This window comes from Falco peregrinus, chromosome 5, assembly GCF_023634155.1.
Source record: "Falco peregrinus isolate bFalPer1 chromosome 5, bFalPer1.pri, whole genome shotgun sequence".
In the NCBI taxonomy this organism is placed as follows: Eukaryota; Metazoa; Chordata; class Aves; order Falconiformes; family Falconidae; genus Falco; species Falco peregrinus.
The window spans coordinates 58,938,063-59,224,339 of NC_073725.1; the positions used below are offsets into that span (position 1 = coordinate 58,938,063).

The following is a 286,277-nucleotide window of genomic DNA, read 5'->3' on the forward strand; positions in this document are numbered from 1 at the left end:
CTCCTCAGCTTTGAGGACAGGAAAAGGGAGAGGTTCATCGTACCTACCTAAGGGTGGCTGTGGGGCTCCTCCTTGAATCTGGCAGCGGTGCTGTATCAGTCAGTCATCTTGGCTTAAGATAGGGCATGTAAGTGATCCCTAATGCTATGATATCATCGGGACTAAAGCAGGTCAGGGATATTTCAAATATATTCAAGAGGCATCTGTGAAAAGCGAGAGATCCAAGCTGAAGCTTTGCATGGGAAAGGGTTGAATTTTACCAAACTTTGCTGTTTAAGGCAGAAAGCAACAGCTCTCCAAAAGCCCCATAATGAGTGGATTTGAGACCAGTGGACCACCCTGCCTCCTTTGGGCCTGGATCAGGAATCCAAGGACCTCATATCCCATCTTTCTAGGATTTGTTTTCTTTCCTTTCTGTTTCTTCTTTGTCTTCCACACAAGAAGGGGGGCGGGGGGGTGGGGTGGGGAGGGGAACAAAACTTCACATGCTGCCTGAACTTGGGACACTGTATTTAATTACCCAAGTGCATGGGAAAAGAAGTCTCTTACATGAGCACACAAATGAAGGAGCTGAAGTTTCCATAGCATTGCCGGGATTCTTTTTTTAATGTCAAAACATGTGAAGTCATTGTGCTATCTCGCTAAACATGATCACAGTATTAGCTGCAGTGCGCCTTTCACAGTGTGAGGAACATCCTTTCCTCTGGGTGGTAGATGATGAATCACGGTCTATCTTAGAGCCTTACACCACCCTTCAGCCCCTAACTCAAAGGTCTTGTAATAGCAAAGACTTCACATAGTCTCTGGCCCTTCTTCTTTGGTAGGGATAGGCTTTGCGTGGTGTGAAGTCCTTCTGGGGAGGCAACTGCAGCCAGGGAGCTGGGAATATGACAGCTACCTCTGATGTAGATGCTGAATTTGCTCAGAGATGGGAGTTGTAATGCTTCCTAAAATAGTACAAGAGCCAGCTGTCCCATGTCTCTTCTGGGACAAGAAATGTCCGGGATTATACCTGTGCTGTGCTGGGTCATTCCCATGGGCCGAGAAAGACATCAGTGCTCCATGAGCACCAGCAGTGACCAGGGCAGGTCTTCTACAGGAACACCCTCACTACCTCCCAGGGACTGCCCCAGCTTTTTCCTAGGGCTGAGGAGGGGGCTGATCGCATGACCTATGATGGGGAAGGCAGTGTCAAGTGGTTTGAAACAACAAAATGATATAGGGTTAAGCAGAGAGCACGGTTCTCAGGTCTGGGATGCCATGATATGGAGGACAACATCTTGGCAATGTTCAAGACAGCTCTGCTGACTGGCATTTGGCTTATCGGCAAACACATCCCTACAACAGTTCAAAGCTGAATCAAAGCACCAGTTGCTGTACCTCTTTCCAGACACAGCATAGTCACCTCTGAGACACCGTTGGAGTCCTAAGCATGGCTTAAAGGGCTGCCACACTGCTTAGAAGAGCCCATTCCCAGGTAGCCAAACCAGGGGGGCTACATCCCTGGCCACACTGATGATGCCAGGTAATCCAGAGGACTGTGCCACCAAAGACATCACCAAGTCACTAATTAAAGAGGTCCAACCAGCTATAGTTTGCAGTAATAAGGTTAGACTGAGTACTGGAAAATTTAGACAATAGAACAAAATACTTCCTAGGAAGGAAGATGTCAAATGAAGAAACTATTTTCCCCAAGGGGAAATGACTGAAAGTTTGAGTCCTTTAATATTAAAAAGGAGAAGGCACCAGCTAATTTGCTGCAGGTAGAGTCTTCAGAGTACTCAGTGTTTAAAAATTAACAACGTCTAGATGAATTTTGGCAATCGTCGAGAGGAAAATCACAGCCAAGAAAGAAATAAGGGGCACGCATGCAGGCATGCCGTTCCCCCAGCTCGCACACATACGTATGCTTGTGCATATATGTATTAATATAGCTCCATTATTCAGTGCTTTCAGCTGAAGGGCACGCGAGGATGTTACTTCGGTGCAGTGCAAAGATGAAACGGGAGCCTGACATGACTGCAAATTACAGAGCATCCAGACAGCCTCCAAAATGCATTTGATTCCCTCCTCCCCCTCCGCTTTCTATTCTGTATTCGTTTCGACCTCTACCCACAGGGAATTTTCAAAGCAAGGAGGGGAGGCGAAGGAGAGCGCAGAAAACAGTGGGCTCCCCCATCCTGCGTGCAGGAGACCTGGGCTTCGTTGCAACGCGTGCTTGGCAGGGAATGTTTTTCCCCTGCTCGCTGTAGCACCCGCACTTTCTCCTGCAAGGGGGTGCGGTGCCATCTAGCGACAACGAAACCGTCCCACTTCGGTCCCCAAATCGGTCTCCGCAGGGATGCTGCTGCCCGTCAGCCACGAGGCACCGTGTCTCAGCTGACCTGGGGCTTTGCAGCCAGCATCCCCCCTCCTGCAGCACCGTATTCAGCAGATGGATTTGGGAGAACATCACTAGTGAACTGGAAAGATCTGAAAGGCAGGAGGAAAATGCTGACTTAAGATAAAAGGCTCTGCTTGTGCTGCAGACAGCTCTGAGTTCAAGGCAGCTCTGGCACTTGCAAAGATAGAGGCTCCTGCAGTCAAAATAATCCTTGAAAGCTTATTTCCATTTCAGCAGTTGCTTTTCAGGAGCATTACAAGCAGGAGTTGAATGTCAGGACTCCTGTAAGTAGCCAATCTGCCCAGCTCTAAGCCCTTTGTGCCTCTGCCACTCAGCCAGGAGGGAAACTTGGGGTGTTTAAGCATGAGATCCATCTCATGAAAGCACCCCACATCACAGAAAGAAAAGGCAGAAACAGGTGCCATCCATCCCCTTTCACCTCTCCCAGCCCCTGTGACAGCCAGTCGGGGATGCTGGGATCCCAGGCACCTTTTTTGGGGGGCTGCCATGGCATCATGCAGCGGTTCCCAGGCAGTCGGAGGGCAAGGGAGTGATCAGCCTCTGCTCATGCCTGGCTGAGCTCTGCCAGCCGCTGGGCTAGCAGCAGCGATCACAGCACACAGGCTAGTCCCATCTAGTTGGCTTTTTCTGCTCTCACTCAATCTAACCTAAAGAGCCTTTCCTCCACTGAGCCCCTGCTACCCTCTTCTCCCGGCCCCCAGCAAGAGCCACCCCATCTCAGTCAAGGGCTTCAGGCTGCCCTCTACTACAGACCCACACCCCCAGGATGCTGGTCTCCCCCTCCCACATCTCTGTGCCTCTCAGAAAGGCCCAGTGCTCCAGTGATTTTGTTCATATATATATACATATTTCCTGCTTTCTGACTAGTTGCTGTCTTCCAGACAGGAGAAAAACCCTTCCCCAGGAGCTATGCAAAGCTGTCAGGTAGCTCAGATATCACAGGCATGCAAGACACTGCTCACAGGAGCAGTCTGCAACTGGCACTGAGAGGGGGATACATGTGGAAATCACAGCCCGTAGCAGACCAGGTCCTCTGCCTAGGGATGGAGAGAAAGACAGCAGGAGCATGAACAGCCAGCTGTGCATGCAGACAGACCACCACCCCAGTATATGTATGCTGTATGTTGCAGCTAGACAGACAGGCAGGTAAATATATACTGCAGATTAAGAGAGGGCTCACATAAAAATATGCATGCACCTTGTGTGCTCCTGCAGGGTACACGTGTGTCCTTGTGATACACACATGCATGTCTGTCATGAGCTGCTGACTGAGCCCATACGTTCTGCCCTTCACCTCCTGCCTTTATGTCCCTCCACCCGTATGGAATAAATAAGGTATCTCTGTCCTCAGCCTGCTGCTCTGTTTGCTGACACCCCCACCACCCAGTTGATGCTACCTGAGCGGGTGTGTGTTTGCTGCCAGCCCCAGGCATCCCCAGCCCTCTGACTCACATCCTGGCTGGTGGCCAAAGACCTGTCTGTCACCTTCCTAACAGCATCCCTCGCTTTCCTGCTCCACATCACAGGATACGCTCAGCACAGACCACTTTGGTCTGAGCCTCTCCCAGACGCCTAGTGCTGCCTCGTTCACAACCATCACTCACAGCAAACAGAATTCTTAGCACGCAGCAGTAGCAAGGGTGGCTGTATTCCCTGCTGTCCTGGTTGGTTAAATTTCAGCCCATTCTTATTTAGCTTTTTTCTCTGAGCCTCATTTATTGAAGGAAGAAACAAAGAACACAGAGACCACTTGATAAGGAGGGGTGATGACCCTCCTAGGCACTGGGCTTAACACAGACAGCAAGGGGCTGGTCAGTCGTAGCCTTGCAGGATGTTTAAAGAACCTGGGCTATGATGGGGAGGAGCTGGGCCCTTCCAGGAGCCTCCATGACAGCAGATGGTCATCTACAGCTGGATGGGATGGGATGTTGGTGAGAAAACTTTGTCGCATGCTTAACTGCAGCCCGGATGATGTGTAGCATCCTCTGCAGGGACTGATACCTGCAGACCCATAGGGAAAAGAGATAGGGAAAAGAGCACCCCCTCCAAACACCCCTGTAAAACCCCAGCAAAGGTATTCAGGAGGAAGGAATGGAAAAACTTAGGCATCTCAAACTGGAAAATCAGCAGCAGTGAGTTGCTTGGCCCTTTGGAGCAAGGAGCGTGGAGCCCCTTTGGGGACTGGGGTTGTGCTTCACCTACTCAGCACAATGTTGCTGAGATCTTTATGTGACCAACAAGCTCAGCTGAAATGGAGATGTCCCTGTGCTGCACACTGCACAAACACATTGCAGAGAGGCTGAAAGACCTTGGGAAAGGACCCCTACCCTGTATTTCTGACAGTGCATTGGGGCACAGGAAGGCTATGACAGCTTCTGTGCTGGCAGATAAAATAGATAATTTTTTTGCCCTGAGCCCATCTGGTCCAGGACATCACATCTGTGCATCTCTCTCTTCCATCGCTGTGGTCCCATGTTTGGCATTAGGTGCTGTTGGTCATGGGCATGGCCTGGAAGGATACCAGCAGGGTGGGACCGAGCACGGGTCTCTTGCAGCCCTTGCCCTGTGTTTTGTGATCCTAAGCACCTCTGAGTGAGTGTTTTATCTCAGGTGATGGTGGCTTCTGCGATTGGCATAGCCAGCCCACATCTTTCATCGCCATGTCATGATTTACTCATGCATACGCTCTCTAAAGGTTGCAGAAAAGTAAATCAAGAGGACAGCTGGGCCTGATTCAAACATTACTGGGTACATCAGCCATATCTCTAACCCAGCCTGGTAAAGGCAGACTCTTAAAATAAGCCACACAGAGCCATTGGTTATGTTTGTATTTGTAAGTCAGCATGGCCAGGCCAGGGTCCCCAGTTCTGGCGCACAGCTGTAACCCCCCATTAATACCCTGACAGTAGCACCCATCACCCAGCTGAGCTTTGAGGCCATTGAGAGCCTTCTGGGGCCGAGTACTTTATTATTATCCCTCTCCAAACACCTACCAGAGCTGCTACCCGCAGCACCACATTGCTAACAGTGGGACTGCAAGGATGGGGGTGATTCCCAGCTGACTATAAAGCAGATAGCTCTATCATCTTTCTTGGCATACATGCTTCCCCTCACTTTCCAAAAATTATTGTTTTCTTTCTTGATTCTAAAATATTGCAACTGATGAGGAAATAGGGAACCAGAAGCTGTAGCTAATAGCTGTCACCTTCCCAGCTTTTCCCTTAAAACTTTGGTGGTGGTTGGAGGTAAGGGAAGCCTGGCCGTGCAGACCACAGCCTGAGGACATGACAGTGAGTCAGGGAAATGCCTCTTCCCCATTGCACCGCTGCCTGGAAGCATCCCTTGTCCCGTACTGGATTACACCAGGGGTATTTTGAATGAATAAGTTCTGAAAATAAGCCAGGCCCCCAGACTTTCCCACCCTCTGTTTAGGATTGCTAAAAGTCATGATTGACTCAGCCTGGTGGAAGAGCAATTTCACTCTTCCCTAAAAATAGACCAAGTAGTTCATCCTCTCAACATAGCCCAGTGCTCGGCGATAAAACCAGCTGCCAGAGACCACTGGGAGGCAGTGAACAGGAGCCAGGGTGTGGGGAGTGGAGCAGGGCTCCTCGCAGGATACACTAAGGGCTGCCGTAGATTTTCCACTGGGGCTGTCTACAGCGTGACACAGCTGCTGGGACTACCACAACCTCCCTGTAAGTAATTTTGGGGTAGATTAGAGCGGGGTGAAGCATTGCATGACTATGAATCTCAGACTGATGCTAAAATGCAGGGGCACATGAGGATGCTTAGCACCTCATGCTATGAATGCAATGTTAAAGCTCATGGAAAGCCGTGGATTTTTTTTGGTTGGCCCAGAGCTTGATAAATCCCACCTTCTTCTGCAGAAGGTGCTGTCTCTGTGTTCCACAGATGGTGGCTTTGGCCTGGTTCAGCACTGTCATCCAGAGCGCTTGGGGTATGTTTAAGGCAGAAGCAGAGCATTGTACACGTGTGCTTTCCCCCTGTCCTGAAAAACTGGCTTGACTAGCTTTGAGGCTTAAATTCATGGGGCCAGGCCTCAGTGTCTGCTCTCTCCTGAAAACAAAACCTGTTGTTTACCATGACTCTGATCACCATGACCAGCAATAGGGCAAAGAACCCCCAGGGAACTCAGTTGAGCCGCATGGATGCTAACTGCGAAGGGGATCTCTTCCAGATCAAAACGGTGTTCAGGACTGATAGGCAGTTAAGCAACAGGCAGTAAAAGATGGACAATTCAGAGGGAAATGAGCTTTGCTTTATCTTACATGCCTAGGGAACAGGAGAAAGAGTAGGATTAGTTAAGAAGGGAATTTCTTTCCCTCCCTCTTCTTTCCTGGTTTCCAAGAAGGGCTGAGAAATGTGTTTGTGACCCCAAGCCAAGTAAAGGGCTTCAGCAGCCTGCTGGGTTAGCAGCATTAATATGGCCACATCACTCCCTATTTGTGCTCACGTATGGAAGTTAACTCCAAAAACACCTGCACCACTCTTAAAAGAACCAAAAATCTACCCCTGTGCGTGCATGTGTGTGTCTCATACCTGATTTGGCAAAGCCTTTGATCTCTAAGGTCTGTGTCCCGGCCAGAAGAAGAGAGCTCGGACTCCAGGTCCAGGTCTCAGTGCTGTCCTTCAGTCACTGTGTGAAGGGTCCGACCCCAGCAGCCTGAACTCAAAGCCATACATTTCTGCTCATGCATTTGGTGGTGGTGAACATTTCCTTCTGAGATGCACAACCTGCTGATTGCTGCAAGAATAACAGAAATTCCTTAACTTTCACCAGTTCCCTCCCGGTTTCCAGTTTTCACCAAAGCATTGCTGAAAAATATCTGAAGTAGCTTCAGATTTTTATTAGAAAACAGGGATTTAGGGAAAGAGAGATGGAGTTGATACCTCAGGTACAGATAGCACTTGATGAGAAGCAGCAAAATATGAACCCATGTCCTTGTACAGGCAAACTGGTAGATAATCCACTAGTAGCAATTCAGTGATCCAACATGGGTGGACATTCACAGGAACATCCCACAAAGGCTGCTTTCAACCTTTAAATAGATGCAGTATTTGCAGGATACAAAAACTTCTTTTGGGGGGGAAACCAGGTGAGGATGCCCTATCCCTGTTGCTAGGAGGATGAAAATCCTTCTTTGGCACCAGCAAAAGTCTGGGTCTGAACGTGGTAGCAAGAATCTCTGCACTGAGTACTGTACAACCTGATATTTTACTCTTTTAAAACCAATCATTTCTCTCCTCCCCCTTATTCTTACTGGCAATTTGCCTTATTCAGAAACAAATGGAAATGTCAGGGAAACTCAATAGCTACAAGTGGGTTGGGGTTTTCTCTATAAAGGATACTGCTAAATTTTTTTGGCTGTGACTGTTTCTTCCAAAACAGTATTAAGTTTTCTTGGCTGTCAGTGATAAAGAGCCGACAGCAGCATGGAAACACCATAATAAGAATAGAAAGCAAAGGCAGGGTCTCAACAGCTCCTCGGAGCTGCGTGGTATCCATGCAATGCCCCTGCGTAAACACCATGGCACGGCAAAGAAATGCTTAAAGATGCACGCCACAGCCCTGCTGCCAGCTGTGCTCTGCATCCCAGGAGAGATGGGCAACCAATGATGCTCACAGGGCTCATGGCTGCACAGATGTTCCCAAGGTATCTCTATGCGGTGGTTAGAGAGGGCTTCCCTTAAAAGGTCTGGTATTCGCGGCATGCCAAGAAGCCCTCTCCCCAGGAAGAGGTTATTCCAGTGGGGAGCTTGGTGCTGCTTGCCCTGGGGAAGGGGATATTAGAGGGAGGGAAGCTGCTATCACGGATTGTCATCCTGCACTCAGTCTGCAAGGGCTAGGATGCTGCTCTGTGGGGGAAGGTAGAGCGCACAGAGGACATGAAGCCTGGCAGAGGGCTTAGGGATAAAAATAGTCCTGCTGCCAGCCAGCGGGCAAGGAGAGGGGAAATAGAGAAACAGGGAAATAAAACCAGCTCTCGTTGGGTGACCAGCAGGGGTGTTCATCACCTTTTCAGCAAAACCCTCCTGTAGAAATAACATAAAGAGCTATTGGAGGGTATGAGAACAGTGCTGGCTTGAGCTGGGCTCGATAGGGGATGGCCAGCATGTCCGAGGGCAGTGCTGGACCCCCAGATCCCAGCCATACACAGCCTGGGGGGGATTGATTAAATGTCCGCTCTGCCACTATTAACTCTTTGCAAATAGCAGAGGAACAACGTGGCAATGCTGAGCGGGCAGTCGGGGCTGCATCCGCCTTCTCTAGGCACTTGGCACCCCAAAGGCTGGGCAGCCGAGCCGGGGGGCGTTCAAGGCCCTCCCTAAGGAGCGAGAACCCCACAGCAGCTGGCCCACACGGGAAGGCCACGTCCCCAACCAGCAATGCCACTCGCAGCTGTCTCTCGGCAGAGCTTCTTCGCATTTTTTGGTACCAGGAATAGAGTCCTCCACATTCCTGGATTTTTGCAAAGCCCAGAAATAGCCCCAAGCTGCCCTGGGGCGGTTACTCAGCCCTCCCTGAGGCTATATTTTCCCAGCTCTTCTCAGGAGCTGTTTAAGTTACCTGGAGTTTGTGATGTTCCTTCTGCAAAGGAAAGTCCAGCTGACACTGAGGAGCCAAAAACATTTGTAGACGTGACTAAAGATCATGAACCTTCAGTTTAGATGTGCTGGAAATTGTCTGGAGATCTGATTTTGAAGCTCAAGTGCAGGAAACAAGGTGCTCTTCAGAAGCTGGTTTTTTCCTTCACCTCCTCCCACCCCCTCAGATTTGCAAATGCAACTTTATACATGTGCCAAATGTTAATTGTTTGATTATAATTTAGTAGGCAATTCCTTATTTCCTCTTCAACACAGCTGCTCTTTAGTTAGATTATTTTATTTTACTTATTTGTTTATCACCTTCCTTTGGTTCTAGGGCTTTTCGTTTCAGCCCATTTCCCACCCCTGAATTCATATATCAGCTCTATGAGCCAGAGCTGCTCAAGTGATTGCAACATATGGCTTGCAGACAGCGCAAAATCTTTCTTAAACCCTTTCAAAAGAGAATGATTTATATTTTTAGATGTATGTTAGTTATTAGACTCATGATCTATACCAGAGATGCCCCCCATCTCCAAACCAGGGATCTATTGCATGAGATGCTGTACAAACTTATTTGAAAGGACAAGGTCTACTCCTAAAAGTTTGGAATCAGAAAAAAAAAGTGTTGCAAAGTATATTTGTTAGTTACCTAACTGTAATCAGGGGTGTTCTTACATCTGAGTTGGTTAGGCAGGCATGTGAAAATCTCAGTTCTCACTTTTAAAGGTCGATTCCTATCCCATGGAGTTCTAACAAATAGGTGACTTGGACCAAAACAGTTAAAAAACAGATGATGCCTTTTAAAAAAAAATGTTTATAATTGTTCCTCTCTCACATAATTGGCCAATCCATGGCAAAAAAGAAAAAGCTTGAATATCAAATTGTCACTGTCCTTTGTAGAACTGAAACTGAGAGAACACACTGCAGTTTGCAAACAGAGCAAAGTGTGATCCGGGGGTCAGGAGGGAGTGTACCCATAAGGATAAGCAGCATGTTTTAGAGCATCACTGGTCCTCACTCTTTACTAGACACTGCCTAAAATCCCGTCAGTGTTCCCTGCTGCAGCCTTGTCCCACCTTCTTCCCCCTTCCTTCGGAAAAAAATAGCACATGACATTTAAACATGCGCTAAAGCCTCAAGAGCAGGTCATGAGGCCGATGAGAAATAGCTAGAGATGCTCTCCCCTCCCCAAACCCTCACCCTCCCAGGACTACCCTTCCCCACATACCCTTCACTGTAGCATCCCAGGACCACTCACCCTTTCAGCAGCATCCAAACTGGGGCAGCAAGGGGCCTGCCCCGCTCCCCACACCACCTTCAGTATGCGTCTGTCCGGCAGAGCTTCCCCATGGAACAGGGCCACCAGCGCAGGGGTTGGGGGCAGAGATTTAAACCTTCCCCTGCTGACCGAGCACCCCAATGGGCTGCCAGGCTCCCGGATTAAGCGGCAGCACTGGTTTCCCAGCCAGCTTTTATGGATGTTTACCCACCCATGCAAATTCCCCCAGCCCAGCCGTGGAGCGGTGCCAGTATTTAGGAGCCCCTTTTGTCAGAGGACCAGTTCTCCAGGGGGCAAAGCTGGGAGGAGGATGGGGTAGGTGTGATTCAGCACATGCAGCTCCCACATCTAGGGAGAGAGGCGCTTAGAAATGGGGTCCCCACCTGCAGCTACAGGCTTCCAGCTTCAGGAGGGGGACAGTGAGTTGTTGAGGTTTCACCGACATGCCTGCCAGGGGCAAGCAGTTGGGAAGGGGGACACGTGTCCAGCCACACAGCCTGAGTCAGAGGACTGAACTGGTAGTGACCATCCAATTGGGAGTAACCCACAACCCATCTCAGACAGGGAGGAATAGGAGAAATGGCCCCAAATTCTCAGGAAACAGCCAGCCCAGAGCACCACAAACCCAGGAGCATTTTTGTGTCGGTTCACCTCTCTCCATCCCCTTGGAAAATAGAGTCCCTTCAACAATGTGAAGAAATCAGTTTTCCTGCCCTGATTTCTGTGGTGTTAAGAAACTCCAGGACACAGCTCCCTTTGCTCCCACCAGCCTTTGAGTATTGGGGTTTGGCTCCTGCACTGTGGGATGTGCCGAATATCTCACAGCACGTGAGCCGTGGAACAGCCAAAGGTTGAGACCGTAACACATCTCTGCTACGTGGCGTGGGACACGCCAGGTCCAGCAGCCACTGTGGCAAACCCAGAGCTGATCTGCAGAGGAGCAATGTCAGGCATCACTGAGCAGGTGATGGAGGATGCTGGATTCAGCCAGCTGGGGTGGGATGCTCTCCCGAGCATCACTCCCTTCAGTGAGCGATGGAGAGGGACGGGACCCTGGCACAGCTGGCACCACTGTGCTGTCCCTTTCCCTCCAGCTCGTGCAAGCCCTGTACGAGCCCCAGGCTGATCTCAGGCCCCATTACACAAGCCCCAGCTCACAGACCGCCGTGGGGCGCACACGGGGACACAAAGGGCTTTGCTTAGCAGCTGTGTTTGCTCAGGGTGGCTGATTTTGGGAGCAAAGCCGATGACATGTGGTTGGCCAGGCGACCCGGGAGACTGGTGCTGAGCTTGCAGCTTCCTTTTTTAATAGGTGACTCAGGCGCTTGGTAGCTCACTGGGTTTGGTGATGGGAGCCGGGCTGCGAAGGAGTGCCAGCGGCAGAGGTGGTGGACACAGCAGGTGGGTAGCATTGTTTCTCTATAGGATAGTGGTTTAAATAGAAAGCAGAGCAAGCCAGAGCTGCTGTGTTACTGGTGAGATGGGGTTTTCTCAGAGGAAGGAAGGAGAAGGGTTTTGTTAGTGATTTGTTTTCCACTCGTTGGGAGTGGGCTGTCAGATGTAACATGATTATGGTTCAAGAGACCTGTAATATTATCTTCAGCAGGAGACAAAGCAATTGAGTGATTTATGGGTTATAGCTGAAGAGGAAGTCAGTGAATTTTTAGATTCGTATTTAAGTCTTTTTCCCCTGTTGCCTTGCCTATTCCCCCCGTGGCTAGAAAGATCAGTGTGTACAAATGAATACAAGGAATAATTTTCCCCCTCCAAGTTTCCAGCTCCCATAGCCCTCCCTGCCTGCCTGGGGTGCAGCTTATGGGGCAGAAAGGCTGTAAACTGAGCCTGAGCCACACATACCTGGGCAAGGGAAGAACTCAAGAAACCCCAACAGCTGCTCCCTACAAGCACTTCTGACATTGCAGCCCCTCACATGAAATGTGCAGATTCATCTGGCGCCAGACACTGGCACGAAGGACATTTTGCCGACAAACCCCAGCGGGGAGGAACATTCCCCATATCCTTCCCTGAGATAGCAGCACCGTCGGCCACGGTGCCAGCCGCTGGGTGGGACGGGAGGAGGGGGTCCTCAGGAGCTCTTCTATTTTAGCTCCCAGGGGATGATTTAATGCTTGAAGTATCAGGTTTTAAATCCCTGGGGCCGCAGTTAGTGCTAGTCAATCGGCGCCACTCGGGATGCATCACTCAGCACTGGAACGGATGCCAAACGTGCCAGTGGAGACTTTTTGCTCGGCAAGACAGAAACATGGACCCAGCACAGGTCTCAGACTGGACTTCCATGCACTCTGTCTCATCCACAATAAATGACACCCTAAGCCCAGTCTGCATAACACCCTTTGGCTTTGCCTTAGCATCCCCAGCTGGGAAGTTCCCCCATCCCTCCCATGGGATGCTGTGCAGCGACACCATGCTCACAACTCTTGAGATGCCCTAGGTGCCCCTTGGACACCGTTAGCTGCACACACGTGACAGCTCGGCTCTCTCGTTAGTGGAATGAACTGTTGTTCTTTCACTCTTATCTATAATTAGCAATTTTGAGGGTGGCAGCAGCCTGTTTTGTCAGGCAGAGCTGCGTGGAGCGACCAGACTTGCCGCAAGCGCAGAGCCAGCCGCCCGCCCGGCGGGTTTGAGCAGCCCCTATCTAAGGCAGGCAGTTTTGTGAGAAGCGATAAGCAGAGGGCTGTGCACAGCCTGTGCACTGCAAAAATGTCAAAAAGGAGAAGAGAAAAAACAAAGAAAACAAAGGCAGTGATAAGGGGAAGGCTTCAACAAATGCCTTGTATCTAATTATATCCATCATTAAAACAGAAGCCCTGTGGCCTTTCATCCATCCAAGCTAATGGATAAAGGACTAGGCAGCACTGAGGCTGTGCTATTTTCCACTGCATGGACTGGAAACCTTCCTTCAGCTGCATTACTCATTCTTGGTTGAAGAGGTACATTGCTCTTCTTTGTGCAGCATCTCAACCCAGGCCCATGGGCCAATACAAATTATATCAGTTCATATCCATGGCCTGGGGTGGGAGCAGACCATTAAATGTTACCAGCCCAGCTCTAGGACATGGGGATGCTTTCGCTAAGCACTTAGCACCAAAATGGTTAAGCACAGCAAGTGTCAGCCTAGGCAGGGTCCCTGCCTTGCCGTGAAGTGCTCCCATCTCCTAGAGGTATTTTTTAAGAGAGTTTTTTCAGCCATGGCTGTGCCCTTGCCAAGGGCTTGTGTTCATTTTCTGAACCAGAAAGGCTGCAAATCTGTGCTTGTTTTTCTTTCTACTTTAAAGCTAGCAAGGCTGACTTTCCCCAGCTCTCCCCATTGCTCTTACTGGGAGTCTTAGCCAAACCTCATTACCTTGCAAGGAAGAAAGCTTCTGTTTTCCAGACTGATTGGACCCCTTATGCCTTTCCAGTAGGTAATTCAGCAATGCCGGAGAAAAGAAAGAGATTCCCAGGCAAGATTTTTCAAAGCCCTCTTCAAAGCTTTCTGCAGCTAATTCAGCACATGCTTCAATGCTCTTCTTACAGGGTACGGTCATAATAAGGAAAGACCATGAAATCCAAGGTACTTTCACTGACAATTGCTTCATTTTCAGTTTTTACAGAGTAGACTCCTTCAGCCACATGCCTTGAGCATCCAAATGAAGGGAGAAGCCCATTGCAGCAGATAGAGGGGCTTGTCTTAGCAGATATTGGCACCAGCTCCTGTAAAAGCTGTGTCTCTGGTGCCTTGACCCTCTCCTTCCCATTTCCAGGGTGCTGTTCATCTCAAAAAGCCAGGGATCTGGTCAAAGTCTGGGGCCTCTTGACCACAGCAGAGAAAAACTGATGCCATGAGAGGGTGGCTGCAACCTCGCAAGCCTGTCTTAAGCTGCACCAAATCTGCCCCAGCAGTGCCACTGTCTCCGCTGTTCCTTTTGACTCAGTGTTTAAGCTGTGGACAGCAGAAATCAGGGAGAGAGGTCCCATATTTACATGGTGACATAGCAAAAAAAGCATTAAGGAAATACCTTCTTCTGTTTCCTCCCCTGGTGTCCCAGTGACCTCTGGCAGAACTGGGCAGCTAAATCTGTATTGCATCCCACTGCTTCTTCATGTGCCCAGCCTCTGTGCTGCATCAAAATGCCTGTGTATCTGCAGAAGCAGCTGGAACCAAGGACGAAAGGAACCTTGGGTTTTGGCGCCTTCCAGCAGCATGCTGACCAGTGTCTGAGAAGCTTACTGGGGTCCCTCTTCTCTTATCTTCATGGCTTTTTGGTGCACATTTGTTCCTGTAGGAACTGGCATTTAATTTGAAGCACCAGATCCTGGAATCCTGTTAGTATATAATATTAGTTGTTGTCACTTTAAAATAAAAACAGAATAGATCTCCTTCAGTATTTTAGAGAAAAACTTGAGAATCTGAACTCAAAAAGCAGAAAACAAAGAAAAAGAATCATTAAGTTTGTTATTTACAAAATCTCGTGATTTGGGGACTGAGATTTGAAGGCAAAGAACACTAGAATTGCTGCAGTGCTTCTAACGTGCACATATTAAAAAGTACATCAGCCCTTTCCTGGCTGTGCAATAGCTGGATTTGTGGAGAGAGAGCCCATTGTTCAAACAGAAAGCATTGCAAATACCTCACTAAATCCAAATGCAGCAGTGCAATTTTGCAAATAAAAGGAGAACTTTCTCGTGTTTTTACAGCAGTAACAGAGAAATTACAGCCCTGACTAACCTGGAGGACTAAGATGCGTCATATAGGTGTAAAGCTCTATATATGTCTCTAATGGGAGGTGGAGATGGCCATTCTGCTCACACCTAGCAGAGTAACGCAAAAAGAAATTTCTGAGCTAGAACTTGAAGTTGCTACTTTCTTTTCAACACCAGCCTTTCTCTGGGGGTGGACATAGCTTTCATCCTCAGAGGGAGGGGAAACCCCCACTATTTAGGGGGATGAGGACCAAGGGGGATGCAGTACAGCAGGGGGGAAAGAGGAAGTATGGCTTGAGCATCATCTGAAAGTGCATGACCACTCCAACGACCCAGCTGCTCCTCCATGTACCCCTCAGGAGGTCTGGCTAATAGATCACCTCCTCCCAGAGTAGCCATTTCCTAATGAACCCGATAAGGGCATCCTCAGCTGCAGTCACCTCCATGGGAGGCATCTGAACAAAGGTAGGAAAATCTTGAATATCTCAGCAATGGCATGCTGGGCACCAGTGGGCACCCCATGGGAGCTCGTGCAGCTCAGAGTATCAGATCTTTAAACTAAGAGCAGGGCTCAGCCCCCTGGCTCTGCCAAAGACTCACTGCTACATCCCTGGGCAGGTCTTGTAGCCTCTTCACCTCTGTTTCCTGAAACAGATTCCCAGGAGAGAGGTAAGTAAATGCATTTATGTGCTGATAAAAGAGCAGTGCGGGCTGCAGAGCAAAAAAAAAAAAAAAGGAGGAATTGGTTCAAGTTGAACATGCATAGTGTCCTTCACATCCTGTGACTGACTCACATTTGGTGATGGCCTTGCACAGGGATGCAGGAATGGGCGCAGGCTCTGTGCCCCATCAGCAGAATGATGGCATCAGGTCACTGCCTGATGTGTCACTCTTATCCAGGCTTAACGTCCATTTCAGTCTTGAAAGAGGTGGAAATGTCCATCTTTTCTCCCTGAACCAAAAGGGCACAGTGTTAAATTTTGGGGGTCCAGGGCAGTGGCAGCCATGGGGATCAGTGTGCAGGTGGCGGAGGCGGCTGGCAGAGCCCTCGGTAAGCGATGTTCACGCTCCAGGCTGGCTGTGCCCTCGCATGTCTGGCACGTAGCTCACTGCACACATCTGTCCCTGTTTCAGATGAGAGGACACGGTCATTTTTAGACATATCGGACAACACCAGCCACATACTTCACCAAGGACGAGGGAGGTCTGCTGCACCCTCCGTGAAGGAGCTGTCGGCTCTCTATCTCTCCCAGACAGCTGCTGCTGCTGCTCACGCCAGCAGCCCCACACAGCCGGTAAGCACTGCGCACCCCGTCCTCCCCCTCACAAATCACCAGCGGCATCCCAACAATGTCCCGGCCCAGCAAGTGGTTGAGAGGGTGAGAGAAAACACGGCTGGTTCGTAAATCTGGAGAAACACAGCGTTTGGTTTTCCAAAACTGACCAGCTTTCTTTTGTCATTGGCAAGTATTGTATAAATGTTATCAGGGGTGCTGATAGGTATTATGATGTATAAGCTGTGTATACATACACACCCATATATATACACGCTACATTCACACATACACACACATGACAAACACACACACATCTACATCCACTAGCCAATAGAGTTTATTCATACATAAGATTTCTACTTTATTTGCACACATATATTTGCACACTCATATCCATGGAGGAAATATTCAGCGCACAGCACCACAAACATCTCCATGCAATACCCATTCCCACACACGTATGTATGTCCATAGGTGTCACACTCGGGCATAACTTTACAGTGCAGCCTCCCTGTGTTCCTCTGCTTATGGCCCTTGGTTTGGGATCAAGGGATCTGATCTCCCACTCCAGGCTGATCACGGGGTCATAGGATAATTCGGGTTATGATTATGAGGCACTGAGCTTTGTTTTTCCCATTTTCCCAGCTTCACTGGTGATCCAGGAGTACCATGGGATGTCATTTCACATCTGGACATTTCATGCCCCCTCCCACTCTCAACCTTTTGCAGGGTCCCTGTCCAGAGGATGCAGCCTCCTGGGTGTGCATCAGAGCTCTGTACTGGAGGAGTCCAGGCTAAAGCAGTCAGAGTTGAAACTAAATGAGTGGAGACTGTCACTGGAAAATTACAATTGGAGAGAAGCCCAATTAAAAAAAAAAAAAAAAAGTAATTTCAAAACAATGAATTACAGAGTCTTTAATGCAATTACAAATGTAGAACAGTTTTCTTTTTAAAATATTGAAGTATAAACAAAAATCAGGCATAATAGGCAAAAACATAGGCAAATCTCAAAATCTCACTTTGGAGAAATCAATGCTTGTTCTGTTCCGTTCCCCACCCCGCTCGCCCCCCCAGCCCTAAACAAAAGTGTCTGGCATTTTGTTTGTTGACTGATACTTTTGGAAACAAAGTTTCCTGACCTGGAATAAGATTGTTTTTCCCGGCTGTACAGAGCTGTGGATGAACAAAAAAAAAAAAAAAAAAAAAAAAGAAAAATCTCACCTGTAATGGTTTTCAGGCCTCTGTGGCTGATTCATATATATATATATATATACACACATACACACAAAGATAACATGTCTTTCTATACAGTTTGATGTCAGTTTTCCTTGTGTCTTTTGCAGAGTACTGTGAAGGACAACTCCATTCACTTTCCCCACCGACAGAAAAAAAGCAAGGTAGGAAACGTTAAAGATAAGCACTGTTATCTAACCAAATATTTGTGGACTGTAGTGGAGTGTGATTTAAATACCCACAGAAGGCAGCGAGCAGTGCTTTCAGACTGAATATAGCTATCAGCTGCTCGGTTGCCCTTCCCCACGTTCAGAAGTTCTTCACAGATCCCCAAAAAAACACCCCTTATTTTAAAAAGTGCATTCGAAGTATGTTGGCTCATGCCAAAGATTTGCATTTTACACTTGCTGCAAAATATGCTGATTTTGGTATTCTGGGGTGGGTTGTTTGTTGTTTTTTTTTTTTTACTAATGCTCAATACTTATTTTTAGCTGGAACAATCTGCGTGTAACAGAGTGAAATAACACCGCGCACCATTGCTTTGAGCAACAACTAATAATATTCCCAGCATAACTCTACAGACGTAACTCCACAGGCATGCCAAGGGTCAGCAGATCTGTTTACCGAAAGGAAAGCCACCAGGATTACAGTCTCTCATAGATAACGGTTACAGGTCTCAGCTACTTTCCCTTTGGATAAATGCCAGGCTGGTGCAGGTTGCAGGTATTCAGTTCGGTGACCAGGCTTCCCAAGCTAAGGAGAAAAAAGGGCATAAAGCGAGGCTCAAAGGTAGGGGAAACAACCACAGCCCACCCCATCCCACCTGCACCCTCTGGTTTTTTTGGTACCAACACTGCTGTGAATTGGAGCAGAGCTCAGGCTGACTCAGTCTAACCAGGTCTAACTTTTGCTGGCCCCCCAGCTATGCGTGTCACCCCAACCTCTGGTTCCCCAGCTGTGCTTTTTCCTCCTAACAGAGCACTGAATTTGGCCTGCTAATTCCAGCAGTTTGTAAACCTTAGTTAGCCTCAGGTCTGCACAAGTCTGCAAGTCCAAAGAGCTTTATTTAAGTCTCTGATTGTATCACTGTGCACCTGTTCTTATGCAAATGATGGTGTAGGGTACACTTGAGAGTCCAACAGAAGGCATCATTAATCCTTCAAACATCCAACAAATCCAAACATCCTTCCCCATGCCCTCACTTCTGCATTGTGGGCAGCCCATGATGCTACCCAAAGCCCATCGTGCTAGCTCACTACCCAAAAATAGGCTGTCCTCATCAGCTCACTTTGACACTTTGGTTCCCTCTCTCTGTTTTCTTCTTAAGACCTCTTCACAGATAGCTCCCTGGCTTTCTCCTACACCCATCTCCTATGTTCCCAGACTCTCTGCAGGTCCTCACACTGCCCTGGACACTTGGGAGCAGGAGGGAGAAATTAACCTTTAGTGTGCTACCCTAAACCAGCCGCCTTCACGTTATTCTTGCGGTCACTCTCACTGACACAGTCCACACTGGGCATCTCTGTCACACCGTAGCTGGCCTGAGTCCTGGGGACTGTAGACTAACCACCGTACGTGCCTGGATTAGGGACCTTGCTTTAGAGTGCATTGCTGTGGAACCAGAGCTAACACCAAGCCTGGAGCGTGTGCCGTGGTGTGATGCTTTGGAGTGCTGTGTGCTACTGAACCAGAGGTACAGAGCTTAGTAAGTGCATGGATTTCCCTTGTTGGCTGGCTTTTTCCTTTGCCGTTTTCACAATTAACGGCCGTGGGGTTGGGGAGTAAGAGATGATGCTGACATTTAAAACTGTTTCCCTAAAGATGTCAGAAGCACAGAAATCATCCAAAGTTGCCATCAAGACAATGGAAGATGACTTACCTCCCCCTCCTGCCCTTGGCTCAGTCCAGGTAACCCCTCAAGGGAGCCAGGATCTCAATGCACTCCCTGTGCCTCCTCCAAAGCAAGCCTTCTCCAAGTTCTACCAGCAGCGTCAAGTGAATGAGCTAAAGAGGCTCTACAGACACATGCATCCTGAGCTCAGGAAGAATTTGGAAGAAGCTGTGACTGAGGACCTGGCAGAAATGCTTAATACTGAAGATCCCAGTGCACAGGCATCTGTGAACCTGGACAAAGTTCTTCCAGGAGAGGTTCAGTCCATGCGCTGGATTTTTGAGAACTGGGCACTTGACACCATTGGGGACCATCAAGCCACAAAGAAGCTGACAGAAGAAGAGATCATTCCCGGTGGGGACGTGAAAAGTACTTCCTTGAGGTTTGAAAACCAGTCAGTCAATGGGGACAGCCTGTCAACATCAACCAAGGTACCAGATACAGACCTTGCCAGAGGAGACGTGCATACTGCCCGGTGGCTGTTTGAAACCCAACCACTAGACTCATTAAACAAACTGTATTTGGATGAAACCGAAGTGCAGGAGGCGGTTCTCAAGGAGCCTGTCCAGGGAGGTGATGTGAAAGGGGCCAGACAGCTCTTTGAAGCACAGTCCTTGGATGCTATAGGACGCTGCTGCTCAGTGGAGGAGAAGAGCATCCTACAACTCAAGTCAGAAATCCAGGAGTTAAAAGGCGATGTTAAGAAGACTGTCAGGCTCTTCCAAACAGAGCCCCTCTGTGCTATCAGAGACAAAACTGGGAACATCCATGAAATCAAGTCTGTCTGCCGAGAAGAAATTCAAAGCAATGCAGTCAGAACGGCTCGCTGGCTGTTTGAGACTCAGCCCCTGGATACCATCAACAAGGACACTTCCAAAGTGCAAATAATCCGTGGGATCTCATTGGAAGAGATTGGAAGGCCAGATGTCAGTGGAGCAAGGTGGATATTTGAAACTCAGCCCCTAGATGCCATCAGAGAAATCACCGTGGAAGAACAGGATTTCAAGGCTTCAACGGATTTTGTCACAGGGGCAGATGTCAGTAAGCAGCGAATGCTCTTTGAGACCCAGACTCTTGATTCTCTGAAAGGAGAAGCTTCAGAAAGCGTTGTAGCCAAAGAACAAGTCATTGGCGGTGATGTGAAATCTACACTCTGGCTATTCGAAACCCAGCCCATGGAGACCCTGAAAGACAATTTTGAGGTGGGACGTTTAAAGAAAGTAGAGCTTTCAGCAGAGGAAAAAGGAGATGTGAAGCAAAGAAAACATGTCTTTGAGACCTGTCCCCTTGGCAGCATCTCCAAGGCATTTGAGGAAGAAATGCCAGCCACCAGCATGGAAGAGGTAGTGAAAGGGGATGTGAAGTCTTTCAAGACCCTGTTTGAGACTCTCCCCTTAGACAGCATTAAACAGGCTGACACTGAGCCCGTCACCAAAGAAGAGGAAAGGATTCCAGCTGGCAACGTCAAAGCCAACCAAATCCTGTTTGAGACAACACCTCTGTATGCCATCAAGGATAGCTTTGGCAACTTCCACGAAGTCACCTCTGTGAGCAGAGAGCAAATCATGAGTGGTGATGTCAAGAACTACAAATGGATGTTTGAAACAAGGCCCCTGGACCAGTTTGATGAAAGCACCAAGAAAGTGGATATAATACGGGGGATCACAAAACAAGAGGTGGTGGCTGGTGACGTCAGAACAGCCAAGTGGCTCTTTGAAACTCAGCCCATGGACGTCATTCATCACCAAGCCATGCAAGGTGAGGAGCATCCCTCGGTGAAGCGGGAGATCTCCCAGCGGGGGGATGTGAAGACCTGCAGGTGGCTTTTTGAGACCCAGCCCATGCACACCCTGTATGAGAAGGCTGAAAAGAAGCAGGAGGAGGATGGCAGTGTGCCCCAAGCTGATGTGAAGTCATACACATGGATGTTTGAGACTCAGCCTCTGGACTCCCTGAAAGGCCAGGAGGAGCAGTATTTACAAGTCAGTAAGGCATACAGTCAGGAGGAATTACAGGGAGTTGATGTCAAAACTGTCCGGCACCTCTTTGAGACTGAACCCCTGGGCAGTGGTGTTGTCGGTGAAGCCGACCGAAAAAAAACCATACGGTACTCCAGTCGTGTGGAGATACAGTCTGGGGAAGTGTCCAGAGTGAAGGAGTTCTTTGAAGCGAAGCCCTTGGATACAGCCACCAAACCAACATCCCAGAAGGATGATGGGACAATTGAAGCTGGATCCGTGCACAAGTTCACTTGGCTCTTTGAGAATTACCCTATGGACTCCTTGAAGGACAGCTCTGAGGGCATCCAGGAAATCCCTCCAGAGAAGGATGTCAAGAGGGGAGATGTTGGAGGCAAAAGGTTTGTATTTGAGACCTATTCCCTTGACCAAATCCATGACAAAGTGGATGAGACAGAGCTCCAGAAGATCCAGAAAGACACCATGAGCAAAGCCAATGTCAAGTCCTGCACAATGCTCTTTGAAAGCCAACCCTTATATGCTATCCAGGACAAAGAGGGGGGATACCATGAGGTCACCTCAGTGCAGAAAGAAGAAATCATGAAAGGTGATGTGAAAGGCGCCCGGTGGTTGTTTGAAACCAAGCCCCTGGATCAGATCAAAAAGGAAGAAGAGGTGTTTGTGATTAGGGCTGTCACCCAAGAGGACATCAAGGAAGGAGATGTCCAGGCTGCCAGGTGGAGGTTTGAGACAGAGCCTCTTGACTCCTTCTCAGGGGGAAAGATGTCTGTACCCAGAACAGTAGATGATGTGCAGAAGGGAGATGTTCAGTCCAACAAGCAGCTCTTTGAGTCCCAGCAAGTGGGCCAGAAGAAGTACGTGAGGATGGTCAGTGTCAGTGATGTTCAGCGGGGTGATGTGAGGACATCCACTTGGCTTTTTGAAAACCAGCCTGTGGACTCCCTCTACGGGGATGCGGAGAGAGGCCCACCTATCAGTACAGTGCAGAGAGAGGACAGCCAGAAAGGGGACGTAAAACGCTGCACCTGGTTGTTTGAAACCCAGCCGATGGACACCCTTAAGGACCGAGAAGTGATGGCCAGTACTGGGGCCCAAGAAGCCATCCCTCGTGCAGATGTGAAAAGTACAACATGGCTCTTTGAGAGCACACCCTTGGATAAATTTAGTGCTTCTGAAGGTGGTATAGAAACAGAACTGAAAGAAAGGACCATGAAGGAGACTTTAGAGACACTCTGTGCTTGCCAGGCTATTCAGCATGATGGAATCCTCATCGAAACCAATGATATGGAGAGTGTGAAGATGGTGAAGTACCAGCTCAGCAGCCCAGGGGCTCCAGAGGTCCTGAAAGAGGAGATTGTGGGAGGCCATCTGCAAAGGATCATGCTGCAGCTCCTGCACAGAACCAATGTGGAAGCACAGAGTGTGCTGGTGGAGGAGGACAGAGAGGGCAAGATCAAAGTAAGCCCATTGCAGCTACTGGACCAGAGCGAAGCTGTTAAAGGCAAAGAGGACTTAAGCGGTGATGTAACTAAGGCTTTACAAAGTCTCCTCAGTCAAGACGCTTCCATCAAAAAGGGGATGGTCTTACAAGAGACAAAGTCGGGATCAGTGAAGATGACTCTCTACTCCCTCCTGTTCCATTCTGTCCAGCAGAAAGTAGTCAAGGGGGATGTGAAGTCAACGATAGGGAACCTGTTGGCTTCTTCTCAGGAGCAGAAAGCAGCAGCGACCGTTAAGCGTGAGGACAATGAGAAGGGGAATGTCCAGCTTTTTGCGAGCTGCATTGAGAAGGGAGATCTAGACTATCTGAAGAATCTCCAGCAGGAATCGGAGATACAATCCCTCATCTCTTCCCAAGCAGAGCAGGGGGCAGATGAGAGTGCCCCACGGGTTGTGCAGGGGGCTAAGATACATATCTTACCAAACAAAGAACAAATAGAGAAAGCAGTTGCAGAGGGTGAGCCGGGGGCTGTGGAGGGAGCAGAAAAGGTGTTCACATATGAAAGCATGGGCAAAGAGGGTGTGTTAGAGAGAGAGGCTGTGCCTGCAGCGGGTGTGACAGGAACCACTGTGCAGTGTCTTGGGAAGCCCCTGCCCACAGTGAAGGGAAAGGAAGAAATTCTGTCGGGGGGGCTTAAAGTGACTACCAAGTCAATCCAGAGGGTTGCAGATGTCAGCAAGAAGGCAGAGAAAGAAGCAGCTACCACTGACGGTTTGAAGGAACCCAAAGCTACGATGCAAGGCAAATTTCCAACCCAAGTGACAGCTCAGAGGGGAGAAGTGTCTGGGAAACAGCAGAACATGATGACTGGGGAAGCCAGCCAGATGCAGCCAGAAGAAAAGGCCCTTGGGAGTGATCTTCAGGCTGCAATGCAAAGCCTCAGGCTAGCAACAGCAGAAGCAAAAAACATTCAACACCATGTCCAGAGCAAGCTACAGAAGAACAGAGAGGAGGTCTACACGGCCTATAGGCAGCAGGCAGCCAGCACGCAGGGGACAGTGACCCTTCAGTCAACTGTACGGCAGCAAGACTCAGCATCCACCACGCAGGAGAGCAGCAGCACTGCCGTCAGGACCACCACCACTAGAGTCCAGGAGGCATCCAAGACCCACACGAGCGTGTCTCAGAAGAGCATAGCATCACACAAAAAGGTCAGTGCTTCAGAGGAAGTACAGGGAGGACAACTATTGAGCCAGGAAAGCCAAGTTGTGCCTAGTAGAGATGTTAGCATTAAGGATGGCCTTTATACTGCCACACCTGTGAAAACCTATATAAACCCTTTTGTTGAGTCTGATTACAAAGAGCAATCAGTGCAAGAAGAAAGAGATGTTATTATCAGAGGGGATGTACAGACAGCTATCAGAGCACTGCAAAGTGCCGCCACAGAACAGCGCCTGGTAGAAAAGGAGGATGTTGTCCGAGGTAATTTAAAAGCCACACTTCAGTCACTGGAAAAGTCTAACGTTAATGTCTCCAGAGGGGATTTTAAAGCCGCTATGATATACAGAAATGCAGGGCAGTCCTATTCTGTGTGTAAAAAGAAAAATGAGACTCAAGTCGTTAGTAACCAGACTGCTGTAGTGGCTTCAGGGTCGCAGGCTGATAATGACTTTCCTCCTCCTCCCTCAGTTGCTGTGATGAAAGCAGAGCATTGCCCGCCCTCAACCAAAGCAACCAAAGAAGGTGCCCTTCCACTACCAACCAGCAAAGATGAAGCCCCAGGATGTTCTGCACCATTCCAGACCCCTCTTCTTTCCCCTCCTTCTTTGTCCTGCAAACCCAGTGATCAGAGTCCTGCAGAGAAGCCCAGGACTCCTCCAAAACCAGAAATTACTGCCCCACCCAGGAAAAAACCTATTCCCCCTCCCAAACCTGAGCACCTCTTACATGAGGCACATTCTGCCTCTGCAAATAACAGCACAACCAGACCAGCCAAACCCATCCCTCCACCCCTGCCTCCGAAACCTGCAGGCCTGAGGGATATCAGCAAGCCAAAGCCTCCTCCCACAGAGCTGGAATTAAGCTGTATGGAAGTTCGTGAACAATCAGGCCTTGGGGAGGTTCAGGCAAAATGCTGCACTTTGGAGACACCTGTGAACACGCCTGTCACCGCCCAGGGTGTGAGCCCTGAGACCAAGATGCCAAAAAACATTGCCAAAACCCCTCTTCAAATTGCAGAGGAAAGGTACAAGGCCAGCAAAGGAGGACAAGGAAAAGTGGAATCAGACAGTGCTAAGACTTCAAAACCAATGACAAATGGAGTGGTTAGTTTCGAAGTCAAGCAGGGAATGATGAGTGGGAAAGCAGCAGCTCCAAGGAGATGCCCAGGTGAAGTAGTTCAGAGGCATACAGATCTGTGCCAAGACAAGAATGGGTGCTCTTCAGTATCACATCCAACCTGTCCTGGTAGAGCACAGACACTCAATGTGCCAGGACAGACTCAGCCAAGCACCTCCCTTGTGGGTCACACCACTCATCCAAAGAGAGAAGGTGACATTGCACAGCATGCCCCATCCAAGGCGGAAAGGGAAAGTGTGTCTAATTCTTATGAATCATGGGATAGTCAAAGAGTCCTGCAGCAGGTAAATGAAAGGAGGCAAATGTGTCAATCAATGTCTTGCCATCAGCAGTCGATGAACTCCTTTGAGCAGCAACAGCAGGAGAATAGTGGGCAACTGAAATGTCCTGATGGGGAGGCAGAGACACCTGCCCAGGAGAAGCCAGGTGTTGTTATGAGGGAAAAAACCAAGAGAGAAACAGAAGATGAGCGTCGGAAGAGGCTGTCAGTACACAAAGAGGAGATCATGAAAGGCAATGTCAAGGAGGCTATGGAGATCTTTGAGAACATCAGGAGACAGAAGGAGCTGCAAGAGATCCTGACTCGGGTGAGGGAGTTTGAGGAGGAGACAAGCAAAGTGGACGTAAAAGCTCTGAAGAGCTTCTTTGAGAAGGTCCCTGACTGGGTCGTTCATCAGAAGGCCCACCAGGCCAAGCAACAGAACAGGGCTGAGACACTGGCAAAGGAAGATGCTGACAGTGTCCCCTCGGTGGAGCTGGTGTTCGGGGACCTGGAACGGGCCAGTGCTGAGATTATCCACCTGAAGGAGCAGACACTTGCCCGGCTCCTGGACATCGAGGAGGCCATCAAGAAAGCTCTTTATTCTGTCTCTAGTCTCAAGTCCGAGTCAGACATCGCTGGGCTCTCAGGGTTGTTCAAGGAGTCTCTGGGGAGTACCCAAAGCTCTGTGAGCAGCAGCAATATCCGTAAAATCAGCATTGTCTCAAGCAAAGCCAAGCAGGAGGGAATGACATTGGAAACAGGGGAAGCAGCATCTGTGGAAGGTGCAAAGGTGGCAGAAAAGACTGAGGTAACCAAGGCAGAGCTAGAGGTCCCCCACCTCGTTCAGTCTCGCGTCAGCTCTCCCTCCTCACCTTCCTACATCTCCATCGAGTCTGCTGCCAGGAAACCAACAGAATCACCCAGGACAGCACATTCCCCCTGGGACATCCCTTCACCAGACTGTCTTGACACTCCAGGAAAGAGAGATGCTTTTGCTCAGGGCAGCTTTAGCTCCTTCAACCATCCATCAGCAGGGTCTACTGGGCATGACATGACCCCCTTTGAGAAGTCACCAGAGCCTGTCCAAACAAAAGCTGGGCTGAGCTCAGTGAAACAGCACACCCTTGGCAACACCAACCATTCCATCAGTGAGAAAGAGAGGTGCCCTCCAGACACCTCCAAAGGCAGCTGCCACTGTGGGATGAAAGGAGGATTTTCAGATTACTGCTCCCTGAACGTCCCCAGCCCGCAAAATCCGCGGAGGCAGAAAAGCATCTTGGAGCTTCAGACAGGGCCCGATGGCTCCAAGCTCTATGGAGCCACTCGGACTGTTATGGAGCAGTATGAGGAAATGGACCAGTTTGGAAACAAAATCATCACTTCATCCACCACAGTCACCAAGCAGTCTGAGACACAAACATCTTCCACGTGCGATGTGGTCTCTCATCCCCAATATGAGGTATCAGCCTCACCCGTGTTTCGGAGGTACCTGAAGAGCCCAAGTGAAGACTTCCACACCAACGGCAGTTTTCAGGAGCCAGGAGTTGTCTTTGTCACCTTTGGCAACTCCAAGCCAAAGAAATAGGAGATTCTGGAAAGCAAGAGAGAAGTGTCTAAGACAAAAAAGAAAGTCCACAATAAAAAAAAAAAAAAAAATCTCCTGGTTTATCCACATTACACACAGGGATTCATCTGCACCCTAAGGACTTCTCAGGGTCGTCATCTTGGAGTTTGCATACAGACAGGACAAACGCAGTCTGCCTTGACACTGGAGGAGAACAACCCTCACCTGGCCAACCCAACAGACTTGGTGCTACACCACAACCCAGAGCCCTGACACTGTTAGAAGCACAAGGGAAAAAATCCATCCATGGGCACCTTAGGGTAGTTTCTTCCCCCTGGAGTGTTGGGGTGGGAGGGGGGATGGGTGGTGTTTTATTGGGCTTCTCTGAAATAATGCAGAAGAAAGGATGAGTAGGATAAATAAGAACCAAACGACCTGGGCATCGGCAAACACACACCTTTATGCCATCTTCTTTTTCTAAGAAGGGCATCCTAAACACACATATATACTTACGTTCATATTGATGGGTGGGTTGGGTAGGTTTTCTCTTAGCCATTAAGAAAAGAATAGGAGAAAAGAAAATCAAATTGTTGTCACTATTGGGGTTGGGGGAGGTATTTATCAGTTTGTTTTTCAGTTCCTGGGATGTACTCAATGCTACTGGAAACTGTCAAGCCAAGACCTACAGCTATCATCAGTGCTGTTCCCCCAAAGAAAGTTGTTATGAAAGATTCTCTACTTGAGTCAGAATAGTTACTGCTTTCCTTCCTTTATTTTTAGAATTGTAATTTATTATTCAATATATACAAAACCCTTATTTTAGATTTTCCATGCTTTCATACATGTTTACTGTTAAAATTCATTTTGAGACTTTGTAAAGCAATTTTCTTTTTATTATGACTTTGTTTTGTACATTCTCAACTCAAGATTTTAGATATTTTGTGGGGTTTTCTTTTTTTTTTTTAACTTCTATTGCTGCATTCTGAAGGTAAATATTACCTCTAAAAATACTTTGGTCTGGTTGAGTTTCTTTTGTTGAGCGCTTGTTTCCTTTCAAAGTAGCTAGAAATGATCTCTCAGTAACGAGTTGAATCACATATTGAGAGCACTCTAAATCACTGCAGGGATTTAGTCTACATCTTCTTTACAATGTGGGTGGGTTTTCAGCCCTGAATCAAGCAGCATCCATACTCTTGCCTGAAAACTGAGTTAAGTCCAAGGTGATATACACCACTCAATCCAGGACCCTGTGTAGGTGTGCGGAGACTGGGTGGGATGTACACACCAAGAAAGGTCTGAACACACCTGTACCCATTTCCTCCAGGTGAGGAGGCAGCTGTGGTGGTGTGCCTCCATAAGCCTCAACTCACATCACAGGCTGGCCCAGCTTGGGAGTGAGGCAAGCAAGCAAGGAGCTTACTCCAGGTGTGGGAGAACGCCAGGAGCCTACAGAGTGACTGGATGGTTTCTCAGGGAGCTGTTTCCTACAGCCTGGCTCGGGCTTAGACTCAGACTTAGACTACCAGCCCCTGCGATAGACCTTCTAGCTAATCTACAGCAAGTCGCCTCATCTCTCAGTGCATCTGTTTACCTTTCTGCAGAATGGGACAGTAACCTTATTTTAAAAACCATCAGTAATATGTTATGGTCAATATTTGCTTTTTTCCCCCCGAGGTAAAATTGCCCACGCTGATGAATGAAGAGTGGGACACTGGAGAGGAAGGGACTGTTTCAGAGCCGACCACTCCACATCCCTAGCTCATAGCCAGGTTTTTATATATCAGGTATCATCTCACATCATGCAACACCTTATTCAAGGTGCTGTAGACCAAGTAGTAGTTCTGCTTCCTCCACAAAAAGCAGATACATACTCAGATCTCATTGGTTTACCTCTAGGACCCCATGAACTTGAAAGTTAGATACACAGAAAGAGTAAGAACATCTGTTGCAATTTAATTTACAGCAGTCAGGAAATAACACAACACAAACAAACTAGCAAGCAGCAAAAAGCTGCACTATTGGTCAGACTCTACCCTCCATGCTGTTTCTCCATCCTCCAGAGGCCAGACCACACTGCTCCTTGTCTGTTTCATCCAGGTTCTTTCTTTCCCCCACTCCTCAGCGCTATTTAACCACTTTGCTGTAGGAGCTCAGCTGCACATCGTCAAAGCAAGGCCACAGCTGCATATTATCAATGTCAGTCAACCCACTCTTTTCATTCCCCTACAAACATCATTTTCAGTTCCACCAAAGAATACACCAAAGGTCAAAGTAGAACAGCAGATAGTCATAAATTGAGTGTATCTGCTTTCAGGGAATCAGGAAAAAAAAACTGCTTAGACCTTCCCAGTTGTTTTAGAAAGGCCAGTAGCAGAAAGAAGAGACAGTTAGTAATCGGGAGCTCCTCTTCAACATTTTTCCAACACTGTTTTCTTATCCTTGTTTGTTTTTCATCTTAGCTTGTTTCAGGATGCCTGTAACACATGTTTGTTTCATTTCTAAGGACAGCTGCAGAGCAGTTTTAGCAAGCTACAAACAGGTTGTCTGGGCAATGAAAACTATTCCACAGGAACTCAAACCCAAATATCCTGCACTGCCAATGCTTAAAAATACTGATTTTATTGCCTGTGTTTCTGGTTTTACAGAATTTCTAAATGTTTCAATGAGCCATTTATGAGGCTAAGATCATTTAAGATGTGTTTCTTTCATGGTATTTCCATCAGCCAGGAACTGAAATACCATGAGGGGACAGATGCTGCATTATTTCAGCACCATACATGGCACGCTGAAGCACTGAAAGAGCTGGAGAAAAAAAACAAACGCCAAGATTTGAAACTCAAATACAAGCTGAAGGATCAGCTCATATTCTCTGTGCTTCAGACCTTGTAATAATAAACCAGCAGAAGACATACAAACTTTCAAATCCCAAGTGAGTTGTCATAGTTTTTCTGTGATCTTTGGATACAAGACATGACATTGTTCATCTTTGCTCTCGTGGTCACTGCATTCTCACACAGTGCTGGGTAGGTATTTTCAAGATCAAACTGGTTGGGAGAATTACCTGGACCAGTGGACAGAGGACAGATGGCCTTGTCTTAACTGTACCTCCGTGAGTGGCCAAAGGACAAATTCAGCTACAGATCTGGTTCTCTTGCAGCAGTCGGTGTCAAATATGCCACATTTGAAGTGCCTACATCAAGTATCACCCTTCCCAGCTCCATTTCAGCCACCAGTCTCCCTGAGGATACACAGTCTCAGGTCAGAAAGCTTTGTGCTCACCATCTTCTCCATCTGTCAATAACACAGGCGTCTTCAGGCTGACCCCTCCTGCTACGAAGATTTTAATTCACCTAGGGAAAAAAGGCAGTAACTGACAAGCCATAAGCCAGCTGCAACTTTCAGCGGGGCAGTAATCAGCAGCTAATTCCCGACACACTCCGAAGCTGCTTGTCACAGAAGACTTAAGATAATTTCCTTGCCCACAGTGCCATTTGATTGCTGCTAATCACCTCTCTATCTTCCAGACCACTAGGAAGGCTTATTCCTGGGGCTGATAAAAATACCTCTGAAGAGCAAGAGTATTTGCCATGCGTCAGACAGTGAGCACTTAAAATAAATCCCCTAGTGAAAGAGACATACATCCCCTATAAAAGACTATCCCACTTTTAGCTCCATTCACATTAGCACATTCACTCCCAGCTAAGAGCAGAGAGATCTTGCTGGTTTGCCAAACAGTTCTGCTTCATTCCTTGGTCATGATTAAAGGAAAGCATTTTTTTTTTCCTTATGCAACAGAAATACATCGACAGTTACTCTCTTCTCTGCCAGGACACACATCTTTGTGCTGTATGAGAGCTTGTCGCTCTCAGAGAACACGCTTGTCAGAGTACTTAGATGTAACTGTGATCTGTACTGCCAGATGCAGCAAAGTTGATCTATTGGCTGAGATTTATTATCGCCAGGACTGGCACTTTGCTCCGTCATCACAGACAATGCTGTGTTTGTGCAGCTGCCCACCACCACTCACTGTTCTTTGCCAAACCGCCCGCTCATTTCCCCTAGTGAAATGGCATCCCCTGCAAAGGTGCACAGCTTCGGTTTCTCTTGGAGACACCTGCTAACATGGCATCACTTTCCATCTGGTTTCTGTTACCATTTTACACCTGAAAGATCTATCTTATTATGGCACAAAAGCGTATTTCTGCTTCACCTTCACCAGCACTGCCCTCCCATTGACAGTTCCATAGTCACATTGGTGAAATCTGTCTTGCCTAACTGACTGATTCTGACCAGCTACATGGGCTTGTTCTAGGCCAGATGCATCACCTTCTAGATTCCCTTAACTGGATCTCCACTGAGTATACTGGGAGTTCAGACACCCTTACATACGTAGACGCTTACAGAACTATGGTCTTCCCTCTGCAGAGGGCTGGAACAGCAGAGGTATGATGAGATCACTGCTGACTGAAAGAAAGACGGGGTTTTTTTGTATACTTCCCTCTAGAGAGAGGGAAGAAAACTGAAGATGTCAAACTCTTCCTCTTTAAAGTGTTGGCATACAAAACCAAAAATGACTGGACCTTAATGGTACGTTTAGCCAAAATGAAGGTAATGAAAGAAAACTTGGTCCCCAAGGTTTCTGTTGCAAATAAAAGAGGACTCTTGTTCCCTTGTCAACTCAGCTCTTTAGATACAGAAACACCTTTCCTGTTTCATAGGATCACAGAATGGTTTGGGTTGGAAAGGACCTTAAAGATCACAGAGTTCCACCCCCCTACCACAGGCAGGGACACCTGCCACTAGACCAGGTTGCTCCAAGCCCCATCCAGCCTGGCCCTGGACACTTCCATTGAGGGGGATTCCACAGCTTCTCTGAGCAACCTCTGGCTGTTTCCTCTGGTCAAAGCTAAAATCTGGTCATCAGCCTGCTCCACACAAGAGCAGAAAGTAAACTTGGCTCTCCTGTGAGCTAACAACACTGCAAACCAGGGTGAGCACATATTAAACAAAAAGCTGGAGGGATCAGAGAGCATCAGCAAAACTCTATCAAATCAAACTGTGGCAGATTACCCCCAACAAAAAAGGCAAAGATGTCCTTATGTGAGGGAGCACTCAGAGCACTGACCTGGTCAGTCTGAGCCAGCTGTGGTCCTTCCGAGGTTTTGCACAGGCTTGACTTGCAGATGGACTCACCAGGTGAGCTGAGCCCCTGCTTCGCACCACAGTGAGAAAGAGTGCACAGTGATATCCACCTTGCCACCAGCATCCTCTGGATTGCTTGACCATGTAGACAACCTGGAGCTGTTTCTGCAGCTAGGCTGACATCCCAGCTTCTTTATTCCCTTTCTCTGTCTACTAATAAAATAGCTGGTGTTGGCAATGCTTTCCAGAGAGAGCCCCTGTGCTCTTCACATAAAGTGCTGTTTGAGGAAGCAGGTCATGGCACAAAACACAGTCCACAAAGTAAACATTTGGAGTAAACTGCCAGATTTATGGAGCTGTGGAAGCTTTAATGCTGAAATGTGCTGCATTTTGAGGGTTTGGACTATGTGGTCTGTGTGAGCAGCCATATAATATCAGTGATTTCAGGAGTTGCTCAGCCAGAGTGTTTTAGTCAGAGCCTCTGAACAATGTTTCTTACCTCCTTCAAGACTTTGAAATAATTTAACTGAGTGAACGATTTGCTCTTGATCAAATTAATAGTTTCTCTCACTGGGGGCCAAGAGTGTCTTGTCTTTCTGTCCTGACTGAAAGTTAATGCTGACCTATCCAAGATGACAAGTAAATTGAGTCAGGCATGAATCCAAACTCTTACAGCAGACCTGAGAAAGAACATCAACACTAGTCCAACACAAGCAGAAGATTCAGCAAATTAGCTTGCAGATCCATTTCCAAGTGGTCATGAATAGATATTTAACTTCAGTTTCTTCTTCTTCAGACTATGTTGAAAGAAATGTGTGCCTCCTGCCTGCAGCCTGTCTACTCCATGGAGAGTATAGTCGCTGACCAAGTCTGTGTGCACCGCTCATGTTTCTGCTGCAAGGTCTGCAGAAGGAAGCTGAGGTGAGTGGTAGGACCCAGTTGCATTTGTTTTTAAAGGATGTCCAAGTAGTTTCTATCACAATAGTCCAAGGGTAATTCCAAGAGGGCAGGCTTCAGGAAATCAGGAGGGTACACAGTTTCCCTGGTACATTCTGCCTCTCCATTGCTAGAGTCTGAAGACTGCTCACCTCAAGCTTGTAGACACCTGTAGATCAGGAACCTGCATGGTGATGCAAGGGTGTTACAGCACTCTCAAAACTATCAAGCTGCAACAAGGTCTTTTACAGTCACATACCAAGTTAACTTCAATAAGTAGTTAGCACACCTTGCCCCAGATGGCCACCAATCCCCCACAAAGTCTCAAAGGTCCATATACATTTCATGCCAGTCCCTCTGCTACCTGTTCCTCATCTCTCCTCATCCAGGTCTCTCTTCCTTTGCTATTCTCTATTCCATGGCTATTTAACCACTTAACAGAACCAGCCACAGCTGCACCTTATCTACATCAGCCAAACTGCCACCCCTGAAGCCAGCCCACAGCTGTATATTATCAATATTAATTAACCCAGCTTCATTCCTCTATGCAAGGGTGAGCTGAAAATACAAGAAAAATGTACAGTTTTAGAATGCTGATATGGAATTTAATTGGATGAGTAGTTTGGGTGCTTTGCATGTTCATGGAGTCAGGTAGGTTGGAAGGTACTTCTGGAAGTCTCCACCCAGCCTCCTGCACGTCCAAGTAGGACAGGTAGCTCAGGAATGTGTCCAGGAGAGGTGTGAATGGCTCCAAGGATGGAGATTCCACAACCTTTCGGTTGGGGCCCCTCTTTCAAGATCTGACCACCATTGAAAAGTTGGGGGGGTTATATCTCATCACAATTTCCCATGTTACAACTTGTTCCCATTGCCCCCCATCCTGTCACCATCCACCTCCCGCAGCACTCCAGCTCTGTCTTCTCTATAACCTCCCATAAAATAGACACACACAGAAATTAGTTCATCCCTCTTAACCTTCTCGTTACGAGACCCAGCTAACCCTGCTCTCAGCCTTTCCCCAGATGACACGCGTGCCAGGCCCCTGACCACCCCGGTGGCCCTTTGCTGGACTCCTTCCAGTTTGTGAATGGGTTTCTTGCACTGATGAGATCAAAATGATACACCCCAGCCCTTTTCTACAAGGCTATTTGCCATCCTCTTGCCCCCCTCACACCCCATCCCAGATGTGCAGACCCTTTCTGCCATCATACAGCTGTGTCATGGGAGCCCCGTGCAGTTCACCCACATGGCCCATGCTGTGCATTTGCAGGAAGGGATGAAGAGCTGGTATGAAGCCTGACCCATAAATGAGAAAAGGGTTACATGTAACCTGGGCTACAACTCCCAGAGTTATAGCAAGGAAATGTTTAATTTTTCATGTGTTTTGGGTTTTGAAAAAGAAATCAAACATATCCTCAGAAAACTGACACTTTTCAAAGGTTTCATTCTTCAAACTCCCTCCCTTCCCCAAATTTCCACTGAAAAACAGTTTTGCTGAAAACCTGTCCATCAGTGCTACAGCTTCCCTCCCACACAGCCGCTAACAGCTATGCCAATGTGTGTTTTCCAGCTTGCAAAACTATGCTGCCCTCCATGGGGTGTTTTACTGCCAAGTCCACTATAAGCAGATGGCTGGAGCTCAAAACAGAAGTGAGACAGGAAAGCTGGAGCATGGGCTAGGAGATCCTCAGGTTCAGCGAGTGGTGATGGTAGGCAGAGCACTACACCCCCAGGACTGGTATAACAGCACCCAAAAGAAGACTGAAACAAGAGAGACATCCCTCAACACACGGTGCGGCTTGCAGCTGGCTGATCACAGGCAAGAGTTGAACAGCAGGTCCGTCCTCTTAGGGAACAAGTTCAGAACAAGCTGGCCACCTCCAGAAACTGACTTGTTGGCTGTAGATGGGAAGGCTGGAAAGGGAGCATGCTCCTGGAAAAAGCCCACACTGAGCCTGCAAACCCACCCAGCTGCGGGCAGCAGGGCCAGCAGGATGGTGCTCAGGGGTCAGGAGGGAAAATCAGGGGTGGAGGCAGCAGTGCAGAAGGGAAGCTTCTTACCTGGTGTCACCCATACCAAGCAAAGAGAGCAAACATGTTCCTGGCCCAAGACTGGAGAACAGAGAGACAGGGAAAAGACTGGGGATGGGGACATTCCAGAAGGGAGGAGAGGAGGCAAGGTGTCCCAGCGAGTGGCTGCAATCCAGCAGGGAAAAGTCCAGTTGAAGAGAGAACCTGCCTCTGCCTCCTCCCCTCTAGTCCTGGAGTCTGTGAAGTCCCTGGCTCGTGGCTCCCTTGTGCACCATGCCACACCTCAAAGCACTAAACCCACCAACTGGATGTACTTAGGGGGCTCCATCCTCTCTGCTGCGGAGCTCCCAGGAAAGGAAAACAAGGCCTGTAGGTCTTTAAGCACACCCAGGGAAGAAGGTACAATGCCTGCCGTGAAAGATAACAAGCCTCAACTGACCATAGCCACCCCAGCTACTGCAGGAGACAAGCAACATCTTGGAGAGAGAATGAACAGCCCACAGTCCAACCGTGTGCCAGGAGAGACCAAAACCAGGAACACTGTGAGTAAAGAGCAAAAACGGGGAGCTGAGACTATTGATGCCCCTGAAAATGAAGCTGAAGAAGCTCATCGCCTCTCTGGTGTGTCAGGGACCCCTTATGTATCTTCTGGCTCCCTGGAGCCGAGAGGGCTGAGTGCCTTACCTGAGATCACCAAGCTGGTGAATGAGAAGTCAAAGGCAAACACCAATGAGTTCACTGGGAAACAGATACCAGTAACTTCAGGGGGAAATATGCAGCCATCCAGCATAAGTCCTTTGCCTGGAATTGAGAGCAAAGGGACAGAATTTGAAAAGACAGAAGTGAAACCAGCAAGTACGTCGGGGTTTCTGGAAAAGCCCGGCCCTGAGCATGCATTTGAGGAAAACAAAGCAGAAAAGAGCAGAGTGTCTTCACCTGGTTTGCCACATAAGACAGATGACCACAGTGTGTCCTGTTTACAAGAAACAGAACCTCAGGGCACATGTGGCCCACAGATAACTAACCCTCATGAGGATATCTTGAGACATGATGTAAAATCACCTGGCAAGGATTTTCCAGTATCAGCAGACACACCTCTGAAAGGAGCATGTGCCACTTGGCCCTCACATGATGAAGTCAACAACTCCAAGTCAAAGGATCCCAAAGAATTTGTTAGTGAAAACATCCTTCACATTTCTGAGCAATCATCCAAGACATTAGACTCTTCCAAACCAAATATATCCTTGGAAAAATCCAGAGGTCATCCAGTGGGTGAAGAAAAAATAGATCTGAAACTCCCAGGCAAAAGCACTGTGCATACATCAAGGCCTGGTACCCACAGCAAAGAGACCAGAAGCAGTGAAGCCTGCAGAGAGATGTTAGGTAAAGGTTTGAGGCTTGGAAAAAAACCCTTCACCACACTTTTTGGTTCTGAAGACAAAAGCAGCACTCCCAAGAAAGAAACAACAACCCAAAGGAAACCCACTAAGCCCCAGTCAGCCCTTGTCACTTTGTTTGGTTACTCCTCAGAGAAGAAGCAGAGTCAACTAGAAAAACCTGCACAATCATCAGCACAAACAAATATTGACAACAGGCCAGAAAAGCCCCAGGGCAACCTCAGGTCCTCCAGCCAAGTAAAACAAAAGGCCTCCAAGAATGATCAGCAGCCACGGCCAGGAAGGATGGAGGTCTTCTCTAAACATATCCAGGAGAGCTCTGGAAGCTTCTCAGACTCTACTGAGGGCAAGGAGACTGGTATCCTGTTGTTAGCTCCCGGCACAAGCATTTCATGTGAAGATAAACAGGAGAGAACTAAACTTGACATTGATGATCAACCAGCTTTCAATAGTCAGGTTCGGCAGCAGTGGGGCAGCTGTTGGCCCTCTCTCATCCCAGAACAGGAAAATCAGGAAGAAGCTTCAATAACCTCCGAAGGTGGAACAAACCCTCTACATCCTCCTTCAGAGCTTATGCCTCCAGCTGATAACAGCAAAAATCTCACCAGGGAAGGAAATAATCATGATGCTCATCTGCTAGAAATTCAGAACCTATTGAGTCCAGATGTCCAGGACACAGCGTGTGAGGATGGGATAATTTTTTTACCAGGCAATTCAGAAAAGTTACCAAAGGAAGCCAAGCTTCAGTTAGACAACGTGGATTTTCTGGAGGACAGTAACTTGTTCTTATCAGGAGGACAAGATTTTCCCAGCATAGCAAGTAAAACCCCAAATTCAAACTTGCAAAGTTCAGAGGCAGAAACTCTGCCTTGCTTTGGTCTAAATCCATCAGAATTATGCCAGGACATCCCACCAGAAACAAATGCCCCACTAGTGCTGTGGGACACCTCCAGTCTATCGCTTCTTGCTGGACAGGATGAGATTGAGATTAGAGACCCAAAAGGGATTCAGAGCTGTGTGCTGCTGCAGCAGCTGGATCCACAGCGCCAGGCTCCAAATGCTGCAGAAGGAACATTTGGATCAGGTCTCGGTGAGGAAGGCTCAACAAACAAGCATCTCTCTACACAGGAAGACAATTTTCCCCCAGTGTGCATGCCCACCAGCCATGCTTCTGAAACCTTCAGTCAGGGTGTCTTTGATCCTTTCCATGTTGATGCAACCAAAATGGGCCAGGAAGCTCCTGAAAAAATGAATGGGAGGGGAGAAACATCAGGAGCTGAAGAAGATTACGAAAGTCTCTCTTCTGCAGACCTGAATGTGCTAAGTGATGGCTTCTCAGATCAGGAGTTCTTTATATAGATGAAAAAAAAAGAAAAAAAAAAAAAAAGAAAAAAAAAAAGATTAAAAAAACCACCCACCCCTGCAGCACAAATTAGCTTATGTGGGACAAAAATTGATTCATGAGATCAGTTTAGGAATCCTCCACTCCTCTGGCACTAGACAAATTCTGTTGTGCACAGGCTGATTTATTAATGGTTTAAGGAGCTAGAGTTAAGATCTCTATCCTGGTCATAGTGGGTCAGTGCTCAGTTCCTGAAAAAGAACATTGCCAGAACTGGCTTCACTGTGAGGAGCCACCAAGGAGAGACCAACCAGCACCTCATTCTCTGCACCCAGGGCTCTTCTGCAGAGGGCATCTTCTGCACCACCTCCTGCCCAGGTCCCTCAGAGCATGTCTGTGTGGCCACTGTCTGCATGGCAGAGGGGAGACAAACCTCCGAAGAGGTCCAACCAGCAAGCAGCTGTGAGCAACAAGCTAGTCAAGAACTAGAAACTCAAATGAGAAGAGAATGCTGTTATCAGGAAGGAACTGAAGCCTTGGCCACAAGTGCACAAGTAAAATGCAATGGGCAAAGGTAAAGCTGAGGGCAGCAGGGTGAAGATTTGTCTCCAGGTTAGGTTTAGGTGTCTGCAATGTTCGTGTTTTAATGTAAACCAGATGCTGAAGGCCACAGCGGAGTCAAAGGAGAATTAGCAAGGGCAGTCTGGGGACTGATTCAGCCCACCCTAAAACAGACAGCAGCTCTCTGGACTCTTACTAACCCTGTTGATCCATCTCCATGAACTACAGTGCAACCTTAGGTATCTATTTCCTATGTAGGCAACTACATTTAGACATCCAGACATAGATCCAACCCAAAATGTCATGCACCTTTTCACCATATAGCTTGCCTACAGTTAATAATTTTGATATCTCACTCCCCTCATTATATTTTTCCTTCAGTAGACTGCAAAACTGATTCACATAGGAGGTCACTGTCATTAGCCTCATTGTATGATGATGAGCAAAGTTAAGTGAAATGACCTTGCCAAGGTTACCTGGTCAGAAGGGCAGAGGAGGAAGGTCTCTTAAAGTCTTGGGACACTGTTACATCTGCTCTCTCCATGTGGTTGCACTCTGACCCTCCCTAACTGCCCTTTGCTGTCATAACATAAATGTTACAGGAGTTAACAGTTATACTAACAATAAACAAGCTCACCAGAAACCTCAGAGGGACAAAGCAAGAACGTGTCTTCTGAGAAGTATTGTGGAGCATATCGCTTCACCTGTTTCAATCAGCTGTCAAAAAAAAACCAACAACCAACAAAACAAAAACCCACAGGTAAAGATGTTAAAATAATTATTTTTATTTTTTTTATAAATAAACAAAAAGCAACTTTCCTGCCTCCCCAGTGCTGAAATAACCCTGGGTCTGTCAGATCTGAAGGAGGAATAAAGCTGCTCAATGACTGCATCTGCTGCAAAGCAGTGTGTCGGTGCCCTGCGCAGGGAGACTATTCAATTAACCTGAATCAGGGAAAACAGAGATGTCCTTGAAAGCTGCAGAAGCCGTTAGATGCTGAGGTCAGTCTCACCTTGGGATGGGGCAAAACGCTTGGGACAGAGGTGCTACCATTTCACAGCCCTGCCTGAAACCTGGTCAATCTGTGTTTAGAGATGGAGAAATGAGGCCTAAAGGCTTGCAGGGATCAAGCGCCTCTCACTGTAGCAATAGGAAGGGGCTGACCTGTTAGCTGTGCCAAAGACGCTCTGAGTGACACCCCAGACCAAGTTGTCACTAGCACATGACACCCATAAACCTGACCTCTCCCTGCCAGCACTAAGAGGAAGGAGGACAATGCAGGAGCTGGTGGGTACGAATCCGTTCTGGCTGCGGTTCACCCCAACATATAGATGTCCAAATGGGTGTCCAACCACAGTCACACCTGATGCCCAGATGTGAAATTTCTTATTTCTTTTTCCATGCATTAGTGCATCACTGCCCTACTGCCCACACCAGCCTTCCTCCCCAGGCGATGGTTCCTCTTTCTGAACTACTCTCTTGGATGCTCCCTCTCCCTTCCCATGGCCCTTGACATTGGTACATGGATGGACAGGCTTTCCAGCTGTCCACCCCAGGTCTTCCCTGAGACCTGCTGATTTCCTATGCCCTCTGAAGGCTTTGCAAGCTTTAGTAATCCACCAGGACAAAAATGCTGAACAGAGAAATAAGCTCAGAAACTCTAGTTCCAGAAAACAGGTTTGCAGGGCTGACCTCATCTTTGTCCCTCAGGTATCTCCACCGTGCAGGGCTGACCCACTCAGCCCCAACTGACGAAGACAGACATAAGAACAATACCTTTCTATGAGAAATGTCTTCTTTGGGTGACAGAGTTTAAAAGGGACTGAAGCTTCCCCAGGGCTTCAAGAAAGCCCGTCTAATGATGTTAGGAAGAACAGCTTCAAGAAGTCCCATCTGCATTAGTGCATGAGACTACAGTCATGTCTGGGTCACCCCCAAGGAGTTTTTATAGTCAAAATCTGACACAAAGCTGGGTAAGCTTGAAGGCTTCAGCTTGTTGCACGCTGATGGAAAAGGCACCTACTCCTTGTTCAGCAGGACAGGGTCAAAACACCTCTGCCACAGCAGATCTCCTTGGCCAAGTCACCCCACACCATGGCCAGATATGAATTTAGGGTAAAAGGAATCTCTGGATGTTGCTTAGCTCAACCTCCTGTTCAAGGCATGTCTCTGAATAATAGCAAGTCCTCTCATCCAAGGATGTGGATCCAGAGCCCAGCGATATGTTTGGCTGTGTGGTGCTTGCATATGATACACGCAGATCACTTGTGCAAATTTACACAACTCTAACATTTACTCCCCTCTTCCTTTACTCCCAATAACATTTAGCAGTATGACCTCTCTCTCTCCCACACCAGCTTAGGGGGTGATGCTCTAAGATCCTGTCTTCCACCCCTCTGGCTGCCACAAATGCCATACCCACTCATGAAGCACCAACCCAGACGTGTGATCCTTCAGTAACCTCACTGCAGGCTCAGACCTGCTATCTGCGTTCAGAGCAAAGGGCAAAGGATTTGAGAGGAGGCACGAAGTGAGCAGGTTTGTGTCTAGTAACCTGTCCTTATTGCTCTTGTGAAAGCAGTCAGAAGACTCTGCCAAGTTACACGTGGATTTTCATACACCGAGGGCAATCCGGCTTTCCAGATTCCAGGAATAAAGATACAAACCACTCAGGGAGTCTGTCCAGGAAGCAGCTCAGACGTGCAGCAGACATCAGGTCAATCTGCTTTTCAAGTGACATCAGAACCTCGGGCAAAGCCAAGCTGGTGTCATTTCTTATCCCCAAATGCCATGTGCTCTGTACGTCTGTGTGCATAACATGCTGTTTGTCTTAAGGTTACTCTCTAAGCCAAATCTATTTTAGGATTCTCCTCAAGACACTATAGTTTAGATCTAGTTTTATGACTAAACAGGTTATCTACATGGTGAAAATGAAAAGCGACAGCTTGGGACACAAGCTGTCAAGACCAAGTCTACTGACTACCAGCCATATTTCCTGGTGCAGAGGAGATGTGCTTTTCTGCTTCTCTTTCCTGTAGTCTCCGGGACGGGCTATGTATCCAATAACCCATTAATGAGAGCAGCACATTCACCCTGTTTGCTTCACCACGCTTAGCAGGACCAGCCCTCATTTCAAGAGTCACAGCTTCATGCTTCAGACAAAAACCTCGCCCTGCAGCACAGTTGCCCTCAGGAGGCCTGGGGACGTACGCAGGGCTGGGACAAGACAAGCTGTCCCCACGCTATCCTCAAGAGTGGCAATGCTCTGGCACCTTTGTTCAGGCCCCAAGAATGTGGAGGGAATGGCTGGTGACAAAGCACACCCTGGAGGACCACAGTGTATCATTGTGATGGATGAACATGCTAGTAAAAGTGGATGGGGGGCTGCTCTGCATCCTGCTGGCTGAGACTCATGGCACTGGCATGCCAGATGACATGGGGTATGGCCACCCCACGGATAAGGTGGGTAGCTGGAGCTCTCAATTTAAGAAAGAAAAAGAAAAAAAAAAAAAAAAGGGTGCAAATTTAAGGCAAAGAGAAATATGTCAGAAACCAGGATGGAAAAAGTATCACCATCCTCTTTCCTTCTTGTCTTCAGCAGCAGGAGACTGAAAATTTTGTCCAAGACAGACAACAGAGAGGATGGAGTAGACTTGGAGAAGGACATCTGCAGATGCTCAGTAAGCAAGTGATGAATGGGCAGGCATATACTAAAGGTCTAGTCTGATCCAATCTTTCTTGAAGCAGACCAATGAGGCATTGCTGTCTGGAAACCGGTCTTTCAGATGATCAACAAAATATTCATGGTCAGAGGGAGAGGAGATCTGTGTCGCTCTGCACTTGGAAAAGATGCACTTGGAACTGTTCCTGAAACCCAGTCTGTTATGCCTGGCTGCACGAGTCCCCCCGACGTGTTTCCCAGTCCTTTGCAAACTGGTACCCGTGGAACCATCCCTGTCATGTTTTACAGCAATAAAGAATCGCCAGTAGAGTGGTAGTACTGGGCAAGCGAGCACCGGGCTGTGTCCCTGCTGCACTAATCGCTTGGGTCGTCAGCCTCCTCGCTGGTCCAAGCCTCGACGTTTGATCAGGATGTCACTGAAACCCTGTCACACACGTATTTAGCTTTTATTTCTATGTGGTGTTGAATTTGAGTTTCTACATGAATAATATAAATTATACTCTGAGTTTGATAAGAGACACTTGTAATGCAATATGTGAATAATAACTGGTGTTGACGTTTGCTTTTTTTTCTTACTGTTCACAGTTGGCCTTTGCAACTGCTATTGGCTGCAGAGTGTTTTCTACACAGAAATTGTAAGTCTGTAATTTAACATGCAGATGGAAACGTGTTTTGCTTCCATCAGCCACAAACAATGCAGAAACAGAGCAGGATGACTGAGTTAAATTAGGACTTCTTTTATTTCCAAGTCTTCAGATGAACAACCTGTATTTTTCTCTACTAGAAACTGTGGAAGTTTCCTGAATTGTGTGGTGTATGGTGCAATTCAATGACAGTTAAACTGAGTGGACATCTGGACAGCTTTCTGCAGTCATGGTCAGCTTTTAACAGTGACCTTGGTGGGTTGCTGCCAGCTCAGCCACAACATTTTAGTGTCATCTAGCACTATGCCAAAGAAAGAGAAGGGTGGCCTTTCCTACACTGCTTGATTGCAAGCAAGGAATGTGTTTGGTGGCCTTTCATGAAGCGATCTCCTCAAACAACAGCACTACTCTTGGTCAAAGAAGAAGGTTGGTCACTCAAGTTTGCAGCATCCTTTTGTTTCTGGTTGCTTTGTGTGGTAGTAAATGCAGTTTTGAAGGGTGGGATGTCTCAAGTCTGGACTAGTCATGACTGGAGGTGATATTCATTTTGTGCTTTAGCTTTGGTGCACAAAATCTCCAGAGTCATATGGGACCTGGCCATGGCTGGAGATGGGCCATGGCATTTGCAGGATCTAGGCTTTTGCACTGAAGGGCAACAAGGCTGATGAAGGGTCTGGAGCACAAGCCTTGTGAGGAACGGCTGAGGCAACTGGGGTCCTTCAGCCTGGAGCAAAGGAGGCTCAGAGGAGACCTTTTCACTCTCTACAGCTACCTGAAAGGAGGCTGTTGGAAGGTGGCTGTGGGTCTCTTTTCCCAGGTAACACTGATAGGATAAGAGGAAATGTCCTCAAGCTGCACCAGGGGAGGTTTAGATTGGATATTAGGAAAAATTTCTTCATTGAAAGGGTTGTCAAGCACTGGAACAGGCTGCCCAGGGAGGTGGTGGAGTCACCAGCCCTGGAGGTATTTAAAAGGTGTGTAGATGTGGCACTTAGCAACATGGTTTAGCGGTGGACTTGGCAGTGCTGGGTTAAGAGTTGGACTCGATGATCTTAAGGGTCTTTTCCAACCTAAATGATTCTGTGACTCATTGCACAGAGTCATGAGAGCAGCATTAATGCTGCTTCTCCTCACCTCCTCAGCCATTCCCTGCTGGGTCCATTTCTGCAAGGTTTGCTCTTGTCATGGATCTGGAGCCTTCTTAGCATGGCGTCAGGAGGAAGGAGAGGACGACACCCTCTAGCCAAAGGGCAAGGTCCAAGATCCTGACACCTCTGCCCCACAGCCAGAAGTTAGAGTTGCAACATGGTTTGTTGGTGTCACTGGCACCGAGGATGCACTGAGTGTCTGAGTGTTCCCTGGGGGGGTCCTCTGGCAACAGGAGCTGCTTCACCCCCATAGCTCCTCACCTTACCGCCGGCAACAGGGTCAGGCCAGGCTCTGCTGCCCCTCCACACCTTAGGTCCCTCTGGCCCTGCCTGACCAGCTTCCTCAGCAGTGCCGAGGTTCTGGTACGTGGACATGGGTCTGTCCAAAGGGGAAAGGGAGGTCAAGAGGTTCTGACCTGACACAGGCAGGCGTGAGTGAGGGTGTAAGCACAGGAGCAGGGCCTCGTTTCCACATCTGGTGTAGAAGGGCCTGAAGAAGGCTTGGACATTTATCAATATGCCTCAGCAAACCCTTGGCAGTGTCCCTGCCCCCTTCAGCACCTTCCCACAACTGGCCCTTCAGTCACAGCTTGGTAAGCCACTCCATTAAGGTCTTGCATCTGCTCTTCCCAGACAAACCTTGCTACCCCATTTTGTTCTCACATTCTCTTCAGCCTTTTGGCCCCCTCTCCTTGGCTATGAGGTCATCTTCTTTCCCTTAGTTATCCCTTCAGGTCACCCAAGGCACTTTTTACCCTTTGCCTATAGCCTCAGCATGATGAGAGCCCAAAACATCCCCTTGCACGCATGCAAGTGTGTTTGCATTCTCACATGCTACTCCACCACACCTGGCCCCACTCTGCTGTGAGGTCTATTTATTACAGTGCAAGGCCAGGCGCAGACCAGGTAGCAGTGACACTAAGGCACAGCAAAACCCTTGGGTATCCTCCCATTTCTGCTGAGCTGGGTAAAACATCCCAAGTCAAGCTTGGGAGGCTTAGATTGAATAGTAGGAGAAATTTCTTCACTGAAAAGATAGTCAAGCACTGGAACAGGCTGCCCAGGGAGGTGGTGGAATCACCATCCCTGGAGGTATCTGAAAAACATGTAGGTGTAGTGCTAGCGACATGGTTTGCTCATGGACTTGGCAGTGCTGGGTTAATGGTTGGACTTGATGAACTCAAAGGTCTTTTCCAACCTAAATGATTCTATGATTCTATGATTCTAAGCTATTCAGGTGCTCTTCAGCCAGACGGGCTCCATCCAGTGGTCTTCAAACTAACCAGATGCAGTGGTCTAGGGAAGAGCAGATGAAATGGATCTTCAGCCTACTGGAGGCATGAAAGAGGTGGAAGCAGAAGGACATTAGATGTGCTAAGACACCTTTATTTATGAAGTGAGCTGAAACAGAGTCTCAGAGCAGAATTCCCAAAAGAAGCCATGGTTCGCTCAATAACTGTGCATTTTGCTCCAAGCTCTTCCCTCAGCCCTTGCCCTCAATGCCTTATTTTCCATAAAAGCCCGAAGGAGAAGCCCCCAGCCTCTGCCAAGGAAAGAATGCCCTCGGGCAAAGGACAGGGCTCCTCTACACTCAGGGTCACTGAAGAGGAGCAAATCCTTTGAAAAGTAGTGCCAGAGGGAAGCTGGCACCACAGGCAGCCCCTCCTGGTGCGGCATGTCACTGATCTTATCCAAAACTCTGTTTTATCAAACTGCGTACCCGTGGGGTACTTGGATCCATGGAAAACATGCAGGCATGACAATGGGGAGAAGAAATAAAGTCTATTTTAAAAGCTTCTGGACACTAGCAGAAAATAGTGTTTGAGCTGTATACAGACCAAGCTAGATCGTCACCACTGCACAGCTTCTGGGCTTCATCTGTACCAAGCCAGTGGTAAAAGAAAGTCCCCTTGAGGGACAGGAGATAAGAGGAGGGGAAGCACAGGAAAAGCACGGGTTTTCTTCATAGCATAAGGCAAGGGTAGTCCTAAACTGTTTAAAGACAGGAATGGATACAGCAAGAAGGAATAGACTAGAATTTAGAACAGAGTGGGAAGACCTGATAGTTTCCAGAAAGATTTGTACTTTCATCTAAGAGACCAGCTGCCACAATGTCTCTCAGCTTCCTGGAACATACATTAATGTGGTTCTACACCACAGCCTGACAGCACTATTTTCCATGCACAAAGCATCATGACATGCTTTAATTCAAAGCCACCAGCACCAAGGCAAAAATTCTGCTGCCTGTTAGACATTTAGACATCCTTGCTCATTGCCTGCTGTTTCTTCCATGGCATCTTTTTTTTTCCTCAACTGAGTGTCTCAAGTTAAAAAAAAAAAAAAAAAAAAGGAGTGTTTTTAAGAGAGGGTGAGAAGATCATGCTAGACAGTCAAGAGAAATCACTCCTTTTTGCAAGTATGAGAGTCTTTTCACTGCAGCATCTGCCCTGGCTTTCTCTTTAGTGAGCACAGCACTCTGCTGCAAGTCTATTCAATGCTCTAGCAGTTGTCTCACTTGGACAAAGTTTACAGCCTCACGTTCCTGAAGACAAGACAGGAAAAAGGAAGAGAAAATGTTGCCTCCATCCTGGTTTCTGATATCTTCCTTTTTTCCCTTAAATGAAAAGCATCAGGTTTTCTCCGGTGAGAGCACTGCTGAACACCCCGGACAGCATGCAGTGCCTGAGGACAAGCTATAGAGGGAGATACAGGAAGGCAAAAAAGAAAACCAAAAATTGGCAGTGACCGCTTGAGAGGTGGTGGTGTCCTGCCAGGGGAGACCCTGCCCATCCTCAGTGCTGGCACAGCTATAGGTCGCCTTTAGCTACAGCTGCTTGCACGCCCCGCTAGAAGTGAGTTGTCTTTGTGCACTCATTGTCTTGGCCACCATCTTTTCCTGTCATGTGTCCTTTTCCAGAGCTGCTGTTGGCATTTCCACAGACCTAATGAAAGGGAAACGAGATTAAAAGCAAAGACAGACCCGTTACGAGCTGATGGCAGCCTTCTCTGAGACACGCGGCCTTCAGCCACCTGGCTTCCCATTCACCACTCACTCTCTGGGCCCCTGTGGGCACCCTGCTCCCAGCAGGACAGCAAAACTGTTGGAGTGCAATTCCACCCAGGGAACGGAGTCTGGGAGCTACGAGAGGCTGAAAGCCAGAGGACATGGCTACGAGGCACTGGTCCTTCCCTCGTGAGGGCAGAGGGTGCAAGCCAAGCGCCAGCTGTTCCTCTAGTCCTTCCATCCCACAGACAGGAATGAAGGGATGACCATCATGTGCAGGGTTACGGGGCCTCCTCCCCTCCCTCCGCAGTGGGGCATCCTGCTCCCTGCCCTCCCACCACTGTAAGCTCTGGGAGAAACCCCCAGCCCCAACCACGCAATGCCAACAGCCTCCGCAGCGCTGGCACCCCGTGTCCCTGCGCAAGGGCAGCACGGGCACCGCGGGCACCCACCTCAGCTGCGGGGTGGCCATGCCCCGTGTCGTCCGGCAGGTCGGTGCCACAGGTCTCGGGCAGCAGGACGCAGAGCAGTGCCCCCACCACGGCAGCACTCCCGAAGATGGCCATGGGGATGGCCCGGTGGAACTGGCCCAGGAGTCGGATCAGCGGGGCCATGATTGCCGCCACCCGCGCTGACATTGAGCACAGCCCCAAGCCAGTCTGCCTGGGGAAGCAAGGGGCAGTGGGACATGCGGGCAGGGCTCAGCCCCACCAGGATGCCATGGAGCAAGGTCGGCCATGGGAACAACTGGGCTTTTGCCCCACCACTGCCACCAGCCATGGTCGAGGGAAGCCCTGATCGTGGGGAGAATTCACCTGGCAACTGTGGGGAAGAGCTCTGCGGAGTAGACGTAGGAGGTGGAGAAGGAAGCTGAAGTGGTAAACTTGCCAATGATGGCCAGGGCGGTGGTCACCACAGGTTGTTCTGAGGGGAGGAGGAGAGACCACTGCTGTGGGACAAGGGCCCAGCACCACTCAGGGGGGCTGGGGTTGCACAGGGACCACTATGTTGCCTGCGGGGAGCCATAGTCTCCAACCATGCCTGAACGTGGACCGAGGAGCAGGTCTGCCTGGGGGCCATCTTCAGTGCATTTTCCCTCCATCATCCCACCTCCCCACACAGCAATTTTCCTGGAGGCCAGCTCTGCTTATAGGCGGCCTACTGGGCTCAGCTCTACCCTCTCCTTTCATAAGCAGCAAGCAAAAGTTTGCTGATCCAAATGGACCCTGGCGAGTTAGCCAAGTCCCTTGTGGCCATGGCACCAGGGTCAGCCAGTGAGACACTGCTCTCAGGTCACCCTGAGAGATGTGAGCTGGCCTGGTTGGGAGGACAGGACCTGCACCAGCAAGGGAAGAGTTGGGGCTCTGTAACTCCCTGTCCCAGAAGTTGCCCTCTCAGGATGGGAAGAGGTCATTCACCTTCAGGGATGCCAGTGATGATCAGACACACCAGGCCACTCAGCAGCAGGAGAACAGCCTGGGTTTTCTTCCTGCCAAACCACTGCAGCATGAAGATACAACCAACACGTGCTGGGATTTCCACTGCTCCAAACGCAAGCTGCGTCAGGTATATGTCCAGACCAAAATTTGTCACGTTCAGACTCAAACCGTAGTAGGCAAGGCTGTTTGCAAACCTGAAAGCCAGGCAGGTTGGCACTGAGCATAGCTGTGAGCCATGAGCAAATACAATATTGATCTCCAATGACAACATTTTGACCAAGTCACAGAATTTCCAAGGGGACATAAAACCGGAAGAACACCACAGGACTGCCAAAGCTGGAAAGGCTCTAACCTTTCCCACAAACCACGTAACATCTTGAATAGCCAGGAACAGAAACACCCACCAATAACAACCAAAAAACACAAGGTGAATTTATGGTTATGACTAACCATCAATCCCTTGTTTTCTTCAACTAGAAGTCTGAGAAGATGGGGCCAGGGGATGTCTTACCAGGCATATGACATGACTGAAGTCACCTTCCAGAGCTGCTTCTTCCGGCAGAGATCCAGAATACCTCCAGACTTGGTCTGCTTCTCAGGCTTCAACTTCAAAAGGCAGAAAGCCAAGGAGTCAAACCAGGCGAGGGAGACCAGTGGCTAACTCCTTTTCCATCTGCAGTCAATGCAAAGCCTCTGTGGGACAGTCCTGTGACACTAAACTGCTCTGGGAGGGAGGGCAGCCCAGTGGAGCTGGGCTCCTGCATCTGTCCTCTGGGTGCCCAGTGCACTACTTTGGTGACTGAGAGGTTCCTTGGGATGAACAAATCCCTAGTGTAGGGACTTTGGGGTGGGCAAGGAGATAACTCACCTTCAGGCATCTATGCATGGAAAACCACAGACTAAACAGAGACCTCCTGCTCATCATCAACAGTCCTGCAATCCTCACAGAAGAAAAGCCAGGGAAGCATTTGGGTTCTTCCCATATCCCATGGTAGACTCCAGAAAGCTCTAGGGTGAGTGTTAGCAGAAGCTGTGGCTCTTCCCTGACCTTGTCCCTGTACAGCACAGCTGAAACTGGAGTCACCCACAGTCCATCCCCAAATCATCCCCAACGGGCATGGAAATATGTTTTTCAGGTGACCTCAGCTCCAATAGCTGCTACAAACCCAAGCACAGAGGAAAGTCTCTGAAGACAACAGGCAGTTCCTCATGCCGTTACAGGTACCTGCTCAAGGAGTGCTGGTGGGATGGACCGCTTGTTGGTGGCTGCTGCCTTCTGAAGGACCTTCTTAGCTTCTTCTATTCTGCCTTTTGTCACCAGCCACCGAGCTGATTCTGGTAGCACCCTGTCAAGAAGATGAAACCAGGAGATGCTGCTGTGACCCGCTGAGTTTCCCCACAGCCCGTCTCCCTGTAACCATGTCCAGAAAGCAAGGGCCATCATATGTGATGGATGGCTCTAAACACCTCCCCAGGTCAGGTTTTCCAGGTCTATGTTTCATGCCCCAAAGGCCACATTCGAAGCCCTGAAGCAAAGCAGCTGCTGCTCTCAGTGGTCCAGTACCCCAGGGTGATGTGCTGAAGCCCCTCCAGTATCTGCACACTGGGAAAGACCCAACCTGCCCCAGAGCTGCTGTCTCCTCACTGCCACCCCTCACTCTTGTTGCTGCTGTGTCTGCAAGAAGCTCTGCCCACATCCCATTTACCGGATGAAGAAGAAAAAGCCAAATATAGGAGCAGATCCTGCAATTTCCAGCAGCCTCCAGTTGCGAATACCATAACTCAAGCCTGCCAAAACCATCTGTCCGATGGCGAAAGCGCAGTGAGAAATCAGCACCGCCTTTGGCCGGGAGGAGACACCAACCCATTCTGTAGCTGAAAGGAAGAATGCAGGTTCAGAGTCATCCATGCAAATTATTTTCCCTGATGCAAACAGGGTGTTTCCCCAGGAGAAGAGCTGTCCTAGAGGTGAGGAGAGATCAGCAATCAGAGCTCTGGCATCATCACACATTGAAGTCATCAGTGATTCCTGAGATGCATCACCTCTCCTTATTGTCATGGTGTCCCAATCCTCTGCAAGAGGACATGAAGCTCAGGTATGTCACTTCTTTGCTCTCAGCATCCACAGAGCCCCTCACTGGGACAGAGCTGGGGCCCAAAACAGTATTTCCCAGAGCCACTGGGTTCTCTCCCTGCGCTGAGCTTCTGAGCTGGAAGGAAGACTGTCTTCTTGCCCCTCTCTGAGCACTGGCATGGGAGAGATGCTCCCCATGGCTCTCACTCAGAGGAGATGCCAAAGTGCCAAAGCACCAAACGACAGTGCAGAGCAAGGCCTGTCCTCACCGTGGTGTTTTTCAAGTTGTACGTGATGATTTTTATTTCTTTACAGACCTTTCCTATTACATTCTGGGAGGCCACAACTATCTGTCTCAGGACCAGGGCGTCCTACTCACCTAAGGCCAGTAGCGTCATGGTGATCCCTGACACCGAAGCCCCCACAACACATCTGAAGGCCATGTACACATAGAAATGGGGCACAAAGGCGATTCCTACACCAAACAAGCCCTGAAGGAACACGGAGATCAGAATGACTGGCCGTCGGCCGATCCTGGGGAGGAAGAGGGAAGACACGGTCAGTACCTGGATAGACCCCATGGAGATGGAGAAGAGCCCAGTGGGCTGCAGGGATTGTATCGCCCTCTCTTGAGGGTGCTAAGGCTCAGGCTAGACTCTGGGTTGACATGTGAAGCACCCTGTGCACACACTGTGCTCTCCTTCCTTCCACTCACTGTGTGGCCATGACCTCACAGGACCTGAGGACTTTGGTCAGGGTCCCTGTTAGTGAGGAGGGGTGACAAAATGCAGGGGGTGCAGTGCCCAGGCAGGCTCGGAGCAACGTGCCGCTCTGTGCACCGCCAGCTCTGCACACACCCTGGACAGGTGGTTGTGTGTTCTCTCACCTGTCACTTAGTGGCCCAAAGATCATGGCTCCTATGAACAGCCCTGCCATGTAGATGGACTGGGAGATGTCATTCAGGTCCTTCCTATCACACACCAGGTCAAACTGGAGGAAGGAAACACAAATGCTTCTGTTCTTGACAGGTTCTTGTTCTTGTTTTGTTCTTGACAGGTGCTTTCTGATCCCACCTCCAAGGATGTGAGACTCTATGGTATGCACGTAGCACACCTCTGTGGCACAAGCCCATGGAGCACATAGTAGTGTCCCTCTCCCAAGCAGTGGGACCTGCAGGACCACCCCAGCCCAGAACTCCACTCCTTGTTGGCAATTTTTGCTTCTAGTGGGACATAGGACGGAAGTCCCAGCAGCTTGCTTCTTCCTAGACTGCCTGCCCTCCCAGAGGAAAAAGGATGAGTGCAACGCTGATTCCTGGGCCAAGCAGTTTCTCTTAAAGAGATGTTCTGCAGCTGCCAGGGTCCAGAGGTCAGCTACAGAAAAAGTCATATAGGGAAGATCATGTATAGGAAATAGAGAGGTCACAAAGCACTGAAAGAACTTTAGCACTGCTCGCCGGAGCACTATTTATTCTGAAGCTCCTGTTGTCCATTAGATGTGTGGCTTTGCAAGATTTCCCCTCCTCGTCAAACCTGGTACCTCCGCACAGAGCAAGGAGCAGTGAGGGACTCGGGCTGTTTGCAACAACCTTGAGCTGGCGTCACGACACTGAGACCCCGCGGCAGCACCCCACAGCTGCTTGCCCTGACACGTGTGGGAGCAGGAGCCAAGTGCCGAGCTCTGCCTCCTTCCCGTGGCCAGGGTCTCCCAAGCACAAACCTGTGCACAGGGACAAATGGGAAAGTCACCCCCTGACTGCAGAGGGGCAGCTGGGGCAGGGAGACCCAAAAGGTCCCAACCAGGAGTGATTAATCTCTCCACTGGGTCCACCTATGGTCCCGCTGACATCTGTATCACAGCCTGGTTGCTTGCAACCTCCCGGGGACCACATCTGGGGGCTGAGTGGTAAAGCCAAGGTCCCCAAAAGACACCTGATGTAAATCTCAGCCCAGCTCAGCTGCGCCATGGCTGGCAACAGCTCTGACTGAACTACAGGACAGGGTGGCCATTTGGGTCTCCCCTTCCACGTCCCCAGTGCGTCAAAAGGCAGTTACAGACCTCGGTCAGCAGGGACGGCGGCGGTGCTGAGGGGTACACCCAGCCACTGCTGCATTTCTCCGTGGCGTTCAGGCCATACGCCACGATGGAGCCCAGGTCCCAGTCCACGGGCGAGTACATGGAGCACTGCTCATACGCCCCATTAGCATCCCGGGGCAAGGTGAGGTTCAGCTGCTCTTCCTCGGTCAGGTTGGGGCCGATGGCAAGGATCCAGCTGGTGTCGCAGTGATAAGGCATGTGTGGAACCATAAAAAGTTGGCAAAACTGGTGGAAAGCCACACTGAGGCAGGGGAACAAGGTGAGCAGCACCAGCCATTTCTGAAACAGCCCAAATTCACCAACTGCTTTCAAAATGTCCCCAGCGCCTGACATTGGCAGCTGCGTCTGGAACAGGACAGTGCTGGGACAGACTTCCCAGAGGACTAGAATTAATGTTTAAACCTAAGATAAGCTCTGCAGACGTAGGCAGCCACCACAGACATGTAGTCTGGACAGACTTAATGCCTGATGTTTTACCTAAGCACACCATGTAATACATTAATCATCTCTGCCACCCACGAACATACGGCGCTGGCTGGAGCAGAAGGCTCCTGTTTCAGGCAACATGGGTCACCTCCTCGGCCAGGGCCGGTGGCATTGACAGGGGAAAAAACTCTTCTCCAAAGCAACTGCGAGCGCTGCGTGTGCTGAACCGCTGAGACGGTCACCAGTGGTTCCACTCAGGAACGCAAGGTTCAGAGGGGCTGAAAGCCCAGTGCGATGCAGAGCTGGGAAAACGCCAGGGGAATAAAGAGAGTGATTCTAACGGATGGGCAGAGATGGAGACGAGGAAGGGCAGCCAGCTGGCTGTGGTCCCACGCGATGGGAGACTCCATTTCCTTCATTTTCCGCAGCTTCCCTGTGCAGCCACGAGCAAGCCGCACATGGGATGTCCACCCTTCCCACCGATTCTGGGCCACCCCGTCGGCTGACGGGGGCTATATGTAGGGAAGACTTGGGGAAGGCATACAGGGATGGCAGAAATCTGACACAGGGCAATGCCGCTTGAGGCAGGTTTGGCAAATCTCAGCTCAGACGCCTTCATGCCTTAAAATGATCATTGAGAACATGAAACCAACTCTGTTCAGCCCATTCCTGATGTAGGAACAGCATTTGCCTGGTGCCCCTTTTGGGATGTCCATGAGGCAAAGCCCTCAGAGGTGCCCAAAGCAACTTGGATGCTCCTTCTCGTGCCCACACAACTGTGGGAAGAGCATCGTATAAGCATGATGGAAACCAGACCATGGCTGACCCGTTTGGGTTGACCAGGGCACCTGCAGGTCAAACCTGGAGGAACTCCAGGTCCCCAGGCAGCCAGAGGAGAGGTGCTGCTCTCAGGATAAGCCCAGCTCAGCAGCCACAAGCAGGGAATACCAAAGACAGAGATAAACAGGCAGATGCTGAACCAGGCAGAGGTGCTAGACAACACAAATTGGGTCTGTTCAAGTCATGGTTTAAAATGGGGAAGCCTGGGAGAGTCGGTCAGACACCAGTCATGGGTCTCATGGATCTGGAGAAGCAGGAGCCAGAAGACAGAACAAAATACTGCCAGAATTTACAACAGTTGAAATGAGATCAGTTCTGGACTGGCACTGGAGAGCCTGAGCTGGGAGCCGTGTTATAGGAGACTGGAGGACACTGAGGGCCCAGACCAAGGGACAGAGCAGGAACCCACTGCAGGTTTCCAACAACAGGTGAGGAGGCAGCAGTAGTTGACTGGAGCCAAGTCACATCTCCAGGCTGAGACGATCTCCTCCGGACCTGAGCAGGGCCATGTGTCCACAACGCACCTTTTCATGGCTTTAAGTAAAGGTCAAGCAGAATCAATCTGCTGCAATTTGGGATGATCTTGTGCACCAAAGCCCAAGTACAGAAAGAGCATCACCCCCAGGCCCGTTGGCAGCAGTATCTCCAGATACAGGCCTCCCCAGGGCTGGAAACAGTACTTAAGCCCAAGATAAGCCCTGCGGCTCTAGGCAGTCATGAGTATGCAAATTTGAAGGAAAAGCAATGCTCAGCACTGAGATTTGTACTCACACTGCATTACCATTAAGGGAAACAGGAATTTCAGGAGGTGCACACCATCCAGGTGAGGTTGCTTTCCATTTGGGAAGTCATCAGTTGGAAGGAGAGACTTTGAGAAGGGGATGGGGATGTGGCAGGTAGAGCAGGGAAGCCCACAGGCACGGGCAGGATGAGACACCTCGTGGTGTGCACCCAAGGGGAAGGTAACTGGGGTGGACTTGTCAGCCACAGGAGGACTATGAGGCACTGGAGTAAGGCAGCATGAAAAAGCTTTAGGAGTGTCCATGAAGGGATTTCCTACGGAGACACGGATGGGAGCCAAAACTGGTGCATGATTCCCTAGGTGTTTTGAAGCAGGGTTTGGCCAAATACTGGAAAGATTGCAAAGAAAGTTTGCTTAGATGCAGAGGATGATATTCAGGAACCCAGAATGTCCCTTACCATTCCATGTCTTAAACACGGAAGTTACATTCACCCAAGCTAGTTCTCTGGCTCTGCAAGTAAAGAACACCTTAAGAGAAATAAAGCGCCAGAAAATGTCAAAATAAGCCCAAGAGCCTTGGAAGGGAGAGTGAAAGCAGCTGAGAAAGCACCATCATCCAAGACCAGTGCTTTTTTTGTTTGCTTGGTTTGGTGCATGTGTGTTTGTTTTTAAGCAAGAACACGCATGATCTTAAGCCAACACAGATGGGCGCACCCCAAGCTAAAGGCCTGGGGAACATGGTTGAAACTGGACCATCCCCATCCCCTCCCAAGATACATCCTTGCCCTTGACAGTCCCTGAAACTTTAAACTTCTCCCCACACTCTGAGCAGCACGAGACCTTCTGCCTCACTTAATGGAGACACCACGACCTCACTCAAACAACCCCCCACTAACTCTGGGTAAATCTCATCAACAAAGCTGTCAAGAGTTTGATTGAACATGGCACCTTGCAAACAGAGGCCATATATTAGCCAAAAGGACCTCCTGTGAGAAACACGAGGGTTTTTTACTTCTCAGGTAAAATTTCCCTTCATTTCTTAAAATTTGCTTCCTTTGTGGGGAAAGGCAAGAACTATCAAAGATTGTGAAACAAAACCCTAGCATTTCTCCAGTGCAGTGCTTCAGAGAGTTGGCTTTCCAACAGGGAGTCTGGTAGTCCGCTTGCAACCAGACACTTCTCTTTTCAGGACATTAGGTGACACTAAAAGGTTGAGGCCACGGCTGCTGTTAAAGGATGACCATGACCGGGGAAAGCTGTCCAGATGCCCACTGGCTTTAACGGACATCGAACTGCAGCACTCACCATGACAAATCTACTGCCACAACCACAGCAGTGGCTCAGCGCCAGGTCCCAGAAGTATTTTCAGTCTTGTGGCAAGAGGTTTACTGACAGTCTGCCAACTGTCTTGTCACCTGCACCTGCTTGGGACAAGACCTTTCCACTTCAAGTACCTCTCCTTGCTCTTGCAGCCCAAAGCATGACCACTGGCACACGAGTACGCTGCAGAAGGGGACACCAGTGCTTACAGAGAGGAACAGCCCAACTCCAGCTAGGAGCTGTCAGGATAAGAGACAAGGACATGTGGGCTCAGCCTCCCACCACATATCTGCACATCTTCTTGAAGTCCTGGCTCCACCACAAATGTAAGGGACAGACCTCCAAGGCACCTCCGGATCAGATCTGCCCCAAAGCCTCAAATTCAGAAAGAACAAGTATTGTGGAGGCAGAGAAGAGGGAGAGTGCAGTTCATGCTCCTAACGCTTCTCAAGGTATAAATCATCCCACTTCATACCAGCCTGTGTCGCCCCGAGGTGTTCCCGTACAGGGGAAGCTCATTCCCAGCTGCACAGGGCATGCAGAGCTTAAAGCAAACCTTTCAGCTGGAGACAAAACCCCTTGGGGTACATCCTAAGTGCCATCCTGGCTCCATTTCTGCCCACAACTCCTGCAGAGCATCCCCACCCCCTCCCCAATGAGTCTGTCCTGGGGGTTGTCAAACCTCCCACCACCCCAAGAAGAAATGCCCCAGGGGCTGGAGACCAAACTCAAGACAAACCCCTTCAAGATATACCATCCAACCCAGTAACACGTAAACCACACAGCAAACACATGGCAATGGACAATTTGTTCTTTATTGATTAAAAATTAGAGACATGCAGTAAAATACAAAGTCCAAAAAAAGGAAAAAAGCCTGAATATTTTACATCTTTCATTATAATCTACAATACACCAAAGTTGTGAAGAGGATCTGTTTTCATTAACAAAGCATTGTCCTTAAAAGTAGGAACTAACTTAAAATTACCACCTGCTTCCAGGTTCAGATCAGAAATTTGCACAAAAACCAAATTCTTAATGACACTGGAAAACAATTATGAACAGCATTGGCACTTACTGGAACAACATCAGAAAAGACAGCTGTCTAGCACTGTAATAGCCCAAGTAAATATTTTGGATCCCTACCCAAAAGGTCTGGAGATCTATAGAGCAAAACCCATCAGTTTCTTCTTCGCTTATTTTCTCCATTAAAGAACTAAGGAGCCTTGGGTTAGCGTGAGCTCAAGCCCTCGAAGTCCTGGCTTTGGGAAGGTGGGGAATAACTTAATAAATAGATGCTGCATTGTTCCATTTGAGCAGTTAAGAGTCCTACCTTTCTCAGCACCAGTACACAAACGAACAAGGAGCTCCCCATGGCATGCAGGCAGAAGGGAAAATAATACTGTACCAAGACTACCCTGTCTCCCTGTCCTAAGGGTTTCCAAATACATCCATAGCGAGCGCAGGGTGACATGAAAATCAAGATGCCAGCCTGCTCTTCCCAAGTCGAGAAACTCAATGGGGGACACCGTAGAGAGTGCTTTGTATCAGACAACAGCAGAAAGGGCCAGAGGTGCCACACACACGTGCCCATTTGGCCAAACCCAGCCACCACCAACTCCCTGGGATCAGGCACCTGCTTCCTGGCCTCTGCTTGGCACCCTGGGATGCTCTTGCTCCCAAACCCTCTTCCTCCTGTCCCTCCCCTTCACACTCACCAGCCATGGGGCTGCAAATAGCCCATGGGGACATACCCAATATGCACCTACAGGCTAAAAGCAACAAGGGCGGTACAAAGAGAACATGCATGATTCAGGAAGCTTCCACAGCTGCTCACAGAGAACAATATATAAATACAGATTGTTCATCTGAAGACTTGGAAATAAAAAAAGCCCTAATTTAACTCAGTCATCCTGCTCTGTTTCTGCATTGTTTGTGGCTGATGGAAGCAAAACACGTTTCCATCTGCATGTTAAATTACAGACTTACAATTTCTGTGTAGAAAACACTCTGCAGCCAATAGCAGTTACAAAGGCCAACTGTGAACAGTAAGAAAAAAAAACGTCAACACCAGTTATTATTCACATATTGCATTACAAGTGTCTCTTATCAAACTCAGAGTATAATTTATATTATTCATGTAGAAACTCAAATTCAACACCACATAGAAATAAAAGCTAAATACGTGTGTGACAGGGTTTCAGTGACATCCTGATCAAACGTCGAGGCTTGGACCAGCGAGGAGGCTGACGACCCAAGCGATTAGTGCAGCAGGGACACAGCCCGGTGCTCGCTTGCCCAGTACTACCACTCTACTGGCGATTCTTTATTGCTGTAAAACATGACAGGGATGGTTCCACGGGTACCAGTTTGCAAAGGACTGGGAAACACGTCGGGGGGACTCGTGCAGCCAGGCATAACAGACTGGGTTTCAGGAACAGTTCCAAGTGCATCTTTTCCAAGTGCAGAGCGACACAGATCTCCTCTCCCTCTGACCATGAATATTTTGTTGATCATCTGAAAGACCGGTTTCCAGACAGCAATGCCTCATTGGTCTGCTTCAAGAACAGACTACATCTAAGATGCAGAAAAAAAGATGTTTTGAGGAAGGACTGCTTAACATAAATAAAGGTTCAGCCCTCATGCCATGCCTGGCACTCATGTGGAGAGAACCAAAATGGTAGAAAAAAAAAAAATTAAGGCAGTTTACAAAGGGAAGCTGACTTCTAACACCTCAAAGTCAAGAAAGTTCTCAAAAACACAAACACAAGGGAAGGCAGCTCTCCCTCCCACAGGTTAAGACTTGGCTTGCTTTCTCAGGTGCAAGCACTCAAACCAGCGGTTTTAAAAAACACAGCCGAAGAGAAGCAGATTTCTCAGCACTCCAGGTGACCCAAACAACATGTACATTGGTGTTTCAGATAGAAGGAGAAGCAGGTAAAGAACAAAAAATATCCGTTCGGTATTAAAACTTGTGCAAAAATAGCAAGTGAAAAAATGAAACCACATGTAAGCAAACATTTAGGCAAGATCATCAGAGCAGTGGAACCCCCTGCTTCGTACTCAGTAGTATTTTTCTTTAAAGTAAGGCAATAATAAAATGAACATGCAGGCAATGACGTGTTTGATCTGCATGTTTGAGATGACAGATACAAAAACATGAGAGTTGTTTACAAAAGGTGTAAACGCCATCGGTAATTTCAGGAAGGTTTGTGATCCTATTAAGGAAAATGTTAAAGCTTCTAGGAAGGGGGCTGTAGTTCAATTCTTTGGCAGTAGTGGTTTTTTTTTAGGCTAACAGAAGCATTACAAATATGCACATGTGGGTTCTCAGTTGGGAAACATCTCCTGGGACCATTGTTTAGCTGATGCTGAGCTGTGCAAATCCTATAAGTTTGCCATCGTCGGGAATATCTGAGCCTTCAACACCAGATGCCTGAAACACAAGGAACAGAGATCCAAATAGCAACACACATGCTCTATCCTCTGATACACACCGTACACTTTATCGTGATACATAGCATCGGATATAGTCTGGGGAGGCAGCAGTCATAGGACAGCTTTGCACTGTATTCACTGTATTCAGCAGATCGCACTACTTAAAAATAAAGCACTCAATTTTAACTGTTTTTTTTTTTTTGCCCCCTTTTTTTTTTTTTTTTTTTTTTTGAGGCTAGGAGGGGCTGGGACTGAAGTTTGGCCAATGTCTGCTCTGACTGAGGCTATGTGCACTAACCGGGGCAAACCAAGTGAAAACTTACAGAAAGAGTCAAAAATAACAGAACTTACTGCTTCACTACCAATGAACTGGTAACGCTTTTGGCTTTGCCACTATAACTACCTTCTGCATTTCACCACCTCTGAAAGAAACATCCGCTGTTCTTTCTCTTCTCCTAGCCTATCTTCTCTTAGTTTTGGCTCTCTTCTTTTGACCCCTGCTCTACCCACGCTCCCCCCTTCATTTCCTCCTCAGAGACAATGTACTTGAACCCTTGGGCCCTCCTCACTCTCCTCCTCCAAGAAAGCAGTCCATGGTATTTCTTAACCCACTTACCTGCCTTGAAGTACATATGCCCTTTATGGGCAAGTGTACATTCCAAACCCAGAAAACACCCTTTGGTAGCATTTTGAGATGTTTATTTATCAGGATAAGGGAATGTTTGTATTAGCACATCACCTCGCAGTTATGTAACCCAGGTGCTGCTCAGAGGACACAAGCACAGAGCCTGCATTGCCTGCTGACAAACAGTAGGAAGCTTCAGGAAAGGAGGAGGGATTTAGACTGCCTACATTAGACGCCTACAGTAGACATCACAGCCATCTCTATGCAATGCCTTCTCTTTGCAAGTGACAACTTGTTCAATTAGGGAACAGGAATAAATACCAGTTTGAAAGTGACGGATCTGTTTGCCTGGGGCTCTTCCACAATTTTCTGCAAATTGGCTGCAACTGAAATCACATACACACACACAAAGAAAATGGGCAAATATTAGGACAGGCTAAAGAAAACATCCCAACCTCATTAGGCCTCTTTCTATTACTCAGTAAACTGAGAACTTTTAAAAATGATAACGAAGTTTAGGTCTCAATTAGACTCAATCTACTTAAATCTAAAACTTTAAACTGTGAAGATGCTATGATTTGTTACTGTGCTTCTTTTTCAGCGGGAGTTATTTTTTCCTCAATGTGGTGGTATTAGTAGTAATAAACTGCCCAACTGCACCTGGAAATCCAGTTAATTTTGCACTAGCAGCCTTCCCAGATGTTGCTCCCTGTGTAAAGTGAACAAGTTTCCTTGCTGTAGTCAAAATATACAAGCAGTGCTGACAGCTTAAAAGTCTCACCTGCTATGTAAAAAGACATATTTATTTAACAAATCATGGCTAGAGGTAGCTGTTCATACCCGCTCAACACATGTTGCTGTACTAGTGCACGTGCACTTCACACTTCCTTCCCTAGTCCTACTTAAAACAAAAAAGCCTGGCTGATTGCAGTCCCAGACCTCTTTTGCGTAGGACCTGTGAGCAGTACAGGCTGGTGCAGTAATTTGGCAATGCATGTATGTCAGATAATGATTTAGCTAATGCATTGATTTGCCTTCATTTTGCATTACAAGGAACATTTGCTTCATAATGTTTCCAACTAGATCATATTCTTGTGAACTGGGGGTTGCCTATATGTACTGGCACAGAACTGTCACCAGAATTAACAGCAGTTTTGTAGAGCCACTGGGGTAGAGAACCAAGGCCACAGCAAACTCTGCTAGTACCCACTAATTAGGCCATTTTAAACATGCCAAAAATTACGGAAATGGTTAGAGCAGAAAATACAGTAGGTAATTACCTATTACCAGATCTCTGCCATCAACAAGACCGGCTGAAATGAGTTCTTGAGACACACCGTCAGCAGTATCTGTTGGTGAGAAACCCAAAAGCCAGTCACCACGTAACAGAAATTGTCCAGTTGATGAAGGCATCACAGAAACCTAAGAGCAGCTTGTACAAACCAAACAGCAGCAGCGTTGTTTACACAGAACAGATATTAGAGCTGCCTGACTGCACCTGGTGTACACCCTGAGCTATGCCGTCACACTGAGGTGAAATTCATCAAAGGGCTACACTTTGGGCTTATCCTTGAACAGTTCCACAAGAAGGGTCTTCTCAACAGCAGTGCTCCGAGCCCAACCATAAGGCAAGCCCTTTCGGAAGGCACTGTGGGCAGACACTCATACAGGGTTTCCACCCATACAGCTGCACAACACCAAACACAAACCCTCCCCCTGCACCAAAGCTACCTGCATACACTGAAATTTCCCACCAGCTCACCTCTCCCTGGGGTAAATTCAAATCGAATATCGTTGAGCTCTTTTTTTGAATTCCTGTGGAAAGAAGAGAGTTTTATATAGAAGAGACCATTTCATTGAAACGATTGGTCCTCAAAAGAAAGCGCTATCACTGAATAATCAGTCTGGGAAGAGAAGCCAATTCATTGCACCCTTCCCCCTCAAAGGGCAGAAACTAATCACTTGTGCGTGCATCTGGAAGCAGGGCTCTCCGCACTGCCTGACTCTTGACCTGACAGAGCCCAAGTGGGCTGAAGTCCAGGATAAGTGAGCGTCACCTCTTTGGTATAAGGCCACGTTGTTCCACTGTCTCAGCAACTCCTATGGGTCAGCAGAAAAGTCCCTGGAGCACACCTCTGAGAGGAAGGAAGCCCTCACTGACTGCAGATACACACACATTATGCAACTGCCCAGGAGCGACTGGGAGGTGATGCTCAGAAGTCCCAGTCCAATGCCTATCAACAACCAGGATGCCTACAGGTTGTTGGCAGGTTCCCTAAATGAGAAATGTCAATATAGGTAACAATGGTACAACGTGCTTAGAATCCTTTTTTTGCCTAAGAACACAGGCCAGAATCCATGCCTTGAATTGGGTAAAAGCTCTTCACTCCCAGAACTGGCTGAAGTCGTGCCTGAATAATAAGACTGTCCAGCACAAGGCCAGAACCCCTGGATCTTCAATGCCCTGTAGGGAATCCAGCTTATTACTCCTTCCCACTGTTAAAGTTTGGGAACATTTATACAAATATTAAAACCTCTTTCAGTACACAGCGCTTGCCAAACTGAAGAAGTGGATGAGAAACATCCTTTTCTGGGTCCCAATTTCAGAAAAGTGGATGAAATCCAAGTTGGCAAACAACCAATAACCACCACCTTTTTAACTAAAAGGCAGATGGCAAGATGCACTGCAGAAGTCTTCTTCCAGTGTCCCTCTCTACAAAGGCTCACTTTGACAGCAAGGTCAGTTTTGTGTCCTTACCTTAACCTTAGTACAAGGCTGATGGGGACTTTCGTATCTTCCTGTACCGGCGCGGCAGCAGGAGCAGGTGGGGCCTGCAATAGGATTACACCATTTTAAAGCAGATCAACACTTCCTCTGGTTTTAAAACTAGAGATAACCTTGATCAGCTATAAATACAAACAACGTTTAACTTGTCTTTTTCACTGTAGCGTCATGATTCCAGCGATGACAGACTAATGAAACATTCACGCTTAAATAGTAACCCAGGATGTTCTCTCTGCAATTGCCTTGAAAAGAGTAAAAGCTATCCAACTTTGAGAAATGCCAAAATGGCAGGAGACTTCAGAAGAAATGCTAAATATAAAAAGACTGCTTGCTTTGCATCTAAAATTAAGGTTTTTATGCACTCACGACAGCTTCAAGACCTCCTGTGTTTTAATCCCTGCCCCAAACAACTGATTTTAAAACCTGATAAAATTGTGAAGAGTACCTAGAAAATAATTCAACTGGCAGATTAGCATATACTCTCCGTTACTTTTCTGTGAAATCAAAGGCTTTTAAGAGCATTTAGCACCAATTTTATAGCTGCTTATTTTAGTTTTAAATGACTTCTGAGTAATTACTGGATTACTGGAACATGTAATCAAAGCCTTTTATATCAGCCAACAGCAGCTTTTCAATAGGAAACATCCAGGAGGTGTCCATCTTTACAGCACTTGTGATACTTTCAGTAAAGGGCTAATCGTTAATCAATCTCCACCAAAAAAACCCACCAAACAAAACAGAGAAGGGTCAGCTCTTCCACTGCACAAGTCATCTGTACTGCCCATGCTGAGGCAGGGGTTTTAAATCTGCAGTAACAAGACAGACACAATGCTAGGCTGATAATTTAAGTCTAGAGGTCTTGACCAAGTTTTTTCATCTAGATCACCTGCTTTTTCATGAGAGAAAAAAAAATAAACCCTTTGTTTAAGACTAAGTATTTTACTCCATCTGTTGGTGCTCTTGCGCCAGCAATGCAGCTCAGGGCTTCTGATCACAATCTCGTTTCTGTTGAAGCTGAAAGCTTTACCAGGTCAGTGAAAACAAACAAGGGTTCATAGAGAAACCCAGAGGTCTGCAAAACAGTAACCAACAAGCTACAAAGAATAACACACTGATACAGAGCACTGTAAAGAACATCATATTGACAAAAAAAGAGCTATGAAGAACACACTGATACAGGTATGAAGTTCACCTTAGGACAAGCTACCAAACAAATAAGCTATTGGGCACTAGTGGCACGGAGCAAGATACTCTGCTAGTGCAAATCAAAACACTTTCACTAAGACCAACACTGCTACTTCATTTTACCGAATGGAGAGTCCTGGCCTTCAGTGCTGCTGGTGTTTCAACTGCTGCATAAAATTCAGGGATTAAACACTCGCCCTTTTTCAAGGGATTTGAAGGGGTTTGATTTAAGCATTAAACTACTTTCAATATAGCCAAGAATATGTCAGACCCCAACTCCACTATTTTTTTTAAATGACTAACGCCCTGTCTCTAACTGTTTTGTAAACAAGAACATGAGCTGACTGCAGTGAAGTGATATATGTATCTTTCTATATTCCTTAAAATAAAAATAATGAAACATTTCTAGGAAGGAGTAAGCCCTAAGAGTTGTTCTTCTGACCAACACTGCCAAGTCTCTTCCCCTTCGGTCTGCCAAAGGGTGATGGTAGCCTGCCCCACCTCCAACAGCAACAGCCTCTCCTTACCAACAAATATGAACATTGGTGTCTTTTATATGAAAGCAGTGCCATCATTCAGGAGTCTGGCAAACTCTGCAGTACTTCACTCCAGCAAACCACAAGACATGTTCCAAGTGTCTCAGTAATGATTTGGGTTGGCCATTTTTCTCTTTTTAACACAAGTCAGAGCTCCTTTTGACTTCGCTATGCCTGCCTATCTGACCTATATCCTACACTTTGGGGTGAAGTAGCTAAGAATTAGAGTTATCAAGCTTTCACTTCCCCTGTACTTCCCCCCTAAAGGTCCATTCTTCCCTCTCTGCTTGAAATGGAAGTGTTTGAAAGCACCACAAGGTTCAGAGCTTCCCCAAGATGGAGTTTCTCCACAATTTTTGACTGCTACAAGGACAGTTTTAACCTAGACCTCCTGTCTCTTTTCTGATGTCTGGAGAATGTGTATGTTCTAGTTTCTTCCTCTCGCTTTTCTCTCCCCTCTTATCCCATAGATGCCAGTGATGCCGAGACACACAACCTGAGCCTGTTTGTGCTGCACCTTAAATACCAGGAACAAGCAGCTTCCGCTGAAATGATACTCTCCTTTTTTATTACCTTTAGCCTTGCTTCAAAAGCCAGAGTACACTCCCTAAACAGCATAAGAAGTCACTGCTCACACACAGAATAAGAATGGAAGACTGCCACACGCCACTGACTGTCTTCCTTTTGCAAGCCACCAGGCCAGCTATAACTTCTGCAGAAGCAGCAGCACTAAATCAACTCCGGACAAGCAACTTTCATGGCTTCACATCACTTTAGCATGTCTGGAATAGAATAGCTAAGTGCAAAGCTGAAGGCCGATGTGAAGGGTTTCCATCTGATCTTACCTGGGCTGCTGCTGGGGCTGCTGGAGGAGCCTGACTAGGTGGAGGTACAGCAGTTTGAGGTTGTGCAGGTACTTGTCCTGCAGCCTGAGGTAGTTGAGTAGATGCCTGTGCTGCAGCATTGAGTGAAGGACCTGGAGGCTCAGCTGATGGGAATAGCTGCAAGAAAAAAGGTGGTTTAATGAGAAAAGGAACTCAAGTGTTCTGACTCAAGCACCAGATTTCCAAGAAGTGCTCATTTAATGTACAAATTGCTTCTCTAAGTGCATCACCAAGGGCATTCTCCAGGACACTAAACCTGATCCCAAGCTGGCATTCAAGGAGTTTAATGTATCCTTATGTCCAGGGACCCCTTCTTCCCTGAGACTTGCAAGTTTTACTCACTGGTGAAGGAGAATAAAAAGCTAAGATACTGTGTTATTCAGAACAGAGAAACCGATTTTGGCATGATAGCCAAAGAACTGTAAACTTGATGACAGTTCTTCAGAGTGCCCTGCAAGTTACTCCGCTAAGTTGTAGGAAATATAAATCGCCTTGAGTATTGAAATTCCGGGCAGCAGACCTCCAAATCACAATATATATGAAAGGATGTATCACAATGGGGAAGTTAATTCCAAAGGGATTCTGGTTCTCAGCTTTTTCTTTGAATTTAGAGTTTATTTTTCTTAAGATCCCCCTTTATAATCAAACCTTGGAAACAGATGAAGGAAGAACAGGACAGTCTAACCAAAGACTGATTTCTAGGAGTCAGCTTTGTTTATCTTTCCACACAGAGAAAAGAAAGACATAGCACAGTCTCTGAAAGATAAGCAGCATCTATCACTGAAAGATACTATATAATAATATTCCTAATGTAAGAAACACAGGACAGAACTGAAGGCAGATCATAAGTTGCAGCTGAAGTTTTGTTTGCTATCAAATACTACTACAGAAGTATTTCACAGTTCTGAGCACAGGTTCCAAACCAGTGAATTAGACTATGCAAAACCGACATTTTAAAGTTGTGTTTTGTTGAGGTTGTTTTGCTTAGATTATTCTTATGACCAATACATCATCTTACAACACATAGACTTTTGCCATAGCAAGTAAAGTTGAAAAGATACACACCAAAGTTACCTCAGGAAGACCTCTTGGCATTACACAACCAATGATTCCTTTCATAGGGAGGTTTTCAAGCAGACTCAGCTAGATACTAGCTTCTGCTTCACACAGGTTTGTTTCCAAAGGCTAATAAAAACATGTTCCTTGAAAATACAGCCATAGCTAAGAGTCATCATTTTGGCAAGCCATTTGCAATTATAACTTACCTCGGAATTCTGTACAGGTTCTTTCACTCTGGGAGACTGAAAAACAGAAAAAAGTGTCATTGCCTAGACAAAAGTGAAACTGACTGACTAGAAGGACTTGTCAGAACCCTACTGAACACATGAAATCTACATAATTGCTTTCAAGTTCCACATATGTATTAAGATGCACAATAAAAGGAACACCACACAACTTATTGGCAACTTTATCATATCATACCACCCAGAAACATACAGTCCTGTTCTAGAACTTGCAGTTGATATTTACACACTGGCATACCATGCCCTATGTTGCTACTGTTGTTAACTATTAGCAAAATCCAGTACTCTTGATAACCACTCAGACTGGACCAAATTACTTGTACACCAAGATGGCAAAATCCATTTTAGGCTACCCAAGTCCTGCAGAAAAAAAGATAAGCCATGCAAATCTGCCCTGCAGAATTCCACTAGGAAACAAATCCCCTTCGTCTACTTTGGGAGCTATTTCACAAACTTGTTTAAACCATACAAAACCTGGGGGGTGGGGGGAGAAACCAGCCTTAACTGTGCTACTTTACAGAAAGAAATCTCTCATCTTCTCTCCTTGTCCTTGGACTCTGCATCATATTATGCTCTCTGTGAAAGAAAGCAGAAAACCGACAGGTGTACACAAGTTCAGCACTGAAACAGATTAGTGGAACGGAGGGGAAAGTGCAGTCACAGAAACGCAACCGATCTTTGCTTATCAGTAAAACAAAGGCAACTGTGTTCGCTATTTCACGTCAGCAGGAAGAGACTGCCAAGTACTCCTGGAAAGCCCTGCATTTAAGATAGCCTGCAGCTTTGACTTCTAGCATGTCCCATTACCACGTGGAGACAAGACAGGTGGGATGGCTCAGTCCATGCTGGAATTAACAAAATAGATGTTCCTTCTCCACATAACAGTCTAAAAGACAGGTTGTGATTAGGACAGAACAAGTTCAACAGAAGAACATCTCATCATGCCACCGTATCTTGTGCCAGTTCATGCACTAACCAATGCCACTACCTTAACGAATGCCAATCAGAGCAGTTTGTAACATATGAACACAGGAAAAGGTTAGAAAGTCTTATTCTCAGAACAGCAACTTGCAAAAAGCCCTCTGGACAGGAGGAGAGGGAACAGCTCCTCCCCAATGACTATGTCTATGTGCAGGCTGTCAGGAAAAAAAGTCATGCAGCTGGAAAGGTAAAGCCTGAAATCCATCTCAATATGCTGAGCCTTCACTTGACAGTTAGCAGGCAAGATGAAAAACGTGGCATTGCTCCCAGAGATAAACAGCCATGCTCCACATCTGCAGCACCGTTCCTTCAGGCACAAAACTCATATACGAGAGTACCCAGATGCCTCAAGGAATAACTCAAAAAGGAACTTGTCTGAAAGATCACAGTGTGTTAGACACTGCACAGACAAGTACAGAAACAGTAGCCCTGCCCCACAGCTAACAACTAACCCTGATAAATGACGAACAGAAGTAAACTAAGGAAAAATATGAACAGACGGAAAGGAAACGGGACTAATCATAAAAGACATTTACCTAATTAAGGCACAAATAGGATGACTTTGGGGATGTGCTGAAATGTATTAGTTCTAACTTATTTTTGCTTGTGTAATCAGAGGTGATGCGAGTAACCAGTGAAATGTGACCACATGGCATGCCACTGCACAGATTTATTGAGTAACAGAAGGTGAATGATTTAAGAGCCCACATGGCACAATTGCTTTAGTTTGAATTCAAGGTTGTAAATGCAGAGAAGAAAGAAGCTCTGTAAGTCTTTATATCCAAAAGACAGTGACTTGCTGGTCAACGTTACAGTCAATGAATTGAGCAGATATTTCTGGCTCTGTTTATAACAAATATTTGACTGCTTTCAGGTGCAGTCCTAGCAAGAGACTTTTAAAATACGTATTTGTACACATTAAATTCACCCTATTTTTTGCCTGCAAAGTGGAGACAAGCAAAAAGTACAAACACTTTTCCTTTATGTAGATGCTTTTGTGCATGTTAATACTTAAGTATTTTAGCAAATCAAGTCAATCTGTGAGGTATCCTTTTACTTTAAGGCTGACAGCAACGAAACGCAGTTACAGATGGTATCACAGAATAGTTTGGGTTGGAAAGGACCTTTAAAGATCATTTATTCCACCCCAAGTGCAATGGGCAGGAATAAAAGGTGACACCTAGTTAACACAAGTTATTCTATCCTACAGCTTAGTTAAAACTGCAGAGCTATTACAGACAGGTGGAATTTATACCCTGTGTTTGAAATATGGCCAAAACCACATGATAAACACTAGTCCTCAATAACACCATCGTATTTGTGCCAAACACTGGCAGTCTGGATACAAGTCATAAGACTGCTTGAAAAAGGATCAAATGCCAGAGATGCACAGGCATCCCTATCCCTTCATCTTCAGGTAGGAGAAAGCGACTCCAAAGGTGTGCAAAGAAAAGACACCGAGGGCAGGATTCAAGTACCCAGGCAGACATGTAGTGAGGTCTAAGGTGCCATGGTGCCCTTCCTGACCTCCAGAAAGGTACAAGTCTCCCAGAGGTCTGTGGTTTATCTATACTGGTGCTTCCAAAATGGCAGTATACATCTGCATTTAGGTAACTGAACTGAGACCTACTGCTCCAACGCCCATCCTAAAGGTTTCTTGAAGGGGAGACCTAGAAGTAGAGGTCAAGCACAACCCAAATTAGAGCAATCAGAACAGAGATCAGTACAAGGAAATGTGCCAAAGTTTGAAGAAAAAAACCAAACTGGCTTGAAAAGGAGCTTGTAAACATGCGTGTCAATCTGCTTTTTTCTGCATTAAGAGGAAAGAAACAAGTCAGTACTGTTCAAAACACAGTAAACAGTATTAAGTCATAGTACCCTGAGCTTAAGACAAGACAGAACAAGTTCTAAGTAATCTCTGAAACGGAGTTAAGGTTTTTCTACAATATTGCTTCCTAAAATTTGATCACATTTTAACCTACAAAAGGAATTTAGAAGATTCCCGCTCATAAAGCATCAGGAATTTCAGTAGTAGCCACTTGGTACCAAGAGATCCTCCTTGACTGTGCAATACAAAGCTGGGTACAATCAGGTCTTTAAAAAGTCACAATAGCTGTTGCCATGAAGTATGGAATTACTGGATCAATAGTGGCCTTTAAAAACCCAAGCATTTCAAAGGATGCAAAATCTGGCTTTCAATATTTAAGTGTCCATACAGAACACCAGTAGAAGGAAGACCAATGAAAGAGAAATGTGAAAAGTTGTAAAGGGATAAATGCTTCAAACCAATACTGCTTCCCCCCCCCCCCCCTTTTTCAAATTGAAAAACTTCCCCTAAAAATCCTTTACTGTCTCACCAACTGAATTACAGAATTAAGTGAACTACGCATTTTAATCAAGCTGTAAAAAAAGGGAAATAGGCAAGCCATTACAGTCAAAATCCACACTGCCAATTACAATAAATTTCTGGACTGTCTTTCCCCAGTAATCTTTTAGTCTTCTATTATGCATTTCCTGTGCTACTGGGAGTTTGTCTGGGCTTGGGAGTTTTTGTGGAGAGAGGGAGATGGTGGTTTTTGGAGCATTTTCAAGTGCTAGACCAATCACAGGGATGCCATAGCATCATCTACTAGGACTAACTGATGTCAGTGTAACCAAGGGGACAGAACTAGTCCCTGAGTGTTTCGGATATCTGCCATAAGCACAGGCCCTATTGATTTCAGCTCCATCCTGGAGAGGCCAGCAGGACAAAACCTCTCCTGACACTTCCATAAGAACATCTCAAACAGTCAGCACCCTTAAAAGCAAAGAGAATATCGTAGCTCAAGTGAATTAGTATGCTGAGCTGGAAGCAGACTGTCTGAATTCATGTTCCTAATTTGGTTCAACATCCCTGAATGAGACCAGTTGAGCCCCAGAACGATGACAGAAAAAACCCCAGATCAATACAATTCCATCAACCTTCAGCCTGCTTTCTCTGGTTTGTCTATGAACTTGAGGGGAGGGATAACAACTTACTGTGTATCATACTTAAAACAAGGCCACAGGCTTCCCAGGGATATTTAATGTATCACAGTTAGAAAACAAAACAGAGACAGAGCTACTGGAATTTGAGGACCCACCCTGAGCTGTGAAATTGCTGCTCTGCCTTCCTCACTTTCTTCATCTAGTTCATCGTCACTCCACTCCCAGCCACCATCTTCAGTCTTATGAAGACGTCCACTGGAACCTGGGACTCTCCGGACCTACTCAGCACAAAGAGAGAAAACTTCTAAGTCAAGCAGACAATTTCTATAGTTATCTTTTTTAGGAGACAGAGCACAAGAGCATCTTCAGGTCGCACCACCTGCCAGGATACACGAATACTTTATTGAAATGTCTAGTTCTATCTAGAAAATGCCGTACCACAGTAATTATCGTTAAAAATGTGAACACAAGCATAACATACTAGTATGACTAACCGCAAGAACACAGGAGGTTTTCAGTACCTTTTTGGATCTTTCAGTGATTGTTGGTGCTCTCTGCAACATCTTCTCTTGTAGAAACTCTTTATTCTGCACAAAAAACCAACACCAAACATTTGCATTGCTGAAAATGCCCTTTGATTCCTTCAGCGTCTCTGATAAGAAACTGTTATGCTATTTCTAACAGAAAGTGTTTTAAATGTTCATCCCCACTCTCCCAAAGATATTAACCACTTTCTTCCTTTGGACGTATATGATGCTTCATCATGGACATATTTGGAGTATATGATGCTTCATCCTAAATACCTTTTCAGTTAGCTAGTGCCACTTTCCGCATGCAAAGTGATGTGGAACTAACAACTAAAATTCTACCAGATTTATTGAAGAATGTACTTCAGCATCTGATACACTGCTGAGACATTTGGCATTCTTCCATTCGCAGACATTATGCCACCTGGATCTAGCCCCTTTGCTTTATCTTACATCTAAATTTATTCCTGTCCTACAGTCAAAGGCAAACCTCAGATGTGAGGCAGGCCAGGACACAGGAACCCCTCTATGCTGGAGTAACAAGACCAAGGAATGGGGGCAGCAGGATTTCAAGCAACTGAAAAAACATACAGCACACGATGTTCAGAGAGGAAGTAAATACAGTGATCCCAAGAGATTACGTATTGGGAATCTGCTGTGATGCTTTACTGTATTAAATCTCCTCTTCAGCAAGCTCTGGACCGGCTAACATGTGGGCTCCTGAGTGTACAATTTTCCAACCACTGGCTGCAGAGCCAGACTGCTGGTTGCAGGGGATGCATGCCAGGCAAGCACCCCAGCAAGAGCATGGGATCTGGCTGGGTATTTCACACAGGTGAGGTTGGATAGCCCTGCCATCTCTGCCCACAAAGTGCTCCCAGAACTCCCCCATGATGGTTTCCTGCATGCAGGATGGAAAGCCTCAAGACATACACTGTCAGCTCCTGATAAGTGGCTTGCAGCATTATCAAAACATACTTTTACATAACATACTCTATTTAAATATATAGATCAATACAGAAGTGCAGAAGTTGGATTCTTCCATCGTCAAGTTACAGCTGTCAGTTTGGCAGTGGCTGATGTATGAAAGTCATTTAACACTGAGTGTTAACTGACACACATTTTCGCTTCGGCTGCTGGTTTAAGTATTGCCTCATCTACAGTAATGTTAACTTTCTATCACCACATATGCTAATATGTTACTCTGAAGCAGCTTAATGAAAGCATGAAAGATTTTACACACAACGAAGTAGGTAACATGAACTGGAACTTGCAAAACCAAACAGAGAAAGGTCAGCAATGTGTAAACCATCTTGTTACTTTGGACACCAAGTGTGTATCCAAGTATGCACAGATGCACACCGTTCAGTTACCTAAAATCCCATCATGGACAATGAAAATCTAGTTAATACTGTCAAGAGCCTGGACATCAATTAAACTTGCCCTAAAGCAAACTCCTACATTTCATAAACTGGATCACTCTAGACTCCCTTGGTTGCACTTATTAAGATTTCTATCAACTTTAACAGGACATTCAGCTCCTGTGCAGATACCTAGATGTGGCCACTTCCATTTAAGCACCTTAACCCAAAAGCTGAAAACTACTTTGATTAATTGGCGATGGTGTTGTGCTATCCTAGGTATCAGGTATCTTTTCAACAGTTTAATCTCTGTTCTGCTATAAAACCCAGTATTTTGATCACAAATATACCATAAAAAAATAAACAAACAGGAAATATCTCCTCATTCCCATGGAAATAAAATTCTCCCTTGTATTATTTCTGTCTGTCTCCCACAGTAAGACCTTGCACATTGCATATGCACTAATCTCCAGGCAGTAATTACATAAACACTCACTGGCAGTTCACTTTCTAGAAATTCTAGAAAGTTCAAGGCTAGAAATGGGAGTCTCCTATTTTTCATCACAGGATCTTCATTGTCCAGAATGCAACACAGGGTGAAATAGTTTTAGGTAGCCCTCTGCACAGTGGGCCTCATTCACTGCTTTGCATACAGACTCATTACAGAGTTTACACTAAAATATAAGTTACATTTACTGCTACAGAGGCCTTTACAGTTGGACAGGCAGCCACAATGGCACCATTACAAGCAAAGAAAAAAAAAAAACAAAAGCCACTGAAAGACATTTAAATGCTCAAGAATTTCTAGATAATTTGTCTTAATAGCAGCATACACAAGGAGGTACAGGAGAGGAGTTTCAGTCTGTTCGTTCACAATGACCCATTCAACTCAGCTATGCTGGCCTTAAGTGAAACAGCCCACAACTGCCAATAAAGCTGTTACGACACCTATCATACTTCTGGAAAAGGCCTCTCCACAGCTTCTGCACAAAGTTTAGGAAGTGTTTTCTTACCTTCGCTTTTGTGAAAAATTTGTGTCTTAAGAGTTCTGCTGCTGTTGGTCTGGCAATAAAAACAGATGTAGAAAAGAATTACAAATGCTCCTTTTCAACACAACAGTCATCCAGGTTGCTGCTGCTTGTTGTAACATGGCATCTCGTAAGTGCATCAGCTTCTCCTGCACAATTCCCCCAAAAATCAGTCAATGTATTCCCAATAAATTTTACACCAGAAGTCTTTTAAACACTCAGTGTATCCTGATCAAAGTTTATTCTGTTCAAAAGCAGTGAATAACTGGGAGGCAGGGGGTGGGGGGAGAAATTGCTCCCATTTTGATACGGAACTTGAGTCTCTTAGAGATAGTTTGTTTGATAGATCACACAAATAATTTGCTCAAAAGTGAAATGAAGGATCATCACCAGCAGCAGGAGTGCAGTACTCACCATGTCCAAGTAACAGCGTTATTTCAGAGATACCTGATTATATGTGCATAATTAGTTCTATTAAGCACAGGCAGGATGATCAATCTTTGTCTAATAAAAAATGATCAAGTACAAACTATTTTTCCCCTTTAAGTATGGCTTTAGGATAAATACGGGGGGGGGGGGGGGGGGGGGGGGGGGGGGGGGGGGACACATCCCTTGGTCAGTTTAGAAGGAACTTTCTGACAACTCAGATCAACACGAGAAAGTACCAGCTTACAGCATTTCTCACACTGTAAACTGTGCTTAAATAGTAATAGAGTTTAATTATTGCCTTGCAAAGGCCATTCATCACAGGGTTTATTTCACCTCAGACTGTTCTACACAAAAAATCATCTACCTTATAGCAAGGGAGCCCCAAAAATAATTAAAAAGCAATCGCACTAAATTCTCCTCTTTGCAAACCCACACAATATGCATGAGCATATCTGATTCTGCTAGTTGCTCTTTACCAGCTGACCTCCTGCTCCCATAGTCGGGATGATGACAAAGCCTGTTAGTGGTGCTTGAGAAGAAAGCAGGAGTATGCCACGATTCAAAGCTATTATGTTTAATTCTGATCAGCACATATTCTAACCTGCAGGGACAGGATATGCTTTAGAACCGATGAAAAACATCCTGCTGGGAAAAAAAACCCCTGCTATCAGCATTTATCAAGCACTCACTGGATTCATTAAGCATTTCAAGTGTAGAGCTTGTTAGAAGAGAGAGATCCCATCTCACAAAGCGTGAGAAGCCTTTGTTCCTGGATCTGTCACAAAAGGGAACTGAAAAATGTCTTTATTATTATTTTATGAAGGGACTTTCCAGAAGTAGTTTGCTTAGTTTGCTTACTGAGGAAAAAAAGAAAACTAACAGCTACAAAAACTGATCTGTGGGAAGGTGTCTCTCTTTACCTTTGTCTTTTAAGGAACATTAATTTTAACACATGATGAACATTCCTTCAGTTTCACAAACTGGCAAATACTATGACTGTCCTCCACAGATACAGGTCTAAGCCATCCTATGTGACGGGCTGTGGGTTTTAAACAGTGCCATCGACAGCTGGACCCTCGTGCAGCTTTGAGCAATGACATAACATGCTATCCTAGGAACCACAACATATGCAACACCCCCTTCCTTGGCAGTATCTCTAACACCACTGACTATTTAAGCTACTGTCACAAGGAAGACTGAAAGTGTCATCAGGTCACTCTAAACAACCTGTATTGACGAAAACGTGTTGGTAAAGTTTACCAGTGGTTTTCCTGATTTCCCCCCCCCCCCCGCCCCCCCCCCAGCCAAATATTACTTACAATTAAGCAAGTCAAAACTACACTGAAAGCCTTCTTTGCACTGGCAAAACGTTAAAAAGTCTATTTATGAAGCTTCACAAGTCAACACATATTGCCCAACATGTGATTTCTGACTTATAAACACAGAGCAGTTTTGCCTGGGTACAAAGCTTGAACTGCTGTCACCTGCTGGAGGTGGCAGAGGGGGAGAATGACACTACACACACAGTGGACTGGGATGCACTCTCATTAACCCAAATGGAAGATGTGTGCCCCGGGGCCAGGCACAACGCCAGACATTTATCCACAAAATTAAGGACAGCCAAGAGAATTTGCTGACACACAGCAAGATTGCTGTGTCCTTTGTGACTGAAACACTGGAGGGTAAGACAGTGTACCAGCTTTAAAAAAAAATAGGGAATACAGTGAGTTTTGTGGTTTTGTTTCAGGTTTGTTGTGTTGGGGGTGCTACCTGATCTTACCTTTTCTCAGGGTCCTTTTGTAGGCACGATGAAATCATCTTCCTAAATGATTTCCCATACTTCTTCAGCATCTCCTTATCTTGCACACCAGTTTCCAAAGATGGAGGATCATTTTGTAGCGTCAGCATTAAAACCTGAAAGAATTATGTCTATTGGCAGTGAGATTTTTCTTGGCCTTTGTTAGAAACAGATCTTGGGAACACTGTATTTTGGACAAGCATTTTCATCAAGCATCTGAGTCAACAAGGACCGTTTCATCACAACAGCTCTCTGACGGTAGCCAGAGCTCAGAGTAAAGTTTTTTTTACAATTTAGGTAGTCTCCTCACATTCATCAGAGAGCAAAAACTCACCTACCTTTTCCTCAAGGTGATTATAGGGTCTCTCCTCTCCATTTCCCCCATTCACTAACTTTGTAGAAACAATTTTCAAAACATTTACACCTCTGCAAATTCTGACTGTCAGCTGAGAGGTTCAAGACCCATACAACAGGGTACAGAGAGTTACCTCCGCCTCCTTTCCTTGAGAAGCCAGGCTAATTTATACCCAATCATTTATGCTATTGTTTTCAATCACATCTCCTGGCCCACAGTGCAGCACAAACACAAGGCTGGGATGTGCTTTCAGGCATGCTTGGTGTGATTAAAGGTGTAAGCACAGCAGAACTTCTACCAGCCTTCCTCATTTGAGATGAGCAGTTCTGCGAGGCATTTGATTCAAAGGCTCTGTTTAGATCTCCCTGCAGATATTTCTTAGCTAGAAATCAAATTAATGTAAAAGAAAGGCAACAAAAAAAAAAAAATATGTGAAGGTTCACTTCCATGTACCAATCCAAGAGCAGGTGAAGACATTTCTCACACAAGCACCTATCAAGCCAAACTGATTATTTCCTTCACATCACTCAGATATTCTGAAAGGGAGAAAATTACTCATTTCCATTTTCACTTGTCACCTACATACAGATGAATATCTATTTTTAGAAAAGGAAGCAGCACATTGCACATTTAAATAGCTTTCAACAGCTATATTGCTTAGGGCAGCAAGAGCCCATCAATCTAGCTGAAATTATACAGTCCATGACAAAATTCCATGCTTTTTTCCTCCACTCTCCTTGGAGGGCCACTTAATGCATGGGTCATTTTGCTGTTTAATAAAATTAATCTGCAGTGAAATACAATTACATTCAATAAATAAAAGGCAGAAGTCCTCTTGCAGGCTGCACAACTGGAACTCACACCTCATAGAACTGGAAACGCATAATTCCATCTACTATACAACAACACATGATACTAAATAGGTGATCTTTGCACTGAAAGCTACAACCCACGCATTCAAAACACAATAAACAGAAGTACAGCTTACAGAAGCTGCTGCAAAATGCTACCAATAATTACAGCACAGAAGGAAGTATCCATGAAAACAGCACAGCTAAAGCAGCAAAACATTTTCCTGAACGCCTTGCTGCTCTGCTACAATCACTGATATGGTATGAACTTTAATGGCATTTCTAAATCACTCAGCTAAGCAACAGTCCCTGCACAGAGGTGACAAAAATCTTAATATTAATTCTGTTCCACAAGAGTTAAACCAGTGCAAAAGTCCTGGCATTTAAAGCATCACATGGATGTGCTTGTTCTAATGTGTTAGGAGCTACTGGATTCCAGAATGTTATTGTAATTGCAGAGTGGGAGGGGATGCACCCAGGTCCTAAAGAGGTGACACCCAACTTGCATAGCACTCCAACAGTTAAAAGACTCGGAGAAGGAAAGCTTGCCCCATAGTATGCCTAAAATTGAGGGACCTAGCACCCACAGGCCTGTATCTCAGGTAACTAGTCTAACCATAAGCTATGAGATTACTAAAAGGGCTCTCCACCCCTCCTCGACCCGAGGGAGCATGAAACCCAGAAGCAGAAGCAAAGCAGCCTTCAGGAGGGTGTGCCAAAGGGGCTCAAAGTTTTGTGACTGAGACAGAACCCCATCAGATCTCACAAAGGGGCTAAGAAAGAAGATCTCAAAGCTCAGTAAGACAGGATGCTTCAGACCTCAACTGATGGGGTCAACTCTTAAGATGTAGACTCCCTGAAAGAGCAGCATGTTGGAAAGTAGCTCCTGGTTCAAGAGTCAGGCAGTAGGGAAAGTTAGCAAAACTATAAGGGGATGTACAGTTCAAGATATTCAAAAAAGATTTCTGAAGTATCAGTGTTTATACAAGAACACTTCCTCCACCTCAGCTTCAATAAAATATTAGCGTTGCTGATACCGCGCCATTTCATACTGATGTGGTACTTTCCACTGGTCCAGTAATTGACAGAACTGCGTTGGCATTAAACAAAGTAAGATTCTTTTGGATTAACTGATAACAGGGCTTCTGAGAGGTATCAAGAAGGATTGTCAGTGTAGGAGAAGGAATGGCTCACCATCCCAGTGTTACTGGATGCCAGATAACTTGTTTGGAACCGCTATTTCTAGTCCTAAAAACATCTGCTGCCTTCAGAGGCTCCGGGACTAAAACACACAGCGTTCCCCTCAAGAATGGTGACCCTGGTGAGACTCATAATCTAAATAAGAACTGCAGTTTCAGACAATGCTGATTAAGTGGCGTATTTTTAAAAAGTGCCTTCAGACAAATCCAAGAACATCGTGATCCACAAGTGCAAGTTGAGAGGACAAACTCTGCAACAAAGCATGCTGGCCAAATTCTTGGAAACTTCCACAAAACACACTGATCCTTTATCTTGCACAAGTATCTGGAGACCTGCTCACCTTCATCGGTGGGTATTTGTGGTAGGGAGCTGCCCCTGTAGCCAGTTCGATAGCAGTGATCCCAAAACTCCAGATGTCTGCCTTGAAATCATATCCTCTGACCTGAAAAATATTCAAGAATGTTAGCATGTGCCTCTTGCTATGCAATACTACAATCCCTTTCTTTAGCCTATTACACAACCTTTCGCCCTTTCCTTCCTCTCCTCTCGAATTTGGAAAGACCAGCACTATAATGTCAAAGAGATGGAAAGAACACCTTCCCCCTCCTCTCCCCCCAGCTCCTTATACCTTCAAGGAGGTGTTTTAGAAGTCAGCCTGCTGAAGATTATGGTTATGGACTGTGCAGCTAGGACTGCTCTGCCATAAACCTCTCCATGTGTAGAACATAAAGGGGCACTGGGTTAAACCAGGCTCCGACTTCTACACAAAGATACAGAAAGTCATTAAAGAGCATAATGAAGCTCTCATAGTTAATAGATGGATTGTTATCCCCTGGGGACATACAGACCTCACTACACTTTTAGTCAACCGCTTAATCAATTTGACTGCAAACATGCTTAATCCTGAAACTTCAGTACATACCAGCTCAGTCAAAAGCCCCTCATTCCTGTTTGCAGACTATTATTTCCCTCCACTAATTAACAGTAGCTTCTGCACTTGACATTAAACACAGGCTTGTTCAGAAAAATTTATAGCCTTTACTTCCCCTCATGCACAGGAAAAAATAGTTCATATGCCAAAGCAGTAACTTCCTCGTTGTTATTATTAGGTAATATTTTGGCACTTGCTTTCTCTGCTGCAGGGGAGAGACATTATGTACTAACTTCAAGAGCAGCTACAAAAATCAAAGCGTTTTGGCTGCTTAGAATGGTTTGTGTCTCTTCTCACTAGACTATGGAAAAATGAATATTCAATCAGAGCAAAGCTAATAGGGGTATTGTGTTCAGCTAACCTAACAAGCTTTAGAAAGGCACTCATTGTGATGAAGCCAAAAATGTTCCGCAAACTACCTTTAAGATGATCTTGAATTTTGGCAAACAAACAAAAGCCACTCTTGTACCATTTTTCATATACTATAATTGAATTCAAATTTATTGTAGTAACAGGAGTTTATATCTTGCACTAATTTCTTCAACTTTGTAAGCATCATTTTCATAAGCCGTAAAGGTCTGAAAGGTTTCTTGAAGTGCCTCAGTTTATGGATGCCACGATTATGAACAGATTAAGTCATTATACTAAAAAAGCATAGATATCTAGTACAATTTAAAAGGACACAGTGTAAGAAAAAAATATGCTGTAAGGGTGGGGTTTTTTTTCCCCCCTCTCACACTATTTTTAGATTTTGAGAATAATTTGGGAGTATTTCTTAGCTTTATCTTTCAGTTAGTCTTGCAGCACATCTATACACTTGTACAACTCCCCATTCCCCATTGGGATTTTAACTGTTTAGTGGGTTTTAAATTGTATCATATAATTCTGCTTTCAAATTAAAGCTATGAAGTTCAAAACAGTTTACAGCAGTTCATCTTGACATCTGTCCAATACATATTAGTCACCACCCTGCCATTAGTTTATATCAGCATCTATTTTTCTCATCAACTTTTGCCATAAATCTGTCAAGTGAACATACATTAAAAGACAATGCCAGGCTATCATGTTTTAACATGCTAAAGGAACTCAATGATGCTGAACCAGATGGAATTAAGTCAATAATATCTACATATCGAAGGCTAATCTACAGCAATCCCTTCATCCTTTTCCCAGGGTTAGATTTAGCGGCTCAGAGTGACACCTACTGGGAGACAGCAAGATGATACACATGGATAGTGAGAGATTTCACATGCACTTCCAAAGTACCACCTTACCATCTAATATTTGTAACAAGTTATATGTGCACAGCCTTCATGGAAGTACCTGACTCCCTAAAAAACCTCCCTTCTTCAGAAATACATCTATTGCATCAAGAACCCTCCCTTTGTCACTAAAACCTTCACTTCTCCTTTTTAGCACCTTTCTTAAGATCTTTTTTTCCCCTGTTGTCCTGCAGACTGCAGCAACCCTAACCACGATGAGCCTGGAGAAGCACTATTAGGTCCTGGCCATCCTGCTGTGCCCTGTGCACCAGGACAGGACATAAAGGGCAGAAAAGCAAGGGGCAACTCTAATCTGGTTTCCAAAACACTGAATACTCTATTTTTATTTATTTTTAAGTCAACATCAAAAATTCCAAAATAACATGACTGTGAGGCAGTTCAGAAGCAAGTTCACAAAGACAGCTCCTGACTTGGGGAGCGCGTCATGTACGGTGTGAGACTTGCACTCTGAAGAGGTTGCAGGAGTGCTGCAATGCACCAGCCCCTCAGTGCCGCCACGGGGAGCCACTGAAAAGGCCAAACATCAAAAAAGCCTTTCATCAATAGTATATTTAAGCTATCTCAAAATTATCTCAATCCCTCAAGAAGTTTTAGCTATAGGAAAAAATGCATTGAAGTTCTACCACTGGTTTAGCTGCATTTCATTTGATATACACACGTATGCAGGGGTCTTATTCAAGTTCCTCCTAAGCTTCAAAATATTTAATTGTGAACAGCAAAGATAAAAGAAACAAGGTGGGTTTACTAATATAAAACAGTATTTTCCCATGTTTTTTTCCTAAAAAGATTTTTTTGAAGGAAAAATGTAAAAACATTTCTAGTTAGTTGTATTTCTGCTTGGCACACCTATCAAAACTCAAACCCTGAGCCCAGCCCTCTGTCAAACTGTTTTTAAGAGGATTAGGGATAATTTTCAGAATGCTTATGGCACTGGACATCAATACAATAGACAGGGCATTTGCAATCACTGTCAGGACTGTGGCATAATTCTGTTTGTGGATCTTGATCAGAAGTGTGCAATGATATTTTTACATTAAACAAAGTTTCCTTGTGGCCTTCACCAGAAGTCATAGAGACAAGCTTCTATAGTTTAGTCTAGAAGTAGTGGAAGACAAAAAGTGACATACCTCCACATGGCAAGAAGTAAATCTCTTAGCTAGCCTTAAGAGCAGAGGAGGAAAGGGGAAAGGCAAGCAATTCTCAGCATTTACAACCTGGATACTCACAAGCCAAGAGAAAACTAAAAACCTGAATCAAGTCAACTGCACATTATTTTACCGTAACAACTCCCCACTCTGACATCTTGCGATTAGCTGCTCCAGATTCTCACATTTGCAAGTGCAGAAGAGCATGTTACCAAGCTGTATATGTGCATATTTACCACATGTGAAACTATTTATATTCTACCTCATATTTATGCAAGAGGGAGGGGCAGGTTAATCTTCTTTATGCAACAGCTGAGCTGTCTCATCTTAGGCAGAGGCCTGAAGAGAAGCAACAGGGCAAAAGCCTCCTGAACACTTAATATGCTCCAGTACAAGCCTGGTTACAATAGGCAAATCAAAGAAAATCCTGTGGTTTTAAGAAAGCCTTACAGGATGCCAAATTATCATCTTAATTTGAAGTCAATACAACCATTGATGACAACAGGGAACTCCAGGTGCAGATCAGCAAAGAGGACATTAAGAAAAACAATTCACCTGTTCCATAACTTCTGGTGCCATCCAGCAAGGTGTGCCCACAAAAGTTTTCCTGACTTTATTTCTGGTAATGTCACCACCAGTGGCCAGAAACGCACTAACGCCAAAGTCTGAAAAGAAAACAAACAAAAGATTTCATTAAGAACATATCCCAAGCAAACTGAAGGGCTGTCCCCTCTTTCCCCTCATATTCCCAGCCACCTATGAAATACTAAACCATAGAGTTACGCATGAGCAGTTGCCTAATAAACGAATAACGAGCAACAGTTAGCTAAGAGTGCGGGTACATGAACAGTCTGTAGTCCACCATTTAATTACTGGGGATAGCAGAGCTTTCAGTGCTGGCTGGCAGAGAGGAAAATTCCACTTTCCATTACAGCCCACTGGTCACATTACAGCGTGCCTGCACTCCCCCAGCAGACCTGCTACTGTACAAACCTGCCTCCCACAGCCAGTCCTTTATTTCCGTTTTATACATACATAACAAGTAATAACTTCAATTAGAATCCTGCTAATATTTGCAGCAACAAAGTTGGGTAAATAAAAATTTACTAGGCCTTATAACATTTAACTGTCCTAAGTGCATCCTGCAGACTGGAGCTATCAGCCCCTTATTCTAGAATGTTTTATTACCAGAATATGCTTTGCTTGGTAATCTTCTATCACTGAGACGTTCAGTGCTTTAACAGGAACTTGGACAGGTTCCCGATGATACAGCAGTGTTACCAAACCGAGCAGCACGCGCCGCTAACCAGCCCAGCCACCCCAGAGGAAGCATTGCAGGCAGGTGTTCGCACCCTGCACAGCGTCACCCCCACCTGAAGCATCTTTCACAGTCTGAAGGGTGCCCCATGCACTCACTGGTTAATTGTATTATAAAGTAAATCGTTCTTTTACGTGAAAACTATGCTTTCAAAGGTAACATTGATGTTTTACACAATTAAGAATGACATGGAAAACAGGATCTGTGAACAGCACCAGTAGTGTGCAGGTATAGCAATGGAACACAGCCTGTTGTTCAGAGAAGAGCATTACAAAAGATTTGGCAACCAAGCCATTCAAGAGACGATAGGAGACTTTCCTTGTAGAAAAAATAGTCTCATGAGGAAACTGTAAACACAAAACTGTTTAAGTATTTCTTCCTAATTTGCTCCAAACTACACTGCTTATGTGTTGCCAAATTTTAGACCTGAAATGGGTCATACTCTATAATGCAGTTTTATACACACACACCCCCACACACTCGTTTTTAAACACAGTACTAGCAATCAAAATCTTGAATGCCATTTTTTAAATTGATAACAGGCTTGGAGGATAAGCCTCTGAAATTCAAGAGCTATTTGACATAAAAAAGAACATTATTGACCACAACTGGTTTGAAAAATCTTGAAACTCAGTTGACATGGTTAACTGTAAACTTACTCAGGAGCCACAGAGTTACTCCATATTCTTTTATGTTATTCCATGGCTTAAAGATGTTACCCTAACTGAGGTATCAACTGCAACAAAAGACCCCTCCTTACAATTTGCAAGCACTGGCATTCACGTGAGGACAGTCCCAAGCTTCCCTCTGCATCACTCCAGCAGCAGTGCAATGAGCACCTTCTCAGCAGTCTTTCAATATTTGAGAAACACCAGTGAAATCATCACTCAAAAGAATAAGATGCTGAAAGATTCCAGATCACTAGGTTAGAGGCTTCCAAGGACAGGAACTAAAATACTAGACTCTGATAACTGAAAGTTGACATTAAAGAAAGTTGCATAGAAATCACAGGGCTAAAACAAGCACTAGCAAACGCCTATCATTAGGGTTCATCATCTTCCAGATGCACTTTCCTGTTCCCAGAGGCATCTTGTCTTCCTGCTAACCTTGAAGTTTTAGCATGTCTAGACTGATCACTATCCTCATCAGCACTACAATCTGTATTTTTCTGGAAACCCATGTTCTGCAACAGTGATTTTGCTCTGAAATCTTCCATGTGTGTATCCACTATCCTTTTTTTTCTCTGAAAAGTGAATGAGTCCCTAAAAAGTTCAGAGTGAAGTTACTTGCACCTAACCCCTCGTTACAGGAAGTCTCGTAAGATCTATTGTTCTAAACACAAAAGCAATTAGAAGTTCTTTTAAATAAGATAATACTAATAGAAACTTCTCCAAGTGCCATCAGCATATTCTTGTGATGTGCTGTATTTGAACTTGCGTATATCTTACCTCAAGTTTCCATGCAGTCATTTTGAGGGTAAAGGAAATGCCATTCAAAGAAAAATCATTCCAGCCATAAAAGCAAGTCCTTTACACAGCACACACAGCATTTACCACATTTCACACCAAACACTGCTTTATAAATTCCAGTTGGAAACTGTGCCCCTACATCTGCCATCTGAGGTCAACAGAAAGCTTAAATGGAATTAAATTTTATTCTGTTACCTGGCTGATTTATTCAATGTTTTCCCAATCAATTTCCCTGATTTCCAGTGGGTTAAAACAGGCACAACCAGACTGCGCTATTCTGCTGTTCGGAATGACTTTGAAACCATCTTCTCAAATGTCATCTTACTAACTTTATCCAAGTCCCAGCTATGAAGATAAGAAAGTGCCTGCTCTTAAGAAATATCAGTAAAACAATAAAATAAAATCCTAAGCACAAGTTAGGGTTCAATTCTTATTCCTGAGCAGCCGGCACAATCTGCATCTCATTCCCTCTGCCACTGTTAACTACCATCAGAAGGGCTAAACCAGAACTAGGTTATTGCAAATGAATTTAACTCTAAAAAACAGGGAAGTCATGAAATTCAAGAGGTATGATAGCTCAGAAGTGGTTTGCACTTTTATTTGGCAGCTTGCACTTTATATTGGCTCACTATGGTGATAGCTAGAGAGGACTGTGTCACCAGAAACAGGAAGGAATTGGGAATGTTTGGACCCACTTGCAACACCAGTAACCACCACTGCTGGGAATCCAAGGACTGTCAGATATTCTAAAGGAGCTCCAAAATTGCAGACTTTCAGAAGTCTGCTAGCTAGCAAATAAGAGTCTCCAGAATGTCTGGATGTAAATGGTAGGATTTTCTTTTTTAATCATTTTGCTGAAACAATGTAGAAAAGATTCATCTGCTGGACCTGTTACAGTGATATAAACCAAAGACTTCTTTAAAAAAAAAAAGATAAAAACAAAAAAAAATATATGTATGTATATCCAGACTCTCACATCACAACAAAACCAGTCCAGAATAGAAAAGACAATTCTGCTGATGCAGGCTCTGCAGAAAATAAAGCCAATTCTGTCTTTTTCAGTAGAAACATTGTGTGTTGCAAACCACATACCCTACAAAACACTCTACAGTGGCAAGGACGTTGCAGGCTAGTGTTGAAAAAAGCATGGTATTAGGCAACAGTTGCCACTATTAGGGTATCCAAGTTGTCAAACTCAAACTATTCTGGCCACTCAGGAAATGCAAACACCGAAAGGAAAATTGCCTCTTACTATTCTGTGTTGCAGAAACAAAGACCCAGTCTGAACAACTCACCAGCACAAGAATGCTGTGGCAGGACCACATCACAACAGGCACCATTGCTGCTGCGTACCTCTGGAAGATACATTTCTACCGTATGGTAAGTTAGATTGTCTTATCCAAATCAAGACGACAGCGGTTAAAAATCATCTCCCCTTGGCCATCTCATATTGTAACATCACATTAACCCCAAAAAGCCTAAGTACCTGCTACTACAAGGTAAGTACAAAGGAAAGAAGACTGTACACTAACTAGGAGAGAGGACCAAAGCCTACTGACATCAGAAAGGTTCCTTTTGTGGGTTTGGATCAGATCCTAAAGCAGAACGCAACTTCTGTGGGAGAAGAACAACAGAATAAACCACTCTCGACTTCAAATCACTTTGAGTTATTTTTAAACTTGAGTAGCTGAGATATTATCCCTCCTCAAGCAAAAATAAAAGTATTTCAGAAGACAGCACTAAGTTTTCTTCCACTGGTCACCTTCCTTTTTGTTCAGTTATTCACCATCAGAAAATATCTGCAGTTGTATTTCGTGTTTTTCTGCAAAGCTTACAGTTTTTAGAGCACTGAAGATGAATAAAGCCTGGCAAGAAGAGGAAGGCAGTGGTAAATAGCAATTTTGTGCTGAGAATGCAGTGGGTGGTAAGACACCAGAGAAAAAGAAGATTGGTGATGAACAAGAATCAAAAAATTCTTTCCTTTTAAAGATTATATGGTTATACAGTGGTACCGGACCTATAAATACACACTTGTTCTCCCAAATTCTCATTTGGAAAGGTAGATCTGTACAGTCACATGTATTTCTAATGAATTTGCATGCAGAACAATTCCACTGCATCACAGTTTAAGCCTTTTTGCAATAATGGCAAGGCACATAAAAGATGTATGAAATCCCTCTGCTGAGTAAATGTAAAGATCACACTGGAAACAGCGGCCCAACAGCACATTAATAAAGATAGGCTAATACTGCATAAAGTAACTGAAGGATGACAAAGCCCAGGCTGGGTGAAGCCACCATCCTTGGAGAAGTTCACAAATGGTTTCAACAACCAAATAGTGCAACACCTCTTCAGGAAACACAGATATTACAAGTGACAAAGAAAAAGTTACTTCACTTCATGCTGCTGCAGCAGAGGCACCAAAACACTCCACCAAGCCTAGAGAAAAAGACTTTTGCCCCTTTTTCAAAATGGAGAAGAGGCTCAGAGGTGTCTGTGATACATTACTGGCTGCTCAAGTGAGCCCTGCAATTGGCACTCCTCTCCCCAAGTTAGATTCGTGCCTTGCACCTTGTTACAGCAATTTAATCTCCCAAAGTTAGACTTTCCTAAAGGAAAGTGGGGAAACAACACTGCCTACATCATAGCTCAATGTTTATGTAGAGCGCTATTTTAGTACAATGAATTAAGAGCAGTCAGGAACACAGAGAACCGGTGACAAGCTGGCATGGATTTGTGGAAAGTTACACAAATTCAGTTACACAAGTTTCGCCTGGCCTGAACTATCCCCATTTTATAAATAGATAAAGCAAGAGGGGTTAGGCAATTTGCCCAGTATCAATTAGCAAGTTCTGAACAACTTCATGAAATCTCAATCTACTTCAATGGCTTGACAACACAGCTTGCCCAGGACATGGCAGGCACACTGAGTGCCTCTTGGAGTATGTCCTAATAACCCTGACTGGTTTAAAAAAACCTGAAGATACCCTGTTATTGTCCCTACAACAGAAAAATCCAAGACATGGAGAGATGTGTACCCTTTCAGCCTTCAGTAGACCCTTGCTTCTTCACATTCAATCACAGAGGGGTGGGTAACAGAGAGGTGGGTGATATTTAATATCCCAGTGGATAAAACGGGGCGGGGGGGGGGTGGGGGGGGGTGGGGGGGGGGGCGCAGAGATTTAATCTGCGCTTGGTCTCAGTAGGATGTTAACATCATGCCAGGGTTGGAGCACAGTTCATACCAAGCAAGTCTCATGCACCCTGGGAGAGCTTCTCCTCAACCTCTCCCTCCCCCTCTCAGTCTATCAAGACTCTCACTTCATTTCACAGTAAATTACAGGGCCAGCACAGTTAAATAAACTGCAGAATAGTAAGCCTTGCTTACTATGAGAAGTCACCTCATGGTTTATGCAGCAATGTTGGTGCCAATGCAGTTTATGTTGACAAAGTACATTTTACCTGTGCAGCTTTTAGACTTCAGGGAGCCAATAAATGCCAGAGCAAAGAGGTTTTATGCTCCAATTAAAAAAAAAAAAAAATTGCCACGGAGGGGTTGGCACACAAAAGAACACTGCTATCTCAATTTACATTGCAACCACCGTCAGCAGGACCCAGAACAATGATATCTGGGAAAGAGTCCTGCTCTCTCCAGAAGACAGATTAATTCAATGTGCAGGAAAACACTTCAGACTGAGAAAGCAAAACTCTCTGAATTTTAACAGGCTCCAAAAACTTGGTGCCAAGCCACAAGCCCAAGCCCTTGGAGGAAAAAAAAAAAAAAAAAAAGAAAAAAAAAGAGAGAAAATAAGATAGAAGCAAACAGCCTCAATTTAGGTCTCACTGGTCAGCTAGATCTGTTAAAGGCAATTTTATGCCTTGGTTCAGTGGATGCATGTTTTGAAAGCAAGAGGAGCTACACCGTTAAATATAGACCGACCCATGAGTAAAAATGCAGAGTCCCAGGCCCTGGGGAGGAGTTTGAAGCTGGGCCTTCATGCAGGCCATTAGAAGAATTTTTGTAATTCCTACTTCCAGCAAATGCCCCTAAACTCACAGATTTCTCCTCTGCCCCTTTACCTGTGCCTACCCTCAGCCCTCGGTGCTCTCACCTCCCATGCTCAGCCACCAATTCAGAGTTACGAACAGAACCTGAGAAACATCAGACACACCCTCATCAAGTCACTTTTTCTGTTCAGCCTGAACAGAATTGCACAACCTGAATTAAAGAGAGGCTTGAGTGTTCACTAGTTAGAACTGTATAATCCTGCAGCAAAATTACTGCCATGAATTCTATACAGCAGAAGTTTCCCAAGCAATTAAATTCACTGACATGCTGTGGAGGTACAGACCAGCAGTGGGGTTTCCTCCACCACAAGGTTGAGCATTTTTTTCTACACCTACTTTGTAGATTTGGGGGGTTTTCCTCAGAGGATTTCCAGTTTAAGATTTACATTCCTCACATTTACATTTAAGTTTTACATTTCTTCTGAGACAAGAAACATTAATCATGTGAAGCAGTAGGAAACACACAGGAATACAGTTGCAGAGGCCAAACATTTAATAAAAGCCTCCTTAACTATTCACTGGTAGTTTTGGTAGAGGGATGGCAAAAGGGAAAGGCGTTATTTTAAAAGAATTGAAGTTATTCTTTCCTGCTACATTATTTGCATTTTTTATGTACACCAAACCAGGTCCTTCAAGGAAGGTGCACCATGCACTCGAACCCTCAGGCTTCATTCCACAGCTGATCAATTTTTTTTTATTATTTTTTTTTCCTCTCCTCTGGTATAACTCCAACTACACTTATACAACTTTGTTTCATGGGAACACAGTGATACCATCCAGCTGATAACTGAAGCACTCAACGATCAATGGAATTATTCATAATATGCATTAATATTATTGTCAAAGGCAAGTGCTTTGATGTCACTAAAACAAAACTCACTTTATTGGGATTGGTTTGCTTCCAGCATTTTTTTCCTCCTCAAAAGATTCACAAGAAATTTTGCTTTTCATCCTGGGTCAGGAGGAAAGGAAGCTTAAGTGTCAGAAATTCCCACAGAAACAAAATCCCATACTATGACCAGGTCAGGCTCTTCTCTAGCATTCAGTCATTCATTTATTTTTGTTCCTTTCAAGCCATCAGTTGCCTTCACAGAAGCTAAAGTGCTTCCTGCCACTGCGGTGAACTTGCTGACCTTGGTTGAGTTTAGTTGCTTGGCTGGGTCTCATGAAAGGTTACAGTATTAGTCCTTTTGCATGTTCAAAGGAAGAATTTGTAAAGAGGATACTTTGCAAATCTTGCAACCTTGCTTTCGCAGGATATGCAGAGAGCTGGATTTCATCTTTCATCATTTAAATGTTGCACTAACAACCCACTAGTAGACAGTTCAGTCCGGGGGAACATGTACAAATCACAGAAAAAATAAATCCTCTCTAACGAGTACAAGGCTAGTAAAACTTAAAACGATTTAACAATTAAAAATTACTCAGCAGGAAAAAAAATACATGAACAGGTACCTGTTACCAGTGAGCCTTAATTAAAAAAAAAAAAAAAAAGCCAAGCCTTGGGACCCTTGTGGAAGAGAAACACAAGCAACCTTCTGCTAGGCTGGCAGAAACACTTGGAATAACAGTGCATTGCTCTAATGCAACAGCTATTTGCAGCCCCTCCCAGAACTTAATCTAAAGCTCTGTACAATTAGAGATCCAAACTGTTACATCTTGGCCCCATTATGGAAAAAACTGTAGGATTTCACTGTATGAAGTTTGCTCCCTTTGAGCATTTTAGAAGCCACTCCCTACCTTCCATCAGCTGCCACATGGAATGAATTATTTACACCTCATTAGAAATACAACAGCAGATATTAAGAGCACAGGGAGACTTAAAAGGGAAAATAAAGCAACTTCAGGTTTTAAACAGAAGTCCTGTATTTTATTTAAGTCCTGTAAAAGGGCTTACTGCCTTCTGCAGAGGGAGAAGAGCTACCTACAGAAAACTGTGCACTGCAATGTGTTCTGCTTCCTAGGGGAAAATCTACACTTTCCATTCCAAGATGCAAATCCAGGCATAGATGTACCAGAGAAGCCCGTACCTGTCAGCACTACGCAATGCAACAGAGAATTAATTCTGCCTGACGCAACAGTCACTGCCACACAGCTGCAGAGCCCTGTCCCTTAAGCCCCAGCACACCAACTTGACCCATTGCCTCTGCCAGCAGGTCAGGGCACTAAAAAAGAAAAGACGTTATCACAAACAGATATGGCTCTTTCCAATTAAACATGGGACTAGAAAAGTTAAACATGTACAAGGATGTTTGCTAAGGTAGCAGGACCAGAAGCGAGCTCTGCCCTCCAGCTAGAGGTGGCCCAAGGACTGGAAAGGCACTACAGGATTCATGGGAAAAGCACAGTCCTGAGGGACAGGACAGTCAGAGAGGAATCATACGTGGGATAGGGAAATGGCACACTGACTGGGAAGAAGAAAAAGAAGTCTCACAGGTTCTATAATGTACTCTCCAAAAATCTTGTCTTACTTCATAGTCTACAATAATCATAATAATTCTTGGTTTCTGGAAAGAAGAGTGAATTCTGTAGAAACATGTATGAAGTAAAAGACCAGAAGAGAATAGGGGAGAGACGACCCTCCAAGAAAACCCTACACAACACCCTTTCCCGCAGACGCAATACATCCACACCAAGGACCATTTCCTACATACCTGTGTTGATGCAGTTCATGACAGCAACAGACACCTCCTCCAGGCACATCTGTATTAGCTAAAGCAACTGCCTTAAAAAGCCTGTCCCACCCTGTCCCTCAGCTTGCACGACTGCTTCCAAGACTTTCAGTTCACCCCATTCTAGGCTAGGTTAGGGCAGTTAAGCAGGCACTCCGCCACTTGGTTCAACTGAAATGGACTGGGGAGCATGCGCATGAGCATTTGACTGGCAGATACTTCATTAAGGCAAAGACGCAAGCGACTTACAGCATCAGACATATCAGTTTCCTTCTGATGAATCTATCCACTGTTCACCACAGTCCTTTTGAAAACCACCTTACGCACCGGTAATAAACCAGTTAGGTCTGTGCAGCCCACTCCCACACCTATGAACGGGCTGTTTTAAAAATCTGACTAGCATATGCCAAGAATTTTATGTCACCTATTGATTCTGAGGACTTAACAGTCACAGGATTTATTCATACTGATTGCCAGTATTCCAAAGAACAGTATTTTAAGATAAGATGTAATAAGTTCTGAGTTGTTTGGGGTTTTTTGTTTTGTTTTGGTCTGTGGTTTCTTTATTGTTGGGGTTTTTGTTGTTGTTTTTGTTTTGTTTGTTTGTTTTAAGAACTGTGGGGCTTCTTGAAGTTAACATTTTTATGTAGGTTTCTTGATCATTAAACTATCTCTCTGGATACACAGTTACACCTAATGTTTAATCAAAGCTGCCAAGAAAGTTACCTGCAATTTGCACTGAGCCATCTTCTCCAAGAAGAATATTTCCTGCTTTCACATCCCTGCAGAAAGATAAAGCAACAATAAGTGGAAGTCATTAAATCTTTCCTTCAATAACAAAAATACATTAAAATGTTATTGTTTCTTATATTTTTGTTTCTTGCATTAGCAAGTCTTGCTTCCAATCATGCAGGAACAGTAGGGACTTAACACCAGTTGTAAATTCAGTAGACACTGAGTAGTATTTGCATGATTTACAGCCAGTAGCAAAGTACTACACACATAAAAATTGAAAAACTCATCAGAAGGGTATCCTCAAAAAGACAAGAAAAGAGGTTTGTCCCAGGTTATCAAGTTAGTTAAAAACATGAAAACAGAACCTAGCACTGGTTTGATACTCATATATCCTTTTGGGGGGGAGCAAACTTCAAAAAACGGCGAGTTGATGTAGTGTCACTACAGCTGAATGCATCCTATTTTTCCCCAGCCCCAAGTCTCCCTGCTCGCCAGCCCCGGAGGTGTTCACGCATTTCCTCAGGAAAGGAGTTTAGCCCCATACACTGGTGAAAATCCTGATAGAAAAGTTGTTTGCTCGTGGCCTAATAAAGCAAACCACGTTACCAAAGGTCAGGTGAGCGGAGCTGGTACAACACAGATGGGGAGAATGGGAAAGCAGGGCCACTCATCCGTCCTGTGAAATCTCAACTTTAGAGAAAATGTCTTCCTGGTAATTTTTTTTTTTTTTTTTTTTTTTTTAAACCAAAGTCATCGAATGCACAAGAACATTCAGCATGTGCTACGAAAGTTACTGTACTATACCCTTTCAACCCCCAAAAACACTCTGGTTTGTCAGGTTAACAGCAGCACTTCTCCATCCTGGAGGGAAACGCTACCTTCGCGCCAAAACATGCTTTGAAGTTTTACAGCTTATTTTCACAGGCTGCTACCCACACAAAGCCAGGAGAAGCACCTCTATAGCTGACATCCACATTCAGCAGCATGGCTGCTAAGCTTGCACTGGCGAGGAAACCATGCGGACCCAGAGCACATACAGTTGCTCTCTCAAGACGGGCTGCAAGAAAAGCAACTGCCTGGGGAATGGATGTGTGTGAATAGCCAGCAATTCACAACACACCTCTCCTTAACAGAAGCCACCTGCATGGAAGATGGGGGCAGGGGGGAACCAAACCAAACCAAGCAGATTCTCCCTCCATGGCCTTTTGCAAATACCCAAAATCCTTTCACACACACACACACACACACACACAGAAGTCAGAAGCTATTTTTTCTCTTCTCCCTCATGCATCATGAGAACAGAACTGGCATGATGGCCTGGCCAAAGAGCCCCGGTCAAGCCCTGGAAATCTCCTCCTTCCTGGCCTTGCTCTTCTGAAGAAGAGCCTGGGCCGCTGCCAGTTCCAGGCCAGGATAATTTTAAATACATCCTCTCCAGCTTTAGCATTTGTTAGATTGTTCCCAGTACCCAGTCAAGGACATTGGCATGGCAAGGCTCTCCCCCAGCGCACAGCAGAACAGAAGTGAACAAAGGCTGTCCATAGGACAGTCCCACTAAAGGTTACTTTAACAGCAAACCACAGCTGACAGTAGCCTTTAGCCTTCAAACGAGTATTTCAAGTCCTGCAAAATGTACGCTTATTGCCAGCAGTGACCATCTTGGAGCCTAATCCCTGTTTGAAACACATGTGTAAGAGCAAGTGCAGGAAAATTAATTCATTTTAATGATCAAGAACACTTGAATACAACTATATGGGAACACTGAAGTTGTACGGTGAGATAGCCTTGAGAAGCTGGATAGCAGGATGGGATTCAAAGCAGTAGTACACTATGACAGCGATGCCGGAATAAACAGACAAAGGTAAAACAACTGCTGCCAGTCAGCTCCAGTCCAGCCCATTTTATTGGCCAAATACACAGAAATGCATTTAGGGGCAAGTCAGCCTTCCCTCCAAGAAGCATTAGTTCGTTTTCTTCCTGCAATTAACAGCTGCAGCCACTGCAGACAAGAAAGCATCAGCACTGCAATGGATGGAGACTTTTAAACAGACAGAGGGAACTGAAGGGATTAAATACAACATTAAGCATGTAGCTATGCTACCCCCCTCTTAGCATCTGTTGGCCAAATCCACTACAACCGGAGCTGTAGAAACTTAATCACCATGAAAGATACAAACCTGAGTAACCCCTGCACTCCCACAAAGCACTCAGTCCGTAACAGTGAGGGAATGGAAAAGCTTCCTGCCAATGTTTAGGTAGAAGATGCCTTTGGGATGCAAACCCATGATCACATGGAGCCATGAGAGCACAACGCCCAAGTCTGCTGCTTCCTAGGTAAGGAGCTGGCTCACGCGGCATGAAATGTGCTTGGCACAGGCGCAGCCATCTCCAGAAATCCCCCCTCATACCAGTGCTAATTGAGAGGGAACAGAGGGCATTCAGGAAACTCTCCAGTCCTACTGGAAGTGTTTATCCAGACCAGTTCTCCTGCAACAGATAAGATGCATGAGGCCCTTTCAAAGCTGCCTTCCAGTTCCAGGTTATGGGGAAAGGAATAGCACGCATCGAGGTTGCCTGCTGAAGTTATTGTTCCTTTTACTGAAGATAGACACAAGCAACAGTAATTTCCTCTTCCATCTGTACTCCAAGGCAGCCCAGGATGCTGTAGCACTTCCCCAGTAAGCTGGGCTGTGTGGTACCTTACAGCCTTCCCAAGCTTCTCCTGCCAGCATGACAGTGTGTGTAGCTTACCAAGCCCCCAAAGCAGACCACGCTCAGCAATGAAGGAAGTGCCCAGGAAGTTTTTAAGCAGAACTAAGGACCAAGTCTAAACCATCATACACTTGAGTCCAAACCATCTCAAGCAGGTTTCATGGACACAGCAACAGCTGGCCAGAAAGCAGCATGCACTCAGTACCACCAGAACATCCTACCGTAACAGAGCAAGCTGTACAGGGAGTGCCTAAAGCAGTGGAACAAGCCCTCAGATTGAATCCCATAGGAAGAGAGACAAAGGACTCCAGTTCCTTAACCCCCTCCAATGCAGAGGTCTGTTTTCTTTTTAACTTCAGCTTGGATTAATTAAAACTTATATAATTTCTCGTTGGAAACAAAAGTCAGTAAATATGGTGCTCCAAGCTGGTTCAAGAAATTAAAACAAGTCGTTGCTACAATAAGAAATCCAGGAGGCCAACAACAGCCACTGCCAAATATCCAAGTCAGGCTGAAGAATTAAATCACCACTTGATGTGGCATTTCCTCTGGGTGACCAACCCTCTGAAAAGACCATTACTCACCCCAGCGTGGTACACTCCACCCCAGAGCAACAAAACAGATCGGCAGCAAGCTATCTGGGGACACTGACTCTGTTTCAGAGTTACTGTACCATAGAGGCAACTTCCAGCTTTCCCATTCCTCCCCCAGTGTATTGGCATCGCGTCACCCTCTGCAAGAGCACCAGGTGAACATCAAGCAGCAGCAACATTGGGCGAACAAAGATCCCTTTCTTTAGCACATACTGGTGTCACCAGCAGCATCTTCATATTAGGTCCTCCTTTAAAACCATCTTTAATCTTAATTAACTGCAGTTAGAGCAATGGGGCAGGGGAGAGAAGAATGGTGCTTTCCTGTTTGTTCTCATTAGGAGATGCTTATAAACTTGCAAGCTGAATGGTGAGAATTTTGTTACTCCAGGATATAGTTATTGCCAAGTGTACCAATTTGAAGGTACTTCCTATTAATGTGGTAATGACCATATCCTGGGCTGATATGGTGGAATAAAAGGTGTGCCTCTGGCATAATTGCTATGCTGGAAACAGGAAGCAGCTTTAGGCTGTGGCATAAACAGTAATTATATCACACTTTAAATAAAGTTACAGAAGGATGGAGTAAACTTTCTTGACCGTTGTTTAACAAATGCTACCGTAGTTTCCGACATTCCCGCTCTGTAGCTGTCATCTTCCTCTCTTCTAAAGTCTCCAAGAGCCCTTCCGCAAAGTAACAATTATGTTTTTATTTACCTCATACTTCACAACCAGAGTGGGAAAAGGGGTTTGGACTCAATCCAGTGCAAAGCTGGATTCTCCACATCTGCCTTGAAGTGTTCCGCAGCAGGGCAGAAATTCCTCCTCATCTGCATTCCAAACTGGTTTAGCTTCCCAGTGTGACCAAACACTAACGTACCAGTTAGATCACATTAATGCCTCCAGGTTAGGGCTGGGCCATAGCCATTAGGTGCTATATAACCAAAACTGATCCCTGATGCAACAAAATTACAACCAAGCATCTAGCTACAGGAGACTTGGGAGCACAGGAAGGCAATGAGATGATGCTCCCCAGTTTTGAGTGCAGTGTTCCCACAACCCACACACACACCCCAGTAAGTTTTTCAACAGGGCAAGGGGGGAACTACAGGAACTGTATCTTCATGCCTTGTTCCCAGTACAAAAAAGCCTGCACAACTCCTTAAAATGCTGCTGAATGATCTGATCTGCCCTCACCCATAGGCCTCAATCCTTGGTGCTGCCACATAATGGTTGTCGTTGCAGTGACAACAATAAGGGAAAAAGCAAGACTTGCTGGTCCATAATGGACAGCAGTGTTACCAATAACCAGCTGCAACTCTGCAATCCTGGCATATGCAATAAAACTCCGTATTACAGACTTAAAAGAACTGGTACTTGCAAGAAAAGCAATGAAGCACGTTAACTTACTGCTTTTTAAACAAGCCTCTTTTGTTTGGAAATCAAAAAGGATACACTTGGCTTGTGTTCAAAAGTCTACATTGGAAGCAATAGCTAGGACAGTTTGTTAAGGCCACTGCAGCCATGATACATGTGACCTGAGTAAAGAGTGGCATCCCAGGACTTCTGTAGCCTAGCACTAAGAAAACTGTCATATGAAGAGGGAAATGGAGACAGGCCCCGTTTACTATGCCTTTGCTTCCAACCTGCTCATATGTGCCTTTACTATGCAATGCTGGCTGTCAGCAGAGCCATGAGTCATCTGCCCATTAGATGCAATTTACATCAACTGTAACAATAAATTTTCATGGACTGAACTCTACAGTGCATAATTTGGCATGAGGAAGGAGTGGTTGGTTCTGCCAAGTTTCATTTAAAAAAAGAGAAGGTGCAAGATACAAGAATTACTATTTTCTGTTAATGGTAATGAATAACTCAAAATATTTATACTGAATGCAACCAATTCCTGGAGTTGACACTGTTCTGAGTAATTCGCAAAATACTTCCAGGACAGCTTCTCTACATACAGTTAAATATGAAGCAATATGTGACATTATACACAAAATCAGTACTATTCTTCTCTCTACTACCATACATTACTCTGCCTTCAATGATACGCTATTACCTATGTCACCTCTCCCCTTTGCCTTATAAGCCAACATATAAAAAGCAGGCTATACACAAAAGCTTTACCCTTTGAGACAGAGCTGCAAAACTGAAACTAGGCTGGGAGTATGCAAGCAGAGTAGTATTTTTACACCCTCAAATGTCAGCATTGAGTACAACGTAGGAGAGGGCATTCAAAACAACTGCATTAGAAGCACTGTACCTTAGCATGCTCCCTGTTCCCAATCAGAAAAGCTGTGTATACTAACACATTCATGCCACAGGGTTGAGCCTTAAGTCCCAAACTCTTGGGCAAGATGCAATTACTGTCTGTTAACAGTGCTGTACTGAAGTCTGCAGAGCTGGATGCGGGAACATCTCCCAAAGCTTGAAGGTCTTCCAACAGCAGAGAGCTGGCAAAGCAACTTCCATACCCCTCTCTCCAGCCTCCCTGCTGAGGCAGGCATAAGCAGGGGGAAGAGGGCCAAGTCCACAGCTTGCTCCATCCCTGCTCATCCACAGTCCTCTCAGCAGGCCCTTGCGGCCACTGGCAGCCAGGACCAGCAGCAGCAGCCAGGCTGCTATAAATTACAGCAGGGGACCAGCCCAGCAACACACTTCATTGCTCAGGATCAGGGAAGAACAGTGACTGCTCCTACCCTCTTCTCTGAGCTGCTCTGCTGGCTGCTGGGCCGTGGTGAATGATCAGGGCCTCAACACAAGAGCTAAATGCCAGCAGCACAAGGCAACTCATGATTTACTCTGGGTCTCATAAATGGTAGAGGTAGTTTTAAAAGCCCAGCTTCGTGGGGGCTAGGTAGGTAGGAATAGTTAAAGGCTTTTTAACTGCCATTTTAATGCCTGGAGAAAGGTAGACAAATAATCCAGTGTTATCAGGAATATAAAAAAGCTCTTTGGGGTTCTTTTAATCTGTGTGAAACAAGGCTTTGAACGGCAGAAGCGACTGACAGACTGTGGCTTTGCAAACAGAGGGGTGTGCAGGCAAAGCCTACTGGAAAGGACCGTCAGCTTCCAACAAATGAGCTATACAAGTATGTAAAGTACTTGCTTTCTCCATGCCCTACCTTTAAAATCCAGGCAGATCACATTCAGCACAGTGAAGAGACCTCTTGGGAGAAATAACCGCATCCAGTCGCCTGGCATAGGCAAACAGTAAGGGCTACACAAGAAATTAATCTCCCATTGTACTTCACTTTAGCTAAAACATCTTTCAAATGATCCACAAAGCACTTCCGAGGTACAATTAATGCCTTCTGATTTTTTGCCCTCCAATGCTTCAGAAGTGGGCTGCTGCTTTAAGTAGAGGGTTTGGGGTCCAAGAAACCATGAGTCAAGTCTGATTCGTTTTAGGTTAAGTTGCTCTGTCAGCTCAGACAAGGGACAGTTCACCAAAGCAAGCTGCAGGAGGATCCTCCTGAAATTCACTGTCATCTTAGTTATCCAAATAGCTCCAGGGGATGGTAAGATGCTGAGGCAGTAAAGAGAGTTGCAGACCTTGGGCTAACTTGGTGCAAGTCTCCAACATGAAGCAAGACAGCAAGCAGTGTGTCACATCACTTAATGCGTTCCTGCCTGCCACACAGCCACTGTTATCGCAGCGCCTGCAACTTTTCTTTATCTTAGCAAATTATGTCCAGCTTATGCTTTTTGGTCCTGTGCCAATTTAAGCCTTTGATGTTTTGCGCTCTCATCAATTCCTTCTCTTCCCACGTGTTTACAAGCCTAATAATGGTTAAAGGAAGGTGCGGTTCAATGACAGATCCTGTCTGCCTTGGATTTTACCTTCCATCCGTCACCATACCTCCAGCCCAGCATCAGTACTGAAGTAACCTCAACTGCACATCAGTGTGGGGGAAGTTGTTCCAGCTAAAACCAAACCCTTAAACAGTTTTCAGACACATCACCTCCGTCAGCCAGATAATAAAGTGCTACAAACACTAGATCTAGCCCTATGTCCCAACACAGAGACTATCTAATCGTACCAACCGCAACTGACCCACTTCTTCCTCCCACAAAACGAGGCTGTTGCTTCACATGTTCATCACAATGCACATCATTGTTGTAATAACAGCATATGGCAAGGAGGATTTGCCAAGCAGCTAGGGCTTCTGACAAGCTTCAGCATTTCAGCAGCCAATGCAAGAGAGAAGCTACATCTCTAACCTTGTACATCACTTTTTAAAGCTTCCCCTATTCAGTCAAAACTTCAGGTTTTTCCTCTTGTATCCCCCATAAGAAAAGGACCCTGCCGTGCAGGCCTTAGAAATCAAGTTTTCATACCATTGAACAGCAGCTAAAAATGTACCAGGATTTCTTCCAGGAATTAATCTATTCAGTCCTTCCATTTCCTGATCCTACTTCCTAAGGACTGAAGTGGGGACAAGGCACAAAGCTCCTTTAACAGCTGCTGCATGAAGAGCAGCACACAGCAAACTGGAGTCACAAGGTCTGCCTCCTATCCTGGAGGCCCAGATATTTTCGGGAGGCCCTACCTTAGTCATTGGTAACAGAGAAAAATAGTCAAGTTATAATATGGCTTTATTTCAACGTTTCATGTCAAATTATTTCTTGTTGCGCATTATGAGCGTGCTTCATATGACAATACTAGCAATGCACGCCACCATGCTGCAGCACCTCCTGATGCTGAAACACATTCCTAGTGTGGTCAGAAATAGGAATTTCCCCAAAACTACACAGTTGGGAGTACAAGATGGATCAGGTAGCAAAAGAAATAGGAAAGCCAGTGATTCACACATCTCCCTGCCTTGGCCCTGCCACGAGGGAGAGATGAAAGTCCATTCCAGTAAACACATCATCAACTTGGATCAAGTATGGCCCAAACTTTTTGATATAGGGCAGCTCAAAAAAGTCTTAATTTCCAAAAACGAGTAAGCAGCCCTGTTCTGGAGAAGCAGTGTACATCTATCTATACACACACAAGATCCAAGGCAATCCACTACGCAGCCAAGAGCCATCCCTATCTACGAAGCCACCCACAGCTCTTGCTCAGCAATGTCTGCAACATGACACAGGAAAAATTCAAGACGACCAGGACTCACAAGAGACTTGCCACCTCAACTTCCTTCTCCAACATCTAGAAGATGACAGTTTTAAGCACAGCCAGCATAGGAAAGGATCTCCTTATTTCATCCAACTATTCCTATAAAATGGAGAAAGCAGTTATAACATTGGCTATGTGTACAACAGAAACAGTCCTCTTGGCACTCTCAGTCTAAGTTGGTGATGCTTTCCAGGCTACCATAAAATGATAAATGTATGTGTGGCAGTTCCCTATTTGTTGTCCTAAATGTGCATGGGTTTTGTCTCACTTTGGTTTTCAAAGTATTAAATAATGTTTTAATGTTAAAAGTTCTGTAAGAACTCTGCAAGACAGGATATAATTTGATCTAGTAAACATGCAAAAATAATTTCTGATGCACCCTTGCAAAATTTTCAAGTGTGCTTAATTTGTTACCACACAAATTTAGCAAGTGACCTTTTCCTCATCCTTTAGCATAAGACACGAATGAAAAGGCTGCAGTGGTCTGAATAAATGCTTAAGGCATCTCCACACATGCAGCTTTTAGGATCCATGAAGGCCAGAATACCTGCATTACAACAGGGGACCATAGTCAAAGCCATCTTTATGATGTGAGTTATTCACTTAATGCATCATAGTAGAAAGGATGAACACCAGCGATATAAACAGTTACCCTACTGCTGGAGATGTGCTGCAGGACTGTACTGGGTGATCTCATCCCAGTATCTACACCAGAGAAAAGCAGTAACATGAGAAGGACATCACAGACAAAGTGGTTGTAGGTACCTGTGAATGGCACTTGGTTTCTTCAAAGTCAAAAACTAAGAGCGTGTTACATTTTCACCTGATACAATTAATGCTGCAGACAGGGAGTGAAGATTATTCCCCCGGAAACATATCAAATCACATATCAAATGCTCCTGACAACACAGGAATTGCTAGAAACCATGTTAGTTGAGTGTGCAACTCAGTCATGGATCATTGAACGGAACCTGTCCTTGCTGCTGCTGAACCTTTCAGAGATCTTCCCGACCCCCATTCTCCTGTTGATGATCTCTTTCCTGCTTCTCATCTTCATGTAAACAAAGCCAGGAGTGGGAGTGGGGGGGTGGAGTGGATGGACAGACCTAAAAACTCACCCCCTTTTTACTAAGGTGCACAGTAGTTGTACCAAAAAGTTGTTTTTCCCTTGGACTAAAATCAAAGTTATTTTGAGTAACTGGAGGACACCCAGTGACAAAATCCAGAGGCAGCACCTGGGACCAAGGAGAATGACACAGGGACAGATACCTGAATGCAACAGCCATACAGCAAGTGCTCCGCTTCAGGCATTATCGGGACACGGAACCTTGTAACGCAGGGAGCCCCTGCAGGCTGGGGCACTGACATTACCTCAGGGCCCCCAGCACTCCTGCACTTTCATCCCAGTGATATTTACCATCAGTTTTCATTGCCAAGGTTTTAAGTCTCAGAGTAAAGGCTGTCTTTATCCACCTTGAGGAAAACCATCTCCACAGGAGCTATTGTTTCTGGTTGTCTGCAGATTTAGGATTTACATCTGGTTTGTATTTTCTCTCTGCAACCACAGGGAAACATTTTAAAAAAAAAAAAAAAAACCAATGAATTTCTGGATGATGCGGTGGAAGAAACAGGCACCAGGAGAACATGCTGGTTTGCCAAACCACCACAATATACCCCAGCCTGACTGCTGTTACAGAGTGGCAACTCTGTGGTTCTTGGGCCCTTGATGCTGCAACAGCAAGGTGTTTAATTGGGGGCAGGGGGGGGCTCAGTACAATCTAGAGCAGCACTTTTTCTTCCTTCCCATCAAGACACCCAAGAGTAACATTTCTATTGTTCTGGCTACTGAACTGTTTACAAATTAAAGCTTTAAAATTTATATTGACAACTGCCTCTAAAGGTTATTCCTGCCCATTCTGTACCAGAAGAGAGAAGAGACCAAAGTACACTTCTCTGAACATGAAATTCTACTTTCCACAGCTGAGCAATAGCTAGCTTTCAAATTACCAGTGTCCTGACTTAAAAATCAAACTGGCAATTAGAGATTAAAGGCTCCGCATCCCATTATACATTCCTCAATTCTCTCCTACGCAACTTCAGCTCCAAAACAGACTCCCGAAAACGAGATTATAGCACTATGGAGAGGACGGCTGCAAAGTTCTCCTACAGTATTGCTACAGAAACAAAAAAATACAGTATTTCAGTAGTCAATATAATCAGAAGCGTACTGAAATCCAGTTTAACCCCAAAACCTGCCAGCACTACAATCAATGCATTAATCAGCTATGTGAAAATTAAGCTTGAATTCTGTAGGACAGCTGAGTTCTGCCAAAAATATATCCATCACCTTAAATCTGAAACTCACTACTGGAAGAGCACTTCTGCGAAACCCACACGCAAGCGTTGGTGATGTGTATGTGCTCACATACAAGCATCTTTTTTTCAAAAATTATTTCCTCTTAATATAGGTAGAAGAGGCAGACAAGCTTTGATCCTGTCTCGAAACCATCCTAAGATCCAAAAAATAAGCTAATATATTTGGCATAAAAGCACAGCAAGAATATTGTTTTCCAGGGTCTCTTCAAAGCAACATTCCAATAGCTGCCATGGTACGCTGCTGCCCCACGCTCAGAAAACTGCTTTTGAAAAGACACCAAAAAAAACCCCAAAACATTCTGTATGTATGGGGGCACAAGCTGATCTAATTCAGCATATCAAATGTGCTGTTGCACCTCTCGCCCCCAAGCAGAGCAACAAATAAATTAATAGCTGGATCACTGCCATGCCAATATTTCAAGTGGATGCAACCCTAAACCACTTTCTAAGCTTTTTTGTTTTTACAAAAAAGCATGAGTATCACATTATGCAGCAATAGGAGAATCTGGTTATATTTGAGCAACATATCATTTCACCTGGACTAAAATATTCAGTTACACAACAGCTAATCATGAACAGAAGATAAGCTCAGAGATAAAAATAGGGAGAAAGACAGAGAGACTTTATAACAGTTAATCAGCATGATTCATCAGACTGCCACGAAGAGCACCACCTGAAAAAGCCTGGAACTTCCCTCCAACAAGTCTTTTTAAGCAATAAAACCCCTTGGGTTGGTTTTGCTTTAGTTTTATTTCCAAGACATTCATCACACTCCTGCTAATCCCCAAATACACAGAGGAATCAGAATCCAAAAGGAGAAGTACAACATACCCTGTGTGTCACCCAGACAAGGTTAGCCTGGGAGCAACCCCTCGTAGCACATCAGTCCTGCTCGACTTATATAAAAAAATGTGTCTGAGCAGATTCCTGCATGACAGCTTCATCCAAAGGTTTCCGAGTCTGGCCCTCTGTCCTCAGCACACTGGCCAGTGCCCAGGTATTTAATCCACTTAACATGAGCCGGATCACTAGGATTTCAAGTTGTCATTGGGATCACCATGCTACACAGACCACCACAATGGGGATGGCAGCAGCTAGCACAGGACAGACAGCCAGGGACAGGCACATGGCACGAAGGCAGAGAGCTGCCAACTCCCAGATACAGGAGGCAGTGCTGTTTTCAGAGTAAGACAGGGATCATCTGGAATAGTTACCTTGCTATACAGTGTTTCATGAAAATGAAACAGATTCTGCCTTCTCCTTTGTCTTTTCCGTAAGGCCTCAGATACTTCCCAACAGCCCTCGCAAGACGAAAGCAAAAAAATAGTCACTTTGGACAACGCGGAAAACTTATGCATTTGTGGCTGAACAATGGCACCTACTCAAGTCTCAGCTTCACCTTGGCTGTTAATTAGGAAAGTAAACCAAAAAAATTATAATTTAAGCCTTCACTAGATATTTGGCTTTCTAGTCTCCTCTAGAGAATACTATCAAACTACTCGCCAGTCCAAAGCAGGGATTTACACTTCCACACGAAGCCAGCTCCCCAAACCTTAATTGGAAGTGGCAGTAAGTTCAAGGCAGGCTTACAGAGAGTAAGAATCAGCAGCAGCAGAATTTCATTAACCCAGTTTTCTATGTGTTAACTTAATTTACCCATTTAACATGATGCATAAAAGGATCAAGCAGCTCCACTGTCAGACATATATTCTCTGATCTCACTGATGATTTACAGCAGTACCAATCTGTCCCCACTTCAGGTCAGTAGCACCCACAAAATTACAGTTGGGTCCAAAATTACATCCCTTTGGGCTCTGCCACCAGCCTGGTTGTCCAACTTCAGATGTGCTAACTACATTAATTCACCCATCCTGTGTCTCTAACTTTATCAAGTCATTTTCACCTAGGTGTAATACAAATGGAGTTGTGATATTTAGTGGAACCAACTGAACACTTTGCTCTGCCAGATGGCTGCTTGCTTTGGGTTGGTTGTTCCAGGTCTTACCAAAGACCTTCCATTTTGACCCCTCACAGCTGACCTTGCTTTGCCCTGAAGTTTACCCCAAGGCACAGCTGCTCCACATTGCAGACACTATATTCAGCAGCTCAGCCATCACCTGGTGTCATTTCCTTTAGAGCCAGATACTTTAAGCTGACCCATGGGACCAAAGTTTAGTTATTTTAAACACTTCCTCTCAGAGCATCTCTGGCACAACTGCAAGATTTCCACCTGCCTTACCCATCAGGCACGACCAATATTATGACCCCTAGCATTAAGCAAAATGAGAAAACCATATAGATATCCCCATGTATGAGGAAAGGTCCCATGTGCACTACAACTTTGTGTTTTTCTCAGCAGTGTATACACATCTGGATAAAACGCAAGACACATGATTAACTCCATTAAGGAAACATGTTCCATCCCTCAAAGGCATGTAAGCCACTTTCTGCCAACAGTTAAAAACCCATCCTCTGCATCACAGGCAGAAAACTACACAGCTTTCCTTCTGTATCATGACCATTACCACTTCTCCAAATTCCCCAGACCACCATGCCCCAACACAATGAGGTAATACAAATGCTTTTTCTGATAAAATGTTATGCAATTGTCAGAGCATCCCCAAAATACAGGGATGCAACACATGCAAAGTAGGTGAGACGCAACCACAACCTTAAGCTGCGGCAATGACACAGCTTTGATTACTTTCCTGAAGTTCCCTAAAAATGGGCAAAACGCTTCAATGAGTAGGACAAGAACAGACACAGCAGGTTTGGTTGTTTGCTTCTGAATGATTCAATATGAATCACATTTTCTTCGGACCAAGCAGTTCAAACTTTCTGTGAACGTTTTGCTTTTTTGCTGAGTACAGTAAAAAAGAAAAAAAAAAAAAAAACCACCCACACATGAATATATCCTCTATAATCTTTACCGCAATTACTAGTTTTTGCTGTTTAACGACAGCAAGTCAAATGCAGAACAACCTTTCTTTCAATACAGAAATCAGTATGTGACCTCCCCGGAAAATCTGACATTTAACAGGTTACTGCTCCTTTAACATAATATTTCAATTTTGTTAAACCAGAAGATGAACTACACCAGTTGAGCAAATCAACTGGAAGTCACAGATGAACATGGCTTTGTCAATTACTTATGACAAGGTGGAAAAACTACCATGTACTCACCAAGTAAGGTGGTCTATCACTTTACTCTAAATTCCGAGAACTGCCTGAAGTCTTATCTCCAAAAACCAAAAGTTAAGCAAACAGCTATGAAATTAAAACCATCTTCAATGAAGACAACCATTCTTCTTAGATCAGAATTTTAATGGAGACTGGAAACCAAAATTTAAGAAATCTTCAGGTGGAATTCTTTTCCCTTGTTTGCAACCATTTTTTTCGTTTTTAACCCAAAACAACCTACACAAGCCAGTCAGTTTGACTAAAACATGAAATAAATACTTCTTGGATTTTTCTAATTAAAATACTGTTTTGGCAAAAAGAATTACCTCTTCTTGTGCAGCTATCATAACAGGACAGAAACTTACTCCAACACAGCAGCAGCAATGCTTATAATGGCATTGTACCAGAGGAGAGCCAAGCTCACAAAATTCCCAAGAAAGAAAAGGCTGTTGTTCCCAGCAGCAGTCTGTGGCTGGAATGATGTATATTACCCACAAGCAGTATACTCTATTTTCAGCACATATTTAGGATTGCAAATCTCATTCTTTTTAATGGCAGAACATACTGACTTAGTATGCTCTCTTCCTGAACTACACCACACCTCAACACCAGGGGAGAGGAAAACATGATTTAAAAATACCTCCCAAACAACACAGCAGCACAGAAACCCACACATTTCAGTGATCCATCAAATCACAGACCATTAGTTAACTGGGTTTTGCCTACAGAAGTTTTTCCACTAGTTTGTTTTTTTTTTTTAATGAAATTACCCAAATTCAAATTTCATGATGTTGATCTCGCAGCTAGCCTTAAAAAAAAAAAAAAAAAGACAAACAGGACTTGAAGGCAGTGCTCTTGGTGATTTGTAGCTCTGCAAGAAACAAAACCAGCTGAAGTTTTCCAGCTCCAACAACTATTTTGCAGCTGGATACTGACCTTTGGAAACAGACTGTCTATATCAGGACTTTCAATGCCCCAAAGTTTACCCAAACTCGGCCTAGTCATAGTATTTCCTAAAGCAGCAGTAATTATATAGGCATTTGAATTCTGAGTTTTGTCTAAGCTCCTGCCTTCACTTTCATCTTTCCATGCCCTCACAGCTCACTGTGGGATGAGACTGCATGTGCTCAGCTACTCTGTTTCAGTGGCACGTTTTAGTACAAAGATGAGAAAAATGAAAAATACCTGTGGATTTGTCCATTTTTATGCAGGTAGTCCAGCCCCTCCAGCACCTCCTTAAGGATTGTGGCTATACAGGCTTCATCCAGGACACCAGTCTTGTGTTCTCCTTTGGCCACAATGTGCTTTATAATATCCAAAACGGAGCCTAAAGAAAAAGAGTAAAATACCTTAGTTTAAATGAGAACTGCTTCACATCACATCTAAGTATACTTTATCATCACTTAATATAAAAATCCGAGGAATTCATTGCGAGGGGAAGCATCAATGGTTAGGATCAAAGTAGCTGAAGCCTTTGCTGCAGGAAAGGCAAGGCAACAACGCATGCCTCACACGTGAGCCTTACAGGGGTGCAGATCCTCAAGGTGGGCTGCAAAATCCCTGTTATCACGAGTAACTGAGAAGTTATTTGAACAAGTCAAAATTTAAAGTATACATACACAGGATCTTAGAAGATTTTTAAGTAGATACCCACACCACAGCTGTTTTAGTACCAAGTACTGGAGAAGCAGGAGGGGGAAATGGAAAAAGCAGGGGTCTGCCAGGACTCACAAACATAAGGCAACAAGCTTCATAAGGTTAGATTCTCCTTTTCAGCTCTTACAAACTCTATGCAGAGGAATAGCAGGAAAAATCTAGTATGTTAAGGGTTGACACTACCCTAACAGAAAAATAATGAAAGTAACTAGAGAACAAATGAGGCTGCATTCTGACAATAAGTCACTTCTTCACTGTGTACAAAACTGGAATAGCTTAGATCCTTCCCTAGAAACATCATACTTAGTCCTTCTCCCAACCATGGTGTGAATTACATCATCTTGCATGACAAACCATGTTTTATAGAGCAAACCACCCCTTTGAATCGGACCCAGGAATAAATGGAATCAATGACTAGTAACATGCCTCTGGTGCAAGGTTCCGTTTTCATGATACATTGAGTACGGTATTCTTTTTATCAGCATCTGGACTGAAGACAGTGTTCTCAGAACTATATTATTCTTGCTCCAGTATGGGATGCTTAGCCCCTTCAAACTTGGGTTTCTACAGTTTAATGACTGGATAGTCAGGTAGTAGGGTTTCCACAGCTACGGACACCAAGCAGTGTCAGCAGTACTGCAAAGCTCTTCAAAAATCAGAAAAGCAGGCACAACTGCAAAGCAAAGTTCCAGCTTTGATTGTCTTTGAAGAGTAAGCTTACAGGAAAGGAACATCTTAGTACTAGCTTAGAAAAGCAGAGTTAAAAGTTTTAGAAAAGTTTAGAAAAAGTTCATTCTTCCTAACTTGCAATCAAAAAAGAAAAAAATTTTATATCTGAAGAACAGCAAAATCTAGAGAAACTTACTCTCATGAATTTGGTCAACGGGGAGATTACAAGTCCCACATCGTAAATTCTTGAAGCAAGTGGAAAAATACAACGGATATTTTGGGGTTTGGGTGGTTTTTTTCTTGTCTACTGGAATCTGAAGGGTGGGAAAAAAACCCTTCCCCCCTTAAAATTTGTTTTATTAACTATCCCATCTGAATTTCTAGGCCAAAACAATCATGCAGATAAGTAAAATACTTTGGTAAGTGAAAACATTTAGATTCTCACAGGAAATAAAAAAAAGGCTACAAGATTTGAATATGTACACCATGTGGAAAGGCTTCTTTTGCACAGTTCAAACTGCACAGGAAACAATTACATGGGTGCATGGTGTCCCTTAGTTTGTGGGAAACGGTACATGCCGAGTTATTCTAACAGCTAGCTGCAGTCAGGAGAGCCCACTGCCCAGCCACGCACTTTCCACCTTCTCCAGCCCACCAGCACTTGTCCTCACACTGTACACCAAGCCACCTACTAAATCCACCAAAAAATAAACTGAGAAAAACAAACAAACAAAAGCTATGTTTGGTTGTTAGTGAGCATAACCTCTGAACAGATGAGTTTCAGAGCAAACGAAGAAGAGGAGGAAGGAGGGAGAACACATTTGTGAATGGGGGAGGAAACCCCTTTCATCAGCAGCAAGCAATTAGATCAGCTCCTTAGCTGCTCTAAAGGGCACCTCCAGCTTCCTCTTCCCAAAAACCTTTGCTTGGTTCAAGGCATCTGCAGAAGACATGATCTTAACAGAGCAGACACTAACAAAACAAAAGAAAAAACAAGGAAAACGAAAAAACATAGAAGTGAAGTTGCCTAACATCCCCCCAACTTTTATGCAAGAAAGCAGTGTTCAGCCTTCCTTTAGCCTACCTGAGCACACAAACACACTCATCTCCAATGACTTTTGACATGGGTCTTAATTAATTAGCCAAAGGCTCAGTGGTTTTAACATACACTGGACTTCATGCATGGAAGCAAGATTACCTCTACCAAAGGAAAAAGGAGTAAAACCTCTCGCCTTTAGGTTCTAACGTCTGAGAAAAGGATCCTCTTTTGTCACGAAGACTCACCTGGGATTCAGCCTGTCACGTATTCGTATTTAAAAAGTATGTGCTTACAAGCCTCAATGCTTCTTTTTTTGAACAAAATTTGTGACATCTAAGAAAAAAAACACCAAAACCACCCTCCACTTTCACTGTTCAGGTTTTTCCAACTCAAATGTGCCTTTATCTGGAGAACAAACTGTCACTTGTTTTGTAAGTCCAGTGAAAATATGTGGTTCTTCACGTACTCGTTTTGTCCTCTTCCCACCCACAACTCTGTTAGCAGACTTTGTTCACAAACATCTCCCTTCTCCTGCAAAGGGCTCAGAGAACATGAGGAGGCAGATCATATGGTGCTCAAATGCGTCTGGTCAAAAAATCCTGCATTTAGCCAAGTTAAAGGTTGTATTTAACCCAGAAAAGGGGGTGGGGGTCAGACAGACCAGAGGGCACGCAGAGAACCAGCCTTCGTTGTGAAAGGGCTGATTCACACCCATGCTATATCTGCTCCCAGCCCAGCCTGCCACTTTTTAGGCATGTTTTTAAAAAACACTTTCACGTTAAGATGATCAAAGAAGTAGAGGAATTTTCCAGTCTTCTACAGACAGGAGAACAGCAAAAAGTCTATCAGCAAAATGCTTAGTTCAGGAAACAGCAGAAAAGCAACCCAAGAGCCATCGCCTTGTTGAAGAAAGTGTTATTTGGATCATCCCTACTTTGTCTGCACAGGGGGAAAAAAGTTTTGCTACTGGCACCATGACACAAAAGTTGTGATGTTTCCACCTCACAGATCAATATATTTGGGAGTTGGTACTAACTCCCAACTCAATTGCAACTTCATAAAGCACAGCACCATGGAATATGAAAAAAGAAGCCAAAATGCATTTCCACGCACTGCTTCGAGCCGCGTTCGAAACCTTCTGGCATTCTAGCTTGGGAAGCATGACATGGAGCAACTGAATACCCAGATCCCCAAGCAGAAACCCATAGCGAAGCACTAAGCTACTTTGAAAGCAGAAGTCATGGGAGATTCGCCATCATGGAAAACCCTTTCTGCTAGAAGGCAGAGATGGGATTTCAGCATCAGGCCGCTAAATTCAATGCAAAGTTGCTCCCAAGGATCTCAGTTAAACATGTGACACACTAGGGTAAGGCCTCCACTGCCTTAGGATGCAGACAAATTTTCTCACACCAACTGTGTTACACTTGAACAACAGATTAGCAGCCCTATCCTTAGCCTAAGGGGAAAAATGACTGTTTCACACAAAGTGGCCTGTTCCCAATCCAGCAATACATTAACTGCTAGAAATTAACTGGAAACTAATTCAGCTGAACTGGGACAAAGATCTGATCTACACAACAGCATGCACTTTACAAATTGATCATGCTGTTTTGAAACACCAGCGTGATTCTCCATACTGCCAGTTTCCGAGCCAGCGTCCAAACCAGTTTAAGAGTAACTGGGGAAGTAACAGCACATCTGAACATAGCTGAATCTCTGCTTAAATACAGTTTCAGTAGGGATTTGTGCTCCATGTGCAAAATGTTCAATCTCATTGTGCAAGACAGAAGCCTCCCATAATCTAAAGGGTAGAAGATGAGGTTCTCATGGGAAATAAGGCACCCAACATTGTATTAGAGAACAGTTACAAGATTTTCAAGAACAACAAAAAAACACAACACACTACAATGTCTTTTTTTAAAAAAAGAAGAAAAAAATCTTCTATTTCTCCTTAGAATAAAACTATTCTTGGTAACACTGTGAAGTACTCTGGTGTGTATTATACATGGCACTAGGTTTAATTACAACAGTTTCCTCATGGTTTTTCTCATTAGAAATGCACAAGTAGAACCTACAGATTCACAGAACAGGAGGGTAAGCCTTAAGAGAGAAAAAGAAATTAAGTTTGGCTGAGGCTGACTGGAAAGCTCCTCCAAACCCTGAAGGGGAAGCATATCAGGAAAAGACAAAATGAGACACAGAGAAGAGCCAGAACTGGAGCCTAAATGTAAGTGTAAATACTGCTGTCATTAATAAGGATGTTTAAAGAAATCTAGTGATGAGCAACTGATCTCAATGCCCAACAAAAGACAGAAGATAGGAGAGGACATTTAAAGACTGATGCGGAAAAAAATGTGGCTACAAACAAATTCCTACCCATGAAATATACACTGTGCAGCACATCAACAGGAAGCCTACAAGATATTGTGCAATCCAATAAAGCATTTACCATTATTTATTATTAATCATTAATTAAAGTGTCTTAGTATATTCTGAGTCCAATTGCAAATCATACTACATCTACTTAGTAAAGCACAAACTCTCTGCAAATTGCGCAGCAAATTGAAGGTTAAGTGGTTTCCTGCTCAAATTCGCAAGCTTCCTAGTCTGCCCTGAAAGCTGCTACTGCAATAGCTCCTAATGACAGTGGAAGTCACAGGGAACAAGCTGTACATCGAGTTACCCTCACTTGATAAAACCCAACCTGTAACTACTGCAGGTCAAAGACAAACATGCAGTGAGCAACTGTTTCTAGAGTCCTTCTGGCTCACACCAGCTCTGCAGCAGGCAGACTCACGTCTGTTCCGTTTGTGCAGCTGGACGGACATCCCGTTGCTCCCTCCACTGCCCCCCAGGAGTGAAGAGGAGGAAGCCCCACAGTTCGTCTCTCCCATTTTTGGCATGGCTAGAGAATATCCAGTTAGGCCTGGCTCTATCCACAGAAGCCAGTTCCAACTTTCCAGCAGCAAGTAGCTGATTTCCACCCACGATAGCAGTACCCGAGCAATGAAGACTCAAGAAACCCATGAACAGTCCAATTCCCTGAATTTCTAAGAGAGGGATATTCGGGTTTTGTACACTGACATCAGGCAGACCATTTGCAATGGACTTTCTTGAAACCTAGCAAACGCAATCCTGTCTTGCACCCCACACATGTACCCAGTAAAACTGTCTCCTCCAACACTCTGTACTATTCTGTGTTTTCTTCAGCAGCAAAATGAGATTAAAGAGTTCCACAGTTCACCACCTCCCTGTTGTGCCAACGCATCTGCTTACGAAGCCATACTGTAAATGAGATCACTGCAGTAATTGGTAATCCAGTTTTCCAGGCAGGGTGGAGACCAAAGCAGCCAGGAACTTCTTAAACCAGCTTCGCTGCTGGAGAAAACTTCTGTGTAATCGCACCCTCGGGGCAAGAAGTCCTAATTGTTCCACTGATTCACTTTCAACAGCAAGCCACCACAAACATCAATGCTTCCTGCTCCAAATCCAGAGCGTGTTTCTTTGACCTCACCTACATCAGCAAGCACTTATAGAAGCAGGCTTCTTAAATGCCATTAATGTTTCTCCTCAGGAGAGGAAGAAAGTATCTATGTGACAGTTGTCAGTGACACTGCTCAGTGCTTCAGCACATGGGGCTGAAGCAAAGAAGGGTATGAAAACCTGAGCAGAAAGGAAAGCTTGTTTAGAACAAGATCACAGATAAATGCAGGGTATTACAGCCGGAATTTTACATGCCCCTAGAGGCAAAAGAAATGCACGGCTGGGCTAGTTGCTGTGGGAACCACATCTTGCATGTTATAGTATAACTTAAGTACAGGGCAAAGATACAGGATAAGTTAAATGCAAAAAACCCCCTCCTCTTTTAAATTTGTCTGGCAAGCAGAACAAGAAAATTTAATACTCTAATTTCATTAAAAAAAAAAAAAGCAGGTAACAGTACCTGCATTGATTTGCCATTTAGAGGCCTGGCACAAATAGGCTGGAAACCACTGCTGGGGATCACTACACAACTTTGTGAGAATCTGCCCCAAACCTGACGGCCACTGATGCTAAACATGGTGCATCTTTGAGAACCGGGAGCTGGCAGGATTCATTGCTGCTGCTTTTGAGACACCTCAGCAGAAGTCAGTGGTTTCAGTGAGCCTGACTGTCAGAGCCAAGAATTAAATCTGCATCTTGTCAGTCTCTGACAAACAGAGGAAGAAAACACAAAAGAAGAAGGAACAGCTGCTTGGATTCAGTACTTCTGAGGCTGAGGAATACAGATGCAGCAAAAACTCACTGAACTAAAGGAAAGAACAAGTTATACAAAACAAAGGAAAAGACATCTAAGTAGATTGCTGGGGTTTCTGGTTTTGAAATTTCTTCTTAACCCTGGTTAAACCACCTCAGTGGAGAGGGAGAATGAAAGAAACTTCTCACCTCCTCCTTTCTAAAGCTCTTGCATGGCAATGTAAGAAATACGACAAGATTAAGGCACAATAAAGAGGGCAAAACAGCCTCTTGCAGTCAAGACAGACATTTATAGGAGAAAATCTGAAGACTTATTTTTTTTTCCATGCTTTTCCTACCATAGCTAGGAGTGGCAATATATCTACACACTCTGCATTCTGCAAACATATATAGTCCCTACCATCTCCTCCTTCTGACTCATCCCACCCTTAATTGTTTGAAATAAAGTTGTCTCTAGAAATAAAATTAAAAACTCTCCAGTGGACTCAAAATAGCGTAGCTCTAACAGATAAACATGAGGATTTCTAAGAACCTGTCACTTATGCTTTGATCGTAATTCACTGCTAGAATTGGGAGTGGCCAGATGAGAGATTAACACAGCAGAAGCCCAACAAGATACCCTGTCTCTGTGGTGGAGACCTAAGACTCGCCATACCTCCCTTTTGGTCTGGCTTGCTGAACTGCTGGCCAAGCACTTCATCAGATAATCAAGATCAAAAGTTGATGTAAGAGATCAATAATCTTAAAAACTTCTGGAAAATAAAAGGTTTAACTATTTCAATACAGCAGTCTCCTTAGCAGATTTAATTAGGAGCCTTCAAGAAGGCAGGAGATCTGAGAGCGCCCTGTGTGGAAATCTTTCAATATTTAAAGGCTTTATATAGTTTAAAAATATTTTGGAGGTCTCATCTGCTGTAGGCTAGGACCTTAAAAATTGTTGTGCAATGTAGCAAGCCACCACAGGCGGCTGTTTCATACGAGCAACTGTTTTGCAGTTAGCCATTGCCTTGGGTCACCTGTGACATGAGAGCTCCTGTTAAAACCAGCAAGAATTTAGGGTGCAAACAGGTCACAACCAGAAAAAGCATAAGAACAAAAGGACAGCTGGTCCTCTTTCTGCTAAAAAGCTGCAGGAGTTAGAGAGCAGGACTGGGCTTCAGATGGCTTTAAAAAGGCATGAGTAAAATTCACAATTGGAACGCCAGTGAGGCAAAGAGCAAGTCAGCCGTTGTCTAGAAATAGCCACTGGAGTTTAGTATGGGTAACACTGGACCCAAAGGCTGGGATGCCAAGTCGACATTTCTAAGCTTAGATCCCTACTAATGTTTTATCATTGGAAGAACAGTCTGAAATTTCTAATGAAGGGAACAGAAACAGCAGATACTTCACAAACCTGACTCAGGCACACATCACCAGATCTGAAAGAGGGTGTCAAGAGTAACTGGACACAACCAGCTCCTCTTGTCACTACCAGCTGGATATTATCACTGCCACATTTCTGCCATCAGCAACAACTACACCCCACATCTGCTTCAGTGTGAAGCCTGCCAGTTCAAACTGCTTTCAGCATTAACTGCAACCAGCCTGACTTGGCTCTGATGCAGATTAGCAACTTCACATGTAGTCCCCAACAGCTTACCAGTACACTACCTCCGTGCTGCAGGTAACTTTCAAAGAGGGAAAACAGTATCTTCCACCAACACAGCACTTGTAAAGCAGAAACAGTTCAGTTCCAGCCACAATGCCAGGCAGGCAATTAAGCTACCTTTGAATGCACTGGCTGGCTGCACAGAAGAGCAAGACACTTATCAGACAATAATGGTTCATGGTTTTAGAGTATTGTCCCTTAGAGACATTTCTAAAATACCTGTATATATGACTAGATTAAGATTTCAACAAAATGACTGCAACCAAGAAATAAATAAAATTGCACTTAAAACAACAAAAAAAGGCTTGCATTACAGACTGTCTTGAGGGCTGCTTTGACAAAGTCATAAGGTCAGTGTAAGTAGGCTGAAATTAAGACTAGTTTTAGCCTGAACACACATACCAGCATACACTGACACTGATGGAAGAGAAGCAATAAGATTCTGAACTTTTACCCAGAAGAAATTCTCAAGTACAAAAGCCACAATCAAGATACAGAATGGACATCAAAACACACTTCATATGTGCTTACTGAGATGTACAAATCTCAGCTCACGCTCCCTGAATAGTTAGATGGAATGAAAGAGGCTGCACCCTGTTTTGGTTGGGGTAGGGTTTTTTTGTTTGTTTGTTTTGTTTTTCCTTTCTGGTTTATAAAAACAGCTCAAAGGTTTTTCCTGTTGAGAAACTCAGATCATTATTTTTCCCACTGGATACAGATGACTACAAAATTAGCCACTTTATTACTGATAAGAAGTCAGCTGAAAGGAATGAGAAGCCATTTTTAAAGTGTCTCGTTACATAAATCACTCTCCTTAAAAACAACTGGAAATAGTCTCATTAAAAGTGAATGAAAAAGCTCTTCAGTCAGAAAGCTTCAATTCACATGTTTCTTCCCCCATCCTCAAGACTGTCTCGTAGAATTTGCCTATGAGACCTAAAAAGAGATTTCTGAAATACAGCCATGAAAAAAGTGAAAACAACTGAAAAATACCTCTCAAGGTACCCTCCTGCATAAAAAGTAGTGATGGGTCATTCTCAAAGTCTTTCCTTCTATTTTAGCAATTCCTCCAGCCCCCAAATGATTCATTAAGTGAGAAAATTTAACACAGGCTCACAGAAACGTTAGGGGACATTACACTGCTACTACTCTCTTATCAGTTTGTATAATGAATATTAAATTACTAGCAGATCATCACACATACTACCAAGAGGCTGGTTCTGAAGCAATGATTATTTTTCCAGAAATTTTCTAGTGTGGTCTTTACATCTGCGGTGCCTTGATAACAAAAAGGTGGTCCAGAAAGAATCTGATTTTTCTCTCCCAGCTTTACACGAAAAACACACACAAAAATGAGGACAAACAGAAACATTCGGAGGTTCAAGGATGAACCTAATCCTGACTTTGTTGTGACAGAAAACCACCGTCAAAATACTAGCTAAAGTAGCTGTGCATTTTCTTCGGAGGTTGCACACTCTCCTGAAAAAGACCAAGAACATTGCTGCTGATGCTCCTGTACCCCTGAAATGCCATTTCCTCATGTTGTGGAAACCTTCCCCTAGATACATTTTTTATACACACAGCAAACCTATTTGCACTAAGCTGGCAGGGGATTCTTTCCACACACAAACAGCCATGTATCTTTAATGACCTGTAACCTGTCCCTCCAAGAAAAGAGAGAGCATTATGAGAACGAGGCCTAATGACACATGACCACAAGACATTAAAAACCCTTCACGACACACTTAAAGTTGGCATGAAATTTGATTGCCCCCAAGAGAACTGCTAAAATGCTCTGAAGATCAAAGACAAATGTTTTATGGCCATTGTCAAGCTCTTGTGGAAAAAGTCAACAGGTTTAGCCAGATTTTTCCACAGCATCTTCTGGCATTTTACAGTCCTCGGTATTAAGCCAATAACAGAGAATCCAGGAAGTTGTTTTAAAAAAAGCAAGAAAACAGGGGTTTTTTTCAGCTTTCAGTTCCTTTCCACTAGGGTGCCAGGAAAATCAGGTCCTCCTAAAGACAGGCCTAAGATTTAGTAACAGCCCTCTGTATTATCATCCAGAACTTGATTCCATTTCTTGCCTTGACTATAACAAACACAGATCCTGGAAAATTTTATGACATCTAATAAAGCATCAATGATAAGAAGTTTTCAAACTCACTCTCTTAAAAAGAAAAAAAAGCTTTCACCAGTGTCTAAGAGAATAAACCCAGAAAAGGGAGGTTTCCCTGGCTCTGTGTTAACTACACAGTAATTTGAAACTGCCCCAAGTATTCCCAGTTATTTTGTCAAGTACAAGTGGGCAAAGTAAACTAAGCCCTGAGAATTGATCCTACACAAATCAAGCTGCATCTTCACTGATGTTCTCCCTTTTTAAGAGCATACACTGACATCATAGGAGCAGCTCTGCTCAAAATAGAGGTAATTTAAAGTTCCTCACAAGGACAGCCAATGTGCAAATAAGTTTGTTCTTTTAAAAAAAAAAAATCATCAACAGAATGGCTGGTTACGAACCAGCAGGTAACCATCAGCACCATGCAGGCCTCCAAGCTGGAAGGAACCAGCCTTGCAGGGGAGCTGCAGTTCTCACAATAAAGTTAGTGGAAATGGTTGGGGCTCAGTGGAGGTAGCTGCACACTTTTCTAGTTCAGAAGCTTATCCTAGGCTTACAGAGCAAGATGGAGAAACTTTTGTTAACATGAGCCGAGAAGCACCATTTCAAATCCATCACTTGATGACAGTGACATTTCTTTTCTAGAAGTTTAGGATGGTTTCAAATACTACATCTGCACTTAGGCTTCTCTTGTCAATGTCTGAAGTCATACGCTACAGTTTTCACACACTCTAGTGAGTCATTCGGCAAATACACACAAAATAACTAGGAAATACTGTCAAACAGACAAAATAGGAGGGGGAGAAAAGGCTAGCAGTCATACACAGGTTTACTACTGGTATACATAACATGAGAAGCTATTTCTGAGTTGAACGGGTTGAAGTTAATATTGTTATTCAACTATTTATTTGAAATGTTGATGTATCATATTAATATTTACCCAACCTCCTGAGCTGGAAGACAGGGATGGGGAACAGAATGAAACTCCCATAATCCAAAGGGAAATGGTTAGCAGCCTGCTACCCACTTAGACACACACAAGTCTATGGGGACAGATGGGATCCACCCAAGAATACCGAGGGAGCTGCTGGAAGTGGTCACCAAGCCACTTTTCAATCGTTTATCAGTAGACCTGGCTAACCGGGGAGGTCCCAGTTGACTGGAAGTTAGCAAATGTGATGCCCATCTATGAGAAGGGCCAGAAGGAGGATCCAGGGAACTTCAGCCTGACCTCGGTGCCAGGGAAGGTTACGGAGCAGATCATCTTGAGTGCCTCGCATGGCACGTACAGTACAACCAGGCCCAGTCCATATGAGTTTATGAAAGGCAGGTCCTGCTTGAGAAACCTGATCTCCTATGAGAAGGTGACCCCTTTACTGAATGAGGGAAAGGCTGTAGATAGTGCATACCTAGACTTTAGTAAAGCCTTTGACACTGTTTCCCACAGCATTCTCCTACAGAAAGCAGCAGTTCATGGCTTGGACAAGCTTAAGCTTTACACTGGGTAAAACTGACTGGATGGCCAGCCCCAAACAGTGGTGGTGACTGGAGTTACATCCAGTTGGCACCAGTCACAAGTAAGTGCTCTTCCCCAGGGCTCAGTATCAGGGCCAGTGCTGTTTAATATCTTTATCAATGATTTGGACAAGGGGGATCAAGCGCACCCTAAGTTCGCAGATGACACCAAGTTGCAGGGGGAGTGTTGGTCAGGCAGGAAGGCTCTGCAGAGGGATCTGGATAGGCTGGACCAATGGGCCAAGGCCAACTGTATGAGGTTCAACAAGGCTCAGTGTGCCAGGTCCTGCATTTGGGTCACAACAACCCCATGCAATGCTACAGGCTGGGGGAAGGGTGGCTGGGAAGCTCTGCCTAGCAGAAAAGGACCTGGGGGTGTTTGTTGACAGCTGGTTGAGTATGAGACAGAGGTGTGCCCAGGTAGCCAAGAAGGCCAACAGCATCCTGGCTTGCATCCAAAATAATGTGGCTAGCAGGACTAGGGACTTGACTGTCCCCCAGTACTCCGCACTGGTGAGGCTGCACCTTGAATACTATGTTCAGTTTTGGGTCCCCCACTACAGGGAAGACTTTCAGCACCTCAATGATGAACAATGTAGTGAAGAGTCTGGAACACAAGTCTTATGAGGAGCAGCTGAGGGAACTGGGGTTCTTTAGCCTGGAGAAAAGGAGGCTCAAGGGAGACCTGATCGCTCTCTACAACTACCTGAAAGAAGGTTCTAACAGGGTAGCTGTGGGTCTCTTCCCCCAGATAACAACTGATAGGATGATAGGAAATGGCCTCAAGTTGCACCAGGGGAGGCTTAGATTGGATATTAGGAAAAATTCTGAAAGGGTTGTCAAGCACTTGAACAGGTTGCCCAGGGAAGTGGTTGAGTCACCATCACTGGAAGTATCTAAAATACACGTAGATGTGGTGTTTAGGGACGTGGTTTAGTGGTAGACTTGCAGTGCTCTGTTAACAGTTGGCCTTCAGGCTGGAAAAGACCTTCAAGATAATAAACAACTCTATGCTTCTATAAAATGTCTTAATTCACAAGTGGGAAGTTTAGGAGGTAAACAAGGGAAAGAGTATTACAACAGGAAGACAGCTTTTCATGTTGCCTTTTAAGGTAAAGAAATTGGACCACTCACCTCCACTAAGTAACTTCATCACCAGCCAAAGCTCATCTTTCACCACGAATGATGTGTAGTAAGATACAATGTTGGGGTGATGGCACTGACTCATGGCTTGAATTTCTTTCTGTAGAGAAAAATAAAGCATTAGGCAGTTGGATCCATCAATTATTATTCCTTGGGCACAGAAGTTATCTTCCTCAAGACACAATGTTCGAAGAGAGTGCAAAGAGAAAGGTTACCTCAAAGCTAAAAGTAGAAAATCCAAAAATACTCATAACGCTCAGCCTGCATCATATTGGGGCCCAAAGGTATTTTAGGGTGTTCTTCCTGTCTGTCTAGAAGAAGAAAAAGTTGACCAAAAACGCCTTGGCAAGGGCAACATAAGTGGTCATAACAGAAACACCTGAATGCAATTAAAACAGAATATTCCCAAAGATTCACACCAGTTTGTTACCCTAGAAGTTCATGCTGACTCCGCCTTTCAGTGAGACATTACACAACAGATGCTTAATCTGTTGAAGACCATCATTTGGATGAGAAAGGGAAATATTTGCCTCTGGGAAAAAAAAGGCCTCTTACCCCTTATGTTTCTTCCCAGCAGGAAAGCAGATGGCTTATCTCAATCAGGTTGAAGGCACAAAGGACAGCTGTATCTTTTGTCATACTGTCTTTTGGAAGAAGAGGGAAATCAGTTCTAGATGAGAAAGTCATTAGCTACTACAGATGGAGTACAACATGAAATACGCTCAGATATTAAACTGTTTGAGTTTTAACCGTGCTTATCCTTAGATTTGGTTATGGGTCAAGGGCTGAGGTTTTCTAGGTTACGAGGGGAACACCACCACAGAAAGCATTGACTGATTTTTCATTATGCAAGCACGAATCACCAGTTTGGGCAGAAAGCCTAGCAGTTTCTTGATTGTCCATAGACAAAAGCCACCCATTAAGCTAAGCCTGGCACCCTGCACTACACCCAGCTGGGCCTTTGTGCTTTAGCCAAGCCCCCCAACCTGTCAAGTTGTACTTTCCAGTATCACCCACACCAGACACTCATCCTTGATATCCTGAACTCCTGCTCTCAACTAAGACATTCCTCCACTGAACACACAGATGCCACTTACTTTTCAAAGGTTTAATCGCTGCCCACTGTCAGCCGGACACACACTGAGCCAAGTGCCATAACCCCCAACACACAAGGAAGAAAGCAAGGGCCCTTCATGCCCTGGTCCTTTCCTCCCTCTAAGCACAAAACTTCTCTGGTACCAAAGTACAAGAGAAAGCTCCAAGAAGGATTCACACATGTCTAGGACACACCACAGACGCAGCATATTCTTCCCCTGCTCATGTACGAAGCTCTGCTTGTAACAGAGTACAGCGTAAAGGCACACTGCTTCCCCTTGGCAAGGGTTTAGCTGGCAAGCAAAGCTACAAAAAAGCATGCTAATGTTGATTTATCCACTTTAATACTGCTCTTCAGAGAGTAGCTGCATTTGAGGAATCAAAGACACACCAACTTTCCAGGAAACTCCAATAAGCAAATTAAAGAAGAATCCTTCTAAACAGGAAACGATATTTAAAGAGTGGGGAGTAGGCTATTCATCTCAGTGTAGCATACCCATTCATTAAAAACCACTGTGTAAAAATAAATACAACCTGAAACAATATCCTCTGCTTACTCTGATAGCTACAGCTCCCTTCCTTGCAAACACTCACTTATATCGAGCTATTTTTCAAAAAGGAAATAAATCAGCACCTTTGGAGTTTTCCAATACCTTCTAGTTAGGTTTCATCACAATGCAGGAAAACCCCTTGAGAGACAAAGCTGGCAACAAAAATGTTCTTTTTACTTCCCTGCTTCAAATTTCTATCAGGGAATGGATGGCAAGTGGGACCATGGATAACACAGGTCAGCCTCAGTGACTGGTTTGTGCTGTCATACTCCTTGCACAAGACCCAGATGGTTGGGTCTGCTGTTTGTATACATAAGTTTCATAAAAATGTTTTCAAAAAAACACATAAAACTCTGGGCTGCTGTCTGTAAACATAAGCGCAACAGTTTTTATTCACTCAACCTTTCCAAAACTCATTGAGCTCTGAGTTTTGAACTCATTTGCTTACCCTAGGATCATTCTGGACTTGCTCAGAGCACTGACTAAGCCCCTTGTTAATGGATCCATAAACCTGACACAATCTTGTTCCGTGAGTCTGAAATTTGCATTCAGCCTAAAACTTCAAGTTAGTTTTAAAGAGAATTTTTTTTTCTTTTAAACATGCAAGCAAATACAAGTGCCTAGCTTCCATCTCTGACAACTGAAAAAAGCACACATGCACAAGTGGCACCAGAGGAAACACAGGTCAAAAGCAGCAAGCAGGATGCTGATCATCCCATCAGCCAGACCTGCCCCAAAGCCACCATTCTCGGAAGCGACCTACAGGAGCTGGTTTTATCCTTTCCTAGCTAGACCACCCAAAATATTTTGAACCAGCTCCCTGGGAGATTAAGATAGTAGCACAAGAAACACACACAAACACTGCATATTTTGCATATATTACTGTACTCTACTGAAATTCAGGAGACAGACAAAGTCTGGCCCAAGTTTACTAAAGAGCCTAGACCTGGATCAGATCTTTGCCATTTGAGCAGTTATTTACTACAGCATTTTGCAGGCATTCCGTGACGCTTAGTTACTATTTTATTATTTTCCAAGAACTTCCTCTCTTGTTCATTACCACAGGCTGTTCCCTGGGCTGGGAAGCACAGTTTAAAAAAAAAAAAAAAAGAAAGAAAAAAATAGCTCAAGTCTGTCATGTACTTTGGTGCACAAAGAGGGAAGATAAATAATCACAAACTTGATCTACACAATTACACACCTCCATCAGCTAGCAGATATGTAACACAGGCAGATTAAACCATTTCTCACACAGTGTAGCATAGCTCTGAATAATTAATTGCATCACAGCCCATGATTTCCAGTGTTTTTACATTATTACCAATAATAGCAGCAGACAGGCAGACCTTCCCTTTCACCCACAGACCCCCCCACCCCATTTACAGTAGTTTTCCAGGCTAATCTCACATCGGCTACATCAAAGCTACATTCCTTTTCACTCCCACAGAGGGTACCAACATCCTGGAGGCTCAACACATACATTTGTTTTAACTGATCATGACAAATCACAGTGGGCTTTGCGGTTAAAATGCTTCCTCATGTAATTGAAACCAAGCCAATTTTGTTGTACATACAACAGTCTGTGCTACAGCAGTACAAATGTAGTGGATGAAGAGCTGTAGTTAAGGCAGGAATCCCAGTCAAGGAACACTGGGGAGCTCTGCTCAAAAGCACACTTACAGAAAGAGGGATAAAATGCAGCAATAGCCCTTCTGTGTGTACTAAGCACAGCTTTAATACTACTCCCAACGTTTTTTTTGAGAGTTTGCTGCTCTTCAAACACAACAAAGTCATAGCTGGCAATGATTTCCTCTCCCTACCCTCTCTAACAAGGCTGCTATCCCCAAATTACACAAATTAAAAAAAAAAAAAAGTGAATTACAGCTATGCTCCCCTCACTGTCACTAGCGACAAAACCGCATTAGGAGTCCTCCAATATAAATCTCAACAATTTCTACATCTCTGTAATAACATCAATGCTAAACATGAGAATTTATCTGGGCTGCTATATACAAGTTTTAAGCTGTAGAAGACTATTTACTCCCACTCCGCCAACACTCATGGGTCACTTGATACTGACCCCTGAAACCACCTACAGATCCAGTGGATGGCACACAGCTCTTCACCGAGTTGCTTATGCACTGCCACCCCTCACACTAGATGGCTTCAGTTATGACATACAGCCTTACTGACAATTCCCCATTGCAGGATCCATAAATTACACTGCCTTCTGCTCCACTCTGTAGAGGAATTACTGATAAAAACGTGTCTAGACACAGGCAATGGTTTAGAGATGGTTACATGCTCACCCTGGGCTAGATATTAAAAATATCTGTACTGTCAAATACCACAAGCAAATAGACGGGGATTAGCTATAAAGGCCTTCATGTCTTCCATTAAGGGTTCTGACAAATGTTTTCAGTACTTCTGCGGGCAATAAAAGAAGCATTTCAAGGCTTGTGAAACACTAATAAAACTGCTGTGAAGTATAATTTAGAATCATAAGAAACCTACAAGTCTCCTGTAACTCAGACATACTTCTGGAGATCTACTATTTTGGAAGTGAGTTTATTTGCCCACTGACATACAGTTGAAGTTTGAGTTAATAGCAGAAAAGAAATACAACCTTACCTGCTTTGTATAAGCTATTAGCTGAACTTCCATAACAGTATTTTCTGTTCACACCATCACCTTCTACTCTGTGTTTATCTGCCCCTGAGACACGTTTCAAAAGACACTTGCTCTCAAGTACAAGGATGAAAATAGTGCTTTATTTAGTTTTACTTCCTACATGTTGACATGAACCCAAGACAGACCACGCAGCAGCAGTATGCTTTTTTTATGTGGATACCTGCAACTTCAGAGGAATCCAAAAAACTGACAGCTTGGCTACCCTATTTGAAGGCAATCATGACCACAAAAGAAATGGAGAGGGAAAGCATGCCTGGGGCAGGAAATCAAAGCGGGTCAGATGTGATCTCCACCTTGAATACACCAATGCTTCAACTATGGCTGGCAAAGAACTCAATCTCTCATCTGAAATCTCAAGGTATAAAGGCATTAAAGCTGTTGTTCATCCTTTTAAAGCAGGATTTAGAGCTCCTGTCCTACAGGCAGCCATAACTGTTCAAATTTTGCTCCAAGTGAAATTCTGATGGTTTAGTCTAGTGGTTTAAAATTGAGAATATTAATTCATTTCCATTTTTAAACATCACACACCCAAAAAAATCCACAATCAACCCGAGACATTTTTTGAAGGAGTATGGAAAAAGCATAAACCTCAAAATCAGAGATTCTGATCCAACTTCCACCTCTGGATTATCCAGTTCAACTCCTTACCTCAATATGTGGCTACAGGAGATAGGCTGGCATGATTAAAAAGGGATTAGATTAGCCCACCCAGAGCAACAGTGGAAAAGAAATACTGAAAGGGATTAAGAAGGCTTCAACCATAAATTAATCTTTAGGTGATGGGAACAAACCACCCCTATGGCAGTCATTCAGCAATTGCCCATTTCAGTGGCTATCTTTCAGCATCATTCAAAGGTCGTTCCCTCTTTCAAGGTCTGCAGTATTGAGTGACAAAGCCATGAAGGAAGCAGATGTTTAAAACTGCCATGGTGTAGCAACTCATACATGCCTTTTTTTTTTTTTTGTTTCAGCCACAAAGCAAATGGGCAAGTGACATCTCACAGACACAAGCAAAACCAGCTTTACTCACTTCACCAACTAACATTTCATTGACCTTTACAGTTGTTCAGATCACTAAGTCTTCACATCTCAACAATGCCTTAAATCTGCCATTTGTCCACACAGTCAATTGCAAACTCTCTGAAGTTATTTACATACACCATCTCATGCTCATCCAGTCAATGTGAAGGAAGACATTATGTTATGTTCAGGATTTTACCCACCATTAATCCTGATGTTCAACATGAACTTTTAACAAAAAAAAAAAAAAAAAGACTACTTCAACAGCACAGTAATTAAGATTTCTGTTGTTGTAGCTTTGAGAAACAATACAACCAAGCTCTACCCAGCTTTGGTTTAAGCCTTCCATAAAGCTGCAATCCCATCATGCAAGAAACACATAACACAGCATATCAAACAACCATGCAGGAGCCACGCATTATACGTCAGAGACTCTGGCACTGACACTGGGCGACTTTCTCCCCTGGAGCAAGAGTAAAGGTCCTCAGGACTGCAAATGGAATTATAATGGCAATTCCCATAAGATGACAGGCATGGATGAAACATCTGTACTACTTCTACAGCAGTCTGCTGCTTTGCTCCCAACCACTGTAAGACAGTCTGGTTAATCCACTTGTAGGAACTGCTCTGTCAGATCAAAGCCACTTCAATATCCTGTCCAAGACTTCAAAAGAAGGTGTAAAATGCTGTAACAAGGAGTTACACAATTATCTGCCCAGAGGGAAGACTTCTGACTAAGCCTGGGCAGTTAACAGTTGGCTTATACTTTAAACCAGGGGAGTACATAATCCTTTTTTTAAATCCTATCTAATTTAACCTTCTCAACTATAGGTTGATTTATTTAATCTCACGCAATGTTTGATCTCTGTATTATTGGCAGCAAGTCCCCCAGGTTAATTCCATGAAATTCAAAAGGACATTTCTTTTTGTTGCAGTTAAACTTGTTCCCTCTGCTTCCTTAACTGCCCTCTGACCACAGCAGTACCTTCACTTCACCATTGTGTGTAGACCCATCAGGCCCAGTACTATCAGCTTCCGGATGAAGAAGAGTTTGGAGCTCCTTCCTAGGAGCACCAATACCACATCTCCCATGCTCCTTCCTGAACCCATCTCCTGTTGAATAACCCTAGGAACTGAACAGGCAGGAGTTTCCCCCAGATGGAAAAGCCCAATGTGCAATACCCCATAGCTTACGTTTATTCTCTGCTGTTCGGGATTCCTACTGACTGCTAAGCTGACAACCCACATCATCTGCTACTCAAAGCACAGAGGAAAAAACCCACCTGGATGAAAGAAAGCTAACTCAGCTTTAACTGCATGAAAATGAAGCAGAGTTTGCTGGACAGAGGGGAGATTTAAGGCCTTTTAGAACAATAATTCTTTAAAACAATAACACACATATAACAAAAAAAGCCTGAAGCATGGTTATTTTGTGGGAGATGTTATACCACCGTGTTTCAAGGATCAGCAACAGCAGCAATGCAACCAGCATCCCACAAAGGAAAGGAGAGATAAGAGCAAAACACAGCAGTGAACAGTGTCCAGTGGTGAAGTACACCACATGAGCAGACTGTTTTCAAACACACACCAAATGCTGCATAGATTTGTTAACTACTGTGGGCTTGTAAGACAAGTAAGAAGTGGAACTTCACTAACAAATCAGAAAGTCCAAGATCAATTGTAAAAAATACTATCTGACCACCTATCCTTACACTCCACTCCCAGTTACAGTGGTCAGCAAGAATAATTATAAGCCATATTGTAAACACACATGCAGTCTCAGAAAGACCTGAGACAATTCAAAAACATGCAGGGAGAAAAAAGATAAAAATCAAGCACTGAAAAATTCCTGACTAACATCACCTAATTCAGTAGCTGGGCTAGAAAGAGCCACTTCTCTATGCGGCATTTACTCCTGCTTATATTCTTTACAGCAATTAACACTTCTGCTGAAGAGCTGAATGCCCTTGAGTTGGTTTGCTCATGGTGCAACAAAATTGGTCCTTTCTACATTTCCGTACCCTGTAGCAGCAATAAATTAAGCCACTGCATTAATCTAGAATGTCATTCAGCATTCGCAAAGTGTGCAGGTTATTCCTGACCACCCACACTGCTCAAGTGCATGCTGAGATACAAGGATCAAGATCAGTACCTTCCACAAGCCAAGCCATACCACTCAATCACCCTAAACATAGCATCTCCACAAGCTAGGAGACAGTCCCAGATTCCTCAGCCTCTGGGCACCAACTGCCATAGAAGCTTAAAGGAAGCTCATTCATCCGCTCAGCCTGCAATTGAGCCACTCACTGTGGATTTCCTAACCCCACTCCAACATAACCTTCCTCTTCTCCTCCATCATAAGAAATAGAACCACCAGCCACTAAGCAGTACAGGCAATGAAAGAGTCATAGAAGAGACAAGTCATCCTTATCAATGGCAGAACTGTTTGCTGCTCTCCCTACCCTCTCCCAAGAAACGTAACACTGTTTAACCCTCTTTGCTAGGCAGATTCTGGGAATAAACAAGCTTGCTTCAGTAGAGAAGGCTTACGGGTCTGAAGCACTGCAGAAAAAAAAAATCTTAGAAGAATTTAAGCACAATTTTCCCTTTTCTGCCCCACTGCCTAACAACTGGGCAGTGCTCTAATACAAAAGCACTGTCCTGACCCCAGGCGGTACATCAGAGTTTACCATAAGCTGACTATAGTGCTGATATCCTTCTGCGGTGCTGAAGGATAATGGATCTAATAAAAGCCTGAGTTCATGTTTTAACTGCATTGGGGAAGAAGAGAAAGCAAGGAGGGGGCATACAGTATGAACTCATCATATTTCTCTTTCCACTTGCTTCTTAAAACCACTGTAACCTGCAAAGACTTAAATATACATTTTTTGGAAGGGGAAAAAAAATTCAAAAATCCCAATCCTGCAGTAACAAGTAGTTACTCAAAAAAAGTATTTAAACCGACCGGGGAAACTGCCAGGAAGGGAGATTACAATACTGAAAGGCTTGAGAATATTTACTTTGAGGAACAAGCAAATATGAAGACAAGATAAGAAGTTGGAAAGGTAAGAGCAGAGCAGGGAAATCAGGAACTTCCATCCTTTTGGCTCTTGCACTGGGAAACAACACTCAAACTGACAAATTCAGAACAAACCCAGGGAAAACACTTTCTCACACACTACATCTATCTTTGTGACCACTGGCCCAGGAAGCTGCTACATCTCAGAACCATCCCCTTCAACCCTCCACCTCTGCATGATTTTAAGTTCAAGAACATCTACAGTTGCATACACAAGCCTACAGAAGGACCCACACTAGATCTGGTCACAAAATTGGAAGCTTAGGAGAGCTGACAACAGCAATTCATTGCAGTCCTACTCAAAACAAGAAAAATCATTGTGAGGAACAGGTCAGCCAGAGATTTAAAATGTGCAATTAGAAGTACTTATCTAAAATTACATGCCAAGTCTCTGTAGCGTATCTTTCTGAACCTAACCCTTTTAGCTGGAACTGGCAATTACTTGAAGACTAAATCTCAATTACTACATCATGACAATAGTTAGGAATATAACTGAGGCAGAGCAGTACGGACAAGCCACATAAAAGACCTGAAAATATTATCAGGGGTCGGTATCAGTACAAAAAGACCAACTGCGAAAAGGGAAGAGATCTTGAACTCCTACACTAGTATGAGCCATAAGAGGATTTGAACACAGGTCATCCAGGAGTCCTACATGCAACTCTTCACAGGCACGCTAAAATGTGACAGCTTGGATGGAGCCTTTCCTCTTTACAAGAGCAGATTTGCAGATACCTATAATGATAAAAATAGCATTAGTCACTAGATGGAAACTGGAACCATGGCTCAAGCAACTTGCTGAAGATCGTACATGTGTAGAGCTAGCCAGGACTCCTGAACTGTCTCTGTTCTACTTTCTAATTGCAATTACCAAAACAAGTGCCTGACATAACACTACAGAAAATGTCAAGATGCAAGCGGAAAGACAGAGAGACAAGATTAAAAAAAGACTTGGGTAGTTGCTTTAAAACCAAAGGAGGTACGAGGCCTTATCTCTCCACCTACCCTCAACCTGTGCCAGCCAATATTTACTATGGGAAGCTTCACCCAAGAGAGCTTTCTCATCTTTAGTGGAGACACCTCGACATTCACAGGAATGCCTATTACTGCCTGGCTTAAATCTAGGGACCTTCCACATGTGAGGTGAATGTGACAGCTACTGCACTACAGAAGCACCAAGCTAACACACACAGAAAGGAGAACACAAAGCAGCCCATCAACATACAAGCCAAATGAGAAAAAGGAAATTTTAGTTACCACAACTACCTGCCAGAAACTATTTTCCATTCAGAAAAATCTTGACAAAATAGGCACACAGCAGAAGAAAATTACTGAACTACAGCTCTAAAGGACTCTACCTCCTGTCCTGAACTCGGGATTAGTGCGGGTTTCCATATGGCAGCCTGCAATATGTCAGAGTGATCCCTTAGCTGGCATCAGTACCAGAAAGAGATTAGGAACAAGAGCTAATTCATTCAGGTTTTCCCATCACGGGTGAAGGAGGGGCTGGGGGGAATTTAAAGAACTGCAGGAAAAGAAAGCAAAACCATTCCCTTTAAAATTTAAGATTCTGGAAGCACGTAGCTCTGGATCCACCTCAAGCTGCAGACCTCTTGTAGGTACAGCAGAGCTTCACACTTGCACATTAACTGTTCAAAACAAAGTGATTATACAAAGTGCTTAACTCTAAACAAATAGTCTGAAGTCCTAAAACAGTTGGATCTTTTTAACATTTTAAGTACTGTGTCCCACAACCAGGACAACTGAACTGCCTCTAGTGAAGTCAGTCAAGTCCCCTCACCCTCACACCATGTCAAGAAAGGTTGTTTAAGGCACCTAGCAAACACAGAGATTATGCTAACTGAAATACAACTCCCCAGACAATTTTGACTGCATACCAGGAGTTCATCCATGCTTGTCTGACACTTCTCAAGATTGATCCGTTTAATTGCCACCTTCTCCTTCTTTGGAGCACAGAAGGCTGCCTGCACCACTGCAGTCGCTCCACTCCCTGTGGGTGAAAAAGACAGACAGTTAGCAATATCTTACAGGACTTCAGCAGAAAGGAAGGGAGGTGAGATAACAAAATTACATAATGCCAGTTAGTAAAGACAGCAGAGGCAGGTGAAACCCAGTGAAGGCAACCTCACAGGCATGCCATGCCCTAGATCTGTGCAACTCTGGCTCAGCTCAGCTGCAACATCAAAGTGTTGGGCTAACCAAATGAAAACAAGCAGATCTTTATGATCCCTCACAGGGATCATTACAGCTCTGCAGACCAAAAAAATAAACCTCCAGACTCCAGCTTACTTACAGGAGTGATTCTTCTCATGTACTTTTAAAAGAAAGGCCACTGAGGTCACACAGGCTTTTAACCTGATATGCTCACCCAAAGTGTCAAAACAAGCCCAGCTCTTTGCTACAAACACTAATGAGATTTTTCAAGTATTTTTAATGTACTAATTGCTGTTCCCATCCCTCCTCATTTTATGCGAAGACACGAAGTAGGCTTCATTCAAGCCTGTTCAGCTCCAGTTCTCACATAGTAGCACACCGCCTCGGTGTTTGGGTTGCAAACCACAGCCGGAGAACATTTAAATTCCAATAGGGAAAAAATACCACATTTTTATGCACAGTTGTTCAAACTGCTAGAAGTAGGGATAAGAGTGCCCAGCAATATCATATCCTTTGATATGAAAAGGAATTTGCAACAGTAAGATTTAAAATATAGTTGATGTTAAGCCTGTATTTGTTGGCCTCCAGAAACAGTCACCTCATCAATAGGAGGCCTTGTTGCTTTCCCTTCTGCCTTCACCCTGCCTCCCCACATTTACACACTTCACTGGAATGGAATAAATTCAAATAAAAAAGGGGGTAGCATAGGCAGAAAATAGTTCAATAGCTTCCTACTGCCAATACCTAAAAAAAAATGCCATTAAAAATAAACCCACAGCTATTTTGTTCATCATCCCAGGCACAGCTCTCAAGCCAATTTGGGCTGATAAGGGAGATTAGAACAGCTATACTCCACTTCAGAGTAACACACCTGTTTTACCAGATTCTCCTATTCTTAATGCTGTAAAAACTACTTCCAGATTCTGCAATAGAAGGCAAGCATATTTTTTCAAACTTTTTTCTAGTATATTCAGATAAACTGGGGGCAAAAGCTTTCAATCTCATCTTCAAATGAAGGCTACTGAAGCTCCCTACAGTCACCATCAATAGTCTTCTCACATTAAGTTGCACCAAGTCACAGTCAAACTCTAATACATAAAGTGCCAGGTGGGGGAAAGAGCTTGAAATCCAGCCCTGAATGATACAGGGAAAACTGCTCCATCCAGAGTCACACTGAAATACATTACAAAGCCCTGAACTGTGGGACACTGCTCCCCTCATCTTCAACCAGTACCTGCTACAGTGGAGCTACGGGAGTTTCACTTCACTTTATATGGCATTACAAGTGTACCCTGGACAACAGCATCAGCTTGCCAGTTCCAGTTGACTCCCTGCGCTTAAGAGTTTACATTTTAATGGCAGAATGCAGCAATGCGCAGAACACAAAACAGCAAGGTTGCTAAAGCTGTACTGTTTCATGAAGCAAATGTGGTTTTGAGAAGTTCAAGAATGAGGCCATTTATTACTTGCACACATACTATTTTTCAGACACTATCCATAGCATGGGACAAAACAAAGCTACCAGGAGAAGTTTAGGTGGAAGAAAAGGATAGCAATAGGGGCAAGATTATTTACACAGGACTCTGAAAACAAAGTTTGACTGCCATAAGCACGGTCTTGAGCAATGGATGGAAGAGTCTAGGCAGACCTTTAACAAAAAAAAAATAAGCACTTGGAAAAAGCAAGGGGAGGAGATTTTGACAGCTGAGTTTCTATTTCAGCCCTGCTGCAGGCAGTCTAGCCACATTAAGCAGGGGACAAACACCCCAAAAACAACCTCCATATACACTCCCTGTGGTCGCTTTGCCCAGCAGGTAGCATGTACAAGACTCCACCACAAAAGCATCAGCCCTGACACAAACATTCCCACTGACTGGGAATCCTGGGTTGCACTGACCTGCTCCACTCCACCCAGTACCTGCTTCTCTAAGGGAGGGGCAAAAAAGTGAGAAGGCACAAAATGACTCAAGATAAAAATAGCAGAGTATACAGAGGTGGTTACAAAAGCAGGAGAAGCAAGTCTGCACTTCCTAGCACTGCTGGTCTCCCTACAGCAATAGTGTTTTGGAACTCAGAACAAAAAAACATTTGTGCCTGGATCGCTCCTTTGGAAAGCGTTAGATCCCACAAGAAATGTTGCTGCTGACACATTCAAAGCACCAGTATTATGATTTCTTGCTTTGGATGTCTTGGTGCATAGTAATAAACAGAGGTTGAAAACAACAAGCCAGACCTCAGAGGACTATGTTGTCACACAGGGCTTTTCAGTTGGTTTTGCTGTGTGTATTTTCATCTCTAAAGCTACCTGCATAGTCCCCATCAACATAAGATATCTGTGCTCAAAGACTCTTCCCACTAACTCAGACACTCAGTAGCTTCAGCATACACCCGCTTCCCCCCACAACACAATGCACCGGGCAGGATTTCTGTGCCAGTTAAGCCTAGCTCGTGTAAGCATGACTGCAGAGATGCTTCTTACAAGCCAGACATGATACCACTACTGCAGACCACATCTTTCACAAGACAATACTGAAGTCCAGGTTTTTATAGAAGTGACTACACAAAGAATGGCTCTGTTTTAATTTTAGATGTTACTACCAGAAACAATAGATGCAGACTAATTAAAAGCAGGACCATGCATACCACGGCTCCTTCCCACTCCTTGAGACTGTCTGATCAGTGCTTACTAGGACTTCAGGGCAAAAATGGCTTTTCACTAAGTGTTTGGACAATGCCCCAGCCTACAGGGACCCGATCTGTTACGAGTGTATGGCATTTTTTTGAACAGTAATGAAATCCCAAACTAAATCCTTCTGGGCACATGGCAGGGAATCATCTGAACTCAAAGACTCCTCCCATTTAATTCCCTGCTGCTCCTACTTTTCTGGCAGCTCTCTTCAATTCGATCACCACCTGCTCTCCCCACTCCCCCCCTCTCCAACTAATTCGTCATTTCTTTCAGCTCCTCTGTAGCACTTAATTATAGAGAAACAATGAAATCTCAAAAGCATATCAAGCAAGGATTAAGCCAAGCTGCAGCACGATGTGCCACAAGCAAGCTGCTCTTTGGTAGCAGCAGTGGCGTGCCATGCTTCTGGGACCAAACAAAGACAGGTTTCCATGCTGCTTTGAAGAGTAGAGAAAACATAGCAACACGGCCACTTCAGGCTTTGCAGCCATACAACTTGCTTATGAAATTCCAGGATGGCAAGAGAAGAAAAGGAAAGAAGCAGTAGCAAGGATGCTAAACACATTGCTAAGTGAAAACAGCATAGGCAAGACATGACGACACCAACAGAGAGAAAAATAAAAAGCCTGGCAAGGAAGTTTTTTAAAGTTTAGGAGCAGGTAACAAATACACAGGGAAAGGTAGAGAGAGGAGAGATTTCTCTGGCTGTCATGAGCCAACTTCAATGAGAAAAAAAAAAACATAAGGGCAGTTTGTACTAGGGTAGCACAACTTGGACAAACCAGCTCTCCCAGCAGACGTATCTGCTGCGATCAGAGCCAACTGCACCCACACACACTGCTCAGCTGCAATATGGGCAGCACTGGGTTAATGTTTCTGTGCTCAGTTCATGCTTGCTCCCCACCTCAAGACACTCTGATCAAGGTCAGCGCTGAGGCTCTTCACACTACCTCCCTCAAGATCAGCTTTCGGAGAAAATTCACTCCCTAGTTAATCTCTTCCAGCATAACAGCTTAGCAAAACAATGAAAACTGGGCACAGCCAAATGCTTGCCGTTTAATTCCTGAAAAGCAGGAGATCATTTTGTTTAGGGCTGGGAGGGGGGAGGAAAGAGACCCCAAGTGGGTATTAGGATCTGCTTAACACCCCCTGCTTTCACCTCTCTAGCCTCTCTGATACAGTTCCAACCCTTAGGATAGCAGTTGCAAAATTCCTGCATAAGAGGGTCACGACCTACTTTAGGAAACACTGCCTAAGGAGGAAAACTTACCCTTCCTAACCTTTGCTTCTTTCATGTTTCTATGATTAAACTGTTCTTTCTGAAATAAAACCAACCTCTGAAAGGATGAAAACAACCCAAACTAAAAACTCCCCAAGCACTCGGTTACTGAAGCTTCATTTTTCCAAGTTATCTCCTCTGGCACCCCAGATCTATGCTCCCTATATCTTCAGCATCCAGAGCTCCAGCTTGAACCTCTCCCTAAGCTGAGACAGACTCCCCACAGAGGGAGCCTGGACACCATCTCTTCTAAAGTCACTTACTGCCACATAACTTATGTGAAGCTTGGTTTTAAAAAAAAAAAAAAAAAAAAAAAGGAAAGAAAAAGAAAAACCCTCCAAGATCTCTGTTAAAGTTAATGGAAGCCAATGATTTCAAGGCTATTTGGAGGTACGGAAATACAAGGGACTGACATGAGGACACAGCATGTCCATATACACAGTCTCCAAAGACAACTGAGTATTTGCCACCACAAGGGCATTGCAGCTCTCCCAGTAACACTGGGATGAATTGTACTGGTGCCTCCTCCCAGGCAAATGCAATTGAAGCCAGAGGTCCTTTTGGCAGAGAGATGTGCTTAAGCAATGGGAACAGTCATGCCAAATGGTCACAAGACAAACATCAAATCCTGGCTCTAGAACATTCCCTCACTAGATGCAATGACAATTAAAAGCAGCTACATAGAAAGGGTGCTCACAAAACAGTGTTGTCCAAGCTTCAAATCCATCCCACTACTGCAAACAGAGTTTTAGGTAACCTGGGAGATGTGAAAATTTCACTTCAAGGTAATTCAGTTGCTCACAAAGCTGTTTCAACCAGGAATATCCTCCATAATAGTCTTGGAGCATCAGTCTGAACATGGTATCAAATCCCCTCCAGTGAGGAAATACACTCATCCTCCCAGAGTAAAATGAAAGTTTTTTCAGCTCAGTACCTTATCAGATTTCCCAGCATTGCTCTCAGCTATGGCCTTTCACTGTGCACCTCTGTAGAGTCCACCTTCATCTCTTCTGTGACCTCCCACTACATGGCTGAGGACAACATCCCCCCTTAGCTTATTCCTCTAACAGTGAAGAAATCCAGCTCTCCCAGCCTGCCTCCACAAGTCATGTTCCCAAGTCTCCTCCAGCATTAGACCATGCTCAGCTGAACACCTCTGCACAACCCTGCCCTCTCCTTTCACCATTCCCCAGTACACACACAAGCTCTCTATTTTTAAGCAAGATCTGGAATCCATCCTCCACTATCTGGAGCACAGTGCCAGAAAGCCACTTGTGACGCAGGCTCTGTTTATAATTGTGCCCCCGGGTTTTCCTCTTACGAACAATGCACACCAAGGCTGCTCTGGACCAAGCAATGCCTTTCGGGCTCCAGGTATCCAGTTACAAGTAAAAACAGATAAAAACTCAGAACCCTGTCCTGTGGGCTCTGGCACGGCCTCTCAAAGGGTTTGTCTTACACCCTGCTGGTTACACCAACCAAAGAAACCACCCTGCTGTGATTAGCTGCAGAAACATCGAGAGAAGTAGACAGTTTGCTTCACTCCATATCTGTTTTACGGAATTACACATCTACAACAATGAGCAGAAGATCCTGCCATGGAATCACACACACACTAAGGTCTCCTGGCCAAGGATGTGACGTTAATGGTCCTTACTCCAGGTCACACAGACAGGACACCCAAAGCCCAGGAGACCTTTAATGCTTTATAACACAGACTCAGTATTCACCCCTGCCACTGCAGGCACAGGGACAGGAACCTCCATCTCCGGATGCTTCAACTCTTTGACAGCTTCATGCCAAAGAGCTGTGGGAGCCCTGCTCTGCCGTTACTCGTTCCAAGGACAATACAGTAATAAAACAAGAAGCTACAAGACTGGGAATAGAATTTCTTAGGCATTCTTACAGAGTATAGGGCAGATACAGATCTAATTAAACCAGAAATTAAGTACCAGATTGCAAACTCAGACTGGTCTTGCATTGTTTGGTCCATTTGCTGTGAAGGCAAAGTTATGCCTCTATTTTCTCCACATCATTTGAGCCTTCTGGTGAGAGAAGAGTCCCCTCACAAAGAACGAGCCTCTTCTAAAAAGAAGCTAGCAAAAAAGCCTCCTCTTAAATTTGTAGCCAGCCGCATATGGGGTGAGAATAATCCTTTCCCCAGGCAGGACCTGGTAAGAAGAGTCCACTGGATGTCAAAAGTCTTCCTGGCACAAGCCCCATGATTCAGGAAGAGGGAAGTAACACAACGTTAATAGTTCTTGAATGCAGTCATAGTTCTTCAAGCTACCACCTACTACACGTCAAATTCCTGCTACAAAACAGAAGATGCAATCCACACTGACAGTAACAAATAGCATCAATAAACCCAATGGGAATTCATAATGGGACTCAGACACATTCCTAGTACTGCCACAGAGGGGACAAAAATATCTGTGCACCCACGGTGAGGAGAAACGCTTTCACAGGAAAGCATCACCTACTCAGCACAGTACTGCAGAAAGAGTGTTGTAAATGTTAATGCTAGAAATGAAGTTACAGCCCTGCATCAGCAGAAAGATCACTCGGGTGCTTTAGCACTGCTCAGAGCAAACCCAAACAGCATGCCAACTCTGAATACTGTTGTTAAAACACTGTGAGGAACAGCAAAACCAGTAAGGGAGAACTCATTCGGTTTTGTTCTGTGTCTCATTGGAAAACCTGTTGGAAACTAAAGCAGTAGCAGAACAATTAATGACCAAGATGACAAAAAAAAGCTACAAAATCACAACAGCAAGCTGAGTTTCCCTCCCACAGCAAGGCACTGAGTGATGACACACACCCAGGAAGCTCCCGGAGTTGCACCAACAGAGTCACACTCACTCCCAGACACCTTTCCACCACCCAGTCCTGATACACATTTACTATGAATAGTATTTCCCATAGAGAGAAGAACCAGGGCTTTACATTTATTTCTCTGCAAGCTGAAGGATGACACATCCACAGCGCAAGACAGCAATACCACATTTAAAACCCTGGTAGAGGTAGTAAGTGGCCCGGTGTAACTTGGTGCACCTTCTCTCAACTCGTCATGCAGTATTTGATCTACAGCAGAGACAGAAAAGATACTGAGTAGAGAAGAGGATAATACAGTGCAGGGAGGAAATAAATTATCTACTATAAAAGAAGTGTAAGCAAAGCCAGAAAGCGACAGCACTTTTAATTGAACAGTTGAGGAAGCCAATTTTAAACCCTGTAAGGGAGAGTGGAGGAAAACCAGCAACGCCCACTGACTATATATTACAATGTAAGTACACACTATACATGAAGACACCTGCATTATATGTGTGCAGCAGTTCTACAGGCAGGCATAATAGTTTAACTCTCACATTCACAAGAGAGTAGCTACCCTCATATTTCTGAGGAAAAGGCTTTAAAAAGAATAGCTCAAGCCTGTTTTAAATAAATTATTCTAAAGCTTTACATTTCCACGTGGTCAATGTCAAAATATCACCCTGCCTTCAATAAGGCATAACTCACATCATCGAATGCAGCACATTTATTCCCCTTCCAGGCTCACCTTGAGCACAGCCAAGTGCTGCAGACATTTAGCTGGGTTCAAGCCAAAGGTGACTGTACATACATTAAGACATAGAGCATCTGCTGGACAACACATTAAGAATGGGTAATAATTGGGAGGTAATATGTCCAGGCACAGAATTAAGACTGAAACACAAATGACTTCTATGTCTCACCAGCACATCTGATGACTACAGTCTAGACCTTGTAATGAAAGAATTGGAAGGAAGAATGGGAAAAAGCACAGTTAATAGTTGTGAAATCCTGTTTGTTTCATTTAAATTGCAGGTGTATGTCTTCATAATGACCTCTAATCATTTATTCCAGTATAGCTGGAGCTCAAGTACTTTGCAATTCTGTGCAAGTTGTGAGGCCACTTATTTCAAACAGTACTCACACACAAGGAATTTTACATTGATTCAATTACATGTCCTCCCCAAAGCCTGAGAAACTTTGCAGGTACTAACGTGAAACGATTGAGCAGTGTCCAGCAGACAACTAATATTCCAGCATTAATAGAGCATGTTCAAAGAATTTCAGAACATAAGGCGAAGCAGATTTCTGAAACTCGGCTATCCAGTTAGAAATACTGTGCTAGTTTTGGGTGGGATAGTTACTTTTCTTCATAGTAGTTAGTATGAGACTGTTTTGGATTTATGCTGAAAACAGTGTTGACAATGCAAAGATCTTTTTGTTATTGCCCAGCAGCCTCACACAAAGCAGAAGGCTTTTCTGCTCCTCACCCCACCCCACCAGTGCTGGCCGGGGACATGGCCGGGACAGCTGGCCCCCACTGACCAAAGGGATATTCCATGACATACAACATCACGCTCAGCACATAAAGCTGGGGGGGGAAAGCAGGAAGGGGACAGGGGGGCATTCAGAGTGATGGCATTTGTCTTCCCACATAACTGTTATGCATGATGGAGCCCTGCACCTGAGGATGGCTGAACACCTGCCTGCTAATTGGAAGTGGTGAATGAATTCTTTGTTTTGCTTCGCTTGCATGGATTCTGCTTTACTCTATTAAACTTTTTATCTCAACCTATAAGTTTTCTCACTTCCAATTCTCTCCACCATCCCACCAGAGTGAACAAGTGGCTGAGTGAGGCTTAGTTGCCAGCTGGGGTTAAACCCTGACAAATATAGCCAAAATATTTGAACTGCACATAAACTTGCCGACAGTGAATTATTCACCATCTTGATGAGAGCTCTCACTGTTGACAATACCACTGAAAACCACACATTGTTCAGAGCTCAGAGGTTTCTGCCCATGTAAGACAATGTCTTTCTCAAGACTCCTAAATGCTCCATGTACAGTGGAGAGCGATAAACCAGCAAAGCTCATACAACGCTGCCAGCACTTGTTCAAACATGCTTCCCCTCCAGTGGTCCATCAATACAGAAACACTCAGTACTGCACACTTATTGCCCAGGTCTTTAATTCAGTTCTTAAATTCAAAAGGACGACTACAAACCCATCTCCAGTCACTTGTAAGAAATCTAGTACAATTTTCAGAGCCACCAGCAACTGACGGGCAATAGCCATGGCTGGGTACATCTCCCCATGGCCCCCTCAAACTCTACATTATAAATAAATGGCTGATTTCTATGCTGTGGAGAGATCTAACTACTATAAACTGCACAACTCAATGCCAAAGTTTCTGCAGAAAGGAAGGGGAGTCTTATGGAAATTTTCACCCCACCCCACATTGCATTGTTCTCTCAAAACTCTTTCAATATCTCTTAGGCCCTGAACACAGAAAAACATCATCTGTTTTCCCACCTTCAGCAAACATTCAGGTTAGGATCCGTACACACTAAGCACAGAAGAGACAGCTTCGGAGACAAAACTGTCAGCCTGTCAATGTAACACAAGCCAGGACTGTAACAGAGGGTAAGGAATAAGGGTGGTCATGCAAAGCATGTCAGCAAAACAAAATTGTCACCAGGTCACTTTGCCATTTGATTTCACCAATTAACTGCTTCACCTACAGTCACCAGTTTACAGTGCATGCAGCTGAGCCAGGCTTTTCAGCTGCCTCCCGACCAGCAAGCAGTGCTGGACACAGCAAACAGCTACAGCTGGCCCAACCATCAGACCCTACACTAGAACAAGAACTAGAACAAGGAGAAAAAAAACAACGGCAAAAAAAAAATCCACTGGTCACAGATGGTATCAGCAGGAAGAAGGATTAACAGGGACGAGTATCAGCTCATCTGATAGTCTCCCCAACCTTTCCACTGCAAACACCAAAGCATGGAAGAGAGGGTGCTGCTGTTGACTGTATGCCTAATCTCCTGCAGCCCCTCGGATATCCCCAATTAGTGCAAACTCGCATCCATCCCCATCATACCCTTAAGCCGGTATGATTTAACCTGAAGCCCACCTCCAGAAAAGGATAGAAACACTACTGACGGTCTGCAGGGAAGAGACCAGGACCTCACCAGAAAACACAAACACCCTCAAGTTGCACAAGGTGCCCAGGTGATTTGGGGAACACCTTTGAGACAGTTTGCCCCATGGCAGTAACTACAATAAGCTCCAAGGGCCAGTTACACAAGTCCTGCATGACCTGCCACATTTACTTAAGATGCTATTAGCATGCCTAAATTAGATTTTCAGTTTGAAACCAATTATATTTATTTGATTTCATGCCAACATCTCTGGCTAATTTAAAGGGCACTGGTGCTATGCAGTGTTAATTCTACACAATGGAAAGCAGGCTCAAACATCTCATTTCCAAACACCGCAATATTACTGGAAAAGATTTAACCTTCCCTCTGTCAGTTGTCTTTATGGTATATGCAGCAATGTAAATATCATACTGGCTGTCATCAGGTATTACCAAGGCTCAACACACAGCCCTGGTACGGTAGCCAAGCCAGCGCTCTCCTTTCCTCCCTCCCAACCTTTATCTCTGAACTCTGTCTCAAATGTAATTGTCAACTGTAGAAGATATTTTATTTGGCCAGGATTCCACTAAACAGAACAATCTGTCTGCATACAGTGCAGATATCTGATAGTACAGTGGTTACTTAAAAGCTTATTTACCTAAAATATCTCATAAGTCCTCTCTTAAAGGGTATCATCCCTTCTTTTCAGGGAATAGCTTGATCTAGTAAGTCTTTTCTGCATCTATTAGTGTGTTCAGCACACAAGATTAGCCCACTGGTTAAAAATTACATTCTTTAACCAAGAGTAATGAGAACCACCCTGAGCCTTAGGATCCGAACAAGTAACTACATTCAGGCTCCTAGTCCACCAGCCTCTCAGCTGTTCAAATAAAGATTTGCATTGGTGAGTTGTTCAACAGGAAAACAGCTCATGCTCAAGATGCTTTTTTCAGTGAAGTACAGTTTGCTGGAAGTCAATACCAAGGTATTTCTTAGCTGTTAATAACAAGTTATTTATTAGACACCACATGGCATCCTCAATGACAATTTTTACTTTAGTGAAGGGATGGAATTTACAGCCTCAGCTTTCAACTTGCTTGGTGCTCTACCTCACAAGGTGAGAAACGGAAAGAAGTTCATAAAGAAGTGGCCCAGGACATAAAGTTCTTACAGGTGAGGCCATATAACCCATCAAGTTTCCAAAGGACTCTTTTCCACTGGCAGATCTTAAGGAATCACAAGTCAGAGATGTTTGTAGTCAACATATTTTAAGGTTTGGAGACAGCACGAACACCAAGCTGCAGCTCTTCCATGCCTTCACTGGGAAGTATCCTTGCAGATTACAGCCTGAATGTAAAGCAAGCAGTGTAAAAAAAAAAAAAAAAAAAAAAAAACCAAAAAAACCCACTGAGCTATAGACACATGCTATATAAGAGAAGGCATTGTTACTTCCCACTGTCATAGGGAATTCATTAAGCAGCTGTTTCATACAGCGATGACAGGGTCACAAGGAAGTCTGAGCATTTAATAGAACGTGTGCCTGTAATTCCCCCATGCACCATTTCAAACGCAAGCATTCATTAATTTGGTATAGGGATTATACAATTTGGCATCAGCTATAGCAGGGAACTGGACTCCATGACTCTAACAGTCCTTTCTGGCTCTGCATCTCATCAAAACAAGTAACAGTAGCTTTCCATTTCTGTTCTGAAAATTGACATAATGAAATCCATCCCTGGGGATTTTGCAGGAAAGGTGTTTACCTCGTGACAAGAAGCATTGTCTTCAATTTATGAGTTTTTAAGCCACCAAGATAACCTAACATTGTGTTGCCTGCCTGAAGCTGGAGATGGCCTGAAATGCCTCACTGCTGTTCCAGCTCCCCCACTTACCTCAACAGTTTTCAGTTCTAAGCACGGCCAGCTAATTTTCTTAAGAAAAAGTCTGTAAGTGCTCTCATCCCACAGCTATTAACTTGCTTTCTCACTTTTTCAAATGGCGTTTTCCACTACGCTCTGCACCATTTTCAAAGCTTCCTTTTCAGAAGGGCTGGAATGCACCCTGAAACCCAATAAAATGGACTCAAAATCCCCTGAAGATCAGAAATTAGCAAGAACCTGACTTAGAATGAATCAAAAATGAAAATTCACAAACTGTACAGCAGCAACTACAGAGCTTTCATCCAACATTTAGGAAAATTTCAGTTTTACAAAACATGTTGAATTGCCACAAGATGCAATAATCGCTCGTCCTGCACATCAATACAATTTCACAACTAGTATTTTCAATCATTTTCCTACTTGACAACACTCTCCCCTCTAATGAGCTGCAAAATTTGTCAATTACCTCTGCTCTAAGACAAAAGGCAACTTAACTTCTTCCACACAGTAAGCTAGCAGAGGATACCACAGGACCAAGCCACAAGCTCAGTCAGATCTCACCAGAAGCAAGGTGGAGTACTCCAAGGTCAAAATTTCACTCTGCAGTTTTAACTTAATTAACAATTCCATGGATGGATGAAAAGGAAACAGAGCATCCTCCCACACAGCTTTATTAATAGCAAGGTGCTAGCAGTAAAAACAGTGAAGTCTGTGCTTAAATTACCATTCATGACTATAAAGCGGTAAAAATTTGGCAAAACCCAAGGAGAATTTACTACAGTAAGGGACAATCACTGAAGTACTTCAACTCAACACTGTCCCTTAACAGCTGCTCGTACCTTTTCTCTCCAGGATGAATTTACATAGGCTTATTTCCTGCCTGAAGGAAATATCCATTTGGGAGAATGCTATAAAGTCAGTTTAGCATGAAATAGTGAAATGAAATAAACCAAGAAATTTTTCTCTCTCCCCCACCCCCAAGACAGTAGCTCTCAAGACAAAATGGATAGAGAAAAAAAAATTGAAATTTGGCAAGAGATTAAAACCTCCTTCAGAAGAGCTTTTCTATATTCCCTCAAAAGTGCATTTTAATTCAACTGACTTGTAAGAGTTTCAAAGTGTTGTTTCACAAGCATGCAGTACAAGCTGTATAAAACTTTCATGGATGCGAAGTGGAAGGAAGATGCAGCTAATTTGGTGATTTGGTGAGAAAGTGAATCACTGCTCTGAATTTACTCTGTACTCCATTCACAATGCAACTTGTGAAGCCTTTAAGACTTGAAGATAGCTGTCCCCTTCAGAATTCCCAGTGTGCAGAAACAAAGAGGTCTAAGAAATCTTTGCAAGATGTGTTATTGGTAGAGGTTGATACACAACCAAGTATTTTTTTTCAGGGTGGAATTTCTCTCAATTGCAAGCAAAATCGTGCAATTGTGTTAATTTGAAAAGAGTAATTTCTACTTAACACAGTGACACATATCAGGTAACAACGATCTTTAAGAACCTTGAGAAGTGGTAAAAGAAAGGACTTGGGGGGGGGGGGGGAAGTTGCTGGATGTTGTAGCTAATGAGTAGGTGTGAAAAGCAATACTGGATTTTTCTTTTTTGCTTTTGGATCACCACAAATCCCTGCCTGCTTGTACTACATGATGAGACCACATAATCTGGTTAAAAAACAAGGAATATGCAGGCTGTGATGATTAATATGAGAACCTCAGGCACAAGCAGTGTTTCAAGGCAAACAACACACCCAGACAACCTAAGGGCTCAAACTTAGAGTTGACAAAATCCCACACTAAGGTCAGTTGCTTCGCTTGTATTTATACACAAGAGGAACATGAGAAGTACTGAAGCGATATCATGGACCTAGTCAGGTACTTGTACCCCTGTTGTCATTTAGCTGTACTACACCATTTCTTACAGTGATCTTGTCTTACTCAAGTCAAACAAGTATGATTTTGTTCTTAGTATGGCTCCCTTTATTAGCATATGCATTATTTTGCACAGAGGCACCACATCTCCTCTCATAGACCAGGAGCAATGACCTTCTGGTAAAGAGTCTGGACTGCCTGTCAGCCACAGGGACCTAACCCTGCCTTCAAGAATTTCCCACATGACTGCCAGAAAGATAGATGGCATTTCATGTTTTTTTAGAAATGTCAAGGCTGAACTCCCTTAGGTGAAGTCACAGGAAACTGCAGCAACTTTGAGAGCCAAGTTCTTCACATCTGCATCTCAGTTGTTTGATTCTAAAGGGAACGCAGGGTAATAGGCTAAATTCATCTGGAAAGTCCCAGGATCCTGATATTTCAAAGACTTTGCAATGCCAAATTCCACTGCTCCAACAGCTATTCTTCTACACCCACAAAGCTCTCAAGTCTGTCTCTCCCTATTAAGAAATTTTAGTAACACCAAGTTTACAAGTGCTCCATTAGCATGTCCACAGCTAAATTTACTGCTACAGAGATTTACGATGGATGTCATGCATTTTAGGGGACATCTTCCAAGAAAATTTGACCAAAATGCTGTTTTTCACAATTCACTAACACAATTAGCAATAAGAACCAGTGTTATTGCCCATCATTTTAAATAGCTCCAACTTTTAATAAAAGATTACATCTCTACACGCTGACTTGGTGGGCAAGCTGCTAACACTCAGAAATAAAATAGATCCTGCCAAGTTTAAACAGACTAACGTTCTGGGGAAGAGCTGATTCTCTCCAAGATTTCTTCATCTGCAGAAGGAAGAAGCCTCCCAGGCATGCATTTGTCAGCCAGCACATACACCCCTCAGGTGTGCATCAGAAGCAGAGCACATTCAAATTTCCCAGCACCAGCCAAAATAATTGCATTGAATTGAAACTATTTAAATGGTATCCTTGAGAAATGAAAGTGTTAAAGCATTAATCAGTGCACGAACCTAGAAGTACTGGAAGCAACTGCCACATAGAAACCAACCACAGGAAAGCATGAACTACTTCCACATGAAACATCCCATATGTTTTGGGATTTTTTTTTCCTGTTAATACCCCAGAGTAGCTGAAAGCAGCGGGAACCATCTCTGCCCTCCCCTGAAATCAGCAGGCAAGCAGCCATGCCACTTTGATAACAAGGATGTATTCTTCCCAGCCAGCCTCTCACCACTGCTTTGCTTTGAATGTCCTCAGTCTGCTTCCCTGCGCATTTTATCTTCCTTCCTATCAGAGAACAACAGAAATACTAAACAAAGACACACACACAACTAAACACTTTTTGCTTTCACTTCCCAAGAGGTGAAGATCACCTCAATTTAGCCCTATTCTAGTAGGGCGATAGTATCAAAGGTCTTACAGAAATGAGATGTGCCAAGTACTCAAAGGAAAGGTATGCTGGATGCAGAAGTAACCTGGCTATTCAGTTGCATTCAAGAATACACGAGAAGGTATCTTTGTCTATGTCCAAGCAGCTGAGAAATTGTGGTACTGAGCATCACCCACTCCAGTGCCCAAGCAGACCAAGTAATACAAATGACTACAAAAAAAACTTTTTAAACAGATCTACATTTGCTCAATGTTAATTTTATGTAAGTTTTAACACAATACAAAATAACAAAAAGGCTTTTCTATCAACTTTAAGTGGAAAAAGCTTACAAGTGAGCACACAAAGGAAGTCTTCAAATGAATTAACCAGCCTGAATATTGGGAATACCATGCAGGAATCAAGTTTGTTTAGCTAGGCTGGGGGGAGGAGTGGGAATTCGTGAGGAAATGCTAAAACAAAACATATGGCACCAAGACTGAAGTCTAAACACTCAATTTAGTTCCCAAGCAGTTATGTTTTATAGAGTGTAACATTTTTCTTGAATGGGTTTTAAATAGTTAGGCAAATGAAACAGGCTGCAGCTAGCACATAAGACTCACAGGTAAAGATCAACACCACACTTTAAAAAAAATAAATAAATAAACCAAAAAAAGACTGCAATGTTATCATTGGACAAGAGCATCCCATTTCAGCCTGGTTTTTACACCCAAAAACTTTGATGGTACCTGGTGAGTACTTAAAGGCTGTTCTTTTTCAATGGCAGTGCTTTTTCAGTACATGAGATAACTGCTCAAGCACAAGATGGGTGGATGGGTGACCACAGACATTTTGATACAATTTGGGGAAGCAGAAATCTTAGCTTTAACAAGTTCCTCTATACCTGCAAAAGACAAATTTCTCCCACACAGGTGTACATATGCTCACACATAGAGCTTGGAAAGAAGATGGCTGGAAATCTGAATATTCAACTCCAAAAGATGGCATTCACAGGCAAAGCCCAACTCAAAAAGCTACATGAACTGCAGTCATTAAAAAAACTAATCACTCAGTAAACGGTAACTTCAATTTTCAATTTAAGCTTGATTTCTGATGGGATAAGAAACTCCCACCACATCTGTTCATGCAGCCTGCACTGTCCTCATCGCTACGAAGGAATCTGTCAGGGGAAAAAGGGCACAGGAAAAGAGCAAGGGAGTACTCCCACCTCTAATTTATCTTCTGTTTCTGGCACAGACTGTTCACAGCAAAGAGGATGCTCCTAAATCAAACAGCCACAGCCAGCAGGGTTCCCATCTTTCCAAAAAAGTAGCAAAATGAGAATGACCCAGTTCCAACCAACTTTACTGCTACCAGCATTTCCAACAGGAATTATGAGATTCAAGGGAACCTACATGTGCAAGTATCTGATCAGCACAAGCAGCATAAGGTCAATTTTTTTTTTCAGGCTTCAAAAAGACAACTGCAATGATTTATATGCAATCCACGCTTAGAAGACCACCTCCACAACTACCAGCACACACTACATTTTTCTTTTTAGGTGAAAATTTAGATGTCCCCATAGGCGGTGCTCACCTGCAAAGACTATCGCTACTCTGGAGGTACATTTCATAGAAATACTTTATAAAATTGCTTCCTCTATCCCACCTCCTTTTTGACATGAAAGTCAGGTTCTGATCCTGAGCAAGGTTCCTTGATTCAGTGTACTGGAAATTATTTAAGCCTAAGGAGGCTACTCAGCAGTTATTAACACTAACCAAGCACAATAAACACCAGCATTAATCCATACCTTTATAATGGTATGAGTCACCCCCAGTGCTGAGTAATCCTTTTTTGTTTTAGTATTAGCCAGAACCAGGAAGGCAGTTTTACAGGAGAAGTTCTCCTTGCAGGTAGAAAACTTGCTCTTTCAGTTCCTGCACTGAAACGGTATGGAGCCACCCATGTCAAATAGAAGCCACATATGGCTATTTTCAGGCAAAACCAATACAAATTAAGGAATGAAACTACACATGGATTTCCTTTATTCTGGTGTGGAAAAAATAGCTGAGCTGGCAATCTACTGAATAGTGGACTCTGAATTTAAAGAGCAACAGTTTTCATCAGGAAACAAGTTAAATCCTTTAAAAGCACGGGTGCAAGGTTCATCTCCTTCCACACCAGGACGTCTCTTTGTTCGCCGCTGATAGACTTTTACAGCTCTACAGAAGTAAAGAGAGCTCAAGAAAAAAAAAATACAACCAAAAAAACCCTTGAGGTTTGCAGGAGACATGAAGCAGGAGGTAAGGCAGTCCAGTTCAGTTAAATGAGTGACATTTTGTCCCACAAATCATACATGTGCTAAGAAACCTACATCAAATATTCATCCAGGACACCAGCAGACACACCAATGTTTGGGGAGGGGGGCGGCGGCGGCGGGGGATGGGAAAGTTAAAAAGAGAAACCATATGTTTGCAATATACACGTTTCAGTCTACACTCCATGACACACCACAATGCCAACACAATCTCTCAGTGAGCAGGCGACATCCAGAACCTCGGTTTACAGAAGGACAGGGAAGAGAAAGAAATTAAAATACTTCTGATTTCTCCCCAAGTTGTCAGTTAACATGAGACAATGACACATCTCTGTGCTCCTTCTAATACTTTGAGGCTATAGGATGTGCATCTCCAGCAGCAAGTTCTCCTAAGAGCAGAAGTGCATTTACATTCCCTTTTGTTCCCATCCCACCCTGCTACAAAGAGGCAGATTGTCCATTCGCTCCCATCTTTGGGTACTCAAGCTCAAATCCTTGCTTTGTGCTACCAAAGAACCCCTTTGCAGACTTTCAAATGTAAAGAAAGAAAAAAAAATTTCTTACACACAGAGATCCAGTTCCCTTTCCCCGGGAAAGGGGTGGCACGTTCTGCCCCTTCCTCCCTGCACCTTTATCTCCTGCTTCTCAAAGAGGCTGAACATCATCCTCCCCAGGGCGCATTTTCCAAAGGAGGTTTAAAAGGTTGATCTGTAAGATTACACCTTCCTGTCTTTACAGGGAGTTTGTTACCTTCCTAAAGCACTGCAGCTCCCACCGAGCAAAGGGAGAGGACAAAGCCTGATCCCACAGAGCAATAGGAATTTCCAACAAGGATTTCCACCACCACCCCCCAGCTTTAGTTCCTTCCTACTTTTAAACAATGCCAAGAATTTAATCTCTTAAAAGAGCATTTTCACAAACTCTCCCACCCTCCTTAACAGAAAACAAGTCTCCCCACGAGGCAGGGATGGGAGGCCTGGGCACGATAGCGCTACATCATTTATAAACTTCAAATAAGAGCACTCCACAAAGATTACTCTAAAAATTAACCTCCTTCCTAAAAGCCTTTGGCCAGGAGCCTGCCCTGCCGCCTCCTGCTTTATTTCGTGCCTCCGGAGAGCGAGACGGGAGGCACTGACCTTAGAGTCACCTGTGGCACCACCTCAGATGTGTCACATACTCGCCCTAGAGCAGTATATCCCTCTAACACACACCCCAACAAAATGGTTGAGACAGCCAATAAATCAGTACAGCGGGAGGCCTTTGGTAACTGTGCAGTTTGAAGTCAAGAGAGAGTGAGAAGGGGGAAAAAAAAAAATAAATCATTTAATGGAGAGAGCAAGGGCTGGGGCCTCGACCTGTGAGGACAATGAATGAAAATGCACAGCAGCAGCAAAAACCCAGGATAAAAGGCTTGTTCGGTGCCACTACAAAACCCTCCGTCCCCTGCGCGGACCAAAGCAACACGGGGCTCCCGAAGTGCTGAGAGGAGTCGTCCCCCGAAATGAATGGGGGTGCCCCAGAAAGGGAGAGCCCACGTCAGCAGCGGAGTTGGCTCCTGCAGACCACCTCATGCCCACCGCATCGAACCCGCCCGGTGACGGGCACAGAGGAGCCCCCACAGCGCGGACCCCCATCCCGCTCCGTGCCCGGCGTGAGGGTACCCGCGCCGCCCCCCCCCCCCAGACAGGGGCGGCAGAGGCTGGAGATGAGCCCCCTGCCAGGGGGTGCCCCCCAGCTACCCCAAGCCTCTGCTGGGGACGGGGCAGACCCGCACCCGCCGCTGCGGGTCCCGCACACGCGTGAGGAGGGGAGACCCCGCAACCCCCGCACCTCCGGCCAGGCTGCAGCCGCGGGGGCCCCCAGCCCCTCCCTGACCACGCACCCCCCACGGCGGGGGGACACGACCCGCACGCACCCCCCCTGGACCGGGGAGGGGGGCAGACACCCCGAGCACATACCTCCCTCGCGAAAAGGGGCAGACCCCCCCTCTGTCAAGCGGCCTCTTGGACCCTCACACCCCTGGGACAGGGGGCAGAGCCCCGCACAGCCTCCCCACACACACACGTATCAACCCACTCAGCGGGGAGGGGTGGGGGTGGGGTGACAGTACCCCCCAGCTGAGGGGGGCCAGGCTGCCCACGCTGCCCTCGGCGGAGGGACACACACACGCCCCTCAGCGAGGGGGCGCCCCGCACCCCCCACCCGCCCCGCCGTGCGCACAGACAGCGGGTGGGGGCCGGGCGCCCCCGTCCCATCCCGCCGCGCCGGCCGCTCACCGATAACCTCCTGCAGCTCGTAGTCATCCTTGTTGATGGACCAGGGCAGCGCGCTGGGGTCCTCGGCCATGGCCGCGCCGCGCCCGCCGCCCGCCCGCCCTCCGCACCGCGAGGGGGAGTGCCACGCAGGAGCGAGGGAGCGGAGAGGCGCTGCGCTGCCCCGTGCGGCCCGGCTGCCCCGACCCCCAGCCAAGCCCCCGCCGGCAGCGGCACCCGCAGCCCCGCCGCCTCCGCCGCCGCCTGCCGCTACCACCGGCCAAACTTTGCCTGCTCCCTCCACCTGCCCATGCCCAGAGCGCCCTGACGTCACCCGCGCACGCCGCCGCGCGCACGCCCCGCCCGCCACCGCAGGGCGCCGCCCGCCGCCATCTTGAGCGTGGCGCGCCGCCGCCGCCGCCGCCGCCGCCACACCACCACAGTTTATTTGACTGCCGTCACCGGTCTTGGGGGATGGGTCGGTACGGAGCGCTGCCGAAAGCAGGACGGCTAAAGGGAGAGCCCTTAAGGAAGGGAAAGGGAAGGGCGGGGATGCCGCACACAAGATGGCGGCTGCCCACATCTTCCCCTCCCTCAGCCAGGAGGCGGGAGGGGCTGCTGGCCTAAGACCTTTTGCGGGCTGCAATTGGCTGCCAACGGCTGAACCCGCAGCACCCATTGGCGGGGTAACTTGTCAATCGCATCGTGTCCTTCTCCAGGGTCCCTTCGCCTGAGAGGCCTGCGGTCGGGGCCGGGAGCGAAGGCCGGGGAGCGGCGGGAAGAGGCGGCCGGGGCTGCGCCTGCCGTGAGGGGTGTCCCAGCCCGGCGGGAGGCAAGTGGCCCCGGGCGCGGTGTGCCAGCAGCCCTTCTCCCAGACGTGGTGACAGCTGGCCGCTGTGGCAGCCTTGGAATGTGCGCTGGACACATTGGAACCCACCGGACAGAAGGGTGGAAAGCGATGGCGCAGCCTCGTGTGGATTTGGTCCAGGAGGGACGTTTTAATCCCGAGGCGAAGAGGGCCAAACCACTGCCACCCGTCTCCGTTTCCCTACTGACCACGGCCCTGTGGTGAGCAGGTGTGGAGCCCAGCCCAGGCGCTTCAGGGATCCACATTCCGTGTTTAAAAATAGTTCCCGGGGTTATGATGGGTATGGAGGGATCGGGAGGTCGCGTTTTCTCCTCACTGCCTCTGAAGATGAGCAATTCTCCGGTTTCCCAGCTGCTGAATGCTTCTGCTTGCTCCACACTGTAAATTCAACACTCCTGGGGTATGTCCAACACCCTTATCCTATGGGTCACAGCCCACAAGTTTGTAGCTGGAGCTTTGTTGATTTGGATGCATTCAGAAGTACATCGGGTGGTCAGGGGAGGGGAGGAAATCCGATTAAAAGAGTAAGGAATGTGAGGCTAACTGGTACCATGAACCCATGAGGGATGCTGTTAAAGTGTTTGCAGTTTGGGGATCTGATCGTTTTTTCCAACATAAAAAGAGATGAAATGGTGCATCTCTCACTGTCACCCAGCACGATAGTAACCATCAGGAAAGCTGACTGGGAAGCTCTTCATCAGGTTTCATTCCTCTTTGTCAGTCACTATTCTTCTTATAGCTCAATGTCAGGCACTACTGTGACTCAAAGAACATCAGTTATACATATTTTTAGCTTATTAGGACAAATTCCTGAGATGCCTCTGATGAACTAGGCTTTGTAGAGGGCCAGTGTACCCTGCCAAATGCATCCTCTGAGTTCTGAGTCCAGTATTTCACTTGTGCTACCTAACACAGGACACTAACTCCCTCCTCCTACTCTTTTTTTTTTTTTTTTTTTTTTTTTTTGTCCTACAGAAGCAAGAGGCCCACAGTCCCATCTCGCTTGCTGCGCTGCAGGCACTGAACAACGATGGTCTCTGTCATAAGGCAGAGCTTTCAACTGAAAAGCTGTTTGTTTTTCCTGCTTGTCTGTGTTAAACATTCCTCTGCTGAGCGATTTTTAATATTTGCTAAATATGCTTTAATTACTGCTCAGAACTGTCTCTGTGATCTTATAACCATGTTATAAAAGGAGTTTATACAGCAATTAAAAACAGGTTTTACCCCAGAGCATGCACTTGGGTAGCCAGCGTCATATTTCTGATAGCTAACAGCATTTTAAAAATGGATCTGAGCCAGGCATCAACAACAAAGAAAGACTTATATATGCTTAATTTTACCACAGTGTTTTTTAAATCAGAACCATATTTTTAATTCTCTTATTTTGGACCAAAAATCCTCCCCCTGAAGACAATGCTAAAACTCTATTGATTTAGATCAGTAGGGCAGGATTAGGTCCACAATGAGCCTTGTTCTTTAAGAATTAGCACAGACTTTGATCTAAATTAAAATTTAACAAGTGCACTGACAAGACCACCAGCAGCCACATGAACATACACAGATGAATGCTGTATTTTAGTTTTCCAGCTCTGCCATGAAAAATGCACTTCCACATTTTTAAGCCAAAATCTCTCATTCACATAGAATCCAGGTCCCACAAATTTTGTAGTATTTTTTAAATGAAATCAGCATTTTGGGGCCCTCAAAAGACAGGCATTGCTGTTGCATTCATTCATTCAGCATGTTGGTTTAACCTGCATCTGTTGAGGGATGAAAAAATGGAGTTTCCACAAAGGTCTTAATCCTTAGTCCACTTCAGATCTCCAAGCAGCATCTTCTCCTTTTTCATTGTTAATATTCTGCTTATGCTACTCTTCCCAATTTGCTTTATTTTGTCTAGTTTGTGTAGGTTGTAAGCTCATCAGGGCGGACGTGATGCCTGTATTTATAAAACAGCCTATGAAGTAGTGCTGCTGAATCCAGTGGTTTGTTGTAATAATAAGAAGTTTTAGTAGAAATCTGAAGTGGAAAAGCAGTTTCCTCATGCATCCACTTCTGCTGTGGACCAGGCTTTACAGGAGACTGAGAAGTGGAAAAAATCCAAATGTCTTTCAAGTAGGAAGGCTGCAATCTGAGAAAGTCTCAGAGCTGGGTTTCCCCTGATTTTTGACTTCCAGGAAAACACCACAGTGATTAGAGCAGGCGGTGCCCTCCTCCCATTGATTTTGCTGCAAAGTAAAGGCTTTCTTCTGGCACCTGCAAGCACAACAGGCACACGATCCATGCACAAAATGCTTTCATTCTTATAAGGTACATGGTTTCCTGCCTTTGTGGGCCAACTGCTGATTACTGGGTGCTGTCCAGCTCTTTACCCTTTTTTTTCCCCATTCATGTAATATTGGCTATCATAGAACTGATGTTTAATACATAGATTGGTGATTCTAATCCTCAGTACACAGATGATACTAGCTTTAGTGCCTGTAAAGGATCCTTGACGGTTGATATATTTTATCATCATCGCTAGTGTGAACATAAACTTCACTTACACTTGGGTTGTACAAAACTAGTCTAAACTCTAGTTTGCATATTGAGGCACTGCAGATTTCATCTTTCTATTCACATAGAATAATTTTCTTCTTGTTATAGTTCAAGGCAAAGTTGCTTTTTTGGAACAGCCACACAGAAGCATTTGCTGACACAGTTCAGTAGTGTTTGAGGCCATGGCATTTGTTGCTGCGTTTCTAGTTAAAGGCTTTTTAAGGCATCATAAACTGCTGTTTGTAAGTGACTATGCATTAGCTACCATGATTCTTGCCAGCAATAGCAGTTAATGTGCTTATTGAACTGCTTGGTACGGCCATGGTTTGCTAAAGCGAGGGGGAGCCCAACAATGCCTGTCTTATTGCATTTAGAATAGGGCCAAGCGCATGTCGGCAAGTGGAATGCCTGACCTTGTTTCACTGCAAAATTTGCCCGCTATTCTTGCTTTATGGAAACACTTCCAGATTTATTGAAGGGACCTTACTCTATCAAACAGCAGCTGATTATTTAACAAAGTACAAGGCAATTTCCTCTCCAGCTGACTTTATCTCTGGGGATTTCTCCTGGCAGCTTTACTTTGGGTTTTGAGAAATAAGGCAAGGACCATGCCATGGAGGAAGGAGGAGTGATTTAAAACCCTCCAACTGGGGTAAGTTTTTAATAACAGTTGTTTTCAAAACATAAGCCAAATGCCAGTCTAAACCACACCAGCAGGTTTTTGTAAGTGATCCTGTGTACTACCATGTATCTCCGCCCCGTCATTGAGTGCAGGCGTGCTAAGTCATTTAAATTCACCTTTGAGGTCACTTTGAAGTCAAGTAGCTGAAGGCCCGGTTTTAACAGGTGAATTCTGGTTCTCACAGCATGTTTACTGAAACCAGCTTTCGCTCTGCAAACACACTTCTTATCCCATCACCACTGCCCCTCAACAGAAATGTTGTGCTGTTCTCTTACTTCCTCCACTGAAAATATCCCCTGATTTTAAGCTCCAGGGAACAAGTGAAGAGCTTAGGATCAAGACACGTTTTTTCTTTTTACTCTTTTCTTCTAAGTTTATGATTTTTTAGTGTACAAACTGAAAGCCAGTTAACCCTCTCTGTAACAAACTATAGCTGCTGCCTCCTTCAAATCTAATATAAAATCAGTGCTAGGTTTAGAAAATAATTATAACAAGATCTTGATTACCACATACCTGAACCAGAGTTTAGTAATCAGCTCTTGATCTGCTCTGGTTTACAATAATGCTTTCTTCATACTGCTTTGTCTTTACAGAAGCTGATGAAAGACACTTCACATGCCCACACCTCCTTTCGCCCTGGGAATGTCAAAGCTTCTAAGGACAGAAAAGTTTTCCCACTGGCCTTTTCTGTGGAGGGTAAATCTCCATTATGAAGCATTTCTAAGCAGCTGAGCAGGACAGAGGGGTTGAGAATGTGTTTCAGAGCCTTTTCACTCATTGCTGAAAGCGCAAAATAAGCCTGATGCAAGCATCCAGACCCTGACAGACAAGCAGGTACACCTGGCCTGACTCCTCTTTTGCAGTTGGTGCAGGGTGGCCAAGGACTGTTGGTTCTATTACGCAAAGCTTTGTGTGTGTATTCAAGACCATTTTGGACTCTTTATTGTTACACAAAACTCTCCTAGAAAAATATTGTCAGCACATAACTCCTGACAGAAATCAGTTTAGCAATGCCAGAGAAGATCCTGTTGCAGCAGGGAAGGCCCAAGTGTCCCTGGGTACTTAAATCTCCTGAGGGATGGCCATGGCAGGACTGAACACAGAAAGCAGCTTTTGGAGGAAACATTGCTTCTCTCAAGGTGGTACAGCATGGGTACTCTGTCATCTGGGAGTGCATGGGCCCAGTTTACAGCTGGCAAACTTTGAAGAAATAAAATAAAACATCTTGTGTGACATTACAGTGAAGCAACATGAATTCTCTTAAAAGGCAATGAGAAGAGAAACCCTAGGAATAGAAAGATAGGATTGAATAAGGTTTTGTTCACTTCTTGCTATCTGGGAATAAGATTTGTGAGGGAATATTGTTCTTATCCTTATAAACGGCCAATATCTTCTTGAACCCAGGTAAGCTGAGGCCAGGCGAGGTTAGTGGTTCACATTAGCAGATTCTAATGACATGAGTTTACAATAATAGTGTAATAGTTCAGTGTAACAGTGACTCATAGCTTATTACGATGGCAATAGGAATGTATAGAGATCTCATCTGAAAAAAAATCTATTTGGATAGTTCACATCCTTTCCTTCCTTACTCATGAATTCCTGTGTCATTGACTGCTGGCTGCTAAAAATAGGATCCTTTTTGTGTATCTAAAGTAAAGGAAAACCTAGAATGAGAGACAGTAGGAGACAACCAAGGTCTTTACATACAGAGCCTTCAGGAAATATTTGTAATGAAAGCCCTCCAAGAGTGCAGGAATGTTTTTAAAAGATGGGAACAATCTAAGTGTAAGAAGATATTCTGCCGGGGAAAGTGGAGAAGAGTTAATGAATCACACCAGCTCCCAGCTTTGGTATTTTACACCATGGGGATGAGAAGATTCCTCTCTCTATTAGGTATACTACCAAGCTACAGTTTCATCTTTGAGAAGCTGTTCCAGTTCAGCAGCAGGAGAGCAAGCTTCAGGGAACAGGCCAGGAGCAGCCCTGTGGGCTGATGAGGAGCCAGAGAGGAGCCACAAGAGGAAACTAGGAGTTGCTTGAAGTTGTACAAATCTCTGAAGGACAGCAGTAGGAAAGGAGAACCAGGAAGACACAAGTAAGGTATCTGCAAATTAAATGGATTACCACCACCACCCCTGTGAAAAATTAAAAAACCCACATGGCACCTCTGAAACAAACCACTGAAGTGTGAAATCATACGGCAGGGAAAGCTGTCACACAGAATCAGAAATTGATGTAATAGAGAAAAATTGACTGCTGCATAATTTGTGCAGATTGCTAGCTGAGAGAGAGAGATCCATAGCTCCTAAGGGCTTAGCTGTGGGCACTGTCTGGCAAAAGGTGTGGAAAGCAAAATTTCATAGTTGGTAATTCTACGTGTACTGAATGCTTCCTCTTCAATACCAAACAATTAAAATCGATGACAGGATGCTAGGTAACAAAAGAAAATGACTGATCAATATGCATGTCTTGGAGCTGAAGAAAAACCCGTCTGCCGAGAGCAGCATGCTGATGAGGCGAGATTTCTGAGAGCCCAAATAGAAAATCTTAAAAGCTTCCATTCCCGATGCTCAATAAAACAATGCAGCTAAGCAGATGCCAGATGCAGTGCTAGGAGAGCTTAAGTCACCAAGGAGGCTAAATAATAACTGTTAGGAAAAACAGGGAATATTCATTTTTAGACTAAATAGCTTTACAGTAAAAAATGTGATGCTTCTCTTCTTTGCCTTTCTTTCTAAAGAGCTCAAAAGCCCTTTACTGATACTGAAAAATAATGTTCTTTGTATACTCATGTGAGGTTTTAGAGATGCTGAGGCACTGACATTTTAAGGCCAATGTCCATTTTAGTCTTCAGCTCAAAGCAGTTTAAATCTCATTTCCATGTATATTTCCGTTGGGGGTGTCTGCCAAGTGCTGCCAAAAATCAAACACTAATCTTTGATGATTCAGTAGTTTTAAGTCAGTCACCTGATTTCTTAATACTTCCAGAAATGTTGTTGTAAAGCAGTCCGCAGGGTCTGCCATGGCTCCAGCAGGGCAGGGAATGACACATGGACCTTCGGGTTCACTTACCCAGTTTTCCCCTCCTGAATGGTATTTTTTGTTTCTGAGGCAGCAGATCGTAAACTGGCACAGAAGCAGTTAAGCACCTAAGGAATTGTGGCTTTTACATTTCGTTCTGCTGACACAAACAGAAGGCGAACATAACTGAATATTAGAGCCAGAAAAATGCTGCAAAAACTTTGTGAAAGTTCACTTCATCGTAACCCCCACATTTGGCTGACCATATTTCCCGTGAGTCCATCCTTTTTCTAACTGCAGCCTCCTCAACAGTGGATAAAGGTCTCTTTCTTAGCCTCCTGACTTTGATTTCGTTAATAAACCAGGCAAGATTCGTAGTGTTGTTCTCACTGCACTTGGAGCAAGGATTCTCCTCCTGGTCCTGCACCGTCTTGCCGGCTGCTTCCTCCACAGAGCCCTCCTGCACACTCAGCACAGGTGAAACGAGCAGCCACCCACCTTACGAGCCAGCAGGACCCACTGAACCTTTCCCCCACAGGCTGGCACCCAGCCTGGAGCACTCCTTTGCCCTTTCCCCACGTGGTAGGGCCGAGAGCTGTAGAAATCTGCCTGGTCCAGGAAGAATCTGGATGCTTGGCTGTTGAGGAAACCCTGGCACGTTCCTCCCAGTGTGGCTGTGCTACCAGCCATCTGCCACCTGCCTTCTCACCCGGGGGGGGCCACGTTTGCTAGAAAGGGAAGGCTTGAAAGTGCAGCACAGAGCAACCATGCTGTCCTCGGGCTCAGCTCCAGACACTGCACTGCAGGGCAGCAGGAAGGCGGGTGTGAAACAAGAGGAGGAAAAAAGTTCCAAGCAACCTTTTGTAAAAAGACGCGTTTCACGGACAGTGACATCGTTCCCTCCTTCCAGGCCTGCCCCACCAGACCCCAACTTAGGAATCGGCGACATTGGAATTAAGGCCCCTCTGCTGGCTGCCAGCCAGGAGAAACTCCAGGTGCAGCTCATGAAATGTTCATGCTCTGAACTGAAGGGATGCATCCCACACAGCACAGGACAGCAGTTCACAGCTGCTGGTGCATCACAACATGCCCTGGTAGAAACCATCTTACCCAGCTGAGAGAGAAGAAACCACTGGCTGGTGGGCACAGACTGCCCCAACCTCTGCCACTGTGCGATCAGCTTTGTCAGCTGAAGCCAGGTTCTGCTACAGGAACAGAAAATGTGTTGTTTGTAAATCAGGCCTCACAACAGCTTAAAACTTAAATACACCTTCAATTAATTAAACCTTTGCAGAGCAGCTCAGCTCCGGAGTGGATACAATATTCATTCTCCTGCCTGCATATTTTGCTACAAAATAAACAAGTTTTCCAGGCCAGGCTCCATACTGCTTGTCTAGGAGTTTGATTGGGTTTAAAGTAATCTCAGAATCCTACTGGGGATCAGCTGAACCAAAAATTATTATAACGTAGCACTTAAGAGAAAATTACCTTTTAGCGAACTATTTGTACACAGCACATGTCTGGTAAAACCTCAACAGGTCTGACAGAGGTGCTTTTTAATAAGCTCTATTAACATGCTTTCCAGTAATGTGAAACTTGTGGGGTTTGTTTCTTTTTATTGCCTTATTACAATATGTTTCCAGAATGCTCAAACAACATTTTTCCCAGCCATTTTTTATACATAATTGCATTTTCTTCCCTGTCCTAATTTTCTTCCTGTAAATGTGCCCTCTGCACCAATCAGTGCCTCAATGGTGATAAAGCAACTCTTCTCGTGTCAGTGTAATGAAGAACAGAATTTGATCCATCGAGGGGCAATATTTCATCTCTCACCCTCCACCCTTGAAGCTTAGAACATTCGGCAGTGGTTACTGAATTTCACCAGGTAAATGCTGTCCTCCAGTAAACGAGGAAATGGCACCGATGTTCCTGCATCAAAGTGAAATGGAGGACCGGGAATATTTCTTTAGCACAAGAGGAATGACAGCTAGGAAAGAGCTCCTGTGCTGGACCCCCTGATCCCACCTGACTCGGAGGTACACTCACGCTCAGATAAGGGCAAAACCCATTAACTGCTCAAAAACAGGCGAACAGGTGAGTGGAGTAAAGCGGCACTGAAACTGATGGGATGCCAGCACTTCTAGGAGTGGGACTCCAGAGAAGCTGTGGATACCCCATCCCTGGAGGTGTTCAAGGCCCAGCTGGACAGGGCTTTGAGCAACCTGGTGTAGTGGAATGGCAGAGAGGCTGGAACTAGATGATCTTTAAGGTCCCTTCTAGCCCAAACCATTCTGTGATTCTGTGACTCTCCTGGCAGGCTGCTCTCACCAGCGATTTCTATCTAGCGGAGTATGTTCAGGGATGGTTTCCATATCACTGTCCATATGTTCACTCATAGTAGCCATAGCAAAGACATTACTTCATATACTTTGTAGGGGATATTGCCCCACAAGTGGCTTAGCGTATAGCCTCCTGTTGTGAAGTGCAGCTCGTCCTTGACCTCCACAAATTCCTTCCAACCAACACTTCTATGATTCAGTGATCCTTCATCTCTTCCTGTGGCAGGGCCTTGGCCTGACAGCTGCTGGGTTTGTAAGTTATTTCCCTGGCTTGGACTGACTCAGAGCCAAAGGAAATAAAGCTGGCAAATTCCTCCAGATCGCCGCACTGCAATATATCCCCTGCCGGGGCCTCTAGAAAGGATGCAGAGCAGGAGCTAACGGCCCGGCATCCCTGCTCGCCAGGCACGGGCAGAGCAAGCCCCGGCTCCATCCCCTCCAGCCTGTTGGGTACTAGGGCTGGAGCAAGTCCAGGACGGTGACAGACACAAATGGCAAAGCCAAAAATGAGACCTGGAGAGGAACCACACATCTGAAGTACAATTCCTTGACAATTTTCCTCCTGGCATGACAAAACTCTCCCTCTCCCAGGCATGGCCAAAAACCCCCTCTGAGGAAGCTGTTTAGGCAAAACATGAAGAAATAAAAAAGAACTAGCTCATATAATTTCTTACTAACACTTCACTTTGAGATCCAATATTTATTTTCTTATGCCCAAGAAGTACTTTCAGCCTGCTGCATTGTAATTCTTTATTTTAAAATGCTTTCAAAAGTAGCGAAAGTTTGGGGTTTTGAGGAGGAAAAACTACAAAATCATTGCCTATCTTCAGAATGGCTATACAGCACATGTTTTTCTACAGATTTGTATTAGGATAGAAAGTAATATAAATATAAATGTATATGTATAAAAATAAGCGATTTGGTACCAACAGATTAATCTAGGACAATTTCAGAGAGGGAAAGAAACAAAAATAAAAAACCCCCAGTAACATCACAGTTTTGTAATTCCCTTTCTTAAAGGTGTTTAAGATTTTGACCTTCCACTGAGCATGAAATAGGGGAGGAGAACTACCACTGCCACTGAAATGTGCTCACAATACCTAGATTTTATATTAGTCATAGATGTCACACTTCATCAATTTACCATGACAAGACAGATATGAAAATATCAGAAGTGCATAAACTCTAGAGGATACATATGTAAAGCACATATTTTATGTGTTAGGGCTGTTACCTCGCTTTACCCCAAAATAATTATTTTAACCTGTAAGACAAATTGTAACTGCTTGTAATAAAGCAACAGTCCAACAAGAGTGATGCTTGCCCAGCACTCCAACCAGGCACACAGAAGGGCCAGGGCACAGGGGGCAGGGTGGTAACAAGATCCCACCGAAGCACAGACATCTTTCATGATTAATTGGAATATTCCACTTATCTACTGGACATCAAATTTACAAATTCAGCTCTTCTTTTTGCTTTCCCTTCCAGAAGCAGCACCTTCCCTATTTGGCAACCACCAGATCATCTATTACAAACATTATTTTTGCTGCTATTTTTTATTTCATCATTTGCAACACCCCATGTCCCAAACCACCCATCAGGACTCACGCAGAAGACACTGCACAAGGTTCATTCTGACAAAAAATCTCGCTAGTTTTGGTATAGCCTCCTAGAAAAGGGTGCAACGGGCAGAGGAAAAAACCCCACTCCCCTTTCCTCCACCCCAGACCCGGGTCCATGCCTGCCGCCTCCTCCATCCCACCCCGCAGGCAGGAGCCCTCCCGGGGTGCCAGCATGGGCCATTGCTTCCCTCTAGCGTCTGCAGAGCCGCTGCCTCTGCCTGGGCTCCCCGCTAATTAGTTACCACAGCCCTTTCAGCTCTCCAAACTAGAGGAATCTGGTTTGGTCCTGCGAATAATGACCCATAATTAATGTTTATAGACACTCCAGAGTATGAGAATTCACTGAGCCCCGGGAGCGCCTGGGGATCAAGCAGCCTCCAGAAACTCTTCAGTAATTAACATTTAACAATTATGTAGAAACCCCGAGGCAAGCAGCTGTCTCGGCTTCTGCAGGAGAGGCCTGAGGGCAACAGGACATGAAGACAAGCTATTCAGAAACCCCTCATCAGCTTAACTTTTCTCCTCCCATGCCTACAGACTTCTCACTTGTTCTAGCAAGACAGAAAGGTGCAAACGTCACCTTGGCACGATGGCAGCAGTTATATTTGTAGGAGGGACTGAAAAACACCCAGCTCAGCCTATCCAGCAACGGCCCCTGATGCCAACGTGATGTGCGTGAACAGGCTTCACCGTGTTCGGGCCACGGGCTGTCAGCCAGGAGGAACCCACAGCCACGCGTGGACGGGACTGTGCAGCACGTACTGGTAAGGGACCATTCATTGATAGGGAGGGAAAGGCATGAGCCTGCATTTCCGTCTGCACCTCAGCCCTGGTAATGCTTTAAAACAAATCCTTTAAAAAAATAAAATAAAATCACATCCAAATGCAACCTTCAAAATGTAAACTAGTAAAACATTAAGCTGAAAAATCAACATGAGTCAGTGGCTGAAGTAATGAACAAAGTGGCAGAGTTCAAGCAGATACATAAGCAAGATTCCTCTCTTCCCAATTTAGAAAGTAAATATTTACTGTAAATCTGTTTAATACACCAACAGGTCACTTCAGAATGCTACTTTGGGCAGAACCCTTGCCCCTCACCCCCAAGTATTGAGAACTGATGAGATCCACTAGATCAGGGCTAAATCTAACAAGCAGAGCAGTATCAATGTTGCCACTAGTCTTAGTCACAGAAATACAGTGATTATTGTGGCTGTTAATTAAAATATGCTCTTTCCTATTAATGTAACATTAACCTTTATATTTTAAACAGACCGATTGACAATTTAATACGCTCTTAATTCAGTATTTATCCCTGTACCTTTGAGGCATCCCAAAAGCTGATGTGTTTTGGAAGGCTTTTGAAGGTGAAACAATTTAAGATCTGGACCCACTTAGGTGCACAGCTCGGTTCCTGGTCAAGTCAATGAGCAATAGCAGCCTGCACTTTGCATAGCAAGGACTTTCACTGAAAATACATTATTTTAAGACTGAATTTCTACGAAAGACTCTATATTTAATAAGATCTGGGAATATAAAACACTAGTATAAGGTCATTTAATCAAATGTGGCCTGAACAGAGACAGACATGACCAACACGGTACAAGAGCATGCCTTTCCTTACATTTTTGCTGTCAATGAACAAAAAAACCCTGCTTAGAGTAAATCTGAGGGACTGCCTGAGAAAACACTAGTGACAAGGGATTTACCCTGTAAATGAACACAAGACAGGAATATTGCAGTATACCTTGAGGAGGAAAATGTCCACAGAAAATAAATCAAGCTCAGTAATTCTGCATTAGTTATAACTACATGGATAATTGCTCTAATTCTGCAGATATTGCTAAAGACAATGGGAAACCCATTCATTCCTTTGCAGTGCTTTAACAATTAAAATAGGCTTCTGCTTTTCTCAAAACAAGGACCAAAGGAGACTGTCTGCCCTCAGAACCAGCGCGGGCTGGGGAGAGCCCACCCGCATTCCCCTGTGCTGCCCAGCAGTGGGGCTCCAGCGCTGGGCAGGGGACATCGGCCCTGGCAGGGCAGGCTGGGCACCAAAATCAGTCATTCTCATAGCACTGGCCATTCACAAAGCAAGAAACAGAAGTCTGAAACCTCAGATCCTGCATACCACTGGGCAGCCAGGGGATTTCACTGGAAACTAAAAAAAAATAACCACCAACCCTAGGTGTTACTATAGCCATTAAACAGCTCTTAAAATAATAGAAAACATTTAAGAAAACCTGTGGTTTGAGGCTCTAAGTCTTATTAACTGCTTACAATAGAGCCTTCTTGTATTAGACACTCAGTCTTTAAATATATTTTCTGTATTTTCAGTTAAAAGTGTTTACTACACAAAATGCTGGATGCTGTCGCTCATTGACTTAAACAGGAACACCCACGCAGTTGCTTTACTTCCCCTTCCGACTTATGAAAAAGTGCTAGAGAAAATTCTTTGCTCCCCATTGCAGGCTCCAAACACCAACTGCAAGGATCCAGGTTCTGAAGCGGTAAAAGACCCTGCGTGAACACCACCACGGTCCGAAGGCACAGCCAGGGTGGATTACCAGGAAGCACCTAGCTCTCATGACTTTGCATCAGGGCAGCAAGAGGGATTTTGCTAGTCTTGTCCAGAACCATTTTTTGGTGCAAGGATTGGTGTAATCACAAATCGTAATGAACCGTAAGATACTTGGAAACTCGTTCTTCATGGTTTTGCACTTGACTGGAATGAGCCGTTTGAGACGAGCACCTGAAAGACAGGTCACACAGGCAGAGGGTTACACAGAGCCACAGTCAGATCCTGTCTCCATTCTCTCCCCACCACAGCACACACATCACAAGATCCAGGTTTGCTCCTGATGGTGTGTCATCTCATTATAATGCAACCAGCTCTCACCCTGGAGAGCAAGTTCCTGGATCCCAAGCCCTCTGCTAAGAACATCTCTCTCCAACACGCAGTAGGGCCCTGTCCAGCATGCGTAGGGCAGCTTGCGCTGATCCCAGCTGGGAGTGATAAAGGCCTCACGTACTGCAGATAAAAACCAACAGAGTGCAGTTCCTTGCGGAACGCAAAAGGGAGTATACAGTTCTAACTACTTCCAGGTGTGTATGAAGAGAAAATTCTGAGATTAACCTGCTTCTAGCTGGCCAGCTTCACTGGGTTACCTCCGTTTCTCTACCCTGATTTACTCAGGCTGCAGATGTTACCCAACAAGGGGCAGCAAGGAAGCACTCTGCTAACACGAACTGCTTTTTTTTGAGGCATGCACAAGATGAGACAACTTTCCCTGTGAATGCTACTGCTGGAAGGTGCAGCTCTTCTAAAAAGGAGCCTCTCCCCTTGTAATTCTCCACAGGGATACCTACTACTAGCTGAACCATGCTGCCCAGCGCAAGTGATGGTGCTGAGACCTGGATGAGGCAAATAACCAAGGTTTTGTAACTGCAGCAGATGCTTAAGTAATCTGTGGAGCTCCCAGAACTTGCCACCAAGCCTCTCTGTGCACCAGTTAGCTTACGCAAACAGGGAACTCTGATTTCTGTAAGCCTGTAATTACAGGCGTGTTTTTACCGGAAGAGCTCAGGTCATTACATATGAACAGACATTTCTTTTCCTGATGTTCTAATGAAAGGTATGACGCCAACAAAAAAACTGGTGAAGAACTAAAAGGACTTTGCTACAAGTCTTGATGACTGAGGGCTGATGCAACATGCTAGGGGCTTTCAATGGATTAATGGCCATCATATGAAACTATTGTGTCAAGGAAGATGAAGCCAATTCCTAGCTCTGCCACTGGCTTCCAGCATAACCTCTGGCATGTCACTTATAATACCATGTCAGATACCTCATCTAGAAAAGAGATTTTATGTGCAGACACTCCTACTGATATTGTGTATGCTCCATACTGTTAGGCTATGCTGCACTTTCTCCCCAGCAACATACTCAAGTGTAGAATAGCTAGTGGCTAGAGAAAAGCAATCTGAACAGACTTGACAGAAGTAATCTGATGGCTTTTCAATTCAGAACAAAATATGTAACAGATTTTTCCAATCCAAGCTGAACATTCATTCCATATTTTGTTTACCTATCCACAATACTCAAGCATCTCTGCAAAAAGCTGTGTGTTTGCTAGTTGCTACCCTATTCCCAGCATTTACTCACACCCTAATTTTATTATAATACTTTTTAGTAGCATATTTCTCATATGAATCCTGAAGCACTTCACAAGCCTGACATGCAGCTACAATGTCTCTGAAGCAGGCAGCATTAGCCCACTTGACAGCTGAAGCACTGAAGCACAGACAGAAAAGCTTCTCGCTCGCGGTCATGCAGAAGGTCAACAGCAGGGCAAGGAACCAAGTCCAGGTCCCTGCCTGCACAACAAAACTATAAAGCCACCATGAGTTTTAATGGCTGCTTCTAATAGTGACAAATGACTGTTTGCTTAGTGAAGGACATTATACCCAGGGCAAGCCCCAGGCCTGGGTGGACTTTTGCGCACGTGAAAGGTAGGTCAGTGGTGAGAACCCAGGTCTGAGACTGAGTTACCTGTTCTGTAACTTCTCAGTTATTTATTTTCTCCTTTCTCACCCGTATTTATCTAATTTATTTAAACACATCTGAGACTACCCCTCATTTTGCATTTGTGCAGAGCCCAACAGTACAGTGCCCACTGATCTCAGCTGGAGCTTCAGATGCTACTGTAATTAAAATTATAATGTTGATAAGCAATTTTAAATGGGGTATTTGTGAAATCTTACCTGGGGAAAGACTAAGAGCAAATTTGGTCTGAAAATCACATTCATCGCTTTCCAGGTAATCATCTGAAACGACAACCACCATCCTCCGACACCTGAAGATGAAGCAGTCAGGGGAGAAAAAAATAAAATGTCAAGAGGGATGCTTCTCATTCACACTGGTAAAAGTATGTATTCCTTTGAATTGCTCCAGTGGAGAAAGGAAGCCACCAGCTGTGTTCCAGCAGGAATTAACTACAGAGCAAGGGCTACTGCCAGACAGAGCGCTACGTTACACACAAAAACCTGATCACAGATACACACTTATATACTAAAAAAAGAGGAAACAGCAAAGTCCAGATCGTCTGTGCAGTCTTTGGTTGATCCTCTATCTATATATTACAAACAATGCCATCTTAATTACCTGCTTACACACTGCCTTTATTGACTGAACATAACCAGTACTTTTTAATACTAGAATGAACTGGACTGAGCTTTCATATACTCATATTACTGTGAATTCACCTGGTTTCATACATTTGAGCTTTATTCTCCAATTTGTTGATTACATTCGAGGTGCCTGGTTCTGCACTACATGTTAGGCTCTTTATGGAAGGCAACAAGGCTGCACTGCATGCTCTGAACAATGCTCTGAAAGGCTGACGGGTAAAACCCAAACACCTGCCTTGGGATTTTTCACTCCCTATCTGGGGAGCTGCTTTTATGCCTCACAGCTCCACTGCCCCTGAGTCCCACACAGGTCTGAGGGATCCCTGAAGTCAGTGCCAGAGCCAACACCAGTGCTGTCCCCTCAAACCCCACACTGTGGGGTGGAGCTAACTCCGCCTGGAGCTGCGTTCATGTCCAGATCACCTCCAAGGATGTGACTGCAGGATATTCCAGACAAAGAAAAGTGATCAGATATAAGCAGCTTCACTATAGTGCCGTCTCTCTTGTGAACACAATGAAGTGATGTGTTTGGGAATGCTTGAGTATTCCTTCTTGAGCCAAGAGCATAACAAACCCCATAAAGACATCTTTGTAGATTTTTACTGCTTCACTGGCACCACACTGCAGACATCATGGTAAAATGAGCATAATGTTCCATTACACTCAGCTGTCCCAAACAGCCACGGTTCACTTACCTCTTTTCTATAAGTTCTCCACTGATGGACCACACACACGTTCCTGGCAAGACATCCCGATCAAATACACAGAGCTTCAGTTTGAACTCTGTTTGTTCCAGCTCCCTGATCATCTCCTGGACAAACTGAAGGTCTTTCTGACAGTAGCAGATGAAGGCATCAAACATCTCTATTCCGCTCCCTGAAACCATTAAAAATTTAGCTGTCATCTTCTATAAATGAAGTTAACTCCTGTAGTGAACTTTCACTGGCTCTCACAGACTTGGACTCAGAATCAGGAGCTTTCACAGACAAGCTCTGGCCAAACTTGTGGAAGCAATTTAACATTTTACCAGATGAGCTACCCTTCAGCCCAGACTCCTGTCCGTAACAGGGCTGGCAGGAGGTAACATGTCTGTGCCTTGACCGCTTCGGTTCACAGTCCAGGCTATTCACATACATACACCCTCGTTTGCTGGCAGTGGCTGGGGAGGGGCAGCTGAGACGTGCAAAATCTGCAGGGGCAGTAACAACCAGCCCCAGAGAGTCGAAGGGAGACTGAGGCCTGGGAAGAGCCGGAGGGAGTAGGGTTGCACCCCAGAGGATGCAACTCAGAGCCCCGATGCTCTGGGATTTCACTGGCAGTTACACATCTGAAATATCTTTGTGGCTTTGTGTCCTGGTTCTCTAGTTCAGGTGACAGAGATTCAAACTTCCCAACCAAAACCTTCCTGCAGGCCCTTCACCCAGCAATGTCCTGACATCTGCCATCCATTGAGCTACAAGGCAGGCCTTTAAATTTGGAACCTGAAATTTTTATGGCTAAGATGTCAAACTTGGGTACTTGAAATCATACCTGAAGTGAATGGCCCCGTTTTCCCAAGGTGTTAATGGCTGGCAGCTCTTGTTTAGTTACCCATTATCTAAATACTAGTGTTTTACATTTTAAGGGCAATGTCTCTTGTAATTAAGTGCCTTAATACTGCTGAATAGTTTCCCACTGTATTATATTTTTCCGTATCAATGCCACTACACATGTTTTCAAGTTTTTATGCCAGTTAAAGCCTATGACAGTGAAAAAATAGGTCAGGCTCAAAAAGCTGCTGAGAAAAATATGAACCCGGCAGGCAGATCCACCCAAGAAGCATCCAGTCAAGCAGAAGGGTAACTGTCTGCTGGGTCCATCAAACTGAGGGTGCTGAGAGCACAGCGCTAACCTGGGGGTCACACCAGGTAAAGCTGCCATGTACAAACACCAGCATATTGGTCTAGGGACATTTGGGGAGGGTTTATCATGTCCCCATGTACAGCAAAGGTGGCCACTCAAAGTCGGACTAGCCAGGGAGCATCTAAAGAGGTGAGCTGAGATGCTCAGAGGGCTGGAGCACCTCCCCTGTGAGCACAGGCTGGGAGAGCTGGGGCTGTTCAGCCCGGAGAAGGGAAGGCTCTGGGGAGACCTTATTGCAGCCTCCCAGTACCTAAAGGGGCTGACAGGAAAGCTGGAGAGAGACCCTTTACAAGGGCCTGGAGCAATAAGACAAGGCGAATGGCTTTAAACTGAAAGAGGGGAGATTTAGATGAGATATTAGGAAGAAATCCTTCCCTGTGAGGGCAGCGAGGCACCAGCACACGCTGCCCAGAGCAGCTGTGGGTGCCCCAGCCCTGGCAGTGCCCAAGGCCAGGCTGGACGGGGCTGGGAGCCACCAGGGCTGGGGGAAGGGGGCCCTGCCCCTTGTGGGGGGTTGGAACTAGATGGTCTTTAAGATTCCTTCTGACCCAAACTGTTCTTTGATTCTGTGATTCTATCTCCATTCAGCCTCAGCTGCTGCTCCAGCTGTCACAGAACTTTACATGAGGTCCACTTCCTCAGCCCACAGCTGCGCACGCAGCCCAGCCAGCACGCACACAGCTGCCTGCGCAGCCCGGCGCGCAGTTAGAAACACCAAAGGCTGTGCACGCAGCCTAGCACACAGCTGCACATGCACACGGCTGCACGTGCAGAGCTGCACATAGCCCAGCAAGCGCACACCCAGAGAACTGTGCTTCCTCTTTCCCCTGACTTCACACCCAGCCGTACTTCAAACCCTGCTTCCTTTTTAAAGGTGGTTAAATCTGCCGAAGGCAGGGCAGCGTAGCCAAGGCAATCGGCTCTGACATCCTTCCCCCTTGACTCCAACCCGCTGTGCTTTGTGTGCCAGGCTGTGCTAAGGGACACATTTCTGGGAAGTCTCCTCCCATGCGTGTCCAGTGGGCTCTGTGCCAGCCCATTTCTGGGTATGGTGTTTCCTGGGGTTGCTTTTCCTCTCTGCTCTAGGGAACAGGAAAAATGAAAATGCCTGATGACTACCAGCTAAAGCATTCTGACCTAGGTTATGAAGTGTCATGGGGAGTAATGAAAGCAAACAGGTTTTCTGCACTTCTCATGGGAGTCTGCTGCAGCTGAAGGCGATTCTGACATGAGGTATCACGCAGCAATGTCATCACGGGTGCTTACCGTACGGATCATCCCTGGTGGTGATGCCCATCAGTTCTGATGTCTTTGGCACGCTGCTGTCTACTGCTGGCACTTGAAGTGGCTGGTCAGCCTGCTCCTGCTTCCTTTTTAAGTACTTCTTACAGTCCTCCTCTGCAAAACCACATAAGGTGCAAGAGGCTGCTGTGACGGTGGCTTTACACTGCTGGAGTTCTTTAAAACAGGAATAGCTATTTCATGGATCAAGGATATTAGAGGGAAATGCCCTGTCTGGGTTTTTTTGGCACCTAGAATTTCTCTCACCCCTTTTTGAACCTCCTGATGCTGCCTCCACAACCTCCTCTAGCAATTAATTCCTGAAGCACACCCTTGCTGTTTAAAGAACTTTCTTTTATTCTTTTTTAACCAATCTCCTCCTATTATCCTTAGTTCTAGTATACCCCTGTACACTTAACAGCATGCATCACATACAGAACAGCTCTCAACTCTACCGTCTGCTCCCATTGTTATGCTTTTTGGAATATTTAAATTAACAAAATAATTGGAGGGGACTCTCAGTTAGAAGTCTTCTTATTATATTTTATTAATGCAGACACACGCTAGCTGATTCACACCACCAGCCTTTGTCAGCCAGAACTGCAGGTGACAATGAGTATAGACACTCACCACACACAGGAGGACTGTGTAAAATACTAAGGAACCCTTGAAACTGTTTTTATATTGTGCAACAGCTAGTAGGGATCCTCTTTATCTCTGGCAGAGTGGGTGTGTACCTCCCCTCTGGGATAACGGAAGGGCAACCAGGCCTGTCACAGTCACTGCTGTGAATTTTCCGAACAGGAATACAGATTCATCACAAAGAGATATTGTTTAAAAACAAATGATAAACCTAAATGTTAAGTCTTCGGAGAAGTGACAAGAAACTGCAGTCTCTACCACTCTGAAATATACAATTACAGAAGAACTTGAAAGTAAAAGGAGATTTGAAACCAGGAATTAAGAAAAAGATGAAACACCCTAAAGCCTTCTCGTTCAAGGTTAAAAAAAGCCCCAATAATTACAAAGCAGAAAAGTACTGATCACTCAGAGGGCCAGGCTGGCACAGCTACAGAGATCACTGGTACAGCAGCAGCAGAGTGAAGAATCTCCTGGAAGTGCAGGACGCGGTGGGAGCCCGGTGAGCACAGCTGTGACTGCCCTGACGGGAAACCAGCAGGTCTGCAGGAACTTCTGGTCCTGAAGCCTCATCCTCTGCTTCCATCTCACAGTTTTGCATCTCGTGACTGGATTGTCTCCGATCTAATAAGGTGTCAGATCTGATCAAGGCTTCTCCTGAGGCTGAGGCATTCCCATCTGTCCCTCTCCTCCCCCTTCCTCCCCAGTCCTGCAGCAAAGAATTCTTTAGCAACCAGAAGGTTCAGATTTCAGGTCTTTCCTCACTAAAGCACAAGCCCGCTGCCATGAGGCCTGCACATTCTGTGTCAGGTAAGTCTGTGTCTTTGAAATCGTGATTGAAGCCGCTTTGAACTGGCCAACGGCTTCGCAAGTTCCACAGGAAGGACTGGCACATGGGTACCATCTTACATGTGCCACGGTCCCCTAGGTAGCCAGGCTCTCGAGCCGAAATACTGCTCAATAGGCAAGAACAGGCAATTATTTCAAGGCACACTAATACTATTGCTCAATACAGAAATGTTCATTTTAAGTGTATTTGCTCCCTGCATTCTCCCTTTGCTTCTCCCAGCTGCAAAAGTGGCATCTACGCTGCCCTGACCCGCGTTTTTCCAGATAGGCACCCAGAGCTCATCACCGCACCACTCATGGCTGAAACACATTCTCATGAGCGCAAGTGTTCTCCTGATTCTTCTAGGCAAGCCGACCCACAGAGTTTTGATGGCATCATGCTGTAATCCCAGACCCTGTTTAGCCCCAGAGGATAACCCTGAGGGCTGGGCAAAGCTTTCAAAACAAAACACCGGAGCTTTGTGGGTTTATTACAAGTGCAAACTGGGGGCCCTGTCGCACCAAAACTGCCCATAGGCCCAGTGAACCTGAAGGGATGAAAGACTTTCACTGATTGGGCCTGAATTAGTCCCCAGCTGAAAACAGTGCCTGGCTGTACAGGTTAACCAGAGCGAAGGAGGGTCAGAGGTGACTTTGCAGGCCCCTAAAGCAAAAGGATGCAAACCAGGACAACAAAGTAGCAAGAAGCTCCTCCAAGCTAAATTGTCCCACTCCACCCAGCATCTCATTAACCCAGTGCAGGCTGTACATTCTTCTCACAGTCAAACAGAAACCTGAGGTATCGGAAAGAAAGACTAAAACCAGAAAACCTAAAGTGCAAAATGATTAGCATGATGAGAAGAGAGAAGGAACAGACCCAGTAACTGTCAAGCAGGAAAGCAGCACTTTTATAACGTGTCAGGAAGAAACAAAAATCATGAAGTTTCAGCAGGAAAGAGTTAATGTAAATATACCAAAGCGAAGAGCTTCACAGCCCTGAAGGTGATTGCGGAACAAAATAAACTGCTGAGAAAGATCCCTGTTAGGGCAGATCTGCTGGGATGGAAAAGCTGCATCCTGCAAGAGTCTGTACGCCACATGCTGCAACAGGGGAGCTCCTAAATACGGCCCTGCTGTACAGAGCGGCCAAAGTGGAACTGCTCAGGGCTGCAGGAGACACCGCTCTTTAGCACCCTAAGCATACCCAGGAATGGAGCAGATGACGGAGAAGACACAGAACTGGTCCTGCAGCAGAAACCACGAACCACATCCTCTGGAGCTGCACAGCACCAACGAGTTGTGTTTGACAGGGACGAGTTGTGTTTGACAGGGATGCTGCATCCCAAAGCAGCTTGGCTCACCTGCCCACACAAAGGCATCAGGTGTCATTCGAGAGACTCCAGAGTGTCCGAGACGTCTGTTACGGGCCAGCAGGTATGACAGCAGACCTATGAATGGTCTGTGTCCATCAGAAGGTAGAGGCCATGTGAGATACCCCGATGCCTCTCAAATGACTTGAGATGCCTTCTTGTGAGCAGCCGAACCGTGCCCCAGATCTGCACTTCCTATGATGAGCGCAGATCGCAGAAACCTCCGTACTGACGTTTTCTGATTCTGAGCTGAATCCTACTGCAGGTGTCCCAACAGCGTGCACATGGATGCCCTTGGCATCAGGAAATACTGTACACGCAGCTGTTCGTTTCCTTTCCTCTTACGAGTGGAAGTATCTCCAAGTCCTGCAAGAGCTCAAACTGCCAGCAGCCGGTCACAGGCCCTACCTGCAACCTTCAGCCAAAAGTAACAAAAGAGAGGAATGGCCATGCTGGGTCAGGCTGAGGGTCCATCTACCCCAGCATCCTGTCTCCAGCAGTGGTCAAAACCAGATGCCTAAGGGAGAACATAAGAATAAAATAAGCATACAGTGATATTTTCCTAAAATAATCTATCTTTTGGGTATAATCTACAACCTATTTTTATAATCTATTTGCTGGACAATTTGCAGTTAAGGAATTTCCTGAGGCAGAGGCAGTACTTTTGTGTTGAACAGCCCTCAGTGGGTCTTTCTTCCAAGAATTCATTCGTCTCCCCTTATCAGCGTGACCTACCACTGGGCTAAACTTGTGACTTTCCTGAAGCTCAGATTCCTCCCACTTATTCTGCTATTGAGAACTGTCTGTTCAGGTTCTGACAAAGACCACCCACCACACTCCGTCCACCGGGCCAGCTCCTGAACTCAGGGCCAGAAGCAGCCTAGGTGGTGCCCAACGTCTTTGTGAGGTCCCAGCTCCCCTGCACAGCTGGAAGCTTCTGCCGTTTGTTAAGAACCTCTGATCAGTGGGTCACAAAGCACACCAGGCTTTTTGTCTTTCCCAAAACTGGGTGTTCAGAGTGTGTCCTTAAGTAGGAAGAACAACCAGAGTAGAGGGAAGTCCTCCACTGCTTCTTGGTCAGGCTCTCTACATAGGCGAGTCTCTACCTCTTCACTTATCTCCCAGAGTAACAGGAAATGAGATTTATTATTTCTTCATCACTAGCCCAGTAACCTATATTATACAACACAGGACATCAATGGAGCCTCTGGCTTTGGAAATCCTCCGGCAATGAACCTCCCCTTCTGCTGACAACTGGCTTCCCTCTGAATTTCTGTGAGGGTGAAGAATATGAAGAGTCTATAAAGAACAAGTTAGCAAAGCAGCACAAGGACCTCCATACTTCGCACCAACCTATCTCAACTGTTTTTTCGGTACGCAAGGAATTATTTTTCCTTCCATTATCAATTATTTTCCCCTTCTGTTATCCAGTTCCACACAACCCTCATCTCTCCCTGTAAATATCTTCCTGTCACACTGGACTGTAATTTTCACCCTGTCCTGTGTCAGCACAAGCTGCCTCCTGGCTGACCTGGCCCACGGCATCCTTGGACACACTGAAGCTTTGTTAGTGCAGGTTTGCGGTAAGACGGGGTTCGCAGGGCTTATGGTTAGCAGAGGTAGGAGTACGCGTCTCACTTCCCTCCTGGAAGCTCTGTGAGGCTCCGAGGAGGCCACTCCACAGCCTGGGAACGGCTTTTCTGCGTGCGTGGGCTTTTTTCTTAGCATCAGCTCCCGGGATGGTACAGCAACGCCAAACACAGCCAGCACCCCCTCCCCTCCCCTCCCTCCCTCCCTCCCTCCCTCCCTCCCTCCCAGGCTCCGAGGGAGCGCCGAGCCCGGCCGGGCCCCGCCGCTGCGCGGCCTGCGGACACCCCGGCCAGCCGGAGGGCCGCGGGACACCGCCCCGAGCTGCCCCCGGCCCCAGCCCCGGCCCGGCCCGGCCGGGCTCCCCCCTCCCGGGGCCGGGGGTGCCGCCGCGCCTCACCCACGCTGTCGGCCAGGTCGAGCAGGACGTCGTGGCGGCCCAGGCTGCGCAGGGTGTCGAGGAGGCGGCCGACGGTGGCTCCGCCGGGGCAGCGGCACGGCCACTCCTCCAGCAGCGCGCCCGTGGGGTCGGGCAGCGCCTGCAGCCGCCGGATCTCCAGGTACTCCCAGCCCAGCCGCTCCGCCAGCGCCGTCCAGTCGGCGGCCGCCGCCGCCGCCGGGTTGAGGTAGAGGCCGAGGCGGCGCCGCACGCCGTAGTTGAGCGCCACCATGGGCACGGCGTGCAGGTCGGGCGGCGGCGCGCCGGGGCCGGGGCCGGGGCCGGGATCGGGTCCCGCCGGCGCCGTGGCCATGGCCGCGCCGCTCTCGCAACTTCCCCCGCCGGCTCCGCGGCCCTTTCGCTTCCCGCCTCGCCCCGCCTCGCGCCGCCGCCCGCCCTCCGCCCGGCGCGGGGGCACGGCTGGGGCCGGGGCTGCCGCGGGCTCCCCGGGGGCGCGCAGCGCGGGGGCGGGGGGGCGCTCGGGCCCTGGAGGCTTCCCCCGACCCCCCGCCCCGGCGGCTACATCCCCGCCGCCCCGTACTACGAGCGCTGGCGTTATCAGCGCGGCCCCGGCAGCGCCCGCGTTCAGATCCGCGGGGCTCGTCCCCGCTTGCAGCAGAACTCGCCGCGTCCCTGTCGGTGCAGGCCCGGCCGGAACCGTCCGCCCCGCTAAGCGCCCGCGGAGGCTTGCGAGCCCTGCGGCAGCGCTTCGCACTAGAGGCCCAGCTGCATCCCGGCGGTAACACCCGGAGCCAGAGGGAGGGCTGCCTGGGGCTGGAGGCGTTCACACCGGGCTGCCCGGCCGGTGACAGCGCTCCGCGACAGCACAGATACGGCTGTCTGCGAGTTCCCAAACCCTTCCACCAAGTACAACATTCTGCATAAAAGTAAGATGCTTAAATTGGCCAGGGAACCGTTTTCAACTGGGTTTTGATGCTGAGTACGAAACAGTTCTCAGCTACAGTTTCCAGCTTCCAGGCTGGTACCGAAAGTGGTGCAAGGACACCAGGGCAGTTTTCACGAGGAACTTTCTGTCTCTCCAAAGTACTGTAGGAGACACAGTAACAGAATGTCCTCTGAAGTCTCTCTCTATCTATGCATCTCTGGAAACGAGTAAGATCAAATATTCCAGCAGCAAAACTTTTAATTGCCCAATGATTGGTAATTTTAAAGCTTTAAAACATGAAATATTAGCACAAGAAAGTTCATTAGAAAGAGTTCTGACTGAACACCTGCCACAGAAACCACCTGCTCGAGTTTGTAGAGGGGTGGAAATCCAGCCGTAAGCACCAGTGCAAAGCAAGAGGCGCAGGAAAAGCAGCTGCGCCTCCTCCAAAGAGAAAGGCCATGCCATTTTGGTTAATTAGCATTGGTTAGGCGGCCCTGTCACCCAAAGGAGTTTGCAGAGTTGGGAGTGATGTGCTGTCCGTGGGAGTCGGGGCACGGAAGGGCGGCCGCTCCTGGAGAGCGCCTGGGGAACTACCTCGGGGCTCACAGCACAGGGTGCGCACACAAGATCCATTCACCACAACCAGTGCCAGTGCCCAACCCCCAAATTGCCACCAGCTGGTGTCCTGAACGGCCAGATCCCCGGTTCCTTTACTGGGGCCAGATTTGTATCATTGGCTTGAGATTAACCTAGTTCAAGGCGATGAACCGTTATCCCGGCGTCTTCGGCAGCAAAACCTCCCACAGAGCGCTCCTCCAGCATGCACCTGTGCAGGCTTCATCATGCATCTTTCTTGCGAGAAAAGTAAAAATCTATCCCTCTGTCCTTGTGCTGCCTTGGCGTGTGTGCAGGGCCTCTCCTGCCCCTGGGATGGGGACTTCTCTCCTGCTGCAAATGAGAGACGAACAGCGAGATACTCACTGATGGTGCACAGTGAATCTGATCACAGAGCAGCCCCGACATGTGGAAAAGTGTGCACATGGCGCTGCTGCTCCCAAGTTCACTCAGAAAGCGGGGAGGCCTGACAGGCACAGCTCTAGGCTTGGGCCTGGGACGCCAGGGTTTCTGGTAAGGTAGGTGCTTGTGTCTGCAAAGGTACTTTGATGCTTGGTTGGAGGGGGGCTTGGAGAGGGGCTCAGTAACACTGGGCCAACAGCCCCTCCCAGTTAATTTCACAAGCACAGTGTGGCAGTGCTGGCCCACAGAGCCCAGGGTGAGCTGGACAGTTGATCAAAATGGATGGAGGAGCTTTATGGGTTCAAGTTTCATCACTGCCTCAAACCAGCGTGTGACCGAGGGGCTCCTTCACAGATCTCTGTACCTTTCTCTGATCTCAGATGCACTCTTACACGGAAAGGTGATAATCCAGGCCCTTCAATGGCATGGCCAGAAGCGGAAGGCTTTGCTTCTGCAAAACTTTCCGCTCATGGCAAAGGAATTTGGCCTGAGAAACTTGGTACTGCACCTTGGGATTAAAGCCTCAAATGGATACACACCTTATTCTTTACTGAACATAGTATGACAACTAAATTTGAGGGTCCACAAAGTATTCTTACTCAGGAGGAGACAGGGAGGATGCATGGGGGAAGACAAAATGCTGAAAACACCTTGAAATACACCACCATTAGTTACATCCATTTTTCTTCCTTTCCAGCTCCACCACCACTGACACCACCCAGACCTATGGAGCACTTTCCTTCCATACCCCTCTCCTCCAAGAACAGCAGCCAGGTCAGCAATGTGAGCCTTGGCATGTTACAGTGTCCACATCTTAATCTGTCCCCATTCTAAAGGGGAGATACACCCAAAAAACAAAGTGTAAGGGCCAGTCCCCATATATACTGGTCTCGCCGACTCCAGTTTGGATGCACTCAAGCACGGTAGAAAGCTGGTTGGGTTTACTTCCACCTCATGAACCGAGTGGAAACTGAGTGTCGGTCTTGGCTCCTTTCTGCCCATCTGCATCGGGGGGCGGTTAGGCCTCTGGAGATGCCCCATCCCTCCCTGCCCGCCGTTGGGGCTGCCAGGGCAGGCAGGGCCTGGAGGGCAGGGCAGGACGCTGTGAAGGACACGCTCTCTCTGTCTAAGCCCTGCTGCCTGTCCAAGGCTGATGGGAGAAAGAAGCAGCTAAAAAATTTACACCATGCACCACAGCGGGTGTATCTGGCACGATTGTATATCCAGAAGGAGAAAAAAAAAATTAGAAAAGCTACCTGGAAAGTAGTAAACAGAACATGTGTGGGCTCATTCTTCAGCCCTAAAGCCAGCTGGCCCGGCATGGTTTATGACCGTATGATGTAGGGTGGCTTTGTCACTGTATCTTGTGACAGTCCTTAGCATGTGGTACCCTCAGATTGTGCTTGGACAAGGTTCTGGAAGGTGCTTGTTGGCCCTGACAAAAACAGTGCTGGGGAATACACTAACAATATGACTGCCCGGGTGGCAGGAGGTCGATACGTGGGCTTGTGCCTCAGACCTGTTTAATTTAGTAGGGCAGACACAGCTAAATAACGCTGGCTGCACAGTCCCTGTGTAGAGCAGGACCACCCTCTGCTGTGAGGTCGTGTGACTGAACTAAAGCAATTTTTTCCCTTTTTACCAGAGAAAGAATTCACAGACACTCCTACAGACACAGAGCAGCTGCCTGGAGCCCTCCCACCCCATCCGAACCCTCCCAGTACTCACAGGCCTCTGGTTGATGTGTCGGCTCCACTCTGGGGCTGTCACAACTGGCTGTGGGTAGGTCTTACCTAGAGTTACTCCCACCTGGGAGAGAGCAGCACTGTTCAGTGCCCAAGGGGTGTGGATATCTGCTCCCTTTATGCCCTGTAGTTCCAGGACCCACAGCCGCACGTAATCCCCCTGCAAAGAGAACCAACAGGACAGGATCCATTCAGTGACAACCTGTAAATGCTTCCCAGCAAGGGTCTTTCTTAATGTGAAAGAAAGAACCCTGATTTCCAGGTAAAGAGGCTGGTGTACTACAGCATCGGTTACCTCTGTCAAGTCTTAGCCCCTCCTGCTAAACTCTCTACACAGAATTAGTGCCTAAACACAGAGGACTGGATGCTGGAGCTCTTCTCCCAGGCTTACTGCAGGCAGGGGAGGGAGGCAGAGGTGCTTTTCTGCTACAGCTCACCTGCCCTATTTAGGACACAGTGAGATGAAGTCGTTCCCAAGAAGTCCCCGTTTCCTTTCCAAGTGAGCGAAGGAAACTAGGGGCACTAGCTCAGCTGCACACTCTTGTGCTTGGCAAGATGAACCCCGCCTTGCCCCTGAATCTCTCCCATTAACTCCACTGCTGTGTCCCCTACTAGGACTATTTCCTGGTTCCTTGCGAAGTCCTGCCAGCTACAGTGCCAAAGGCAACAGCACAGCTTGCCATGAAGCTCAGGAATAGGGTGGGACCAGGTAATCTGGTATGTGAACTAAGCACGTGGAAAGGGTGATTTATCTGTGCCCACCGCTTACGGAGGGTAGTCAGGTTTAGTCACAGGTTTAATCTACTCTCTAGGACCTCCCAAGGAGCAGCTCTCTCTCTCCTGTCACTTCTGAGTTCGCTAAGAAGCTGCTCTGTGCTCAAGGAAATGGCTGTGTGAGATACTGATGGGTTGTGGCTGTTACCCGGAAGAAACGGTGACGAAACATAGGCCAGTGGCAGGACAGGGAGCCTGTACAGAGCACCAGCCTCTTTGGGGACAGCAGCAGATTGTAAACGTCAGATCTTCCTGTGCAGCAGTGAGGAACCTGCCTGACTGTTGGCCAGGAGATCACAGAACCTTTTGCAGCAGTATCCACACAGCAGGTCGATCTCTGTTCCCTGAAACTCTCACATACGCTTTGCTGCACTATTCATTGCAAAACAGCCAAACACACTTACATTGCTGTCGTAATCCAGGCCTTGTTTAATCATGTTAAACTTCCTGTTGTCCCGTGGGTCGTTGCCAATACCAGCACTGTATAACCAGTTGCCATAATTGCTACAAACATCGTAATCCACCTTGAGAACAGAGGAAGAAAACAGCATGAAGAGATGGGCTGGCGCTTGGTGAATCTTCTCTCCCCGTCCACCCCTCATCTCAAGGGGAAAACTCCCTGTGTGGGCATCAGCCTGGCAATACTGGGGCAGTCACAGCTCCCATGTAGGTACAGCCCTCTGGCTCAGAAGAGAACTGTGCTGCATGGCTGTATTTTACAGCTGGGATCAGCTTCCCAGGCTACTTCACTTCATGGTCCTTAGGTTAATGAGATAAAGTCCAACCAAAGTCACTTTCTGTTTCCTTTTTTTAAAAAAAAAACTTCTCTTTCTGCTGACATCTGGCAGACTTAATGGCCACTAGCCCTAGCTTTTGAGTGCTCATATTCCAAGAAACAGCAGCCCAGTCCATTTCGAATATGAAAGAAAAGTCTTCCTGACCAGTTACCCAGAGCCCACAGACTAACAAAATCATCTGTGCAGATCCTGTTAGGCAGACTGGAGAAAAGCCTAACTCAGGCTGTACAGAGTGACCACACAGAGTGTGTGAAGATGCAATGGATACAAACACTACAGTTTTTTCCCTGCTATACTCGACCTTCATCAGGCAATAAGCCTCAACTCACAGGGACTTGGCAGAAAGAGATGCTTTACTACTATGGGGAACACTAGAGCTCTCATGATGTACTCAGTAGGCTGCACATTGCCAAGTTGTTCTACATCTAAACCAACAAAGAGCTTTCAAGGATGCTTATGTAAAATGGAGTGAGGCTTCTGAAACAGGCATAAGTGGGAGCAGGACATGATCCAGTCTGAGTGCTCTTCAGCTGGGCAGGGTCGCTTAAATCCAGCATCAGAAGCTTTTCAGCTGTAGGACAATTCAGACCTAGCTCAGGAGGGGAGTGGCAGCGATAGCAGGTAGGGCGTGGGATCTCTGAGCGTTCCTAGGAGGGGCGTCCCCATTGCAAAAGCGTAGTGCTGGCAGCTGCAGCAGTTTGCAAAGGCGAGTCACGAAGCACATTCAGTGCTGTTCTCTTCTGCTTTTACTGCAGCTGCAGCAACAACCAGTCCACACAGTGACACTTCCAAAATCTCAGTGACAATTCCAAAATCCTTAAAGTGAGGAGCTGATCTGGTCTCCACTGGGATAGAATTGATTTTCTTTCTCAGTAGGTGGTACAGTGCTGTGTGTTGGATTTAGTGTGAGAATAATGGTGATAAAGACACTGGTGTTTCAGTTGTTGCTAAGTTGTGCTTATTCTAAATCAAGGGCTTTTCAGTTTCCTGTGCTCTGCCAGTGAGGAGGTACATGAGAACCTGGGACAGGTCTTCCAGGACAGCTGACCCAAACTGGCCAAAGGGATATTCCATACCACAGAACGTCGCGTTCAGTACATAAACTGGGGGGAGCTGGCTGGGGGGGTGATCACTGCTTGGGGACTGGCTGGGCATTGGTAGCAGGTGGTGAGCAAATGTGCATAATTTCTTTTTTTCCCCTTGGGTTTTATTCCTATCTCTTCCCCTCCTCTTCATTGCAATTATTGTTATTAATTTTTTTCTTATCTCAATTATTAAACCATTCTTATCTCAACCCACAGGTTTTACTTTTCTGATTCTCCTCCCCCTCCATCCCTGGTGGGATGGGGAGTGAGCGAGCAGCTGCATGGTACTTAGTTGCTGGCTGAGATGAAACCACAACCGAAGCTCAGCGCACCCAGATGGCAGAAGGCACAGGGCAACGGGCTCTGCCAAATTCCCTTCCCCTTTCTCTGCAAAGCCAGCTGAGAGCCGGGGTCAGGGTGATCAGTAGCCAGCTATGCTCACTGTGCAGCATGCTCCCCCTTCCCAGCAGCACTTCCTCCAGCTGGTGAGGATAAGGAGTGGAAGAAAGATGCCATTGGAGGCCTGACTGTGTGATTAACACGCAGGAAAGCATGTGGGGGAGGCGAGGGCAAATCCAAGGGGGACTGGAGGAGGCAGGCTCATTTCCCCCTCAGCCTTGCCCCTTCCTGGCATTCTCTTTGGTTTGTTTCTCTCCCTTTCCTTGGGGCCTGACCCTGTGAATGAAATCACAGCTGAGATCATCTCTGTTTCAGGCCACCAGTGGTCTCCTGCCTTCTCCCTGGCTTCGGCAGGTTGCAGAGAGCTTGCCTCAGTCTCATGCCCACCTGGCGTGGTTAACAGACACCCTCTTCACAGGCACACGCAAACACTTGGTGGGCCTTTGCTGGAAGGATCAGAGATGAAATACACATTACTTTCCCTTTTTAGAGCCAAGTGAAAACAGTTTCAGTTCTGTACTGGCCTCTACCATTCTATAGCTACATCTCCCCATCAAACTTATGTCTCCTGTATGTTACCCTGGGGATGCCGCCAGGTTAAAGTAACAGCTGTCTAGCAATGCATCAGTGTGACACAAGTGGAAAGGAAGGGACAGAAGGACACAAGGATCAGCCTGTGCTACACCAGCCTATGGTGGCAGTCAGCCGCTGAGGCTTCCCAAGATGAAAGGCCTAGTGCAGAGTGCTAAATCCTGCTTCCAGCAAGTCTGGTAACACTCATGTGCCTGTGAATAAAGGTAAATAACCCAGGGAGCATCTTTTTCGTGTTAGACCTTCCAGGTCTTCCTTACTTGGGGAATAGGACCTGGAATCTGCTGTGGCCATCTGAGTCGGCCTGCAAAGTGAACCAAGCTCCTGTCGGAGGAAAGCAAAGCTGCCCGCCTGTCAGAGCAAAGCCTCAGTTCCTGACTCCCAGCCCTTCATCAGCTGGTGACTTTGAGTGCAAGGCTTGCCTGTACGTGAAGCAAGCTGCCCTCTCTGTGAAATGAAGTCTCCTTTGTCACTGCTGTGAAAGCCACAGCTGACAGATGCTGTCAAAAGCCAGATACTACAAAACATTCAAATTGGTCCTAGTGGCTGACTCTGCAGGACAGACATGCACTGATGTGTTTGTGCATTTGCATGTGCTGCACCATTCTTCTGGAGGGCCACTGTGTGACGTACACAATGCACTCAGGCTACAGGAATTAGATCATCCATACCAAAATGCAGCCCCTGCCTGGTAAGTCACACACACAGGGTATCAGCTTTCTTATACAACCCACTGAAACTGCAAAAAAAAATGCACTCGAGGTAAGATTTTCCATCCCAGATTCCAGCCATGATAGGAAGGATAATGCCACCACTTTTCCAATACAAGTTCTCTGGTGCCATGTGCTGGGGGCTCTCACTTTTATCTGGAAAAACATTGCTGCATGCAGCTACCATCACTACTTTCTGGAGGATCCTGCAGAAGTTCTGCACTGTGTTCCTGTGCAAGCCCACCACTGCTCACAGCAACGGTGTGAGTCACAGCACTGGGAAAAGCACCCAGACCTTCCAGGAGATCTTTGCAGCCAAAGCCATGTCAGAACCCAGCACCACGGAAGCTCAAAAAAAAAAATATTACATTCACAAAAAAGGCGCTTTTAATTGCAGAGAATGTTGGTGACTGAGCTCTCTCTGGATCTCCAGCTGTCCTAGTGAGTAGAAAGTTTCCTGACTACCAGTAGCCACTTGTATCCCACAAACAAGATCTTTAATGGGAGGCTGATATTAGTATTTGGTCTTTTTCAGTATGATCCATTCAGTCTGGTAAAGAACAAAATGCAGATTCACCTGCTCAGCCTCAGTTCCCACTGCTCAGCATGGTGCTGCTGACAGTCCCTCCATCACCATCACCAGAGATAATGGCAGCCAAGCAAAGACACGCAGAGCTGAACTGGGGACTGCCAGCCAGTGCAGACCTTCCTGGGAAGAAGCTATGGGACAGAGGACTAAGGACGGAGAAGCGAGCCAGCTATTTAACTGAGCTTGCATGGCTGCTGATTGGCATATGAGAAATGAATTGGTGCTCCAGTTGGCAGGGAGGCCTGTGACTCACCAGAACAAAGAAGGATGCCTCCAGCCAGGGTGGAGCTCTCTGGAAGCTGATGCAGCTATTGTCCGTACTTGCCTGTTCTTGACTAGATAGCTTCCCTGTCCACAGCCATCAATGCAAGGACACTGTGCCAACACTGGCTTCAGTGGCCAGAACACATATTTCTTGTTATGTTCTATTTCTGGGCCATCCTCCTCCCCAGCCTCTGGGGTGAGCAAATCAGAGCATTGTTAACATAATTTATATTTGAAAGTCTTCTCCAGTGTGGTGGATCTCTGGCTAAAACCCTAGATGGAGGACCAAAACTATCATTGAAAACTTCCTAGCTACATCTTGGTTGATGGCAGCTTCACTGTGACAAAATTCCCTTTTCTTACATGAGCTTTGGGAAGTAGATACCATGCAAGCAGTATATACACGCATTTATAACAGCCTGAAAATTACTCATCCTCTTCTGTATCCTTACTAGGCAGAGCTGTCCTCCTGTCTGTCACTCAGGGCAGGGAGCACAAACAACTCCAGAGGCACAAAACAGCTCAGCCTTACCAGCAGGTATTGGAACCATTCCGCCCCCATCCTCCAGTCCAGACCCAGGTCCTTGGTGAGAAAGCTGGCAACATTCTGCCGCCCTCTGTTAGACATGAAGCCTGTCGCAGCCAGCTCTCGCATGTTGGCATCGACAAAAGGAACCCCTGTTTTGCCCTCTGCAGAGACAAAAGACAGTGCTGGGACATAATGACGTTTTTGGGCACTATTAAACCAAACTGTGGTCATGCATTCACAGCCATCCAAGCAGGTAAGACAGTGCCAGTGTAACAGCAGCAGGGAGAGATTTCAGTGAGGTTTAGCTGGTGTGCAGCCACTAAGAACCATGGGAAATTATACTGAAAATTAAAGTGAGACTTTTTGGCAAGGAAAAAAACAAGGTACAGAAAAATCTCAGACTGGAAAAACAATGAGGTGGATTGCAGGGAATTTTGCAGAGCAGAATAAATACACAGATAATAGCAAGGTGGGCCAAGAACAGGAAGATTCTTGACAGGTGACTAATAGCAGAGAGGGATCTATTGGACAGTCCTTGTCTATTGTTAAGGAAAAGATCTATTGTACCTGCATGCAAATGGATACACATGGCATTAACATGAAGAAATATACATAGGTGTGTATTTCACCGATTCTGACACTTCAGTCTGTCAGCCCCTCCAAGTTTTGAGATATTATGCTTGCTGTTCAAGTGACAACGGAGTTATAAAAGCTAAAGGAAAAGCAAGGATATTAAAAGACTGTGGCATAATGGAAGATGTGATTTATTCTAACACTGTTCCGACCTTCTAACCAAAACCAATCAGAAGAACAAAATGTAGCAGGCATGGCAATCTCGCACGGGTAAGAAGGGCTGGTCAGTGCCTGTGTGACTGAACAGAAGGAGCCAACAGATTGTAAACACTTCTACCTGGGCAGGAAAATCTAACTGCAGTGCATCTCACAAAGCACGTACCAGCCGGACAGAGCCTGGCCATTCACGGTACCCTGCGGGCCTGCTCCTGTGCAGTGCTCAGTCTCGGAAGGGAAATCAAGTATCCTGCACTCACATCACACATCAGACCACGGGGCTGGATTCTTGTTTGGTGGTAACAGTTTAAATGACAGGCCTCGATCATGCTGACAGTTCCCTGACATAAAATTGAGTTAGCATGAGGGCACATGTTAGCACACAGACATGTGGAAACCATAAAGCACACTTAGACAAACCTGCGGTTTCTACTGACCTTTCCAACAGTCAAAGAGCTGAAGGTCCTTTTTCCAGGGGACCTCTTTATTTTGAAGCCCTATTGCGAAAAAAAAGAACTGTTAATGAAGACAAATGCTGACACAGGCAGTTATTAATAAAACAATGACAGCCAGAGGCACTTTGGTTGACGACACAAGACATTAGGATGAAGCGAGCCCTCTTAGTGGTATTACAAACAAGCCATGTTCCTTCTGCAAAGATTTAGGGATGATCCATTCCTCCTTTCAAGGGTTGCAAAGGAATGTCTTGTGCACATGGAGGATGCTCCAGCCTTAACAGATTTTGATAATTTGTTTTGTTAGCGTTTGCTCTATTTTTATTTTTTAATTTTTTTTTGTTAATTAAAAATTACTCAGACCTCTCAAGTGGTCAAAGATGTGCTCTGGCCCAAGCTAGTAATTTCTTGTTCAGTTTTACTCCAGGACAACGTCTATGTGAAATCCATTTCTGTAGCAGACACTAAACCCAGAATTACCTGGCAGAAGCCCCAGTAACACTTTGCTCCTGCAGTGGGGTAGGAACAGATGAGGGGGATGACTTTATGTTTGCAGGGTCCAGTGGCAATTACAGACCTCTTGTACAGTGGAACAGAGGCAGCAGGGATGACTCAGCTCCAGCTCCAGACATCTAAGGTTAGGCCCACCACTGGCATCCAGTGCCATTTGAGATGCTGTTGGGCATCTGAAACAGCCACATAGGCCTGGCCAGGCAGATGTGATGCAGGCCCTGAGGGAGACATGTTCCTCTGCACCCACAGCTGGATGCCAGGCAGACTGCCCCGGGGCATCTAAACCAGTGCTGTATGCTTAGGTGTGGGCAGCTACATCACATGGAGAACAGCTCACCCAGCACACGCATCAGCTGTAGGGTTTCCTGGCTACGTAGGCTAGGTATTTGCATTGCACTCAAGAGTTCAGACCCCCATTTGAGGTGTAGGCACCTGCACGTAACTCACTGGGTCTGGAGCTGAATCTCCTGATTCCTATGTAGTGCAAGGCAGAAAGAAAATCTGGTTTCTTGGGATTTGCGCTGCTGGGTCAGTTCCTGCTCTCTTTCAGCTACTCTGGTGAACGTGGAGCAAACCTGAAGCCTGGATCCTCTCCAAAGGTGGAATGTCTCCAGAAATAACATCTTTACTGTTACCATGCTGCTGTTTCCCACTGACATGTGTTAATAATACTCCCCATATCTAATCAGATTTGGGGGAAAAAGTCTCAGTGTACAGAATCATGGTGTTGAGGCACTTCTGTGCCACCACTAAGTCCCCAGCAACATCCAGAGTGGTGACACAAGCGCTATGAGAAGAACATTTGTACGACACAATGCTGACAACATCTTCTCTTAATTTCCCTGTTGTAAGACTGTACCTTTCCTCTCCGAATACGGTGATCCATACACACCTCTTAATGAGAAAATCCTTCTGCCATACTTCAGGGCCACAAATCGAAAGTAATCCCGCCACAGCAGTTCAAACAGGACCCTAAAACACAAAGCTACGTCTGTATTTCGCTGTGGGTCAGATGAAATTACTGAAGTGGGATTTTGCTTCCATAGTACCCACCATTAACCCCGTGAGGTTTACTCACAATGAGCAATTTCACGCACCTTCCCATGATACCAGTTCTTGCCCCAAGCCTACCCATCTAGCTTGCACCTGGATGACTATAGTGAAAGCAAACTTCGCATGAATCACGGGGGAAGCTTTCCTTAACTCAAGTGCAGGAACAGAATTTCAGGAAACCTGTTTCTCATCCATCCCTACTGGGATGTAATTCTCCAAAGAGCAGGGCGAGGACCTGATTCAGCTTCACACTTCCGCATAAGCAAGCATGTCAGCACATTCCTAAGACCTTTGCATTGATTTAAGCAATAACCTTTGTAAGGGACTTACATGCACCTTTCAACACTCTGTTTACAGTGGTCTAGCTCATGAAATCAGGTGCTAGGCCTGCAGAAAATAGACAGTTTTATATAAAAACTCTTATATAAATAAAGCTTCTTATAAAATGATGGCACCTCAGCCTCTGAGACTTGCTTCAGCACTCTGGCATATTGGAAATATTCTGCTCAGCTGATGTTTAGGCTTACAAGATCTTTTTGGAAAATCTGGTTACAAAACAGGACACTGTCCAAATGCTAAAAACTAGTGTCATGACACTGAAGTTCAATCAGTCCCTCATGTGCAGCCACTATGACCTGTACTTCATTGTTACAATTGACTGCGGTGCCTACAGCTTGACAGCTTCTTTTTTATAACTATTTCTTAACACACTCAGATTTCCATGGCACCCCACCTTGCAGGCAGGCTGGCTGACTGTTAGATGGAAAAACACAAGTATGTTCATTTCTTGAAACCTTTCCTCTCTTAATTGTCTTTGAAGAAAAAAAAAAAGCATACACTTCAACAGGCAAAAGGTTGATATTTTATCTGTTTGAATTTTAATGAAATGTAGTATTTTGGCGAGAATTATTGGCAATGTTCTGCCTGTTCCTCACCGACCACTGTGCTGTCACACACACTGCAAACATAACAAACCAAATTGAAAACACAGTTCTCCAGTTTGCACAGACTTTGTGGTTTGGGCTTTTTTCCCATCCAGGTCTAGTATTAGGCCAGGCTCTAACATGAACCTGCTACTCCTTATGAGCTCCCTACCAGGCTCCAGTTCAGAGTGTCTGGGCAGAGCAGAGCGCACGAGCAAGTTCAAGGCCAGCTCAGGGACAGCTACACTGACCTCAGTTGTCCCCCAGACTCCTTCAGGACAACCTGCAGGCAGGCAAGCAGCCAGCGGTGAGGTGACAAGGCAGGATGCATTAAGCCCACTTCCCAGTCCCCTCTTCTTCTTTGCTATGGTGGTGTACTCATGGCCAGGCAGCTGAGCAAGCACAGGGCCATTTGCTGGACTGTGCCCAGAGGTCCTTCTGACACCGTGTGATTTGTACAAGTCGCAAAACTACTGAGCCTTTTTGGTGAAACCCTGCTCATATGCTTGGCATGAGAAACTCTTTGGCTTTTATTTGTAAATCATTCTTCTTCCTTCTCATCTAGCCCACAATGATGCAGAGAGGGGTTGTACTGATTTATAGAGATAATTCTTAAAAATCATGACCCACAATTTCCCAGCAATCACGATAACTAGCTTTAATAATCTTCCCTTACAAAGTGCCTACAGCCTCTGGATGTCAAAGGCAGACTAATAAATCCATACTGAAACAGAACTGCAATGCAACCCCGAGGAACCAGACAGCAGGCACAGGAAAAACAAACAAACATTAAGTTAACAAATCACTCTCTCCTGTGCATGGGATGTCAGTTTCCTTTTCAGAGAAAACAAGCTATGCTGATCACGCAAGGACATACCAGTATGTGCTCTGATTTGCCGTTCTCTCTTTTTCATACTTCTGTATCTGCTCATAGATGTATCGAGGTGAAATGCAGCCCAGCGCCAGCCTGAAAGGAGGAGAATGATGTCCTGAATGCAATGTAGGACTGACAACTCGATGTCTGCAGGGACAGATTGGAGGGGCAGCTTTGTGTCTAGAGTTGTTGTCTGAAAACTTTTGCTTGGTTTGCAGTTCTGCCACTGACTTCCCAAATGGCTTTAGTCAAGTTGTATGACTTCTTTGCAACTTTTCAATCTGAGAATCAAAATCTTCCCTGTCCCAGTGTATGACTGTTACAGGAGTTTCCAAGCTACTGAGATAAACCATTTTACACAAGTCTGACAAGTATTGCATAAAAGACTTGATCATCTGGTGATTTAGTGCACCAATGACAAACACAGAAATGAGTCCCAAATGTCAGCCCCTACAGCAACTGTCCTAGTGGTTCAACAGCCCTCCTTTTACTACAAATTGAATTATCATATGTCCAGGGCTCCTCTTCCTGCAGTACATTAGTGTCTCATTTGAGCAACAACAGAAGGCAATTAATTTGCTAAAAATCTCACAAAGGGTCAGAAAACTAGGGAATCAAACACAAACTTTGGCATTTCAATCTACTGGGCTCCTCCCATTTGTTCCAGATCAGCGCTGTGCAAGACAGGAAAGAGGTTGTAGACTCCAACCCCATCACAAAGGGTGATAAGGAACAACTTTTACCTTTATTTTCCTAGAAATGTATTTTACTGCAGTTTCCCACTAGGGCTCGTGGAAAAAATTGATGTTCTAGTGAATTTTGGAAAACAGGAAGAAAGGGCCTGAAGAGTTTTCCCTTGATTGTTGACCAGCAATAACACTTAGAAATGGCCAATATGAGATGTGAATGGCTGGCTGCAATCTGAACAAGTCTGATTTTGATCATCTGACGGGGGAACACTTTGTGACAGGCAGATCAGGATTGTCTGCTCTGGGCAAATGTCCAGATCGGAAAAACTCGAGTGGAGACTACAAATAACGAACTTCTGAAGTGGCAGTGGTCCCGGATCCCACAGCGCCAGCAGGTGGAGCTGTCCACTGCAACCAGTAAAGCACAAAGCCCGCTGAAAATAAATCCTGACTTGTAGGGGCCTCAGAAAACTGTTTCACGTTGCAGTTCTGTCGGGAACACACACTGGATGCTCTCAGCCTTAGGCTGAACTGGGTTCTGCTGTTGCTGTTGCAGTCTGAGATTAACTCTTCCCCTTCCAGCACTGGAGACTAAAACCCCTAATCATAATAAATCATCATATCTACCCAAATAAGAGATCCTTTTGCAATAGGAATAATCAGAAGCATCTCTTCACACCACAGAAAAACAGAATGGCAGTGAGGTGAAGTGACTTGGCCCACATTATTCAGCAAACCAGAACTGGACTGAGTTCTGCTACAACCCTATCAACATGCTGAAGCTACTCTTCCTCCCTGGCTCCTCACAACCACCCCTGATAACACACAAAACAGCACAAAGGCAAAGACAAGTGGTGTGTCTCTCTAGTGCCCTGTCCACACTGCTGCTCCCAGCACACTGGGCTCTTGGCACACTACTGCTACACTTCAGCAATTCCTAACTGCAGGAACATTACCAGTGAAGCACTGCATAGAAGCACAACAAAAAGCAGCTTTGAGGCTGCTGTACCCCAACAAAAAGGGCAGAACGAATCACACTCAGACCTCTGCCCAGTGAGCACTCAGCAGCTGGGCAACATCGGTTTGGGATGAGAGCAGAAAAGGAGCTTCCAGACTCACAACAAAAATCTTTACCATGGTGCAAATTTGGTCGAGTAATCCATTCCCACCAGTCCATTGCGAGTCTCCTTGTAAGATGCAACCAGGTTCTGTGCGAGCGAAAAACCAAACGGTTTTAATACTTTAGTGCAACATGCTAAATACGTTTTCTCTCATACTGGAGCTAGGGCAATCTAGCAGGGCTGGGCTCCCTCTCATGGCTGCCTGCAAGGACTACAGAGCTGTCAAATTACTGCCTCCAGTGCACAGGAATGAATCAGGCCAGCAGTTCTCATTATAGCTCTGGGATGCATGTCACAAGCTATGCTCCTGGCTTCAGCCTGTAGCACATTTATTTCTACAAGCACTATGAACCTGGCTGTGCTGCTCCCTGCCCATACCTGTCTGACTCTGGATCAATGATCCACTTAAAAGCACCAGCAGAACTGGAGGCCAGTTCCCTTGTCCATGTGGTTGCTTGTTCAGGTTTGAGAACTACCGTGTCTGACAGCACCCAACACACAGCTGCGGGAATCCTGGCCACCGTTACTTCTGGGCCAGCCACACTTACAGCAGAGCGCAGATCTTCCGTTTTCTGAGAACTCCACTGACAATGCAGAGGACATTGGGAAGCCTGATCTCTTCTGATTCCCTTTGGCTGCACAGGTTACAATTGCTAAAGGGCTGTTCTAGCTCACCAGGAAGACAATATTTGCATAACAGAAAAGAAGGAACAGGTTTTCCAGCAGTGACTGTATGCTGGCAGCACTGTCAGACTACTACGAACCTCCTACTATTTTTAACTGTGCTTGTTAAAAAAACTGGAAGCAGTTTGGGTCAGTTGTTCCTCACCCCATTTGCAATTACAGCTCTTCAGGCCACTTTTCACTCCTCCAAAGTGAAGGAACTACATTGCTGACGATGTGGGACAGGAGAGTAGAAAGGGCAAATCAAGGCATCGTCCTAATTCCCAAAAGTTGATGAAAAAAAGACTTAAGAGGGATGGCCACTAAACTAGATTCCTAAGTATTTGGCTTACATTCCCAGTTCCTGGATGACTTCTTTGGATTTAGTTTGTCCCTCTGAAAACCTGAAAAAACGTTAATTCCCTCCTTTGTACAGTGTTATACAGGAGCTAAGGAAACATTACTAGGAAGTAAAATCGCAGCCTCACGCACTTGCACAGCCATATGTACAAGGGGGAGGATGTAGACAAGGAAGTGTAAGAGTTACCGTGTCCCAGAAGTAATACTGCAGTCTCATTAAAGCTTGGGTCTCTCCTCCACTGCAGGGGAAGGCTGTTCGTGGATCAGTCACAGGATCTGCCACAGAAAACACCATCACCTTGTTACCTTCTTGGAAAGCATCTCAAAGGTAAGGAGCTTAAAATCTAGGGATGTTCAGCAGTAAGGGTGTCTGCTTTGGGGCCATAAAAGATTGTGCCCTGTCTTCCTCTAAAGCAAGGGTCAAATCAAACATATTAAAAATTACTAAGGGGATGTTTTCTACCCAGCTGCAGGGCAGCTCCTCCACACAGGGAATTTACCTTCATTTGTCATATGAGTGAACAGCAGCTTAGTTACAGTTTGAAGGGCAACCACTGCCCTTGGGAGGCCTCCCTCTTCTCATCCTCAGTAACAGACAGATCCAAGTAGGACTTCATGGGAGGAACTGCCACATTAAGTTTTCTTACCCTTCTGTCCCAAATCCTCCATTGTAGGGATACACCCTTCTTCCACCCCTGGAGCCAGAGGCTTTAGCTGGTCTGCCATCTGCAGAGTTGGCCGGACCTTTGCCTCAGATTCCACTGCTTTTCGGAAATGGGTGTAGACATCAGGCAACCTGCAAAGATAACAGCGCGGTCAGATCTCCACAGGGTGGCTACCCTGGCCCCTCCACACAGCACCACGTATCTTCCATAGATGGAGGGTTAGCTTTCCAGGCTGCACTCTCCTGAGGGCAGAGCGGGTATTTGTGATGCATGTTTGTACACCGCCTGCTGAAAGAGGTAGATTCCCCTGGGGCTAGAAGCCATCAGAAGTTCAGTCCTTCATCCAGTTTCTGCCTCTGATGCCTTTTCAATTTAAGGTGTGTCCTGATGGAGCAATCCCTGAGGGTCAGATTCATCTCATCTAACTTCTGATTACCCACAAGGCTGACTTCAATGTAAAAATCTGCAACCTCCAGCTGCTTTTCAGTCAATGGAGAGAAACAGCAATTTTTATCGCCTGACTCTTCTGCTCTGTTTTATACATTTTCTATAGGATGCCATGAATCACTCAACTCCATTAATTACACCTCAAGTGACTACTGAGGGAGGCATGAAGAGTCCACACGCAAAGGGCTACTGTCACAGGCAGCTGCATTTCGCCAGATGGGGTAACGGAGCAATCCAGTCCAATGTCACAAGGACGGAGCACTGCAGACAGAGCATCAAAACTGTGCTGGTGGAAGGGCAAAGAGAAATCAGTCCCTCAATAAATGGTCATGATATGGAGAAATAGTGTGAAATGGGGACAATGGACATCGACTGTGATTGTATATGTCTGCTCAAGGAATGTGGGTATGGTGACTAGTCATGGGTGCGGTGTCTGGTCACATAGGCACACAGCTTTGAGGAGACGACTACAGCTTTGAGGAGACGCCTGCCCTTCTTCCTCTAACAAAGGGGCTATTTAAAAAAGAATGAGAAAAGGATGAGAGATATTCCAGTGCTATCTAGAGGGAGGGAGTGCTAAGTCTCCTTGCTGGAGAAGATCAGATGGTCACAAGGACATGAATCACCTACAAACCTGCAAGACCACCACATTCCAGGCAAAGGACTGATAAGCTAATTAACATACGAAGCGAGAGTAAGCGGGTTTAGGTAACGAATATGTATAGGCGTTAATTGAATATTCATTTGTTTTATTGTATAAATGTGAGATGGTTCGTCACTTCAGGCATGCACGCTTGTGGAGGAGCGATCCCCCGTGCATCTGCGCGCAATAAACATACCTACTTTATAACTTTCGAGTTATAGAGTCTAATTCCGCACGTCAGTCAAACCCCTTGGCTTTATGCATATTGAAGAGTAAATCCTACTAGTACAGAGGGATGAATGTGCCCCTTCCCCTTGCTGTGTATGAGCATGACAGCACTGTTCCATAATGCAGATGGATTCATGGGTCCCTTCCCTGTGGGACTGGATGACTAAGACCCCTCCTAAGCAGTTCACTGGAGTTAGAAACAAATGGGACAGTGGAGCGAGCGATACCACAGAGCAGCCCACCTGGCGATAGGCCTGAAGGGAAGGTCATCCCGATGATACAGCGTGGATCCCCAGAATGTGTGAGTCTTCACCCCATGCTGACAACACACCTCGCACAGCAGTTTCTCCACATCCAGCTCCTCCTGCATGGCCTAGGGAGAACAAAATGCAGTGAGGCCATGGTTGCGTGGCTTCAGCTCTCGTAGGCACACAGACCCTGGTCACTGGCCTTGCCCTTCTCCCTCATCTCCACATTTAGCTTCACCCCTTTGGAGAGAGGTGCACACAGACAATTTCTGAGTATTTTCCTCTGCCAAACCCAATAAGCATTTTCACTCTGTTAGTAGCGCCAATGCCAGAATAGGGAACTCCTTGATGTAGGATGTTGCAGATCTTTTAAGTCTGCATGGAATGAAAAGGAGACTGGACAAATAACATATAAAAGAAATCCACTGAGGGTTATTGGCTATCAGGGCAGCATTCCTGTTTCAAGAAGTCCTTAAGCCACAGATTCTTGGTGGCTGGGAAAGTATTCTGGGGAAGTATCTTTACAGATATGTCCTGCTCCTGTGGTCTTCTCTGGGCGTCTGTTATTGGCCACCGTCAGGAAAGGTTATGGAATTAGATGAGGCGTTTTGTCTGATCCTCTGTGGATGTTCTTAGAGCTGCATGGAACAAGGCACTATGGGATGTGCAGGCTGTCACATCACATTACAACGGTCTTAGGCCTGACAGCAGGAATACCTGCAGTGCAAGTCACAGAACAGTTCCTCCATTAGACAGCTATGAGGTCCAGACTGCTAATACTGAGTGCATCTATGTATGTATATACATAGGTGTCTGTACACAGCCTCCAGACCTAGTGGAGTCTTCAGAGCCTTCCATTGAATTCAGCAGGCTCTGGATCAAACCATTTACTTAGCTCAGTGAAGACAGGCCAGTAAAGCACAAACCCCGTCGGCATTGCAGGACCAGACTTGTCTTTTGTTCAACACACTGGCGGGCAACCTCCTAAATGTGGGTGCTGTCAGCTCACCGTGGCCCCTACACTCAATACAGTATGTCCCCTGGAAGTTAGCTGCCTGTGCAAGGAAGGCACCAGGAAAAAGCAGCTTGATGCAAACAGGAGGAGAAATGGACTCAGCTGACCTAAAATGCCAGTTGCTAGAAACTCATTTTCCTCAAGGCACAGCACTTGCAAGTCATCAATCACAAGGACTCCCACTCAGACACCAATCCCATCCCAGGAGTTAGCCAGTTTCCCCAAGGTTAACAATGCCACAGACAAGAAAGGCTCTGAACACACAGGATCTGCATCACCATTTAGTTGTGGAAGAAACCTCCACAACCTAATTTTATCTTTTAACAATGTCACTCAAGTATTTCCCTTACCTCTTCATGGAAAGCCACAGCACTGACAGAACCTAACTGCGTAATCAAATCACAGACCACATCTTCTGGCTTCCCCTTCCTCACAACCAGGGTACTGCAAACACAAAATATTGCCCTGAATTAGGTTTGATGCTATTGTTATTTATGTGTACAAGAGGCCCTTGTCCCAGTCCACACACCCATTAGTTCTCTACAGAGCACAGACAGCATATGGAGGCAGACAGACAGGATTTGACTAGCCTACGTTTTTTAGGACCCACTGAACGCAGTTTGTAAGCTTCTAGGGCTGAGTTTGTGTCAAACACATTTCTGTCACCCCGGATGCTTTAGAAAGGATGACTGGGCAGAAAGCCAGGCTGTTACCTAAAAGTAAATCTGTCAGATCTGTTCAACGGATTCCTCTTTCAACCCCCTTCACAGGCAGTGGTGGCCTGTGTGCAGACCTCTCTCCACTTTCATGTGGGAGTATTCAGACGAATGCTTTCCTCTGAATGCTCTGTGTTCATAACAGTCAAAAAAACTCCCTTCCCACCTTGCAACCTCACCAGCTGCCCAGCCACTTGAAGGGGTAATACAGTGTTTTTGCCAGAATAATTTAAAGCACAACTGAAAAGTTTATTCAAAGATGGGTTGGATCCGAAGAAGGCAGCAGCAAGGAGTGCTGCTAAGAGAGCTGTTCCCCTTACTTCCCACAGAAAAGCAGAGATCGAGCTGTCCACAGGGAACACCACAGACTGGACGTGAAAGAGATTTCTGTCTATCACTGCATTGAGAAGATATCATGACTGGGCAAATGGAGCCTAGGTCTTAGCATGGCTCTTCACAACCACATGTCTCGCACTACAGAAGACCAGTCTCTTATCAGCCACCGACAACAGCACAGCAGCATTCAAGCAGCTCTGAATCTGTTCACTGCAGAGTATGGGTGCAGATACCCACTAGTCATTTCTCTCAGTCCCCTATAACATTCACCATCTACACTGGCCACACTGCACTGCAAACCCAGAGCCGTTCCACTTGCTTCTACTACCACTGTTATGCCCCTTTGGGAGAAGACAGGCTGGCTGACACATCTTCTGCTAAGCAAAGCCAGATGTTATTTGGTAATGGATTCTTCAGCATGCAAACCTTCAGGCCCTGGTCTACAGCAGTTACGGTTTCTAAAGGCATAATGAAGAAGGAATCTCTGAAGACCCCCTTCCCACAATGTAGCCTACCAAAGAGATTGGGTTTCGTGGGACAGGGCATGAGCAAACTTAACTCTCCAGTCTCACAAGCCAGGATCCATGCTGGTCTGTCTCAAGCCAGCTCTTAGGGAAAACTCACTAGGGACAAGGCCACACACCCCAGCGGCTAATGTCATCGCCTACAACTCGGAAGACTGCCGGTTCGTGTCTCCAATTGTCAGGACTCTGGGCAAAGCGCTTAAGGCTGACGCCCATCTGTGGTATCCAAGTTCAAAAAAGCAAAACCCCACATGGCATGCAGCCTGCGTGGCTCTTCACTCCCTTGCAGACGGCACAGCAGATCATCTGAACAGGAGCTATGTATGGGACCTTATTGTATCTAACAGAAGGGCGGTGGCTCTCAGAAATAAGCCATCATCACACCCCAGAGTATCTGACACGATTAGGCTTACAGCACAGGTATGTGTTGAAAACGAGTAGGAAAATAAAAATAGACATGTTATTTGCACAGTGCTTTCTCAAATACCTTCCTCTTTTCTTGAGAGTTTCCCTTAGATCCTTCACGCTTTCCAGCAAAAACCTGAGCCGATGGGGCCCTGTTTTTGGGAAACCAAAGCAATGGGTGCCCAGGTAGTGCCGTGGGTCGAAGCAGTAGAGGGGAATAACGAAATCCGCGTTACTCTGAGCCCAGTGGAGCACCTGGAAAGACAGAGGGCCGTGGCAGCTCTCGGGGGCAGGACGCAGGCACCCCGCCCCAGCCTACCCAACAGCAGGGTTATTTCTAAATAAATACCCGGGGGGCCGCGGCCGGGCCCTACCTGGTTATCGTGGGCGCGCAGGTCGCAGCGCAGCAGGCAGATGGCCGTCCTCGCCACCCCCGACATGGTGCCCCGACGGGACCGGTCCCGCCTCACCCGGCCACGCTCTGTCCCTCCTCGGCCCGGCCCCCCAGCCCGGCCCGGCTCCGTCCCCCCTCAGCCCGGCCCCGTTCTCTTTCCGGCCGCCCCGGCTCCGTTCTCCCGCAGCCCAGCCCCCTCAGCCCGCCCCGTTCCCGCCTCACGGCCCCGCCGCTCCCTCGGCCCGCCCCGTCGGGGAGAAGCCGTCCTGCCCCCGGCTGCCTCCGGCCGCCCCCGCCGCCTCCTTGCGGGCCCGTGAGCCGGGCAGGTCTTGTCCCCAGTTCCGGGAATGCGGAGTGGGACGGGGACGAGCCCCCAGCGGCGCCGGCGGGGGCAGTGCGGGCGCAGAGGCAGCGGCGGGCAGGCGGCTCGTTTCCCCTGGCGGGGAGTCCCCGCGCCTTCCCACGGCAGCCTCTCACCAGAGCCCTGCCCCGGGCCGCTCACACTTCACGCTGAATTTGCGGTTTTATTTTTTAACCTCGATAATCTCTTTGCCTTCCACATAACAGCAGCTGGGAACCGCCTGACGCAGGAACGTGTCCCCGTTGTGCTGGGGCACTGCCGTGGCGAACCCGGCCCCTGCAAGAGCACCGCTCACCCAGCTCGGGCAATTAGTTCTGATTAGTACTTAGAGAAGTGCCAAGGCTGCGATATGACTGCATCCTTGCCCACTAGTGTGCGAACCAGCTTTGTGGATAGCTGCTGACTAACCAAAGGTGAGCTGTAGATTAGCAATAATTAATGTCTTTGAATCCCAGCACTGACTGCAGCGGCCGAAGTGAAAAGGCTTGCCTTAGCCTACAGCTTCCATAAGTCAGCGTTGGACACCAGTGATCATACATCCCTTACTCACTGAACTGTCCGATTGTCCTCAGGATCCGTGATTTTTTTCATTTGACAGCTCTCATAAGAGGAAAAGCAAAAAAAAACCCGCTTGGCTCAGAGGTCTCCAGCCACATGCTCCCCTCGTGTAACCACTGGTTCTCCTGGGGTGGGGGAGGATGGGGAAAGGGGTCAACATCTTGCAGCAAGGAGCTGATGATGACTGAGGGTCCAGGTTTACAGAAATTAATTGCTGCACCTCATTTCAGTTCCTGAATTGCTGAAGTGGAACATTTGGTGGAGCCACACAGACTTTTAGATGCTCACCAGAGATTAAATGTGGTACCCAAACCCCAGTGGGTCCCAGGGAGTCCTGGCTTTATTTCCATCTCCTCCAGGCTTGCAGGTCCTCTGCATGCAATCTGCATTGGCTGGTTGTGGGAAGTGATGCTGATTCCCAGCGTGACCTACATGACACATCATCTCCTGATTCCTTCTCTGTGCAATAAGGGCTCCTCTTCCTGGCTCAGCAGACAGCAGCCCGCTATAAGAACCAGTGACTCATCCCCAAGGGCTCATGTTTGGTGAAAGAAAAACAGCCAAAACTTTGGCTCATGCCCAAGGAAAACACTGTTGTCAGCTTGCAATGCACATGCCATACAAGCCAACACCTCTCCATCATATTATAAATGAAGGTATTTTGCAAATGCAGTTTATAAATCTTCCCTGTTTGCCTTCATTTGGACAAGGACATACAGTATAGTTGGCTTTGCTTTTGTTTGCAGTCAGGTTTCCCCCACAATGTCGTGGTTGACATTAAGCTGGGCCAAGTCTGGCAGTAATGACATCCTCTTGTATCTCACTTAGCTGCTAGACAGCCACCCACTTGCATTGAAACCTCAAGAGGTCTTATTTAATGGGTGTGCAAGAGAGGTGCCTTACTGCCTGAAAAGGGTTTATTTCCCTTTGGCAAGGAAGTCTGGTTATCACTAAACACAAACCTCTGCAACATAAATAAAGAGAAGAGAGAAGATTTGAAGCTTGATATGCCAATGAGAAAATAAAAATGGATTTAGACACAAGTGAGTCTCTGCCAGCTTTCTATTTGCACAGATGATGCAAGGTGTCCAACACTGCGGTAGCAGCAAGAGCACTGTGACAGACTCTGCACTGACATGCTGTTAAATGTGGCAATCTAGGCAGCAAGAGCAGGCAGGAAAAGCAGATGTCCATAAAGGACAAACAGTTTAGTCAGGACCTCCTTACACCCAACACCATACCTTTTCTGTCACATGGTTGGAGGTCAGTTTTATTTCCTTTGCACTCTCATAGGGAAGTATAAATGCTGTTGCACACTCAAACCAGTGCTGATTGCGTCTACTCTGTAACCTACCCTGATAATGAAGAATTATAGTTTTTTACTTACACAGTTGTTTTTCCTTCTTAGATTCTGTAAGTACATCTGCCCAGTCCCTGCTTCTGTGAGACCTTATGAAATCATCCTTTGAAAATATGTGTAATGGGGGTGTTTAGGAAAAGCAGTGGTGAGGAATATTTTGTTATAAAATTAGAAACCAGGAGACCTGGCATTGTGAATTACAGGCTCTTCAGTCTCCTTGCCTGGATTTTCCATTCAGATGAACAGAGTTAATGAGAACAAAAGCTTTGGGGTTTTTCCACTGACACCTGTCTCTTTAATCCAAGAGGGTGTTCCAGCTTTCCGTTGTCCCTTTGGTATACAGAGAAGCTTTGCCAACAGGTGCAACAACACTGTCAATCTCTATGCCAGTATGGAGGGCAACAAGCTTTCCACCATCATTTTTGTTCTTTTAAATATCCTCCAAGGAATGGCTTCCTTCCTGGAGCCGTGAAGTTGTTAGGTAATTCATGGGATGTGGGGGAAGGTCTGTGAACTTTGATGAAGTTACACAGAGGACCTGTGATAAAAGGACTGGATCGCCATGGACTATGCAGACCTAGGGGAAATCCAGGGACCAGGCTAGGCAGTATCTAGCAATTCCTTCTTGCAATGTGAACAGTGGCATGTGATCCATTTGTTTCTCAGAGACAACCTCATGGGATACAAGGTCTTGGTCAGACTAACGCCCAAGTCAATAATCATTCCTCTTGCTGCTTCGGGTGCCCTTTTTCACTCATTAAATCCATTTATCAACTCTTGTTTACTCCTGGAGTTGAGTGTTACAGTCAGAAATGTCTCTTATACGCATCTTGGATAAGAAAGCCAGAGAATTGTACCTCATCACTCCTGCAGTAAGTTCTCCTCATATGGCTTATGCAGGACAAATCTGGTAGAAAGACAGCCAGTTTTGTGACAGAGCAACTGAAGGTGGACCAGATTCCTCTCTCCTCTCCTCTCCTCTCCCCTCCCCTCCTCTCCTCTCCTCTCCCCTCCTCTCCTCTCCTCTCCTCTCCTCTCCTCTCCTCTCCTCTCCTCTCCTCTCCTCTCCTCTCCTCTCCTCTCCTCTCCTCTCCTCTCCTCTCCTCTCCTCTCCTCTCCTCTCCTCTCCTCTCCTCTCCTCTCCTCTCCCCTCCTCTCCTCTCCTCTCCTCTCCTCTCCTCTCTCCTCTCCTCTCCTTTCCTCTCCTCTCCCTCTCCCTCTCCTCTCCCCTCCTTACCTTTCTGCAGCTAGCTTGCTGTGATGGAAGTTCAACAACATACAAACACCAATGCTTTTGTTTGCTATACAGCAACAGGCTGCGATGGAGCACTGAGGCAGGAGACGGCAGAGGTCTTCCTCTATAGTGACAGCTTCCTGCTGAACAGGAACAGTGTTTAAGACAGGAGACAGAGCAGCAGCAGGTCCACCCATGCACTGAGCAGCACTGCAAACAAGATTATGTTAAAGGCGCACTCTTGGTGACCTTGCCTAGGACAAGAAAGTTTTTGTCTGCTGGGCAGTTTGTCTCCAGCACTGCTTTGTCATTGCATCACTGATTACAGTCTTCAAAATGTCATCCCTCAATGTTCATGTTCATACACATCTGTGTCCAACTTCATTCATGATGCATACCACCATCTTCATTCAGGTGGTGTTTCATGTGTCTAAAGTAACAAATTGGCCTGAATAATTTCCTCTTTCATTTTGGAAGCAAATCCCAACTGTTGCTTCTTTTAAGTCTCTGTGAGAATGACGCTTTTGCATTTTGCTTGTCATGCATGAAAAGTTTGACATCATTATTTGTTTTACTGAGTCTCCCTCTGAGCCCTTTACAGAATCTTGAATCATGTCATCATTAGCTGTTTTTATAAAAGCATAAAACCTCTGTGATGAACATAAAGTGCAGCACTGCTCAGAGGCAGACTGTAGTGATTCTGTTACCAGTCCTGCTGCGTCCAAGCATATGCTCTAATGTCCCTGACTATGACAAGTATGATCTCATTTTCTCAGATTTGAGTAGCATGCTAAATCCTGTCCAGCAGCATGAAACACCTCTTTCTTTTCATGCATATCTGATACTCCACCTAGATCTACGTTTCAGCTTTTTGAACCATTAATAACAGTGGCAACCTGCCTTTAATGCCAGAACCTGCCATTCCAGAGACAATGTTGTGATGTTTTGGCTGCAAAAGACTTGGCACTCTTTGTTTGTGGTGGAAGCAGAAGGACATAGCCCTGCTCAGAGAGTTCAGTTCACCATCTGCATAAATGCAACCGCTCTTCTTACTGGTCAGAGAGTTTTCCCTGCTGTCATTTGTCATGCCTTCTGGTTTGGAGTACATCATCATTTGGAGTTTTTGCCATCAGGTACTGTTCAGGGACCATCTGACCTTGATTCTGCTATGATCATACCTGTAGGAAAACATACAGACTGATTGCTCTTTGTAGTTCAGCTTGTGACCACTATTCGCTAAATCTGTCATTTCCTCTTCTGCCTTTCAGCGGTATTTCCTCCATCAGGAACCTAATGACCTTCTGCAAGCTCTCATCCACCTACAATTACTGGATCTGTCTGAGGTTTGCCAAGTGGCTTAAATACAGTTTAGCATCTAGTGTCAGCTACTGCTGCCATAGGGGTTTGCAACACACTCTCACCTGACTTATATATTATGCCCTCAAAATGCTAGAAAAAACACCTGCCCAGGTAAAGGATCAGAAGTGCATAACTGCAACTGAAATAGATTAATATCAGTTAAGTGTGCTCGCATCCTTGGCTGATGTAATACAACACGGCTTCAATGGAGCTAACCAAGGATTTGCTTGAACCCTTAGCTGACTAAAAATCTCAGTTCAAAAGGCTTTTAAAGCAAAAAAAGACATTGTGGTTTTGTGGTCCCAGCTAGACCTGGGAACATCATGTCTTTGTTGTGTTCTGATCCATGCTTCTCCCTGTGCTCTTGGAACGGATCATTTCAACCCTCTATCTACAGCAGAAGAAATTCTGCTTTTGTCTTCCCTATTGCACAGGGCATTTTGAGTGTTGACTGCCTTCATATTAGAGACCCAGCTCTAATGACGCTAATAAAAGCACAGAATATTCTAGACAATGGTATTTATAGAAGGATACAGTCAAATAATTTTAGACATTTAAAAATGAAGAACTAAATGTTACTGTGCACTGGGTGAAATCAATAGTCACTAGGCCATTTCTGACATGCAGACTGTGATGCAAGGACAACAAGAACTGCAGCCTAGGGGATGCTCGGTGTCCGCTCAGCTCAACAGCAAGATACAAGCACTGTCTGGGACAGTGGAAGATGTTACAGTCCTGCCACAGACACTAAAGAACAGCTGTCCTATACAGCATTTTCTTCTTCACATCCCCACTGGATGTTTCATGTTAAGTTTTGGTTTAAGGAAGCAGTAGTTTAATGTGCAATATCTCTGGGAATCATATAAACACTTTTACCTGGTAATCATTATCAAAAGGAAATGCCTTTATAAGGGCCCTGTATAGCTTTCACATCCATTAGAATTTTTCCTTGGAGACAAACCTCAAGGTCATCTCAGTTCTGCACCCACCTTCTCCTTCCGCTGAAGAAAGTAAGGGTCTTTGCTGGAAACGGGAAGAACCAACATTGACCGAGGACATGAAGTACTGGCCCAGAGGCTCAGTATAGAGACCTTGGTACTGATCCTGCAGGTGACACTGGTGGCATGGTTTAGCCACGTGTTGCCAAGGAGAATGGCAAACGAATGGAAACAACAACAACAAAAGTCAAGTATGGTAACAAAAAACAAGTCAAGAAAAAAGCCTTCACTTTCTCCGCTCCTCCCCAAATCACATTTACTGTAGTCCCCACCAAATCATACCTAAAATAGCTTTTGTCTGTTGCTATTTAGCTATTTAAGTTGGATCTACCAGCTGCATTAACTTGCCCCTATTGTACTATTGCAGTTGGATTGTTGCCATCCTCCTCCCATGGGCTTTCTACAGATCTATATTTCAAAGTTATGGCTCTTGCAATGGCTCTGCTATGTGAGTTCAGACAAGCTAAAAAAAATTAGTCATGTTTCCTCTAGTCCTGCTGCTTTACTAGGCTTCCTATTTGCAATCAAATTATTTTTAATTTTGACCATGTTCCTATTGTTTGCCAGGAAGATAATCATCTTATCTTGCTGCCGGGATATTTCTCTCCTTTCTCATGTAGTTTCAGATGGATTAAATAAATACCTTTTACACAAAGCACACCACGCTGGGCAAAAGGGCATTTCACCATCGCTGGCTGATCTTAAATTTAGGAAATGTCTCCCTTTTAGGAAAAATAAAAGACTGGAAGGACTCAGATTTGACATAATGGCACATGGCAGCTGTGCTAATTGTATGCTGTTAGTTAATTTTTATCCATCTCAGAGTAGCTTTGTGGAAATACATGTGTGAAGTTAGAAGTGAGTGGGTGACACTGGCTTGGCTTACCAGCACTGAACAAGGGCCACAGATGATAGTCATCTAAGTTTTTGGTAAGGCAGAAGCCAAAAAATGTCTGAGTGGTCCTGTGGGACCCTTCTACTCCTTCTTTCCAGGTGAAACCATTATTAGCTCTGTGCAGGGAACAAGGGATCCCCCACTGTGCCATCCATCCAATGAGAAGGCTTTTCACAGGACCATCCATGGATGCTTTTCTCCCCCTCTGTGTGCCTAGGGATCATACCAAAGGGACTTAAAAGGGACCGGGCCAGTTCACTGCATTTTGCCATCCGATTTTGAGTCCTTTTGAAGGGAAGGATAATGCCCAGCAAAGGTGAGCCACCAGGCTGCCAGCTCAGACCAAACCAAATGGGGAAGATCAGTCACCTCTTAGACCTTTCCAGTTTCTCCAGTATCCCCTCCATGGCGGAACTGGCTTGTTAACACGCAAACGACAGCTGCGCAATGGAAAGTTGTATGGACAAGTGACACCGCTTGAAACCAAACTGCTCTGTTTTTGTTTTGTAACCTTCACCCATATACACTTTCCTACTGCTGGATGCTGACTGCTTTACCTCCAGCTTCCTAATTATCTAAGCACCGCTGCTTGTATTTTACCACAGATGAGGAAACGAGGACATATGGCTTTTGTGATAAGAGATTTATGTAAGCTGTCTGTGCCACAGTGCTGCAACTTTCTATACAAGTCCATTTATAAAACAAAACATGTGTAAACAGTCAGGTTTTGATTGTTTTGGTGATTTCTTCCCCCTCGTGACAGATGTAAAGGAAAAACTGTAGGTTTCCACTTGATGTGTGCAGATAAGTTTATGGCCAATGGGAGAGATCCCAGTTGTGGTAAATCAGTCTCTACTTCCCCTGATTTCTGTCACCTAAAATCCAGCTCCATGTGGGTGGATGGGAAGAAATACAAAGAAACTCAGGCTAGGTAGCTGCTGGTACATGATTCTCTTTCAGCTGCAGAAGTACAAATATGCCTGAACGGTTCTGGTAGGAGCTACTGGGGAGGTTCAGATTGGATATTAGGAAAAATTTCACCACTAAAGGGGTTGTCAAGCACTGGAACAGGCTGCCCAGGGAGGAGGTGAAGTCACCCCAGCCCTGGAGGTATTTAAAAGGTGTGTAGATGTGGCACTTAGGGACAGGGTTTAGTGGTGGACTTGTCAGTGCTGGGTTAATGGTTGGACTCAATGATCTTAAAGTTCTTTTCCAACCTAAATGATCCTATGATTCTAGGAATACAGAAAGGAGTGCAAAATACCAATTGAAATGGCAACTGTAATGCACTCGTTATAATGGGTGACTTTCACTACACCCCTGTAGATCAGTTACTTTTCAGATCAGGAGAGGGATTAGAGAAATATGCTGATATTCTCAAGGAACCAAATCCGATTGAAGTCAGTGGCAACAAAGACAGGGCAGGCTGGATACACATACCTAACCCTGTGTCTGGACCATGCTTTTTCAGTCGTTCTCTTATCCCTTAGACTGTACTCAAGAGGACCGAGTTGCAGGGTGGAGAATCTTGAGGGTTTTTTCAGAAAAAGTATCAAGATTTTCTCTGAACTTTCTGGGAAGGTGAGATGGAAATGCAGGATGTTGCCTGCAATTTTTTACTTTCTTGCAGTTTCAGCTGCAAATGCCACAAGGACAGTATTTATTGTGCTATTTTCTACAATATTCAGGTGCCAGATGAGCCCATAAATGTTCTGGGATAGTTCTGACCTTACCTGAGAAAGTCTGCACTGGGTCTGTTTGCAGATAGGTAGTAAAACTCTCCAGGGCTTTCAGCTCCACACCTTTCACCAGCGTGAGACACAGACTCACCTTGCAAATACTGTTTGGGTGACACAAGTTCCAAGCTCCGTGAACACATGAAAAAGCATCACAGAGAAATGCGCTGCAATGATGTTTGCTCAACAACCTGTCCAGAAACCAGATCCTCTTCACTTTCACTCTGTCCTTTCGGAGATTTTTCCCTGTGTTTGGACAGAGAAGGTGAGTCATGGAACAAAGTCAGCGTGGAAACTTACATTCAGCTATGAAAGCGCATGTGACAACTACCAGGGAAAAATACCATCCATACAACTCAATCTCATTGTAATCACACTCAGCTTGGAAGAAACACAAGTTAAAACCTGTTCCTTTTGGCTGATCAGCGTTGCTGTCTGCTGCATGCTGCTACCTTCCTCTGCGTGTCACACAGCCTTCATTGTTTGTTTCTTAAGATCTGAAAAATTTCTCCTGTCAGCTGCGTACAGATAGGTGGATGGACACAAACACTGCCTCAGAGAGTGCTGGGGGGCACCTCTTTCCTCTGACACCTTCACAGAGCAACTTTCTAACCCCACAAATACGGGGAATTGCAGTATTCCTGGGTGGTGGATGGGTGACAGTGCATAGAGAGTGTGCCCCTGCTCTTGGGTCTTCATGCTCTGAACCCTCTCCTCTAGGACGAGGCCTATGCATTTTATCTTCAAATGCAGCACTCACCCTTTCCTTTTAAAATACGGTTGCTGTTGCTGCCACCTACCTTTTACGCTGGAGTGGATGCTAGCAATATCCCACACGGAGCCTGGGAAGGAGCCCAGGATTTACTCCTCAGCCCAAGAGGTGACAAACCCAAGGTCTAACCCATGAGGTTAACTTGCTGTGTGGGCAGGAGGCATTAGCTGCTGTTTACGAGAAAAAGTTTTCTGCCACAGAAGAGGAGAGGTTTCAAACCCCATTGAGCTGGAGAGATCACTTGTTGCTCTTGTTTGGTTGTGAGAGCTTTCATAGAGCAGATCTTGGTGTCTTTCCTGCACAGTATACAGTCATATCAGCCAGGGAGCATCTCATGTAACTGGAGAGGAAGAGAAAGGTAGCCAGGAATGACGCGGTGACCTCATCAAAGGAGATCTGAACCCACCTCTCATCCTCCTCAACCGTTCCACAATGTGGTTCTTGTAGCACAGAAGCAGAGGTAGAGATGAAATGCTATCCCCAAATGTCTGTCCCCAGCAAACCTCTGCACACATTCAGGCCTGTTCTGGGAACAGCACGAATCCTTCAGGAATGCTGACATGTTTGGTCTGTGGGTCCTGACCAGGTTTATCTGTCAGGTAGTCCCCAAATCATTCAGCTTTGCAGCAGTTAGAACACATGGGAAATGGGGGAATATTTAAGCAAGATAGATGTGGCTTCTCTGTAGGAAATACCATTAAGAGGGACATAGGACAGCTGTAGCACTCTTTTTCCACCCGCTTTTCCACAGCAAACAGCAGACCTGCGATTAATCTTGGGTAAGGAGGAGCTGCAGCCAACGCAGGTCTGCCAAGCCCAGGCGCTGCCATGCAGACGTTTCAGCATCACAGGTTCATGCCTACATGCTGAAATCCCACCCAAGCCCATTACCAGCTCCAGCCTTCAGCTGTGAAGCAGCACACATTTTCTGAGTAATTGGTTTCTTTTCTTTACACCGAGATGGCATAATTCCTGTACAGTTTGCAAACTAAGTATAGGAATGATTTCACCCACCGCCAATACGCAACCATCTTGATGGGAGAGAAAGCCTGACAGACGTCTCACAGCACACAACAGCTTTACGCTGCCATTTAGGACAGGAAGCAAGAAAGGATATTATATCAAACAGAAGGCATGGGAGACTTTCAGGTTAGACGGAGCATACTTAGTCACAGAAGAATTGGGTCAGTGCCCTGGGACCTGTGTTCACTTCCTGCAGGGACCCTAACAGAGCCCAGAATAGTAGTAGTTAGGTAAAAGCCCAATATCTTCCCCTTTTTCTCCCTGCAGCAAATACTAATGCTTACGTCATTAAAGGAGAAGCATAAATAGAACAGCCTGGGGCTGTGGTTTGCAAAGTTCTCGCTCTGCAGATGAACCAACAGCTTTTCTTATAGCTCACTATTACCTACTTGTGCCATCAAACTTTTCACTGAAGACGTTATCAGGATGATCTAATCCTTCATATCCACCCCACCATGTATACCAGTCAACTAAGGATAACCAGTGCACACATCTGTATGTTTTATGTGTGGCATGGTTTTCATCTCACTGGCTGGCACACACACCAGCACGGCATGGGACAGCATGCACCGAAGAATGTTTCCTACTGGCAGAGTAGACACTGTTTTGGAAAAGAAGGGAGAATTTGGCTGTATGTACAAAATATGCCAGGCCTGATGTCCTCAGGGACAAAGAATAGCCCGTGTCTGTTTTGTTTCCTCATATGGAGCCACTACAACCCCCGCCTGCAACACACTGATTTTACCAGTGCTCTCCACTGCGCACTCTCTACCAGGTTTTCACTCCTCTCCAGAAACATGGTGAAGGCTGTCAGCCAGCATTTGTAGGAGAACGTATGGAACTACGCACAGAGCCACACACCTCTGTCTGTTCTTCTGCCAGGCTTTGTCAATGTTTTCAAGAGCAACTTGAGGAGGCAGAATCCGGGGGCAGATCTTTAGCACACTCATCAGGAGAGAGCTGTTGACATCAATGGAAAACAGGCTTTACACACGTGATAATCCTTATATTGTTCAGGAACACCCTAGAACTGAAATCCCTGTAGCGGGATTCCTGGGGCATCAAACACATTCAGAAAAAAGAAGCTGCTTGGAAGGAGTTTTCAGCAGTAAATGGTGCTTGCCTAACCAATTCCCATTAAACCTAGGAGGTTTTAAAGGAGCTGCCTGTCGCTTAATGCCTTATAATACTTGAACCTGAAGTCCTGGGGTTCTGTGCCTGGTTCCCAAGGTAAACACATGTGATTTATTTCAGAAAGGCATCTGCAGCCCAAGAATTCATTACATACATCCCCAGTGGGCAGCAGCCAAAACATTTCAAATGTGCCAAGTTACCAGAATTTTATTAAAAGCTGTTAAGAGTTAGAGGGAAGGTGCAGAAAAAGGCAACCTCCTTCCCAAAGCCAGGTGGCTTAGGATAGACTTACGCCGCTTCCCAAACGGATGAGGCAAGCTGGAGTCAGAGGTTCCTTCCAGCAAAAGTCCCCCTGGATGTTTCTCCGTAAGCTGCACAAATATTCTGGGGAGGGGGAGGGAGAAAGAAAAGAGTGAAACCTATTCAATTACATCAAGATCACGACTGGCCCTAGTAAAATCATTTATGGAGTGAGGGAACCCGGAGCGGTTTGGGCTGGAGCCATCTGCTGTTATTTGGTATATACAGAATTGGTTTCTATGGATTTTATTAATAGGTCACGCGATTGTATATGAGGATGTGAGATCTGAATCTCTCAGGAGGGGTCCCTGGTTGGGGTTTCTATTGCCTTTATAGGCAATGGCTCAAACTTGCTTGCAGCAGCAAGTCCTTAAAAACTTGAGGGGAATGGGTATGGGTTTAGGATTCTGCCCATTTTTTTCTCTCCCCCCTCAGAAGCTTGAGCTGACTTTGTTCCTGATCCTTTCTACAACATATTTACTAAATGGGGAAACAGGGAAATCAGGGAAATATCCTTACTTACTTTTCCCATTGTCTGCATGACTTTTCTCGCTTTCCCACCAGTTTGAATGATATCTGACACAAACCTCAGGTCCCACTTTGATCCGTCTCTCAGGCACGAGGCTTTTGGTGAATTTTGCCTTTACGCCATCGTTGGCTCTCCCTCTGCGGATTCAAGCCCAAAGGGACTTGGACACACAGAGGCGGCTTGGGACAGGCGGGTGTAAATCGGGCTGCTCTGCCTCCCACGGGGAGCTACCCACTGAGCCCCGAGCTGTTCTGGCCAGCAAGCTGTGACCAGGGGAACAGCCCAGAGTCTCCCCCTACCCTTTGCTCTGAACTATGGCTCACTTTTGCTTCAGTTCCCCCCAAAAGAGGCAAAGTCAAACCAAGAGAGTAAGCCTTTCACCCCATCTTCGCGTCCTGGCTGTGTGGAGAAAGCTGGGCCCTGCAGAAAGCTGTGCTGCAGCGAGGGTTCACCACCAGCTCCTCCAACCCTTCGGCTCACGAAGCCCCATTTCCCGGAGTCAGGAGGTCTCAGCACCGTTTCTCATCAGCTGGTTTTCCAAGTTAACCCTCTGCAGGACCGTGGGGTCCCAGCCGCCCTGTTTCAGAAGGTCCCAGAAACCCTCGGCTGGAGCGCAGAAGGTCAGATACCACCCTTGAAAGCAGGGGATCCCACGGTGTCTAACCGGGGCTGACCCGAGCTGCAGGACCGGGGGAGCCCCGCCGGGGCTGATCCGAGCTGAAGGACCGGGGGAGCCCCGCCGGGACCGAGAGGAGCTGCGGGACCGGGGAGCCCCAGCGGAGCTGATCCGATCGTCGGGACCCACACAGCCCCACCGGGACCGAGCGGCGCTGGGCCGGTGCCAGCGCGTGCCGTGCTGCCAGCCGCCCCCGGGGTCGGGGCTGCCCCGCGGGCCGGGCCGGGCCGGGCCGGGCTCCGTTGCCCCGGCCGCTCGGTCGCCCCCTAGCCGCGCGGCGCGGCACGGCACGGCACGGCACGGCACGGCGCGGCACGGCGCGGCACCGCGGCCGCTCGGCCCCCGGTCGGTCGGTAGCGGCGGGGCCAGCCCGGCCCGCCCCGCGCCGTCCCATTGGCCGCGGCGGCGCCACGCGTCACCGCTTCCTCCCGCTTTTGTGCGCCGCCCCGTGCCGCCCCGCGCCCCGCTGCTGCCGCCGCGCCGAGCCGAGCGGTGCCGAGCCGAGCCGTGCTGAGCCGAGCCGAGCCGTGCTGAGCCGAGCCGAGCCGTGCTGAGCCGAGCCAGGCGTTGGGACCGCGCTGCCTCGAGTGGCCGGGCATGGCCCTCCGCGGGTAGCGGCGCCGCCGGACAGGTAAGTCCCTCCGCCACCGCGGGGTCGGGGCGCTCGGCGGGCGATAGGTCCCCGCACCCGCTCCGGGCTGCGGTGCGCGGGTTTCTTTCGCTCTTGTAATTTTATTTTTTTATTATTATCGTGGGTTTTTTTTCGCAATGGTGACCGAGAGTTTTGCAGCCGGGTCTGGCTTTCGGTGGCTTTTCCTTCCTCCCCTTCTAGCTCTGCGAGTGGGAGCCTGTCCCTCCGTGCAGCCGGGCTGCGTTTGGGGAGCCGCGGGGGGCGAGCCTGGGGTGGAGCGGCTCCCCGAGAGGGGTGCGGGGGTGCGAGGGGGTTCTGCTTCCCTTTCGGGGATTCACCTCCCGCGGCGCCGGGGCTCCCCGGCACAGCCCCCGCCAGGTGTTAGCGCGCCCGGGTGACTTTTTCTCAGGTTATTGCCTGGTGCCATGAGTCAGCCTGGGAGCCGGTCCCTGGGAGCCTGACAGCCAGCGCCAGGATCAGACCCTAATGCGGACGGTCCCATTACCGGGATGCATTAAAGTACTGAGCCAGCGGGTATGGCACTGCCTGCGCTTGCTTGGGTCCCGCTTCGGTGGAAAGTGTCACGGCCATGCCAGGGAGCTGTGGGAATGCCCAGCTAGCCCTCTCCAGCCTCATCGTGAGCAGTCATTTCTGCACAGGCAGCCCTGAGCGGTGAGGATGGGATGCGTGGTGGGGAGGAAGGCTCTGCGGTGGGCGTGGGAAGCCACATACCAGTGTGGCGTGAGCGACCGTGCTGGCTGGCAGAGCTGGGGTGCTGGATTTCCACCTGGATGGAGTGAGTGGCTGTTGTGGGGAGCCGTGCCACCAGTCAGGCTGATGCTCTGGGATGATTTGCTTTGCTGGCACCAAACCTCGGCCCTGCGTGGCCGGGCAGGGAGAGGAGTGGGGAGGAGGTGGGAGCTGTGTGCCAGTGTGAGTGGGTGTGCACCGGCAGGCTTGCCAGGTCCTGCATGGTGGCCAAGTGCGTCTCTCGCAGGCCCCGACACAGCTTGGAGAGTGGTTTCCCCCTCTGCTGCTGCTTTCATCCTCCTTTTCAATTCTTGTCTTGTAATCCAGTGGTTCTTGGAAGTAGACCCACTCCTGATTCAGTGCAGGGTCTGCATGCGTTGTCTGTGCACGGATCGAAAACATGGGGCTTATTTGGGATTTGGAGACTTGGGATGTGTGTGGAGTTTAAGTGACCCAGGGATTTCCAGGGTCAAGCTCTTTCACCTCCGATGAGCGTGAGAGGTTTGGGGGGCTTTCCTTCTATGGTGCCTTGTGAATTTATTTCCAGTCCAACACACGCAGTTTGATGTAGTTCTGTGCAGGATTTGTGCCCAGAGTGCAGCTCTAAGAAGCTGTTCCTCAGGTGCATGGGCAATCGGCTGCATGTGGGGGTTGGCTTCTGACTACCTGTGTCTTGTGATACCTGCATTGGAGTATCCAGTTTCCAGCATCCCTGATTTGACATTAGGTATAAAGAGGGGTTCAAGGTTTCTGAGGGCTCTTGCAGATTACGGAGCATACCTCTGTGTCTGGGTACAGCCTTTGCCCTAGGAAGGTTTTGCAGCTTGTAAAAGCTTCTCTGTTGGAGGCAGGATGCGAGGCTGGATGGGCTGCCAGCCTGGTGGGATGTGGATTTAAAGGATCTTTTATACCTTCATTCTCTAAATGGGTTTTGGTGCTGCAGTTTTTTCCGTGGGTCTTAAATCTCCATGAGAAACCCACAGCTCTGCCCTGTCAACGTGTGCTGATGGGTGATGCATTTCTTTTTTTTGGAGGCTGTTAGAACCCATGAGGGAAGTGTGCTCATGCAGAGAGATGCAGTCTGGATTTTCATCCAGGATGGAGAGACTGTGTTGCAAAGAGCCAACGATTACAGCAGCTGGAGGAGCGCAGTTTTCTCTCCTTTCCTTCCAAAATGTTGCTATCGCTTGATAATGCTTTGTGATGTTAGTGTGCAGCTTGGACTTGATGTGTTTTCTGAATTTTCCCATCTGGAAGAAGCCGGTGAGGATTGCATGGTGTGTCTGGCTTCCTGGCAGAGCAGCGGGATGGAGTGTGCTGCTGCGGTACGGAAGGTGATGTGCTTCCAGCCCTGCTCTCCCCAGATGGACGTGGGAACCAGTGCGAAAGCTGGCAGGATCTTCTGTTCTTGTTGATCTGGCCCTGCTGTTGGAGACCTGCTGGTCGAGGCTAGAGGGAAGTGAGTCAGGGTTTGCTGTTAGAGGGGATATCTTTTATTAGACTGCTTGGCGAATGCAGGCTGGCTTTGAAGCGTACAAGCCTGTCTACATGTAGAAGCAGCAAACCTCAGAGATGAGAATTAGGAGGGAGCGACTGCTCTGAGCTTACATTGGCTCTCCTAATTGAAGAGATCATCTGAAAGAACAGGGAAAAAAGCTTAAGAAAGAGATCTTTAGCTACAGTTCAGCCTGTGCAGTTCATCTGGTCTAAGCAAACATGTTTGCTCTCTCTACAGATCTCTGGACTCTTCTAGATCTTGAGATCCAGCACAGGACAGGCACACGTATCCACTGTGCCAACCTTTCTCGGGAGGTGCCAGAGCTCTTTGCAGCCCAGCTCCCTCAGCAAGGAGCTGTGGGCAACGGGGCTGGTGCTCACTGATGCCTGACAGCAGCAGGAGGCTTCTGGGCTCAGTCACTTCCACTCCCTTCTCTGCACGTAGTATGGGCTGAGCACAATGTGCACAGAAATGTGCAGAATGTCAGCTGTGCACTGGGGAGATGGAAAACGCATTACGGAGCCATAAGAAGTGGAATATGGAATTCAAATTTTTTTTTATTTCATCAGATGCTTTTTAGAAAAGCTATAAATGGCCCTCTGATCCCAACCCTGGCACAATTACCCTCAGTCCCCAGACTTTACTTATTTTTTTAAGCTTCACAAGGGGAAATGGGTGACCAGGCCTTTTTGGTGAGCCCCTCTGAGGAGCGGTTCCCCGTCGCTGCATGCGGCTGTGCATGCCGGGCCAGGACCATGTTTCTTCCTGGTACCTTTTAGGCCTTTGCCGAGTGCAAAGTGAGTTGCAGAGGTGATGAATGTTGTCTCAGCTGGGCCTGAAACATGCTTTCTCCCTGGGCTTGCCCTACACCCTGTGTGGCGTGAGCCTTTGTCTGCTGTGGTGAAGGCTGTGGTGAGCATCAGATGGACAGGGCTAGTGGTTTTCTGTCTGTGAAGGTGTGGGTGAGCAGGCAAGAGCATTGATATGTGGGCATTTTTGTTTGTTTTCTGTCTGTCCTTGCAGTTCTGATCTGGTCTGGCCAAGTAATCTTCCCATTAGTCACTAAAATGCCACTCATATCCAACTCAATCGGTCTGTCCCAGATCATCTTTAATAAGACATGAAATCAAAAGCAAAGATCTCCTTTAGAATAGATGCCTTCCTTTTCAAAACCACTGGGGAGTTATTCTCAGCAGAAGACATTGCACAAGAACAGAGAACAAGAGAAGAATGCCTTAGTGGGGCTAGCGAAGAGATTCAGGGCTGCAGGATGGGGTTCATGCTCCTTACTTCATTTCAGTGCTGAGGCTGTTGCTCCAGGAGCTGTTCCTGGAGCCACAGGGCTTGGGACTGAGCTGAGCCTGGGGTGGTGGAAGATGCATTATCAGTGTGGGCCATGGTGGGGACCCATGGTGTGGGCCAAAGCCAGCTCACCTGGTGCTGCAGTGGTTGTGGTGGAAGTGTTCAGCGCCCTGGGCATGTGTGGGCTCATGGTTGAGCGCTGTGGCTGTGTGCAGCTCTTCACCCTACTTCCCTGTCTCGGTGACCTGGGGTGGGAACATGCTGATACATGTTATTGCTGTGTCTGGTCTCAGGTGCCAGCTTCTCTTTCCACAGTACTTGGGACATTGCAAAGGCTACCCAGAGGGTCTGATCTGGTCTTTCTCAGGCTTTTAGAAGTCAAGGGTGAAAAGTATGCCCGTACCCCCTTAAAAAAAGGAGGATTCAGCTCCCAAATGCATTCCCCAAACCCTTTTTCCTACCCTGGCAGATCCTAATATAAATGCTAGCGGAGACCAAGGGACTCTGAATTTGATGAGAATATGCAGTAGGCTGGCGCCTGTCCTGCTCTCCTGAGTAAACCCAGGTTGGCCAGCATTTTGTCCAGAACTAATAGCCGCTTCTGTGAAAGCCCCCCTAATTTTACACTCTGCAGGATGATTTGGGGCAGCCCAGGGAGGACAAGCCACAACAGCAATGAAACCCTGGGTGGAGCCGAGCCAGGGTTTGGCTCAGCACCGTAGAAGCTGCATGGGACAAAGTCCGGTTGGCAATGCATGCTGTGTGCTGTGCCCAGCAGCACGGGACAGATCCTGTAAGGAGCCAGCCAAGCTACTGCGTGGGCTGCTGTGTAAACAGCATGTGTGCGGGCCAGGTCCTCGGAGAGGGTGGGAGGATGGGTTGAGTGTTCAGGTGGTGATTAAAGACCATGTTGCTTGAAAAAATAGCCCTGGGTGGGTGGATTAGAGGCGCTCTGCGAGCCTGCTACGACCCCGAGCTTGTGTGCCAAATAACAGAAGTCATCTAATTGATAGCTAGGTGATTCAGGGGAGAAAAAAAAAAAATTCTGTACAGTTGCTTTGGGAAAATAATTTGTGAGATAAGGCTTTGCGAAGGAGGTAGGAATATCTTAAATCCAACACAAACAGGGTGTTTGTGGCCTCTGCGGTTCTTTGAGTGCTCCTACACTACTAGGACTGTCCTGGAGTGATTGTGTTTGCCTTGTTCACGTGAAAGTGTTTCTTGAAGAGTAGCTTCAAAGTGCCTACAAATCCCCAAGGATCTATTGGAAATTTTGCACATAACAGTTGTTAGCCCAAACATCATCTGCAAAAGTGAACTCTGTATTGTGCTATAAGTTCTGCTGCTGCTGTCCTGGTGCAGAGGTTAGAGAGGTTCAGAGGAAGATGCTGCTGCTTTTGGGTATCTGTTGAGATCTGTCCTTGCTGGTGATGTCCCTTTCCTTCAGTCCTGAAGTGGTCAGACAGTTAGACTAGATGACCATTGTAGATTCCTTCCAGCTGAGCTATTCTATTAGATAGATATGTACACAGAAGTCTGTCGTGATGAGGATGGTGGATTACTTGGATTGCTTAGTGGTTTTGTGCTACAACTTCTTTGGGTTTTTGTGGTTGAGCAGAGGTCAGATCGTTATAATCTAGTTGTAAACTGGAAATAGTGTAGCACACTCTGTAAGAGCCTGAAAGAATCTAGCAGATACGGAAATCTCTTCATAGTGGGCTGTTGCACCTTTTGCTCTGCAAGGTGGCAGCAGTGATGCCCTATCCCAAGGCATAAGGACCTTGCAGAAGGGTGGTGGATGCAGGTTGATGGGCACATCTGGCTCTTGCCAGCTCTTGATAATGGGGAAATCTTGCTTCTGATCTGGGTTAAAGGGTTGGGGCATCCCCTGTGTGGGGCAGCCTGAGTGCTGTGATAAGGAAGGCTTGTTTGGGGAAAATGGCTGGGGGAAAATAGTGTAGGGTGATGCCTGTTATAGCTGGTGGTGAAGATGAACTGAAGGAAAGAAGTGTGCATGCATGGAAACCCTGTTTTAAATATACTCTTCCCATCAGCCTCTCACCTATTCCTCTCTGTCACTGCTCCGGGAGTGCCCTGCGTGGGACTGTCCCTTTTTTACATGCTGGGTCAGTGCAATGTCATTGCAGAGGGGTGGCTGCTAGCGTTATCTGTCACTGGGGGATGCTGATGGATTGATAGCTTGTTATCTGCAGGAGGAGTAATATGGTTGCTTCAGAAGTGGGTGGCTGGAGAAAGATGTGCAGGCTGAGATGGTGGGGCAGAGTGGTCCAGGAGTGTGTAAGTGATGAATAACCGGTACTTGGAAATAGGAGATCAGAGATTTGGGCTTACTTCTGTTGAGATTGGTCAATGCATTGATGTAGTGTGGAGCAGCACTTGTTTTGCTGGATTGATGAGGCTTCCTTCAGTAAAGATACCAGGCTGGGACAGGTTCACGAAAAGCTTTCCTTGCTGAGTGAGGTGCTCATGCTGCAGCCTTGATGCCTTCGGTTTGCCTTTCAGCACAAACCTACAGCACTGATCCCTCTGCTGCAATCCTTCTGCTGGCTTTCCGCTTGGAGAGTGAGTGGCTGTTGGGAAACCTGAGCACCCGGTTAATAAACCCGTGGAAGGCATTTGCTGCTTCTTGGTCTTAGTCCCTCAGTTCGGGTGCTAGCGGAGTAGTAAGAGTCATTAGAGAAATATGCAAGATATTTCGGTTATTTCTCTTTGGATGGTGCTGGTGGCAAGTAAAAGAGATAAACAGAGACTGTATTGAGCTGTGCTTAGTTTATTGCATCATGGGTTTTATTGAAAGGTTCAAGGTCTGTCTCTGAATGCTGTTGCTGCCTGGGATAAACCCAGCAGCAGGGTGCATTCGAGCTACTCCCAAGCTGTGCAGTGCTTTGCCAGAGGGAAAAGGGTAGGGAAAGGTGTCATTTTAGTGCTGTCACTCTGTATTCTTTCTGAACAGGGACTGCAGGGGGGCCAATTACAGTGCTTTGGAAAAATCGTGGCGGGGCAAGTCCTGTCATGCTTGTTTCTTGGGTTTGCACTGGAAAACTGCACTTGGCTCCTCTTAACCCCTCCAGGAGCTGCTCCTCTAATGGTAGCAGCCAGGGAAACCCCTGCTGACATCTCTTGTTGCAACCTTCTGGATGTTGAGGCTGGGAGAGGACCATCAGGGCAGTCTGTCTGAATGTGGGACCACACAGCCTGTTGCTCCCTCCCACTCCCCATCCTCTGTTTCCTGCTAGGATGGTTCATGCTGGTGTTGCTGGCTGGGAGGATCTGCTTCACTGGTGGCCTGGACTGATTTGCTTGCTCCGCTTCTTGTGATACTGTCACTTTTGGCTGTGCTTTCTGGGGAATAGGAAGTGCTCCTCGACCCTGACTCAAGCCATGGGTGGCTCAGATGAAAGGGCAGCTATGTTGTTTTCTGTGTACCCTCATGATGATCTCTGTCTGAAGACTGGCTTGGCTTTACCTCAGAAATGATCTATTGAGTGTGAAGGATCTGAGGGACCGTGCCTGCTCTTGCCTGTTTTTGTTTGGCTTGGGGATGCCTGCTGAGGCTAAAGATGTGCACGATGTGTCACTGTGTTACCTGTCTGATGACTCAAGAAAAAGAGAGAAAATGTTTAGTCATCGCAATATTTCGGCAATTTCACCTATGGCATTACCGGTGTGACTAACACCTGGTGCATGCCTGGTTGCCTTCAGGATGGGGCTGTGAGGGGTGAGGGTGTGTGTTTTCTGTTTGCAGTTTATGTTACAGGAGGTGAGGCCAAACAATTGGTTTTGGACCCAGCGTAAAAGCTGCTGAAGATTGTAACTGTCTCATGGAGGGAAAGCTGGGGAAGAGCTAGTTTCAGCCTTGGTCTATGTCCAGGAAATAATGTGCTGGAGAACTTCCCCTTCAGGAAGCTGTTGGGCTGTACCAAGGAGGTGGTGTGGCACACTGTGCTTTCGTCCTGGACTGCCATGGAGAGTCCCAAAGCTGTTGGGGACTTGGACGAGATGGAGCAAGACTTCCAGTACCCAGTTCATCATTACGTGAGAAGCTTATTTGCCTTTTGTAGTAGGTGTTGCCGGAGAGGTGTAGTCTGATGTCACCTCTGCAGGAGCTTCTCCAGCAGTCTGGCAGCCGGTGGCTGTGTGTTTCCTGTGGGAGTTGGTGGGAGGTGTTTGTGGAAGAACATGGGATGTGTTGGAAAGAGTCTCCCCTTGCTGCAAGGGGAACCTCCCACCTCCCTGACTTGTCTTGGGCTGGATTTTCAAAACCTCACTCCTGGGTTTTGACAGGTGGGTGTCTTGGGCAGGTATGGTTGAAGGGCTCTAGGCTGCATCACGGACCACCATCATCTTCATGGCCATGTTCAGGAACAGGACTGTCACGGAGGGCTTTGAGTGACGCTCTTCAGTAGTCTCCCTCACCCAAAGAGGATGTAGGGAAATTATGTATATAATGTATATTAAAAGCCTGCTTTTCCCTTTGCAGTGCTTGGATAAATTGCATGTATGTTGTTTGTGTGAGTCTTGAGCTGTAGGTAGACACAGCAATGCTCTGCTTAATTGCAGGTTGGCATCCTTCTGGCTGTTAGCTTGCAGTCCTTGAGAAATGAGAAGAGCAAGCAATATGGTCAGGGACTGATGAAAGCTCAGGTATGCCTTTCATGTGCCTGTGTGCATATATGCATCGAGTCCGGTGTGTGTGTGCTGGAATGGCTGGAATGGGTCTGGTGGGTGAAGCATCCTGCAATTCTTACTATAAGTGTGCTTGCTCACTTACTGTTTTTTGGTCTGGCAGGCAGCAGGTTTCTTATCTGCTCTGGCTTGTGGGAAGAGCATGGGTAAGGCACTTGTTGCCTTCTTGCTAATCCCTGCCTCCCTTTGTTGCTTCCCCCTCCCTTTGCTGCCTGCAGCAGGCATCTCTGCCTGCTCCGAGAGCGCGGGCTGGGAGCTGGGGCACTGGTGAACACCCCTGGCATACAGGGATCAGGACCATGGCAGTTCCTGGCTTTGCTAAATGCTTTTATAGGACAGACTTTGTGGCATGTCCTCTGAAACTTTCTGCAAGGTAAACTTGCTGTGAGGCTCTCTTTTGGGGCAGTCTCTGACGTAACCTGTCAAGAAATGGTCTGCTCTTTGAATTGCGGCTGAAAGTCTGGTGGTGGATGGATGACCAGTTGCTTACCTAGCATTACCAAAGCAACGAGCTGTTGCTTTCCATGACTCATGAAAATGCACTGTAGGCTCTCTTAAGAATGGCTGAGATCATTTTTTGGCTGGGTTTGGGCAGCTGGTTTCCTTAGCAAATAGCAGTGGGGGTGGAGGGAGGGGGATTTCCAAACTTGTTTCTTTGGATGTGTGATCTGTTTTTTTGAGCTAGTCTAATAAAATACTGATTTCATTTGAAAAAGGGGGGTGGGGGGAAAGACCTGTAACTTCCATGCCTGTATAGTTTTGTAGCATGTTTCATTTAGTTGTAGCTTGCCATAAAAAGGGGAAAGGTACTAACATCAGAGCTGTATGCTGTATTTTTTCTCTTAAATAAGCAAGCACAGAAGCATTATGGGTGGTATTTTTCTTTTAAAATGAGTCCTCCTGGGGAAGGAGAAGGAGGTGCAGAGAAAATTCTGCAAACAAAACTAATTGCATCAGTTATTTTGTTGATAATGCTTGCTCAGATAGAGGACTGATTCTGTGGTGATGCAGCAAGGCAAAGGGTATTAGCAAGAGGTGTTCTAGTGTCAGTCTGGGTTTTTTTTTTTTAAGTATTTACTTATTTGTCGGCCCTTCATTCACTTTTCAGTTTTGTCTGAGCTGTCTAAAAGGAGTAGCACTTCCATCCCTGAGAGCCAAGTGCAGCAAGATTAGCATTATCTGGAGGAGAATCAGAGCAGCTACTGCTGTGTGAGAACTTCAGATAGCAGGAGGTCCCCAAGCGTTTTGCCAGGTTTCAGCAGCCTCTGCAGTATCTTTCCCAAGCCTAGCCAGCCCTGGCTGGCACCTGAGAGCAGGCAGTGAGGAAGGAGGGGAAATCCTCAGTAAGCAGAAAGTAATTGAATAGGGAGATACGTGGTGCGGTGGATTTAATGTGCTCGTGCTGTGCGGGTGGCGAAATGAGCAAGGAACGCTGTATGCAGCAATATTAGCGGAGTCCAGGAATTTAATAGATGTGGACCGACCTCTCGTGCTGTGTGTGTTCTATGCCAGTGCTTGGCTGTGGATAAATTCCACAGCTGGGGCAGGCAGAAGCGTGTCCGGGTGTGCTACAGGAATGGGTTGGAGCTGCCCAAGGGCTGCAGAAGGGCAGCAGCTCTGTCCTGGGAACAGCAGGAACACAGAAGCGTAATGGCCCGGCTGTCGGCCAGGGGTGAGTGGGAACAATGTGACTGAACAGGTTTGTGCTCACTTCCTTGTAATCTCAAAGATGAGATAATACAGAAACCCAGATACGCTGGCCAGCAGAAAATCGAGGCTCTCTTTTTCTGCCCCTGTGTGTGTCCTGTGAGGCAGGAACAGCTGACTTCCTATCATCTCTGGCTGCACAGCTGGTTAAAAGCAAATCCTTGCTGGAGGAATGGCACAGTTGAGCTCCAGTCGGGGTGATGGACGGTACCCCCTGGGCTTGGCTCTGTTGCTGCCTGTGCAAGCACCCTGCACAGGTGCACCAGATTTCTCAGGTCTTTCCTGCTCTCCTCCTCCTGAATTTCTCTGCATCTTAGTTAGCTTTGGGCAGAGCAGGATAAAGACCACTGGCTTAATCATAAGTGTAGTTAGTGTTTACCTCCTTTTACCGTGTGTTCAATGCATAGCATATCACACCCCAGATTCAGGTCTTCTAGATCTTAATAGCTTTCTTCCATGCAAAAAAACCCAAACAAACAAAAAAAAGGAAATAAATGTAACCTGCAGTCTTCTCCTCTTCATGGCACTTGCAGATATTTGAATACGGGCCTGAAATTCGTTGCTCTTCAGTAGTAGCTAGCTGTAGCCCACATGCCTGCAGTGCCATGGTGGCTAGCACAGTGTGCTGAAGCCCTGCCCCAGGGCTCAGCAGCAGCACAGCTTGAGCTGTGTAAGAGCCAACAAAGGCTTTTTCAGAAGGCAAAGTCCTTTTTTACAGATTAGTTATTACCAGAAGGTATTTCTGGTGGGCAAGACCCAGCAGGGGCTGTAAATCCAGTCGTTTCAGTGAGCAGAGGATGTCAGCAGGTGAGCTGGCATGGCTGACTTCCAGGGCTTTACCCTGCTTAATGCTGGATAAAGTAAGTGCAAGCAAAATTTGGAAAGCTCTTCTGCTGTGTTACAGTTGGTTTTGGTGGGGGTTTTTTGTTGGTTTGTTTTTTTTAACAGCTGTGCCTTCATATCATCTCCCAATGCATAACGCTTTTATGACTAGGGAAGCATCGAGGTAGATCAAAGGGGCTACCTAGCTTCTAGGCAGGTGTTGCTACGAAACCTGTTTTCTCATCTGTAACTCACAAATGGAGATGTTGGAGCACTCACTTCCCCCAACTAAGTCATTCCCTGCCCAGTCCAAGGTTTCCAGTGTATAGTATTGGGGGAAGAGAGTCCTGGATCACATTCTTGCCTCCAAAAAATGAATAATTAAGTTTAAACCAGTGATTTTTTTTTAAAATATTTTTTTCTATTTCTTTTTATTTGAGCATTTCAATCTTAGTGACTTACACTTCTTTCTTCAACTTCTGACATCTACAAGTATTTCTTTTTAACAAAAAAAAGGAAGTGTGGATTCTGATGTAATCATGTGACTCCAGGAACCGGGTGCTAAAGAAAAGCACTGAATCCTATGAGAACTGGCAATGCTCAGGGTTATCCCATGGTCCAGCAGCTGAACTGGAAAACGAAGCAAAACCTTCTACTCCCAACTCCCTTTGCAGTGTTGCTTCCCCATCCCTGGTGTCAGTCTTGTTGCAAGAGATCTAGATTATGTGGCTTTTGGGGGTTTTAGGATGTGTAGTTTGTTGTTTGTTTGGGCTTTTAAGTAATTTAAGGAAAAAAACCCTTTTTCTATGTACATGGTGAAATTTGCAGATCTGTGATCCTGAGGCTTTCAGTTGCTCTTTGGATTATGTGTGAGGGTGGTCTCTTGTAGAAACCTTGCATGGTGGTGCATGCTTTGCTTGAACAGGCTTTGGAAATGCTGAAGTAACGCAGTTGCTGGACCTTTCTCTGTGTAACCACTTCTTTTGCATTTTAAAACTTAAAGAGAGGGCCTTAGTGCTGCTAGTGGCACAAATCCATGTCAATGCAAATAGCAATGTAAGCCGTACTATCAGAGCTGCATTGGATTCCCTTCTACTCAAACCCTTTGGTTCCTTGCATTTCCCTTTCAGGGGTGGTTGGTTGTTTTTTGGGTTTTTTTGTTGGCTTTTTTTTTTTAAGCTGTTTTCTGACAGTCTGTCGCAGGAAGCTTGACCTGGCTGGTTGATGGAGGTGATGCTTGCTGTCTGTTCTCTTGCCAACCTGTTTTCTGCAAAAGTACATGGAGTGCCTCTCCATGTTGGATAGGATCAGGCTTGAGCGCTCAGAGAAGCACAAGGACTCTGATAATACAGAAATGAGGTCCCTGTGCTGCTTGTGGCTGCTGGGACAGGAATTAGCAGAATTGCTTGGGTGCCTTGGAGCTCACTGAAGCCAAAACCCAGGCAAATGGAAGTTTTCCTTTGCTTAACTCTTTGGGTAAGTCCTGTTAGTGTGAGTGAAATAACAGCCAGAAAATGAAATGGCTAAAGAGGGCAACACTCTCCCAACATAACATGCTGTCTTTGCTTGCCTGCTTTCTTTACAACGTGGGAGATATTTATCCTGTGACTAAGCATAAAAGTTAAGAGATGGAAAAGGTCCTATTAGATCATCTTGTCCACCTCCCTGCTGGCGTGCGATTTTTTTCCCTGGTGTATATTTATTAATAGACTGCTGGGCAGACAGGAGTAGTTTACTCAGGGTACTATGGAAGAGTAGCAGCCAGCCCATGCAGGTGAGGGGTTCTGCACGTGCATGACTTGACTTGCATATGCACAAGCTTCTTGCAGCAATAGGATTTTGTAGTAAAAGGTCCAAAAGCTCTAGACTCAACATTCTTTGCATGCTTGCAGCCTTCCCATTGACTTGCTGAGATTGTGCAGGCGTCAGCTCGTCTTTTTTTAACATTCCAGGAATACGCTAGTTTTACTTTATATTTATGATGGAGTAGGTGGTTTGAAAACTAATAATAAGGGGTGGTGGTGGTGGGGGAGGGGTTAGAAGCTCTTTGGTAAGGAGAGGTCAGCCAGCTAGACATCTGCACAGCTGGCCTGGCCTCTGTTGGCTGTGATCTATGACAGTGGTGTGTAAAGACGCCCGGAGGAGATGTTAGAAAGGTGCAGGTGGAAATGCTATTGCTCTGACAAACAGAACAGTGCTGGAGTTTCAGGCCAGAGCTTGGGGACCATCAACACTGTTTCATTTATTACTTGTTGGTAACCATAGCACAGCCTCATGCATGTGTATTTTCTTTTTTCCTTTTTTTTTTTTTTCCGTTTTGCACTCCCTGATTTCATTTGCAGCTCAGAGCACTTAGCATCTCCCAGATTGAAATAGCTGAGTGTCGAGTATAAAGGGACAGATTCTGTCCTTAACTAATTCAGGAAAAAACTAGAGCATGTGCTTAATAGATAGGGGATGAGATCAGAAATTTCATATCCAGGTATGTGCTGAACTGCCTTCTTGTGTTAGGACTGTGTTGGCTTTTGCATTTAGGATCAATCTGCTGGCTCCAGAGGTGTCTCCTGGTCAACAGTGGTGTGAGATCAATATTTAGGATTAGAGATCAGGACCACAGGGGAGCAACCAAGCCTGATCTGCCACCAGTGAGATGTTCTTGCTGGTGGTGACACTGTGTTGGGCCCCTGGGGCTGTGCTGTGGGACCTGATGATCTGTTTCTTGACAGCACAGTGCAATTTGTGTATTTTCTGGGGGTGTTACGGGACATCTCTTGGCTGAGAGATTGCTCTGTTGAATCAGGAGAAGCTATTCCCTACATCCATGGGGGGTAGGGGTTGCGTGTTTCATGGTACAGACAGTGTCCCTGGCACTGATGGCCTTTCTCTTGGCGTGTTCTGTGGAAGTGACAGTATCACAGATGACGTTTTCCAGGAAGACGTCCAACACTTGTAAACGAGCTCCGACATGGGCTTTGCCTCCCTTCCCTCAACCAGACATCTTCTAGGGAGGAGGGAGCTGGAGCAGGGCACAGTGCATGCAGGGAGAAAATCTGCCTTATTATTATTATTTAATTTAGAGAAAACTTGGTCTAAAGATGTAAAAAGCAATTGCAAACGCTGTCTGGACACCGCCTCTCCTCATCAATTAGTAGCATTAAATGCTCAGCAGGGAGGATTAATTAGAAAACTGAAATCTTTCCATCGTGACAGCCTTCTGGTTTCCATTGAAATGCAGCTGAAGAACTGGAAAGGCTTCTGTATTTTGTTTTGATATGCCGGCATATGTTTCTTTCCATCCTGGAAATTAATTCTGTCTGTCTGTAATGGGGCTGTGGGAATCAATACTGAGTTGAACTGTATTTCTCCAGAGCTTTCTTCTAAAAGTAGTTAGGACTGTTTCCCCGCTGTGCCTAATAAGTGACCTGATTTTGGAGCAGCTGAGCAACTAGTCGTCCAGTTCAGAGGTGTTGTGCAGCTGCCTTGACAATTCAAGGTTGGTCCATGGCCTCAGGGGTGATGGGCTTCTCTCTTCAGAAAGTCTTCAGGTCAGAATTCCTCAGAGATAGCCAAAGAAGCCCACAGCCTTCTGCTGCCTGTGACTTTCCATTGCACTGCACCAGGCTGGATGCTGTAGGAGAGGAAATTACTCATCGCTCTGCCTGCCTTGCAGACTGCTCTTGGCCTTGGTGAGCTGTCATGCTCTCTCTCAGCCTTACATTCTGCAGTGCCCTAAGCTGGATTTAGAGTCAGGATCTGCTTTTTCCTCTGTTTCCTCACCTTTCCTTCCCTCCACGGGGCTTGGGGAATGAAGGAGAGTTGGTGCAGCAGCCAAGACCTGCCTTTCACAGGGGGGGACACAGGTCACCATTACATGATGACTCTGGGTGGCACAGTTTGGGCAACTCAAGGTTGCTTCTCATTCTCCAGAAGAAGCTGCCTTGTATGTGCTAGAGCAAGCAACAGCTTGTGCCTGGGCTCTGCAGAGCCACAGCTACATGAAAATTGGATGGTGAAGGGCTGGCAGGAGAGGCAGGGCAGACCTGGGGGTCCCTGAGCACTTTGGGCAATACGTAGTGCTCTGCAGACCTGTGAGGTTGTGTGAGTGTATGGCTGTGTGCTGCCCAGTCTGGTTCCTGCTCTGTTGATGGCTTATTTTTTATTGTGTTTAGTCATGCATTAAGGTAAGTGTACTTAAGTTCATGTGATACTAAAGTCAAGAGGACAAGGAGAAGGAAACCTCTCTGAAAGCTGACCCACGTGTTTCTATTTCATAACTCCATCATGACCCCACTGATGGCGTGCGTAAACCAGCAGCTTGTGGAGACAGCGGTGTCCTGGAGCTGTGCAGAATCATGGTCCTTCTGCCCAAAACCACAGCACATCTTTCAATCTTCGCTTGCCACCAAGCACTTGCTGAGCTCTGCTTCCTCCCCCTGGTCTAATCTCAATCCAGATTTGCATGGCAGAAGTGGCATGACCAAGAAAAGGATCTTGCAAATTTTGCAGTGGCTCTTGGGGGCCGATCCTCAGGTCCTGGTCTCACCATGTGCTGTGGAGCTCACGCTTCTTGCCCACGAGGAAGGAGCAAAATAACCAGGTAGCTGCTGAGAGAGCAGAAAGTAGTCAATTAGTCCTCAGCCCTTGGCTTTGCAGTCGATTAGAAAGTCACCTTGTGATCAATCAAATCTAGACAGGCTGCAGGGGTGAGGCTGTGGCTTGTTAAAGAGGAAGCTGTGCGGTGGGATGGCTGCGAGAGGGACTATCGATCGCAGCAGGCTGAGGGTAAATGGTGGTATACAAAGGCTGGTAGGACAAATCACAGGGGATACAGGTGTTAATCTGTGTGCTTTCAGCGAGATGTTGCAAGTGACAGAAAGTGGGTCAGCTAGAAGGTAGGATGAGCATGGAAGATGGCACAATGGCTTCAAAGCCCTGGTCCTGCTATGAGGTCTTGCTGCCCACCTAGGGGATGGGATGGAACTCCCTCCTTTCTGGTCCACAGCTTGGTCACCTAGCGTTAACCTCCATGTTATAGCATGTTGGGCCAGTCATAAAGTCTGTAATACACTTGATACTCTTAGAGGTCAAACCTACAGAGACGGGGTTGGTTCCTGCTTGCCATCATTCTCATGGAGAACTGAGTGTCCCAGTCTCCGGTGCGGATGCTGGCTCTCAGGCCACGTTCTCTGTTGCACAACATTGGCTTTGCAGCTCTTTGGCATAAAGCTTTGTTCATGGAAACTTCATTTCTGATGCTGGATAGCAGACTGGTGCTGCACAGATGCTTTTCTCCCAACTGCTTTTCTCAGGAAAGATTTTGCTCTGAGACAAATGCTTTTCTGAGGGCATATTTCATCTGAATGTTTTGGTATCTATTCCTCTTTTTGGTTTCTGCTCCTTCTTCTTTCTGCTTTTTCCAGGAATGCAGAAAAGGCCTGAAGGCTAACTTTTCCAGATAACGCTCTTCTGTTTTAATTTCCCTCCTGCAAAGTCTTCAGTCATTTGAGGAGAAACCAAAAAATAAAGCCATGAAAACCTGCAGGAGGAAGAAAGTACAACACTCTTCTGTATTGGCTTTTATCTTACACATAGAGATACAACTTCCCTTTGCTGTGTTCACTTAGGGTGGTTATGTCCGTTGGAATCAGTGTTTCTGTTGGTGTAACTTGCATTCTTTCTGATTTATAAATGCACAGGTAACTGTCAGGACAGGATTTTTCCCTGTAAAAGGGGAAATGGTGCAGAACAGTGCTCTCTTCTAGCTGCAGACCCTCATACTCGGCAGGCAGGGCTGTGTGTTTAAATAATCCTGGCTTGGCTGGCTTCTGGGGAGATGAACGTACTGGGTTGCAGGAGGTGAGGATCCTTTAGACTTTGTCACTTCAGTGCCTGATTTAAAAATCTGCATTTAGGTGCTGAGTATGTTGGGACTGAAGTGGGCTTTGGGGTGTAATCAGGGCATCTGCAAATTGGTTCGTCTCCACTAGCTGCTGAAGGAGACAGTTCCTCTGTAACAAGTCCAAGTTGTTCCGTAGAGACATAGTTCTGTGCTGTGCAGACCTTGATACAAGTAAAAATCAAACAGGTGGGGACCACGTGTGTTCTCTGGAAATTTGCTTTGCTTGACCTCTCTGTTTATATATATGTGTGTGTGTGTAAAAATAAATTAGCTTTGACCTGATAGGGCTGTGTTGTCTGATTTTTATTTTTTTTTTTTTCTGATAGAGTCTTTTCTAATCCTTTTGATTTCCTTTGTTGTTTCATGGGTTTCCAGAAGTTGGAGATCTCTATGGAAAAACAAAGCTATTTTCTATGCCAGTATGCATTCCTGATTATTTCACTGAATTTGGTAAAAGGATTATGACTGTAAAGCAAGAAAAGAAACTAACTGAAAAAATAACTTACTGCAGCATGCTGTCTGCAACGTTTAATTTACAAACTAATTTGTGAGAAGAGAAAGTGTTGAGAGGGATGAGTTTAAGAGATCAATGGCTGTTTTAAAGGGCTGTCATGGAAGTTAACGGCTGGAGTCATGCAGGTTTTAAAGCTCTTATTCTATGTACGTGTTGTGCTGGAATCAACAGGATGGCTCAAGAGATTATTTTCTTCTTTAGAAGCAGCTGTTGAATACAGCTGCATTGGCTGGGTCACCAGCTAAAGGTATTGTCCATCATGCATGGTGGCTTAAGCACAGATCTCCCAGCAACGTGTTGTGAAAAAATCTTTCTTAAGCAGTTTTGGGGTGCTGCACCCAAAAATAGGGAGCAGAAAAATCAGCTGATGATTGTTCATATAGAATTGTTTGTCAGGTTTCACGTGCTGTAGTTCCTGCACTGGCTTGCTCCTTATGTGAGCTATGCTGATGCATGTGTGTCACTTCTTGCTTAGCAGCCTGATCAATGCATGCTCAGAAAAGGTTTGTCGGGTGTTTTTCCTCCTCATCTTGTCTCCTGAAGTGTCCCTTGAGCCCACATGGGAGATATGCCTGCAAACCAGGCCTGGTCACATGTGTGTTTGCAAAAAATTCATCCCAGTTCATGCCCATAAACATAAAACCATAGAATTGTTTGGGTTGGAAAAGACCTTTAAGATCAAGTCCAGTCATAAACCTCACACTGGCAAGTCCACCACTAAACCATGTCCCTAAGTGCCACATCTATAGATGCATAGTCTAAATGGCTGCTTTTTGGCTACCTCTGTGTCACATCCTTTGAATAACCTGAGTGGAAAATGCCATGTGGATAGGGCCTTACGTGTCTGAAGTGTCACCAAAATTCAGCCGTTCTTTTGTGTAGCCCTGAAATATGGATCCCATTTCCAGGGCAGTTCTATGTGCACAAGGTCAACTATAAGGATGAGGTTGAGATGGTCTGAGGAAACCTGTAATATTTCAACCACTCTCTTTGCATTTGACTCGGTCTTTGCCAAGCCTGCAGGCTGTTTGACTGAGCTATCAGCATGCATACGTTTGTATTCTCACCATTAAACCAATCTCATTTGCTTTGCTGTTGTTTTTAACACTACCCCAGTCCTGGCCTCTGAAGCTTTTTGAAAATAACATTTACAATAATATTTTTAACAGTTCCGTAGTATACAAAACTCCAGCGCCCTGGCAGGACTCCCGGAAATTTGCTGAAAGTTAATGTGGTCAACTCTTAAAAAGGAGAGATTTTTTCCGCTTGACTCTTGCTTGTTAAACTCTCTGAGCCCAACATGTTGTTCCCTGCCGCTTGAAAAAACAAGGAAAGTCCCAATTTTAGCAGTGCTAGTTTGAGTAGCTTTCCAGCTGAGCCATATTTCAGGGGCAACTGTGGCTTATTATTATTTTTTTACAGTGGTGTGTCCCTACACCTTCAAACCAAAGTGTTAAGTGGTGCTCAGGCAGGAGTAAGTAGGTGCTGCTTTCCCTGGAAGCCTGGGGATGATAAACTGCAGAGGAAGATGCCATTTGCTTGTGCTGCAGTAGTGGCAAGACATCCCAGCTTGGAGACCTTGTTTGATGTTGGATGCTGAGCCTCTGTGGGGGGGGAAATAGTCTTTTTGGGGTAGGTGATACTGTAAATCCCATTTCAAATCAGTAATAGGCTGCAGAGTAATAGGCTCTCAATGCTGGACTGTGCTTTTCCCACTTTCCTAACATCCATCCTACATCCTTACTCCTAGTAAGTCTCTTCCAGTCACTTTTTTGTCTTCCCTCACATGCGGAGAAAAATTGCTCCTCTTCATCCTTTCCTCCCCTACTTTGCTTTCCACAACTTAAATGCACAGAAGCTGGAGTCATGTCTAGATGGAGAGTACATTGGTGGTGTTTCACTTGAACTCAGTGTTGCTGAATCCCTTCCCAGCCAGGAGTATGGGGAGAGAAGGGAAAACCCGGGATTAATTTTTAAAGTGGATTAATAATTTTGCATACAGCTCTCATGTGTACTCATGTTTTGCGCTCAAGTAGCTGTAAAGGAGTTGAGCCACTTCGGCAGCAGAATTGAGTTCAACTCAGTCAAATCGAAGCTGCGTTTGTTCTAGATGAGAGCATCTATACTGGGCTTTTCTGCAGGTTAAGTAACTTCCAACAGTTTCCTGAGCAGACATGAGCAGCTGAAGTCTGTCTTGCGTGCACAATGCAAACCTGGAATACGAGTAATGTATTGCCTCAAGATCCCCGGGAGCCGACACTTGGCTGAGCTCTTACTTCTGTTGCTTGATAGGAGACATTTGTGCGTGGCGAGGTTACCAGGGCAGTAGTTTGTAGATTGACAGTGGAGATTTAGAGGTTTACAGTGGAGACTGGCTCCGCTAGCTGTGGGAGCAGTGGAGGGCAAAGTGGAAGCCCTCTTTTGGATGCTCGCTGGTTTGTATTGTAAACTGCCAGCAGTTGGAGGCTCTGACCAGGGAGCTTAGCTGGAGGAGAAGGGGGATGCCGCTTTGAAGTGCATTGGAGTAGAAAAGTGGTTTTTCCTTTTTTTTACCCCTTATTTTTTCCCCTTCTCTCCACCCCCCCCCTCCGTTTTTTAAGGGAGATAATAAAAGAACAGAATTTGTATTAGAAACAGGAATTTGTCCTTCTGTAACAGGAAGCTGCTGGTATGTATTTTTGGGAAGCCACGGAAATCGACAGTGTTTGCAGTCCAATTTGAAGGCTGGCTGTGCTCAGGATTGACAAGATTTGCTAAAATAGAAAACCTCTTTTCTCTGGTGTACCCGTGGAAATTTGCTGCACTGTGTGCAGGGGCTTGTTCACTCACGAGAGCTGGGCAAGTGGGATCTCAGGGGCTTGCTATGGCAGAGGTGATGGAGAAGAGCACAGGGTAGGGCTCTGCTGATGGAAAGGTCACCTGTTTTTTTCCAGGGTTTGTTTGCATGGTTCCTGTAGGTGCATGCTTTTGTAACTAGATACGGATGGCAAAGGTCTGAAAGGTCTCCAGAAAGCCATTAGAAAAGTCTATTATGCTGATAGGAGAGTTAACCTGGGGTATCAGAGGAATTTAGGGTTAATCCAGGCTATCTGCATGTGGCCCTTGATGCAAACTCTGCATGCAGCTTAATTGCTGGAAGTGTCTCCATCGGTTCTGAAAGCAAAAGCAGTGAAGATTTGGGCCGTTTCCTGCTCTTGTTATACTCAGTTGGAATTTTTATACTGCCTTCTTGGTGGTGGTGTGCTCTCGATTCAGCGTTGCGTAGATCAACTGTTGCTCCTCAAGACAGGATTTTTAACCTTTCCAAGTGTGTTATTTCCTTGTCTCCTTCCCTGTCTTGAAAAAGGATAGAGGAGAGTCCCTGGTGGCTGTGGGCTCTTAGGCTAAATGATGCTGTCCTGAGAGGAAGCTGCAGCAGCAAAAGGAACAACGCACTTCGGGGCACACGTATGTCTCCGCCTCTGCTGCTTTCTTATCGCATTCCCTTCCTGCTCGTCTCTCTCAAAATAGGTTGAATAAATATCCTCCTGCTTGCCAGCACCGAGGCGCTGGAGCTGCAGAAAATCATTTTAATCCACGCTTGTGGTCATTCCATGGTTCACTTCAGATTTGTTATTGTGTTTAAATCTATTTGACTGAGCTGGGAGATTTTCATTTTTCTACTGCTTCTGCCCAATCCATGGTGCTTAACACTCCAGAGTTTGTGTCTGTGTCCTAGCGTATGCAGCTCTCATTGACTTTGGGGCAGTGTTGCCTGCAGTGACTGCAGAACAGGAATGTCTTAGGCTTCCCATGCAAGTCTGGAGTGTTCAAGATGTCTCTTCATTTACTCATGCTGTCACACAGGTTTATGTGTGCTTATCGGCCAGCTAAAGTGGATTGGTCTTCGCTGGTCACTTCTATCGTACTGCTCTTTGAAAGGTGTCCATCTTTAGGTGGGTTATGCCTTCATTCAGTCTAAAATGAGGTTTTTCACTGGTGAGCAGGACTGACTCCAGCAGGTTCAGGTTTATACTCCTTAAGTTTCTCTGTGAGGAAAAAAAACCCCCGAACAACCTGTGGTGGGGCACAGAGCTTTGGCTCCGTGCAGCATACCAAGGGACTGAACCCGCTTCTGCAGCAGTTTTGGGCAGATTAGCAGATAGCAGTGAGTAGCACTTGGCAACAGCCAGAGACTCGGGAAGGGCTGTTAGGGACAAGCTTGCCATGAGGGACATGTGGAGCGTACGTTGCTGCTGAGAGCTGCCTAGACTCAGGGTTTTTTTATCCCATGCAGTCAGAGGAAAGCTGGTCCAGCCTTGAGGAACCTTGGCTGGAATTTGAAAGGCCTAAATACAGGTTTGATACTAAATTCTGCTTTGATACAGGCTGCCTCTGGGGCTGACTTTCCATGTCCTGCTGTTAGGCTGTTCCCCAAGTGGGTGTTATCCCATAGGGGTGCCACAAAATGCAATGCGTTAAAGGTAGAGTATTGCTTTAGAGTTGCATTAAATAATGTAAAAATACATTACAAGTATAATGTATTAAAGATACCTGCTCGCGACAAAAGGGGATGTGTGGCACAAGTATAAGTTGTTTCCTCCCAAGGCTTTAAAACTATAAAGGTACCAGGTTTGTAGTGTGTTACCTTTGGGGCGTGTAGAGGTGGAGGAACTCCTGGTCTCATTTCCTAACTAAATGGTTCTTCTCTTTCCTCCAGCCCAGGTGATGGTGGGGAAATGCCTTGTGAAGAGTGGTCCTGTTCAGTCTCTGTTCCCATTGACACATCAAAATTAACTTGTAACCTCTGTGTATGTTTGTTATTACAGGGTGGATGCTTGAGAGTGGAGGATAAGGTACAAGTGTCTGGGACCGGTGGAATGGAGGCCTGATGTAGATGGAAAGATGGGTAAGAATTGGATTCCCCTGAAGCAATTAACAGCCTGCTAACTTTGGCTGGGGCTACCAAGCATGACAGCAGAGTGTGAGACATTACCAGGATGGTCTGGCTGAATATTACATTGCTTTCTAATGTTTTGCCTTTCAGTGGTGCCAGAATTAGACAAATCTTCTTCTTACTATCAGTGTGATCTGGTGCTTTGTGTTCTAGGTGGAGCTTCTTCCCAAGTCTGCCTTGTATTTCTGGGCAGAGCATCTTCATTCCCTGTATCTCTTCTCCCAAGGAAGGTTCTGTTTCAAACAGAGCCTGAGTAAATTGCTTTTCTAATTGGTGACCTGGATTACCTTCACCTTCTCCCTTTTCCACTGGAATAGCTGTGTATCAGATGCTCTGCGGTGCTGAGGGAGACTTTTTCTTTTTTTTTTTAAATAAAAAAAGTGGAAATCATTTATAGTTCTGGAGGTACATAATGATCTTGATGTAATCTCTACTGCTGAAGAAAATTCATTATGTCATAAATCAGGACCGCCTGGAAGTTCTGGACTGTCTCAGTTTTAGTACATAAATAATCAGCTCAGTGATGCTGGCTCATGTGAGCAGTGATAAGTGTGAGAGCCCCAGCCCTCCTTCAGGTTCTCATGCCATTGGCCATCAAACTTTCACATTACTCTCGCAAAATCATACCTTACTTGCAGGAAAATGTCCATGCCTTGCTGCTGTGCTTGTAACCTGTCACACAGGTGGGACACAGTTGCAGGGTTTGCCTGGTGTCTTCCCATCCCCGCTAAAGGACTTTGCAGAAGATGCATGCATTACTGACAGTTCCAAAGAGGTCTACAAGCTATTTTGCCAGCCAGTAGCAGTTCCAGGAACTGTAAAGGTTTCTGCTGCTCCTCTTTAATTTTGCTGGAAAGAGAAAGCTCAGCAGATTGAAGAACAAGGCCAAGTTCTACCTCACATGAGTGTCAGTGCTTGATTAATGCGTGGAGCTATTTGAGCTTGGATTGTCCTGTTTCCTTCACCAGAAGAGACAGGTTTTGAGGAGCCTAAACACATCTCCTGAAATGGCTTCCTGACCCGGTGACCCAAGAAAGAAGAGGTCTTGGAGGAATCCTGGTTGAAGCTGAGCACCTCACTTCCACATTTGCAGCATTTATACAAGTTCACCCAAAACTTTTCAGGGCTGGTTGAAATCTTGCTTAAAAAAATAAAAAGGAGATGGGGGTGGAATACCTGTAAATTTAGGGATTGACCTTGCAGACCTGGTAGAAAAGTGATTCAGGTGATAGTGGTTTGAATTTAAAAAGTGAAAAATATTAAGCCGCTACCAGACCTTAACTGTTTGTCCTCATTCATGGAGAAAGGAGAAAAGTGGCGTTTACCCCATCCTGGCTCTACCTCTCTGGTTGTTTTTTTTTTTTTGCTCTTCCTCTGCTTCCTAGAAGAGAGATTTTGTGGGGAGAGGACTAATTTGAAGCCAAGGTTAAAAAAAAAAAGAGGGGAAGAGAAAGTCCAGACTGCTTCTTCAATATAAAGAATGACAAATTTCAGTTTTAAATCCCTAGTGAAAAACCCCACAATGTTTTAGAGACATTTTCACTTTAAAGGTGAGAGCCACTCCTTTGTCAATGCAATTTATTTTTAAGAAGGAAAGTTCAGACTTGCTCTGAGCACCAGTAGGGAATGAGTTGCTGGCTCCAGTCCAGTTCTCAGCAGATAGTCAATTTGATGGCCTCTTTTTCAGAGAGCACGGTTGGTACTCCTCGGTGCCTTCAAACTGTCAGCTGTGAACACAGTATGGGCACACTGGGGAAGCAGTAATTGCAGGAATGCTGAAGAGAGCACCCTTCTGCAAGGCGCTCTTGACTGTTTTTTGGGAAGGCAAGCTGAGCTGGTAGGAGTCTTATGCAGATCTGCAGTTCTGCTTACACATGTGTGTGGGTGGAAGGTGCTGTGCCTGTCCCCTTCCCCAAATGTCATTGCTTGGAGCATATTGCGGTGGCTTGTCACTAACACAGCATCAATGCCTGTTAGATCTGCCGGGCTGCATTCAGAAAGGATCGTGGTGTGGTCCTGAGTCTGGTCTCTGGCTTGACTGTTGGAGCAAGATGAAGTGATGTGTATCTTGATCAGTCTTACGGAGTGGTGTGTGTTAGTTAAAGGATTGTTGCCACAGCTTTGCTGATACACAGAAAATTAGTCTGAATTTTGAGGTTTTTTTAGTTTCACACATACCCCTCCCTTCTATATGTGTGCTTGTTTCTTCTGCGCATAGAGGTGAGGGAGCATTTTCAAGGGAAGCACAGGGAACTTGCAGTCATGTAACTGACTACAGAGGAGGTGTATCTCAAGATCCATTCCAGGTCTACCATTCTTCTTAGGATCCTATTTATAGTCTACTCAGTGTCTCAGAGTTCAGCACAGGGCTGTTCACTCCTGGACAGGTTCTAGGGAAGCTGTATGACCGTGTACGGAGACCGCAAGATGGGAAGTGGGGACTTCTGGGATCTCTGTGGGCTGCAGTTCTGACATAGCAGTTTGGAGGTGTCACGCGGTGCAGTGGCACTTGGACTAGCCCTCTGCAGCCGTGGCGTCCCAGCGCTGCAGGGAGGTTGCTCAGCTGTTGCAGGTCCAAGACAGTATCTCTACACGTGCCAGCTTGGGGTCAGCCTAAGCAGAGGTCCTTGGCATTGGGTCTGGTGTGTGGACATGGTTATGACCATGTCACTTAATGCTTATTTATTCTTTTAATGCTGTTTGTGAAGGATCTGGATGTATCTCTGCAAGATAGATCAGAGGGTTTAACTTGAGAGGGAAGTAATTGGATACAGCATAGGATCTCAGGATGGAATTGCTCTGGTTTTGCTTCATGCTTTGGTCTTCAATAAATGACTTGGGCTCCTGTTTAGTGCTGTCCTGGGACACTTTACTCCAGGTGTATAACAGTTGTGTTTGTGCTGAAGTGTTTGACACTTTCTTTGTATGGAAAACAAAGATTTGGAAAGGCGTTGGGAGGACTTTGTGATTTCTAGAGGGAGACATGTGGCCATGCTGTAGGTGTTCAGTCACTGCTTCAGAAGATGACCGCATGTTTCCTGAGTGGGTCAGGTCTTGGGTATGGAGATGAAGTGGGGTGAGATGACTGAGCATGGTCTGAGACACATCTTCAGGAAGGCAAATCCCCAGCGCACCTTGCTGGACACTGATCATCCAAAACGGTACAGGAGCCTGAAGTGGTTATCTGCTGTCAGTTTGGTACTGTAATTCCTGCAGGCTGGAAGAATAATGAACTAATTTTTAACGTGGTTGTTGGGCTGCTATTCTTCTCAGGCTTCAGAGAGTCCAAGTGACATATGCCTTTTACATTGGCTTTTTCAGCTTTGATAATGAAAGAAAAACTGGAGTGGAGATCATGTGTGTCCCAAAGCAGGATGTTCCACCTTTCCTGGCACAGAACAGGTCCCCCAGCTCACAGTGCATTTCCATCTGCCACCTTTCTGTGAGGGTCCAGGACCTCTTTATAATTTGATCAAACATAGCTGTAGACCAGTGAGTGTGTATGACACTTCTAAAAATGTCCACGTCTCCAACACGACACAGTGAAAGGACTGTGGTCAATAGTGGTTAAAAATTGCTGTGTTTAAACATCACCTCACAGTAAAAGTAATGTTTAAAAACTGCAGAAGTTGATATAAGAAGCATCAGCTTGTTTATTGCCTTTTTTGTTTTTGTTTAAAAATTACTGAAGTATTCTTAATTCTGGTTATGAAATGCTGTGTGTATGCACATGTGTTTCTGATGATAAAAGCTCCAGAACACTTACCTATTCTGTTCAGCATACGTATGCATAACTCAAAAGTTTAGGTCTCTAGTACTTTTCTGGAGCGAGTGTGACTCTTGCTTCATCAGAAAGGTAATCTGAGGTGCAGGAGATGGGAGAATGATGCGTATTTACAATATTGCCTTGACAGTGGGTGTGTTTGGAGAAAACGAGTGCAAGCTGGGCTGGCAGGATGTGCTGCAGCTTGCTGAAGGAGGAGGGGGCCTGTTTGCACAGCCATGGTCTGGCCATTTAACTCAATTCAGTGTTTTTTTGCGGGGGCTGCTGAGGCTGAGAGAATTGCCCCCGGTTGCTGGGAGCAGAACAGACCAACTCACCTTATCCCCCTGCATGCAGGCACTGATGTCTCAGCTCTCCCATGACATATTTTCCTCATTCTTCAGTCTAAGGTAGTGGGTTTGCTCTTCACTTGCTCTTCGTATGCTGAGAGCTATTAAAAAAAAGTAATTCAGGTTGAATTGCAGCAGTTTATCTTGTAAGGCACATCGGACGCTCAGGTTTTGTTATTTTCGAGAAGTGTCTGAGTTAAGAGGTGTCCGTGTCACCTCCCTTTCCTGGCACTGTGCCCATTGCACCCAGGGCTTCTGTTGAGGGTCACGCCAGGCACTTCGGGCACCTGGGGAAGGTGGGACTGGACCTGCATCGCTGTATCTGGGATGTCGCAGCCGTTGGTGCAGCAGCAGGTTATGAGTTCATGGGCTCTGGGCTGTGGCTTTGAGCACTGGAAGTAACTGGGCTGGGAGGGAGAAAGAGGTCTTTATGAGCCTGCAAATAACCTTCAAAGGTATTGGAGGCAGTCAGGGGAAATAACTTGCCAGCTATGTTTCTTGCTGGGTAAACATTTTTCTCCTTTCAAGTGTGCTCAAGAGAGAGGTATAGGTTGTGGGGAGAGGTAATATCTTTTATTAGACCAAACTGATAGAGGTGGAAAAAAACCAGTCTGCCTTTTGGGTACTAAGCCCTTCTTCAGAAGGAGCAAATTTTAAGCTTAGGAGGAAAACAGGCTGGAAAAATTGCCCAGAGTTTAATTTAATTATGTTAATCCATTAAAGGAAAAGGTAGCGAGTATCTGTGGAGCAATGGGCAGGCTTAGCAAAAAAGCTGTGAAAGTTTGTTGTGGGATGAGTGAGAGAAACCAGTACCTGGTAACTTTGAAGTGGTAAGGAGTTTTGCAGGCAGATGCTGTGGGAGAAGAAGCATCGTGCCATAAAACCAAACAGCCCCTGTATTTTTTTAATGTATATATTTAATGCTTAGCAGAGCTATGGGTGTGCAAAATATTCTTAAATGTTAATTTTTCAAGGGTCTAGCCCCTGCTTGCAGCTCTCCTAGACTAATTTTAATCTGCAAAAGCAAATGAGGAACAACAGTTTTGTGCTAGAGCAGTGTTAGCTTTATAGATGGACTCTATCTTAAAGGTCTCTTCCAACCGAAATGATACTTTGATTCTAAGAAGCAGAGATTTAGCATGGTTTGCCTTGCAGCACTCTGCTGTTACAGGAAAGCCCTGACTCTCACTGCTCTCTCTATTCCTGCTTCTGCCTCCCGTCTTCTCCAGGGCTGCAACTGGGAGGCACCCAATGCCAGAGCCTGCCTAGGGCTTGGAGACCTTTGGCAGCTGGAACGGTCAAGGCTGGGTTAGATTTCCCTGTGGTGCTGTGTAGGGTGAATGCTTGCGTTTTGGCTGACAGACTTCCTTGCTTAATCTTTGCTGTGCTTTACATCTCATTAGGAGCTTCAGTAGCAGGGGATCAAGGTATGCTGTCATTCTCTGCGGCCCTTAGTAGGGTTTGCAAACACCTCCAGCTTTGCAGCTAAGTTCAGAGGTGCTTAAAGGTAAGTAGCTTACCCAGTTACACCTTCATTAGCCAGCAAAACACGTTGTGGGCTGTGCTTTGCCACTGTTTTTTTTATTATTGAACCATCCTGTCTCCTGCTCCAGGATTCAAGTTGCTGGCTGGATATGAGGGGCAGCACCTGTTTCTGCAGCTCCCCTCTCTTCAGAAAATCTTCCTCCCTCCAACAAACACCAGCCAGTTTTAACCCAGATGTTTGGTCCATTAGCCAAGGAGGGTTGAAGGGTGTGGGGTGCCATTGTTGAACCCCCACAGGTTGTTACAAAGCCCAGCAGCAACACTGTGCTGGGGAGAGGGGCTGCGAAAAGGAGGGAGGAGGGTTTTATGCCTGAGCCTTTATCTGAAAGTCACAGGATAAAACCCCCACAAGGACAAAGGTTTTTGCCCATCTCCAAGCTGTCCAGCTCAGATACCCGTCAGAGCGCAGCCTCTGAGCAGCGCTCCCCATCCTGCCCTGCTGGGGAGTTCACCTGCCCTCATCCCTGAGCGGCCTTGCCCTGACCGAATCTAGCCGTCGGGGCTGTATATCTGGGGGGAAATGGTTTCATAGGGGGCTTCGCTGCCCTCCGTGTCTGCAGGGATGTATGGGGGACATGGTGACAAGCGTGCACAGGGACGGGAGCTGTGGTGGAGGGCAGCGTGTTGCAGAATGTGGGCAGGCTCTAATCCCGTGGAGTGTTACTGTGCGTGGTGCCGTCAGAGGGGTGGCTGTTTTGGGAGCGGAGGGTTGCGGCAAACCACAGATGCAACCCTGCTTTCCCTCCCTGCTGATCTAAACCAAACACCTTTTGGATCCCGAGTCCTTTTCCACTGCGAAAGTCCCTGGTAAATCACTGGGATGAGTATACCTCAGTATCATGCCACAGCTCTTTGCATTCATCAAGAGAAATTTCTTGTAAGATTTGTGGCTTAGCCTCTGAAACTTTAACACAAGTGTTAAAACTTGCCATTCAGTGTCCTTGGAAGGTTTTGTATTGGTTTTTGCAAGGTACTGATCGCTCAGTGGTGTAAGGACACAGCTCTTGCCTTACCTAAACTGAGGTGCAGTCCCAGTAGTTACTTTAGTTTTTGGGTTTCCCTGGGGAAATTCAGAGGGCAGTTGAAGTTCTTCGTTATCTCACACCCTGGATCTCAAATAAGTTATGACATAACGTATTAATTTATTCACCAGTTTATTCTCCTTTGCTGTTCTCTCAATGCTCTTATAGACATGTTAAGAGTCCAGTCACTTCATATTACGTTGGAGGTGTTTGCTTATTTGTGTACATTAGTATTTTGGGGACTGGTTGTGTCCTGTCGTGGTGACCAGAATTAGTTACATATGTGATACATTGCTTTACTAATTATAATTTTAAAAAATAACTCATTTAGCTTTTTTCAAACAGGTTCTTGCCTTCCCCTCAAGCCCACTCCTGAGCACTAACTTCTGTCCCCCTTTGCAAAGGCATGTAAAGGGAAGGGTTGGTTTTGATCTGAACAGGTTCTTTGATCTGTTGACTGTGTGATTTTACCAATAGTTGGACGGCTCACCTAAGGGATAGCATGGGGTAGAGCAGGAATAGGAGGCAGGAATTCTCAAAAGGAGCTTTACCCCTGAGAAAATGGCTTGTGAGACAGTATAACTGTACCCTAAACCCACAGATATTTTAGTGGACACTTGGTGTGATGGACGTCTGTAGCTGCTAAAAGTCTCTGATGGGTTTGGTTTTGTTTATTTTTACAAAGGGGCTACTGGTTGTGCTAGAAACGCAATATTAAAAATCCAAACCGATGTCACTTATGGAGAGCGAGCATTTACCATAAGTTTGTCAGGTAAAGTTTGTTAATAATCTTTGCTACCTATTAAATGGTGCACCCTTTAGCATCGTAATTTCTTGATAAGAAGAAATGCACTTTCAGGAAACCCGAGCATGTTGCAGCATTAGTTATCTATGTGAATTTGTGTGTCCAAAGTTAAGACGTCAGCGAACAAACTCCTGCCAAGAAATCCTGTGTATCAGAAGGGTCTTTCCTCACTTCCTCATGTATAATTGCTCTGCTCGACCTGCTGAGCTGTGCCCTGCCCTTGAGTCGTACACAGGGGTGACCTTGCCATCCCTTGGGTGGGGTTGCAGGAGCGTGAACGACAGCAGGATCCAGCTGCCAGCGAGCCCTTTGCTGACTTGCAAAGGGAGCGTGCTCCACTGGTGTGTCTGCTGGGGTGCACAGTAATTGGGCTGGGGGAGGGTAATTGGGTAATTTTTCTCCTTATCAGATACTGGACACTCCTCCAGACGGTGGCAAAATGATTTGTGCATGTGGGTTTAATTTACATGGAGGTTTATCTGCACCTCTCATAGATGGATTCACGCAGCAATCTGTTTTGCCACAGGTCATTCACAGACAGCCCTTCTAAGGGGGGGTGAGTTGTAAGAGAGCATTTGTACTTGCCCGTGAGAGTGTCTGGATCCCTTCTTTACTTGCTTAAGGGCTTTTGTTACGGTCCGAATCAGGGTTTTGAGCTTCTAGCTCACTGGTCTCCTTCCTTAAATTGACTGGGACAGTGTTTACTTACTAATTGATCCTGTCTGCTATTGAGAATCATAGAATCATTCAGGCTGGAGGAGGCTTTTTAAGATCAAGTCCATGCTGTCTTGGTACCTCTGCCCCGGTATCTTGTGCGTGGCTTGAGTCCTGGTGGCAGTACATGTCTGTTGATAGTGTTTGCGGATACTGGAGAAACCCAAAGTCCTGGGTTTCTCTTCATCTCCAAGCTGTTGTTTTTGTTTTTGTTTTTTTCTCCTCTGGCTTTTGGAGAAAAGACAACATTTGTCTTCACAAGCAAGTTCTTTGACACCTGCTTTCAAATAGGTTAGTGTTTTCTAGTTCCCAGGTCGAGGAAAGCAAACCCAGGACTGATACGGCATTGACCTTTTGATGAAGGCAGCAGGCAGTCCACGTTGCTGTTGGTCCAACAGATGTGAACTTTCACTGTAACATGTGACCGTTTGCTGTTACCCCATGCTCACACTGCAGATAGAAGCGAAAAGGACTTGTGGCTGTTGAACATTGTATGCTACTCTGATGTTTGCTCTGCTCTTCATGAAGAAAAAAAAAAGACAACCAGAAAGAGCTGTAGGAATGAACTAAGGATTACTCTAATGGAAGAAGCTATGTGTTTCCATTTAGTTAAATGAAGAAGATTGCTGTCTGTCAATACCTGCAGAAGATGGGGGAGGGATTTCTGTTAATAGAGGGGTCTGTAAGGTACAGGGATATCAAGATTTAATGAGTAGAATATGAAGTGAGCTATATTCAAATGGGAGGTGAGATAGGTATTTGTTGCAGAGAAGTTATTGGAATAAGTATGCTAGTTCTTCAAACTGAGACTTTTAGAAAGCTGTTCAGAAAGAGGCTGTTTTGCTTGATTCCAAGTCAAGATTGTGATGTAGAGGCTGCTAAATGAATTTCTGTGGCCTTTGTATACAGACAGTAAGGCTAGATGAAGTTTCTGAATTTAAGCTCTGTTAATGTATTTAGCTCTGGCTGCAGACTTGTGTAGTCTTGATAAAGACTTTTGTCTGTCTCAGATTCCTGTCCATCAGATGAGACATAAAAAACCTCTTACCTCTCTCTCCATCTGACAGTTTAGCTGAAAATCCATCAGGACAGGGACTGCCCTTTGCATGTACTGGCTGATGCTGAGGCAGTGGGTCTTGGCTTTCGATTGAGGTTCTCTGTGGTAAATGATAAATGTCATATAGCAGTGAATCCAAAAATTCTGTATTTTTCAAAAAACAGACAAGGAAATGGTGATGTCTTTCTCAGGCCAAAGTTAACATTGTCGGTGGCATAGTCATATGGTTCTGTATTTCTTTTCACTATGTTTTATTACATTTGAGTATTTTTGTCACTATATGCTCGAAGCCATGCCTTTTGAAAAAAGGCCTTTTTAATGAAGGTGACAATGTTTCTGTGAGGCTTTCCATCCTCTCTTCATCCCCTCTCAAACTTCACAGAACTCTTTCCTCTGCCTGGGGATATCCCCAGCAGCTGCATCACCTTCCAGAGAGGTGGATGCTAGCGATAGAGGGTGCCACTGGAATTTACAGAGACTCGATGGCTGAACTGGGCGATCAGCATCATGGTTGCAAAAAGCACAGCAAGATGTTCAGTGACCACAGGTGGTCACGCTGGTGGTTTTACGTTGGATCCAAGCGGAAGTGTATGTGACAACTTACAGCCCCTTAGCTACATGCTCCAGCCTTCTTCAGTAATGACTCAGAGGACAATATTCTACCCTTCTGCAACGCCCTGGATTTTTCCCTGTCTTTTCCCAGCCCTAGCTCTGCCTGGTGTATGTGAGAGGCCCAAATCAAAACTTGACGTGTTTTACAAGACTCTGTTTTACTTCTGCAGGCTTTTCTTGGTGCTTCATCCGGTTGGTGCTTTTTTGGTTTTTTGCAGCGTTCATGGAAGCAGCTTCATGGAACTGCCGTAAGCTGCTTCTTAGTAATGACCTATTAGTGAAGCCAACAATAACAGCACTGTCTAGACCATCTGAACACAGCTAAATTATTCCTTTGTCCCTTCTTCATTTGCTTTCTCTCCTGACTGTTGAATTGTTTTGGGTGGTCCACGTTGACCTTCAGGCTTGCTGTTTCTCCCTTGACTTTCTTTTTTTTTTTTTTCTTTTCCTCTTTCAGCAGTGAGCCTACTGCACTAAGACTGAAACTCCAGGTTCCTCTCTCCTGCATACATGCTGGAACCAAAGCCATGTAGCTGTACCGGAAATCTGTATATGAAGGGCAGAGAGATGTGTCATCTTGTGGCTTTTTTATTTTACTTCATAATTGATTTTGCTAAGTACTGAATGCCCCAGATTCACATTCGTGGTGTCTGGGACCTGTGAGTCTTAACATCTTACAGAACTGAAAACTTGATGAGAGAAGGAGGTATTTTGGTTTTGATACAAGATCTTGCCAAAGTGGATCAGTGTACTTTAAAAGTATAAACCAAACCCTCCCACATCCACTGTAGCTCGACTGGTCATTGCTTCTTCGGCGTGCTCTTAGTTGATTTCTTGTGTGTGTTCCTCTCGTCTATTTGACTAGGGATATTTCCCCCCACCCTCAAACCTTTGGGAAATGAGTATCTTTGAGACCTCTGTTATATTTGGTTGGAAGTGGTCCTTGGTTGGGTGGGCTGGCAGCATGGTCGAATGAGCTTTGTCACGGGAAGCAGATTTAAAAAGCACAAAATTGGGGTGTTGGTGGGAAGTAGGGAAGAAAGAAATTAGTTTGCTGCTAAGGGAAATAACTGAAGATAAAGACAGAGCTGAGGATGGAAGACAAGACATCAGGGACGAAGGGACAGTGCTAAACACAATTGATTTTTAAGTTTCATTTTTGCTGCCTGTGTAATCAGCTTTTCTTTGTCCTGGTCTTCCATTGTAGAAATAGTCCTGTTTACTTGTTGTGCTGGGGAGAGAGGGCAGGCTTCATTGTACAATTCATCCTGTCAACCTGCAATACCTTAAGTGAATTTGTACAAAATGGTGCAAGAGTGAAGCTGGGCCAGAAGGTTGTTCAGGAGCAAGAACCTGCTCACGTTGCACAGTCAATGGTTTCCATGAGTCTCTTGAGTCCATCTGAGCTCTGTGGATACTTCATTGGTGTTGTGCAACTTGCAGCTGTTTTGTTCCGGAGCTGCAGCGAAGCCTGGGAAGATGTATATTTGTGTAGTTGCAGTGCTGCCTTCTCACAAGGCTGAAGCGTGCTTGGGTCCTGCCGGTGCTAGATCAGGAGAACCTGTTCTTGCGTGTCCCTTGGGCATGGGATTCCTGTTGATTCCTGGTGTTTTCTCTTGGGGAGAGACATCCATCCTGCACCCTCTGTTCGCTCAAACCAAGCCAAACAGAGAGCAAGCAGCCTGTGACGCCTCTTCTGCTGGAGATGCTTGGGAGTGGCATTTGGATTTAATTATCCAGTAAGCTTCAGTGCTTGTTTGAATTTTGACTGAACTGGCTGAGCTGGCTGCTTATTTCCATGGAACAAAGTTCTCCACCCTTCTTGGGAGTCAGCTTGGAGACCCCAAGAGCAGTAATTAGGATGGGCAAGAGGCTTGGTCTGGAAAGCATCAGTCCCTGTGCAAAACTGTCGTGGGGAGGACTGGGAAGTGTCAGTTTTGCAACCGATGATGCAAGTTGTGCTCCTGCTCTGAAGTTGCTTCCGAGCATGGTGTGGGGGTGTTTTTCGCTTTGTTTTGAACAGTTGGAGGCTTTGGTCATAGTCCCTCTGAAATTGCAGTTCTCTTGAACTAAAACCACACTATTAAAAGTGGCTTAAAAGCTGCTTAAATACACAGAAATACATTACTTCAAGGAAATAATGTATTTGTGCTTGTGCTTAAGTCATGTTCTTTCGCACTCCAGCAGCAGCAGCAAACAACCTTCACTGCTTTTATAGGAAGAATTTTTCTTACCTTGTGTCATAGCAGTGAAGGCATGAATGTGTGTATTGCCTTTTTGACCAGTAACACTCAGGGTTTATTACAAAAAGTTCTCATATGCTTTTCAGAATGGTTTCTGGCATTTCCTTTTTAGTAGACTACTGATTCTAGGCTGATTAAATTGATGGTTGGGTATTTCTGAAAATGGGCTAAACTTAAGCAGTTACTGAAAGTGAGTGGATGCTCTTTGCTGTGTTGGGAGAGATGCAAAAGGAAGCTTCTAGCAGAGATATGCAGCCAGACTTTCTAAGGAAATGTGAGTTTCATAATCATGCATGTGGGGCTGGAGCACCAGGAATTTTTAAACCTATATTTGATGTACTGAGAAGACTGTGTTGGAAAAGGTTTTGACAAAATGGATGGGTAGGTAGAGGAGGAAGACTTAGTTATTGCTTTGAGGGCAGTGTAATGTAAACCAAACTAACCTGTAACAAGTTATTTACTGATTGACAAAGCAAGGAAGGCCAATTTCCCATGAACTTCTGTCTTCTCTTTAAACACCAAGAGATTTCCAATGTCCAGGAAAAGTTTGAAGACCCTGACTTGGTAGCCAGTGTAAGCCCCATGTGGTAGGATAGGCAGAAGGACGTCCAGGTTTCCTGTACACCCTGCAGAGGTGACTTCCAATCAGTCTCACTGCTTTGCAGTGTTGCTCAATTCCAGCTTCCTTCTAGTGAAAATACATTGCAATCTTTTGTAACTACTGTCCATGTGAGTGATGAAGTAATCTGTCCTCTAGGAATAGCACTGAAGCAGTGACCTTGAATACTGGTCTTTAGTGGCAATATTGATAGGATCTGCTTCAGCTCAAAGATCTCTCTTTTTTGATGTCTTCAGAGGTGCCGTGTGCTTGTCGGACATCCTAGCAAAAGTGTGGTTCATACTATTGCTCTCAGCTGCATGGTTGATCCTTGTGGTGGGTATCCATGGGATGTAGTGGGAGCTCTCTGGGATGTGGTCTGTGGGGTTGTTGGGCCAGTTCTTGGGGGCTGCCAGGTCTTTCTCTTGGGAGGAATAGAGGGAGCAGCTTCCAGTCACTCCAGAACACTTTGAAGTTACTCTGTCCCTATTTGTTGGTTTATTATTTTTTATTATTATTATTGATCTCCAGCAAACCCTGTTGTTAACATCTCCTTGGGACAGCCACTGCTGAATCTTGTAAGTTCTGGAATATGCTTGCAGGGCACTGGTGGGATAACCAGAGATGCATCTCCTCGAAGATGCTGCCAGGCACGTCCAGGGAGGCTTGGAGGTGGAAGAGTGGTGATGAATCCGGTGGTTTTGCTAGAAACAGCCCAGCTCTGCTGCTGCCTGTTGAAGCCCAGTTTCCCTGTGACATTACAGGCTGCATTTTGTGTCAGGAAGAGTTTGTTGTCACTCGGGTTGGAAAAAAGAAAGGGATGAAGGGCATTTTAGACTTGATAGATTTGGTGGAAAATTCCTGGAGGGCGGTGTGTGGGGGTTTTGTTTTTGTGGGTTTTTTTTTTAACTTGTCCCTCCCCCCTCAACAAAAAAAGTTGGGTTTTTTTGTTGTTTTTTTCCTACTACAAAAATCTGTCTGGAAAACTATGCTTGCCCACAGAGGTCCCTTCTAACAACCCTCCCCCCTCCAAAAAAAACCACCAAACCACCCCAAAACCAAAACTACGGGAACACTCTTGTTGGTTTTTGTTTTGGGGTTTTGTTCCCCCCCCACCCCCTGGAACTAGAACGGAAAGTTATCTATCTTGAGTGTTTTCCTGTAGCATTTCAGGTTATGCTCCCTGCCATCCTTCCAGAAAAACAAAACTGTATTTTTAATGGGTAGGGAAATGCAAAACGGAAGAGGAATCAGACTTTAGTGTACTTTGATATGAATTTTACTATTTTATTAATGATATATTTAATATTGATAACAAAATATATATTCCAGTTACATTTTAAATATATATATATATACACATATACATTGCCTACAGGAAAATGCAGGCATTAGAGCTCATTTCTGAGCTCTAAAATAAGTGACACTGAATTTTAAACATTTTTCCCCATTTCCCTTCTTATTTCTTTAATGAGATGGCTCTGGGTGCACAGCATGCATAAGAAGTCTTTTTCTCACATCTTTTTTTTTTTTTTCCCCCATAGCTTTGGTCCTGATAAAACCCATCAGGAGGAGTGGGAAAAAAGGAGATGATGTTGTATCTCAGCACAAGGATCCAGGACTTAATCCTTCCTGGGGAAAGAACCTCAGTGTTTGGGTCCACTTCTGTCTGCTTTCATACCGTTTTTGTCACCTTTCACATCTTTGCAGACTTTGAGTTAAATCTGTAGGCGGGCTTGGCACAGGGGGTGGCTCTGTCCCTGGAGACGCACAGTTTTACTGAGTGTGTAAAACTCGCATTACAAAACGTGGTAGCTGTATTTATATTTTTACAGTAATAGCTACATGTGCCTAATACCTGCCTGTCTTGACTGTATCATAACCATGGAGCATGCAACGGGTTTTCACACCCTCCTAACAAGTGTGCTGTGCCCTAGGACTTGATAGGGTTTTTAGTGCTCCCGGTTGGTATTTTGCAGCGTAATAGTTCACTTGAAGAGACCACAGCCATAGATGTAAAAGTCTTGAAAAGGAGGAAATTGGTTTCAGATCGAATGGGTCCTTCAAAGTTCTCTAGTTACTGCAGAAATCAGAAATACTATATAAGTTCTCAGTGTGTGTGTTTGTCTATCCGGCATAGCTGAGTTTGTTACCTCTTCTAATGAGTTTCTTGCCCTTGCCCATGGTTTCTCACTGGCTCTAGTTTTGAAAATCAGTTGTGGCTCTAGAGCCTCTTTAATGAAGAGGGAGGCAATGAGGCAACGAAGAACTGTGGTGTTCTTCATCACCTGCTGCGTGAGCTTTCTGGGTCCTGAAAAGTTTGTCCTGTAGAGCACCACCTTGTAGTTCACAAACTGTATCCAGCCCCCCTGGGCAGCGCATGTGGTCTGTTGGTGCCTCTCTAAAAGGCCCCGTGGGCAGTGAACGTGGGCTACGAGCTGAAGGAGCAGTGGTCACCTACACCCAGCCACTGGCTTTTTTTCTGATGATCTGTGATGAAGAAACCTGTATTTCCAAGACACGATGGACTGGGAGGGACTGCGGTGTAGTCTTTGAATGCCCATCTTGATAGGAAGGCTAGACATCGTGTCTTTTGAACACTTTGGGCTGAAAGACTATATTTGCAATACTGTATTTTTTACTCTGCGCTACCAGGGGCAAGGTTGCCTTCCACACTTCAGTTGTCTCTCCTTCTTTTGCAGATGAAGAAGAAGCTCTGAACTCTATTATGAAGGATTTGGCAGCATTAGGCAAATGTGGGGGTCTGCTGGACAACAACAGGAATAAGAACAGTGTCCACTCCAGCAAACAGGTAAGGCATTGCTTCAGTCCACCCCAAAGTCCAGTAGACCAAAGAGGTGGACGTAGTGCTTACCGTGCTGGGAGAACTGAGTTTAGATGTTAAACAAGTTGTGGGAGCTCAGCACATCAGAAATAATGTAATTTTACCCAGGTATAAGCTTCATGACCTCTTTTTGAAGAGCTGAAAAGGATCTACAGGCATCCCTGTATCGCAGAGGAGCAATGGAGGGGCAGAGGAGAAGAGTGATACCGGAAATCATTTACAGATATAGCAATAGAGCCTGAAACTGGTTTTAAATCTCAAATCCCACCCCAAGGCACTTCTTTCTCTTGCTTAGAACTGCAAGTAGTAGAACAGGCAATGCAGCTTTAAGGTTTGGATTAGTCAAATGTTTTCTATTGACAGTGTTGATGAAATACGGTTTTTAGCATGTGCATATTTTGCTTCAGATATTTGAAAGAAATACTGTTAACTTTGAGCTGTAGACACCCGGGCTCTTTTGGGAGGAATAATGTCATTCTTATATAAAGTGTTTAAATATTAATTACCAGTGTTTATCTTCATGCTGCTAAAACCAAACATTTTGGCCCTGTTGCACATTCAGAGTTGATCTGGTGAGCAAAAACATTGTCCCTTGGGCAATGTCAGAAGTTATTTGCTGACATTGATATAATAGCTAAAGTGGATTTAATAGCCTGTTTCTGTATGGAGCAAATATTACGCAAACATGGAAGTTGTGAAGAAGGAATTCAGTTGTCAAAATAGCAAGAAACAAAGAAGAGGAAAAATAATTAAGAGGACCAGGAAGGTGCTGGAGAAGCATTTGAGCAAACCCACTTGGAGTTCGACTTCTAGTGCTGTGGCATAGAATAAGCTTTCAGTCAACTTTGCAATTGCTGAATGCCTAGCAAGGAGGAAAACAAATTGTCATTTATTGTTGTCATGCATATTTTAATGGCACTTGTGCTACTAACAAAGAACTCTGGATGCAAAGGGGGAAAATCCTTTCCCAAATCCCTCTAGGCTTCCTAGACACATGCAGACGAAAACACGTGCGCACGTAGCATGTCTGTTTTAAAGTGTATCCTGGCGGTAGCAGCTGTCCAAGTTGAATCACTGGATTTGTGTTCAGCTTATGCTGAAGTAAGTCCAAGATGTTTACAAAACTGACCAGAGAAATTCAGAGCTGGCTCTGCAGCTGCAGGCAAAGCAGACAATCCAGCACAGCTTTGGATGGCTCCAAGGATAGCATTTTCTGCAAGTTGATGGGTGGGGACCATACCAAACCATCTTGGGCTGCTTTCAGGATAGCAAAGCTTTTTAGACTTCTCTCAAATAGCATATTTTTCTCACACTGGGGAAAAATCCCTGCTGTCATTTTTGAAATGTAAATGCTGCAGATGCACGGTTAACTGCATAATTAGTTGAGAATAAGGAAAATAAGAGTTTTCACTGGCAGAATTCTTATCTACAAAAGTTTCATAAAGTTGATGTAGTGCAGTAAAATTCATATCTACAGCCCATCCATTCTGTAGCCTCGTTCATAAATCACCAATGGAGTTATGTGGTGCTCTGATACAAGGTTTAGAATTGTTGGCTGCCACTTGTATTTGATTGTATTGTATTAGGAATCAAAATTTCCTTCCCAATTACAGCATCGATGCTTGGAAAAACATTTACTCCTTTGTATTTTAATTCTTATCTATAAGTGGACCAGCTGTAGCTGCATGCTTATTGTTACTCAGAGCTCTCTGATGGAGGAGATGCAAATAGCAGCATCCCACTCTCCTCGCGGATCCAGGATTGAGGATTCAGACCAACAGGCCCCACGAGATGAAGCGTGCTGGAGTATGCTGAATTGTTGCTTCACTAAATTGGACTAGCTAGAACAAGTCTGGCTTGCGGGGTGATGGGAGTCTAGTCTGCGAGGTGGGGAGTGGCCAAAGTAGGTGGAATTATTGGGGACTTGGTTCATGTTTGCAGCTCGAACTTTTAATCAACTTGTTCAAGTCCCTTTTAGTTTTGGGTTTTTTCCTTGTCTTTTTAGCACAGAAATTGATGGCGGGGGGAAAGATTGCTTTGGAACTGCTGTTTTCATGCCTGTGATTTGTTGTCCCTTTGGTACTTGGTGTTCCCTTGTATTTTTTCCCTTTTTTTATTGTTTTCTTTAATCAGGTTGGCTGGCTAGGCTGAAGGATGCACTGTGCAATCTCCCTTCTTGGAGGCAAAGAGTGAGGCATGGGACATTTAGATGCTAAATTGCCCTCTTGAGAATCACATTGTAGGTGTCTCTTCTGAGGCTGTGCAGCAACATGCTCACATTGAAATACTTGGGTCTGGACATTCAGTTGTTAGATTAAAAAACAACAAAACCAAAAATATTTCTGTGGAAAAAAAAGCTCTTCTAAGGCATGGGAATCCTTTAGTCAGTGTTCCAAATTTCCACTGAAAAACACTTTAAATAAGAATGTGTTGACTAACTAGCCTGTCCCTTTGAGGCTTGCAGCAATTTTTTGATCCGCAGAAAAACACAACCGAAGTGCTATCTCATCCTTGTCTCCTGGAGGGGTTCCTTAGTGCTCTCCTGACAGCATTTGAAATGTAGAGCCTGCCAGATAGTATTCCTTGTAGACCTGGGCCACACAAGAAAGTAATGTGCGGTGGTGCATGCTACACCATACTTCCCAAAAATATCGACAGTTTTGCTTCAGATCATCTTATGATATGAACATCCTTTTGCAAATTGCGTAAAAATCTTTGTGTTTTTTAGTTTGCTTTCTTTATAAATGAGTTTAGGACTGAGGCTGAGTTTCTGGATGCTTAATGCCTCATGGCAGAACAAGCCAGAAATGAGAACAGCAATACTTGACACAAGGTGCAGATGAGTTTCTTCCCCTGGATTGCCCAGGCAGCTGGCAGCAGGTGTGATGTCTGCACTTGAATCTCCTGAGTCCTGGTCAGGTGTGTCAGCCACTACATTACACTGCCTTTCTGCCTTGTGAGAAAACAGGGTAGAGGGATAGAGATGGGCGCGCTTTTCCTTCCACATGTAAGTCACCATCTTTAAAAGGAAGCTGTTCTTTGGGAACAGGGGGTTCATTCTGACATTATTCCTGGTGCATCATCTGCACTGTTATTCCTTTATTATGCCTTTTATCACTCCACTGTTCCTTGTCCATCCTCTGGTGTGGCTGGAAGGAGTCCTTTCAGACTATCTCCTGGACTGAACAGACAAAGGGGTTTGTTTATAGCAGTGGCTCTGAAGAGGAGAAGGAGAAAACAGCAGACTAAAGATATGCATTGTGATTGCTAAGGAAAAGGATGAGTGAGATAAGAAGGGAAACAACAAAGAGTTAGAAATCCCAAACAAAAGCATGGAGTAGAAAGGAACAACTATATTAATATTCATTTTGCATCTGTCTATTTATGTGCCTATCCATTTATTTATAGAAACAACACTGGGCAATTCGCAGTATGAAGTTGGTTGTTGGTGTTGGGGCTTTGTCCCAGCTGCTGACAGCTAACGATTCCTCTGCCGTGTTAATTTTGATTGCAAGTTCTCCTGTGGCATTAAAGTCTGATATTTGTGAGGAGCGTTTTCCCATGCACAACCAATGTCAGACTGACCTGAAAGTTGTTCTTTTAGTAAATTACCTCTGGACTCTCTTTTCTTTGGCAAGTTGGATGCAGGAGAAGGCTTGCTCATAACTAGAATAAACTACAGCTCATGTTTTAGGGCCCTCTGTCTCTAGGTCTTCAAGGAGCCTAAAAGGAGTTTAGCTTTATCACCTCTGTTTTGGCATTGGGGAATGTGATGGGGGTCCATAAATATCACCTTGAAGATGGGAGTGTTTATGGCGAGCTCTACAGGGATCGCCCCACTTTAGAGGGGCAGAAGCGAGGGACCAAGAGGGGCAGCACTGGCTGGGAAAGCCTTGGGCTGGGGATGGCAAAAGCAGCGGAGTCCCAGGGATTTGGGGCAGAGGCTTCCCCTTGTCTGTGTGTGGAGCTGACTTGGGTGCTAAGAGGGTAATGCCAAGGAGAAATCCAGCTGGATAAAAAGCTATTCCCTGCCAGGTAGGTGGTTTTGGATAAACATATTGAAGCCAGTGATTTCTGCTGCTGTACAAACCAAAAATATCTGTAACAGGGAGTGGTGGACACTCTAGACATCATCTTTCCACTGGCCTCTGAGCTGCTCACGTGCTGGGCTTGCTTGTTCAGAGGAAAGGAGCTGTAAGTTCCCAGGGGGACCAGGATATCTCATAGCTCCCACCCCCCGAGAGGGGAAGGGGGCAATCCCAGACAAACCCCTTTCTGTCTGATTGCTGAATAACCCAAAGTGCGTGGGGGTTCTGTGCAGATAATTCCTAATGACGTGGATTAGTCATCTCCTATTGCGGTTTAGGGACATGGTCCAGCTGTCTGGCTTGTAACGAATGTCCCGTTGCTAAAAGCCGGGGCGAGCGCAGGACTAATGCAAACAACGTGCACGTCGGGGAGGTGCAGAAGTCCCACCAGCCTGGCCCTGCAGTGCTGATTTCTCTTGCCTGAAGCCAGGAGTTGAGGAGGAATCCCACTGCTTTGTGGCTTTGTACAAAGGAGTAACTAGAGCACTAATGCTTGAACGCTGCACTGCTCAGCAGGGCTTTCTCATTGTTTCCTAATCCAATGAGCAGAAAATGAGAGAAGTGAAAATAATTCCTCTGCTCACCGTCAGCATGCCAAAGTATGTCTCTTTCATTGTCCCTATTTTACCCAGGGGGGAAACTGAGGCAAAGTGCGTGCCCAAGGTCTCATGGGTGGGTGAGAGCACAGCTGGAACGAGCCCCTCTCAGGGCAGCGCTGAAGGGAACAGGAGGCCCCTTGTGATAATTTTTCCTGCCTTTCTTGACCTCAGAAGAGTTAATGCTGGAGTCAGAGGCTTTGTCCCAGGTGGTTTGTGAGGCAACCATGGGTGGAAGAAGTGATCCAAAAGGCCTTGTCCCTGTGGTGTCTCAGCTGGACGAAGCTGCCCACTGGTCAGGTTTGACAAGAGCAGCTTAAAAAGCAAGCTACAGAGGTGGGGATCCAACCAGAATGCTATTTCTGATGGCAGCTGAGTTTTGGAGGAGGAGAGGACGTGGAGGGAGGAGTCTTTGAACTTGGTGTTGGTCCGGGATCTTGAAGTGTGGCAGTTCTAGGTGCATCAGCGCTCGGTGCCATGCTAGCACACGGGCAGACGTGGATGCGTGGGTCTGTCTCCTCCGCTGGGTCCCTGCCTGCAGTCAGTGGCATTGAGGTGATGCAGCCAGGCTGCCCTGTGCTTCCAGACACCATTCTCCACAGGCATGGTATTGCTCAGCCCGGACCCATAGCCTGATCTGATTGACCCTGTGGGTGTTCAGCAGCGAGGGTGCTCAGCGACTTCTGTTCCTCTGAAGCCACTTCCATTTTAGGCATAACCGCATGTTTTCCGGCTCTCCGTGTGTGCTTTTATTACAAACAGCAGTCAGCTCTTCAGGGATCTCTGTATAAGATCGTGATTCACTTCGTTTGGAAACACTTTTTCCATATTTTTTTTTCCTCATAATTTTCCTTAATCTAAACCAGCGTGCAGGGCTTCTTGCTTCCAGCTCTGGGGGCTGAGGTTGGCCAAGCTTGCTGGGGTGCATGGTCCCCAGCCAAGTGAGCAGAAGCAGTTGCCCCTAACCCCGCCCCGCCCCCCCCCCCCCCCCCCCCCCCCAATTCCCGTCAGTGCTTCCTCTGAAGCTTGGCAGTTGTGATCTTTTTGTGAAATTTGAAGTTTTGAGGAAGGAGCTAAAAATACCTCAATGAAAGCCTGGAAAGATGGTGATGGGTTTGTGGCGGCTGCAGTGGCATTGCTTTTTCCTTTCCAAGGTGGATGGCAAGAAAGAGTAAAATACCATTTGTTAGCAGGGCTGGAGGAAATGCCGGTACGAGTATCTTGGAGAAGAAATTATTCCAGAAACGAAGGGAATTACTGTGGTATTTCCTGTCAGGGTTGTCGCTTGTTTTGTTTGTGTCGCAGCAGGGGCTACAGGCGCCAGCCGAGACGTGGGCTCCGCTGTGCCCCGTGTCACACGGAAATGCACGTGGAGAGGGAAGGTTGCTCAGTATGAACAATCCAGGAGATCAAACATCTAAATTTTGTGCTTGACTCTGCCACTCTTCTGCTTCATAGAATGAATCACAGCATAGTTTAGGTTGGAAGGACCTTCAAAGATCATCTAGTTCCCACCCCCCCTGCCATGGGCCGGGACACCTGCCACTAGACCAGGTTGCTCCAAGCCTCGTCCAGCCTGGCCTTGGGCACTGCCAGGGATGGGGCACCCACAGCTGCTCTGGGCAGCCTGTGCCAGTGTCTTACCACCCTCATCATAAAAAAAAAAACCAACAATATTCCTAATATCCAACCTAAATCTCGCTTCTTCCAGTTTAAAACTGGTGTCCTGTGTCCTGGCACTACAGGGCCTGGTAAAAGTCTCTCTCCATCTTGTAACACACCCTTCACATCTTGAAAGGCTGCAGTAAAGTCTCCCCAGACCCTTCTCTTCCCCAGTCCAGGCTTTTTCTTCGCACCCTTAGGTGAAGCACCTTGCGCCTTCATACCTCAGTTTCCCCTGCTTGCTCTGCTGCCTGCCTCAGCTTTCACAGTGCTCCACGACACCGCTGCTGAAATCCTCTGCCAAAGCTCAGTGTTTAAGGCAGGTGCCTTGTGGCATGGCGTTACCCCTCTCCTCCCCTCTGTTTAACACAAGCTCTTCTTGGATGTCTCAGCTTGTTCTACACCAGCTAATGCCCTCTTGACTGAGGGGAGAACAAGGCTGCTGTTAACATCATTTGACATCTCATGGCAGAGAGGGTTAATAGCACGATGTGAGTTGTGCAAGAAGGGGTCACTGTTGTCTCCATTCCTCATGAAATTGCAAAGGTGAGTAGGACCCAGCAACCTCTTCTGTGACCCGCCCTCGAGCATTTGCACCTTGTTTTGAGGTCCTTGCGGAGAAGGTGCTGGTCCTCTGGTCCTGCCTTCCCCTTGGTTGTGCATTTGAGGTCCTGGGTGCAGACTCGTGTGAGATTTTGCTCCAGCACTTGGCCATGCCCCAGACTCCCTGTGTAATCTTAAACAAGTTGCTCCAAACCAGATTTCCATGGGTGTAAAAAATCACAGCCGGCTCTGGCATTTAGGAAGTGTTTTGCGTTCCCTTGGGATTTCCTAGTGCTTTGGGCACTGCCCACTTCTTTTTTTAAAGAAGGAAAAGAGTATTTGTTGCTGATAGCAGCAATGAATTCAGCTGTAGCTGTGGCTCAAAAACATGAGCAAGCCAAGGGAAGACTGAAAATTAAAACTAACCAACTTCCCTGTCTATAGATAAGTATATATTTGTCCTTCCAAATGCTTCTGAGCTTAAGGTCTTGGTTTCTTTGAGGGAGACAAGAGGTTGTATCAGAAAGAAAAGAAACCTAATTAAGAAATGAAGTGGGTTTTCATTCCCCTGTTGCAGCTGGTGTGTGTGTTGCTCTGCTCAGAAGCAGAGCGAAGCACTGTGGGGCAGCTGGCTTACTTCTGTTGGCTTTGAGCCACAGCACATCAGCCCTGTTGTTGATGTAGAAGAAAAGGATGCAGCAGGGTTGTGGCTCATTTTTTTTTTCCCATTTTCTTCTCTCTCTGGAGCTTTATATGCGTGTTTTGACATTTTCCAGCCACAAGCTGTTTTTCAGAACGAACTTGTCTGTGAAATTTGTGTTGCTCAGCATAAACAGGCAGTGTGTGCTACATCCCAGCTCGGTGCAGCATTCAGAGCTGTGCTGAAAGTGAAACCTCTGTTTTGAAAGGTTTCCTGCAGTGAGGCCGGAGCTGCATGTGCTTTTCCCCTTACACGTCCTGCTTCTTTGTAAGGAGAAACCTCGAAAGTTCCTTGCCCTGATTTTTTTTCCTTTACTTTAGAGAAGGGCTTTGCAGAGCTCCATGCAGTGAACACACACCAGCTGATTTATTGCCAGCATTCAGGAGGGATCAACCAGCCAGGGCCTGTTCAAAGAGGCACATGCAAGTAAAATTTGGCATAAAAGGGCCCATATCTTTTTTCCTTTTCCAACAGAGGTAATCCAAGGTAGCAATTTCACCTGTATTTTCCTGTCTCGCTAGAATGACTTGGACCTTCAACACTGGGTTGGTTATGGTCATCTCTTTTGAGTTTTGGACTGTTTTAGAGTTAGTTTGGTCTTTTTAAGAGTCAGGCCTGGTTCTAGAAGTGAACCTGGAGTTTTTCCAGATGTTGTGGGTCTGGAGAACTGGCTGTAGGCACTGAGGTGATGCAAGTGCCTGTTTAGCACAGGCCTCTAATGCTGATGGAGTGCCCCATTTGGTGACTGTCCCAGCACTGGTTCTTCCCAGCCTTTCTGGAAACACACAAAATGCCACAAGCAGAGATAAAAAGCATGCATTTCAGATGAGCCAACATGTTCACCCTGAATCTGCTGGGGTTTTTTAAGCTTTTCAACCAAATTGCCTCCAGCCTTGACTTCCTGAACTTCAGTGGGTGTTCGCAGAACTTGAGCTGTCAGATTAAAAATAAACCTAAGGACGCCCATCCAGCTCATTTTCCTCATTACAGACAAGGCTGTTTCGATGTGGCTCTGCTTTCCCTCTGAGAGGATGGAAAGTGTGCCTTTACGCGCTGGCAGCCCAGGGTTAGAGATAAGGCCCTTGCTCAGGAAGGGTTGTCACCCACCCGTTCGGGGATTATGCCTGTGAGATGCCGGTGGCACGGGACCGAGTCATCGCTGGTGTTACACCTCGGAGGGAGGCAGCGAGCATTTCTTTCTCCATGGGAAGAAAACTACTATTGGAGGAGGCTTGTGTGCACTAGTCGGGGCAGAGCCCTGGTTAACTGAGGTGACTAAACGTGGTCTGGGAAGTAAAGAGGGTTTTGATCTGCCTTAGAGACCATTGGAAAGTGCTGGGAATGAGCCAAGGGGTGCTAGAGGCATGCTTGGCTCAGGCTTGGTCTGAGAAGCAGAATGAATGAAAAGGCTCCTTGTGGTCTCGATTGCTGCTAAATATGCACAAATAGAGGATGGGAGAAGTGGCTTTTACTAGTCCCTGCACAGCTGTGTACCCAGTCTGCCTGTGACTCTGCTGGCTCTTCTTTGGGCAAATTTAATGGTTTCTCTTGAGGTGAGCAATGGGTCAGATCAGGGTGGGCGTTTAGTGTGTGTAGTGTAGTGCCTTGATATACTTTGCATTTTGTAGGTCCTAACGAAATAACAGCCACCACCATCCCAGCACTGTTGCCTTTTAAAACCAGAGACTGTCTCTCCACTTCCATTATAGGATGCTTGCTTTTACTTCTTATTTCTTTGCCCAGAATCTTCCTGTGCTCTATTAAACATCCTCTGAGCTTTGCCTTTCAGGTTTCCAATAGAAAAGTACTTGGATAAAACCATGGGAAGTGCTGAAGATGGACAGACATCAGACACTTAACATGTTTGCCTCTGATGATAGTGCCTTGTTCCCAACTGAGTTCAGAGCATTCCCAATTTCCCACTTTTATTAATGCATTTCAGTAAAACTAACAGTTATACAGATGAGCGAGTGCCCTCTCGTTTACAGAAGACCTTATTTTTTGACAAGCACATTTATCAGCAATGTGGAGTTTTCCCAAGTGTGCAAGTCCAGCAGACAGCTTGGCCCTAAATAGACAAGGTGCCCAGTGCAGTTAGGGGAGGCTCCCTGGGAGCTCCTGTCAGCGTTGGGTCTGTGAGTCAGTCTGGGATGCAGTTTGGGACCTAACCATTTTCTCTGTTTTCTTTCAGCAGCGAAATGTCAGGATCAAGTTTGAATATGAAGGAGAGAAAAGGTATGTACCCAACCCAGTCCCTGACACGTGCAGGGACAAATTACCTTTTCTAGCCAGCATCGTCCCACTGGCTTCAGCCAGCTGCAGATGAGCTCACAACAGGATTCATTCCCCTAAAATCAACTGCAGTTTTATATGCAAGAGCCTTGCCTCGTCATCCTGTTTGCCACAAGTACCTCCTGGGATTTGCATGCAGGCAAAGTGATTCCAAGCTGGAAGTCATTAAATGCCTCTTACCAGGGACACAGGGTGCACGCTTGGATTCCTTTTCTTTTTTTAATTCTTGAGCCCTGCTGAACCACAGCTGAGCTGCAACTCTACAGAAATGTGTCCTTTGATTAACAGCCTATGACACTTAAGATAACCAGATTTTGGGCACAGGTCCCATAAAAATAGAGCTGGGAGTTAAAGCTTGCCCGCCCTTCCCTGCTTGACATTTTCATGGAATCACCTCTGCTCAGTGACGGTGGTGGGGCAGGACACAGGGCTGGAAACTCACAGGCTGATGGTCCAAGTTGCGTGTTAAAGCCAAAGAAAATTTAAGTAGCATTACCGTAGGGCTAGACAGTACCTGCTGATAATGTACCTATAGATCTGCGGAATGGGGTGGTACAGGAGAGTCACAGGATGCCAAACTGCATCATTCTCTCTTCCATCCCCCCTCCCTATTCAGAGATGCTTGCTGAAAATGGAGGTGATGAATCACTGACCAGTGCCTGATCCTGGGTCTTCTCCAGTGGAGGGCTGCTGGAATTCCTTCTTTTCCACCTGTACTTCACGGTAGGGGGAGGAGCAGAGGAGCTGCACTAGGATTTTGGGTAGATACTCTTGCAGGGTTGGTCAATTCCCCTCTTGAGCATAGCAGATGGAGCAGCATTTCTGTGAGTGTAAAAGCAAGGAGCGAGCTTTATGCTTTCTGATAGGAGAATAGAGGTCCTTTCTTCTGAATTGTCAGTCTAACCCTGAATTCCAATATGCTTCCGCTAAATGGAGACCGTTGTTGTTTTTGTTTGTGTATACAGGATTATCCAGTTTTCAAGACCAGTCAAATTCAAAGAAGTGGTGCAGAAGGTCACGGATGCTTTTGGACAGACGATGGACTTAGTTTGTGTGAACAATGAGGTACTACTCTTCCCCTTATTGCTAAGGGGGCATTTTATGGTGTCTGGTGGCCACTTCAGAACTGAGCAGTAGTTTATTCTTAAGGCTGTAATTTTGTCTTGTACATGGATGTGAAGAAAAGTAATCTTATGTTGTGGTTCCCAGCTAGTGAGCATACAAGAGCTGTTGTATGGACACAGATCAGTTGGATTCTCAGACTCCAAACCGGACTTTTCTTTTCTCAAAATTATTTCAATTAAGGCCTATTACAGGAATGTCATCTTTCTCCCAGAACAAAAAATTCCCCTAACTCAAACAGCAGGAAGAATTAAGTAACTGAGATGATGGAGATGTTGTCAATTCAGCTGCACAGTCAGCAGCGGTAGATGTTTTCCCATTAACACCCTTGGGGCAATAGGACCAACTTTCAGAGTATGTCTGGCTGGTGAGAGCACACACAGGGCAGAGAGGAGAAGAGCTGAGTCCAAATGGCTTTCCTGCGAGCTACATGAAGGGGCTGTAGGCTACTGCATGCCTGGGCTGGATGTGAAGCCTTCCCATTTTGGGGGCAGTGGCAGGAGCATGGTGAAGTGCAGAGCGTGAGGGACAGTGCTGCTAACGCAGCGTACTCTTATTTAGGGTTGACTTTGTTTCACCCCAAAACCCCAGAACCATGTGCATGTTCTTGTGGTGAAATGTGCATCACGGAAGGTTCCTTTAGCAGGTCCTGTGGCCACATACAAGCAGCCAAGAAGCTTTCCCTCTGTGATCCTGGCACTGTAAGGCTTGAAGGTCTGTCTTCTCCATCCTTCTTCATAACATGGGCCGCTGTGTTTTTCCATCTTTTTTCTTTGAGACCAGCACTGTGTCTGGAAAGAGGGTACTACTGAGGGCCTTTACCTAGAAGGGGCCAATGCTTGGCATCTGTTTTGGTGTGCTCAGTGTTTTCTTGTGAGGCATCTTGCCATGAGCTGTGTAGGCATCTGGAGCCACTGGACTCTCAAGTTGTGTTTGGCTTCGTGAAAGAGGAGAGGGCCAGATGACAGATAGATGGCCTTTAAACAAGCTGTCAGGACAGCTTGCTTGTTGAATTTCTAATTGCAAATTACTAACAGCCTTTCTCTAAAGTGTGAATGGAGAGAGAGAAACTGTAAAGAGAGCTTTCTCCCTTTTATTTTTCTTTTTTTTCCCCCTCCCTTCTGTTTCAATGGAGATTTGATCTACAAAAAAGTTGCTATTCTTTTGTAATAGGTACCTCATGATACCAAAGTGTCCGCTGGGTTTTGGTGTTGAATGCAGTCAGGTTTCTAATCTTGGGCATTCTCTGACAGCCCTCCTGGGAAAAGCCTGCCATTGAATTCTCCAGGAATGACTCATTTCATTCCAGGTTTCTTTCCACTGGAAGAGAATTTATTTCCAACAACAGCAAACAGAAGCTTAAATAATGCATTTTATCCCATGCTAGAGACTGTCTTCCTGGGCATGTGCCCAGCAGTTAGCAGGACCATGAGCAGGCCTTTGGGTATTCCTAACTTCTTAGGGTTGAGGATGGCTTCCAGTCCGTGTTTTGTTCTTCTATACATAAAAATTCTGCTTTGTGAGAACCCACACCTTTGGGAAAGGGTCTGAGCAGTAGTAATTCAGGGTTGTTATTGTGGAAACACTATAAACAGACAAAAGTGACCTTTTGGAGAGATAGCTTACCTATCCACATGGTGACACCCCCAACATTTTGCTCCTAGCGTGTTCTCGGTCAGGGTTTTGAGTCTCACGACAGCCAGTCTCAGGGACAGCCTGACCACAAACTCAATACAATTAAATGTTTCACCCTTTCTTCTTGCTCACTGGGAGCTGTGCAGTAATTTGTTGTTGCCATCAGATGTTTCTCTTGCAGTAGCACCTTGTAGACCAAAGTTACACTGAGGTCAACAGGCCCCTGCAAAAGCTTACTAAATGGCAGTCCCTGTCCCAGTGAAGCAGGAATCCTGAAGCCAAGATCAGTGAGATGAGCATGCCAGCTGGGTGGAGCAGGGGCACGCATGAATCACATCCTGGTGGGACCATGGAATCAGCAGGCTTGGGCTGGTACAGATAAGAGTGGGGCCTGGCGGTGGGTGTACTGCATGGGGCACGTCTGCATGTTAGTACTAGGCTGGGCTCTTGCTGATGATCAGGGAAGCAAAGTCTGGCCTGTCCATGGACAGCATGGCATGGGTGTTTGTTAGGCAGTTGGCTGTGTTGTAGAATGAAAGACTAGCTTCTGTGGCCAGTGCTCTGTCTGAATTTGATCTGTATGCGCTGCTGCACAGCTGCTCCAGGTGTGACTAAGTGCAACCTTGTTTGTCCCATCTCCACAACCAGCTTGTCATGTGACCTTGGGCAGGACACTGAACCTCGGTGTGCCACCAGTTCCCTTCTGACCTCCCCTTGCTTGTCCCCTCTCAGGCTGTCACTCAGCATCATTTTGGAAGGTTAGTGAGAGTTAAACCTAGCGAAGTGTTAGAAGCTCCGTTACGGGGGGGAGGAGATAAAAGCATATATAACAAACATTTGTCAAGAATTGTTGATGCCAGTTGGTCCTGTGTTGGGCAGGAAGATGAACTAATTGACCTCTCAGATTTTTCCCCAACCCTGTTTCCTACTATTCTTTGGCTTTCTGCAGTGTCTTACAGAGTGAGGTCTAGCAATACGGTTGTAGTCAGTGAAAACGCACCCTTTGCACTCACTTTCTTAGACTGCAGTGGATTGACTACCAAGTCCCACATAAAATATTAGGCTCCAAGGAGTATCCTATTTAAAAGCAAGAAGGAAATCTAATAAGTTCTATTTAGTGAAACTTCCATGTATGAAAATTTTGCTGTTCCTCATAGCTGCTCACTGTAGACAGAATAAACCCAGTTACTAGAAATGCACCCTGGCAATTACTTGCATGGTTCTGCATGAGTCTATATTTAGTTTCATGCCTAGTAGATATCTTTTCCTGATACCCGTATGTGCCATAGTCTGGAAGCCAAATGGAGTAAAATCTACTTGCCAGATGTGGGTAATAGGTAAAGCCAAGCTAAATACTTGGCTCCAGTCCCTTTAACAGGAGGGCAGTTTCTGCCTGATGTTTTTGGCTCCTCTGAAGCAGACATGCAAATGTATTAATGTTGTGATATTGGAGTGAGATGGAGTGACCTGCAGAACATTCTGTTCAGAGCAGCAGTTGAGGGATTGCTCTGAATGCTGGTGAGGAGCTCTGTAAAGGGATGGGTGAGCCAGTGGGACTGCTCTTAGAGTTTAGAGTCAGATTCTGCTTGGTGGTGAAATGGGGGGGAGCAGCTCTCCACCATTCCCATTTCTGTTTGGGTGAGTGTAGGAGAGAAGGCTTGTCTGCTTGATGCACCTGTGGAGCCCTTATGAACTTAGAGGGTTAAGCTGGTGCACCAAGAGAATATCTGTTCAGCTTTACTGCTTAAGGAAGCAGACTGTGAACAGCTGCACAGCATTTGGGAGATGTATTCAGTGCCATCTCTGTCTGGTATCTGCTGTGAATGTGAGCGATTCATTCAGATCCCAAAGTTTATCCATGAACGAATGGTCTAACCATTTCATCCGTGGACCTACTGAAAGCCCTCAATAGTCAACATCTACCTGTTGAGTGCTTTCATTCATGTCCAGGCCCTGTCCTAGACTGGGAATCTGTTAGCAGCCTTGCTTGTTGAGACCCAGCCCAGACAAGACTGGTGTTGGTGTTCTTTGTAAACCCTCTAGCTGCTTAGGTCCCTTGGGAGGTAAGGGACATTTTCCTGAACTTTTCCCTATCTGGTTTGGTTGAGAACTTGGGTCCCTACAGCCTGTAGGATATCCTGGAGCAGGGCTTTCTTGAGTCTTCCTCTTGGAACCTTTTTCCTTACACATAGTTAACTGAATAGTTTTCAGACAAAATTTGCACAGCCTGATTATCCACCTTCTTGGTTGAATGTACTAAATACTTAGCTCTAGAGTCTCTTTTTCTGTCTTTTTGTAGAAGTTTCTCAACCACGTTTGCATACCTTACACCAGAAGAGCACACCTAGCTCAACCTGGAGTTCGTTACTTAAATACCTTTTGAGAACTGGCCTTGTCTTTCCTCAGCAATTACTACAGCTTCCAGCAATTACATCTGGCAGCTTTATTTTCTCACCTGTTAATCCAGTTTCTGGTATCTAACTCTCCCATGCAAGCTATAGGGGTCCCGGGTATCTAATTTGGGACTGTAACCTACAGAATAGCAGGTTGTGTTATACTTAGCTATTGCAGTGCCCCTTTGCAGACGTGGCTTTTAGTATCTCAAAGCTGGGTGCCTAAGGCAAGTACAAGCTCAGAACCACCTGCTATCCACAGCTGCGGGAGCCTGGCTTTCTTGGTGGGATGTTTTGGGCCCCTCACTATCAAGGAAGGACACTGAGATGCTGGATCACGTCCAAAGGAGAGTGATGAAACTGGTGAAAGGTGTAGAGCACAAGTCTTATGAGGAGCACCTGAGGGAACTGGGGTTGTATAGAGAAAAGGAGGCCTGTGTCTGTGTGTGTGTGTTATTGCTCTCTAGAACTACCTGAAAGGAGGTTGTAGTGAGGTGGGTGTGGGTCCCTTCTCCCAAGTAACAAGCAATAGGATGAGAGGAAATGGCCTCAAGTTGCACTGGGGAAGGTTTAGGTCGGATATTAGGAAGAATTTCTTCATCAAAAGGGTTGTCAGGCTCTGGAACAGGCTGCCCAGGGAAGTGGTTGAGTCACCATCCCTGGAGGTATTTGAAAGGCATGTAAATACGGCATTTAGGGACATGGTATAGTGGTGGACTTGGCAGTGTTAGGCTTACAGTTGGACTCAATGGACTTGAAAGTCTTTTCCAACCTAAATGATCCTATGATTCTATGATGATGAAGCTAAGCCTAATTTTATCATATGAAATAGGTGGCCCACATATGGCTTGCTCCTCTGTCTGCAAAATGGGGACAAAAGATAACCTTTCTATCACACAGGAGAGGAGAAACTCCATCCAAACCTTGAGGTGCTCCCAGCATAGAAACAGCAGCCACAGGGATATCGAAGATGGAGCTTGGCAGGCTCGGTCTGTGGTCCATGGGTGGAGGAGGTGACTGTACCAGTTTCTCAAGGTGAAACCTCATCTCTGTTGGCTAGGGCCCGCAGTTTTCCCTTGACCTGGTCATCCTCAAATTCCTAGCCTCAGTGCACACAGTCTGAGGTGTATTTGCCTGTGGGCCAACAGCCAGAGCCTTGGCTACACCCTGGGATCAAAAAGGTAGACACAGGCGGCTCTTGAGTGTCATCTTCTGTGGCGGTTGACCTGAGGTGTGTTTGCTGTGGCTGGTGGCATGAACCCTGACCACTGGGAGGGCTGAGCTGCCTTTCAGGAGTTCTGGGCAGCTGCAGCTCCCAGTAAGACCAGTGAGAGTCTACTGGGAGCTGTGGCTGCTTGGTCCCTTTGGTAGGTGGAACCGCTGTGTACTTTGGCACAGGCAGGAGTATAATGTGTGCTGTTGGCTGGATTCGGTGCCAGTGCCTGGGGCAACCTGTGGAGGCTGAGGCTCGGTTTTTATGAGATTAGGCAGAATGCCCCTGAATGAGGGGCAAAATGTTGTGGGTTTAATCTTAGCCCAGGGCAGCAGAAGGCCACAGAGCCTCTCTGAAGTGCAGCTGTGTTGGGTGTTGGAAGCTCTGTAGGCTGTCTGCAGGACGTGGTACACCACACAGCCGTGTCAGGAGGGTCAAATTCCCTTTGGAGATACGAGGGCAATAGTCTGCCACTTACCAGGAAAACATCGGGACCTTAGCTGCCTGATAGACACAGCACTGTGTAGTTCTCTGTTCTATTTATCTTGTAAAGAGCAGAAGCTAAATTTGTCCTGCTGGGAGTCAAAGAAGTGGTTCTTGGAGGGAGAGCAATGCACACCTTTCACATGAAGAGGGAAGAGACTTATTTGTGACATGTCCCCCGATCTCACCTGATGCCCAAATACTAGGGAGACTGTGTCAGTGTGTGGGAACACAGGCTGCAGCAGTAGGGACGGCCACTGAGGAACCACCAAAGTAAATCCTTGGGTGCAGCTCACTGCTTTCTTGGAACACCACTGCATGACCATCTTCCCAGGAATCATGTGTGGGGCTGTTTTGAGGCTGGGTAGCAGCAGGTCTTGCCTACGAAACCCCAAGATCAGAGCAGCCCCATAATAGCAGGCAGCAAGCCTAAGGTTTCATCTCAGCCATCTCCTCTTCCTACTAGCTGAATTGCTGGTGACCTTTAAGCTCTCCCCTCGCAGATGTTTTTTGTTGTGATTTTTTGTGTCTGTTCCTTGGTAGATGAGAACTTGGAAGAAACCTTTAGAGGTCTGCAAGCTGGAGGGCATGGGAGCTCTGTTTTCCATCCACCTTCTTAGGTTCCTCCCTCGTCCCCTGATTCCCAGGCTGCTCACTGCAAGGATCTTGCTTCCTCTGTTTACCCAAAAGTGTGACACTGCCATGCTCCGGTGTTTGTTCAATCCCTTCCAGCTCCTGATCCCGCTGAAATCCCAGGAAGATTTGGACAAAGCGATGGAACAGTTGGAGCTGAGCCCTTCCCTGAAGAGCCTGCGGATCCTTGTGAGCGCTCCAAAGAAAGCGAATGTGAGCCCTTCACCTTCTCTGCTCTTTTGTGTCTGGAGCGAGATGCCTTGTTATTGTGTTGGGGAGTGGAAACGAGTCTCTGAACCATGCAGAGCAAAGGGCGAGCTGGTCGTGAGGGGGGGTCAGCCCTGCTCTGGCTCAGCTACTCGGAAATCCTCCTGTGATGGCAGCTCTCTCTAGCTCCTCCTGCATCCTGTGGAGGGTTAAATACTGTACTGATCCTCAAACAAGGTTAAACCCCAAGAGAACCCCTTGTGCTCTCTGTCTAGGGATTCTGTCACCATTGCTCTGTAGCCTCTTGTCCATATACAGGGTGATGCCCAGGCCCTTGCCATGCTGGGTGGCAGCACTGGGACTGCTCCTTCCACGTGGTGCTGCAGTACTAAAGGCCAGGAACAGCAAACTGGAGAATCCTTCTGTCTCATGCAGGACTGTAGTCTTTTCCATATTTATTTACTTGTTTTTCCTGAGCTTAGTGGTTTTGCAGTTAAGCCTGTTAGCTTGACCTCGCCTGCACAGAGTGTCTTGCCAAAGCACATGTCATGCTGCCCCAAGCACAGGCTGTAAAGCAAGGGATTTACGGATGTTGCAACTCTTTCTTCCTTATATTTCCTAGAAGTACCAGAGAGAGGAGTATTGAAACTCGTAATGTTTGTCCTCGTGCTGCTGCTGGTGTTCACAGCTCCTGGAACTTCTGTGCTCCTTTTTAGAAGCTCAGAAAGTACAGGGACCAGAGTTCTAGAGAGAAACCAAGCCATCAGTTGGGGTTTCCTAAATCCTGGGCAGAAATGGGGCAATATGCCTTAGCAACTGTGGGAACATTGCAGTATTGCAAGTTGGCTACTAAGAGCGAAGAAGCCAGGTAGACTCATGCATACCTTTGAGAGTAGGTCCATCTCTCCCTGAAGCATGTAACCATGCTCCTGCATGTAAGAACATACAGTTCCAAGGTCATACATAAAATTACTGCAAAATCACAGCATACTGTAGCGTGTTATCTTAGTAAGACTTGGCCACTACCATTTAAGTTAACAGCTGGATATGCATTTCTTTGCTCTCCCCCTTATCTGACTTGCCAAGCAGAGCAGGATCCTCCACTCTGTTCCTCTGCTCTGTTACAGAGGAACCTCTGCAGTGCCTAAGCGCCCACTGAAGTCTAGGGAGTATGGAGGAGAGGCTCTGATTTTGGGATTGCAAACTTGGGTTCAGGCCAGGGATCGGTCTGTATCTATCTGGAAGTAGTGCAGTGCAGGAGCAGTCTTTTATGTCAAACATTTGTATTCACCATTATCAACTGGAGCTTAATCTTAATCTTATTTGAGTATTTTAATAACAGATGTGAGTTGTGTGTGAATATTTGCATCACTCTAGATTACGTGCATGTTTTTCGTTTGTTTGTTTGGGTTTTTTAGTTCTTGGGTAATATGGTCATGGGGAGCCAAATACAGGGTTTTATATGGTGTGTCCGCAAGGGCTCTGGCCAAGTCTGATCATTCCCTTTGTCTGATTACCAGCTTCTCCAGCCAAACAACAGTAAACAGCATGAAATGAGGATCTCTAGATCAATGGGTGATATCATGGGATCCCTGTACAAAGACTCAGAGAGGACACGGAAGTATTCAACAGGTCAGTAAAATGCAACGCTCTGCAGGGTGTTTTGTGCTATTACAAGCTGGCCACAATCCCCATCTCTTTTCTGTCACAACCCTGTAGCTGCTACAGTCTGGATGGCCACCCTGATGACCTCCCACCAGCAAATCAGGGCAGTTGTTACTTATCCTGAGGAAGAGGCTCTGCAAGCTGCACAGGTCGGACAAAGTTGTGCTGAGCAGGGAGTCATGTTGGGCATGGAAGCTAAGAACAACAGGAGATCTGAGGTGTAATTTACAGGGGAGGAATGCTGTGGTAAAAATCTCCAGTGGGTTTGACGCTACTGAGCTTTATCAAAGTGAAGAGTGAGGCTCTATGAAAAGCCAGGGCTTTTTGAGACCTTGAGGTATTTATTCCTTTTAACCACCTGCTAGTATTCCCTTGGGGTCTCTTCCCCTTTCCCACCTAGCAGAATAATGTAGCTGAATGGGCTTGCGTGCCTTAGCTCCTGAGCTGGGACCAGCTTCGCCACATGAGGACCAAATACGTGTCTCCATGCCAGCAGTCTGTTCTTGTTAGTGAAATGAAGGCTGTGGTAGCTGCTTCTGTGGTTTCTCGGGGGAATGGATGCATGCAGAGTTTTGCAGTGGTCTCATTTCAGATGAAGGGAGCATCCCCATCCTTCAGATGTGCTGGGAGTAGATACCTGCAGCCTGTGAAGCCAGGCTGGCAAATGCCTAGTCTCTTCTTGTAGTTCTGCAGGGACTGGAGTTTATTCGTAGCTTTGTGTAGTCTTTGGTTTTCTGTGCTTGAGTTTATGCTTTTCTTGCTTTGTAAAATACTCTGAGCTTTTTGAAATGACAAGTACTCAGTACTCTTGATAAGCTGTTTGTAGGACCTTTTGTGTAAAGAACCGTGTAGGATTTTTGAGAGCAGGGTGCCTTGTGCAGAACCGGTAAAGCAGGACTGTATAGCAGGGGTATAATTATTCATATTACAACCCATATGCAGGGTTAATGATTTTGTCATACAGCAAACATTCTCTGCCATGTCTGTGGGTGCTGGTTACAGAGTAATTTCTACGGATCTCTACTGTTTTCATACAGTTATCCAATAACTGTAGAAATGGCAGCATCAGAGGTCTTGAATAAAGTGGAGACCTATACCAATATATGTGGAGATACATTTCATCCTCCAAAGATCCTCTGTACTTATATGGTGATAAACACTTCCACACTTTCCTCTGTGCAACAAAAGAGTACTTTTCTCTAAGGATTAGCCCATTCTCTGTCTCATAGCCTGTGCTGCCTTGATAACATATCATGTGGTTTGCTGCATCTCAGACAATGATGTATAGGAAATGTTCTTCCAGGGTAGGTCCAGTATAGCCCCTTGTGTAGCCATGCCCAGTTCTTACTGAAGCCAGGGGTGGGTGGTACCTGTACAAGAGCTCCCTTCAGGCCTCGTGTTTGGATGTATTAGGGTTGTCTTTTTCTATTGTGGTTTTTTTTTTTTCTAGCTCACATGGCTCTTGAGAGTTTGTCCAGAGTCTGGCAGAGTCACTAGATGACCCTGAATGAAATGCACACAAACCCACATGGTAAGGCACAGAGCCTCAGCAGAAACTGTGCTTGAGCAAAAAAATCTCTGCTGCTCTTTTTTTGGCACTTGTTAAACTGTTAATGTAATCCAGCGAAGAGCTGTGGCACCAGGAGCTGTCACTGATGTGTGAATCGAACGTGATGGGCAGAATTGATTCCATGTGTAGCTGTGCTAGTGAGAAGATTAGTTCTTGCAGAGTTAGACTTGCCTACTAACTTTTATGCCATGCTTTGGCCTTTCCTTACTGTTTTGGAGCTGCTGTAATACTAGGAAAGTCTCTGACCAGGTCCACACCACCGACTGTAAGGTGTCGCTGCCTTGAAGAGCATCCTGTAGATAAGACAAGGCAGACAAAGGAAGAGATGTCAACTCTGCAAGGGTGAGAGCCTGAGGTACAGATGGGGTTTGAGGGAATGCTTGAATAACAGAGTGGAGGAATGGGTATAACATGCTGGTTTAACCTAGGTAACGGAGGAGGAGGAGGACTGGGCAGCACCAGATGCAGGATACAGTGTGTGCTAATGCTGGGATCCTCAGGAGAAACTGCATGGTGATTGCTAAGGCACCAAACCCAGTGTCCTTGGTGCTGTTAAAAAGTGAAGTAGCAAAGGTAACCAGCCCATGCTACAGTCATCCCTCTTTTTTTTTTTTCCATGCAGTCTTGCTTTTAGTTTGAAAAGAGGTTGCAACAAGCCCTCTGCATGGTGATGGCACACCAGACCTCTCTTTGGTGTTATCTGCGGTCTGTATGAAGCTACTGCAGCTTTGCTTAGGAGGTGTTTGCAATCCAGCAGATTCATTTTTTTTGACCTTGTGAGTCACAACTGGGTAATCTAACTGCTGGGTAGAACCTCCAGCGAGCTGTGAGGGAGAGCAGCAGCGTTTCAATGGAGTATAAAACTGAATGTCAGGTAATAGACGGAGGTGATCCTGTGTTGTGGTTCCCTAAACCAGGGATCACTGAACCTGGTGGATGGACAAAAAGGCAGCCTAAGAGGCTTGGATTTCTGTAGGAGAAGCTATTCTTGCAGTTGCAAGGTATTCCACAGGGTCTGCTTCTGCTGTCGTCAGAGTGGTTCTATCAAGAGAGGATCTTAACTGAGTTCAGCTTTTCTCTTGAAACCACATTTAAAAGGAGATCTAAAGTGACTTTATAAAAAAAGGTGGTTCAGGGTCATGTTCTCAGTGTTTCTGAGATGTCTCATGTTTTTCTGCTGACTCTGCCATGTTAGCAGCAGTGAAAAATAATAAAACTGCATGTTATTGGCACAAGCACATTGGGAGGCGGGGGATAGATGTTCTGGGGAAGATTTGGCTATATTTGCTTCTCCTGGACAGAAAATGTCTTCATCCATGTCCCTGAAAAACCTTATGTAAAGTCAGTATTTTCTTCTCCCCCCCCTCCCCCCCCCCCCCAACTTTTTCAGTGAAAATCCTGCCACACACACACACACACACACCCCTTTTTTGGAGGGGAGAGGGGGAAGTGGAAAATGTTCCAGTCCCTTGGCGACCAGCATCTGCAACTGTTCAGCTGAGTGCCAGGAAACTTCAGCTAAAATCTGTTTGGGTTCTGGATTTTCAGATAACTGAGGGTTGTTTTTATTTACTTTGAGGAAATACATGTTTCAGAACATTATCCACAAATTATTTAAAACCCTCATTCCAGAATCACCATTTCAGTGGAAACATTTGTCAAAAGCTGTATTTATATTTTATTTTTTCTGTGGTGGCAAACCAGGCTGCTTGAGCCATGGCATCATGTGCCTGCCAGCCCTCTCCAGACCAGGAGTGAATGCTGGCTGGGTCTGGGCTGCAGAATATGGACCAGCCATGGGAACAGCAGGACTTTCACCTTGGAGAATTGCCACTGCAGTGATGGTGCCCAGGTTTTCATGAGTGGTGGGACACGTGTGCAGCAGCATCTAACCCCTGCTAGCATGCTGGGAAGATTTGAATGCAGATCTCTGAAGAGAGACAGTACAAAGACTTTGCTGGTACAGAGGCTGGCCAGGTGACTCAGAAATAAAGGTGTGGAGGTGATGTCTGCATGGTTAAGTTAATGGGGCCATGACACGAGCACTGGCTAGCTGTTGATGAGGTTGCTTAGTCATTAGCCCGTTCCCTGGCCAGTGTACCAACAGCTGCCATCCCAGCAGTGCCTGCATATGAATTGAGGTAGCACGGGCTAGGGACCTCTTGCAGGAGTTGGGATGGGTAACCCCCTCTCTTATTTTGAGAAGAGGAAGAGAATTCGGCTGTGTGCATCATGCCAGCTGCTTTAGGGCTAGAAAATGGGTTCTCTCCTGCTTATTAGTATAGAAGTACCCTAAACTTTGCCTTAAATCAGCGTGTAGGACACTCCATCCTCAGAGGATCAGCATGGAGAGGAGGGAGACTTGTAGGGGTCCCCACTGAAAAAGAAGAAAGCAAGGGGGATTTGGTCCATCTGCTCACACCTCCCCTTGACAGTCACAGAGTGAGAAATTTCCTGCAGGTTTATCTCTTCTCCTTGTGCTGCTGCATCCTGAGCCCTGTGTTTCTGCCAGGGCTCAGAGGAACGGCACATCTTGACATCATGTCCCTCATTCAGCTCGGCGCTGACATCATCCCAGGGCTGGGCTCCGTGTGGCTGCAGCTGTGAGTGTAGGTGGCTGCCAGCAAACCCTCCCCAGCTCTGACTTTTAAGGGGCTTCTCTGTTGGGACCCCTGCTTGATGTTGATTGGTGATGGGTGAAGTTTTGGGAAGGACCTGCCAGGGCAGGGAAAGGGTGAAGCAAGGGAATGTGGAGGCGGAGGGAAGCAGAGCCTGGCACGGGGGAGCTGGCTGTACATGCAGCACTACGAGCTCTGCACATACTGCACAAAAGACACTTCTTAAATAAAAATAACAGAAGGCAACATGAAAGACCCCAGTAGATGCCAGCAGTGACTGTAAGTCTCCGTGCTGGCCTGGTTCACCCTGCTCGGGACATGCTGTGCTCTAGACCCAAATATATGGCTTTACATTAGTGTAACAAGGCACAGGAATCCCTTTCCAAAGCACCTTGCTCCAAAGGGTAACCGAGGTCAGATGCTCCACTGGTGCCAATCTGCAGAGTTTCTCCGAGTTCAGGAATCCTGGATAGAACAGCTGAGATCTGGCCAGCATTCCACTTACAAAGAAGTGCCTTACAGCCTGCCCCATCCCCACTGGGTCTGAGGACTGGAGCTGATATGTAATCCTGTAGCCTCCAGGAGGACAGTCCCATGGGGCTCCTCCTCGGCCTGGTGCTGCTGCTGTTTCTTGAGTGTGAAGAGCATCTGTGATATGTCAAACATGCACATCTGGGCTTGTGTGTCCATTTCTTCCTCTGCCTCTGGGTGTTTAAAGCAGCGTTATCTATTATATCCAATATACCTTGCACTGCCCCCACTATGAGTAAAGCCTGCCATTGACTACCACAGTTGCTCTCTTCCCTGACCCCTCTTTTTCCATTCCCCAGTCACCAGCAGTACTGAGTTTGCCTGAGGTTTTGTTAACAAGGCAGGAGCGGGGGAATCGACCTTGGGCTCTGGGGCTCTGTTCCCACCACCTCCCTGTGTTCCTCCCCGGTGGATGGGCATGCGTGGATGCGAAGCAGCAGCAACCAGTGCCCCTGGAGGTGTGAAGCTGCATATATTAATTGGAGCAGCTCTTCAACCCAAACAGCCTGACTGAAAGGAATCTGGTTCAATCCAACAGTTTCCAGACGTGCAAAAGCCTAAACGTTTTGTTTAACTTCTTTGCCTGCTGGGAAATGGCGAGTGTTTTATCCCCTTTTGCAGTTTTTGGCAGGAAATGTGACTCTGGAAGGTCAAACACAACCGACCTGATGGCTGGGAGTAGCTGTTACAGGCAAAGGTTTTATGTGAGATCATGCAAAGTCCTCGCGCTTGTGATAAATTTCATTTAACTCCCTGGGTTCAAAAGCAAACAGCACATGTACAACTCTTTGTAAAATCTGAAAGTCAAAGACTTTCTGAGCAGTGAGTGGGTTGTTGCAGTGAGAGATCCCAGGAGTGCACGAGCAGACCTACACCTCACTGTAGTAGTAACAGAAATGCTCAACAGAGCTACAATGCAGCGGTTACACCACACCAAATCCTCTAGCAGCTTTTTGGAGCAAGAGCCACCCAAATGTCCTTATGCTGCATTCTAGATTGACATCTGCTAAGCAGTTGAGGGGATGATACTGCAGTGATTTATCTGGGATGCCCAAACTGTTACAGGGTTAAATGTTTGTTTATTTATCCTCAAAGAGAGGATGCTGTACTTCCCAACTGGTTTTGTTTTCAGGGCTGGTGTAAAGCCAGTTCATTACGAGTGCCACAGCACTCGAGAGATTTTCTCCCCTTGATCTTGGCATTACTTCAGTTGGACTTTTTTCGCTGTGTTCTTATCCTGCAGGAAATCTGTGAAGGAGAAAATAGGAAGATGAAAAAAAGTAGCTCAAAGCCATATGACTTTTATTTTTACAATCTGAGCAAGGAGTCTGGAGGAAGGCATACCATGGGACAGTTATCTATTTGGTATAAATCCAGCAAGCCTGATTTAGTGATCTTTAATGCTGGTGTGACGCTGTTAACATTATAAGCACCTGACAGTGCCTGATGGTAGAAGCAGCTGAAGTGAAAGGTGGGGGCTCAAATTTGTAGTGTCGATCACGCTGATGGATTTATGCCAGAGATCAATCTGGTACAGTAACTGTGATGCAGAATAGCAGCAGAAGAGGCAGAAGTGTTGTGTTGATCAGTGTTGGCTTTTCACGATGGGATAGGCCCTTTGCCGGTACCTTTCTCTTGCAATATCGTGCTTAGCCTGAGTATGTTGTTACCAAATGGTAGTAATGAACCGAAGAGTTGGCAAGAATGACACAAAAATGGATATGAAGTGTAAGGAAACGTATCTCCATGTGCTTCTAAACCCTTCAAGGTTGTGTGCTTTTTAGAAGTCTGCTTAAAAACAAGCGTTATGTGGTGTGAAGGCTCACATTGCACAATGCTGACCAGTTAAAGCTCCAGCACGGAGCAGCATGGACCTCAGTCAGCAGCTCCTTGCCATGAAGTGATGACAACCCAGGGATGAGGGGGGAGGGACTGCAGAAAGACAAGTGGAGACAAGCCGATGTATCTAGGCCAAGTGAGGGCAATGCTCCCTAAAGCCTGAAAAGGCACAAGGAATCTGTTAGGGTGGATTTGTGGGAATAAGGGGGAGGAATGGGACTTCTGTGTAAGGAAGCTGTGGAGTTCTCTGCCACGTGCAGAATAGAAACCCTCTTCTGCTGACGAGCCCTATGGGGGAGCCTGGGAAAGCCTTGCTGTCTGTGCCGAGCTGCACATGATGCTCTGCAAATCCCCAGGGCTTCCCAGGTGGCTCTGCCCGGTGTGGAGGCTCTGCCAGCTGCAGGCATGGAGCCCCTGGGGCTACAGACAGGGGAGACGACACTCCTTTGGCAGGAGATGGGACCAGCTAATCCCGTAGGTCATTCCTCTCCCTGTGTTCTTGGATTTGAGGGCTGCTTTTCCTTGCTTTTCGCTTTTGTGTAGGGAAGGGGAGAGAAGAGGGGTATTTGAGTGCAAATTGTTTTCCATATAAGAAGCGTTTAAGTGATGTTGCACCGAGTTCACCCGGGCTGCTTCCCAGATTGCTGAATAAGGCAGTGACATGATCCAGGGAGGAAGCGCTGGGAGGTCAAAGAGGGGAGGTGGGTTTGGAGTTCGTGTTTTGCTTTGAGATTGACTGATTGCATCACAACAAAACTCTGGGGCCCTTTTCTTTCTGGCATTGACAGAGCACCTGGATACAGTGCACAGCTCTTAGGATCCAGTGCAGGTTGAAAGCCAAGTCTGCTAGATGTTGTGTGGCCCCACAGAAACAAACTGTACCTGTTGCAAAAGCTTTGTAGGATGCCCATAAAGAGTATCACATCTCTAGCTCCTCTCTTCCCTTCTATACAAGTTCAAACCCAGCAGCATCTCCAGTAGGTCAGTGATCACGGGAACATCTCTGGAAGGACTTGGATGTGGCAGGTTCTCTCCTTGACCCAATACCTTTCCATGTCCTAGGCTCGCTGCACACTGGCCGGAGTTCTCCGCCCCCAGGGAGCGTTCCTGAAGAGCAGCAGCAGATTGCTCGCCAAGGATCCTATACCAGCATCAATAGCGAGGGCGAGTTCATCCCCGAGACCATGGATCAGAATGTAAGTGGGGTCTGGGTGTGTGGGTTAAACCAGGACAGTGTTAGGCACGAGGGAGGCTGTGCTGTGAGTGCTGTTCCTATCATTAAATCCCCAGCGGGCCCTGTGTGTGGGGCTTAGGCCAGCTTTTTCCAGGAATGAGTGCCAACGGGCTTGCCATGCTCAAGAAACAGTGAGTCTGACTTCCAGGAACCTGAAAAAACAGCTGCAGTGGTGATGGCAGTGTGCTCAGGCACCTCAGGTAGCTCTGGAGGCGCACAGATTTGGGACACGCGTGCGTGCCAGCTGCTGGGCCCTCGTGGCTGCAGCCTTCCCGGATCCCGGGGACCTTGTGGGAGTGTGCCAAGCAACCGATTGCCTGTGATTGCAACAGCCTGGGGATGTCAGCAGCATTTGCTGCTTCCCATGTGCTGTTTCTGCCTGAGTTCTAGTTACAGTTCTTGGCTCTGCCCACAGCCTCTCTCTATGGTTTTGTCTCTGTACCTCCCCCATGTATATTTTTTTTTCCTCTCTTAATAAGGAGTTTGTATATTCCGATCCCTCCGTAATAAAAGAGCAGCTAGTTCTTCAGCACAGGGATGAGCAGGACCTCTTTCTCCAGTCAATTTGTTACCCATGATGGGGAAATTCTGTAGTGCTGAGGGACCCAAGGCAGGGAGCAGCTTACTCCTCCCTCTCCATTTGCATCTCTGCTCAAGCTGTAGCTCTGAAGGGCTTAGTATAGGTCCTGTGAAGTCAGCTAGGCTGTCTGGACACACAATTCCTTCCTGCAAAGCTCTTAGAAGGGCAGGACCATGATCCATGATTTGCAGGAGGGCTGGCTATGCCGGAGGGGCATGGAAGGGCATCCGGAAGGCACTAAGCTCGCTCCAGCAGGCTGTTGTGTTGGCCCCCAAGGATCTTGCCTGGGGAGGCATGTATTTCCTACACTCAAACAGCACCCACTAGTAATGCTTTCGTGTACAGGCTGTGCCAGCGTTTCCATGGCAAAGTTGTGTTTTCAACCATTTATTATACAGCCATTAATAAAATCAGAAGTCACTCCGGGTGAGGCTTGGCAGCGTCAGAGTGCAGATGTATCTTGTGCTTCTTGCAGCCAAAAGTTGGCTTTCTGTTGTTTTCACATGCCTTCCAAACACGTTTGGTATGATTAAGATAAAGTGTGCGTGCGTGCAGGGGGAGAGTACCCATGAACCCCCCTTGGGTGTAAATCAGTGCAGCTCCACTGGCTGCTAATGGAGCTTCATTAGCGTTAGCTGAGCTCTGAGCCTGCTCCTGATGAAGGTTCCCAGATGCTCTCTCCTCGCTTTTCTCCAGCATCGCGCTGTGGGTGGCCTGCTGTCCTTCTCTGGTGAATTAAATGCAGGAAAAAGGGGAATTGGGGATGTTTTGTTTTGGGGGTTTTTTTTGCTCTTCTTATGGAGCAGCCATGCTTTTCCCCATATGGGCTTTGCCTTCAGAATGTCCTTGTGCTGCAGCTTCCATATGTGCCTTGTGGAAAACCACTTACAAGCTGGTGCTGGATGCCTTTTGAGGGATGCCCCTGTGCAAGCCTGTGATGTAACTGCGGTCTTTGCCTTGAGACCAACTTGGCAGCTGAACAGAGCCTGCTCGGATTCCCGATTTTATGCTTTTGAGAAATGAGTCTGTCTCAGCACTATTTTAACTGCCGGGAGAGGCCTGGCATGACTGCCAGAGGTGGGGAGTGGGTTCTAGCAGAGGTCTTGCTCCTCTTTGGCTAGTGCATTTTGAAGGATGAGGCTTTGGGGTAAAAACTGGGAAGCAGAGAAGAATTGCACTTTCCAATTGGGACTGTCTTGCCAAAACAACACGAGCTGTTATGACAACCAGTTGAGGAGGTCTAACGCAGGAACAGTGCGTGGAAGGAGAAGCTGTTGCTGTACATGGGGAAGGAGGAACGATGTGGGTCCAGGAGCAGCAAAGGGTGACTCCACGTGGTGTTTAACCCTTGTTGCTCAGCTTTCCTGGGAACAGGCTGGGCTTGGGGCTGGCTGTGGAGTAGGGTTAGCAAGTGTCTGCTGTGGGTCTGCAGCCAGGAGGGAGCATCGTACCGGCTGCAGCACAGCATGGCCCTGAGCAAGCTCTGCTCCACATGAAAGTACACACAGCCCTTAGGTTTACCACTCAATACAAAACCTCTATTGTTACTAACCAGCTATAAATAACCCCGTCCAGTACAATGTCTCATCCAGGAAGCGACACAAATGCGGCTTTTGACTCACTGAGCTAGTGAGAGCCAAGCCAGTTCCTCCAGCCAAAAGCCCTGATGATGCTTCGCTTATCACTGGGGAGGAAGGCTGGTCTCGTGTGCCAGGGCAGCTCAGGAAGTCAGGAGGCCAGGGCTGCGATCCTGGCTATGGTGCACAATATCCACTTGGCCTTGGGCACATCATTTTTGTCCTGATATATTTTTTTTATTATTCCTATTATTTTTCACAAATATTTTGAGCGCTGTGAATCTTGTTGACTTCTCAGCATGCTTTGAACATCAGGGTGCTAATTGTATTTGCCTCAGTTTCCCTACTATCAAATAGCAGTTGGAAAGAACAGTAATCCAGAGGGGGCGTCATAAATGGATTTTACTGGGAAGAAAACTTCTGTTAGATTGGATCTCATCTCTACTGGGGCTGGCATCAGCTGGTGTAAATCAGCTGGCTTTGGTGCAGTTTTGTTGACCCTGCAGAGGTCTGCTAGGACAGGAGCTTGAAGAGCCGCAGTGCATGGTTTTATTGTTTCCCCTTTTCTTTCACTGTCAGATGCTTGAAGCTTTCATCAGCCCTGATGAGTCACTGTCTGGGAGCTGCCAGTCGCTGGACAGATCTGTGGACAGGTGAGTCGTGCATGTCACCATGTTCACAAGCTGAAAGGCAGCCTCCGCTCCACAGCGGGAGAGGAGTGCGGTCAGTAGCATCCCCTGAGGTTCCTGTTGGGATGAGGATGAGCAAAACAAATGTATCTTGAATGCTGAAAACCAGATCCTAGTGCAAACGTCTGTGTAAGGGCATGATTTGAATTGCAGTAATCTGAGAGGGACAAAGTAGCTAGGGATCTGTGGACAGCCTGGCTTTGTGTGCCCAGGTTTTCTGCTTCGGTTCAATCCCTCTCCTACTTCTCTGGCTCTCTGCAGTCACCAGGTCAGTGCTCTTGTTAGCCTCTCCATGCCTCCTCCTCCTCCCTGGGCGTGCTGTTTACTCTCCATTGCCCACTTGTAAATTTGGCAGCCCCTGTGCACTGCCAGCAGCCACAGACGTGTCAGTCAAGGTGCTGAGGACACCAGATGAGCAACAACTAAGTTTAGCTTCTCGGCAGGAAACAACTAGGACACGTTGTACTAACACAGGCTGCAGTTCAATAGTTGGTGTGGCTGGTTGGTCCAAGCTCACACGTGCACAGCAACTGTATGTTTGCTGCTGTGCACGGTAGGCTGTGTATAAGACACAGTGTCCTTTTGGGAAGCAGTATATATTTTTTTTTCCATCTGCATCAAAGATTTTCTTTTTTTCGCCCCATTGCTTTTACCATACAGCATCAAGGCTATGGTCCAGCAGGTCGGTGCTGTGTTGATTTGATTGCATAGCGTGCTTCGGGTTTGCAGCTCTGTGCGCTTTGGATCTGTCTCCTCATCAAGGTCCATTTCCTTTTTGTGGCTTTTAATAATTTCCTGTGATGTGTTTGCTCATTGTTATGCCTGTATCAAAGCTGGATTCCTTGTGCTCCTGGTCTCTATGCCCCAGCTTTGCTTTTGCCTAAACTTTGCTAGGAAGAACAACAGAAGGTGCACAGCCTGGTTGTAACACTGTTGTGAACTGAGAGAAGAGCATTAGGCATGTTTGCGAGAGGGTAGTATGGCTTGATTTCAGATGCAAAAAAAGGAGGCAGCTGTCTTCCGTCATGGGGTCTAGGAGCTGGGAAAGGCATGAGGAAGGCTGTATTCTTTAAAGGCAGCAAGAGGAGTAAGCACAACTATTCCTGCAAAGGCATAGCTGAGCCCTTGCAGCCAATTACTTGTGATGACATTAGTCTCAAGAGGGCAGAGCTAGTCACCAGGCATGGTGACCAGTCTGATGCTAAGAAATAACATGACAAATTCCTCTTTGCCATAGCAAACCTGCCATGATGAGCTTTGGCATGAGTAGATTTCAGAGCACTTTATAAAGCAGATTTGTACTTCTATGCACATTTTGTTAAAAGGGAGAGTGGAAAAGCAACCTGTCCAGATCACCCTGTTGGCCCTTACAGAGGCTGGAGTGAAAGGATTGCTGAGATCCCCTTGCAGTAGTTTATCCATCCTCTCAGTGTAGTTTAAAGACCTTAAGCCTTGAAGCACTGATCCTGCACTCTCTCCTTCCTGGTCTCCCGGGAAGGGTGCGTGTGCCCAGCAGTGGTACGGACCCTCCTGTGTGAGGAAGATGGGAGAATGATGTTGCAGAGGAGGGGAGACCCACATGAATCAAGCGTGACTGAAGAACTCCAGCGTGTAAATCTGCAGCAACTAAGCCATGTACATAGAAAGCAGAGTTGCACAGCTGAACACTTGAAGTTGTGGGAAGGGAACTTTGCAGTCCTCCTTATGTGCCACCTTGTGCATAGGTGGTTTTGGCTACTTCATTTTGACCTGGTGACTGTGTTTTGCAGCATCCTTTTTGTTTGCCATAGGAACAAGCTGTGATCCAGCAAAAAAAATAATCTTCATTCTTGTGCAGGTTGAGGATGGGAACTCAGCTGTGTAGACTGGGCTGATCAGTGATCAGTGCATCTTGTGGTATAGCCTGTCCTTTCTGCATGTAATCGCTTCCTAATTCATTCTATAGCTTTTCTGGTATAATAAAGTGTATCTGTGGGTTTTTGGTTTTTGTTTTTTTTTTCATTCCTCTGCAGCCCACCCTTTACCCAAACCCCTGTTCCTGGAAGGAAGACCCATCCCAAAGACAGTCTCGATTGCATGGGTAAGCACTCTTGGAGGTTTGTATTTGTTTAAAAGTATAAAAAGCCATGTGGTAAAAAGTCTGAATAAAAGGCTATTAAGAGAGATGGCACTGCATGAAAAGTAATTAAAAACAATCAAGCAAACCAGATCCGTTGCTTAGATTACACTTCAAAAGTGACCCTGTAATGATCAAACATGAATATTCTTTAAAATCAAAAGACACAGAGCACCAAACATAAGCAGGGCTGCTCTTGTCATCGTTAACCCTCCTTGGCTCTGCAGCGATAGTGGTAGCACAGAAGAACCTTTGGACCTGGTTTGGGAATCAATTTACAGCAGCAACAGTCCAAACGGGGTAGCAAGTGCCCCGAAGTAAGTGGATGCAAGCAGCTAAAGCTGTTGAAAGATCACTGATGAGTTCTGTGTTGGAAGAAGTTGCTGAGGGGGGGCTTGCTTTTGTATTTGGAGACAACTGTGAGGTGCTGACAAATGGAAACAGCCTCGTGGGATCACCTTTTGTCTCTGTTAGCACCTGTGAGTTGCACTTTCAGGATTCTGACTTTGTACATAACAAAACTGGAGTCCCAAACTCTCTAGGGAGTTATGCCTCTTTCACTTACGTTATTCATAACCAGTAATACCGCAAATGCTGTTAGGGAAAGTGTACTGGTAACTTGCAAGGATCATAGGTTACTGCTTAATCACTTAAAACATCCAGCTGGTTAAATCATGGAAACTCTGTAATATTGTAATGACTTTCACTATTAAAAATGAGCAAATGGCAGTCAGCCTGTGGCACGTTAACTTGTTTCTGGCCTGAGGCAGGATTTCTAGATTGAACTGTAGAGATGAAGCTGCAGTCAGTCCACGTCGCCCAAGGTTTTAATACATCCCTAGTGGTTGGGGAGGCATTTTGCTTTGAGACACCACTCGGCATCGTTGCCTACACGTGGCTCGCTGAGAACGTCTTGCCCTGTCCTTGTTGCTTTTCTTGCTGACCATATTTCAGCCATTAATGCACTCCTCTTGTGCGCTGCTGTAATGGGGAAATCATGCTGAAGTGCAGCAGAGGCCAGGAATGGTCTCGGAGGAGCGGCTGCTGGCCCCAGGCTAAGACAAACAAACAATCAGAACGGACTGTGTCATTGGAGTTGGATGGAGGAAAAACAGCAAGTGAAAGATGGGGGGGAAATGACAGATATCTTAATCTCAAAGTTATTTGGTGCTACCAGCAATGGCTTCCTGTGCTGGAATTTTTTTATTTTTAAAAAATACGTTCTTATTGTGCATATCCATCTCTCTCTCAATCTTGTGTCTAATCTAAACTCTGATGGCCTTTAATCCCTCCTGTATATTCTATTTTTCTAGCATTTAATCAAAGTAAGTATAAAAGTTTGGAGCTCTGGAGGTATAAATCAGTCTCTGGCTTTCAGAGGTCAGGAGTCACATCTGAGAAGTAAGTGGGGAGAGATTGTCTGGTGTTAGCCAAGTGCTGGATTTTTGCTGATATCCCCAAATATCAGCTGGAAATAGCTGATATCAGAGCAGAAGTTTTGGAGTAGATGGATCTGGACCTGACCCTGCCTGGCAGTTCTGTTTCCATGCTAATTTTTGCATTTTTTCACATGCAAATAAGATGTTTAGTGCTCTGTCTTGGAGACCAGGCATGGTCTGTGTTAATCCCCTGCTTGGTATTTGAACAGTGTGGGCCAGTGTCCATCAAGTCAGCAGTTAAACCCCTTTGCTTTAGGGGTACCAAGACCAGTGTGTCTAACCCTTATTCCCTAAGGAGTGTGTGAATGTGGACAGATTTCAGAGTGAGCCTTGGGGGATGTGTGGCCACGTGAATGCACAGCTTGTCACCTGGTTCTTGTCTGTTATTCAGCCTGAGGACCAGAATGCTTTCCAGTAAGAAACACTTGAGGCATTTGGTACTGAGCTGATCTCAGAAACACATCTTCTTCCCTCCTGCAGATTTTGACATCCCATTCTGCGAGAGGTTTGGGAAAGGTGGGACCTTCCCGAGGCAGTACCACCTCTCCCAAAGTCGCAAGGACTACAGTGACGGTAAGAAAATGATGGTGGGTCAGGGAGGGAGGTGGTCAGTCTAGGATCTCGATGGCTTGTGACAGTGCCTAGGACTGGAGAGACTTGGAAAGGAGAGGTTTCTAATAAAGGGAGAACCACCGAGTAATTTGGGGTTCGCTTGTGTATTCTGAAAAGCATCCTCTGTGAGACCTTGTGGGTCTGCTCTTGAGAAGTGCTGAGCATCCACAGCATATATGAAAGGCAGTGCTCAGCTCCTCCTCTGCTAGCACCTGTTCTTTTAACTTAGCCACGTGGATGATTGGCATTTCTCATCCCTAGCGATACCAACCTTTCTGTTCCCCTAACTTCCTTCCTTTTGAGGATGCTGGTTTGTGACCTTTACAGCAGGTTTTTCACAGCACTGTAGGAAATATCCTAGCAATTTCAGGGTAGCGGTATCTGTGTGCATCTCTGGTTTAAGCTGGCGAGCTCTGAGCTGTGGGGACCACTCCATCACCATCTTGCCGCTCCTTTCACTGTATGAGACTGCAAATGGTAGGAAGCAAAACTGAGTAAGAATCAAATTCCCTTAGAAGAAAAATACTGAGGACATGCAGACAGCATATTGAGCCTTCCAGAATGAACTTCATCTCTCACTGACACCACCTTTGTTAAAGCAGTTACCACGAGATCTGGCACTGCTTCTGTGGTCATTTGTGCTGTGGACTTAAAGGATGGCAAGGATAATTTGCAGCGCAAATCCTTGGCTGTTCAGAGTTTGTTTATGATTTAACAACCAACAAAACCCCTAATGTAATTAAACTGTTGCAAACCCCTCTAGAAGCATCTGCATTAGATGTAATGCCTGCTGCTAACAACTCTTGAATTGAATTTAAAATATCCGTACAGCTTTGCTTCAGTTTCATTAAACTTATTTTGCATAATTGGAAGAGGTGCACCACTGGATCTAGGCAGCGACATGAGAAGGTGGCGGTAGGTAGATCCAAGCTGGTGTGTGTGTTCTTGCTGTAACTCTCCCCTTTTCTCCTACAGGACGGAGGACTTTTCCCAGGAGTTACTTCCCCCAGGAGAACCTGTTTCAGCTTGTCCCTTCTAGCCGAACCAAGAGCTTTAATGGGGACAGCAAGCTCAGCACCTTGCAGTACGACGAGTACAGGCCCAAATGGTGGAACAATTGTGAAAAAGGTCTGCAGGTCTTCAGCACCTCCCCTACAAAAGCTAGGAACTGTAAGTGAATCAAAGCCACTAGTCTCTGAGGTCTCAGTACGTCTGGGTCTTGACACAAAATTGAGTTACTGTGACCTGCTAATTACTGCGCATCAGCTAAGCTAACCGTGTGTGAATGCACTTTGATTCCAGCGCCAACACAAGGCACGCTGTGCTGGCTTATGTCTCAGTGAGGAAGGTTTAATAGAACACACTGTATTTTATCTTGGCCTTGAGCTGAGAGCGTGCCTGGGGTCAGCTGGTGTTCATCACTTGCCGAGTTGCAGAAAGTTGCTTGTGTGTTGGACTGTCGGTGTGCTCATGCACCAGAAGCTTCCATGAGGCTTGGGATGTAGGAGCAAATGCAGCCAGAGGCTCTGTTCCTTGGCTTACATTGTTGTCACCCCAGCACCCAAAGATGGTGTTGCAGGCTGCTGTCATATTGCAAGACTGACCACGCTATAAAAATTTGTGCATTCTGGGCCTGTTCAGGGATGGACGACAATATAGGAATGACCAGTGAGATTAAAATCTTTACTGGTCCCTGCCTGGGTTGCTGCTCAGCCGTGCCGTATCCTTCTAACCACCCCTACAGCTGGGCAGAGAAAGTCCCACATGGGTTAAGAAGCAGTTTTTGGAGGAAGGACTGTTAAAGAAATGTCGCTTTTCAGGAACTTGTTTCTGCTTTATACCAATGCAGACTGGGAGACATCCCACACACAGACCAGGAGCACTAGTGCAATTAGAACTGTTTTTTCATGGTGCCCCTGGGAGAGGGTGGCTCACTGCTTGCCCTGGCGAGCTCACAGCGGGCCTGGTCTGCACTCTGTAGGGTCAGGTGGACCCTGATGCTGAAGTCTCCCTGCCGTGCCCTTCTCTTAACCCTCTCCTCTCTCATGTAGCCCTGCAGGCACCTGTGAACTGGAGGCTGGGGAAGCTGCTGGGAAGAGGAGCTTTTGGGGAAGTTTATCTCTGCTATGATGCTGACACTGGGCGGGAGCTGTCGGTGAAGCAGGTGCCTTTTGACCCTGACAGTCAAGAGACAAGTAAAGTGAGTACAAGGGCAGGGCTGCGTTCTGCAGCCCCTTGGGGAATTGTGGGCTGCAGGTGGCAGAGGGGTCTGTGTCCTTGATGGAAAGCAGTGTGTGGAGGGTATGTGGTGTTTGCCCTTTTTGGAGTGGTCTCGAATTGCTTGTGGCACCAATCAACGTGCTCTGGTGACTTCTCTACTGCTTAGTTCCTTGGTCATGTTGGCCTGCTTTGTCTCAGGTATCGTTTCTTGCAGGGCTGTCTGCTCTTCCTTAGATTCCGCCTTCTTCCTCCCTTCATCTTCTTCCCACTCTGTGCACTGCATTAGCTTTGCTGGTATCTTCATTCACACCTTTCCAGAAAAACTTCGTGAACACAAGGAATAATAATGAGTAAACCTGTCTCAAAGCCAAGGCCCTGTGCATCCCATCTGTCTTTCTCCTTACCTTTTTCTTACGGCAGTGCTTCTCACTGCTGAGCCTTATGTGACTTATGTCCTCGTGGGCAGCTTCACAGGTGTTCTGAAAAGAGTGTTCAGCATCAAGCGATATTTGGATAATATTCCCAAAGTAACCATGCCCTTTTGTCACGAAGTACGTCTGTTCTGTTGCAGGAGGTGAATGCCTTAGAATGTGAGATTCAGCTGTTGAAGACTCTCCGCCATGACAGGATAGTGCAGTACTATGGGTGCTTGCGGGACCCTAAGGAGAAGAAACTGTCTATCTTTGTTGAATACATGCCAGGGGTAAGTGCAGTTCCTGCTAAAGATTGTCCTGAGCAACAGAGAACGTGTTTAGACTGCCCTGGAGTCTGGTGAAATTTGGATCTGGAGTTAAACTGTTCAGCTGAGCTGCTCTATATCTGATGAGCCAGACCAAAACAGTGGATGCATCCTTAAGGCTCGAGAAGACTTAGGTTGTGAGTCAGATGTCATGGTGAAGGCCCTCAATGTACACCGAGTGAAATCAAAAGCCACCAAACGCCGTGAAGGCAGGTTTTCGGTTTGAATCCTGGAGCAGGGTGTGTTCACAGTCTGGAATCTGAACTCAGTGATTGTGGGACATGATCCAGATTTGGCTCCAAACACTGTGGCCTGAGCCCATCCTTAAGTATTTATTGCAAATCCCTGCAGGAAAAGCTAATAGTACAACTGTCCACCCACAGCTGTCACCAATTATTTGTGGCTTTCAGCACGTGTGTATTAAAAACAGTGTTACTCACTTGTAAGTTTTCTCCTGTTCGGGACAAAACTTTCTGTTGATAGCATTATCCTCTTGGGCAGGAGTGGCTTCAGTCTGTGGCTTTGCTGATAGAGGATGAAATAGCCCTAGGGAAGAAGAAGAATCAGAAAGCGTTGGGAGAGTCTAAGCAGGGGCTGGAGAATGTATGCAGATTAGTTGAATATCTCTTTCTGTTTGTGAGCATGTGAATTACGTCAGTCTTCTAGACAAAGTCTTCGGTTGGTATAAATGCTATTTATATTGTCAGAGGATCTGTTCTCCAAAGTCCCTCCTGTCTAGCTGGATTCATTCCGCAGAGTGTGGAAGATAAACCCTTGTTTATACAAAGATTTGTAAGGTCAGAGGGACTGTTAGGTCATCTGGTCACAAATAATTTCAGTTATTAGTAAACATGCTAGAAGCTGTCTTAACACATCTTGCATGTGAGCAATCAGGTGGACTTCCACATGTTTGAGTCCCTTCCAAGCCCTGTCCTTCCTCTCTCCCTGTGGGCAGGCATCTCGCTGGCAGGCCTTACCACCAGGCGGGGACCCAGAGGAATAAACCCCGTGAGTTTCATCAGGCCCCTTGCCGCTTACTCTGCAGCGTGCCGATGTTTGTTAGCAGCCAGGAAACCAACATTTGGTGCGGGGGCAGTGTCCAGCAGGGCTGGAAGTCGAATGTTTGTTTTTTTACACGATAAACCAGAGCTCTGACCAAATACAGATTGACTTCCGTGCTGCAACAACAGCCCATTTCACAAAAGCAGCTCGGGGCTTTGGTTCCCAAGGCCAGCGAAGCGAATGCGTTCCCGAACCTTGCAGGGCAGCGGCTCTGCAGGGCTGGGTCCTGCAAA

The 286,277-nt window shown here is 46.1% G+C and overlaps 6 protein-coding genes and 2 long non-coding RNA genes across 13 annotated transcripts in view; 3 read left to right on the plus strand and 5 right to left on the minus strand.

Moving 5' to 3' along the window:
• Positions 1-6,973: 6,973 nt before the first annotated feature.
• LOC114013096 (uncharacterized) lies at positions 6,974-10,369 on the minus strand. Its single transcript, XR_003555953.2, has 3 exons — positions 10,245-10,369; positions 8,997-9,041; positions 6,974-7,172 (listed from the first exon to the last, which is right to left on the minus strand). It is a non-coding gene; the product is annotated as an uncharacterized LOC114013096 (long non-coding RNA).
• Positions 10,370-16,136: 5,767 nt separating this feature from the next.
• XIRP1 (xin actin binding repeat containing 1) lies at positions 16,137-27,816 on the plus strand. The gene is made up of 3 exons (XM_027791776.2): positions 16,137-16,297; positions 17,623-17,676; positions 19,334-27,816. Exon 3 carries the CDS (start codon positions 19,334-19,336, stop codon positions 27,026-27,028), a length of 7,695 nt encoding a protein of 2,564 aa, XP_027647577.2. The 5' UTR covers positions 16,137-16,297; positions 17,623-17,676; the 3' UTR covers positions 27,029-27,816.
• A 17,445-nt stretch (positions 27,817-45,261) lies between these two features.
• Positions 45,262-52,913, minus strand: LOC101919557 (solute carrier family 22 member 13). Of its 2 annotated transcripts, XM_005240958.3 has the most exons (10): positions 52,467-52,909; positions 51,295-51,398; positions 50,788-50,942; positions 50,041-50,209; positions 49,560-49,680; positions 48,846-48,940; positions 48,314-48,528; positions 47,711-47,819; positions 47,348-47,558; positions 45,262-46,833 (listed from the first exon to the last, which is right to left on the minus strand). In XM_005240958.3, exons 1-10 carry the CDS (start codon positions 52,836-52,838, stop codon positions 46,738-46,740), a joined length of 1,647 nt encoding a protein of 548 aa, XP_005241015.2. In that variant the 5' UTR covers positions 52,839-52,909; the 3' UTR covers positions 45,262-46,737. The 2 variants fall into 2 exon arrangements, with proteins under 2 accessions (XP_005241015.2, XP_027647555.2); XM_027791754.2 differs by lacking the exon at positions 45,262-46,833 and having other exon boundaries at positions 47,408-47,554; positions 52,467-52,913.
• A 3,715-nt stretch (positions 52,914-56,628) lies between these two features.
• Positions 56,629-150,281, minus strand: OXSR1 (oxidative stress responsive kinase 1). The gene is made up of 18 exons (XM_055805400.1): positions 150,003-150,281; positions 130,051-130,163; positions 119,708-119,816; positions 106,877-107,018; positions 91,697-91,752; positions 81,999-82,108; positions 78,425-78,526; positions 75,661-75,794; positions 73,437-73,485; positions 71,057-71,122; positions 70,691-70,813; positions 66,549-66,584; positions 65,245-65,400; positions 62,652-62,725; positions 61,656-61,708; positions 61,174-61,242; positions 60,215-60,279; positions 56,629-59,266 (listed from the first exon to the last, which is right to left on the minus strand). The coding sequence occupies exons 1-18, from the start codon at positions 150,070-150,072 to the stop codon at positions 59,192-59,194; spliced, it is 1,602 nt and encodes a 533-aa protein (XP_055661375.1). The 5' UTR covers positions 150,073-150,281; the 3' UTR covers positions 56,629-59,191.
• Positions 150,282-150,546: 265 nt separating this feature from the next.
• On the plus strand, positions 150,547-157,464 carry LOC106112718 (uncharacterized). 3 transcript variants are annotated; one of them, XR_003555937.2, is made up of 4 exons: positions 150,547-151,246; positions 151,822-153,156; positions 153,958-154,036; positions 154,660-157,464. It is a non-coding gene; the product is annotated as an uncharacterized LOC106112718 (long non-coding RNA). The 3 variants fall into 3 exon arrangements; XR_001227173.3 differs by having other exon boundaries at positions 150,635-151,246; positions 151,822-151,879; XR_008747173.1 differs by lacking the exon at positions 151,822-153,156 and having other exon boundaries at positions 150,643-151,246.
• Positions 157,465-160,162: 2,698 nt separating this feature from the next.
• MYD88 (MYD88 innate immune signal transduction adaptor) lies at positions 160,163-175,002 on the minus strand. Its single transcript, XM_055803692.1, has 5 exons — positions 174,243-175,002; positions 169,404-169,535; positions 166,931-167,111; positions 165,810-165,901; positions 160,163-163,797 (listed from the first exon to the last, which is right to left on the minus strand). Exons 1-5 carry the CDS (start codon positions 174,592-174,594, stop codon positions 163,643-163,645), a joined length of 912 nt encoding a protein of 303 aa, XP_055659667.1. The 5' UTR covers positions 174,595-175,002; the 3' UTR covers positions 160,163-163,642.
• Positions 175,003-175,407: 405 nt separating this feature from the next.
• On the minus strand, positions 175,408-196,859 carry LOC101923079 (cryptochrome DASH-like). The gene is made up of 14 exons (XM_005240979.3): positions 196,712-196,859; positions 196,420-196,592; positions 194,707-194,800; positions 193,336-193,466; positions 191,758-191,906; positions 191,298-191,386; positions 190,101-190,174; positions 188,281-188,370; positions 186,320-186,399; positions 184,897-184,956; positions 183,674-183,831; positions 179,111-179,230; positions 177,916-178,092; positions 175,408-176,118 (listed from the first exon to the last, which is right to left on the minus strand). The coding sequence occupies exons 1-14, from the start codon at positions 196,775-196,777 to the stop codon at positions 176,011-176,013; spliced, it is 1,569 nt and encodes a 522-aa protein (XP_005241036.1). The 5' UTR covers positions 196,778-196,859; the 3' UTR covers positions 175,408-176,010.
• A 13,271-nt stretch (positions 196,860-210,130) lies between these two features.
• LOC101923251 (mitogen-activated protein kinase kinase kinase 3-like) overlaps positions 210,131-286,277 on the plus strand; it is an 82,373-nt gene continuing 6,226 nt past the window's right edge. The window contains exons 1-14 of one of the 3 annotated variants that reach the window (XM_027791773.2): positions 210,131-210,297; positions 232,305-232,384; positions 247,844-247,953; positions 257,767-257,810; positions 258,833-258,932; positions 265,446-265,559; positions 267,074-267,185; positions 274,839-274,972; positions 277,747-277,820; positions 279,869-279,936; positions 281,892-281,984; positions 282,999-283,193; positions 284,075-284,223; positions 284,815-284,946. In XM_027791773.2, the coding sequence (XP_027647574.2) occupies positions 232,381-232,384; positions 247,844-247,953; positions 257,767-257,810; positions 258,833-258,932; positions 265,446-265,559; positions 267,074-267,185; positions 274,839-274,972; positions 277,747-277,820; positions 279,869-279,936; positions 281,892-281,984; positions 282,999-283,193; positions 284,075-284,223; positions 284,815-284,946 (1,329 nt within the window). In that variant the 5' untranslated portion in view covers positions 210,131-210,297; positions 232,305-232,380. The remainder of the gene's footprint in view (positions 210,298-232,304; positions 232,385-247,843; positions 247,954-257,766; positions 257,811-258,832; positions 258,933-265,445; positions 265,560-267,073; positions 267,186-274,838; positions 274,973-277,746; positions 277,821-279,868; positions 279,937-281,891; positions 281,985-282,998; positions 283,194-284,074; positions 284,224-284,814; positions 284,947-286,277) is intronic. The other 2 variants (XM_027791774.2, XM_055805870.1) reach the window with 2 other exon arrangements.

What these genes read in the sequence shown, in the direction of transcription:
- LOC101923079 (XM_005240979.3), bottom strand. Translation starts at nt 196,777, where the DNA reads ATGTCGGGGGTGGCGAGGACGGCCATCTGCCTGCTGCGCTGCGACCTG. An exon ending in TGCGCGCCCACGATAACCAG is followed by an intron (nt 196,593 to 196,711) that starts GTAGGGCCCGGC and finishes CTGTCTTTCCAG; the next exon opens with GTGCTCCACTGGGCTCAGAG. An exon ending in CCCTTCAGGCCTATCGCCAG is followed by an intron (nt 191,907 to 193,335) that starts GTGGGCTGCTCT and finishes TTATCTTTGCAG; the next exon opens with GTTGCCTGATGTCTACACCC.
- LOC101919557 (XM_005240958.3), bottom strand. Translation starts at nt 52,838, where the DNA reads ATGTCAGGCGCTGGGGACATTTTGAAAGCAGTTGGTGAATTTGGGCTG. An exon ending in TTTGGGCCACTAAGTGACAG is followed by an intron (nt 50,943 to 51,294) that starts GTGAGAGAACAC and finishes CTTCCTCCCCAG; the next exon opens with GATCGGCCGACGGCCAGTCA. An exon ending in TCAGTCATGTCATATGCCTG is followed by an intron (nt 48,529 to 48,845) that starts GTAAGACATCCC and finishes CCTGGCTTTCAG; the next exon opens with GTTTGCAAACAGCCTTGCCT.
- XIRP1 (XM_027791776.2), top strand. Translation starts at nt 19,334, where the DNA reads ATGTCAGAAGCACAGAAATCATCCAAAGTTGCCATCAAGACAATGGAA.
- MYD88 (XM_055803692.1), bottom strand. Translation starts at nt 174,594, where the DNA reads ATGGCCACGGCGCCGGCGGGACCCGATCCCGGCCCCGGCCCCGGCCCC. An exon ending in CACCAGGGATGATCCGTACG is followed by an intron (nt 167,112 to 169,403) that starts GTAAGCACCCGT and finishes TAATGGTTTCAG; the next exon opens with GGAGCGGAATAGAGATGTTT. An exon ending in TGCTCTTAGTCTTTCCCCAG is followed by an intron (nt 163,798 to 165,809) that starts GTAAGATTTCAC and finishes CCTGTCTTTCAG; the next exon opens with GTGCTCGTCTCAAACGGCTC.
- OXSR1 (XM_055805400.1), bottom strand. Translation starts at nt 150,072, where the DNA reads ATGGCCGAGGACCCCAGCGCGCTGCCCTGGTCCATCAACAAGGATGAC. An exon ending in AATTTTTCACAAAAGCGAAG is followed by an intron (nt 71,123 to 73,436) that starts GTAAGAAAACAC and finishes TTTTTTGTGCAG; the next exon opens with AATAAAGAGTTTCTACAAGA. An exon ending in CAGCAATTTCACAGCTCAGG is followed by an intron (nt 66,585 to 70,690) that starts GTGGGTCCTCAA and finishes TCTGTTTTTCAG; the next exon opens with TCTCCCAGAGTGAAAGAACC.